This window comes from Oryctolagus cuniculus, chromosome X (genome assembly GCF_051225735.1).
Source record: "Oryctolagus cuniculus isolate XC-2025 breed Fujian yellow rabbit chromosome X, ASM5122573v1, whole genome shotgun sequence".
Taxonomy (NCBI): Eukaryota; Metazoa; Chordata; class Mammalia; order Lagomorpha; family Leporidae; genus Oryctolagus; species Oryctolagus cuniculus.
This window is the reverse complement of record NC_142888.1, coordinates 111,906,436-112,194,793: the sequence shown is the minus strand read 5'-3', so window position 1 is coordinate 112,194,793 and position 288,358 is coordinate 111,906,436. Positions and strand designations below refer to the sequence as shown.

The window sequence follows — 288,358 nt, the reverse complement described above, 5'->3', positions numbered from 1 at the left end:
GGCCAGCCCTCCTCCAACTAACCCAAATCCTTCCACTACACTTACCAGGAAGGGACTCTCCTTCCCAGTTAAATTTCACCACGTGACTGAAGGTTTCTCCCTAAACCCTCCTGGGTGATCTACCCTCACAGGTCCTTCAGTAAAGCTGTGTGTGACAAGAGGGCCATAGGCAATGGCAAGGGCCACATCCCTGAACATGTAAAGGTGGTTTGACATCAGACGCTGATGCTGAGGGTACAGGCCTTGAGCAGTGGTCAGGGAGGAGGTCCCTACATCCTGCTGCCATTGGGACCTGGCCCAGTGTGCAGTGAACTCCCCTGCATTCCTAGAGGGCCTGGGATGTGAGGGGTGAAGGAATTAGAGGGGGCAGAGAGGAGGCTCAGCAGGAGCAGAGAAGGGGGGAAGTCCCCAGGGTGCTCAGTGCATGTGGGAGGGGCAGTATCTGCTGGTGGGCAGTTGCAGAGTCAGCACTCTGGAACCTCTGGAGACTGAGGAGAGGCCCCTGCTTCCTGATGGCTGCATCTGCAGGGACTGGCTTCCAGGTCCTGGTGAAAGATGCCCCTGAGTTACGGGGCTGCTTATGCTCTCCAAGGGACATGGAGGCCTTGGGACAGGGAGCCCTTTAGTCAGTGCCCTGAGGAAAGCGGGTCAGGGCCTGGCCTCTGGTATGGGTTGAAATAAACAGTGCAGTGTTTGGCAGCCTTACGATTTCTCAGGTGCACACTCCATGGATGTTTGGGATCAATACAGGCATGTAGCCTTGAAGTCTTAGAAATAGTGATCCAAACATTTGTGTAGAAATTCTGTAGATCTATAGTATAGAATTGAAACCAGAAAGAGGGCACACAGGAGTCTGGTTGGAGTTTCATTGTGGGCATATGTCACCTTTATCTGTGTTCACTGAGTCACAAAGCCAGCTTTCCCCAGAGCAGAGGTAACAGTGTGGAATTGCTTCTGGTGCCCACAAGGAGGCAGTGTTGCTCCAACACTTAGTATCAGCACTGCAGTTGGATGAAAGCCCTTCAAATCCTGGCTCTGCTGCCTGCTAGCTGTGTGTGACTTTGGGCAAGTTACTATGACTCTCTGGGTCTCATTTTCCCAGTGGGTAAAAAGCCCTTCTTGGGTCCTTTGCAGGATTGAACAGACAACTGTGTGTGCATTTCAGTCCCTCTGCTGGCAGGCATAGAGTTTGCACATGAAACTGTTAGTCACTCCTCCATCAGGTTTAGCAATCTGTCACCTCTGCAGAGCTGGCTCTCAGGGACTTGTGCACTTAAAAATCCAGTTTGCACTGAGGTTTGAAGTCCCTGCCCTCAGGGCACCAGGTGAGTTTAGCTGGTAGTGAGGGCCAGGAGCTTTGTCCAGTGGGGCAGGGAATGGGTCGAGGACATCATCAGACTCATGGGGCATCTGTGTACTGGAAGAACCGCCTATCCCCACACAGGTACACACATTGTCGCTGGCAGATGTAGAACTGAAAATACCTCATTTTTAAGTCATCTCTCACATTCGTTACAAAGAGACAGGCTATGGCTTTCTCCTAAAGCTTTACCTGCAGTTGCTTCTACCAATGTCCTCTCCTTGAGTCCTGCAGTGATGGAACATGTGACACCCTGGGTCCAAGATCACATGACATAGACTGGGAGCAAGTGTTTTTGAAAAGCCTTTTCCTCCAGAAAGATCGTGATATACTGTGCACTCCTAACTAAGGCCACTGGGTACTGAGAGAGACCCTGGACCCAGGCTGCATTAGCCACTGGACATCCGCTCCCAAATGAACCCATGGGCTGCAAGGATATGGGCAAGGACCAGCCATCTGGGCACATGGGAGGAAGGGGCTTTACAATGGCCTGGCTGACACCTCCAGGACAAGGGCAGAGCTGCCAAAATGACAGAATTTCCAGGTCATGTTTCTTGAATGAGGATAGAAGCTTTCAGAAATGCTGGATTGCATTACTCTGGGGCAGCAGGAATCTCTTTCTAGAATCCTTTTATAGTTTGAACTTCTAAATGTGACAGCAGTAAAAATGAGAGTAGAATATTACCCCCAGGATGATAACCTTGACACAGTGTAGATTCAGAGAAGTTTGCCTCAGTGAGGACCCCTACCCACGCAGTTTTGTAACTTATCCCACCTCCCTCCCATCCACCTCTACTACCTGTGTCCACATCCTTCAAGCCAGGCCAACACTCACCTGACCTCAAGTTCTATAATTTTGTCACATCAATCATATTTTATAAAGGGAATCATATACTGTATGCAGTGTTTTGGGATTTTCCCCTTTTTTTACCTGGGACTCTCCTTGGGAGATTCATCCCTGTTTTTCGGAGATACAGGATAATTCCTTTTATTCTGAATAGTGTTCCATGCATTGGATGTGTCATAGGGCACTGAACCATCAGAAGGGCATTTCATTGCTTTCAGCTATGGGCCATTACCAGATACTAGATAGGAATACTCAATTTTCTGTTGAACTCTTTTATGTGGGAAACATAGAGACAGAGAAAGATTGTAAGAGACAGAGAGAGAGAGAGAAGGAAAGAGACAGAGAATGACATTGCTCCCATCACTTTGGTTCACATGTCCACACTGGCTGTCCCTGGGCTGAACTGAAGCTGGGAGCTGAGAACTTAACAGAGGTCTCCCACGTGGGTGCACAGAACCCAATTACTTGCGCCTTCACCGCTGCCTCCCAGGTGTGCATTAACAAGAACTTGGATTTAAGAGATTCAGCTAGAACTTGAATTCAAACTCCCCAATACACAAGATGAGTATCCCAGGTGGCAGTTTAATTGCTGTGCCAAACCCCATACCAAAATTTTACAATTTGAAAGATTTCTTACAAGTCATAAAAGTACCTCTTTAAAGACCTAAATATAGATATCCAAATGCAGTCACATTCTGAGATAATGGGTATTAGGGCTTCAACATAGGAGTTTTGGTTAAACATGATTCAGTCCATAACAACAAAACATGGAATTTATCCCAAAAACACAGGTTGGTTAAATATATGGGAATTAATCAATCAATATTGGACAGCTATTATTCAGATGAAGGCCAAAATTGCACTATAATCCCAACAGAAAAAGTCATTTGACATAACCCAACACCCTTTACATGACAAAATCACAAAATGAATGACATGAGAGAACTTTCTCAATCTGGTAATGGAACACATGCAGTTAACATCATACTTAATAGCGAAAGAGGGCCGGTGCTGTGGCATAACGTGTAAAGCCGCCACCTGCAGTGCCGGCATCCCCTAAGGGCACAGGTTCGAGTCCTGGCTGCTCCACTTCCGATCCAGATCTCTGCTATGACCTGGGAAAGCAGTAGAAGATGGCCCAAGTCCTTGGGGCCCTGAACCCTCATGGGAGGCCCAGAAGAAGCTCCTGGTTCCTATCTTTGGATCAGCCCAGCTCTGGCCTTTGCAGCCATTTGGGGAGTGAATCATTGGATGGAAGACCCCTCTCTCTCTCTTTCCCTCTCTCTCTCTCTCCCTCTGCCTCTCTGTAACTCTGCCTTTCAAATAAATAATAAATCTTTTTTTTTAAATAGTGAAAGACAGTGTATGTATCCCTGAAAATCAGAGATAGACAAAGGAATTTTACCTTGCCATACCTATTTATCATTGTAGCAGAGGTCCTCGCCAGGGCTGTTAGACAACGAAAGGAAACCAAAGATATCTGGATTGGGAAGGATGAAGTAAGACAATATTTTCAGATGGCACCATCTTGTGTATACAGAATAATAAGGAACATGTCAAAAACTACTGGAACTAACACAAGAGTGCAACAAAGTTGCCGGCTTTAAAAAAAATTTTTTTTGCAACAAAGTTCTTTATATATTTTAGCTCCAGGCTTTTAGACAAAAGAAAAGTCAATTGTATGGCTATATATTGGAAATGAACAATATGAAAGGGAAATTAAGAAAACAATTCAACTTACAATGCCATTAACTGGCTAAAATACTTAGAAATAAAATTTTTTTGAAAGTCAGAATTACAAAGAGAGAGAGAGAGAGAGAGAGAGAGAGAGAGAGGAGAGACAGACCCTCCACCACAGCACTGGCACTGAAGGAACAAATTATTTTACATTGCAAAATGTTTACTCTGAGAACTAAAAGAGCTGACAGAAATTAAAGATGACCTAAATAAATAAAAATATATGTCCTATTTATAGATTGGAAGATTAAGTATTTTTTTAACTTTTATTTAATGAATATAGATTTCCAAAGTACAGCTTATGGATTACATTTGCTCCCCCCCCCAATGACTTCCCTCCCACCCGCAACCCTCCCCTTTCCCACTCTCTCTCCCCTTCCATTCATATCAAGATTCATTTTCAATTTTCTATATATACAGAAGATCAGTTTAGTACACATTAAGTAAAGATTTCAACAGTTGGCACCCATATAGAAACACAAAGTGAAAAATACTGTTTGAGTACTCGTTATAGCATTAAATCTCAATGTACAGCACATTAAGGACAGAGATCCTACATGAGGAGTAAGTGCACAGTGACTCCTGTTGTTGACTTTACAAATTGACACTCCTGTTTATGGCATCAGTAATCTCCCTATGCTCCAGTCATGAGTTTCCAAGGCTATGGAAGCCTTTTGAGTTCACCGACTCTTATCTTGTTTAGACAAGGTCATAGTCAAAGTGGAGGTTCTCTCCTCCCTTCAGAGAAAGGTACCTCCTTCTTTGAAGACCTGTTCTTTCCACTGGGATCTCACTCACAGAGATCTTTCATTTAGGTCTGTGTTTGTTTGTTTGTTTGTTTTTGCCAGAGTGTTTTGGCTTTCCATGCCTGAAATAATCTCATGGGCTTTTCAGCCGGATCCGAATGCCTTTAGGGCTGATTCTGAGGCCAGAGTGCTGTTTAGGACATCCGCCATTCTATGAGCCTGCTGTGTGTCTCGCTTCCCATGTTGGATCGCTCTCCCCTTTATTTATTCTATCGGTTAGTATTAGCAGGCACCAGACTTGTTTTTGTGATCCCTTTGACTCTTAGTCCTTTTATTATGATCAATTGTGAACAGAAATTGATCACTTGGACTAGTGAGATGGCATTGGTACATGCCACTTTGATGGGATTGAATTGGAGTCCCCTGGTATGTTTCTAACTCTACCATTTGGGGCATGGAAGATTAAGTATTAAAATGACAATCCTTCCCAAATTGATCTTTAAATTCAACACAATTTCTATTAAAATCTAGATTTCTTTTTGTAAAAATCAATATGCTGATCCTAAAATTAATATGGAAATAACAAGGCACCCAACAAAGAATCTTGCAAAAGAGCAAACTTTAAGGACTCACATTTCATAACTTCACACTTAATACAAAACTATAGTAAACAAGAAAGTTTGGTACTAGCAAAAGGGTAGACATATAGATTAGTGGATTAGAACTGAGAATCCAGAAACAGAACCCCATGTCTAGGGTCAACTGATTTATTACAAACGGCAAAAGAACATTCTTTTCAAAAAATGGTGCTGGGACCCCTGGATACCCACAAGCATAAGAATAAAGTAGACCTCTGCCTCATTCCAAACACAAAATTAAGTCAAAATGAATGAAAAGAGAAAACTCCTAGAAAGCACAGGAGTAAGTCTTTGTGACCTTAGAGTAGGCAGTGATTTCTCAGAGACAATACCAAAAACACATGTAACAAAAGACATAGGCAAACACAACCCATGCAATTGTATCAGAATTAGAGCAGGAGGGCTTTTAAGGGATCCGGTGGCTGATGAGGCATATAGGGTTCCCGGAAACCGGGGCAATGAAGTTTCTGAGTAATGGGTCTGATTGGGCCAAGGAGCAGTGGGTGGTGAAGGTAGTCCAAATGAGTAACACTGAAGACTAAACTCTCTGCTGATGGGCCAGGAGAATTGAGAAACTGGAATCTCCTAAAGTTGGGAAAACATTCATAACAAAGGAGGATTGGAGGCAGAAGAGTGAGGTTACAGAGGCTGCACTGCAGAAAGTAGGATCCCAGATGGGTCAATGTGTCCACTTTCCTTACCATAGGACATCTCCTAGTGTCCAGAGTGCTTGGCCCAGCACGGCTTTCTGGAGAGAGGGCCTAGGTTGTGCCAGAGAGTGGGTGGGTGTAGGCACCGCTGGGCACTGTGGGTGGGGACTCTAGGTGCAGAAGAATAGTCCCAGACCTAGGCAGCTGTCTGGAATGCAAGGCGGGTGCTGGTGAGAAAAGGGAACAAGGAGGCTGACCACACACATGCTGACCCTGACTAGCAAGGGTCACAGTAGACTATCAATATCAAAAAAGTTATTACTTACTGGTGGGGTTGAGAAGTAGATGTCCTGCCTCTAAGTGTTTCACAGGCTTGGGGCACACTGGACACTCCTAGTGTCTGCAGCCCCAAAACTGAAGCCATCAAAGAAAACAACAGTGATGCCACAATGCCCTGCGTGGCACTACATCATCTGAGTTTGCTGTTCATATAGGCATTCTCATAGTCAGATCAACTTGATGATCCTTTCTTTTTTTATTCCCCCCAAAGAAACCTTTTTATTTAAGGACTACAGACTTCATGCATTTCATAAGTACAACTTTAGGAATATAGCGATTCTTGACACCATACCCACACTCCCACCCTCCCTCTCCCATCCCCAGTCCCATTCTCCACTAAGATCCATTTTCAATTAGCTTTATACACAGAAGACCAACTCTATACTAAGTAAAGAGTTCAACAATTTCGCCCCCCCCAAAAAAAAAACCTATTCCTCAACAGTCAAGATAAGGGGTGTTCAAAGTCATTGCATCTTGAAGTTAATTTCACTTTTTTTGAAACTTAATTAACTTTAAAGAAGCACTCAAGAATGATACATCTTTCTTTGAGGACAGAAGTCCTCATGGGAAGTTAGTGCAGTGACTCTTGTTATTAATTTAACAATTAACACTCTTATGTATGACATCAGTGATCACTGAGGCTCTTGAAATGAGCTGCCTAGGCTATGGAAGCCTTTTGAATCCACTAACTCTGTCAGTATTTAGACAGGGCCATAAGCAAAATGGAAGTTCTCTCCTCCCTTCAGAGAAAAGTACATTCTTCTTTGGTGGTCCCTTCTTTCCACTGGGGTCTCACTCAAAGAGATCCTTCATGTAGAACATTTTTTGCCACAGTGTCTTGGCTTTCCAAAGTCTCATGGACTTTTCAGCCAGACCAGAATGACTTAGGGATGATTCTGAGGTCAGAGTGCTATTTCAACCAATTGTGATGACCCATTTTAAAGTGTGTTTCAGGACCACATTGCTCAAAAGCCACAGTCAGCCCCAGCTCTCAAGAAGAGCTGAGCCCAGAATATGTTAGGTGACCCAAGTTGATGTGAAAATATGGCTTTCCCACTGTATTTCTGGTTTGACTTAACAACTGAGCAGGCATCCTTCACAAAGAGAGGGAGCTATGGGGATGGGGAGGATGGTAGGGTGCCCAGAAACAAAGGAACAGAAAATGACTTTGAGGCCATGAGGAGTGGGGAATGGTCTGGGATCCAGAGCCTGGGAACCAGCCTCCATTCTCAGCAGGTTGCAGCTCAACTTTCCACAGCCTTCCCTACTGAATCCCACAGACGTCATCCTCTTCCCCCACTAAGCAACAGCAGGGAGCCCAGTGAAATTGACTTCCGGTTTACTGACGCATTTCCGCCCTTGGTGGTAGGAGGAGCCGAGAAGTCCTGCCCAACAGTCGCCAGTCTGTCAGTGGTTTCCTGGAGCTAGCTGACTGGTGGCACAGGGCACAGGGGCGCCATCAGGGGGGGCTACTGCTTCCACTGCCTATAAAGGACCCTGACTAGAGGTTGGGCCAGGCAGAGGAGAAGGCGGAGCCACAAACAGCTGTTGTGGCGGCAGTGCCAAGGGGGACAGAGACCTCTATAGAAGCAGGCCTACCGTCACGCAGTGGCTGTGTGACAAAAGAACCATGTACCTGATTGTTTCCAAGGTTCTTGTCGTCTTCGAGGGGGCAGTAGAGTTGGAGGACGAGAATGTGCAGCCTGTGATGCTTGTGGAAGGTACCTATCCTGCCCCTTCTAAGAAGGGACCTGTCCATAGGGCCGCATCCCACTCCTGACGCGGCGTTCTGAGAGGCTCTGAGATTTAGAGGCCGGGGCAGGCGCCATCTTGTGGTGGGTGTGGTGGAACGGGACGGGTCATCCCCGGTTTTTTGTGTGCCGGTGACTGTGACTGGCATCCGCTTCTTTCCGAAACTTCAGTCCAAAGCGGCAATGGTGTAGGCAGAGAGGGCCCGAGGGGCTGTTTTTCTCTTGATCTTCTCCACAAACTGGAAATTACGTTGCGATGCCCTGTGACTGTAAGAAATTCCTCTCTGCCCACAGTTGTGAATCTGAGGAAAAATTTCATTATTTTTAAAATATTTGTTAATTTGAAAAGTGTACTAGAGAGGTAAAGACAGATTTTCCATCGTTGGTCCACTTTTCAAATGGTCCCCACAACTGGTGGAGGGCCGGGCCACAGCCAGGAGCAAGGAACTCCATCCGGGTCTCTGACGTGAGTGGGCGCAGAGACCCAGGTACTGGAATGATCGTTTGCTGCTTCACAGGGCATAAGGGGTGTACCGCGACCGAATTGGCACTCTAATATGGAATGATATTAGATATTGGGATGCCCTCATTCCGGCTGCTTGACTTTTATTTTTTTCTTTTCTTTCCAAGAGAAAAGAAGTCATGTGGACGGGTAGTACACTTGTATATATGAGTTCTAAAATATTGTACCAAAATAAGCATTTTTCCTTCCCAGGAAGCTTTTTAATAGTAGCTTTTAGTGAGGATTTCTGAAAACACAGAAGAAATTTAAAAGGGCAATTGCAGATAGCGCTGAGGTTGGATGATAGAATGAGAGGAAATTGGTTTTTTTTTTTTATTTTACTTAAGGTACACAAATTTCATCTATTTCATATATACAGATCCAGGAAAATAGTGATGATAATTCCCATGCTACCCTCCCACCCATATTCCCACCCTTCTTCCTCCTCCCTCTCCTTAAATAAATAAATAAATTCCCACTCTTACCTTTTACAAAGATCTATTATCAGTTAACTTTATACTCATAAGATTAACCCTACACTAAAGAGTTCAACGATTAGTATGAAGAAAAAGAAACACAGTTGCTCAACAGTTAACACAATGGTTGTTAAAAATCATTGCATCTCAAAGTGTCAATTTCACTCCTATAGATTGTTTAATTCTGTTTCTGCCATGAATTTTTTGAAGTACCCCCATATCTGTTGCTCATGAGAGGGCAGGGATCACATTAAATTTGTTCCCTTTTGCCTCTTTTTTTTTTTTATCTTTTATTTAATGAATATAAATTTCCAAAGTACGACTCATGGGTTACAATGGCTTCCCCCCCCATACCGTCCCTCCCACCCACAACCCTCCCCTTTCCCACTCCCTCTCCCCTTCCATTCACATCAAGATTCATTGAATGTACGTCCAGTGGATACTTTAGATGGCCTACATTTTGTTGGCAGGAGTCCAGTTAGATGTGAGAAGGTTTGCTGGGGCTGATCTCTGCTCTGCTCTGAATTGCATTAATTCTGCTTATCTTATTTTATTTTATTTTATTTTATTTTAGTATTCAAATTTTAATTCTGTTTTGGTTGAGTGCATGGATGTGCCATGCCATGGGCAAAAGCACTCAGGGCAAGCAGATCATGAATTAAAAAACTCCAGATGGAAGTCCTAGGATTGCCTTGTGGGTTTTACAGCAGAGTCAGGGAGACACAGCCAGGAAAGAGGGGACACACAGATAGCCAGTGGCCAGCAGATTCACACCCACACTCTGATCCCTCAGCCATTTACTACCCACAGGCTTCCACCACTGAAGACACTGCTGTCCACAAGAGAAAATCCCTGTGCCTTCAGGAGGGTGGTGTGGAAGAGATTCCCATTGGTCAGCAGTAGTCTCTTGGAAGGACCGGTCCTTCCTGGTACTGGCATGTCCCTATTGCTTCTCTGTCATCAGAGTTGGGACCCCCAGCAGAGGTGGCTGAGTCTTAGCAAAGTTTGCCACAGAAAACTGTTTCTTAGCTGTTGCCTGAAACCTGTCACTGCAGTGTCTCCTATTATTGCTGTTTTTGCCAGCAGGGACACATGGAAGAATCATTGACATCTGATATGTTTTCACATGCCAGAGAGTCAGTTGTTCCTTCCTCCTTCTTGGTATTCATGGTTTCAGTTAACAATTTGATCTTTGTTTCAATCTTTCAGAATTTTCATGGCTTCTGACTTCAAAATCAGTAATAATATTTCTCCCACTCATTCTACCAATTTGCCTGCCTTTACAGAGGTGCCTAAGGCACTGTGGTTCACAGTGTAGGTTTGCAATCTGGTTTCAGATTCCAAACCTTGACTTATTTCCTGTGTTTGTTCAAGACACCATAATAAACCAAGTGAGGCTGATGCACACTGGGGTGAGACTTAACTCCCCAAATCTCTATGTGCTTTATTTGGTGAGATATTTTATCTGGTGGGATATTTAAGCATTTCCACATGCTACTGCTACTGTTGTTGATAATGACAACACTGTACAGCAATAATCAATCCTTGAAGATTCTTTAGATATAAATACAACTAACCTTTACACTCTAATCTGTGGGTAATATTCGCAGTTCTAAGCAGTTTACATATGTGACCATTAATATTTATAATAGCCCTATAAGGTTAATGTCCTGGTTTTACAGATGGAAACAAGTTCAGAGAGATTACCCACTGTGCCCACAGTTAACACACATGATAACCATGATTCAACATCAGGCAGTCTGCCTTTAGATAGAATGCTCTTAACCATGCAACTACACTGGCTTGAGCAGTGAGCCATTGTGCTCTACAGAGAAGTGGTGGAACCAGCATTTCAATCTGAACACTCTACCTCCACACTCCTGTACACTTACCCACTATTGCCCTACTGGCATTGTCAGATCTAGCACTTTTTATTTCTACTTTTAGATAATTGCCTCCCACGGCTTCCCTTATAGGTCTTTTTATAGTATGTGTTTGCTTTTGAGAGTAACTTGTGAAAGCTTTTGTTGACCTATCTCATAGGTGACACCGAATTGTCAACTACTGAGGGAGCAGTGGCGAGTGCCTCTGGTGATAGCACTGTCACTGATGAAGCCATCCTCCGTGGTGCTGATGTGGTTGTCCATGTGCCTCAGAGCAGTGAGCCAGACACTACTCTTGTTGTGGAAGAAGGTGAAACATCTCAGGTATTGGAAACCATCAGTGTAAGAGTAGTGAGTTTGGAGTTCATCAGCTTTATTCCTGGAAATGCTTTCAAGCTATCTTCTATTTTCACCCTCCCTGAAGTGTCCTGGTATTGTATTTGTAGAGTGGAATTGGAAGTCTAATTTACCAAATTGTATGGGACATTTGTTCTTATCTTTCTAGCATTTCTGTTCTCAAAAGTATACATCTGTTCTTTGCCTTTAAAATTGAGATTAACAACTACAATTATTCGATTATGTACTTCCTTTCTCATACAAGTAATGGATTTCTACATTTGTTGAAGTGTAATTGCAATGTGAATAAACATGCATGCTAATTTTTTTTAAAAAATAGCTTTATTGAGGTATAATTTGTTTTATAGGATTCACTAGTTTTAAAATAAGTAAAAACCAATGGCATTTTAAGTGAAATTTACAGAAGTATGCAGCTATTACCTCAGTATATGTATTTATGACTTTACAGGGTATATTTAAATGATGCTTCAGCTATATTGTACTAATTGACACTGTCAATAGCAGGTTGTGAGAGTGCCTGCTTGCCAATATTTGCAAGAATGGAAATATTATAAAGCTTTGATGTCTTTGGAAATCTGAGAAGCAAAAAGATGTCTCATAGTTGTATTTTCACTTTTCAAAGTGTCTGAATGGAATAGCTTTCCTTTCTAGAGCTATTTATTCATTAGAAATATTAAAACTATTTGTATTTTAGAGAAATTAGAAGTTTATTAAGAAATTTATGGCATGAGTGTTTTTGTTAATATTCCTGCCAAGACTGTATTTGAACTGTGTTTCATGGAGTTTAATTTTTTTAATTTTACAGATGTGTCTATCTGATCCATATGGCTTTTGGGTTCAATAAGAATCCTTACGAAGGCCTATTGCACTGCATACTTCACAGAAATATCACTGTGCTCCCTCTCAAAGTTATTTATTTGTTTACTTCTAAATACTTCACCAGCCTGGAATTGCTTTAGGCGTAGCAACTGAGAAAAGAATACAGATTTTTGTTTTGCTCATTTTTGTCTTGTTGTCTACACACTTTTAATGCAATAGTCCATATCTCCTGTACTAAGCTGAAATGCCCCTTGTAACATACATTACATACATGCATCCCCATAGGCATTTGAAAGTGTAGGGACATCTTGTCATACTCATTGAATTGTGTTATCTTGTCCTGAAGCTATAATCAAAGATTTAAATCACTGAAGCATTGTAACATATTTATTTCAATTTTCGGAATCCTGATTTCCCTGTGAAATGTCTTTGGAACTTTCCTGACAATTTTTGCCTCTTAGTTTTTCTGTACCGTTTTAGGAAATGTTGTATTTATTTCTCCCACTCACCACAACAACTACTACACATGGTGGGTTCTAATTGGGATGGATTTGGTTTTGTACATTTAATTTAGAAAGAAATAACATCATGAAAATTGTCTTTTTCTCCAACAGGCACATCTTTCCCTAGTATGCTTTTGAATTGTTTTATACTTTTCTCCTAATAGGTTCTGTAGGTTTCCTAAGTGTATTTCTCAGACTGTTAATATTTTTATTGTTATCAACATACATTTTATTTAAATTATTTCTTTAGATTTTTGAATTTTTTTAAGATGTTAAAAACATTATCTGTATATTTTGTTTCAAACTAATATTGTCTTCATGCATGCTACAATATTGGTTTTGCTATATAATCTGCTAGTTCTTACTGAATGTTTCTAAAAGGATTGAGACATATTTTATTATTATTAGTTAGATAGTAATTGTCAATGGAATGCTTGATATCTGCTTTGTTTGAATGTGAACAGTTGCATAAACATTAAAACCATAGGAAAATAGTACAAAGTCTAGAAGGATATAAAATGAAAAATAAAATCATCCTTCATGCCCTCAAGAGCAACTATTACTCCTCAGACATAGTACTTTTTTCCCAAAGAGATTCTTTATTTAAGGAATACAAACTTCATGCATTTCATAAATACAACTTTAAGAACATAGTGATTCTTCCCACTGTACTCGCCCTCCCATTCTTCTTCCTCCTCCCTCTCCTATTCCTAGTCTTATTTTTAACTAAGATCTATTTTGAATTAACCTTATACACAGAATATTAACTTTATACTAAGTAAAGAGTACAACAAATTGCATGAAAAAAATAAAACTGTTCCTCAACAGTTGAGACAAGGGCTATTCAAAGTCATTGCTTGGAGCCGCGCCGGCATCCCATATGGGCGCTAGGTTCTAGTCCCGGTTGCTCCTCTTCCAGTCCAGTTCTCTGCTGTGGCCTGGGAGGGCAGTGGAGGATAGCCCAAGTGCTTGGGCCCCTGCACCCGCATGGGAGACCAGGAGGAAGCACCTGGCTCCTGGCTTCGGATCGGATGGGCACAGCGCCAGCCATAGCGGCCATTTGGGGAGTGAACCAATGGAAGGAAGACCTTTCTCTCTGTCTCTCTCTCACTGTCTATAACTCCAACTGTCAAAAAAAAAAAAGTCATTCTTCTTGAAGTTAATTTCACTTCTTTTTTTTTTTTTGATACTTAATTAACTTTTTAAAAGCACCCAAGAATGATACATCTTTAGCCAGCACTTAGGCATAACTTTAACTTAGGAGACATAAGAATGTTCTCCACTTAATATACTGAAACAAAGTAAATATTTAAGAACAAGTTTTACTATTAACTCTCATAATGCAGCTCTTTGAGGACAGAGGCCCTGCATGGGAAGTTAGTGCACAGCGACTCTTGTTGTTAATTTAACAATTAACACTCTTATGTATGACATCAGTGATCACCTGAGGTTCTTGACATGAGCTGCCTAGGCTATGGATGGAGGCCTTTTGAATGCACTAACTCCATCAGTATTTAGACAAAGCCATAAGCAAAGTAGTTCTCTCCTCCCTTCAGAGAAAAGTGCATCCTTCTTTGATGACTACTTCTTTCCACTGGGATCTCACCCACCGAGGTCCTTCATGTAGGACATTTTTTGACACAGTGTCTTGGGTTTCCATGCCTGAAATGCTCTCATGGACTTTTCAGCCAGACCAGGATGCTTTAAGGGCTGATTCTGAGGTCAAAGTGCTATTTAAGGGGCCAGTGCCATGGCTCACTTGGTTAATCCTCCTCCTGCGGCATCGACATCCCATATGGGTGCCGAGTTCTAGTCCTGGTTGCTCCTCTTCCAGTCCAGCTCTCTGCTGTGGCCTGGGAAAGCAGTGGAGGATGGCCCAAGTGCTTGGGCCCCTGCACCCACATGGGCAACCAGGAGGAAGCACCTGGCTCCTGGCTTCGGATCAGTGTAGCCGCGGCCGTAGCGGCCATTTTGGGGCTGACCAACGGAAAGAAGACCTTTCTCTCTGTTTCTCTCACTGCTAACTCTGTCAAATAAATAAATAAATAAATAGTGCTACTTAAAGCGATTGTCATTCTATGAGTCTTCTGTGTAGACTGTTTCCAATGTTGGAGCATTCACTCCATTTTAATTCTATTATTATTACCAAACACTTAATCCTATCCATATAATCACTTCAACACTTAAGATGGTATTTTTACCATCCAGCTTATGGGTATTTGGGGTCCCATGGCAAGTTTTTAAACTGGACCCTAATAAGTAAGTCCACAGTGTGTGCAGAACTATGCAGCTTTACAGTTATAAACTTCATATACTTCATAATTACAACTTTAGGAACATGATGATTCTTCCCACCATGGCTGCACTCACACCTATACTCACCCCCTTCCCTCCTCCCCTCTTATTCCCACTCTTATTTTTTACTGATATCTGTTATCAATTGACTTTTTTGTTTAACTCTATGTTAAGTAAAGAGTTCAACAAATAGTATAGAAAAATTGTTCCTCAACAGTCAAGACAAGGGCTGTTCAAGTCATTGCTTCTCAAAGTGTCAGTTTCACTTCTACAGATAGCCTTTTAGGTGCTATCTGTAGGTTATCACATGTCAGGGAGAACATGTGGTATTTGACCCTTTGGAACTGGCTTATTACACTAAGTATGGTGTTTCCCAGAGTCACCATTTTATTGTAAATGATCACTTTTTTTAAATCACTGTGTAATATTCTATAGTGTAAATACCCCATAATTTCTTTATCCAGTCTTCAGTAGATGGGCACTTGGGTTGATTCCATGTCTTAGCTATGTGACTTGGGCTGTAATAAACATGGGGGTGCAGATAATCTTTTCATATGCTGATTTCATTTTCCTTGGGTGAATTCCCAGGAGTGGGATGACTGGGTCATACGGTAGGTCTATATTCAGATTTCTGAGGTATTGCCATACTGTCTTCCATAGTGGCTTTACCAGTTTGCATTCCCACCAACAGTGGATTAGTGTACCTTTTTTCCCCACATCCTTACCAGCATTTGTTGTTTGTTGATTTCTGTATAAAAGCCATTCTAACTAGGATAAGCTGAAACCTCACTGTGGTTTTGATTTGCATTTCCCTGACGGTTAGTGGTCCTAAGCATTTTTTCATGTGTCTGTTGGCCGTTTGGATTTCCTCTTTTGAAAAAAAAAATGTCTTTTTAAGTTCTTGGACCATCTGTTAACTGGTTTGTTGTTGTTGTTGTTGTTGAGGTCCTTTATATCTTTGCATATTCTGGTTATTAATCCTTTATCAGTTACATAGTTTGCAAATAATTTCTTTCATTCTGTTGGTTGCCTCTTCACTTTCCTGACTGCTTCTTTTGCAGTACAGAAGCTTCTCAATTTGATATAATCCCATGTGTTAATTTTGGCTTTGATTGCTTGTGCCTCTGGGGTCTTTTCCAAGAACTCTTTGCCTATGCCAATGTCTTGAAGGGTTTCCCAAATGTTCTTTAATAATTTGATGATGTTGGGTCATAGATTTAGGTCTTTAATCCATTTTGAGTGGATTTTTGTGTAAGGTGTAAGGTAGGAGTCTTGCACTCTCCTCACTTGATGTCTTCCAACCCTGACCTCAATGCCATCCAGAAATCCATTTTTTTGGCAAAATCTTTCTCTTTCACAGTCAACATCAAAATACTTCCTCCAAGAAATTCTTATATTTTCCATATGAACTTCTGTCTCTCCTGTGAATTCCCAGAAACTAATTTTTGAACTAGCTTTTGTCATTTATCACAACTTGCTTTCAATAAGTTATTTTTTTTGTCTTTTACTCTTCTTTGTGAACTACTAGAGAGTGGGAATAGCATATCTTTTATTTTTGAAATGAATAATTTCAGTACATTAAGTCTTATAGTATGCAAATAATGTTCTTAAGCGTATTTTAAACATATATGACTATACAGCACAAAGAGTGAACCTGATATAAAGTATTGACTTTATCATGTACTGACATTGGCTCTTCAATTGTAATCAGTGTACTATAACAATACAAGATGTTAATAATAGGCGAAACTAGAGGTATAAGATACAGAGTCACTGGGAACTCTATACTCTCTGCACAGTTTTGCTAAATGGCTGTAATAAATGAACTAAAAAGATAATGAACCTCAGACATTATTTTAATTTTTTAAAGATTTATTTTATTTATTTGAAGGACAGAGTTACATAGAGAGGTAGAGACAGAGAGAGAGGTCTTCTATCCACTGGTTCACTCCTCAGATGGCCACAATGGCCGGAGCTGTGCCAATCCGAAGTCAAGAGCCAGGAGCTTCTTCCCGGTCTCCCACGTGGGTACAGGTGCCCAAGGACTTGGGCCATCTTCTACTGCTTTCCCAGGCCATAGCAGAGAGCTGGATCAGAAGAGGAGTGCCCATATGGGATGCCAGCACTTCAGGCCAGGGCGTTAACCCACTGTGCCACAGCACAGGCCCCCAGGCATTATTTTATGAACTCATGTCTGTGATGCAATTGTCAGTTGAAATGCACTCACCAATGTTTATTACAGTTGTTTCAAGTATTTCTTGAACAACAATGACTTCAGCGTATGCTTCTTTTAAATTTTGGTTATTTGTGAGTTACTCTTTCTTTATTTTTCAGGTGGTGGCTGACAGCAGTAACTCCCCTAACAGTGGACCTTCAGAAACATATAGGAGAGTTTCATTTGGCTGTCTTAACTCTCTACTGGGTGCTACTGACTGTACTAATCACACGTGTTACTTCTCTCTAGATCTTGTTTGTACAGGTACAATGAACTTTTTTTTAATTTAAAATTAAGTATGACCTGCTTTAAAGGTTTTTATTAATTGTATTTAGGGATGTTTAAAGTCATCATTTCCAGGGTCATATTTGAAGCATGCTTATTTAACGAGAGGGTGTTAGTGCTAAAACTTCTTCTCCAGTATAGTTTGCCCTGATCAGTGATCTTCTAATATGTAAAGTGTACTTTTGAAGTTAAAAACTATGTGCAGCAAGTAACAGTTTTATAATGTTTTTTTTTAATTAGTGCTATCATTTGTTGCATTTTTATTTATTGGATGCAGTTACTAATGTACTTTTATTCACATAGGCACTAAATTTTTTTGTAAATATATTTTATTTTTTATACAAAAATTAAAGCCCAAAACATAGTTTTTGAAGTAACTATGGACAAGATGTTATACTAGTTTTTTTTGCTTAGAAGATCCTAGGAACAGCATCCAGTTGTTCTTCTACTATCACCATATAATCACAGTGACAGTACTACATTTGGTGTAGAACAAACAACTTACATAAAAATAAATTTTATTAATTGTAGTCTAAACATTTTACCAATACATACTTGTTACTAAAAGGCAACAACTTCATCCCACAATCTTGGGCATGTGAATTTCTAATGCTGTTAAAAGGTTTTACTGCAATTAAAAAAATTACCAAATGATCAAATATCTAAGGAGTTGTGGATTTACACCATAGCAAGAGCAGGAGCAGAGCAGAAAAAGAGCATCAGTACTGATCTCTACCCTCTGTGATGGGGTACCATGGCTTAACATTTTGTGCTGTACTGAGCTGCTCTTTACCTTAAATGTTTCATGTAAACATAATCTATAGTATCCCCAATTTCCCACTGATCCTGCCCTCCTGATGACCCAGCAGAATCTTGCCTTTTTAGGCTGTGGCATAGACCACGTCATTGACAACTGGCCTGCCAAGTGTGCTGGCTGAGCCAGGAATATCTGATACCTCTCCATCATCACCTGAGATGATTGGAAACAGCTGTTGCATGTCCAAGGACAATAAGTTATAATGTCAAGCACCATCTATATAGTTATGGGAAGAGGGATTTACTTCGTGTCTGGAAAGAAAATGGAAAGAGAGGCGGATTAGTGCTGATTGTGTTTCTGATTTTATCATGTTAGTGGAAACTCTGTGAACTGCAACAGGAATGTTTTTGGTCTCATCCATATGTGCTTGCATGTGTAGCAGTCCACATATATCAAATATATCATGCTTTCTCCATGCTCCCGTTGAAGCTCTTGATGCTTGTTCGCAGCTTTTGGCTCCTATGGTAAAACCTGCCGAGAATGTTTGTGTACTGACTCTTTTTTGTGGACCTGTAGTTTGATTGTTGTGGCTAGTATACTTAGCACTAGGACTGAGGGTGCTGATTCATGAGTTAAGCAAAAATATAAAGCTAAGGGCACGTGGGTTAAACTTTCAAATAGGGTGTCTGGGGAAGGCTTTACTGAAAAGGTTGAGAGGTCATAAGTATTTAGCTTTGGTGGGGAGGGATTTAAACAATATTGTTGTTCAAAGAAAAACTTTGAGACTACCGAAATTTTTCCAAAGTTAATCAAACAGGGAAAACATCTGAGAAAGCATTCTCAACAAAATATGTTTCAAAATAATTCCACCTGTAATGGGATGAGCTGTATTTATAATCAAACAAATAAAATACAAGAAAAGATATAGGGAGATTACTTGATTGGCACAGTTCTGATTTTACCTTATTTGGGTGTAAATTAGCAGCCTCCATCCTGGCATTGGCTGAGGATCACTTGCTTGCCTACTAGAGGGTAAATACACTTCAGTAGGTTACAACTTCCCTGCACGTCTGGCTAGGTGGCAGTTCACTATGTATACAGGGGGCTTTGGAACACAGTTAACACCTAAATACAGAGGTTGGTTTAAGGCAATTTTAATTCAACACCAAGAGAGGAGATTAATTGTATTTTTTTAAAGATTTATTTTTATTTATTTGAAAGACAGAGTTACAGAGAGAGATAGAAATGGAGAGAGAGAGAGAGAGAGAGAGAGAGAGAGAGAGGTTTTCAATCTGCTGGTTCACTCCCCAGATGGCCACAACGGTCGGAGCTGTGCCAATACGAAGCCAGGAGCCAGGAGCCTCCTCCAGGTCTCCCACATGGGTACAGAGGCCCAAGGACTTGGGCCATCCTCCACTGCTATCCTAGGCCATAGCAGAGAGCAGAATCAGAAGAGGAGCAGCCAGGACTAGAACCAGTGCCCCTATGGGATGCTGGTGCTCCAGGCCGGGGCTTTGACCTGCTGCGCCACAGCACCGGCCCCAATTAATTGTGTTTTAAGCCCTTTTCTCTACCTGTGGCATTGAGAATAGGCTGTATGGGGCCAGACTAGGTTTGGGAAGACAAGAGTATAATGCAATAGTGGTGGTGATGGTGAGTGATGATAGGTACTTTGGCAAAGTTAGTAGAAGTGGAGGCTGTGAGGAGTGATTTGATTTTGGAAACTCTTTGGAAGTAGAGGGAATGTATTGACTGTTGGATAGACTATTTGGTATGATAGAAGAGTAAAGGGTTAGTTTAAAGTTATTTCAGCAATAGTAAGGGAAGTTTCCAGTTTTTTAGATTTGGAAAGTCTAAGGGGCAACTTGGGTGCATGAAAAGAACAAAAGACACTCAACTTTGGATATGATAATTTGATTAAGCATTTGGATCCATGAATGTGAGGTTAATTGGAGCTGCAAGTATACACATTTTGGAATTTTCAGTCTGTGACTATCACTTAAAGCCCGACAAAAGGAATAGGTATGGAAAAATAAGAGAAAACAAGAGGCAAGAATCCAGTGCTTGCCTTCGGTCATTCTAAAGTTTAGTTGTAATGGAACTAAGGAAAGACAAAGAAAGGAATATGAAAGAACTAAGAAAAGCTGGGTTATAAGGCACAGAAACATTGACCTTTAGTAGATATTGCTAGCTATTTGAAGTGATTGTACCTATTTACACTTCCAATAAGAGTGTTTGAGAATTACGTTTGCTTTAAATTCTCCCTTGTACCTTAATATTTTCAGACTCACTTGTACCTTACGATAAACCATCTGTAATTATTTAGAACTTTAAGATATAATATAATGTCCATTCTCTATCCAAAACACCTGATAAAAGAATGTCCATTTTTCTGTGCAATATGTCCTCCTGCTAATGCTACTGCTAATAGCAATCGAGATTTATTTAGTGCCGATTGTGTGCCTGGCAACACTGGTATAGGTATCGATTAATTGTCCCTGGAACTCTATGTGGTAAGTGCTACTGTTAGACTTCTCAGTTTTTAGAGGTGAACTAAAGCACAGAGAATGAGCACCTTCATGGGGGTTGCAAAGTGAGTACATGCTGAATCCAGGTAGCCAGCTTCAGGCTTGTGTTCTTACCTTTGTACTTGGCTGCCTCTCATGGAAGAGTTGTAGTTGTTTAATACATCCTCTTACTGCTCCTAAAAAGATTGCCCATGTATGATGTGCAGTTGCTGATACTTCTCACCATCTGAACTTGCTAAATCATTAGAGAATCAATGTCTACAGCATGGTAAACTTCTTTTCTTTTTCTTTTTCCCAAAGGAACCTTTTATTTAAAGAACACAAATTTCATAAGTACAACTTTAGGAATATAGTGATTGTTCACACCATACCCACCCTCCAACACACACTCCCACCCCTCCTCCTACTTCCTCTCTCCTTGCCAGTCCCATTCTCCATTAAGATTCATTTTCAATTAACTTTATACACAGAAGACAAGTCTATACTAAGTAAAGATTTCAACAATTTGCACACACACACAAAAAAAAAACTGTATGAAAACAAGTTTTATAGTTAACTCTCATAATATAATTCATTGAAGTCAGAGGTCCTACATGGGAAGTTAGTGCACAATGACTCCCGTTGTTAACTTAACAATTAACACTCTTAGGTATGATTTCAGTCATCACCCAAGGCTCTTGACATGAGCTGCCTAGGCTATGGAAGCCTTTTGAATCCACAGACTCCGTCAGTATTTAGACAAGGCCATAAGCAAAGTGGAAATTCTCTCCTTCCTTCACAGAAAAGTGCATCCTTCTTTCATGACCACTTCTTTCTGCTGGGATCTCACTCACAGAGGTCCTTCATGTAGCACATTTTTGCCACAGTGTCTTGGCTTTCCATGCCTGAAATGCTCTCATGGACTTTGCAGCCAGACCAGGATACCTTAGGGCTGATTCTGAGGTCAGAGTGCTACTTAAAGCAATTGTCATGCTATGAGTCTGCTGTGTGGACTACTTTGTAAGTTGGAACATTTTCTCCTTTATAATTCCATTATTATCACCAGACATTTGATCCTATTTATATGATCACTTTCACACTTAATCCTATCTAGATGTTCACTTTAACACTTAAGGCGACAATTTTACCACCCAGCTTAATGGGATTTGGGGTCCCATAGCAAGTTTTTAAACTGTACCCTTAGAAGTAAGTCCACGGGAATGTGTGCAGAACTATTCAGCTTTACAGTTACAAACTTCCTCCTCCCTCTCTTATTCTCACTCTTATTTTTGACTGAGATCTATTTTCAATTGACTTTATACACATATGATTAACTATATGTTAAGTAAAGAGTTCAGCAAATAGTATGGAAAAAAAAAACTGTTCCTGGACAGTTAAGACAAGGGCTGGGTAAATTTCTTTTCTGAAAGGGCAATTTATAGGGTAACTAAATCTTTTTAAATGTCAAAAATAGTGGCCAGAGCTGTGGTGTAGCAGGTTAAGCCTCCGCCTGTAGTGCCAGCATCCCATATGGATGCCAGTTTGAGTCCTGACTGCTCCACTTCCAATCCAGCTCCCTGCTAATGTGCCTGAGAAAGCAGTGGAACATGATCCAGGTGCTTGAGCCCCCGCACCCACGTGGGAAGACCAGAAGAAGCTCCTGGCTTCCGATGGGCCCAGCTCCACCCATTGCAGCCATCTGGAGTGTGAACCAGTGGATGGAAGACCTCTCTTTCTCTCTGTGTTTATAACTCTGCCTCACAAATAAATAAATAAATATTTAAATAATAATAACAATAAAAGTCAGAAGTCTACCTTAGATGCAGTAAGAACTGCTCTAGGGTATTAAAACCTGAGAGCATTTGTGAAATGCAGTGTTACCTAAACTAACAGCATTTTCCACTAAATTTCTCACCATGGCTGTTTTAGATTTTGAGCCTTATACAGGAGACTGCGTAGAAGTTATATTTTCCACAGATCCAGACACACAGAGCAGACGGGCTGTCTCAGTGAAGCCTCGGGTGTACAAGCATGTGAGTGAGGTAGGTGGTTTCAATGCTGCACTTGTTGTATGTTTCTGCCTGTCCTTTCTTTAGCGATAATTTCTGCTTCTCAGGATTCTGTTGGATTGATTGGGAAACCTAACACAAAAATATATTCATTTCCAAATTGGAGCCTATTTCCTTACCAAATAGGCTATACTTGTGAAGTGACATAAAGAATAATGTGGATCACTCAAGTAATTAATATGTGAAGTATATAGTTTATTTTATATGTGATAAAATGTTCTGAGAACAAAGGCAGAAAACAATCATTCCTTAGGTACTACTTGGAAAAAATAACAGAGGGAGTAGATAGTGGTATTTGTGTTTACCAGTAAGATCTAGGTGTGATTTGGTGGGGAGTGGAGCTTGAAAGCACAAGAAAATTCAGTTTGAGCAATGGTACATAGGAGATAGTGATCTCAGAATGTGACAAAGGAAGTAGGGAGAGATGGTGGTCTACTTATCTCCACATCTCTATCTCACACAATCTCTTCACCTCTCTCAACATTAACTTACAGAGATTATGTACACGGAGTAATATTTATCTCGAGATTTCTCAGTAGAGACATAGGACTCCTTTCCAGAGATTCTGATTTAATTGGCATGAGGTAGCAAATGGGCATGGGTGTGTCTACACTGCACCCCAGGTGTTCACCATGTGCCAACAAGACTGGAAATCACTGGTGGGCATGGATTGACCTGAAGCTGAGAGCCAGAGGGAAGTGCACAGCAGGCTTCGTGTGTGATGGTTTTACATATTCCTGCACATCACTTCCTTCCATAGGTGTGCATTACTAGTATACATGGAAGAAACGGGGTGATAGATGATGCCATCTTCTTCACCTTGGATTCTCTGAAACTTCCTGAAGGATACGTGCCTCAAATCTATCATGTCGTCAATGCTGTGGTAGTGGAGAGCTTTCATTCAGGCTATGTTTGGAGAGCAATTTCCATCACTCCAGTGCTAATGATGTAAAAGCACAACCTATTTATTCTCCATGTATTCATTCTTCTATGGTAATTAAGGAATTCTTGCAGTTGTGTTTTGAAAAAAAAAAAACAATTAGTGAACTTCAGTAATTGTTTCTTATACTGTTTTTCAAATCTTGAGTCCTGAATGTGTTGACCAAATTGTATGTTCTTGAGAATGTTCACCAGTCTTCATGATTAATTAAAGGCATTTTTCTCTGAATCCTGTCTAATGACTTTCATTGCTTTTTTTTTTTTGCTTGCATTAGAAGCATGTGTATTTTAATCAATTTGTATGGTGGTTTCCTTCTCTAGACTCCTATTTTATACATACATTCATGGAGATTTTACTGTTTTTACTTTTCTCTGTGATCCAGTGGGAATTCTCAGCCATCCAGTGGTGGGTTTCCCACATCAGCTTCAGAGCTGGAGTCTAGACTGGGGCACTCACTCCCTCCTTAGCTCACTCCAGCTCACGCCAGCTGCAGAGGTTCCAGTCTTGAGCACAAGGACACAATGCTGGCCCTCATATTAGTGCCTCCTGTTAAGGCCCCTTGTTTTTCTGCCTCAGGGTACAGTAGCTTCTGGGACATATAGGGGTCAGTTGGAACTGTGGCAGTTCTGGTCCTTATGGGTATCATCATTCCAAGGTAGCTCCATGCCTGGGATACCTACAGAGAAAACCTCCACTGGACATGACAGATGTGTGGGCAATGTATTCTACCCCTCCACGCTGAATTCTCCAATTTGGCTGATGTGGAAGGGACCTCTGTGAGAGCAGGAAGCAGACTGTATCAAGTGCAGTTAAGTGGGACTCAGTCACAGCCGCTTTGTGACAAGCATCTTCCCTGCACTGGGTGAGTCACTTCAGCATGTGGGCTGCAGCAGGTTAGGGGAGAATCAATTTCATTTATGTTTTTACACAGCAAATCCAGCATCTATTGTTCTCACTGGGCAGGTGAACTGCAGTGCACTTTCAACATTTTGACTCCTGGGATATGTTAACTCCCAGGCTCTTTGCCATAATTTGGAAGACAGGATACTTGATCATAGAGGGCTGGGTTAAGCAACGTGTTTTCCGCAGGTGAGATGGAAAGGGCATGAAGGAAGCTGTTTAGCAGAGATTCTGAGGCTGAAGTGTTCTGAACTGGGACTTCCACCACGCATACAGTGCGGGGGCTGCACGTGTGCTGACATTAGACACCCCTAGGCTGGGGGGTGGGGTGGGCATGAGCCCTGAGAGAAGAAATAAAGATGCTGATCCTGAGTATGGCATGTGAACTCTAGCCCTGGGACCTAGTCTGGCCTGCTGCCTCTTTGGTTGTAAACTTCTTATTGAGGTATAGTTCACACAACATGCAGTTCACCCAACTACACTGTATGATGTATTTATTTTTAGTACATTCACAGCCCCATGCAACCAATCTGATTTTAGACCTTCCCCCCCACACACTCAAGCATACTACTGAAAGTCCCTTAAATGCATAACCAGGTGCCCAGTGCAGTCTACCTTGATTCAGACTCAACTGTTCTAAATCACAGTATCACCTTCTATCTCTAGAATCAGTTGTTGGACTCACTGTATCCCATGCTGTGGTGACTGGCACCCCCAGCCTCGTCATCCACAGGGAACATTGACTGCTCTTGGAGTATGCTCCATTCTTCCTATTGCTTTATGCTTGTTGATGTTGTTCATTGGGTCTTAGAACTTCCTCTCTATCATTTAAAACCTCGTCTATAAAAATTCCATCTCGATCAGACCAGAGGCAAATGTAAATGTAAATGTGAAAAGAAACTTAAATTAGTAACAGAAAATGCCACTAATGGCTCAAGGGAATAGAAGGTGACATAAAGCATTGTATGAAAAACAGTCATGCTGGCCTTTTCTAATAAAAATAATCCTGCTGACTGATAAGAGCTGGAGCTTGATTTATATCCCTTTTATTACTCTGTTTTATTACAGAATGAATCTTATGGCTTTGAGTCACTCCCATCTAGCTACTTTTGCCTGTTCCCTGAACCAGCAAGGGTTTTCCCTGCAGTATGTATCCCTCTGCTCAGGGACCCTCTGAGATGTTGTTTTGGGTGGTAGGAAGCTCTTAGGAGCTGAGGAGTTAGGTGAGCAGATGCCCACAATTGCCATTCACATTTGAGGTATTATTGTTAACCCCATTCTCACACTAGCTCATTCACTGGTGGCCACTGCAGGCCCTTGATGTCCCCATCCCTCTGAGTACAGAAGGGACCTATACTTTTTTAACCATTAGAATATGGCCTGGGTAATATGATGCCATACCTGTGAGTCCATTGTTTTGTATAAGGCCCCATCTTGCTGACCAACTCCCTGTAGAGGCTCTCCTGACTGATGACCCAAGCACCATGATGGGAAAGTTCACATGGCTTAGAATGCAGATGGCCTCTGTGAACTTCAACAGCCTTTAAGAGAAGAGGGCAATCTCCAGCCAACAAACAGAAGCTAGGGCCCTCAGCCCTACAGGTGTAACATGATGAATTCTTTCAACATTCTGAGTCAGGGATGGGCACCATGGCACAACAGGTTAAGCTGCCCTCCAGTACTAGAAAACCCACACTCCCCATCCTACTTCCTACTAATGCACTTGAGAAGGCAGCACATGGTGACCCAAGTAATTGGATCCCTTCCACCCCTGTGAGAATACCAGATGGGTAGTTCTGGGTTTCTGCTGGTTTCAGTCTAGGCCAATACCAGGTATGGTGGGCATTTGGGGAGTGCCCACAGTGAATGTAAGATCTCTCCCTCCCCACCTTTCAAATAAATACATAAATAAATCTTAAAAATTAACCTGAGCAAATGTAGAATTGGATTCTTCTGCAACTGAACCTCTGCATTAGCAAATCTCTGTAATTTTCAACATTTTCATTTCAGTCTTGTGAGATTCTGAGCAAAGGAGCCAGTTAAGCCATGCCCGAACTGTGAGATAATCAATGTATGGCAGTTTAGGCTAGGAGAAATAAAACCAGAAGCTCTGCCAGTGGTGTGATCTGACCTGTAATATTAAAGCATGCCTTGGGAGGACAGGAGATGAGGAATGGGATGTCTTCTCAAGATCTGTACACTTCATACATTTTATTTATTTCAGAGGTAGAGTTACAGACAGAGAGAAAGAGAGAGAAAGAAAAGGGGAGAGAGAGAGAGAGAGAGAAAGAGAGAGAGAGAGGTCTTTCATTCGCTGGTTCACTCAATGGCTAGAGCTGCGCTGATCCGAAGCCAGGAGCCAGGAGCTTCTTTCAGGTCTCCCACGTGGGTGCAGGGGCCCAAGGACTTGGGCCATCTTCTACTGCTTTCCCAAGCCATAGCAGAGAGCTGGATCAGAAGTGGAGCAGCCGGGACACAAACTGGTGCTCGTATGGGATGCCGATACTGCAGGCTGGGGCTTTAACCCGTTCCACCACAGTGCTGGCAATAAGTAAATCTTTAAAAGAAGAAGAGGAGGAGGAGCCAGTTAGAGGAACAGGATTAATGGCACATGGTGAAGTGTTGGTAGATTATAAGATATGATTCACATCAACAGCCATTGTCCTTCCTTTCACTACCCATGCAGCTTAAATTTTACATCCATTGCTGAGCAATTGCTGGAGAAAGCCTACAACAACTCTACTACCCTTCTGATGTTTTTCGTAAAAGTCTTGCCCCCAAACACAAATTCTAGAAATACTCACCTGTCAGCATTCTGAGCTTGCAAAGGAATATCTGGACACTAGTGGCCAAGTCACCTATCTTGGCCAATGGGTGTATTCCTACCACTTGCCAACTATCTAGCCATCTGTCTTTCCTTACCCAATATAGTTGGTACTGGTATCCTTTCAAGTTTCTATTCCAAGACTTAATAAACTGTCACATCAACAACTGGCTGCAGTATTCCAGTAAGGGTAGGCTATTATAAGTTACTGCCTAACACTATGCACACAAGGATACTCACCTCTCCTTTCTCCCAGATAATCCTCCCTGTGGCTGGGACAGGGCTAGCATTAGAGTGCCCTTTCCATGGGTACTGTGCACAAAGCCTGTACAGTTCAATTCTCATGACCCATAAATGTATGCTTCACCTTCTACAGTTGGGAGCAGGTGAGGTCAGCATTCAAGTCTCTCACCTTAGGTGAATTGTAAGTCCCTGTTTGTACAAGCTCACACATTTACAGCAGCTGCAAAACATCACTCAGCAAATGGCTTCCCCAAAGGAGCCGTGTTCCAGTCCCACTGTGAATAATCATGAAGCTTGGTGACCTTTGCAATTGAGCTGAAATCCCATTAAATTTCATCAAACAGCAGAAGAAATAACTCTTTGGGTTGGGAGAGGGATCATGAGGTAATACTGTCATCTGTTCTCTTATGCCTGGGCCTTGAAGAAGGGCAGGATCCTTAGAGACAATAATGGAGGAAAGGATACAAAATGCTGAAAAGGATGATGGAGAGTTGTTTGAATCCATGGCTGGAGGCAATCTTAGGTGGGTGCTATGAGTTACCTTTTTTTGTCGGTTTCCCCTAGCCTTCCCACAATTATGGCAACTTCAATTGGACTATCAAAATTCCAAGGGCAGACCTTGGGTTCATCACATGGTGCCCTGCCCAGTGCACTTTGATTAGAGATACCACACCTTTCTCTGGCAACTCAGGCCCAGTGTACCATCTGCCTGCAGGGGCCAGTGGAAGAAAGTATGGAAGATTCCTGGAAGAGAGTGCAATTGAGCTGGGACTAGATAAGCTGAGTGAAGGAAATTTCCGAGATCATAGATAACAGAAAACAGAGGCTATGGTTGTGCAAAGACTTGAGTAGTAGAACTGGACATTGAGAGAAGGACATAGGCAATGACAGTTCAAGCAGACTTGATTGATTTAAATGGGGCTTGAATTATGGGTGGAATCCTCATTTGTAGACCTGGAGACAGTGGACAATTTCTCTGTCAGTAATTTCAAACCTTCCAATGATGATGCTTGAAGACAAGGTGATAGACTATCAAAGAATATCTAGCCTGTGATCAAGCTCATTAAATGCTGGATTGAACAGCTTGGCTTCCGTGGTTGGGTCCCCCATAGGATATGGGAATATGGTGGCTCCCCTCCTAGAGATCACAATAATATGTTTAACTGATCTTAATTCTTTTTTAAAGATTTATTTATTTATGTGAAATGGCCACAAACCAGGCCTAAGCCAGGAGCCAGGAGCTTCTTCTGGATCTCCCATATGATTGCAAGTTCCCAAGCACTTGGGTCATCTTCCTCTGATGCTTTTTCAGGTGCATTAACAGGGAGCTGAATTGGAAATGGAGCAGCTGGGGCTCAAACCAGAGCCTATAATGGGATGCCAGCACTGTAGCCCATGGCTTAACCCACTTTACCACAATGCCAGCCCCAATCCTAATTCTTGAATGGTGGTCTGTGGTGTGATTTTGATCAAATCACATTACGGTGTGTTCCCACATCTTTAATAGATATGTCCATGAACTTCTGGATTCCTGACAGAAAAGATCCTTAGCCACATCAGGTGCAGTGATGTCCTTTATGTAACAATGTAATGAGTCTTTCAGAAAATGTTGTTTTTGAAATGTTAACCTTGGACTGGCCTATTGATAATATTTAGGTTTTATGGTGTTTTGAACTCAAAAATGAGGAAATGGCTGGTGCAGTTGGCTGAGCTGGTTTCAGCCCTGGACTGCACAGAGGCTGCACTAAGGACCAGATTTTGCCATTATTGTATTGGGTCATTGGGTAGATGCTACCAACTTGTGTTTGCTTATATTTTTATTTTGGCTGTTATGTTATGATATGTTACATTATGTTACGTTATATTGCATTATTCTAATCAAAATTTATATTTCCGCTACTTTTGTGCTGCAAAGAAGGAAAGTAACCTGCTTGGGATGGGGATAGCTTTCAGTCATTAGCTCCCTTGAATTGAAGTTTGTGTGTATTTAATAACTTAACTGTGTATTTTATAACATTTCTTTGACTATATTTTGGAATCTGTCTTATTCATACGTTGTGTTTAAAAGAAGCAAAAATTCCTAGTAATTTTGACTCAAAAATGAGGCAGTGGGCATCCTCACTCACCAGGGACACTTCTCCATTTGTATGTGATTTGCCTCCTTAGTAATCATTGTGTATCATCTAAGTGTGGTCTGATGCTGTTGGTGTATCTGCACTTTACAAATAATTAGAATAGTATTCTTTCAGGAGTGTGTTGCTTTAACACCTTGAAGTTAGTCAAGCTCCCAGAGATCCTATTTCTTGTTTTATTTAACGTTACAATAGCATCAGTTGTTTTCATGACATTTCAGTTACTGGAATGTGCTTAATCTTTATTTTCACTATGTTCCACAAATATTCTTCAAGTGAAAACATTTTCCTTGTGTATATTTGGAAATTGGCAGGCCAAACTCTTGACTTTTAGGGTTACTGTGGATGTCCCTTAGTCACTGTCATCAGCCAACATGGGATACTGTTGGTTATTCAATTTTACATAACATTCAATTAAATTTTGTTCCTGATGCTTCCTCAAAATTTTACTTTAAATGATAGAATGGAGAAGAGGGTATTTAGGCTAGAGAATAAGAGACAAGTTGAGACACTCAAATCCACACTGGCATGCCTGAGTTCAATACTATACTCTGGCTCTTGAGTGCAACTTCCTGCTAATGCAGACCCTGGGAGGTTCAAGTAATTAGGTTGCTGCCACCCATGTGGAAGACCTGAATCGAGTCTCTGGTTTGAATACCAGCCTTGCCCCGCCATTGTGGGCTTTTGGAGACTGAACCAGTGAATAGGAGCGCCCTCTATCTCTGTCTCTCTGTACATCTTTGCCACTCTCTCTGTCTCTCAAATAAATAAAAGATTTTTACAAAATGAAAATAAAAGGCAGTATGAAATCCCAGTCTACAGAGGAAACACAATGTCTGATTGAGTGCCTTTGATTTTACAATATAATGCACATTTGACATAATTCATATTGTTTAAATTCTGATCTGTTTCTTGATCATAATTTTGTTGAGTCCTTGACATTTTATGTCAATGAATGCTCTTAACTCTTTCTTGAGGGGCCATTAACCATGGTTAGGATTTTATTTTACAGTAGATTTCTGTCTGACATAATTTTATTCAATTAAATGTGGATCTTCACCCCTTAAGCATTTTGCATTATTTCCAATTCACAAATGAAGAAAATATTTTTCTAATTGCCCATGTGCCTTTTTGTTTCAGAATAGTTCTATTTTCAAGTGGCTATATAGCCAAATCTTTCATTTTATTTTATCAGGGAACTATTTTAATACCATTATATTTGCTGACATTTTGGTCTTTGTGTGTCTTATTTCATATATCTACTAAAAATGAAGAACGTTGTGTGGTATTTCAATGTAAATGATTGCACACTGACCATCTGGCAGAGTGTTTTTTGTTTTATGAGACTGAATACACCAAGAAGTACCAGTCACCAGCCATCACTAAACATTGTTTAGAACCATTTAGGATTTCATTTTCCCACAAAAATCATATGTTGACTATCACATAATTCAATTCAACTTCATCCAATCTTTAGAATTCTCATGCATTTCCTTTAAAAATCATGGGACATTTTTAATTTACAAATGAGAAATTCATGCCCAAATGAGTGCTCTTCTGTTGGGAATGAATGACCCTTGCCAGTCATCTTGTGTTAGTTTTAGATTTTATTTTAGAACCATAATTGTGCATTTACTTTAGTTTTATTTCTTTAAATATGGCCTAGGTCCTCCTTCCCAGCTATTCTCACATTTAAAAAATTATTGGTGTGCATTCTATTTACAAACAAGCAGGTTAGGAGCTCTCTAGGGCCAAGCTGGTCAGCACAAGAATTAAAAGGAACATGCCATTCCTCCCCCGTATCAGATGATACTGTCCCTGCCCCTTTGGCCATAAGTTCTCACTGTGATTTAATGCTTTGAGTGCTACTATATCGATTTGAGAAATAGTCAATACCTGCCTAATTATATTCATTCTTCCATCATGTGACACTTGGCCACTCAGGAGGACTATCAGATTAAAGGAAAATACTTGCGTTGCTCAAAAACCTGGGGGCTCTAATCAACTGAGAATAACCTTGAAAATTTCTCAGAAATCAAAATCTTTTCCTTGATAACTGTGATGGTTAGGTTTGCTTATTATACTTTTAGCTAGTTTGTTCTTGATATTGATGTGAATTATGTATATTAGCTCACATTAAAATGATTTAATTACTTCTCTTTTTTTTTTACTAAAAGAATAAAAAATTTTATTGAGCATTGTAAGTTGCATTCAATAACCTCCAAAACACCACACCACAGTCCATCAACAGTCAATCAAACTCAACAGCAATTCATTCTTCACAAGCCTTGAGTTAGGGCAGAACACCCTTCAACTTACAGTAAGATCTTACTTACCTCTTGTGGGCAGGGGTTGGGAAATTACACTTCATTTATGATCACTAATGTGATGAAGAGCATCAGAAGTGTATGAAAATGATAAGAGTGATTCTGATTTCAAAGTACATTGTTTGGAAACATTAACAAAAATATCAAAATGATAGAAGAATACTTGCTTCTACTAAATTCTTGATAGGAAAGTTCTCAAAACAAGCAATGTGTTTCCTGCTACAGAAAGGGTTTTTTTTTTTTAAGATCAAAGGGTTTTTTTTTCCACAGAATTTCATATCTTGCTAATACGAAAGCATAAAACAGCAACAAAGAACAATAACGCATATGGCAGTGAATACACCAGGCTAACATTGATATTTGAAATGACTAGATAATTTTGGTGGGGGGCTTTAGAATAAATGCAGCAGAGATCCATAATCACAAAATTTTAAGGTTAGACAAGATCAGTTAATTACTAAACAGAATTGACATATTTTATAAAGGACTATCACTGATTATTAACTTTTTTTGTTTGCAAATGTACACATATAGGCACAAATGGAAGAAAGGATAACATGCATAATATTAACTACCCACTTTAAAAGTTATGAACCATGCAGAAGTTTAGCTCAAGTAGTAGTATTAACGTCTACATCCAACTCAAAACCACGTAGTTCACTGATCGCAGATGCATAGTATTAATCATCAAAAGTTTCAGAACACATTGTGTGGATTTTGAAAAGTCATGTGCATCTTCTATGATTTCAGCTTTACCTCCATTTAACTTGCTTATAAAGTATGCATGATGTACTGTATATTTAAAATCAGCAGAACAGCAATATTACTCTATAATTTTTCAGTTTTTATAGTTGCATTTTTTAACACAAAAGAACCACATCAGCAGTGATGAAATTTAAGAAAGAAATACTGTGGTTGTGCTTTATTTCTTTTATAATCATAAAAAACAAAGCCTTAAACAAAGCTTCATTGTTGAACAGTAATGCAAAATCAAACATAATGGCATACATATGGTGCCAAATGCTAAAAATTATATTTTAAGCTATATACACTTAAGGACTGCCAAAATTTGTTTTCTTTATAGTTCAAGAGGCACAACTATAGGCTTTTGTTATAACCAGTTTAAACTTTATGTGTACTTCATTTTAAGCACAGAACTCAAACGCTCTTCATCATTTTCTTTCTCTTTTTTTTTATTGTAGCATTTTGACCATAACTGGTTAAAATTATATTGATGAAGCATTGATATTTTCTAAGCCCACCTCAATTGTGCTTAAAATGTGAAATATTTATTGCTGGTTTTTGAGTTTTACTTTCCCAGTGTTCTGAGGCTTTTAGGAATTGAGATACTAATTCTTCACTAATCCTAACTTTTCAGAAAGAGCCCTAGACCTTAAACAATACCTAAGTGTAGAATGAAGGTACTTTTATTAACACTCATTGTTGTATCCTAGAGACATGCTTGCTGATTAAGAGCAAATTCCACAATCTATATATTAGTAACTATCCATTTTTCAGTTGTTTTCTCCTCAAAGACCTTTGTCCAATGTCAGCATAACATTATTTATTTTTTAAATTTTGATTATTTATTTTCATTTTATTTGAAAGAAAGAGAGAGTGAGACACAGATCTCTCATTCACTGGTTCACTCCCCAAATGCCTACAGTAGCCAGGGCTGAGTCAGGTCAGTGCCAGGAACCTGGAACTCAATCCAGGTCTTCCACGTCCAGGTAGTAGGAACCCAAGTCCCTGAGCCATCACCCACTGCACATTAGCAGAAGTGCTGAATCGGAAGCAGAAGAGATGAGACTCAAACTAACTTCTCTGATATGGGATACAAGTATCCCATGTGGTGATTTAACTTTGGTGTCAAATGCTCCTCCCCACAACATTACTTACTGAAGGAATTCTTCATAAAATCGCTCTGAGTGATAGCAGATCATTTCCATGTCAGAAATTTTGTATTATCATTACTAAGGCAAAAACATAGTTGTCTAATGTGCATTTCATGGTATATTAAGTAAACCAGAATACCTGTTTGAGTAATTTGTTACCAATAATCTTACATGGTGTATTAGTGTTAGTAGTCAGTAACAAAGTGAGAATACGAAAATCATCCCAAACGTTTGTCATCTATAGGTTTTTAAAAATTTTATCTGAGAGGCTGAATGACAGAGAAAAAGCTCCCATCCGCTGGTTCAAATCCCCAGACTCCCACACCAGCCAGGGGGTGACAAAGTCGTGAGCTGGAAACTCAATCCAGATCTCCCACTTGGGTGGTGGGAACGCAATTACTTGAGCCTCCCAGAGTCTACAGTGGCAGAAAGTTGGAATCAGGAGTCAGAGCCAGGACTCAAACGAAGGCACTCGGATGTGGGACATGCATGTCTTAACTGACATCTTAACTGCTAGGCTACGTGTCTGCCCCTGTTGTCCACAGTTTTGTGTGAGCCAGCTGCCTTATGACTGAAAAGAAAAAGTGGAGTCTGAACCTCTCCTTCCAGCAAATAATTGGCAATGCTTCTCAATACAATACTTAATAATTCCTCCATGATTTTGATTAAAGCAGCAAGGACAACACTCCTTTTGAAGGGACACTCAGATCTCTGAAATTGCAGACTCAACCCGGTCTTGTGTTTTGATTCATATAGTTCCTGTTTGTTCTCTTTCCCTCTTTTGGCCTAACTCAAACAGGCTGCATGAGGGACTTGGCTGCACCAACCACTTTGAGAAGTTACTCAAGTTAGGAGAAAGAGGAAATTTACCGCACCTACTCACCTACAAACTTGCAGGCTGCAGCATTTTCTTGCAGTGGTACTAGATTGTCTCCCCCCAGGCAGGTCTTGTGGCCGATTTGGATAGTCCTCATCTTCTTCTGGATCTGTGATGGCAAAGTCCAGTACCTGTCAACGTATGGGTTAGTAGCACGAAGAGAGTGGAACTGGAAAGATTAGGCAAGATCCACCAAACAAGTAAAAGCAACCTTATGTTTTGTGCAGTGATAGGTGTTGGGTGGAGGGCAGCACCTGTCTCCTGTCTGCCATAGTGTCTTTTATGGGTATGCTGAAACCCCTTTCCTGTTGTTAGGAACTACCAATAACACCATAAAAATCAACCCATCAACACTGCTTAGTAACTGTGTGGTAGAGATCCTGTTTCTACCATCTATTCCTTTAACTAGACGGTGACATTTTTCCCACTCCTTACTTGTGTTCCTGTGCACTCTGTAAGCACTACCATTACAGACGCACTGACTTTATCAGAATGTCAACTTTCAAAAACACCTGATCTGGTGTGGGGCTGGGGCCCATTGCTGTCCGTGCCACCGCTAACATGGAGACCTTGTACCGAGTCCCGTTTTTAGTGCTCAAATGTCCCAATCTGAAGCTGAAGAAGCCTCCGTGGGTGCACATGCCGTCGGCCATGACGGTGTACGCTCTGGTGGTGGTGTCTTACTTCCTCATCACCGGAGGAATAATTTACGATGTTATTGTTGAACCTCCAAGTGTTGGCTCTATGACTGATGAACACGGGCATCATCGGCCAGTGGCTTTCTTGGCCTACAGAGTAAATGGACAATATATTATGGAAGGACTTGCATCCAGCTTCCTGTTTACAATGGGAGATTTAGGTTTCATCATCCTACACCGATCCAATGCACCAAATATTCCAAAACTCAATAGATTTCTTCTTCTATTCATTGGATTCATTTGTGTCCTATTGGCTTTTTTCATGGCTAGAGTATTCATGAGAACGAAACTGCCGGGCTATCTGATGGGTTAGAGTGTCTTTTGAGAAGAAATCAAGATACTGGATTTGCTCCTGTTAATAAAGTTTTAAAGGCTGTACCAATCCTCTACATGAAATGTGGAAAAGAATGAAGAACAGCAGTAAAAGTATCGACTAAGCATAGGAAGCATATTAAAGCTTGGACTAGAATTTCTTTGTGGTGTCAGAGACACAGTTTATCACAGTATTTTTTCCCGCTGACCTGTACTGACATACCAATAATGACTGGCATTTTCTTCTTAGTTTTTCATTTCTTAAAGTAAATATACTTGTAATATTGAATCAAGTGATTATTTTTTACAACCCCCTTAACATTTTTTGGAGATGACATTTCTGATTTTCAGAACTCAATGTAAAACACGAAGCATGATCCCACAAGCTGAGAACTCTAGACAGCTGATCAGCTTTACCTATGGTGCTTTGCCTTTAAACAGAGTGTGTGATAGTATGATGTTTCAGATATGTATGCAAGGCTTTCCTGACCAATATGATGTATGAAAGGAGCAGAAATAAATAATTTTTCTAAGTAAAAAAAAAAACACCTGATCTAACATTTTCATATCAAAGTTTTAATTTGGCCGGCGCCGCTGCTCAATAGGCTAATCCTCTGCCTTGCGGCACCAGCACACCGGGTTCTAGTCCTGGCCGGGGTGCCAGATTCTGTCCTGGTCGCTCCTCTTCCTGTCCAGCTCTCTGCTGTGGCCCGGGGAGTGCAGTGGAGGATTGCCCAATTCCTTGGGCCCTGCACCCGCATGGGAGACCAGGAGAAGCACCTGGCTCCTGGCTTCAGGTCAGCATGGTGCACCGGCCGCAGCAGCCATTGGGGGGTGAACCAATGAAAAAGGAAGACCTTTCTCTCTGTGTCTCTCTCTCTCACTGTCACTCTGCCTGTCAAAAAAAATTTTTTAAAAGTTTGAATTTAACTTTTTATCCTCTTTGGAAAGCTCTTGTTTTGCCATAAAGAAGCAGGATGGAGTAGGTGTGTGTTTCAAAACAATTTTCAGAAATCCAGCGCTGTAGCCTGAAACACTGGTTTGAGTCCCAGCTGCTCCACCTCTGATCCAGCTCTCTGCTATGGCCTGGGAAAGCAGTAGAAAATGACCCAAGTCATTGTGGCCATTTGGGGATTGAGCCAGTGGATGAAAGACTTCCTCTCTCTCTCTCTCTCTCCCTCCCTCTCCCTCTCTCTCTCTACAACTCTGCCTTTCAAATAAATAAATCTTTAAAAAATGAAAAAAAGCAATCCAAGGATTGTGGAAGTGATGGTCAGATGTCTTTCTGGCAAATATGAGAATATGGATTTGAATGTAAAGCCACCAATATCTAGGGAAAGTGAGATTTGTAGATTGGGCGCCAGAGAGTGATAGTGTTCCAGCCTCCCCCCTGTTGTGTGATGGTGGATATTTATTTGTTTTGTAGGGGTCCTGAGGGATAGGGTAACAATTCACGTACTATGTAAGTAAATATGTCTTTAAATATTTACCCCTCCACACATTGTTGGCCTTTTCTTTTCTTCACAGCATGCTGAGACCATCCATGGAATGTCATTCACAGTAACTTTCTATCATCTGAATCTCAAAGACCCTTGATTCTTTCTCACGCTCATCTTTGAGCCCCTTTGTCCTCATTTACAGGATAAGAATCATACCATTGCACCAGGGACATGGTGAGAATCATGCATGATGATGTTTTTAAAATGCCTGGTATGCAGAAGACACTCAAGGGATGAGCACGCCATTCTAGAGAACTCACATGGGAGCAGAACGTCGTGGTGCTTGCCTTAGCGCCTCTCCCTACCTGCCCACCCACACCTCCATTATATTTCATAAGATTTTTCCCATAATTTCAGCTAAATGTTGTTTCCATTTGCAGACCAACAAGATTCCTCAGAGACTACTTGGGCATCTCTTTGGAAATCGACATATTTGATTCTCATTCTGCTGTGATACAAGGAGGTAGCCCAGAATCCCAAACTTTTCCTTACTTTCAGCCACATTCTTTCCTGGACAGCTTAGCCATTTTATATCAAAGCTGACCTGACTTCCTACCCATCAGGGCATTGCAGGATTATTAAAAAGTGGGGGGGGGGCGGGAGGTTGGCACTGTGGCATAGCGGGTAAAGCTGCCACCTGCAGTGCCAGCATCCCATATGGGCACCAGTTCGAGACCGGACTGCTCCACTTCCCATCCAGCTCTCTGCTATGGCCTGGGAAAGCAGTAGAACATGGCCTACGTCCTTGGGCCCCTGCACCCGCATGGGAGACCTGGAAGAAGCTCCTGACTCCTGGCTTCAGATCAGCTCAGCTCCGGCCGTTGTGGCCAACTGGGGAGTGAACGAGCAGATGGAAGACCTCTCTCTCTCTCTGCCTCTCTTTCTGTCTCTGTGTAACTCTGACTTTCAAATAAGTAAATAAATCTTAAAAAAAAAAAGAAATGTGTGATGGAGAGTGTTTATTAAATGGCAGCACACCCAAAAGGTCTCATATGTCTCATTGTTAATATAAAGTCAGTTCTTTTCTGGGCAGTAATTAGTTTGCTGAAAATTATGTTAAAACTTATAACTATTAGGGATTGGAAGGAAAGCACTAAATATAAAGATTAACAGCTCTAAGGTGTGTTCAAAGACAATTCAATAATTCTATTGAGATAAGTGTTTCTGATTCCTCTGCTGCTGTGTTAGCACAGGATTTGTCCACAAGATGGCATCATGGAACCTGTATTCATCAAAGGTAATAAAAAAGTCTACTTTTTTATCATTAGAAACTAAAGTATCTAGCCTTTTTGAAGCATGTTGGCATTTTACCAATGTTTTATTTAGCCTTGTATTTGGTCAAATTACTTTAAAGCTGAGAAATATGGGAGTCATTGTTGTCTCCCATCCAGTGAAATATTGAGACTTTAGATGTTTAGAAAAATCTGTTCCCATAGCCACATTCATTCGCCAAATGGCATGATGAAGTTATTTGCTAATTAAAAACAGTTGTGAAATGATTGTTGCTATGATACCTCTTCCCCCCTCCACATTCAACTTGCGCCCATTATCCATTACACTCACTGTGGGCCTCTTCCTCAAGGATGTAATGGGGGAGGCTCAAAAAAACTATTGAATGGCTCATTCCGCAAAGTATTGATGTTTTAAAATCAGTCACAAGACTGAGGGTTCCAAAAGGTTCACTCTAACTGGTGAGCTATCAAGTTCAGGACCTCAGTGGTGGAGAAGTTGACCTACTTCAGAACTAGATCTTCTCTGAGTTCATTCTGAGGTCAACCTTGTCACTTATGCTCATTTGGTGAGTATTCAGTGAGTGCATACTTACTAGTGGGAATCGCAAAGTGTTGTAAATTCTTGGTATGACATCATCAAACTCAGGTTGCCTTAAAGTGTTTTTCCTGCATCTTATTTATGCAGGTATTGGAAAGACCACGGATTGTAATGAACACTTTGAGGCAAGGCCTTTGACTGATCTCTATGGATTACCTATATGGAAGGAGACAATTGATTTCCTAGCATTTAATGAAAACCACAATGTACATAGGACTGATGTGCTACTTTTTAACTTTTGAAATCGCCTTTAAAATTATAGATGGAGCCAGCGCCGCGGCTCACTAGGTTAATCCTCCGCCTTGCGGCGCTGGCACACCAGGTTCTAGTCCCGGTCGGGGCGCCGGATTCTGTCCCGGTTGCCCCTCTTCCAGGCCAGCTCTCTGCTGTGGCCAGGGAGTGCAGTGGAGGATGGCCCAAGTGCTTGGGCCCTGCACCCCATGGGAGACCAGGAGAAGCACCTGGCTCCTGTCATCGGATCAGCGCAGTGCGCTGGCCACAACGCGCTGGCTGCAGCGGCCATTGGAGGGTGAACCAACGGCAAAGGAAGACCTTTCTCTCTGTCTCTCTCACTGTCCACTCTGCCTGTCAAAAAAAATAAAAATAAAAAAATTATAGATGGAAGATAGTGCACTCATGTGCAAGGTCTAGAAATTATGCAAAAGTTTGGTGAAATTTAAATCACTGAAAATCTATCTACAGGGACATATATCCACTGTTATCATTTTGGTGGATTTCCAATTAGGCTTTCATGTCACAATATACATTGTTTTATTGTATTATGGTGTAAGGCATATAATTCTATGCTCCAGATAGCCATGAGCAAAATGCACAAAGAACCTGTGTAGCTGCCTGCTCAAGAGTAATTTCTCTTCTGTGAAAGAGATGGCATGAGGCTAATTTACAATGTTGCTATTTGTAAAAAGTGCTATAATGATTAACATTGTGCATACATCATTTCAAGTGTGCAAAGAAATATTTTTAAAGATTTATTTATTTATTTATTTGAGAGGCAGAGTTACAGAGAGATGGAGAGAGGGAGAGAGGTCTTCCATCCGCTGGTTCACTCCCCAAATAGCCACAGTGGCCAGAGCTGGGCCAATCCAAAGCCAGGAGCCAGGAGCTTCCTCCAGGTCTCCCATGTGGGTGCAGGGACCCAAACACTTGGGCCATCTTCCAATGATTTCCCAGGCCATTATCAGGGAATTGTACCAGAAGTGGAGTAGCTGAGACTTGAACTGGTGCCCATATGGGATGCCAGAGCCACAGCCAGAGGCTTAACCTACATTGCCACAGCACCAACCCCACAAGGGAATTTTTAAGATGATTTCCAAGAAGTGCTATTGCTAGATCAAAATTGAATCTGTACTGTATTTGTTATAAAAATAATTTGGAAATGTTCACTTCATCCCCCACCCACTGTTCTTTACATAGCACTGGAATTATCTATTCTTTATAGGTTTGACAGTGTTCACATGAAGACATCAAGCCTGGTGCTTTATTGGGGTTGACCATTCTGCAACTTTCTCCCTTTCTTCTGTGGGATTTGTCTGTTTAAAGGGTTTAATCTACTCCAAGATAAATTTTGGTTAGATGTGTTTTCCTAGAAAAGTATCCAGATCCAAGTATAGTCTGTTAACATTTGTGTGTGTGTTCCCTTTGTTTCTCTGATAATTTCTCATTGTCACTTCTGATATTCTGTATAGGTGTTTTTGGCTCCTTGCTCCCCACCCCTGCCATTGGATAGATTAGCTAATGGTTTATTTCACAGTCTTTAAAATGGGTATTGGGCCGGTGCTGTGGCAGTGGTTAATCCTCCACTGGTGGTGCCAGCATCCATACGGGTGCTAGTTCGAGTCCCGGCTGCTCTACTTCCAATCTAGCTCTCTGCTGTAGCCTGGGAAAGCAGTAGAAGATGGCCCAAGTCCTTGGGCCCCTACACCCACATAGGAGACCTGGAAGAGGCTCCTGGCTCCTGGCTTCAAATCGGCCCAGCTCTGGTCAGTATAGCCATTTGGGGAGTAAACCAGCAGATGGAAGACCTCTCTCTCTGTGTCTCTCCTCCTCACTGTCTGTAACTCTACTTCTGAAATAGATAAATAAAATCTTTTTAAAAAGGTATTATTTTCATCTTATTTGAAAGGCAGGCAGTGGAAAAGAGAGAGAGAGAGAGATCTTCCATTCCCTGGTTCACTTCCCAAATGCCACCACAGCCAGGGCTTGGTCAGGCCAAAGCCAGGAATCCAGAACTTCACCCAGGTCTCTCACATAAGTGGCAGGGACCATCATCTACTGCCTCCCAAGACACACATCAGCAGGAAGCTGGATTGAAACAAAGGAGCCAGGATTCAAACCAAGCAGTCCGATATGGGACATGGGGATCCCACGCAGCAACTTAAACATTGTAACTCATATCTCGCTCATATTTCACAGATTTTTGTTAAAGAACAATCTAGGATGTTTAGAAAGTAAATGATTTATTCATTAGTTTTATTATTTTCCTATTGTTCTAGCTTATTAATATCAGATTTCAACTCTAAGAATTCCTTCTGGAGCCAGTGTAGTGGCATAGCGGGTAAAACTATGGGCACCGGTTCAAGTCCCGACTGCCCCACTTTTGATCTAGCTCCCTGCTATGGCGTGGGAAAGCAGCAGAAGATGGCCCAAGTGCTTGGGCCCCTGCACCCACGTGGGAGACCTATAAGAAGCTCCTGGCTCCTGGCTTCAAATCGGCCCAGCTCTGGCTGTTGCGGCCATTTGGGGAATGACCCAGAGGGTGGAAGACTCTCTCTCTCTCCCTCCCTCCCTTCCTCCCTCCCTCCCTCTCTCTCTCTGTATCCATCTCTGCCTCTCTGTAACTCTGCCTTTCAAATAAATAAATAATTTTTAAAAAAAATTCCTTCCAAGGCCAGTGCTGTGGCATAGTGGGTAGGGCCGCCACCTGAAATGCTGGCATCCCATATGGGGTGCTAGTTCAAGACCCTGGTGCTCCACTTCCAATCCATGATACCATCTTATAAGCACTTTGTCTTCTCGACGTGGAGAGGAAGGTAAATGACTTCAACATACATTGTCCCCACAGTGATTAGTCCAAGCTAATTTATAATTCTCTAATTAACATTGGCACTAGTGTGTTTCTGGGTGGAAGGCAAGGGATAACAGAGATGACAATATCTACCATCTAAGGATGCTGTCAACCCTTTATTTTTTTAAAGATTTATCTGTTTATTTGAAAAGCAGAGTTACACACAGAGAGAAGGAGAGGGAGAGGGAGAGGGAGAGAGAGTTTCCATCTGCTGGTTCACTCCTCATGACTCTGCCATGGCCTGGGAAATCAGTAGAGGATGGCCCAAGTCCTTAGGCCCCTGAACCTACGTGGGAGACCCAGATGCAGCTCCTGGCTCCTGACTTCGGATCAGCACAGCTCCGGCTGTTGTGGCCAATTGGGGAGTAAACAGGCAGTTGGAAGACCTCTCTCTCTCTACCTCTTTTGCTCTACCTCTCTGCCTTTTAAATAAATAAATAAATAAATCTTAAAAAAAATTCCTTCCATCCTGTTTTTTCAGTTTGCCATTTTATCTATAATTTTGAATCATGCTGTACTTATTTTTAGTCTTGATTATATTGATTTAAGTATTTAAGCCTGTAAATTTTCCCTGGAGCATTGCCTTCATTCAATCCCATAGCTTCTGGTATGCACTGCTTTCATTATCACGATTTCTCAAAACTCCATACTTGGGATTTGTCTTCACCATTTGACCCAAAAGTGTTTTAAAGTGTTGAGATAAAGTTCCCTGCTAATGCACCTGGGAAAACAGGGGAGGATGGCCCAAGTACTCAGACATCTGTCACTCATGTGGGAGACCCAATGGAGTTCTTGGCTCCTGGCTTTGGCCTGGCTCAGCCTCTACCATCACAGCCATTTGGGAGAGTGAACCATCAGATGGGAAATCACTCTCTCTTTCTGTATCTTTCTATATAATTCTGCCTTTCAAATAAATAAAGAAATAAATATTTTTAAAAATTTAAAAAGAAATGTACAGGTAAAAAAGTCATTGTTGTTTTCTGATTTTGTTATTAATATTTAGTTTTATTCCTTTGATATCAGAGGATGCTGTCTACATTATTGCTACTCTTTAGAATTTATTGATGTTCCTTTGTAGATGAATATATAGTAATTTTTCCTAAATCCTTCAAGAACACTTGAGAAAAATATATATAACATTCTATCTGTTTATCAGATCTAGTTTTTTGATTGTGTGGTTAGGCTTTTAGTTACATCTGTTAGTTTTTGTCCAGTTGAGCTTTTTTTTTTTAACTGGAGGAAGTAATTTAAAACCCTCTCTAATTATTTCAATGTATTTCCTATATATCCAGCAATTTTTGTTTTGCATAGGTCAATGCTGGAAAGCACCGTTACAGTAAGAGTAGGAGAGAAGTCTGGGTGTTCGTGACGGGAAATTGTCAGCATTCTAGGAAATGTCCACCGCTGCAGGTGAACTCAGGAGGGCCAAAGGGATATGGGCAGTCTGCTTCGCGTCCTCCTCTGTGAGAGCTGAGGAAGCAGTGCTGGAGCCTAGTGCCTGGGCATCTTCTTGGTGGTTCCCTTGCATCTGTCATCCTCCATGATTTAGCAAATTTGCCAGGATCTTAATAAGATGACTGCAGCCCTTCCTAGGGGGTCACATGCCAGCTGCTATGATCAGAATGCTTGTGTCCCCCTAAAATTTGCATGTGAAATCTAAACCCCAATGTGATAGTCTCAAGAGGTAGAGCCTTTAGGAAGTGATTATTAGGTGGAGCTCTCGTGAATGGTATTAGTGCTCTTAGGATAGAGGCCTGGAGAGCTGCCCTGCTGCCTCTGCCAGGAAAAGACACAGCTAGCAAGCACCGTCTATGAGGGGGAGGGCCCTCACAAACTGAAGGATCCACTGGCACCTTGATCTTGAAGCTTTCAGCCTACAGAACTGTGAGAAATAAATTGTTGCTTATAATCCACCCGGTTATTGATATTTTTATTATATCAGTATGAATGGACTAAGACACACACACCTAGCAATTTTCACAGGCAAAAATAGGACCATCTCTCTCTGCACCTGCTCCTTAGGAAAGAGAACATCTTTCTCAGAAGCTCCCTAGTGTATTTTTCTCACCTCATTGACTCTGATTGGGTCATATTGTCATTGTTTTTCACTTTTGACAAGGAGAATTAGAGAATTATAAATTAGCTTGGACTAATCACTGTGGGGATAATGTATGTTGAAGTCATTTACTTGTAATTATTCCTTCCTCTCCATGTTGAGAAGACAAAGTGCTTATAAGATGGTATCATTCCAAACCCACTGAGAATGATTAAATGGTAAGTTTCATGATATGAGTCAGTAATTACTATCTATTCTATTCCATGGCACTAGTGTGTTTCTGGGTGGAAGGCAAGGGATAACTGAGATGATAATATCTACCATCTAAGGATGCTGTCAACCCTTTATTTTTTTAAGATTTATCTGTTTATTAGAAAGGCAGAGTTATACACAGAGAGAGGGAGAGAGAGAGAGAAAGAGAGAGAGAGAGTTTCCATCTGCTGGTTCACTCCTCAAATGTCCCCAATTGCTGGAGCTGGGCTGATCCAAAGGCAGGATCCAAGAGCTTCTTCCAGGTCTCCCACGTGGGTGTAGGGGCCCAAGGACTTGGGCCATCTTCCACTGCTTTCCCAGGCCATAGCAGAGAGCTGGATCGGAAGTGGAGTAACCAGGACAAAAACTGGCGCTTTGACCCAGCACTGCAGGCAGCGGCTTTACACGCTACGTCACAGCGCCAGCCCCTCTGTCATCCCTTGAGATAGACTTAAAGGACACTCACCAAGGTCAGATGCAGTGTCAGTCAAGAAGTATAGTTAAATACAGAATGAGTGGTGGCATTCATGAATGTAGTCCACTGTTTTGGGCTAAGGCAATAGGCTATTGGTTTGTTTTCTGAGTTCTCTAATGCCAGCCTGGACCAAATGTTAGCTTGCAATAAAAGATATTGGGGGGCTAGGAGCCCACTTGCATAATGTGGAAGAAAGTAAAAACTTCTGGACATGAGAATATTGTATTGGTTTTAACATGAGCATCCTACCCACTCACTTCCTAACTTTAATCTCCCATATCCTAAGACATCTGCCCTGTAACCCTTGCTTCAGGAAACAGATGACCAAAGAAAGCATCAGAAGCTTTCAGAACATATGCCGGATACTCTATCTAGACTGAAGATGCCAATGAGAAAAAGGTGCCATTAAAATGGACTCTATGATTTTCAGTGTGTTGAGCGTAGCCTGGAATAGATGAGTCCAGGTATAGGGGTTAACATCAGCAGCAAAGTGTGTATTATTAACCAAAACAGACAACTGGGCTCATCTGGCATGCTGTCAGTCGCAATTCACTTGTTGAAGCCTTGACCCATAATGTGACTGAATTTGGCCATATGTCTTTTTTAAAAAGATGTATTGATTGATTGATTTAAAAGGCAGAGTGATATGTGTGTGTGTGTGTGAGAGAGAGAGAGAGAGAGAGAGAGAGAGAGAGAGAGAGAGAGAGTCTTCCATCCACTGGTTCACTTCTCCAAATGCCTGAAATGGCTAGGGATGCCCCAGGCGGAAGTCAGAAGCCCAGAATTCTATCTGAACCTCCAACTGGAATAATAGGGGTCCAAGAACTTGGACCATCCTCCACTACTTTCCCAAGCACATTAGTAGGGAGCTAAACCAAAAGTGGAGCAGCCAGGACAAACAGACCAGACCTCTGATGTGGAATGCTGGTGTCACAAGCAGCAGCTTAACCCACTGTGCCACAGCACTGACCTTGGCCATAAGTCTTTCAAGAAGCTAACTAAAGTTAAATGAGTTCATTAGGGTGGGACTCTCCTATGGCTTGAACGATGGTGTCGCCTTCAAAATTAATGTTGAAACTTAATCCCCATGGTTGTAATATTAAGAAGTGCAGTCTTTTGGAAGGTGGTTAAGTAAGACACTCCCATCCTTTATAAAAGGACCGGATGGAGTAGTTTAGCTCTTCCACTAAATGAGGGCTCAGCATCGACTCCCTCCAGAGGATATAGCAATAAGGCATCAAATTCAAGTGAAGACTACACTCTGACTAGCACCAAACCTGCTGGCATCTTGATCTTAGACATCCCAGCCTCTTAGTCTTCTCCAGGGCTCTGAGAACTACATTTCCATTGTTTATAATTACCCAGTCTGTGGTGTTTTGTTACAGCAGCCTAAATGGACTTAGGCCCTAATCCAATAGGACTGGTTTCTTGTTAAGAGAAAGAGACACCAGATTTCTGTGCCACCTTCCACCCTCCATTCTCCCTGTGCATACACAAAGGAAAAGTCCTATGAGAGCACAGCGAATCTTTCGCAAACCAGGAAGAGATTTCACCAGGAACCAACCCTGCTAGCACCTTGACCTCAGACTCCCAATCTCCAGAACTGTGAAAAATAAATGTCTAATGTTCCAGCCACCTGGCCCGTAGTATTCTATTATGGCAGCCTGAGTAAAATAATACACATACAGACATCCCTGGCAGTGGTTGATTGCCTTTGGAGTTTCAAGAAATGAAATCTGCTCAAATAATGGTTTGATTTGGTCAACAAAGGCACCCAGCACCTTGCATTTGTGTCAGGTGCACAACAGCTAGAAGAATAGCTCACATACAGTTCTTGGGCAATGGTCCTTAATTACAAAGAGCCAGGGCTCCCAGAATGGAGGGGTCATCAAGTGCACCTTAGCAAGAAATCTGGTATAATAGCTCTGGACCTGCCCTTGGTCCTGTCCATGTAACATCAGCATTCATTGGCCTTGGCAACTGGCAAGGGTAAGTGCTAGCCCCAAAACTTTTAGACACAAACTGGAAACTACCTTTAAGTTAATGCTAGTGTCAGTATACCCAGGGTACACCCTGAAGTGGCACCTACAATAGAATGGAGGGAGTGCTTAGGACATTATGAAGAAATGGAGTTCTTCCCTGAGTTCTGTCACTCAGTAGGCTTACTGAGACCCAGAGCTCTCCTCTGGAATTATTCCATCAGTTTCTGGATATGCTTAGGACCACCAAGGACTTAGACTCCTCAGGGATGAAGTACTGAGCCTCCCCACAGCATAAAACAAACAGAATGCAGAATTGATAGAGAAGTAATAAATAATAGAACCACTTGGGGCTGGCACTGAGGTGCAGTGGGTTAATCCTCTGCCTGCAGTGCCAGCATCCCATATGGGCACCAGTTCTAGTCCCGGCTGCTCCTCTTCCGATTCAGCTCTCTGTTATGGTCTCGGAAAGCAGTGAAAGATGGCCTAAGTCCTTGAGCCACTACACCCAGGTGGGAGACCCAGATGGAGTGCCAGGCTCCTGGCTCCAACCTGCCTCAGCCCCAGCCATTGTAGCCATTTGGGAAGTGAACCAGTGGATGAAAGATCTCTCTCTCTCTATCTCTTCCTCTCTTCCTCTCTTCCTCTCTCTCTCTACTTTTCTTTGTAACTCTACCTTTAAATAAACAAAGGAAATCTTGAAAAAATAAATGTGTTTATTGAAAATAAATGGAAGTGCTATTTATCTCCTTTTGTTCAGTGCATGCTGTACATGTGTGTTGAAATATCACATTGTACCCAATAAATATATATAAGTATTGCATGCTAATCAAAAATTCTTTCAAGGGGCCAGTGCTGCCCTGTAGCAAATAAAGCCATCACCTGCAGTGCTGGCATCCCATAGGGCACCAGTTCAAGACCCTGCTGCTCCACTTCTGATCCAGATCTCAGCTGTGGCCTGGGAAAACAGAAGATGGTCCAAGTTCTTGGGCCCTTAAACCCGTGTGGGAGACCTGGAAGAAGCTCCTGGCTACTGGCTTCAGATAAGCCTAGATCCAGCCATTGTGACCATGGTGGGGCGGGGTGTGTGTGTGTGTGTGTGTGTGAACCAGTAGATGGAAGATCTCCTTCTCTCTCTCTCTCTCTCTCTCTCTCTGTAACTCTACCTTTCAAATAAATAAATAAATCTTTTAAAAAAAATTCACTGCCCTCTCTGGCAGAAAAGAAGAGGTCATAGAGTATTAAAAAAATTCAGTGGCCAGTGCCGTGGCTCACTTGATTAACTTGATTAATCCTCCCCCTGCGGCGCCAGCATCCCATATGGGCGCCGGCATCGCATATGGGCACCGGGTTCTAGTCCTGGTTGCTCCTCAGTTGCTCCTCTCCCAGTCCAGCTCTCTGCTGTGGCCCAGGAGGGCAATGGAGGATGGCCCAAATGCTTGGGCCCCTGCATCTGGCTCCTGGCTTCGGATCAGATCGGCACAGCGCCAGCCGTAGCAGCGATTTCGGGAGTGAACCAACGGAAGGAAGACCTTTCTCTCTGTCTCCCTCTCACTGTCTATAACTCTACCTGTCAAATAAAAAAAAAAAGAAAGAAAAAAAATTTTTTAAAGTTCTTTCAAATTGTGTTTATTTGAACTATCTCTGTCGTTGTGCAAATGATAGAGAGAAAATGATAATTATTTACAATTTTGCACATTGAAACCAATTTGGTTTTATTTCAGTACTTGTTATGAAGAATGATTTTAGTGTGTCACTAAAACTAACTTATTTTGTTAGAATTCCAACCCACTTTAAGTGGTTTTAAGCTCCTTGGACCCTCCACAGTACAATGGTTCAAGTACTAAGCAGTTCTAAATTGAGGTTGCCAGCCCTGTTTTCTCAAAATGACACCCACTTGGATCACAAATTTTACAATGAAACTTTAAAGGCTAACTCACAATCTCTTGAGTAATAAAGATAAAATTAAACATTAATTACATAATGAATGTCTCATATTACATATTGCATGCAGGTATTTTACCACTCTGTTACTCTATGAAAGTGCTTCACAAAGCTCACAAAAAAAGTGGAATTAAAAGGTAATGTGAATTTTCCATGGACTTCCTGAAGTCCCTGCGTACTTTCTCTGTGTTTGTTTCATCTCCTGAAAGTGATGGATAATAGCAGTCCCCCTCTCACCACTGTTGCAAGGATTAAACAAAATGATATACATAAAGTACTTAAAACACTGCATGACATATTCTAAGTATGCAGCAATATTTCCAATTATTGTTCCTTCTCTATAACCAACTTGAGTATATGAATGCATGTATATTATATATATATATATATATATATATATCTGGTGTAATGAGCCATTGATTAGCTGATTTCACAACTATTAAATTCGTTCCATATCAACAAAATATAATTCCTTATAATTTTATTTATTTTTATAAAGCATTTTCACGGACATTTAGCTTTCTTCAAGCTTTTAATGCTACCTGTGCTTTTATTTTATTTGACAGGTAGAGTTATAGACAGTAACAGGGAGACAGAGAGAAAGGTCTTCCTTCCGTTGGTTCACTCCCCAAATGGCTGCTATGGCTGGCGCTGTGCCGATCTGATCCGAAGCCAGGAGCCAGGTGCTTCCTCCCAGTCTCCCATGCGGGTGCAGAGGCCCAAGCACTTGGGCCATCCTCCATTGCCCTCCTGGGCCACATCAGAGAGCTGGACTGGGAGAGGAGCAACCGGGACTAGAACCCGGTGCCCATATGGGATGCCGGCGACGCAGGCGGAGGATTAGCCAAGTGAGCCACGGTGCCAGCCCCAATTCCCTATAATTTTTAATGGTCACATGGTATTCCATCATATAGATGTACTGGTTTTATTTAACCAAGCTCCTACTGTTGGACATTTAATTTATTTCCACTGTTTACTTTTATGATCAATATTGAAATGTAAGAACCTGTGTAAACATCTCATGGGCCCCTTGCCCAAGTTTTAAGTTTTGAAAATGTATCACATTTTTTAATTATTTTGTTTTCCTAACTTTATTTACTTATGTTCACTTTATTTGAAAGGCAGAGTGAGAGAGAGAGAAAGATCCTCAACTAACTGGTTCACTCTTTAAATGCCTGCAACAGCCAGGGCTGGGCTGGACCAAAGCCAGAAGGCTGGAACTCCATCCAGGTCTCCCACATGGATGACAGAGAACCAAGTACTTAAGCTATCACACGCTACCTCCCGAGGAGTGTGTTGCAAGAAGCTAGATTGGAAGCAGAGCTGAGACTGGGATCCAGGAGCTCTGATATGGGATGTGGGCATCACAAGTAGTATTTTAACCATTGGCCAGACAGGCACTCCTGATGGCTTTGTTTGTATCTTAACTATGACATTCTACAGATGCACTCATGCAAAGTTTCAGAGTATGCAGAAGCTCTGGGTCATGTGAAGACTACTGGCCATTTTTAGCTTTAAAGCATTTGGCCTGAAATCTTGCTTGGAAAGCAAGGGATTTAAATAGTCAAGGAAGTCATATATAGTGTGATTATTCAGGAACATTTTAGGATACACACACGTACACACACACACACACTATTGCAGAAAGATAAGAAGTCAACATGATTTGGCTCAGACTCTACCTATCTTCAGTGTCATTCCCAATCCCTCTCCCAAATTTCACTCCTAAAGGCAGTAAACTCATTTTTAGTAAGCTTTAATTTTAATCAAAGCAATAGATGCATCAGGTTCTTTTTTAAATCAAATAATATAAAAGGACATATCTAAAAAACCAAAATATCCCTATCTATCTTTCTCAACCCTTGGTTCCTCAACCAAAAGGCAGATATGTTTAGTAGTTAGCACTTTTTTTTCTTAATAATATGCTTTGGTGTGTTATTTCTTAATTCGATGGCATGAGGCATTTTCTGCTTTTTTTTTTTTTTTTTTTTTTGCTGTCTTCTCAGCTTTCCCCAGCCCTGACTAAAGCTGTATCACTATTTTTAGCTCTTCTATTGGCTACATTGTTCACTGTAATAATGTAATACCTAAATCCTTGTCTCTCAACTATAGACAGTCCCTGGACATCTTACTTTATGAGAGCAGCACCACTGTTCCATTTCCTTCCCTCTATCTGCCAATCTGTTGACTAGATTTGCACTTTGTTAGTCACATTCCCATTCAAGTCTATAACGATAACTCAGTCTTCCCTGTTTTGCCTTGTGGTTTACTCTAACAGCTGAAAACACAAGTAATATTTATATTGCAATGATTATTTAAATACCCTTTGCTTCAAAATTTAATGCTGTGATTGGATTTTCTCTTCTGTGACTCCAGAGTCTTGATCCATGTTACCAGATTCCCTTTCTCACACTTCTGGCAACTGTTGAAAACCATGCCAACTGTTCAAAGCCATGCCATATTTGAAGTTGGTTCCTATTTGAATCATGATTGTACAGTTTGAAATGTTAGTTTTTCCCTGTAATTTGTTTGCAATTGTTTTCTTCTCAGGATGGGGGGGGGGGTGGGGGATGAAGAAACATATGCCTTCCAGATCATGATACTCACGTCCTCCAGCTTGTCACTCAACCCACCATTGAAAATTCATTCCACTCAGTTGGAAGTCTATTCACTTCTTATTCTACTTTGGAAGATTTGTCTGCTATTTAGATCATTCTTATACAGCTTATCTTTCCTTAGGTTTTTAGTTATCTTTCCCTTTTTTTCTTAAGGCAGCCTGTGCCTATTGTCATTTCTGAGAGCTCATCCTGGTGTCTGTTTGTTTCATTTATTGATATAAGATTTTCTCAAATATATCTGAAGTTCTTCAGATTTTGAAGTTTTCTGTTCCTTGAACCATTTACTTCTTTGGGAGTGAAATTTTCATTCTATCTTAAGCAATTTCAATTACATTGCTGGCTTTCCTCAAACGGTGGACATTTTTTAGCTGCCAAATTACCCTAAAAGATGAGGCAATGGAAAAACTGGTAAGTCTCCTTGCTTTAGCACGGGTGAACTGCGGGGTGAAGTTGGCTATCCTTCCAGGGATCCCCAAATGCCACAAGGTTGGTGGCCCTAGTTAATGTACCTGCAGGTGGACATTGAGTGTCACCAAGGCCATGACCTACTAGCAGGGTAAGTTCATGTACAACCTGCAGGAAAGGTAGAAGGTGAGCAGTGTGCACATGAGCCCCTTGCAGAAGGCACTTTAGCCATTCTTTTACATCTTTGCCATGCTGATAGATGAGAAAGGTATCTTGGGGCCGGTGCTGTGGTGCAGTGGGTTAAGGTCCTGGCCTGAAGTGCTGGCATCCCATATGGGTGCTGGTTCCAGCCCCGGCTGCTCCACTTCCAATCCAGCTCTCTGCCATGGCCAGAGAAAGCCATAGAAGATGGCCCAACTGCTTGGGCCCCTGTCCGCATGGGAGACCCAGAAGAGGCTCCTGGCTCCCGACTTTGGATGGGCTCAGCTCTGGCCGTTGTAGCCATCTGGGGAGTGAACCAGCAGATGGAAGACCTCTCTATCTTTCTCTACTTCTCTCTGTAACTCTTTCAAATAAATAAAAATAAATCTTAAAAAATTTAAAAGTATCTCGTTGTTTATATATCTTGACTACTAGCAAGGTTAAGCATCATTTGTATGTGCATGCACACTTGCACATTTCTGTGAAAGAGAATATCAAAGTTTTACAGTCTTAGTTTTAATAACCTTTTCCCATTCCTGTGTGAAAAGGTTCTACTAAATTCCACTTAAGGCAATAGCCAAGGCTATTCATTTCTCCACATCTTCATACGGTTGCCTCATATTGTTTTATTTATACTAATCTTAACATTAGTATTCTAATTATTTTAATTTGCTTCTATTTGAATATTATGTTTATTGGTCATTCCTGGTGGAGCAGATGACTGGTGGGCAGGCAGAGTGCTTACAACTAACATGCAGAGTAAAGGGTCCTGGAGACACAAGAGGTAGTGGCCATGACAGCCAGGAGAGGAAGTTTTTTGGCTGCCTTCCTTGCTCTTCCCCATGTCTTACTGTCCCTCAGGCTGCCTAGGATCTTGCCCTCTTCACTTAATTTGTATTAAAATAAACTGATGTGGGAAGTAGAGCATCCTAAGGTGTCAGATGCCATACTTGGATCAAGCCTCTTCCCCCTTAATCTAGCAACCATTAGCAATAATCTTTTTTTTTTTTTTTTTTTTTGACAGGCAGAGTGGATAGTGAGAGAGAGAGAAACAAAGAGAAAGGTCTTCCTTTTCCGTTGGTTCATTCCCCAATGGCTGCTGCAGCCGGCGCACTGCGTTGATCCGAAGCCAGGAGCCAGGTGCTTCTCCTGGTCTCCCACACGGGTGCAGGACCCAAGGACTTGGGCCATCCTCCACTGCACTCCCAGGCCACAGCAGAGAGCTGGACTGGAAGAGGACCAACCGGGACAGAATCCGGCGCCCCAACCGGGACTAGAACCCCGTGTGCCGGTGATGCAGATGGAGGATTAGCCTATTGAGCCGCGGCACCGGCCAGCAATAATCATTTAATCGTTAACATAAGACCAGGGAGATTAAATGTTTGCATGAGTTTGGGGAGCCAAATCCTGTTCAAACCATAACAATCGTCTTTTAGGGAAAGGTTGACTGTGATTTATTTTGTACTATTTATTTATTTTTTTAAGATTTATTTGATTTGTTTGAAAGAGTTATAGAGAGAAATAGAGCCTGGGGTAGAGGGGCTGGTCTTACATTCACTGGTTCACCCCCCAAATGGCCACAATAGCCAGGGATAGGCCAGGCAAAAGCCAAGAACCAGGAACTTCCTCCAGGTCTCCCACGTGGGTACAGGGGCCCAAGCATTTGGGTCATCCTCCATTGCCTTGCCAGGCCATAGGAAGAGAGCGGATCGGAAGAGGAGCCTCTGGAACATGAACCAGCACCCACATGGGATGCTGGTGCCACAGGTACAGGCACAGCCCATTACACCACAGTGCCACCCCCTCTTTATGTTTTGTTTGCAACCATCAACCTATCTTTATCTCTTTTCCTACTCTTCCCAGACTATAATAACCATGATTCTACTCTGTACTTACATGAAATCAACTTATTTAGCTTTATACCACAAGTTATGGATGCAGCCATTGACAGGCATTTAGGTTGTTTCCGTATCTGGGCTATAATGAATAATGTTACAATGAACAAGGGAGAGTAGATGCCTATATGAGATGCTGATTTCATTTCCTCTAGGTATACACCCAGAAGACGGATTGCTAGATCATGTGATAGCTCTATTTTTAATTTTATGAGGAATCTTCATGCTGTTTTCCATAATGGCTGTAGCAATTTACATTCCCATCAATATTGTACAAAGATTCCATTTTCTCCATAGTTTGAAAACACTTGTTATCGCTTATCTTTTTTGCTAATGGCTATTCTAACAGGTGTGAAGTGATATCTCATTGTGGTTTTGATTTCCATTTCCCTGATGATTAGTTATGTCTAATTTATTTTAAGTTATGTCTTAGTTATGTCTAACATATTTTCATATGCCTGCTGGACATTTTTATGTCTCCTTTGGAGGAATGTCTATTTGGGTCCTTTGCCAATTTTTAAAATCAGTTTATTAGTTTGTTTGCTATTTATTTTTATGAACCTCTTATATATTTTGGATATTAACTCCTTATCAGATATATGGCTCACAAATATTTCCTCTGAATTAAGAAGCTGCCATTTCATTTTGTTCATTGTTTCCTTTGCTGTACAAAAGCTTTTTAGTTTAATGCAGTCCCATTTGTTGTTTTTTTATTATTATTATTGCATGAACTTGTGGCATACTAGTCAAGAAATCATTGGCAAGGAACTTTCACCTTGTTTACTTCTAGGAGTTTAACAGGTTCAGGTCTTACATTTAGGTCTTTGGACTTCTGTGCATAGTACAAGACAAGGGTGCAAACTCTTTCTTTCACATGTAGATAGCTAGTCTTCCCAACACAATTTATTGAAGAAACTACCCTTTCCTCACTGCATCTTCTTGGTACCTTTATTGAAAACTAATTGACATATATACATGGCTTTGTTCCTAGGCTCTCATTCTATCACACTGGTCAATGTGTCTGCTGTTGTGCCAGTACCATATAGCTATATTACTATCACTTTGCAATGTCATTTGAAATCAAGAAATGTTATACCTCCAAGTTTGCTTTTCTTTCTCAAGATCTCAATATTTCTTTGGTTATTTGGTTTGTTTGTTTTTTTTGTGTGTGTGTGTGTGGTTCCATACAAGTTTTAGAATTGATTCATTATTTCTGTGAAGTATTACATTTGGGATTTTTATAGGGATATATATAACCTGAGTACCTTTTTGGGAAATAGGGACATTTTAACAATATTAAGTTTTCTTATCTTTGAACACAGAAGGATTTCCACTTATTTGTATTGTCTTCAATTTCTTTCACTATTGTTTTTGCAGTTTTCAGTATACAGAGCACTCATGTCCTTGGTTAAATTTATTTGTAAGTATTTCATTATTTTTTAAAGTTTATTTATTTAAGCCGGCGCCATGGCTCACTAGGCTAATCCTCCGCCTAGCGGCGCCGGCACACCGGGTTCTAGTCCCGGTTGGGGCGCCGGATTCTGTCCCGGTTGCCCCTCTTCCAGGCCAGCTCTCTGCTGTGGCCAGGGAGTGCAGTGGAGGATGGCCCAGGTGCTTGGGCCCTGCACCCCATGGGAGACCAGGAAAAGCACCTGGCTCCTGGCTCCTGCCATCGGATCAGCGCGGTGTGCCGGCCGCCGCGTGCTGGCCGTGGCAGCCATTGGAGGGTGAACCAACGGCAAAGGAAGACCTTTCTCTCTGTCTCTCTCTCTCACTGTCCACTCTGCCTGTCAAAAAAAAAAAATTTAAAGTTTATTTATTTATTTATTTGAGAGGCAGAGTTACAGACAAAGAGAGAGAGAGAAAGGTCTTCCGTCTGGTGGTTCACTTCCCAAATGGCTGCAACAGCAGGAGCTGGGCTGATCCGAAGCCAAGAGCCAGGAGCTTCTTCCAGGTCTTCCACACAGGTGCAAGGGCCCAGGCACTTGGGCCACCTACTACTGTTTTCCTAAGCCATAGTGGAAAGCTGGATTGGAAGAGGAGCAGCCGGGACACAAATCAGGGCCCATATGGGATGCTAGCACTGCCAGGCAGAGCCCACAGTGCCAGCCCCTCATTATTATTTTTTTAAACTTTTTAAAAAATATTTATTTTATTCATTTGAAAGAGTAACAGAGAGAGGGAGAGAGAGAGAGAGAGAGAAAGATCTTCCATCTGCTGGTTCACTCCCCAAATGGCCATAATGGCCAGAGCTGGGCCAATCCAAAGCCAGGAGCCAGGAGCTTCTTCCGGGTCTCCCACACGGGTTCAGGGGACCAGGGACTTGGGCCATCTTCTACTGCTTTCCCAGGCCATAGCAGAGAGCTGGATTGGAAGTGGAGCAACCAGGACATGAATCGGAGCCCATATGGGATGCCGGTGCTGCAGGCCAGGGCTTTAACCCGCTGTGCCACAGCGTCGGCCCCCCCCCTCATTATTTTTGATACTATCAAAAATTTGGGATTGTTTTCTTTACTTCTTTTTCAGATACATTTTATTGGTGTAAAAGTATATAACTGATTTTTGTACATTGAATTTATAGTCTGCAACTTTATGGAGTTCATTTACTAGTTCAGTTTGTATATGAGTCCATGTTATCTGCAAATGCAAATCATTTTATTCCTTCCTTTCTGGTTTGGATGCCTTTTGTTTCTTTTGCTTGTCTGATTGCTCTACTAAGAATTTGTAGTACTATGTTGAATAGATGTGGCAAGAGTGGACATCCTTGTCTTGTACCAGATCTTAAAGGAAAGACTTTCCATTTTCCCCATTGAGTATAATGTTAGTTGTGGGATTTTCATTATTACCTTTATCATGTTTAGGAAAGTTCCTTCTATATCCAAGTTGTTGGAATTTTATCAAGAAAAAGATGTTGAACTTTGTCAAATGCTTTTTCTGCATCTGTTAAGATGATCAAGTGGAAGAAGTTGTTCCATGCAAAGGGTAACCACGACAGCAAGTGTAGCTGTACATAGACAAAGTAGACTTTAAGTGAAAAACTGTCATAAGAGACAAAGAATGACATAAAATAATCATTATAGCATGTTAAGCTGCCACCTGCAATGCCAGCATCCCATATGGGCACCTGTTTGAGACCCCGGTGCTCCACTTCCAATCCAGCTCCCTGCTAATGCACCTGGGAAGGCAACAGAAGATGGCCCAAGTAGTTGGGCCCCTGCACCCATGTGGGAGACCTGGATGGAGTTCCACACTCCTGACTTTGGCCTGGCACAGCTCCAGCCATTGCAGCCATTTGGGGAGTGAACCAGCAGATGGAATATTCTCTCTCTCTCTCTCTCTCTCTCTCTCTCTCTCTCTCTCTCCCTCTCTCTCTGTGTGTGTGTCTCTGTAACTCTGCCTTTCAAATAAATAAAAATAAATATTTCAAAAAAATACCTTGAGACAAATGGAAACATAACACACCAAAACTATGGAATGAGCCAAAAATGGTTCTAATAGGGAAACTTATAGCAATAAATGCCTGCCTTAAAAATATGAAAGATCTCAAATAAACAATCTAACATTACACCTCAAGGAACTAGTAAAAAGAACAAACTAGTGGAAGAAAGGAAAGAATAAAGATCAAAACAGAAGTAAATAGAGAACAGAGAAAGTATACAGGAAAAAATCAACAAAATTGAGTTGAATTTTTGAAAAAATAAACCCAAGAAACCATTAGCTAGATTGACTAAGAAAAAAGAAAGAAGGCATAAATAAGTAAAATCAGAAATGAAAGTGAAAGCATTACAACAGATACCTCAGAAATAAAACAATCAAGAGACTATTATGAACAACTATATGCCTATAAATTGGATTACATAGAGGTAATGGATAAATTCCTGGAGACATACAAACTACCAAGATTGAATCAAAAGAAATAGAAAGCCTGAACAGACTAATAACAAAGAGATTGAAGTGGCTTTTAGAAAGCTCACAACAAAGAAAAGCCCAGGACCCTGTGGCTTCATGGCTGCATTCCACCAAGCATTCAAAGGGGATCCTTTGAAGCCTTCTTAAACTCCTTCAAAAAAAAAAAAAAATAAAACTCTAGGGAATACTTCCTAATTTAATTTATGAGGCCTGAAGTACTCTGATACCAAAGAACAACAACAAAATAAAATAAAACACTACAAGCCAAGATCCCTGATAAACATGGGTTCAAAAACCTTCGGTCAAATACTTAGAAGCCCAATTCAACCACACGTTAAAAAGAGTATATATCTAGGCATTTAATGTTTAATAACTCACTAGTTTATATGTTTGTGTGAAGTATGCAACGATACTATACAGTATGGAATATGACTTACACAGTGTTTTCACACTGCAACAAATACCTTCTGTACTATAAATGTAGAATCCAGTTTTACCCTGCATTTTATTTTTTAGAAATTTTCATATATATATATATGATGTCACAGTAATCAAGTATAGTGGTGTTAAAGAACAAATAAACACACATATCAGTGCAACAAGATAAAGAATCCAAAAATAAACCAACACATACAACTAATTAATTTTTTTATAAAGGTGAAAAAGCAAGGATAGTCTTCCAAAAAAAATGTGTTGAAATAATTGAACATCAATTGGGAAAAAGAAAATTAAAAGAAGTTACCCTCAACTTAAAAATAACACCTACTCAAAAAATTAAGACAAAATGAACTATTAAGTGTAATACATAAAAGTATAAAACTCTTAGAAGAAAACATGAAAAAAAATGTGTGACCTGGAATTAGGCAAAGGATTATTAGCCAGGACACAAAAGCTAAATCCATAAAAGAACTGGCAAATTGGATTTTATTAAAATTTATGTAAGTTGTACTCTGTAAAATATGCTATTATGGGAATAAAAAGGAAAAGTTCTGTCATTTTACAGGGTATTATATTTTACTCTGCTTAGTAAATAAAAAGTTAACCTGTTGCTGTTTCATAGATACTGGCAAAAATGAGGATCCTGGGTCAGAGATAAATGGCTTTATTATTTATGGCAAAGTCAGTAATCAGATGATTCACATGATGCTCATACTGGTGATCAATATCGCCCAAGTCCCATGGAGGTGACACAAAGAACCTATCATGGATAGCATGTGCAGTGAGCTGCAGTACAGGAGACGAATCGTGGACTTGGGAAATTCTTTGCTTATATTAAAAATGGAAGCAAGTCCTTTTTGTCTTGTGGAAGACATTATCTCATCTCTCAAGGCTGTTTTCAGTGATGTAAATAGCATTCTAAAAAAAAAATTGCCAAGGAGAGTAGTCAGGGTCTTCGGACCTGGCATATCCTACAAAAACATGTAAGAGTACTCATGATCCATGATGCATCACCTCTCCCAACAAGCCACCTGTCTGCCGAACACATTCTTAAACCAAATTTGCATTTATACATGAGTACACCCCTCTGATTAATTTAACCAACAGAGTCTGAGACTGAATCTGCTTAATTCATCTCGTAAGCCATTTCCAGTGGAGTTCCATTATGCAGGATGAGACCACCACACTGTAGTGACCTACCAGAGTCCTGGTATCACCCAACTCTGAGTAAGTCCCAGGGGGACCACTGGGTCTTCTTTGACATAGTAAGAAGGAAACCTAAAGCCAGTCTACTAGTATCTATTATTGTCCACACATGGGAGTTTAGACCATCCATATGATCTTTGGTGCCATGGCCAAAATTATAAGGCACAATATATGGGACAAAAAGCAATCCTCATGCCCAGTGGAGAGCCATTCTGTGGACCATTCTCCTCCACATAAAAACCTATAACCCAAAAAGGAAAAGGAAAGAATTTGTTGTCACCATTGCATTATTTTGGGTAAGTCACATGAGCAGTGTAACTAAATATTTGCAGCCTCAGTCTTCATACATAACAGAACCCAAGGTCTCTTGAGTGTCAAGACGAACATATGACTTTGCATTAGGTTGAAACAGTGTTGCACTGAATCCCGCATCTGTATATGTTCACTTTCAGGATCTGCCCCATAGATGGCATCACGAATAACAAAATAGTTCCAGAGCAGTCATATTCACATGAGATTTTATGTTTCATAGAACATGGAAGATTATAAAATCAGCAGGAGGTCAGATTGCCAATGCAGCTGCTATTTGAGAAAGCATTAATTGTCCAGCACCCAATCCTAGCACCTTCTAATCTCTAAGTTGTTATCTTCCAAAGTACTAAGGTGGGCACTTTCCTTCCACTGCCACATTATGAGTGTGTCCCAAATCAATATCTATAACTTCACCTTTTCTCCAATCACCCCATACTTGCCCCCAAACCTTTTATTTTGATCATTGCAAAACAGACAGCCAAGAGGTCCCTTTTTGGGGACAGATACACTCAGTGACCAAATATCCTTCTAAGGTGCATGTGAAAAGAGAAAGTAGAATCAGAAATCATACCAACAGTCAAGAATAACAGATGCCAGTGGGAGACAGGCAGTGTGAAATGCTCATCAAATGCTTTGAATATAGGTCCTTACTGTCTGACAGTTGTGAATAAAAAGCCACTAGGGTCAGCTTCATGGCACAGCAGGTTAAGCTGCAGCCTGCAACACTGGCACCCTATATGAGCACTGATTCAAATCCCAGCTGCTACACTTTATTTTTTTTTATTTGACAGGTAGAGTTATAGACAGTGAGAGAGAGAGAGACAGAGAGAAAGGTCTTCCTTCTGTTGGTTCACTCCCCAAACGGCCGCCACAGCTGGTGCTGCACCAATCCAAAGCCAGGAGCTAGGTGCTTCCTCCTGGTCGCCCATGCAGGTGCAGGGGCCCAAGCACATGGGCCATCCTCCACTGCCCTCCCGGGCCACAGCAGAGAGCTGGACTTGAAGTGGAGCAACCGGGACTAGAACCCGGCGCCCATATGGGATGTCAGCACCATAGGCGGAGGATTAACCAAGTGAGCCATGGCGCCGGCCCCCCAGCTGTTACACTTTCAATACAGCTCTTTGCTAATGCACCTGGGAAAGCAATGGAAGATGGTCCCTGCCACCCATGTGGGAGACCTGAAAGAAGCTCCTGGCTCCTGCCTTTGGCCTGGCTTAGCCCTGGCTGTTTTGGGCATTTGGGGAATGAACTAAAGTAAGAAATATTCTCTCTCTCTCTCTCTCTCTCTCTCTCTCTTTCTCTCTCTCTCTCTGTGTGTGTGTGTGTGTCTCCCTTTTTCTTCAACTCTGCCTCTCAAATAAATAACTCTAAAAAATACCATTATTGTCATGCTGCGAATGGGTCAGAAAGCTGAAAATAGAACACAGGTAAGAGTCAGGAGCCACAGTGGTGTTGTCAAAGTCAGCAAATCACATGGGAACAGCAACAGTAACTCGCAAAAGTATTACAAATGATGCAACCATTGTTAGCACTGAGGGCGGCCAGCCAAAGTTCTGATGTAGTCAATCTGCCAGGAGCCATCATCATCAGTGTCCCATGAAATGTGGCCTCCTTTGTTTCAAGCAGGCCAACTGCTGATAGGAGCCACAAGTCTGGCATGTACTCACAGTTTCTGCATCAGAAGCATCAAGATCTTTACTCTGTGCCCAGTCTCTGATGGAAAATGGGTTGCTGTGTCTGATGGCAATCTGGGCAGTGCGGCTTAATCAGCAGCTTGATTTTAGTCAGTGCTGTCAACGAGCAGACTCTTACTGTGTGCATCTCTGTGGGTGATCTGGATAGTATCCATCTGCATCTATAGTTGCTTTCTACCACTATAATCCCAACAAGAGATGTCTTTAGCCATCCAGTCTGTAGACTCTCAAGTGGAATACCAAAAGCCTACACCTTTGGCAAGAGCTCCAAATCACCCAAAATACAAGTTTCATCAAGGGTAGCATTGGTTGGACTTACGAGAACAGCCTTGAGTTCTGTCCATTGCACAGAAGTATAATTATACTATAGCCAGGGCTGCTGATTGGAAGGATTTTGATTTGTCACCTACCAGCACATCATCTATAAAGCGAAAATTCAGGACTTCAAAAGAAAGGCACTCACAACACATATTGACTGCCACCCTACCCAGTACCCACACTGTAGCAAATGGGCAGTGGGCAAAGGAGTTTGTCTCACTAGCACTCCTCTACCTGTGTCAGCGGCCTGATGGGGGAATCTCTTCTGATAACTCCTGAGCGTTTATAGGAAAAGCATTTAACATGTCAATTCCTTATACATTTTCCCAAGAGTATATTGAATTAGCACATAGGCTTCCAGCAGTAAGGTCGCTAGAACCTTTTTTCTTCACTGAAAGATGTGCTCACACTCTATCAGTTGAATTCAGGCTTTGTTTGCTTCCCTATGGAAACAGAGACTAAGAAGTTTCAACTTGCACTTCAGAAGTTGCCACAGCAGCTGCCAGGAGCTTGTGTTGTTTCCTGGCCAGGAATTCCAGGCTTGGGGGTGGGGGTGGGGAGAGTGGGGTGCACGGCAAGCCAAGGAGAGAGGACTGAAGGAAGCCAGCCTGTGGAGAATGGCTAGAGCCAGCCTCAGGATGGATGCTTACCATCTCCTCCATGTGCCTCCCAGGGTGCCTCAGACCAGAGTTCCTTCCTTTCTGCCTCCTCACATGCAATAACTCTACACTGGAGACCTCAATGCCAATGGCTAGCTCTGCACCCAGTTCATTTCCAGACTGCTCCGCTTTATGATCCAGCTCCCCGCCAATGCACCTGGGGAAAAAAACATAGCCCTATCTCACTTTAACTAGGGATCCAGGGTTTGCTGTCCCATTGTCAGGATAATAGTCCTTCCTCTGCCCACCCAGAAGAGTCTAGTAGTAAGGTACCAATCAGATAGCTTCTTGCCACTTAGCCACTAGTCCTCCTTAACAAGTGGGGATGCTTACTCCTTTTCACTTACCCACCGTTTGGAAAAGAACAGTCACTACTGGATCCCAAGAGGTCTTCTCATAATACTTAAGCTGGCTTGTGTGGGCACTTATGGTTTTGCTTCCAGAAATCCATATATGCATCAGAGGCCCATCCTCACTGCTGAAACCATCAAGCTCTGTGCAGAAACTGAGTTTATCCTAGTTACAAACTAGCAAGTTACCTTGTTATTGTTTCATGAATGCCAGCCTAAGACCTGAGATTACAAATACTTTGTTGCTCTCCAGGGCACTGCATGTTGGCAGCTGGGTAGTGACTCATGGATTCCCAGGAGGGCAGCAAGGAGCTCATTAGGCCCAGCTTCACACAAAGCAGCCTGCAGCAAGGCGAGGAGGTGGCTCTGGGCCCTCTCCAGCACACACCTTCCAGGCTGCTTATCGATGTGTTCTGGACTCTCGCTCCCTGTCCACACTGTCTTGTGCAGGCATTCTCCCTTGACTCCATTGTACACAAGCCTTGGTGTACATACACAAGTCTGAAAGGAAGGAAAGAACATGCACACCAGTTTGCCCAGGCTCTGCTCTTCCTGAAACAGCACTGTGGGCCTCACCCCCACTACAGGCTACCTTGTCCAGCTTGGCCAACATGACCCTGTTAGCTCCATCTTGTGGACTCCCACCTGGTGTTCCATCCCACTGAAACTTCAAGGTCTACCCTCAATAGCTACCGGTACACACATCCTCTAGGAGCCACTGTGTGCATCAATGGGCACAAAGAAGTTATAGTCCAATGAAAAGGAGTAAGGCAAAATGAATGCATTTGAGGCATTAAACACATGGGGCTGGAGACATGTTTTCTTTCCTCATACAATTACTTTCGTTGCTGTTACTGTGGAATGGTTTCAGGACAAAGTTTTAAAATGACAGGCGTGAAAAAGTACGTCCTTCTCAATCAATACTTTCAGTCTGCATGCTCGTAACTCAGATGACAGATGTGATCTGAACCATCATCAATGTTGGAGGTGTGCCTAGAAAGTGGAGTTAACCCTCCAGCCCCCAAGTGTCTTCTTGCTATGGAAGAATTCAAGGAAGAGTAGTGACAGGGGTTATAGGGGAGCTATTTGAGGCGCTGGAGGCCTTCCTCGCTCATTAAAGTTTTCCATAATGAGAAAATGCACTGCATCACTCATTACAAGTCTGGAGCCTTGAGGCCTCCACCTACGGGTCTAGGTGAAGATAGGGGGAGGATCCAGGGCTTCTGCCCAGGGACTCGGGGGCAATGGTGTCTGTCTGATCATCCCCCATCACAGCAACAGTTGACCTTGATGTGTGTGTGTGTGTGTGTGTGTGTGTGTGAGAGAGAGAGAGAGAGAGAGAGAGAGAGAGAGAATATGTCCTGTACTGGGTCTGTTGAACTGGTATCTGTTTTTGTGTGGTGAAATAGGGAACAGACCTCCTTCTGATACAAGGTCCTTTCATTATTTCTGAGTTACCAGCCCAGAGAGAGCAGCATTAAGAGTTGAGTACGTTCTTTGCAAGATGTAAGGCATGGTTACTATGGCAGCGGACATCTTTTCAGTGTCCATTTATCCCAGCCCTTTTCACAAAAGAAGAAACAGTGCAGCTGATGAACACAAGGGAAAATTGGTTTCACTTAGCAGTGGCCAATGAGCACACCTCTTACCATCCAGCCTATGGCACTCTACTTCTCTCCTTCACAATGCTTCACTCAATCCATAGCTTCTTGTTTATGAATTTGCTTTGTTTGCCTATGTCCTCATCTCCCTTGAACAGGAGATTGGGGTTAATAGGAATTGTGTCTGCCTTACTCCCTACTGAATTCCCAGTGGCTAGCACAGTACATGACAAATAAAGTAATCCATGCTCCACAAATGTTTCTTCTACATTTGATTGCTGAAGTGATACAATTTAAATCACCATGAAACTATGGGGTTTATCAAATTGGCAGATTTCAAAACATATGAACAGCGTTGCAAATGACAAGGCTTCAGTAGCTCTCTCTCACACTGCTGGGAATCCAATTCACAATAAATGTACAAAATCTAAAAGAATGACATCATGTTTCAGAAAGAAATTCCTCTTTAATTCATTGATATGCTAATATAGAGTTTATTATTTGTAGGCAAAAATATGAAATATACTGTACATGTTTTGATCATAACTATACTGTAGAAAATAATGCCATAGAATAATATTTAATATCTGAGAAAAATTTTCAGAAGATTTTGTTGGAATATAGAAACAAGATACTATGTAGAGAAACAGCACATTAAATTTGTCTTTAAGTTTAGTTAAAGTGAAATATAATGTGAACAGAATGCTGTAATGTTCCCAGTGGTTACAGGAGGTAAATGATATCAGGTGATCTTAATCTTCTTCTATTGGTTGTCTTTATCTTCTAAGCCTTCCACACTTTCCTAGCAACAGACTATTAGAATGTACTATATTAGAGCAGCTTTGCCCCCTGGTGGCCTGATTAGTAATTGTCAGCCTTTTTTTTTTTTTTTTTTTTTTTTTTTTTTTTTTTTGACAGGCAGAGTGGACAGTGAGAGAGAGGCAGAGAGAAAGGTCTTCCTTTTGCCGTTGGTTCACCCTCCAATGGCCGCCGCGGCCGGCGCACCGCGCTGATCCGAAGCCAGGAGCCAGGTGCTTCTCCTGGTCTCCCATGGGGTGCAGGGCACAAGCACTTGGGCCATCCTCCACTGCCTTCCCGGGCCACAGCAGAGAGCTGGCCTGGAAGAGGGGCAACCAGGACAGAATCCGGTGCCCCGACCGGGACTAGAACCCGGTGTGCCGGCGCCGCAAGGCGGAGGATTAGCCTAGTGAGCCGTGGCGCCGGCCAGCCTTTATTTTTTTAATTTTTATGTATTTTTTAAGGAATTTATTAATACATTAGATTTTCAAGGTCACAGCAAGTGCATGATAATTAGTACAACACAATCTCATCAATTCTCATGCTAATGTGACATTAAAGCAAAGAGCTCTATATAGTTGTAATACAAAGAGTTCTAAGATATTTATGTACTTTATAGATACCATTCTAAGAAAATGATACTTCCCTTCCTCCCTCCCATTGCCCTCTCTCCCCCTCCCCTTTCCTTCCTCCTTTCTTTCTTTTTCCTTTCTTTTTTAATTTTTGAGAGGAAAAGTTTTGAAGGCTTAATATTGCATTAAATAAAAAGTTCAACCAGTAAAAAGTAAAAAGACCGTCACTCAGCAGGAAAAGCCACCCTCATTGTGGACTCCTGGTACTTCACAGCTTATTCCCACATGTGAAGTATCAATACACATATTACAATGAAGAATCACAAAATAGGGGCTGCCATAATGGCGCAGTAGGTTAAGCCACCACCTGTGACACCGGCAATCTCATACAAGGCAAGGTCTATAGACAAAAATCAAATGAAAAGATGACCATTGCACTCATATACAGTAGTTTTTAAAATAATCACAGATCATTAAACCTATAGTAGTATATCAGTCTTGACCATTGGTTTGACAAAGGTATAAAATGAAGTTTGACAAAATTATATTTGCAGCAATACTGACACACACAGGTATTTATTTTTTGTTTTTGTCTTCTGATTTTCTTTTCTTTTTTAATTGTAGCTCCCACATATATGGGGCAACATGTGGTATTTGTCCTTCTGTGCCGTTTATTTCACACAACATGAAATCCACCAGTTGCATGCATTTGGATGCAAATGGCAGACTATTCCATTCTTTTCTGGAGCTGAATAATATTTTCTTTATCCATTCATCTGATACTGTAAAGTAATTGTGCGCTTTTATTCTAAGAGGAATATGGCCACCCAGGCAGATTGGAGAGCAGATCCACTGCAGGCTTTTCCCTAAGGCAAAACTCTGAAGGCTTGCATGTCCTTTGGCATGCAACTCTAACCATTTAACCATTTCACACGAAGGTGCTTTCAGCAGCCTTAAGGCCCAGAGGAACAGCCACAGCAGGAGAGGAATTGGGGTACAGCCCCACTGAAGTGAGAGTCAGGGACAGAAGAGATTTGAGGGCTGATACAGTGGCGTAGTGGATAAGGCCTCCATCTATGGTGCTGGAATCCCATATGGGCCCCGGTTCACCTCCCGACTGCTCCACTTCCAATCCAGCTCTCTGCTATGGCCTGGGAAAGCAGTAGAAGATGGCCCAAGCCCTTGGGCCCCTGCACCCACGTGGGAGACCTGAATGAAACAACTGGCTTCAGCCTGACCCAGTGCTGGCCGTTGCAGCCATCTGGGGAGTGAACCAATGGATGGAAGATCTTTCTCTCTGCCTCTGCCTCTCTGTAATTCTGCCTTTCAAATAAATAAATAAATCTTTAAAAGGGGGGGGGGGGCTTGATGACTGCCTGAGGGGGACCAGTCATAGCATAGGGATGAAGAGAACCCGGGGAAGCGTGGGAAGAGGAGAGGCGACCACCAAGGGGCTCTGAAGGGGCAGAACACAGGGAAGAGAAGTGTGGGGAGCAGCTCGGACTGGACTAAGTTACTGGAATTAAGACTTATTTTATGCATCTGCTCTCCCACAATATGGCGCTGGGAGAGAAGAAAACAGCTTTTACACAGCTGCCTCCAGTTCAACCAATAAACAGCAGGACCTGCTCCTGATTGGAGGAGAGCAGCGTACTCGGCGTGTGGGCAGCCGAGTTAGGATTGGCGGAGGAGGACTATAAAGGAGGAGAGAGACGGCATGCACCAGGAACATCTAAAGGGAACATCTAAGGGGAACACCTGTGCAGCCCCCGAGAGAGCCGGCCGGCCGGCGGTGTGCCGCTCCCCTGCGGAAGTGGGGAATGTGGCCAGGGGGAACTGCCCTTCCACGGAGGTGGAAGGGTCAGTAGCCAACCCGGGAAGAACCAGCAGCAAACCCGGGGAGGGCCGAGCAGACGAAAGAACAGCGCAGGGTTTAGTGTCGTTCCTCCACGAAGAGGGGGAGCGACATAATGGTGCCGTGACTCGGATATGAAGCCTAGGCAGCGTTTAGTGTCGTTCCTCCACGAAGAGGGGGAGTGACAAGAAGGAACACAGTTCTAGGCCAGCAGCTCCAGAATCAAGCCAGACAGCCATCTGTGGGCCTCAGCCTCCCTTCTCATGCTATCATGGAACTCTGCTCCTATTTCGTAGGGCCTCAGCCTTTACTAGGATCCCAAAAGGAACAAGGAAAATTCCAAAACCAGTAGCTTCTCTTGAAACTCAGCTCGCTCGCTCTCTCTCTCTCTCTCTCTCTTTCTCTCTCTGTCCTATCATGTTGAACCAGGAAGTGTGGGACTTCCTCAACCCCAGCTCCCAATACACAGTTCTGTACAAGGGTCTCTGATCAGCTCTAGCCTGCGATGCAGCAGAAAGGCCTGGAGCACCCCATACCACACATGTTCTATTTTGTATGCCTCTTTCATTGTATGCCTCTTTCATTACTCGCTATTTGAACCAGGCCATTTCCCATGTTGTTACAGAGCTTTTATTTTCCAGCACTGGATGTGTACTCTGCTCCATTTCTCTCCAATGTCTGGGTCCCACAGATGTGGATTTCTTTTTGCTTTTCACTTTGTTTCTACTCCTATTTATGTGTTAGAGGATGTAAGTGGTCCAGTGCACCCCACCTGGTGCAAGACAAAGCAATGTCTTTACTGCAAGGCTTTCACCACAAAAGCGGGGGGGGGGGGGCATCTTGTACCAGCAGGAAGCCACCCTCATTGCGGATTCCTGGTACTTCACAGCTTATTCCCACATGTGAAGTATCAATAAGCATATTACAATGAAGAATCACAAAATAGGGGCTGCCATAATGGCGCAGTAGGTTAAGCCGCCACCTGTGACACCGGCAATCTCATACAAGTGCCGGTTCAAGTCCTGGCTGCTTCACTTCCAATCCAGCTCCCTGCTAATGCACCTGGGAAGGCAACAGAAGATGGCCCAAGTAATTGGACCCCTGCACCCATGTGGAAGACCCTGGATGAAGCTCCTGGGTCCTGGCTTCCGCCTGACAGAGTACCAGCCATTGGGGCCACTTGGAGAATGAACCAGAGGATGGAAGAGCTCTCTCTCTCTCGCTCTCTCTCTCTCTCTCTAACTCTGCCTTTGAAATAAGTACATAAATCTTTTTTGATAAGAATCAGAAATCAGATGAAAAAACAAAGCTCTTTGGGTAAGAGATGGCAGAACAAAGTATCACAGTCAAGCTTATAGTCTCAGACACCAGAAGTGTCTGCTTTAGTCTGAGGAGAGAATGCAGTCCTTCACTCACTTTGAAAACATGGGATGTGCTACCCTCTGAGTGTGAGCCATCAAATGTCATAAATTGAAACCTAAGCCCCAACAGGCTAGTATTTAGGAGGTGTGGCCTTTGGAAGGTGCTTATGTTGTGAGGACTGAGCCCTCCTGAATGGGCTCAGTGCCAAAAACCGATAGGCGAGGCCAAGCAAAGTAGGTATTTGTGTTGGCGGAGCCGTGTTGACCCTGTATTTCATGATGTCAGGACCTGAGCAGGGTGAGACAGAGGGAACAGTGCTAGTGGCAGTTCCCCTTGGGATGAGGGGGAGAGGATGGCTGATGGCAGTAGCCACGGATGTTGAAGGCACCCACACAGGGAGATGACCCGGTATGCTGTTTCAGGATCTGATGCAGGAATCAATACAAATTAAGTAATTATTTAAAAGGTTATCAGAATTAAAATTCAATTTGCAGTTTTCTTGATGAGCTTAAATGCATGGAGGCAAATTTTAGCTTTTCTGGTCAATAACACCAATATAAGAAGTTTATGTAGTCAACATTAACTAGAATTTCCATGAGCAAACAAATGCAAGGCTTATCCCCCCCAAAATACATTTGCATTATCTTCTACTGTTAACAGCAGGAAGAAAATACAGCGTTCTAAAAATGTAATGAATTGGAGTGAAATGGACATTTTGAGATTCCGTGATTGTTTGCAGCCCGTGTCTCTTCGGTTGAGGAACAGTGTTTTGTTTTTTTGTTTTTTTGTTTTGTTTTTTTCTTCATACTGTTTCTTGAGCTCTTTTACTTAGTGTGGGGTTAACTTTACAATCATTAAGTAAACTGAAAGTAGATATTTGTAAAAATTTAAAGTGGGAATGGGAGAGGGAGGAGGAAGAAGGGTTGGAGCGTGGGCGAGAGGGAGAGTTGGGGGTGGGAGTAGCACTATGTTCATCAGTCTGTATATATGAAATACATGAAGCTTGTATACCTTAAATAAAAATTTTAAAAAAAGAAAAAAAAACACAAAATTATAAAACCAGTGTGAAATGTCAAAGGACTCACTCTAAATATGTGAACTTGATTTTTCTCTAAAAATATTTTTTCAGGGTTGGCGCTGTGGTGTATAGGTTAATCCTCTGCCTGCAGTGCTGGCATCCCATATGGGCGCTGGTTCTAGTCCCAACTGCTCCACTTCCAATCCAGCTCTCTGCAATGGCCTGGGAAAGCAGCAGAAGATGACCCAAGTCCTTGGACCCCTGCACCCGCGTGAGAGACTGGAAGAGGCTCCTGGCTCCTAGCTTCGGATCAGCACAGCTTCGGCCTTTGCAGCTAACTGGGGAGTGAACCAGTGGATGGAAGACCTCTCTCTCTCTCTTCCTCTTCTTCTCTCTCTGTGTAACTCTTTCAAATAAATAAATAAATCTTTAAAAAAATAAAAATAAAGAATATTTTTCAGCTTATTATTTTATTGAGATAACATATTTTTTAATTTATATTATATTCAAAGGCTTAATGCTCCACTAAATAAAGAATTCAATAAATAAAACATAAAGATACCATAAGCAGGAATGTAAGCAGAGCTATAGACAATAAGCAAACGAAAACATGTTCTATAAAAATATTTTGATCAGATTCTACAAACATTTTCTTCTTTAGTTTACCACATTTATATACCAGAATACATCATATTCAAATTTCAGAGAACTACGACAAAAAAAAAAAAACTCTTGAAAACAGCAAGGGAGAAATGATAATTTCACTTGCAGGGAAAAATCAATTTGCAGACATTTTATCAATCATGGAAACCTGAAGAAAGTAGCACAACATTTTCCAGCACTGAAATAAAAGAGCCATCAAGACAGAATCTCTTTTTTAAAGATTTATTTATTTGAAAGTCAGAGTTATACAGAGAGGAGAGGCAGAGAAAGGGGGGGGGGGGTCTTCCATCCACTGGTTCACTCCCCAATTGGCTGCAACGGCCAGAGCTGTGTCAATCTGAAGCCAGGAGCCAGGAGCTTCTTCTGGGTCTCCCATGTGAGTACAGGGGCCCAAGGACCCAGGCCATCTTCCACCACCCTCCCAGGCCACAGCAGAGAACTGGATCAGAAGTGGAGCAGGCCAGGGTGTTAATCTGCTGCACCACAGCACTGGTCCAAAGACAGAATCTTAAATCCAGTGAAAATACCCTTTAGGAATAAAGAGGAAATCAAGACATTCTCAGGGGAGATGGCACTGTGGCATAGCAGGTAAGTCACCGCCTGTGGTGCCGGCATCCCATATGGGCACCAGTTCAAGTCCCAGCTGCTCCACTTCCTATCCAGCTCTCTGCTATGGCCTGGGAAAGCAGAAGAAGATGGCCCAAGTCCTTGGGCCCCTGCACCCACGTGGGAGACCCGGAAGAAGCTCCTGGCTGCTGTCTTTGGATCAGCTCAGCTCCAGCCTTTGCAGTCATCTGGGGAGTAAACCAACGAATGGAAGACCCTTCTCTCTCTCTCTCTCTCTCTCTCTCTCTCTTTCTCTCTCTCTCTCTCTCTGCCTCTGCCTTTCTCTCTCTCTCTCTCTCTCTCTGCCTCTGCCTTTCTGTAACTCTTTCAAATAAATAAATAAATCTTTTAAAAAAATGAGAGTCAAACAAATGCACCGTGTGTGTGAAAGTTTTATGTAATTAATTATAATGAGAGAACTAGCAAGCTGACAAGTGGCTTAAAGAAGGATAGAAGGGGATGGCGCTGTGGCATAGTAATTTAAGCCTCTGCCTACAGTGCTGGCATCCCATATGGGTGCTAATTCAAATCCCGGCTGCTCCACTTGCGATTCAGCTCTCTGCTTGTGGCCTAGGAAAGCAATGGAGGATGGCCCACGTCCTTGGGCCCCTGCACCCACCCTGGGAGACCCAGATGAAGCTCCTATCTCCTGGCTTCCGATTGACCCAGCTCTGGTTGTTGAGGCCATTTGGAGAGTGAACCAGTGGATGGAAGACATTTCTCTCTCTTTCTCTCTCTCCCTCTCTGTCTGTAACTCTACTTCTCAAATATATAAGTAAAAATCTTTAAAAAAAAAACAGAAGGATAGAAACACCAATGCATGTATAAGATCAATGAAAAACCAATAGTGGCATGTGATTTTTGAATTAGTTACAAAGCTTTAATTTTATATTCTTATAGGACAAGACAACTGTAGTTATTAGAGTTATCTTCTCTAATACTCAAAAAATAATTTGTATCTTAGTAGTTTTCTAAAAGAAAACACCGAATTTTACAGAGGTTTTTAAATGCTGGGATCCAACATAATAGTTGAGCTTCTGGCTCCTGGCTTCAGATCTGCACAGCTCCAGCCATTGCAGCCATTTGAGGGAGTGAACCAGTGGATCTCTCTCTCTCTCTCTCTCTGCCACTCAAATAAATAAATAAATAAATAATTTTTAAAAAAAGTAGCACAAAAATTGTATAAAAATCATCCCTTTTCCTGAGCTAATCCAGTGTGGATAGGTTTAAGGAGGAGGAGTTATCAGGAGTCTTTGGTACAGAGAGTGGGAAAAAAATCTACAAAGCATAAGAATATCCTGAATCAAGAACACTATGGAGTTCAAGTGCACAGCATCCTTTGTCTTTACACCTGCACAAGGTTCAGTGAACCAAAACTCCAGATAGCTATAGAGACGATAGAGTCTCTTTAGACTTCCATGTACATGGGATGATTTCATTGTTAGTAAAATGGTACCATCTTCCTAAGCCCAGCCTGGCTTACTAGAAGTCAGGTGACCAAATGGCCCAATCACAAGCATCAGCTCCACCCCCACCCTAATGGGATCTGCTGCTCCCACTTCCTGACCACTGCAAAGCTATAGAAGACCTGTTCTCCCAGTACAGGCTGCTGCTCTCTCTGTCAGGTTTCCCCCACCCAACAATAAACCTTCTCCCTTACTCCAGTGTTTGGTGTGTTTTGTGGTGGCCTTTCCTTTCATTGGTGCAGAAACCCAGGACCAGGCACTTCTGTCGACCTTGCTCTCCCCTCAGGGATGGGAGCTGCTTTGGGATCCTGGATTTCTGCCAACCACAAAACTCACTCCCGGAACTCCTTCTTCACCACCGAATGTTCTGAGATCTGCATCCACACACCGGCCCTCCAAAATTCCTGAGGTAAGATGGGGTGGGTTGGAGGATCCTCTCATTGTGACTCTATGGGTTGTGGTTCTACAGGACTTCACCCCGAAGTCCCAGTACCGGGCACCACAATCTCCCATGGGCTTTCTGCCTTTCCATGGGCTCTATGCCTTACCACCGGCTTTACCCTGGGTTTTGGCACCAATGAGAGGTCACCACAAAACACACCAAACACTGGAGTAAGGGAAAAGGTTTATTGTTGGGTGGGGGAAACCTGACAGGCTGTCTCCCCGTGCACAGAGAGAGCAGCAGCCTGTACTGGGAGAACAGGTCCTCTATAGCTTTGCAGAGGTCAGGAAGCGGGAGCAGCAGATCCCATTAGGGTGGGGGTGGAGCTGATGCTTGTGATTGGGCCATTTGGTCACCTGACTTCCAGTGAGCCAGGCTGGGCTTAGGAAGATGGTACCATTTTATTAACATTCATCACCTATTGTGATGGGGTGAACTATGTCCCCTGGATTTCATATGTTGAAGTCCTAACCCCCAGTATCACAGAATGCAACTGTACTCCTATTTGATAGGGTCTTTAAAGGTGTAATTAAGTTATGAGGATATTAGAATGGGCTGTAATCCAACATGACTGGTGTCCTTATTGGAAGAGGAGATTAGGACACAGTGGGGAAGACAGTGTGAAGACATGGGAAGCCAAGCAGAGAGATCTCAGAAAAAAGCAATTTTGTTGACACCTTGATCTTAAACTTCTAGACTCCAGGACTAGGAAAACATATATTCTATTATTTAAACTACTCAGTCTACAGTACTTTGTTCTGGAAATCCTAGAAAACTAATATAACTGGGTTCTGTCTTCAAGAGAGGGAGAGCAGAAGCAAGATCATCTGAGTATTCATGGATTCAAAATGCCCTTGCCTGAGCTATATATTAAAATGGATATTGGGGGCTAGTGCTCTGGCACAGTGGGTTAAAACCCTGGCCTGCAGTGCTGGCATTCCCTGTGGGCGCCGGTTCATGTCCCAGCTGCTGCACTTCCCATCCAGCTCTCTGCTTATGACCTGGGAAGGCAGTGGAAGATGGCCCAAATGCTTGGGCCCCTACACCCATGTAGGAGACCTGGAAGAAGCTCCTGGCTCCTGGCTATGGCCTGGCCTAGCCTAGCCCTGGCCATTGTGGCCATTTGGGGAGTAAACCAGTAGATGGAATATCTCTGTCTCTCTCTCTTGTCTATACCTCTCTATGTAACTCTTTCAAATAAATAAATAAATAAATTTTTTAAAAAAATGGATATCAGAGGCAATGTCTTTGCTCTGAGACATTTTCTCCAGGAATTGTGGAACCCAGATCTTTAGGGGTATCCATTGTCGTGAATTTTGGCCCATCTAGCTAGAGGCTCACAGAGTCCATATTGACTCCTCTCAGATCCAGCTAAGAACACCAGTACCTGAAGAAAAATCAGGGACATGATTTGGGGTCCTTTCTTTTCACTATAATCTCTTCACCCTCACATCCACGCCCAAGCCTCAGAAATAAGGACAACTCCCTGGTCTTAAGGCCATGTTTTTCCCTATCTCTCATGGGTTAAGGTAGAATGTAACTTAAAATGACCTCTATTGTCGCTCCCCCTCTTCGTGGAGGAACGACACAGAGTCCTGCCTAGGCTTCATATCCGAGTCACGGCACCATTATGTCGCTCCCCCTCTTCGTGGAGGAACGACACAGGACCCTGCGCTGTTCTTTCGTCTGCTCGGCCCTCCCCGGGTTTGCTGCTGGTTCTTCCCGGGTTGGCTACTATCCCTTCCACCTCCGTGGAAGGGCAGTTCCCCCTGGCCACATTCCCCACTTCCGCAGGGGAGCGGCACACCGCCGGCCGGCTCTTCTCGGGGGCTGCACGGGTGTTCCCTCAGCTAGATGTTCCCCATAGATGTTCCTGGTGCATGCCGTCTCTCTCCTCCTTTATAGTCCTCCTCCGCCAATCCTAACTCGGCTGCCCACACGCCGAGTACGCTGCTCTCCAATCAGGAGCAAGTCCTACAGTTTATTGGTTGAACTGGAGGCAGCTGTGCGGAAGCTGTTTACTTCTCTCCCAGCGCCATATTGTGGGAGAGCAGATGCATAGAATAAGTCTTAATTCCAGTAACTCAGTCTAGTCCGGTTTGCTCCCCACATCTATGACTTCTGTGAATGAAGGGTTAAAACCTTTGAATCCCATTGGGGTTCTTTTTTTAAATATTTATTTGTTTATGTGAAAGTCAGAGTTACATAGAGGGAGAGACAGAGAAAGAGAGATCTCGCATCCACTAGTTTATTCCCCAAAAGGCCACAATGGCTAGGGCCGAGTCAAGCCAGGAGACAGGAACTTCATTCACATTTCCCACAAGAAATGGCAGGGGCCCAAGCACTTGGGCTATCTTCCACTGCTGTTCCCAGGCCATTAGAGGAGAGATGGATTGAAAGTGGAGCAGCTGGGACACAAAATGGCATCCATATGGGATGCCAGCATTGTAGGCAGCCCCTTTTCCTGTTATGCTACAACACTGGTCCCAGAAGCCAAGAATTTATAACAACACTGGTCCCAGAAGCCAAGAATTTAATCCAGATCTTGCACATTTTTGATTTTTTGCTATCTAAGGCCTTGCCTATACTGGAGGTATTGCCTGTCCTGGTGCTAGCCTATTTCTAGAGGTAGTAAAGGTCTCTCCTATATCCATGCCTTTCACACACAAAGCAACCAATCCAGAGCCCATATCTCCAACAGCCAACCACATGTATAGATCTCTCCCAACCTGCCCTCATCATCGCAGGTCCAGGTAATAGACATCTAGAGACAGCCTCTATGAACTAGAGGCCATCAAAATTATTCAGACTAGCCAACCTAAACCTAGTTACCCTTTCTTGCTCATTTTTTCCCATGTCAACCACAATAAACACTTTGCCCAGCAAGTACCCCTTCTTTCTGCCTCCTGCCCAACCCAGTCTTTCCCTAAAAGCCCCTACACCCTATCCCCATGTCATCACATGCTCCTTCATCTTGGAACCTGCAACAATAAATATTTTCAATGGCAATTGTCTCATGATCTGTTGGCTTTACTAATACTCAAGTAATAATAAAAAATCTATATTAAAATAAGAAGACCTAAATAAGTGGAAACATTTACCAGAATCATGAATTGGAAATATTACAATGACATTCCTTGGCCCAAAATAGACATGCAGCAGCAACGCAATCCCAACAAAAACATCAACAGTTTGGGCAGCTTGCAATGGGCTGGTCTACCACGCATGTGGTAGCACCCTGCGAATACTTGAGTAGGACTAGGGTGGAGCTAACATGGGGTACTGGAGCAGTGCGAGGTGTTGGGCAGCCCCTGCGGTGCTCCTTCATGCTCAGAGCCCACCAGAGGCAAGAGTCATGGAAACAGGAGAACTTTGGTGTTCGCAGTGGCTCCATGCATCATTATGGAGGATGGCAGGAAAAGTAAAATGGGTCACTGATATTGAGAAGTCCATGCTAATCAATAACTTCTTGAAGAGAGGATGGGTACAAGTGACACAAAATGAGGATTGGAACTTTTCCTAGATTAGGATGCAGACCATCTGGAATATGTTCCGTGTGGAAGTTGGCTATAGGCTCACAGGCCATCAGATCGTCAACCATTTCCTGAACCCCTACGAGCTGACCCTGAAGGACTTGGTGGTGAAGAACATCAAGAGGTTCAGGAAGGTGCTGGAGAAAGAAGAGAGTCCCCTGGCAGAAAAAAAGGACAATGGGAAATAGATCCACCTGGCCTTCCTTTTGTTCACTTATATGCTGCCCGAGCACTATGCTCTGTTATCAAAGAAGTTCTGGAAGAGCCAGTCCAGTACCTGGATCATGAAGCCATGCAGCAAGGCACAGGAGAAGGGTATCTTCCATCAACAAGCTCTCTGACATCATGAAGTGGCCGGGGACAGCAAGATGTCCTCGCTTGTGTCCCAACCTACCAAGGAAACCTACATGATCTCCCTGTACATTAACAACCTGTTGCTCAACAGGGCAAGGAAATTTGACCTGTGCCATCCCTTCTGGTGTTCACGTACCACCACTGCACTAGTACATGTACAAGCTTGGCTTCTGCCGATTCTGCATGGTGTACACCCCAAGGACCAGTGAGCTACACAACATGTTCCTGCATTGCACCAGTGTGGCTATTCAGAAGGACTACAACCACATTCACTGGGCAAGGGGGCTGTGAGCAATCTGCATCTGTACCTGGTAAGTACCCACGACAGGGAGGTGACCAGCAAGCTGTCTGACAAGGTCCACTGCACCATTGTGCAGTCCCTGAAGACTGTGGTGCCAGTGGTGAGCAATGACAAGCACTGCTTTGAGTGCTATGGCTATGACATCATCGTCAACGATGAGCTGAAGCCCTGGCCGATGAGGTTAACACATCCCCATCTCTTACTTCCAGCACCACCAACGGCCAGATCCTTAAGTACAACCTGATTCATGACACTCACATATTGTGGTCCCCAGTGGTAAAATCCCAGATTTCAGATGGAACAAGCCTCCCTCCTCTCCCCTCTCCCACCACACACACAAAAAGAAGTCCTTGGCAACTGTGAGAGTCTATACAACAAGGGGCTGGCCCAGGGCGATGGGGCTGACCATCAGCTGAGAAGTCATGCAAACCAGTCAGTGGGGCCCAAGGGGAGCCAATCCAGAGACTCAGGGAGAACTGCCCTCAGTACCTGTAAGTGACCATGAGGAGAACAACAGACCCTCCCCTGGGCCTTCTCAACACTCCCCTCTCTACTTGAGCCCCTGCTGAAGTCCTGTTTGAAATTCCCTTTTGCTAGAGCTGGGTTCCTTCCCCAAGCCCTGTGATGAATAAACGCACTTCACTGGGGACAAAAAAAAATCAGGAACCTGTGCTGTGGCACATCTGGTTAAGCTGCCACCTGCAGTGCAGGTATTGCATATGGGTGCCAGTTTGAATCCAGCTGCTCAGCTTCCAATCCAGCTCCCTCATAATGTGCCTGGGAAAGCAGCAGAAGATGACCCAAGTGCCATCTCCCATGCTGGAGAATAAGAAGAAGCTCCTGACTGCCAGGTCTTTGCAGCCATTTGGCAAGTATAACTCTCTTTCAAATAAACAAATGAATCTTTAAAAAAAAACAATGGTGTGTGTGTGTGTGTGTGTGAGTGAGAGAGAGAGAGAGAGAGAATTGCCATGTTATTCCTAAAATTTATGAGGAAAGGCATGAGACAGGAATAGCCAAGGCAATCTTGTCTTGGATGACTTACACCAGCAGATGTCAAGACCTATTACAAAGTAACAATCAACTCAAGTAATACTTACACAGAGATAGACAAATTGACTAGTAGAATTTAACAGTGATTCCATAAAAGAAACTCAAAGAGATATGGTGACTTGATTTATGACACTACAATGACTCATAGTGCACTGAGAAAAGGATGTGCACTTCAATAAATGGTGCTAGGTAAATTAGATGCACAAATGTCAAAAAGTGAACTTTGACCCCTATCATACCTGATACATACTAATTAATTCCAGATGAATTCCTGAGCTAAATGTCAAAGGTAAAACAGTAGAACGTCAGGCTGGTGCTGTGGCAAGGTGGGTAAAGCCGCCACCTGCAGCACTGGCATCCATATGGCTGCCGTTTCGAGTACCAGCTGCTCTACTTCCAATCCAGCTCTCTTCTATGGCCTGGGAAAGCAGTAGAAGATGGCCCAAGTCCTTGGGCCTCTGCACCCACATGGGAGACCTGGAAGAAGCTCCTGGCTCCTGGCTTTGGATCAGTACAGCTGCAGCCATTGCGGCCATCTGTGGAGTGAACAAGAGGATGGAAGATCTCCCTCTCCCTCTCCCTCTCCCTCTCCCTCTCCCTCTCCCTCTCCCTCTCCCTCTCCCTCTCCCTCTCCCTCTCCCTCTGCCTCTCTATAACACTGCCATCATCAGAGTATGGGATTTTGGCTGTCCCACATTCTCACACATGCTTATTATTTTCTGTGTCTTTGTAAAATGTAGCCATTCTTGTGGATATGTGTTAGTATTATATTTTTTTCATTTTGTTTTTAAAGATTTATTTATTTGAAAGTCAGAGTTACACAGAGAGGAGAGGCAGAGAGAGAAAGAGAGAGAGAGAGAGAGAGAGGTCTTCCATCCACTGGTTCACTCCCCAATTGGCCACAATGGCCGGAGCTGCACTGAGCCAAAGCCAGGAGCCAGCTTGCGAGGAAAGATGAAAGAAAAATGAATAGTTAAAATATGAAAAAAGCTCCACCTTACTGGCAATCAAAAAAATGGAATGAAATAAATTATTAGATACCAATTTTGCCTATCAAATAGTATGGTAAGACTGAGCTTCAAAAAATTCATGAAGGGGCCAGTGTTGTAGCACAGCAGGTTAAGCTCCTACCCATAATGCCGGCATCCCATATGGGCACCATTTGAGTCCAAGATATTCTACTTTTTTTCCAGGTCCCTGCTAATGTGCCTGGAAAAGCAGTGGAAGATGACCCGAGTCTTGGGCCCCTGCACCCATGTGGGAGATCCAGATGGAATTCAAGGTTCCTGGCCTTGGCTTTATCCAGCCCCTGTATCTCCCACTCTGTGACTTTGATTTTCTTATTTTTAAAATTTCTTTTATTTATTTGAAAGGCAGAGAGAGACTGATCTTCCATCTACTGGTTCACTTCCCAAATGGCCATAACAGCAGGGGGTGGACCAGGTGAAAACCAGGAGCCTGGAACTCCGTCTGGGTCTCCCACATGGGTTGCAGGGGCCCAAGTACTTGAGCCATCATCTGCTGCTTTCTCCCAGGCACATTAGCAGGAAGTTGGATGAGAAACAGAGTAGTGGAGACTCAAACCAGCGCTCATATAGAATGCCAGCACCACAATGGTTTAACCTTCTGTACCACAAGGCCAGCCCCAACTCTGCCTTGCAAACAAATACATATACCTTTTTTATAAATTTCATACAAATGCCTGTTACGAACATATGTAGATTTCTAATTTCTTTTGGGACTGAGACGGAGACGGAGACAGAGACTGGGACTGTCCCTGCCTTACGATGCTTAGTCAGCTTTGACTAAGGAGAGAAATATAAGGGCGGAAAAGGAACTCACTGACACAGGAACATTCTCCCGTGACTCAGGGTTTAATGCCCTGGCAAGGACACAGAGAGCCGGCAACAATCCACGACTGGGGTGGCTGCCTGAAGCTTGGGAATGAGGGAAGTGGGGAGGACAAACAAAAGCCACCAATGAATGAAGTGAATACGCCAGAAGTGAATACGTGTTGGTGAAGGTTTCTGAAAGTTGAAAATTTCAGAGATGTGGAAATACCAGAATAGAGTTACAATGTGAGACCAGACAAGCCGCCACCTGACCATGATCCCTGCGAAGGCTCAGAAGAGATTCCTTCACCATGACTGCACTAGGAAGCAGCCATACCAGCTTTTTTTCTTTTACAGGCAGAGTGGACAGTGAGAGAGAGAGAGAGAGAGAGAGAGAGAGAGAGAAAGGTCTTCCTTTTCCGTTGGTTCACCCTCCAATGGCCGCCATGGCCGGCGCACTGTGCTGATCCGAAGCCAGGAGCCAGGTGCTTCTCCTGGTCTCCCATGGGGTGCAGGGCCCAAGCACTTGGGCCATCCTCCACTGCACTCCCGGGCCATAGCAGAGAGCTGGCCTGGAAGAGGAGCAACCAGGACAGAATCCGGTGCCCCGACGGGGACTAGAACCCGGTGTGCCGGCGCCGCTAGGTGGAGGATTAGCCTATTAAGCCGCGGCGCTGTTACCAGCTTTTAAAATAAGATGATTACATGGGGCCAGCATCCCATATGGGCGCCGATTTGAGAGCTGGCTGCTCCACTTCCGATCCAGCTCTCTGCTGTGGCCTGGGAAGGCAGTAGAAGATGGCCCAAGTCCTTGGGCTATTGCACCTGCATGGGAGACCTGGAAGAAGCTCCTGGCTCCTGGCTCCTGGCTTCAGATTGGTGCAGCTCCGACTGTTGCGGCCATCTGGGGAGTGTACCATCGGATGGGAGACACCTCTCTCTCTCTCTCTCTCTCTCTCTGTGTGTGTGTGTGTGTGTGTATGTAACTCTTTCAAATAAATCTTTAAAAAAATATGATTACAGGTGGCTTCCTGCAGACCAGTATTGCCAGTAGGAGATGTTACAGTGGAACTGAGACCCTAGTATCGATGGAGATGAGATTCCTGAGCATATCAGCCAAATAATTATATTTAGCGGACCTAGGAAAGATAGAAGTATGCTAATTTCCTTGGGCTAAATTGTTTCCATTCCCAAAAAGTCCAATGAGGAAGTCCTAGCCCCTAGTACCTTGGACTATGACTATATTTGGAAATGGGGTGTTTAAAGAGGTAGCGAAGGTAAATGAGGACATTAACATGGGGCCATGCTGTGGTTTGAATGCGCTTTCCAAAACTCATGTTGAAATGTCATTGTCATTGCAATGGTATTAAAACACGGGTTGTTTAAGAGGTAATCGCCTCTTAAACATGTCATGAAGGTTCTGTTGTTACAATGAGAGTGGATTAGTTATTATAGAAGTGAGTTCTTGGCGCTGGCACTGTGGCGTAGTGGGTAGGGCAGCCGCCTGAAGTACTGGCATCCCATATGGGTGCTGGTTTGAGACCTGGCTGCTCCATTTCTGATCCAACTCTCTGCTATGGCCTGGGAAAGAAATAGAAGATGGCCCAAGTCCTTGGGCCCCTGCACTCACATGGGAGACCCAGAAGAAGCTCCTGGCTCCTGGCTTTGGATTGGCACAGCTCCAGCTATTGCAGCCATTTGGGGAGTGAACCAGCTGATGGAAGACCCCTCTCTCTCTCCCCCTCTCTCTCTCGTGTGTGTGTGTAACTGACTTTCAAATAAATAAATAAACCTTTTTTTTAAAAAAAAAAAAGTGAGTTCCTGACAAACAAGATGAGTTTGACTCAGTTTTTTCTTTCTGCCTTGCACATGCTTGCTTGCCCATCTGCCATAGTATGACACAGCGTGAAGGCCCTTAGCAGATTTCAGCACCGTGGTCTCGGACAACTCAATCTCTAGAATCATAAGCCAAATGCATCTTGTTCTTCATAAATATCCCAGTCTAGGGTGTTCTGGTTATAGCAGCAGGAAGCAGACTAAGACATTCTTAACCCAATACGACAGACGTCAAATAAAAGAGGACATTAGGACATTGAGAGATGTGGAAGGAAGACCATGTGAGAAACAAGGGAATAAAGAGCCACCAACAAGCAAGGAGGCCGCCCTCGGAAGAAATCAACTCTGCTGATACCAGATCATAGGTCTCTCGGCTCCAGAACTGGGAGGAACTACATTTCCATTGTTGATGTCACCAAGTCTATGCTACTTTGCTATGGCAATCTAAGTAGACCAATAGAGGCCATAAGGCTAGAGTAGCACTGAAATTCCTTGAGTTAAAAAGCTGTAGCAAGCTAACAGACTAGGTGCTCTTAGGGTCAAGTGAGATGGATAGCCAACTAGAGTGATAGGTGACTCCTACACTCCCTGGAAATTAAAGCTGGGGAGCAAAAGGCTGAGGTCAGCCACTGCAATGGAAAATCGTGATCTCTCATCCAGTTTCCAAATCTGAGTCAGTTCACAGAGTTAGTTGGGAAACTGAAGGGAAGGCCAGGCTCCTTTGGGGAAGAGCTCTGCAAGATTACTGAAAGTATATGAAGGCTAGAGGAAAAATTGAAGTAAAAAACAAGTTTATTTTGGTGCAAAAGAAATTGAAATCCATGCCTATTTTTTCATAATATGCATTTCCATGAACTTTTTGAACCACCCTCATGTGATAGATCTTCCCCAACACTTCCCTCAAAGGCACCAATGTCCATTTGCTTTCAGTTACATTTAGAAGGAGGTTGAGCCAAGCTGGTCATTCACCAAGGTCAGCACTTACAGACAGTGGAAGAAAGAGAAGCTAAAGATAGAGACAGAAGTATGTCATATTTGAGTGCTTCATCCCAGTCCCAGGTATACAGCCTCCAATCCAGCTTCCTGCTGAAGCACACCTTGGGAAGCAAACAGTGATGTCTCAAGTACTTCAGTCCCTGGCATCTACTTGAGGGTCCCAGATGGAATTCCAGGCTCTTGGCTTCAACCTGGCTCAGCCCTGGCTGCTGTAGGTATTTGGGGAGTGAACCAGCAAATGGGATCTCTCTCTCTCTCTCTCTCTCTCTCCTCTCTCTCTCTCTCTCTCTTACTCTGCTTTCAAATAAATAAAAATTAACAAACATTTTAAAAAATGTATCAGGTTATTTTTTTAAAGTTGGAGAAATCAGACCCCTTACACGAAGAAGGCTTGGATTAGCCAATATTGCTGTTCAAGAAAAAGAGATTATAAATGTTGGCTACACTGTTTCACAAGTTCATGTCAACAGAGTTTGGTTGCACTCCCTAGCACCCGCTTTTCAACACAGAAAATCCTCAGGCCTAATGAATCTCGCTTTGGCAACATCTATGACATTGGACTGGATGAAAACATGGTGAAACTCCTAATTGTAACATCTTCATTCATGAATGCTGATTGTTTACTGCTATCCATTATGCTTTTCAGAGAGGAATTTATTTTAAAGATTTATTTACTTATTTAAAAGGCAGAGTTACAGAGAAGCAGAGGCAGAGAGAGAGAGGTCTTCCATCCGCTGGTTTACTCCCCAGTTGGACGCAATGGCTGGAGCTGTGCCAATCTGAAGCCAGGAGCCAAGAGCTTCTTCCTGGTCTCCCATGTGGGTGCAGGGGCCCAAGCACTTGGACTATCTTCTTCTGCTTTCCCAGGCCATAGCAGAGAGCTGGATTGGAAGTGGAGCAGCCGGGACTTGGACCGGAGCCCACATGGGATGCTAGCACTGCAGGCTGCGGCCTTACCTGCTATGCTACAGTGCCGGCCCAGAATTTTAACATCAGCATGTGTGGAATTCCTGTGAGTACTTTAGTAAAGTTATAACTCATGCAGATACCTAGCAAGAAGCTTAGGGTGGCGGTTTCTGTCTTTACTAGGGCTAGAGTAAACATCTGCGTATAATGATTGTCTCCTATCATGGAAGAAGAGGTTTTGTTCTGGACATCTGCTAGGTAGCACAGGACTTCTGTAGCTTACTAACTTATGCCCTCATACTGAGGTGACACTTGGTAGGCAACATTTATATCAGATCGCAGGGCCATGCCCAGTTTACTGCAATGGAACCGCAGAGACTGGGAAGACCTGAGAAGCAGAGCTGGGATGTCCCCATGGGAAGCAGGGAAGGCATTGAGGGTTGGACACAGTTGTGTAGTCTATCACATAAATGCTATGCGTAGAGTAGCCTGGACAAGGGGTCAGCCTCAGTTTGGGTGCACGATCACTGTGGGATGAAGGGTTCGAACTTGAAATGACAAGAAGCATGGGGGGGGGGTGGCACTGTGGCGCAGCGGGTAAAGTTGCTGCCTGCAGTGCCGGTATGCCATATGGATGCCGGTTCGAGACCCGACTGCTCTACTTCCCATCCAGCTCTGCTATGGCTTGGGAAAGCAGTGGAAGATGGCCCAAGTCTTTGGGCCCCTGTACCCACGTGGGAGACCTGGAGGGAGCTCCTGGCTCCTGGCTTCGGATCGGCTCAGCTCCAACCGTTGCAGCCAACTGGGGAGTGAGCCAGCGGATGGAAGACCTCTCTCTCTCTCTCTCTCTCTCTGCCTCTCCTCTCTCTGTGTAACTCTGCCTTTCAAATAAATAAATAAATCTTGGAGAAGAAGAAGAAGAAGAAGAAGAAGAAGAAGAAGAAGAAGAAGAAGAAACGACGACGACGACGACGACGACGACGACCATGGGGACCCTTTAAGAGCAAAGGACCAACTAGAACTTTCTCAGGGTTATTCTGAGGAACAAGGCTCTGCTAGCTAAAGAAGGAGGAAGGGCAACAAGCAGAAGGGGACAGGGACCTAACACGTGACTCTCACCACTACCACATGCTGATGCCTTCTCCCTTCTCTCACTGACACATGCATGCAAGGATGCCAGGGGTAGAGGAAGAGCATGGCTTTCACAGCCAAGCGAACCTGGGTTCAAATCATGATTCTGTCATCTGTTCATCCACTGTGTGATCTTGGACAATCACCTCACTGGTCTTCAGTTCCCTCTTCTACAAGGTAGGAATATGAGAGCACCTTCCTTGGGGTCGGCGCTGTGGCATAGCAGGTAAAACCACCTCCTGAGAGGCTGGCATCCCAGATGGGCAGCGGTTCATGTCCCAGATGCTCCACTTCTGATCCAGCTCTCTGCTATGGTCAGGGAAAGCAGTAGAAGATGGCCCAAGTCCCGGAGCCCTTGTACCCATGTGGGAGACCCGGAAGAATCAGCTGGCTCCTGGCTTCTGCCTGGTCCAGCCCTGGCCATTGTAGACATTTGGGGAGTGAACCAGTGAATGGAAGATCTCTCTCTGTATCTCCTCTTCTCTCTGTAACTCTGACTTTCAAATAAATAAATAAATCTTTAAAAAAAAACACACAACACTTGTATTTTAGGGTGTGTTCAGGATTAATGGAGGCAATGAAAGCCTAGCAAGCTTATTGAGGTGTCTCATTCACTGGGAGTATATACAGAGTGTGGCTTATTTTATTTATTTCATACTTCCTGGTAAATATCCCTCAATGGCACTATACTGCTGATGGAAGCATAACATCACATTCCTAATGTGTTAAACTGTGTGCCCCATACTCTGGGAGTTTGTGGCAAAACCACATGTTCAGAGACAAATCTCAGGCTTGCAGGCATAATGCCACATATGTCTTACCTTCTCAGGAATCAGGAAATTGAGGCACCTGTCCCTGGTAGCTTCTCTACCTGACAGCTCCCTAGGCACCTCTCTCTCTCTCTTTCTCTCTCTCTCTTTCCAAAAGTCTCTTCCAGCATCATCAGGCACAGGATCAGTGCAATGGTTTTTCTACTTTCAGAGAAAAGATAGATACCACCCTCTTTTTTAGTAAGAAAGGGGGTTACAGGGCTGGCGCTGTGGTATAGTGGGTTAAGCCTCCACCTGCAGCGCTGGTTCATTTCCTGGCTGCTCCACTTCCAATCCAGCTCTCTGCTATGGCCTGAGAAAGCAACAGAAGATGGCCCAAGTCCTTGGGCCCCTGCACCTGCATGGAGACTCGGAAGAAGCTCCTGGCTCCTGGCTTCAGATTGGCTCAGTTCCAGCCATTGCGGTCATTTAGGGAGTGAACCAGTGGATGGAAGACCTCTCTCTGTGTCTCTACCTCTCTCTCTCTGTAACTTTGTTTCTCAAATAAATAAATAAAATATTTAAAAAAAGAAGGAGGTCACTTTTAACAACTACTATTTTTGTGAGTGACTACCTTAGAGCTTCTGTTCTCTTGGCTTGGGGGTAGGGAAACACTGCATGGCCCCAAACCAGACTTGCCATTTCAACTGTGTGGCCAGGGCATGAAGCTAATCTTTCCACAGCAAGATCTGTGGGCTGGTGGTTGCCCTAATAGCTGTTGGTGAGCTGAACTTAGAATGTGAGCTGCTGCTACTACATAACCTTTGCTTCAAGCTCTGAGCCTTCACTGTGCTCCCCCCCCCAAAAAAAAAAGATAAGCTACAGGGACATAGGTCAGTGGCTGTTGGGGGTACAAGTTTTGAGGTAGGGCGGCAGACTGCAAAAGGACCTAAAGAAATTTTTGGAAGCAGAGGAAACATTCCCTCTCTTATTTTACTGGTGATTATGTGCTAAAACCCATCAAACTGCACATGAAAGGATGAATTTTACTGTGTCAAAGCCATACCTTAGTAAAAGACAAAAGAATAGGGAAGCAAATCCCTTTGGGCACCGTCTTCAGTCCCTTCGTGCTGCTACAGCAGCACCCCACAGACTGGGTGATTCATAAAGAACATAATAAGTGCATTTCCTCACAGTTTTGGAGGGCTGTAATATCCAAAACCAAGGTGCTTCCTCTGGTCCGGTGAGCGCCTTCCTGCTGCATTCTCACATGGCAGAAGACAGAAAGGCAAGGTAGCCAAACACTAAGTGCAGCCTCTTTTATAAGGGCCTGAATCCCATCCATGAGGGAGGAGCCCTCCTAGACTAATCACCTCTTAAAGACCCCACTTCTTACTACTGTCACATTGACAACACCTGAATTTTACCCACTATGCCACAGGGCCGGCCCTGACACCTGAATTTGGAAGGGGACACATTCAAATCATTGCAGACATCTAACAGAATCCTATCACAAGGTAAAGCACATGGTACCTGGGACAGTGTTCAAGAAGTGGTAGCTGCTGTGTGGGGGGTGGGCCAGCTCCACTGGAACTCTGCCACACCGTCGCTGTGGCAAAGCTGTGGCTCTAGTCACCTCCCCTAAGCTGCGCTTCAAGTCTCACTGCTTCTGGTTGCTTGTCTCTGTTACCTGTGGTTGTTGCTGTGGCAACACGAATGCCCACACTGGTGAAGAGGCTGCGTCTATGGGTCTCCGCCAAAGGAGCACCACTTCGGCATTCCTGCTCTGGGTCCCTAAAGGGTTAGATCTGTGGTGCAGGTAGAGAATGTTCCAGAGAGGCCCCACTTACTGACCTCCAGGAAGGCCCACCCAGGGCCTCCCAGGGGATTGGGCAGGTTGGTGCTTGGGGCTATGTTCTCAATACTGTCTCCCCGCTGCCCACCCTGCCTCCCTCACCCCACCCTGTGTACTTGTGCCTGAGCCACATTCCTTTATTCTCATTCCAAGAATTCCTGAGACAAAGAAGATAGAGCTTCTTTTATTTATTCATTTATTTTTCTGACTCATAACTCACGATCCTGGCTAGTAAGATCCTACTTATAGCTTTGTACTGTTTTCATCAGAAAGTTTTCAATATTTTATTTAAATATTTTAAGCTCCAGAAGCTTTGTACTTTGTACTTTGGATAAAGAAGCTTTATCCAGAGTATTAGAATAGTAGTTCTAGGGTAAATAAGTGACCAAGGCATCTCTAAAGTCAGATGTCGACCTGACTTGGCCTATCACTTCCAAGTCCCATACGATTGGCTGAAACTCTTGACCCACATCCCTAGGAACCCCAGCACCTATCCAGGAACTCTGAAGGGAACCACATTTTCTCCTAATCACACAACTTTGGCTCTGAGAACTTGCTTGGGCTGGATTAGCTCAATAAACAGACCCTCTGCGCATCTCACCCTTACTCTTTTCCCCATGTTGCAGACTGTACAGTTGTAATATTGAAGTTAAAAGCATAGCCCTGGTGGTACATTTGCCTTATCTTAGGAGCTTTGAAAACTCCCAGTGCCCAGGCTACACCTCATGAAGAATCCCAGGGGTTGGAACCCAGGTATCAGTATTTTTGAGGTTCTCTAGGAGTCTATGTTCCGCCATCAAGACTGAGAAACAGTGTTTCCCAAGTTCAAATAGACTTGATTTTAATCCTGGCCCTACAACTTATAGGTTGATGGACTTTGAATAAATCACCTATGTTTCTGGATCTCAATATCTTCCTTTCTAGATGGGTTGGTACAAAGAGTCCAAGAGTTAATCCAGAGAAATCACGGTGCCTGGCAAGGTAAGCACCTAATAAATGGAAGCTGTTAATGTAATTTATAAGACAGCCTGTTGTGACTATTAATTGCAGAGGAAGAGCAATTTCATACTCTTAAAAATACTAGCTTAGGAAACTGGTACTCCAAATGGGGGAACAGAAGATAAATGCTAGCCACAATTTTTTTTCTTTTGAGATTCTAACTCATGCTAAGCTTTAAGGGAATCAAGAGAGATGATGTGGGGGCCAGCACTGTGGTGTAGTAGGTTAAGCCTCTGTCTGCTGCACCAGACAGATGGTGTCCAAATGGGCACCGGTTAAAGTGCCAGCTGCTCCACTTCCAATCCAGCTCCCTCCTAATGTGCCTGGGAAAGCAGCAGAAGATGGCCCAAGTGTTTGGGACCCTGCACCCTTGTGGGGAACCCAGAAGAAGCATCTGGCTCCTGGCTTTAGATCAGCCCAGGTCCGGCCTTTGTAGTCATTTAGGGAGGGAACCACTGGATGGAAGATCTCTCTCTCTCTCTCTCTCTCTCTCTCTCTCCCTCTATCTGTCTGTAACTCTGCCTCTCAAATAAATAAAAAGATTTTTTTAAGATTTATTTTTTATTAATTTGAAAGGCAGATTTACACAGAGAGGCAGAGGCAGAGAGAGAGAGAGAGAGAGAGAGAGAGAGAGATCTTCCATCAGATCATTCACTCCCCAAATGGCTGTAATGGCAGGAGCTGGACCAGGCTGAAGCCAGGAGTTAGGAGCTTCCTCTGGGTCTCCCATGTAGGTGCAAGGGCCCAAGCACTTGGGCCATCTTCTGCTGCTTTCCCAGGCATATTAGGAGGGAGCTGGAACAGAAATGGAGCAGCCAGGACTCAAACAGGCACCCATATGCGATGCCAGCACTGCAGGCAGTGGCTTTACCCATTACACCACAGCGTCAGCCCCAACAAATCTTAATTTAAAAAGGGAAAAAGAGAGAGAGAGAGAGTTATGATACAATCCATGCTCTCCAGGGACTCACAAATGTAATTGTGGAGAGTATAGGCATATAGACCAAAAGAAAAGTTAGTCTCAACTTCTGCCACAGGCAATAAATAAATTAAAACTCTGCTGGGACAGCCAGGAGAGTTTTCACAAGAAGGATAACCTTGGCTTGGAAATATGGGTAGGATTTGGACCGGCAACAAGTAATGGGGAAAGTGTTTCAAGGAGAGCAAACAGTTCAGCAGAGACTTAGTGACTATAATACAGATGAGTGGAATCTGTTGATTGGAACAGTCATATAAGTCAGGTTGACCAAGAAATGGACAAAAAAAGAAAGACAAGTTGTAAGACTACTGCAGGGGCCAGCGCTGTGGCATAGTGGGTAAAGCTGCCACCTGCAGTGCTGGTTCGAGTCCCAGCTGCTCCACTTCCAATCCAGCTCTCTGCTATGGCCTGGGAAAGCAGTAGAAGATGGCCCAAGTCCTTGGACCCCTGCACCCACATGGGAGACCCGAAAGAAGCTCCTGGCTCCTGACTTTGGATCAGCGCAGCTCCAGCTGTTGCAGCCATCTGGGGAGTGAACCAGAGGATAGAAGACCTCTCTCTCCTCTCGCTGTGTAACTCTGACTTTTGAATAAATAAATAATTTTTAAAAAGACAATATGGGGAGAGAGAGAGAGAGTGAAAGTCCCTGTTACTTTTCATGGAGCTTACATTCTATTGGATTTACATGTATTTTACTCCTTATCTAATCAATGATATGCGTGCTGTTGTCTTAAACATTCAATTGCATGGAACAGTGTTCTATAGATAGACAAGATGTGCCCATTGGTGGAATTTGGGTGAATATCTGGTTTATTTCTTACAACTGCGTGAATCTACAATTAACTGAACAATTTTCTTTTTACAAAGCAAGTTTCATCAAGCATTATGTGTAGTACAATTCTCTTTGTTTCAATTCATGCATATGCATACATGCTAACATACGTACAAATCATTTCTAAATAATTACACAAAATTGTTAGTGGTAACTGTTTTGTGGGCAGGTGCTGAGAAGTAGATCTAATTTTCACGATGTATCCTTTTGTACTCTGAATTATTTTAACAAGGTACATACATTCTTTTTCAATTTAAAGAAAATTAGTTGTAGAAAAGAAATTGTTGTAGTCACTGGAATCATAAGTGCTACTTTATCATCAGAGCCCCAGCTTCTGATTCCTCTTCCTTTGCTGCACTCTGAAGAGTGACCCTGATCTTGTCATTGTTTAGACTGTTGGGCTGCAAAGGTGACCACAAACTGGACAAAGAAATGTGTATCTTTGTTGGATATTTTTACTGTAACCAATGTACTATATGGTTAAAAGTAATAATTCACCTCTTGTTTAAATTTTTAAAAAATGGGTGGATCTATAGGGGATGATATAAAAATATATTTTAATTGAAGAAAAAGATTATAGAACAATATTGTGTTTTCAAAAATCTTCATGCCTTTTTCCACTACAGACAGGTCTAGGATGAACTTTTCTCACTCTTGCTTAGAGGTACCATTTTCAGTTTTTCTTTCTCATTTACGGGCAACTCATTGGCCCTCTCCTGATGGGTATTTCTCTATGTGGGGCAGCCCACACTTGCCCATGAATGTATGTTTATTCCCTCATTGTTAAATAAAGTCTGTTCCTATTTGCATGTAAAAAAATCTGCATGTGTACATGAACACTTGAGTGTGTTGCACACACATGAATACTTATATATACATACAATGTTTCTGGAAACAAATTATTAATGGAGGAAATAATAATCCTCCCAGAGATATGAACATCCTAATCCCTGGAATTTGTGACTACACTGTGGTACCTGGCAAGGAGGCATTATGATTATAGATGAGAAAAGGTTGCCAATCAGGTGATCTTGACACAGGGAGAATCTCCTGGATTGGTCAGGCTTGCCCAATGTAAATCACAAGAGTCCTAAAACTGAAAGAAGGAGGGTGGGGAGCCAACAAGCCCCAAGACCTACAGGATGAGACAACAAGCTGAGCACCCCAGAGTTGATGGTTTACTTCTAGTCTGAAGGCCTGCAAGTCTGAGACCCAGGAAGAGCCACTGTGTCCAGTCAAATCCAAAAGAAGGATACCAGCCAGTGTCGCAGTTCAGACACCATCAACTAGAAAGAATTCTCTATTAACTGGGAAAGGGTCAGCCTTTTTATTCTACTTAGGCCCTCAGTTTATTGAATGAGACCCACCTAAATTATGGAGGACGATTTGCTTCACTCCGTCTAACACTTTAAGCATCAATCTCATGCATTAACACTCGGAGACCCACCCAGGATAATGTTTGACCACACATTCTTGAATCTACGGCCCAGTCAAGTTGAAACATAAAAACAACCACCAGTAAGCATCCACCATTTTATCCATGAGAAATCTGAAATCCTTCATCTTCTGCTCGTCCTTATTCAATTTACTTTTGCTAACCCGGGCTAGGCACAAGGCTTCACTTCACTGCCTTCCAAGGCTCCTAGGGAGAATCCATTCCCTTGCTTTGTCCAACTTCTAGAGCCACCACAGTATCCTCAAAGGCATAAACTGAGCCTTCCTCACAGCAGATCACTCTGACACAAACTCTTCTGCCTCTCTCTTTCACTTGGCCCTTGTGATTATATTGGGCCCACCTGGATAATCCAGGAGCATCTCAAAGTCATCTGATTGTCAACTTCAATTCCATCTACAACCTTAATTCCTCCTTGACAAGTAATAACATACTATTCATAGATGCTGAGGATTAAGAAAGAACATCTTTGGAGATTCATTTTTCTGCCTGGCACAATCCTATTGCTGACCTATGAAAGAGGCTGTCTTCACATTGCAGACCTATTTCCAGAGAGACTTTGGCCCCCTAGCTCAGGGCTGAACCCTTTCCACTTTCTGGCATCCAGGCCCTTCTACAATAGGACCTCACTCTATTTAGCCAGAATGATCTTCTCAGTATTTCTTCTTTTGTCCTACCTAGAAAGTGGTCATTTCTCTTTGGGCCCAGACACAGAGCTAAAATCAACCAACCAACTTGAGGTCAGCTTTTTATTATGAAATGGTACATTGAACCCAAATTCTAGTACTTTCTATACATATCAGGGTTTTTATACTTACTGTTCCCTCTGCTTGGAATTCTCTTCCCCCACATTTTCTTATGACCACTTCACTTCCTTCAGTTCAGTTTCCACAGATCACCATACCATAAATAACACATCTCTGCTCCAACTTCTCTTTATCTGCCCCCTTACTCTGCTGTATTTTCCTTCTTAGCATTTTCCACGATCTCAGATAGATCATATATAAAAATTGCTTACCTTGTTTGTTTTTCCTCCTTCTGCCACTAGCCTGTGAGCTCCATGAGAGAACTTTGTATACATTCACTGCTGCTTTCCCAGAATCGAGAACTAACCTTACCACCTACCAACATGCTTAATAAATACTTGTTTGAGCTAATCTCTTTCTATCACCACTGCCACATTTAAAGAGTCATTATCACCTCTCCATTGAAATGGTCTTTTAAAAATATATATTTATTTTATTTGAAAGGCAGAGTTACAGAGAGAGAGAGAGAGAGGTCTTCCATCTGCTGGTTCACTCCCCAAATGGCCGCAATGGCCTGAGCTGAACTGATCCAAAGCCAAGAGCCAGGAGCTTCTTCTGGTGCAGGAGCTTCCCAGGTGCATTAGCAGTGAGCTGGATCGAAGTGGAGCAGCTGGGACTTGAACTGGTGCCCATATGGGATTCTGGCACCGCATGCAGCACCTTTTCCCACTACACCACAGCACTGGCCCCTGAAGCAGTCTTCAAACTGTTCTCTAGGCTTCCCAAATGTCCATTCTGCAATCAAAATTATCTTCCAAAACCACAGATCCGATCATGGCTTTCCCATGCTCAGAAGAACTTCAATAAATTCTTGTTTTCTTCAAGTTAAACTATTTTGGCATCAAGGCCTTCCATAACTTGGTCTCCATCATTTGATCATGAAATAAGCACCTTTTGAACATCTACTTTGTGGCAGATACTGTTATGGGTTCCGGAAACACAGAAATGAGTGAGATTTGTCCCGCATTCTCACAAAGCTCATAGGAAGAGTTCACAAGTCTTAAAGTTCACAGGTATGGGGAAAAGAGCAAGTTGAGTGTCAGATATCAAGGTGAACCAGCTAGGACAGAGGGTCTATGCTTCTTAGGTATGAGGAGCAGTCTTTATAACCAGGGCCTACTGCAATAATTTCTTCTTTAATAAAGTGGACAATTTACTTTGAGTGGGCCCTGCAAATGGGTATTGGAACAAAAAAGACACATACAGATCCTGGAGTCACTTCCAGCCTCGACTGCTGACCCAGAGGGGAAAAAGGAAAGGAAGTTGCACCCAAGGGTCAGATAAATTGAGAATAAAATCCTCAAGGCCAGGGTTGTGCAGCAGTGGGTTAGCAGAGTGCCAATTTCAGTCCCAGCTGCTCCCCTTCCAATCCAGCTCCCTGCTAATGCAACTGGCAAAGCAGCAGAAGATGGCCCAAGTGCTTGGGCCCCTGCACCCATGTGAGAGGTTAGGATGAAGTTCCTGGCTCCTGGCTTCAGCCTGGCCCAGCCCAGGCTTTTGGGGAATGAACCAGTGAATGGAAGATATTATGCTCACTTGCACTCTCTCTCTCTCTCTATCTCCCTCTGCCTTTCAAATAAATAAATGCATACATCTTTTTAAAAAAGAATAGCGTTTTCCTTGCTTTGAGAATGAAGGTGTTGGGAGGCCGACCTGACCTGGCTTCCCTGCCAAAGGGAAGCCTGCTTATGCAGGGACCCATCTGGTTGTACAGAGGCTGCCGGCCGTCAAGCAGCGCTTTCATGGAAGATTACTGTGGGGTAAATAGATCTATACAAAGGCAGAGCTATTTTCTCCTATTCATCAAAGTCCTCCAATCATAAACATAAAGGGTCAGCCAAGGATGACCAAATATTTTGAGAAAACAACAACGTAAAAGAAGTCCAAGATGAACAAAGAAACTCATGATCCTGCAGGAAGAAGCTGATAATGAAAGACTAGAAAAGGTCCCTAAAGAGATTGGAAAATATATAATGTATAGTAAACCAGAAAAAGTAATCAGTAAAGAAGAAGTTGTTAGAAAAATAGATACGACTCGAAAATAGTCAACATGAAGGAACAAACATAAGAGTTCAATTAGATTCTCAGGAAGACATAGCAAATAGGAAACAGATTTCATCCTTAACATCAAGCTTGTAATAGGAAAAAATATATATCTATTTCCAAAGCAGTTTCCACAACTGTTCAGAGGAATCCCTGTTTTAGCATTCAATACTGATGAGCTCTTGCACGCAGTCTATATTGCCTACAACCAGTTTTCATATTTGAGGACACAAACATATTACTGTGAAAAATAGCATCTCTCAAATTTGGGGGAAAAAACTCTTTGGCAGTTTTATCTTCAATGTCCCTGGTAATATTCAGACTTAGTAACTGATAAAGATATCCATTTATGAGAACTAGAATTATTTAAGTACTTAAAAAATCCAGGAATATTTTAATCTATGCCATCAGAGTTGAATGGAATCTTAAAATGTCATCTTAATCTTAGCTACAGAAAGCTAAGGATCCTAGGGAGGATGTGGGCTGGCCAAGGTCATCAGAGCATGATGTGGAAACTGGCCTCCAAGTTTCTAGCCCATTATAATATGGGAGTCAGTTTAAAGCTCATCATCAGCATTTCTGAAGTTACATGAATTTTGAAACATCAGCCATCGCTTGTAGTAGACAAACTTCATTAGTAGCAAAATAATAGCTACCTTACAAAAATAACTTTTTAAAAAGAACCTACACAAATAATTTTAGGGAAACACAAACAATTCAGTTCAACTGCAGTCAGGGTGACAGAGGAGCCAGCTTGGCCTTGACCAGAATTTAAATGCCTATTCTCAAATCAATGTGCCCATCCATTCTAAATGACATTCTAGGGCTTTTAGACACAACTTTCCATAGAAATAGGATAACCAATAAAAATTGCTTCTTGGTGCTCATCACATTTTATGAGTGATGTCTATGTAGCCTCACCAATGCAGATTCTGATTCTGGGTCTGATACTTTAGAGTTAAGCTTTGAACAAGGGACCTTTCTGAGCTCTTAGACACTCAAGAAGTTACAGCTATTATTGCTGTTGTACTACTGCCATTATTAGTGTGATAAATTCCCACTTAAATGGAGATAATAAACAACTACCTCATAGGATTGTTATAGTAATTAAATGAGAAAATGCACTTTAAAAGACACTTAACACTTTGGCATACAGTACTCACTCAGTAAATGGTACTATTAGCAGTAGCAGTAGTAACAGTGCTGGAGTGTTACATTTAATGTGAGAGTTAAGTTATAAAGTCAGCATGTTAACTCAAAATAACATTACAATTATTACTGAGAAGTCTACAGATTTTCCAATAAGCATACTCTATGCTTTAATTATCCTATGCAGGTGACTTGTTCCTATCTCATGCTCATTCTATGGCATCCACAAGTACTTATGGAATGGAATGGCAAATGGAATTGCTTTTTTCTATTATTTGTATATATTGGGGATATAAGCATATACAGTTTAATTTGCATAAATTAACTATAGTAGATGAGACACCACTGACTTCTTAGTATTATGAAGCTATTTCCCTTCAGTATCATTCAATGTGAACTCTAAAGCTATGGCTTGGATATCAGTTCAGGTGTCCCCAACTTCTCATGTGTTAAAAGTTTGGTCCCCACTAACCCACTGTTGGTGGGAATGCAAACTGGTAAAGCCACTATGGAAGTCAGTCTGGAGATTCCTCAGAAACCTGAATATAACCCTACCGTACAACCCAGTCATCACACTCCTTGGAATTTACCCAAAGGAAATTAAATTGGCAAATCAAGGAGAGAGGCGCCTTTCTCTGAAGGGAGGAAGGAACCTCCACTGTGATATGGCCTTGACTAAACAAATTCAGAGTTGATGAACTCAAGGGGCTTCCATAGCCTAGACAGCTCATAGCAAGAGTCTCGGGTGATTGCTGACGTCATAAATAAGAGTGCCAATTGTTAAATCAACAACGGGAGTCACTGGGTTCATGCTCCCCTCGCAGGATCTCTGTCCTTAATATGTTTATCTATGAAACTCAAAAGCAACACTACTAGTCGAACAATACCCTATACCTGGTTCGGTTGTGTGAGTGCAACCTGTTGAAATCCCTGCTTAGTATATACTAAATTGATCTTCGGTATATGAAGGTAACCGAAAATGAAACGTGATGAAGGGGGGGAGGGGAGAGGAAGTGGGTGAGGGGAGGGCCACGGGAGGGAGGGAGGTCGGGGGGAAGCCACAACAATGCAAAAGATGCATTTTATATTCTACTTAAAACTATTGGTTGATCTCTGTAATTAATACACAATTACTCTTAGGTGTTTAATTAATGCTATAACTAGTACTCAAATAGTATTTACACTTTATGTTTCTGTGTGGGAGCAAAATGTGGTAATCTTTACTTAACATACGCTAAATTGATCTTCTGTATATAAAGATAATTGAAAATTAATTGTGATGTGAAGGGGAAGGGGAGAGGGAGTGGGAGAGGGGAGCGTTGTGGATGGGAGGGAAGACACGGGGGGGGGGGAGGGGGAGGCTATTGTGGTCCATAAGATGTACTTTGGAAATTTATGCTCATTAAATAAATTTTAAAAAAAAGAAATTAAACTGGCAAATAAAAGAGCTGTCTGCACCTCAATGTTTATTGCAGCTCAAATCACAATAGCTAAGACCTGGATTCAACCTAAATGCCCATCAACAGAAGACTGGATAAAGAAGTTATGGAATATGTACTCTATAGAATACTAAACAGCAGGAAAAACAATGAAATCTGGTCATTTGCAACAAAATGGAGGAATCTGGAAAACATCATGCTGAGTGAAATAAGCCAGTCCCAGCTGGCGCTGTGGCTCACTAGGCTGATCCTCTGCCTGCGGCGCCAGCACCCAGGGTCCTAGTCCTGGTCAGGGCACCGGATTCTGTCCTGGTTGCTCCTCTTCCAGTCCAGCTCTCTGCTGTGTCCCCAGGAAGGCAGTGAAGGATGGCCCAGGTCTTTGGGCCCTACACCTGCATGGGAGACCAGGAGGAAGCACCTGGCTTCTTGTTTCGGATGGGTGCAGCAACAGCCATAGCAGCCATGAGGGGAGTGAACCAATGGAAAAAGCAAGACCTTTCTCTCTCTCTCTCTCTCTCTCTCTCTCTCTCTCTCTCTCACTGTCTGACTCTGCCTGTAAAATAAATAAATAAAAAGAAAAAGAAACAAGCCAGTCCCAAAGGGACAAATATCATACGTTCTCCCTGATTGGTGACAACTAACTGAGCACCCAAAAGGAAACCTGTTGAAGTGAAATGGACACCATGAGAAACAATGACTTGATCAACCCTTGTCCTGACTGTCGAGGAACAACTTACTACTTTATTGCTTTTAGTATTTTTTTGTTCTACTTAATACCATTGGTTGAACTCTTTAATTAACACACAATTATTCTTAGGTGTTTAAATTAAACTGAAAAGTGATCCCTGTTAAATATAAGAGTGGGAATAAGAGAGGGAGGAAATGTACAGTTCGGCACATGCTCAATCAGAATTATCCCTAATGGTAGAGTTAGAAGCATGCCAGAGGATTCCAATTTAATCCCATCAAGGTGGCATATAACAATGCCATCTCACTAGTCAAAGTGATCACTTTCAATTCATAATTGATCATAATGATAGGATTAAGAGTTAAAGGGATCACATAAACAAGAATAGTGTCTGCTAATACTAACTGATAGAATTTAAAGAGAACGATCCAACATGGGAAGCGGGATATACAGCAGACTCATAGAATGGCAGATGTCCTAAACAGCACTCTGGCCTCAGAATCAGCCCTTAAGGCATTTGGTTCTGGCTAAAAAGCCCATGAGAGTATTTCAGGCTTGGAAAACCAAGACACTGTGGCAAAAAAAAAAAAAAAAAAAAAAAAAAAAACCACCAAACCAAACCAAACCTAAATGAAAGATCTCTGCAAATGAGATCTCAGTGGAAAGAACGGGCCATCAAAGAAGGAGGTACCTTTCTCTGAAGGGAGGAGAGAACTTCCACTTTGACTATGGTCTTCTCTGAATAAGATCGGAGTTGGCAAACTCAAGAAGCTTCCATAGCCTTGGAAGCTCATGACAAGAGCCTCGGGTTATTACTGACATAAACAAGAGTGTCAATTGTTAAGTCAACAACAGGAGTCACTGTGCACTTACTCCCCATGTAGGATCTCTGTCCTTAATGTGTTGTACTATGTGAATTGACGGTATAACTAGTACTCAAATAGTAGTCTATACTTTGTGTTTCTGTGTGGATGCAAACTGTTGAAATCTTTACCTGGTATATACTAAATTGATCTTCTGAACATAAAGATAATTGAAAATGAATCTTGATATGAATGGGATGGGAGAGGAAGTGGGAGATGGGAAGGTTGCAGGTGGGAGGGAGGTTATGGGGGGGGGGGGAAGCCGCTATAATCCAAAAGTTGTACTTTGAAAATTTATATTTATTAAATAAAAGTTTAAAAAGTTTGGTCCCCAAAGTCTTGTGTTAATGGCTTTTAGATTAAGGGTGAAAGCTTAATTCAATTATGGTATCTGAAGATGAGCTTTCTGGGAAGTGATTAGATTTTATTAGATTGTTGGAGTGAAGTTCCCATGACTGAATCATGGTGGCTTTATAAGAAGGAAACACATAGACATAAGTGCTCTCTATCCCTCTGCCTGGGTTGGGCCCAGCTGCTCTCTCTCTCTGCTTCCTGACTTGCCATGTAATCCCTCCTCTGTGCATACTCTGGTGAAGACTATCCTTACCAGATAGTCTGCCTGATCTTGGACTGTGAACCTCCAAAATCAACCTCCCTCCCTCAAAAGTAACTCCTCTCAAATTTTAGAGTAATGAAAAGCTAAATAATACACCTACACTTTACAATTATGTTATTCTGTGACATAAAACAGGCAGAGAATTTTTAAAAGGCTGGCCATAGACTCTGTTATATATGTGTAGAAACTAAAAGATTTTTGGAGTTGGAAAGGATTTTTGAAAATGTTGATCTATGCACTGGGTGAGACAATAGCGTTCCAGATGTGACTGCTATATACAAGCCAGATGAGTCACTTAACCTTTGACTTTCATAAGCTCACTGATAAAATACTAGCAAAGCCTTTGCTGCTTGTCTTCTAAGGCTGTGGAAAAGATTCTACAGAGAGTGATTATTACAATAGAGAAAATTTTCAAAAAATAGAGAAAAATAGTAATACCCAACACTTACTGAAGGCTAAGCTATCTCATTTAATTCTTTTTTTTTTTTTTTTGACAGGCAGAGTGGACAGTGAGAGAGAGAAACAGAGAGAAAGGTCTTCCTTTGCTGTTGGTTCACCCTCCAATGGCCGCCACGGCCGGCACACCACGCTGATCCGAAGGCAGGAGCCAGGTGCTTTTCCTGGTCTCCCATGGGGTGCAGGGCCCAAACACTTGGGCCATCCTCCACTGCACTCCCGGGCCATGGCAGAGAGCTGGCCTGGAAGAGGGACAACCAGGACAGAATCCGGCGCCCTGACCGGGACTAGAACCCGGTGTGCCGGCGCCGCTAGGCGGAGGATTAGCCTATTGAGCCGTGGCACCGGCCTATCTCATTTAATTCTTACAACATCTTTGAATGACATAACTCCCATAACTATCCCAATCTGCACATTGAGAGCTTGAAACACCAGGAGGTGTATTAAAGTACTTTGAAATCTTAAATGCTAGGAACTCATGGGGAATGTTTGGGATGAGGATGTTGAGGGATGGAAATAAAAATGTGACCTTGAACAAGTCACATCCTCCCACTTTGCCTAGTTTTCTCATCTGTAAAATTAGAAGGTACATCCAAAACTTCAAGAGTCTAAATTCAAAAGCTTGGAATATGGCTTGTTGTGTAAATACTAAAAGTAAAATAAATTATTTCAAGAACAAATTCTAACAAATCCACTCATCAAGCTGTGTGCAGCAACTCTATCAGGTTCACATGCTGAAGCATGCATGACATTTCACCCATTGCCAAACTGTCCATTTTTTCTATGTATACTGGACAAACATGAATGCTTCAAAGTGTTCTGAATATTTTCTCCTTAGGATGCAATAAATGCACCAAGGAACATTCCCAGTAAAGCCTGCTTAATGTGGATTATAACTTAGCAACATATTTGTGGTTCCTTTGTCTGCCTTCCTAAAATATTGAGTGTACATTTTTCTGCAAGACAGATGCACTTTCCCTTCATGCCTTAATTGTAAATATAATCAATGTTAAAATTTTTTCAGCAAGCGTGAAGGAAGGAAAGAAGTACAGAAGGAGGGAAGGAAGGAACTAAGGAAGAAAGGAAGGAAAAGAAAGAGAGTAGGAGGCAGAGAGGGATGTAGGAAGGGAGGAGGGAAGCAAGGGACAGTCTCCTATAACCCTCATGCTCTAACCCAATCCCAGTATTTCTCATTTCCGGATGTTTTCTTCAGTCCTTGTTCTGCTGCTTCCAGAGTTCTTTCATTCATCCCACAGGCATTATCCCATGTACCAGGTGACACTTCCTGTTCTAGGGACTGGACATATACAGTGAGTAAAACAAAGGCCCTGCCCTGACTGCAAACTCCAGATACATGCACTTTTACTTCCCGCCACCATTTTTTTTCTTTTGGCTTACATTGAATCTTAAGCATTTTGCATGTATCTGTTCTTAAATAATGACAGAAGAAGTTAAAGTAGCTCTGTGGTCCAAGGAAATTAGTTAGTTAATAAAACATGTGTGCAGTGCTGCTAGGGGAGATTTGAAAACGATAGTAATGACTGCACATTGAACATCTCCTTGTGATAAGCACTGTCTAGGTGACGTACAATTATCTCATTTACTTTCATCTTCACAGCCCTATGAGGTTGGAAATACTTATTCCCATTTTACATATAAAGAAACTGAGGCCCAGACCACATAGCTTATAAACTGCAAAGCTAGAATTGGAGTTTCTGTCTGCATTGCCCCAAACATTTCCCTTTGCTCTTGGAATGGAGTGAGAAGCTTTGATTTCATTTCTTTTCTTTCTTTGCAGGGAGAGTATGGAATGAAGATTCATTCTGAACTGCTTTTTGCCCAATTGCATAACTATGTCACAGTTTGAAAAGAGATGGAACTAGAAAGAAAGGAAGTAAAAAAAAAATGGGAGCCGTTCCTTTCTTTTTCTCTTTTGTATCTTTAATCTCTGCCATTGACTCCTTTTTGTTTGCAGAAATACCTGAGAAAATGGTACAAACAACTTATTATCAGTAGCACAAAATGCAAATTATTAAGATACAATAACTAGATTGAATAGGTAAGGAATGCCGAAGACGTATTGCATATATACAATATATAGCCTTGCTGCATATATGCATCCGTGTTCAGTGGAGGCTAGGGTCACCTGAAACCTTTGCAATATCTTTACAGGAATAATGGCAGCAAAACCAAGGTTCTAATAATCAGACTCCCTGGAGACTCATATAGATCTTTATGCTGTTGACAACTAGCAGCTTCTCAAATATGAGTAATATGTAGACACTTTGCATCAAAAAGAGCTTTTTCAGTTTCTTAGTGTTCATTATAATATTACTTAAGCGTATGATAACAAAAATGAGCTTAGGCCGGCGCCGCGGCTCACTAGGCTAATCCTCCACCTTGCGGCGCCGGCACACCGGGTTCTAGTCCCGGTCGGGGCGCCGGATTCTGTCCCGGTTGCCCCTCTTCCAGGCCAGCTCTCTGCTGTGGCCCGGGAGTGCAGTGGAGGATGGCCCAAGTGTTTGGGCCCTGCACCCCATGAGAGACCAGGATAAGTACCTGGCTCCTGCCATCGGATCAGCGCCGTGTGCCGGCCGCAGCGCGCCGGCCGCGGCGGCCATTGGAGGGTGAACCAATGCCAAAAGGAAGACCTTTCTCTCTGTCTCTCTCTCTCTCTCTCACTGTCCACTCTGCCTGTCAAAAAATAAATAAATAAATAAACAAAAAATGAGCTTAAACAACTATAACACCAGAATGATTTTGCATATTAAATGCAAACCAAGCTAAAAAAATCAATATAACTCAAATCACTAACATTAATTTAATATGAGGGCTGTGGTATTTTCCTAAAACCAAATCTCTTCTCCCAATGCAAATACCGATATGTGCATTATTAAACACTTCCTCTGAATTGACTATGGCATTAGCTGCCTTCATTTGAGCAAATACATTATGCCTTAAGTCTACCTCTGTTCTTTTTTCTTGAATCCAAAACAGTTATAGTACTATTATGATATTATTGTAATTGTAAACAGAAATGCAAATTCTGACATTGAGATTTGCATAACTGTGCTTGCTTATAGGGTGGACATTCACTTCTTGCAGTTCTAGGAAACATCTTGCAGACGAGTTTCAGAAATACTGGTGATTAAGAACGCAAGCTTTGAATCTGATAGATCTGGGTTAGTATCCTGGCTCTGGCTCTGCTATTTTCTAGTTGTGCGAGCTTGGACAAGTTATTTAGCCTCTCTGTTCCTCAGGTTACCACCTCTATGAAATGGGGATGATAATAATAGTGCTTGAATTTTGCCAGCAGAAACAGGCACCATGACCCAATTTCTAGATATGCATAATGGTTAAGCCTGAAACTATAGAGAAACTTCAAGTCACTCAGTGTTACTTCAGAGTTCCTTTGCAACCCAAGAACTGCACGGAGTTGGGCATGTTGTAAAAAGATGTTTCTCTGGTCACCTACCCTACATTCCCAGTATCTCATATACTGTCTCAGGTTCATGTTTTAGGATGGTACTGGAAAATGCAAGTGAGCCTGAAAAGCAATACAGTGAAAAGGCAATGCTAGTAAACAGCCAATTGAGATTCAGTTGAACCGGTGCCACCAAGCAGCTATTTTTATTTGAAGCCCACCAGTATGGGCTTGATTTTTTTGCTTCCTGGCCTGGCATGAATCCCTTGGTTCCTGAGGCCCCCAAGGTTGAAAATAGCCCAGCCACCTGCCAATGGCTGGTATATTTTTAGGACCAGTGGCATTGGAAACAGGGCTCTTTATGCCTAGGACTTGAGCCAGGCTGGTGGCTGGATCCCTCACCTCCATTGGGTGTATTTGATCAAATCCAGCAGCCAGTCATGGAGAAGACAGAACTGTGAGAGGAGCAGATTGGACTAGTGGAAGAAGGTGGGGTTTATTTGGGGAAGAGATGGATATAGGGAGAATGGGATTAGTAGAAGTTCATAGCAGGTAGACACTTGATTAAAAGCTATAGGGGAAAATGCATCGATGATAGGATGCCAATAACAAGCAAAAATAACAGCATTAGACTCTTTATAAAAGTGTAAGGGTTCATGTCAAGTCTAGTGGTTAAGATGCCTATATCTCACATCAGAGTGCCTGGGTTTGATTCCTGGAATAGCTCTTGATTCTAGCTTCTTTTCAATGCAGACTCAGGGAGGCAAGAGTGATGGCTACCAGTCTCAGCTACTGTGGGCATTTGGGGAATAAGCCAATATCTGCCTTTCAAATAATGTTTAAAAGTTTAAATGTAGTTAAAATTGACCTTATTATCACCTACGAATCTCTCAAACAAAAAGCTTGCAATTGTCCAGGGGGCTGGCGCTGTGGCATAGTGGGTAAAGCCACTGCCCACAGTGCCAGCATCCCATATGGGTGCCAGTTCAAGACCCAGCTGCTCCACTTCTGATCCAGCTCTCTGCTATGGCCTGGGAAAGCAGTAGAGGATGGCCCAAGTCCTTGGGCCCCTGCATCCACATGGGAGACTTGGAAGAAGCTCCTGGCTCCTGGCTTCGGATTGGTGCTGCTTTGGCTGTTGCAGCCAATTGGGGAATGAACCAGCAGATGGAAGACCTCTCTCTCTCTCTCTCTCCGTGTGTGTGTGTGTATGTGCATGTGTATGTGTGTGTGTCTGCCTCTCCTTCTCTCTCTGTGTAACTCTGACTTTCAAGTAAATAAATAAATCTTTATAAAAAAAATGATTGATTGATTGATTGGTTTGAAAGGCAGAGGTACGAGAGAGGGAGAGAGAGAACTTCTATCTGCTGATTCACTCCCTAAATGGTCACATAGGCTGAAGCTGGGCTAGGCCAAAGCCAAGAGCCTGGAATTCCATCCTGGTCTCTCATATGGTGGCAGGGGCCCAATCAGTTGGGCCATTTTCTGCTGCCTTCCCAGGAACACATTAGTAGGGAGCTAGATCAGAAGTGGAGCAGCTAGGGCCAAACCAGTGCTCATATGGAGGCAGTGCTCATTGCAAGTGGCAGCTTAACTCACTGCACCACAATGCTGGCTCCCAGATAGAGATTTTCCATTCACTGGTTCACTGCAAACACCTGAAACAGCCAGGGCTGGGCCAGGAAGAAGCCGGGAGCCTGGAACTCAATCTGGGTCTTTTACATGAGTGGCAGGGACCCAAGTACTTGAGCCAGCACCTGCTGCCTCCCAGGGTGTGCATTAACCAGAAACTGGATTGGAACTGGAAGAACAAGAGCTTGAATCAGGCATTCCACTATGGGATGCAGGTGTCCCAAACAGTGACTTAACCCCTGCACCAATGTGTACCCCAATCAGAAAACATTTCCCTGAGAAAATAATAGGATTAAAGTTGATTTTACACAAATACTCATAGCAGCTTTATTTGTGATAGCTGCAAGGTGTATATAACACAAATGTCCAACAAATGGTGAGTGGCTAAGCAAGCTGGAGTAGCTATACTTTGAAATACTGTTCAGCAGTAAAAGGGAATGAACTCTTGATAGAATGACAACATGTAAGAACTTGCAAACAATTATGCCGAGTCAAAGAATCCAGATCAAAATAGAAAGGATATGATGTACAATTCCATTTATACAAAACTCTGAGAAATGCAAATGAATCTTTTGTCACAGAAAGCAGAACAGTGTTTGCCTGGATGAAGGTGGGAGGGGAGACAAAGGGGCATGGGACACTTCTAAGGGTGACTTCCGCATTCACTATCTTGATTATCTTCATGGGTATAACCACGTGTCAAAACTATCAAATTGTACACTTTAAATTGGTTTGAAAAGTATTTTTTTCAGACTTAACTGGAAACCTGAAGGACAAACAGTGGGAAACTGTGGTGCTGGTGTGGGTGGAGGGGCTGAGGCAATGCAAGTGGGAGCACTCCAGGTAGAAAACAGTGTGCAAATGTCCTGAGTCGGGCAACAGTAGGACATGTTGCAGACGTTTGGAAAAGTCCTGTTTGGATAGGGTTGAGAGAGCAAAGGGAAAAGTCTCAGGGCAAGAGGTCACAGGAGGCACCGGGGGCAGAACATGCAGGCCCTCACATTCACCTGAACCTTCAGCAAATATTTGCTACAGTTTACCATGTGCCAGGGGCTGTTCTAGGTGTTTGGGACTGTGTTGGCGTGCTGGGCTGCCCGATAACAAGGTAGCACAGACTGGGTGGCTTAAATAATAGGAATGCATTTTCTCACAATTTGGGAGGCTGGAAATTCTGAGATCAAGGGGTCAGAAGGAATGGTTTCCTCTGAGGCCTCTCTCCTTGATTTGCACATGGCTGTCTTCGCCCTGTGTCCTCACGTGATCTTTCCTGCGTCTGTGTCTGGGTCCTAATCACCTCTTAGTAGGACATCAGTCACATTGCATTAGAGCTGGCCGATATGACCTCATTTTACTCCAAGTACCTCTTTAATGTCCTTATCTCAAATATAGTCACATTCTGAGATACTGGGGCTTAGGACTACCACATAGAAATTTTGGCATGGAAGAATGAGAGAGGAGACAATATAGCCCAAACTAGAGCTCCAGCTGGTACACAAAACAAAATCCAGGATCTCATGGAGCTTACTTCTAGAGGGAAGAGACATACAATAAACAATATTCTGAATAAATTATGTAGACTATTAGAAGGTGATAAGCAGTATGAAAAAGAGAAAAAGTAGGACAGGATGGGAAATTGGGAATATGAGCTGTGCAACAGAGGGTGTGGATGAGGGTACAAGGAGTGGTGACAGATTTTGTTCTTTATCCTAAGGACCCTATTGAAGGGTTTTAAACAGAAGTATGACTTACTGGCTTTTGGAAGAAGTCACCCAAAATGCTTATAGAAAATAGAATAATAATTTGGAGAAGCAAAGAGTAGCCTACAGTAATAGTCCAGATGAAAGTTAATACTGGGCTGAACTACAGAAGTAGAAGGGGGGAAGGAATGATGTGGATAGATTTAATATATGTTAAGGAAGTAAAATCAACCAACTGTGAAGATTGGTTGAATACAGAGGATGAGGAAAATGGACAAAGCAAGGATGAATCTTAGAGCGATGTATTGCATAATAAGATGGATGATGGTGTCATTCACTGGGATAAGGAACACAAGGAGAGGTGGTGTTTTGGGAGACAGGGTCATCAGTTTAATTTTGGATGTGGGGAGTGAAATGCCTGTGTGACACCTGAGTGGAGATATACAATGGTCAGCTAGATGTATGTTGGTCAGGAGGTCAGTGGAAATAATTGTACTGGTGGTATAATCGGAGAACCAACAACATATAGATAATGGAAGCAATGGGAATGGAAAAAAGAACACTGCTTGGCAAGAGTACTTTTTTCTGATCTGTTTGATATCTTATTTTCTACAGAGACAATTTTACACTTTGTCCACCCTCTGCAAAACTTCTACCACTTCTGCTCAAGCAACAAACGCGTACTGTGACTACTACCACCATCACATCATCAACTCAGCCCCGTATCTCTCCCTCCTCTGCTTAATCTTGCCCACTGTTCCCTCTCTCATGTATTATCAGTCATATTGCCTTTTTAAATGATTTTTTATTTGAAAGGCAGAGTTACAGAGAGAGAGAAAGAAAGATACCTTCTACCCAATGGTTCATTTCCCAAATAGCTACAATGGCCAAGGCTGGGCCAGACTGAAGCCAGGAGCCAGGAGCTTCTTCTGGGTCTCCCACGTGGGTGCAGGGGCCCAAGGATTTGGGCCATCTTCTGCTGCTTTCCCAGGCCATAAGCAGAGAGCGGGATTGGAAGAGGAGCAGTTGGGGCTAGAACCAGAGCCCACATGGGATGCTGGCACTGTAGGCAGAGGCTTTACCCACTATTACGCCACAGTGCCGGTCCCTACATTGTCTTTACTTTCTCCATTCCATAACTATTTTATATGTTCAAGCATCCCACATCTTTACTATAATTTTGCTGACCCCACACTCCCTTGAGCTATCATTCTTTTTTCCTTTCATTTTTAAACTTCTCCAAAGAGTTGTCTATTCTCACTGCCTCCAGTTTTTCACCTTCTACCCATTTCTCAATCTACCTTCATCTTAAGGGGGTATTCTACGCCCTTAAGACCCCTGAAATCTTCCAAGAAGTTCATCAGGACCTGTGTGTACCTAACTCTAATGGGGGTTGGGGGGGGTGTTACAGCTTCCCTGGCATCTGAGGAGCATTTGTAACAGACAAGAGTTGAGAATAAAGCTTGTTCATTTAAAGTGATGAGCTCACTTTATTCAAAAAAAAAAAAAAACCTACCGAATACTGAATAATCACAGTCTGTCATTCTTTAAAGTAAAAATGGAGATCCATGAAAAAAGCAGCTAGTTCAGTCTGGAACTCAAAAAAGCAAGTTGCTGTCACAGAATATTGGGATCTGTGCTGGAAGGCTCAGCTTTAATAAAGCTGATACATCTCACTGATCTTACTGCTTCGTCACATATGATTGGATTATTTTCCTTCTTCATGTGTGTGGTGATGAAAATTACAATGACTATTAGTACAGTCTGATGTCACTGCTTTGCTTTGTGCTAGGACACCAATAGCCTCACCCACTATCACTTTTGCATCATCAATGAAAATGTCCACATAGTAGGGGGCGGGGCAAATAATGATTACTATTCTGCAAATAATTTGGATTGTGTGGGACTTTGGGAAAGGATCTCTACCCACCACAACTTGAACATCATCATTTTAGACTCATCAGGAAAAAAATAGGGTTCTGTTAGCATGGAAGAGAAACAGAACCAACAGAGAGAGAGAGAGAGATCTGCTGGTTCACTCCCCAGATGGCCACAAAGGCCAGGGCTAGGCCAAGCTGAAATCAGGAGCCAGGAGCTTCTTCCAAGTCTTCCACATGGGTGCAGGGGCCAAGCACTTGGGCCATCTTCCACTGCTTTCCCAGGCCATTAGCAGGAAGCTGGATCAAAAGTGGAACAGATTCTAAAAATCCTATTTAATTATTTTAAATTGGGGACCAGCACTGTGGCATAGTGGGTGAAGCCACTACCTGCAGTGCCAGCATCCCATTTGGGCACCGGCTTGAGTCCTGGCTGCTTCACTTCTGATCCAGCTCTCTGCTATGGCCTGGGAAAGCAGTAGAAGACAACCCAAGTGCTTGGGCCCCTGCACCCACATGGGAGACCAGGAAGAAGCTCCTGGCTCCTGGCCTCAGCCTGGCCCAGCCCTAATTGTTGCAATCATTTGAGGAGTGAACCAGCAGATGGAAGACCTCTCTCTGCTTTTGCCTCTCTATAACTCTGTCTTTCAAATAAACAAATCTTTTTTAAAAATATTTTAAATTGTGTGGATTTCTACCAGAGCACCTATTCAATTACAAGAAATTACTCTTATGTGTTGTAAATAGAACAAAATTTCAGTTTTTCAAAATGATATGAGGGGTCGCTGCTGTGGTGTAGCAGGTAAAGCCACCGTCTGCAGTGCTGGCATCCCATATGGGCACTGGTTCAAGTCCCAGCTGCTCCTCTTCCAATCCAGCTCTCTGCTATAGACTGGAAAAGCAGTGGAAGATGGTCCAAGTCCTTGGGCACCTGCACCTGCATGGGAGACCTGGAGGAAGTTCCTGGCTCCTGGCTTCAGATCAGCACAGCTCTGGCCATTGCGGCCATTTGGGGAGTGAACCAGTGGATGGAAGATCTCTCTCTCTCTCTCTCTGTCTCTCCTTCTCTCTGTGTGTAACTCTGCCTTTCAAATAAATAACTAAATCTTTAGGGAAAAAAAGGCTATGGGGTTGCTATTATCAATAGGACGAAGAAGAGCCATGATAGACCATGGTTTGAATATTTAAGGTATTGCTCCAAAGTAACAGATTTGTTACCACTACCAAAATAACCTCTACAGTTGTATCTGAAACAAGTCACTTGGTTTGTCCTGCTGGTTTTTTTAGGCAATCTGACTAGAAATTATGGCTTCCATTGTGGCCAACCTTACCTAAAATGCTATAGCTCTAGCAGATGATTAAAGGTAAGAAAATGGTTCAAGCTGCTGATGGGTAAATTGCTCTCACAATTTTCTCTCATCTATATTTAGAAGCCTGCTAATGTGGCCACAAAAGAGCAACACTGGACCTGGAACTCATCTGTCCTTTACAGTTGCAAAGGGACAAGCAAACATAGGCGCTTTTTTTTTTTCACTGCTGAAAATATGTAGTTAAGCCAACTCAGGCATCACAGTTTACGTTCCATGAGCCATGAAGCAAATGTTGGACCTAATGATCAGGATGCCAGTTGGGACTCCTGTCTCCCAAGTTAGAGTGCCTGCGTTTGACGTCCAACTCTAGCCGCTGATTCCAGTTTCCTGCTGGTTTGGACTCTAAAAGGCAGCAGTAATGGCTCAGGTGGTCGGGTCCCTGCCACCCACATGAGAAACCTTTATTGAGTTCCTGACTCCCAGCAGTCCTCTGGGGACTGTTGTGGGTATTTGGGAGAGTGAACCAGCATATGAGAGCAATCATCCTCTCTCTCTCTCTCTCTCTCTCTCTCTCTCTCTCTCTCTCTCACAGACACACACACACACACACACACACACACACATTTTAAAGAGTACCACTGGCTAAAGTATATTCTGGTGACATAATCATTTGTAACTTAGTTTTTATTGCTTAAATATGTTTTTGTTTGAGGGTCTTGCTTTAGAGACTAGAAGCTTGTTTGGGTGTGCATAACCAGATTAAACAAATGCTGGCTTCTTAAGCATAGAGTTTAGGTTTTAAATGTTGAATTCCACTTGTTTAGAAAATGTGCTAATTCCAAATACATATCTGGACTCTGATTTCATTCAAAATGGCCAAATTAAAAACTCTGTTCTGTGGAGTTATACAGAGAGCTTCCACATTTACAAACGGCCCCATTTTACAAATAAGAAAACTGAGGCTAGAGGAGGCAAGCTTGTCCAAGGTCATGAGCAGGTAACAAGTGTCAAAACTGGAGTTTGAACCCAACTCTGAATGCCTTTTACCCAAGCTCTGAACCACTGCCCCGCCATATAGTACACCTGCCTCCTGCAGTGGACATTTAGAAAAATACTTACAACTGGATTATAAGGCTGGTCACTTTTGAAGTACAAAATCACGTAGGCTAAAGTGGAAGATAATTATATACAAGCTACACCTTAAGTATGCGTTATTGCAGGATCTCCTTGCCATGGCTTACTCATCCCATTCAGTGAAATCTGGGCCTTGTGAGCAAACCTTCCCAGAAGTGCTGTGGCGTCCACACTTGCTCATCTTAGAAATGTGATTTGTTTTTCAGGTGTATCACTTCAGTTTGCCTTCCAAGTTTGCCATGAAGAAAGTAGATAAGTAGGTGAGTGTTATATTGTGGATGCTTCAAGAAATCTTTTAAATTACTGTGTACTTATTCATATTTTATTTGAAGAAAAGGAGAGAGGAGAGAGAGAGAGAGAGAGAAAGAGAGATTTTCTATCTGCTACTTAAGTCCCCAAATGCCTACAACAGCCAAGACTGAACCTGGCCAAAGCCAGAGCCCAAATTCAATCTGGGTCTCCCACATGGGTTGCAGGCATCCAAGTATTTGAGCTATCACCTGCTACCTCCCAGGGTGCACATTACCAAGAAGTGGCTTGGAAGTAGAGCTGGGACTCCAACCCAGGAACCCTAATATGGGATGTGGGAGTCCACATGGCATCCTAACTGCTGTGCCAAACACCCCACCCTGATGCTTAATGAAATTTTAATTTTGCCCTTTGCCATGTTCCCTTAGCAGTATGTCCCAAAATTCTTAGTGCATTGTAAAATTTTAAATACAAATATATTTTATTGAGTACCTAACAAATTACTAGATAGAAAATTCCAGATTAGCCTTGTGGGTCTGCTATGCATGTAAAAATCCAAGGAGCTAAGCATGAAGGGTAAGGTAACAGGAAGTACAGAGTTTGGGAAACGAACTCAGTAAAAAGGTGGAGACAGCAAGATAGTAGAAAGCTACCCAGGGCAAAATGTGGGAACTCTTCACTTGCAGTGAAGATACCAAATTTAGACAATACAAAGTGTGTCTGATTTCTCTTGGAAAATGGCAAAACTCATGAGGGCTTGATATGAGCTAGAACCAAAATAGCATGCATGATCGTCCAAGAGCATGGAGGTACCACAGTGTGAGGAGGAACAGGCTGGAAATCCTCTGGAGGGTGCTGACATGTGAGCTGGAGTTGCATGTGACCCAACCCAGTATCTAGGCTACAACATCATAAGATGGTATGGACTCCACTCAATTTTTTCTTAATAACTTTATGTTTGTGGAGTAGTTTTAGGTTCACAACATAACTGAGAGGAAGACCCAATGATATCCCACACAACTCCTACCCCAACACAGGCACGGTCTCCCCCATTATCAATATCCTCTTGAATGTTTATAAGTTGACTAGTCTCAATGGCCCACGGCCTTTTTTCTTCCTTTCTTCATGAAGTTCCAGATTCTTCAGAATACTCGAATGTACTGAATGTCCTCTTTACAAACACGCGTTATTTTTTCCATATGGGTCACCCTATGAAGGAAGGTGTTACAGGTGAAGAATGTGAGCGCAGAGAAGTAAGTGACTTATCTCCATGTCCATAGCTCATGACTCCATGTTTCTTCCAGTAAACCACACTGCTTCACAGACCTTATTCCACAGTTGTCTTCTGGATGCACAAACAATTCCTGATTTCACTTCCTTTTCCTTTAATACTATGCCTGAGGCTTTCTCCTTGTCTTGGTCAACACTCTCTGGCATGATGAATAGAGAGCCTTGTGTAACAGTGTTGTAACCTGACAAGTGCAAAGGGTACAGGTGCCCTGGTTGCCACAACAAAAGGTGAAAAGGCACAGTTGGCTCTGCCCACTGGCTCACTAAGTCATAAGTTCCTCTTGGTATCCCTGAGGCTACCTCCAGCTCCTGGAGCATGGATAATGCTCCCACTACATAAATCATTCCTACGGAGGGTGGACAGATAGCAGGCAATTCAATAAGTGTTCTTGATTTGTTCATAGTATTTTTATATAATTAATATGGCTCATTGGGGTGGAGAGAATGAGAAATACAGGACAAGTTCTCTGTGGTTTCACTCTCTGAGTTTGGATAGAGTATCAGGGCAGGAGAAAGTCTAGTTCTGGGACTTTGAACAGCAATTTCTGACCACGTCTGCCACAACCTCATTGTATAGGTGAGTGAATCTTGAAGGCAAGGAAGAAGAATTTGCCTGGGGTCATACAACTCCTTGGTGTGACAAGGGAAATTGGTTTCTACTTTCGCAAAAAACACTCTAGGCATTTAAAACAGTCTCTCATCTCTGCTACCACATGACTACAATTAAGATTCCTGTTATTTAATTTCTCCCAAAAGGAGCTATGATAAGAACTGATAGAAGAGGAACTCTGGGCAAAGGCTACCAGAATGAACTAGCTATGCACCATGTCTGAACAGTGTAGAGTAGAAGGTATGGCCTTAAATATGTTTCTATGGCTGGTTTGACAATGTATCTGGATTGTCAGTGGATAAGAATGCAGCTGAAGCTCTGTTGGTGTCCAGCCATGTTTTATCCACATCTTCCAGTCCCCAGCCCTGGCCTCAAGGTAATGGAGGAACTAGAGAATATCCTCCAGTCCTCTCATAAACCCCTTCTCAAAGTAACTTCAGCTTAAAAGCAGCACACTTATAAATGCTATGAGCAATAGGGCCTTACTGAGTCCTAAGTCCAAGACTGCCAGTGCCAATGGCTAGCAGTCTCTGCACTGGAATAGTTAACATAGGCTTTATCCAAAGGGAGACTGTTCACTCCTCAATAAATGTTTTCCAATGAATGACCGTGCTTGACATGAGGCTCCATCAGGAAGACACAGAGCTGAACTATGGCTGCCCTCAATAAGTATGTGAGGCACACAGCAAACAGGCACTCACACAGGTCAGCTCAAGATAAGCACCTACAATAGATCAGGTAAAATTTGAGGCCCTGTGTGATTCTGGGTGCCACGGTGGCTAAGAATAAATCCAGCCCCCACTACTTGAGAGATAGTTCAACAAAAAAGCACAGTGTTTACTTAAGGAAAGAAGTCTGCCCAGGAAGCTGGGAGAACTCTGCAAAGAGAGATCTAATGCGAGCGTTGGTTGATCAAAGTCATTGTGGCACTGAGAAAGTTCTGGAACATCACCAAATAGACTGAGACAGTAAAGGTCCTGTTTTACACTTTGGCTTCAGTTGGTAAGCCAGATTAGCTGCAAATCACATAACCTGTCAAGCCAGGTGCTAAGAGTTTGGGGAAGGGACATGGGAATTTGAGGGGAAAGTTTTGGCTGTACTAACCACAGGAGCAGTTTTACCAGACTTTGTCGGCTATGCTGGAGCCTCTGCCCAAGATTCCCACAGGTTTTATCTCTGTTTATCAGAAAGGCCTTTCCCAGAAAGGACCCTAAACTAATTCAGCCTGATGTTGCACCAACTGGTAATAGCAGGGTTTTGTAGAGCTGACTGAGGCTAAGAATCACCTAGTGTCATTCCTAATTGTATGAGAGTACCTTTAAAAGCTCATGGGAAAATGAAATTGAACGATGCCTCCTTTTGTAAAAGGCAATAGTCCATGCAGTTTGTGTGTTAATATTTTTTCATGATCTTTTTAAAGACTCCTGTATGCATGAATTCCAAAATTTTTCACAACAAAATAAACATATATTTTTATTCTGTTTTCATGATTGTTTGAAGTTCCCTCATACTACCAGTCTTGTATTTCTCCTGGAAATTTGTGGTCAATAGATTCGGGATATGGCCTGGGAATCTGTTTTTAACAAGGGCTCTAGGTGATTTTTATCCCAAGGAAAAACTGGAAGAACAAGGTATAAAGCATGATCCCTAGGATTTTTTCAATAAAGCCTTCTATTTCTAAACTGGAAACTCAAACATGTATGTCTAGGCAGTACTGTGTCAAGGTTTTTAAAAAAAATGTAATAATAAAATAGATATTATGTTTGAAGAGCATCCTATAACTTCCATTATATATACCACATACCTTACCTCCGTTAGAACCTCATAAGAGCCTGGTAAACTGGCTAAATGGGTAGGGCAACAATCCTTGTGCCCACTTTAGCGACGAGGAAAATCAACAACAGTGTGCTTGTAATGTAATTGAAGAGAAAGCTAATGTACCTTAAATGATGCTGGATCCACATAAAGATGCCCACTTTCACAGAAGAATACTTTACAACACAGACAATGGACAAAGTATGAAGAGATGCAGAGCCCAAGGGTACCTTGAAGTAAACTGGAGTCAAACACCTCTCAAAGCTAGGAGCTATGTCTGTGTCTGAAAACTCAGTTAATTCCTATGGCATCATGCAATTTTTCTGCACTGAATTCTCATGAGATCAGTACCAGTTACATTTTTCACAAGTGCATATTTTACCTCAAACCAGTCTGACCAGCATGGGAAGTACCAGCTTTGGTCCTTTTGCAATACCCTGCTACCTAACCAGTTTCTGTTTGCCAAAGTGACACATTGGGCCAGGTGAAGATGGAGATGTTGTTCTCTGAGGCCTTGCCTAAGATCCTCTCCAAGCCTACGGAAGGTCTCAGATGAAGCAGACGTGAAAGATTTCATTTCTTTGAATTGCATTCATTTCTTTTGGGGATCAGACATTACAGTGGCAGGTGTGAGCTGGCTAAAAGGAATTCATGGTATAGGTAGGAAAGAACAGAAGACATAACCATGACTAGTGAGTACCTAGGCCAGAAGAATGACAAAGCAAAAGAAGCAACATTCTATGGTGATAAAGCAGCCAGAGAAGGGTATTATGAACTGAGACAATCAGCGAGTAACAATATCAGCGGCCAGAGCCTAAGGCAGGTCTACTGGTAGCCCATTGCTGGGGTAGCAAATCAGAGACTTTTTTGAGATTTACACTTGTGGAGAGGGGAGCTGTGGATGCTGCCCGTTACTCTGCCTTTCTGAAGGTCATTAAGACTTAATTTTGAAAATTCCATCTTTAATAATACTCCAAGGTGGACCAGCGCCATGGCTAACTTGGTTAATCCTCTGCCTGCGGCGCCGGCATCCCATATGGACGCCGGTTCTAGTCCTGGTTGCTCCTCTTCCAGTCCAGCTCTCTGCTGTGCCCTGGGAAAGCAGTAGAAGATGGCCCAGGTGCTTGGGCCCTGCACCCACATGGGAGCACCTGGCTCCTGGCTTCAGATCACTGTAGCTCCAGCTGTAGTGGCCATTGGGGGAGTGAACCAACGGAAGAAAGATCTTTCTCTCTGTCTCTCTCACTGTCTATAACTCTACCTGTCAAATAAATTTAAAAAAATAGTAATAATAATACTCCAAGGTGCCTATGGAAGTTACTGACTGTGGGACCTCCTTTCAAGGGGGTGCATTTGAGGCAACTGGTGCTGGCTGAGTTGTCTCAGGATCTGCTGCTGTCTTGCAGGAATTACCAAGTGTATTGAGCACATCGGAGGAGGATTGCAGAGGCACTTGTATAGGGTGATGAGGTTTGAAGCAGAAGAGTAACAGTCAGAGCCACACTTCAGACAGAGCTTCTGGCTACTACCTGGAAAACGGTTTAGACAGCAAAGAGTGGCAGGCAGAGTTCAAACGGGAAGCTAAAAAGTCCTGGAGCCCACGGCCACTGAGACAAGTCACAGAGATACAATCCACAAACCTCGAGCACTCATGGTGGCATGAGGGAGCGGTTTGGGGATGTGAGGGAAGAAATCAACTGCAAAATAAGAGCTCTGTGTGACACTCCAGTTTCCCCCAGGGGGCTGCAGGAGGGAAAGGGCAAATCAGAGGACGGAGAAGGAAGAGATTTGGAGCCCAGAGAAGAAAGAAACCAGGCAGCAACACCGAGGCCCCGCCCCCAGACCTGGCCCCGCCCTGGCTCCGCCTCTTCTTCCTTCCTCTTCCCACCCACCTTTCAGCCACAGCTCATCCTCGAGGGCGGGGAGAGGTGGCATTTGAGTCCTCCGGTATCCCAGCAGGCAGTGCAGCCTGGAGACGCTGACAAAGGAGCGGAGGAGCAGTCGCAGCTGCTTTCCGAGGAGCTAGTGTTGCCGAGGTGAGAGTCCCCCACCGTCCCGTCACCCACTTCCTCCGTCTTCGGGAAGACGTGGAAGTTACGTGGCCGAGAACCCCCGCGGCAAGAATGACCCATACCCAAGCGGGAGCTTGGCTGTGTGACTGACAGCTGGGCTGCGAGGCGCCGGACTGCGGTGGGCGGTGGGGAGGAGGCGCTGGGTTGCTTTTCTGCCCCATCTCCGACTGTCAGCGGCCCTGCCGCCAGTGGCTGCCCGCCGCAGGCTCTGATCAGCTAGTGTGTGGCTCGTTCTTGCCCGAACGAAGGCAGGCTCGGGAGCTTCCCGGTGCCTGCCCCGCGGAGCTCGGTTGCCCCGGGGATGCGGCTCCTGGGACAACTCTTCCGCGGACTTGAGAGGAGGGCTTGGGGCGGGAGATTGATTCCCAGTCCAGGGTGACACCGTCCTCGCCCTTCCTCCAGCCTAACAGCCCGCCACAGACATACACTCACACACATCCCCCCCTCCCGCGAGCAACTGGAAGGAAATCGCCGGGGCTGGGAGCGAGGCGTCCCGGGATGGCTTCAGCTCTGCTCTCCGCCTGGAGGGAGATTAGAGTAGGTTGGACAGGCGGGAGGCGGGAGGGGGGAGGGGGGAAGCGAATGCCTTCTCGGAATAATGAGGGGGAGGTGTGGGGGGTACGTGGCCTGTTCTTCCCCTCCCTGGACCTCCGCACGGATCCTGATGGTTGCACCAGCTGCTCGGCTGTAAACAGGCTCACATGACCGGTTTCACATGGAGTGAGCCGCCGGAGTGGGGACGAGGGCTGAACGGCTGGGCCCCAGTCAGATGGAGCAGAAGTCCTGGGACGGACCGTTTTAGACTTCCTCCCCGATCCTCCAGGCCCTGATCAGTGTTCTGCGATTTCTCCTTCGGGGAAAGTTACTGTTATCTCTGTCCTGCCCGGACTGCAGGAGCCTTTCCACCCTCGTGGAATCGAAGGAGGCTAACGTCGAGGGGAGAGCAAATAGTGAATGAAAATGGTCCTGGCTTTTTGACCTTTGGGGGAGATCAGAAAAGAACAGAAACCTGCAAAATTGGGCCCTTTGGGTCTTGCCTAAAGAGCAGTCCTGTCGGAATTCACTGCACTCCAAATGAGAATTCCAGACAAAAGGGGAAAAGTGTGCTTTTTTCAGGCAAGGCACACATGGGGCTTAAAATATTCTCGCTGATGAAGATCTTGTCCACACTTCCTCTAAGTACTGGGAAATCTTTTTGCCTATAAAGTATTATATTCAGGTTGTTGAATAGGCGGTGAACACCAGCTTTTAGATGATATGTATATTTGAGTGTACAGCAGTGGAAAGTTTGGAAAACAGGAAACAGGGCCAAATGTGACTTTCAACTTGTTCATATCTACATATCCAAACAGGATGCAAGATTAAACTAGTTTCTGAAACATTTCTGGAACCGTTAAAACAACAGTGGTTTACTCCAATGCCAGGATATGTGAAATTTGGGGTTTTTTTAAATCCATGAGGAGTAGTTGTGATAGATTCCCTTCACATTATAAGCAAATGTTAACAGGCAGTATAAAGCTATCCCTTTGCAGACAAGGATAGGATATGGAACACATAGCTTACAAAATAATGTGTTTTTTCCTTGAATTGTCTATGCACATTTTCTCAGAATTGTTATTAAATATTTTTTTTCTCACAGGGCTTTTACATTTAAGTTCATTTTCTGAAAACATAAAACAAGTAACTGCAAGAAAAAAGTTACCCCATTCCTTAACAGCCAATTAAGTAATGTGCTACTATTCTTTTTCTGTTTTTTTTTTTTTTTAAGTTTAAGGTGAAGAATAGAGATACTTTAAATCTGGCCTAAAACTTAACAGAGGGCAGATTAGTAGTATGGCTGTAAATTTTGTTTTGCCACCTTGAGACATTCTGGAGAATCTTGCCCTACAATAAATATACTAAAAACTTATTCTTGGAGACCCCCAATTTCTTCCTACTGTGAAGATTTTGTTTTAAATCTCCAAGGTCCCCTATTGCTCTAAAATTGCATAAGAGTACCATTTTTGATTAAGAATTGTTCTTGGACAAAATAAGTTGGTAAATAAGCCAAGATACGGATATCAGTCAAAAGAAGATGCAGTCACAAGAGGCATGCAGAGTTGTAAAGAAATAGGACTCTCACCCTACAAAATTCTCATGAGGTAAATTAGCCATTCAGAAATTGAAGATGGCCTCAGCTAAATTCCTGCCTCCAAAATTAGAAATAACAGCTCCACTCGACTCTCTTGACCTTCAGGGCATAGTACAAATCTGATTCTTTCACTCAATTCCAGCTTCCTGAATTAAGCAGGCTCTGCGATGAGTGATAAAGGTAGACTAAAAAGAAGGGCTTAGTAGGGTCTCACTTTGGCAGGACCCTGGTTGGATCACCAGAACCAATGTCTGGGTTTTAGCTTTGAGGGGTTCAGATTTTAATTTTGTCAGCACTTCCAGAAATGATCAGTCCCGGGGATTGGTTGATACCAAACTCAGAAAAGATTTCTGTTAATATGCCAGTCTACTAAGTTAGAGAGAAGTACAGTTGCCAAGCAGACAGGAGACTTGTACACACCACAGCACCCTTTGATCTTCACTCTATGGAAACCCATAGAGATTGTTCTTCACCTCCCCTTTGAATTAGGGCCTACGCAGACTACTTCATTCAAACTTAGCAATTGACGTATTCAGCAAGATTGCAGCTGTCCTTTCTACAAAAACCATTTCAGTCACACCGTTGTAGCAATATATCCTAGGCGCCGGATTGAACCTGGGTCACCTCTGAAACATCTCTAAAGTCTGTGTCCTCTGCATTCCTGCTGCTTTAACCTAGGCCCTCATGGTCTCTTCATGCCACTTTGATTTAACAGTTACTTATTTTTTAATTACACCTGCTCTGGAGTTAGGGGCTGTGCTTGGTTGGTCAATGACAAGCATTCTCCCCCAGTGTTATCAGGTCACTCCTGTTTAAAATCCTCTCAGAGCTTTCACATCGCCTGCAGGGGTGGCTCTCAGCACTGAGCAGTACACTAGAGAGGGGTGTATTAAGACACTGATGGCTAGGCCTCAATCCCGCAATTTCTGATTCAGTAGGTCTAGGGTAGGAACTAAGAATTTGCAAGGTGAAGCAACAACTTTGCTGGGCACCACGGTTTGAGACCCACTGGCCCAGAAGATCAAGTCTAAACTCCCAAACTTGGCTGACAAGATCTTTCACAACCTGGCCTTCAGTTTATTTTCCCAGCCTTATCTCTTGTCACCCTACTCCCACCCCACCCCTCACCCAGGCATGCTATTTTTTTTAACAAATGCAATGCCAAAGCCCATTTTAAGTGTCCCTTTCCTGCCTCTATACATATGAAGGAACTTACAAAAGTTCGTGGAAAATGGGATTAAAAGAGAAATTTGAGAACGGGTGTTCAGTTTAGCAGTAAAAATGCCTGTGTCCCACATTGGAGTGCCTGGGTTTAGTTCTAGGCGGTGGCTCCTGACTCCAGCTTCCTGCTAGTGTAGACCCTGGTACATAGCAGTGTTGGCTCAAGTAATTGAGCCGGCCACCCATGTCGGAGACCTGATCTGGTCTGAGCTCTTGGTTTCAGCTCAGCCCTGGTATTTGTGGGCATTTGGGGAACTGCATTAATAGAGGAGAATCTTGTCTGTCAGTTTCTCAAATGAATCTTTTTTTAATATTAAAAAAATTATTTTAGTGCAGAAATGTTGAAGTCCATACATAGTTTTCTCATAATATCCATTTCTTTTAAAAAAAAAAAGATTTATTTATTTATTTGAAAGGCAGAGTTACACAGAGAGAAAGGAGAGGCAGAGAGAGAGAGAGGTCTTTCATCCACTGGTTCACTCTCCAATTGGCTGCGACAGCCGGAGCTGTGCTGATCCGAAGCCAGGAGCCAGGAGCTTCCTCCAGGTCTTCCCATACAGGTGCAGGGGACCAAGGCCTTGGGCCATCTTCTACTGCCCTCCCAGGCCATAGCAGGGAGCTAGATGGGAAGTGGAGCAGCCGGATCTCAAACCGGCACCCATATGGGATGCCGGTGCTTCAGGCCAGGGCGTTAACCTGCTGCGCCACAGCGCCGGCCCCCATAATATCCACTTCTGTGAACATTTTGAAGTACCCGTGTATTCTTCTTGGAATATACTCTCCCCACACTCCTACTGCAAACTGCTAAAGACGGTTGTCACTTTCTTTATGTTCCCAAAGCACGTGGTATCTACCAGCATTTTAACTTGTCACATCATCTCCTAATTACTGCTGTGTATTTATTTCTTCTGCTAGACTGAGTATCGGAGAACTGAAACAGGGTTTCCATTTTTCCCCTTCATATTTCTTAGCGCTGTGCCTAAATACACTTGTTACAGGTGCTCAGTAAATGTTTGTTGAACAAATTTGCAATTCTAAAACGTCTGAGAGTGCTATATATGCTTTATATAATGGGTTAATGTACGTTTGGCTTTGACAATTGCACATCTTTTTTTTTTTTCTAAAGATTTATTTATTTGAAAGGCAGAGTTACAGAAAGAAAGGTCTTCCATCCACTGGTTTGCTCCCCAAAGGGCCACAATGAGCGGAGCTGGGCCAATCCGAAGCTGAGAGCAAGGAGCTTCTTCCAAGTCTCCCACGTGGGTCCTGGGGCCCAAGAACTTGGGCCATCTTCTACTGCTTCCCCAGGCCATAAGAGGGAGCTGGGTTGGAAGTGGAGCAGCCGGGACTCCAACAGGCGCCCATATGGTGGCCAGTACCGCTGGCAGCACCTTTACCCCCTATGCCACAGCATGGGCTCCAACATACATCCTGAAATAACTGAACACATACTGGGATGTTGTAAATAACATTTATTTTAATAGGATCAGAGTTGGAAATTAACACATTTGGAAAAAAAATAATTTTTAGAAGATGTTACTGTAGTATATTCATTTTTTAAATCCTCAGATATACACTGCGGAATTTTTACATCTTGAATATGGAAAAAAATAAGGGCCGGGACTGTGGTATAGAAGGTTAAGCCACTGTCTGCAGTGCCAGCCTCCATATGGGCACCTGTTCGAGTCCTGGCTGCTCCACTTCCAATCCAGCTCTTTGTTAACGTACCTGGGAAAGCAGTAGAAGATGCCCAAGTCCCTAGGCCCCTGCACTCATGTGGGAGACCTGGAAGAAGCTCCTGGCTCCAGGCTTCTGCCTGGCCCAGCCCTGGCTGTTGCAGCCATTTGGGGGATGAACCAGAGGATGGAAGCTCTTTCTATCTCCTTTCTCGCTCTCTATTTATAACTCTGACTTTCAAATAAATAAATATCTTTTTTAAAAAAAGAAAGTATGTAAAAATAAAATTGCCTAATACTGAACAATGATCATTAAGATGTAAAACGAACATCATAGAGTGAAAGAGTTGACTTTAAGTATGTATGTACCAGCTGTTGGAAATCCTAGTACACAATACTGGGAGTACACAAAGAGGAAGAGAGCTGAGTTTATGAAGTGGGAGGGAGAGTTGTTTTTTTTTTTTAGATTTATTTATTTATTTGAAAGTCAGAGTTAGAGAGAGAAGGAGAGGCGGAGAGAGAGGTCTTCCATCTGCTGGTTCATTCCCCATCTGGCTGCAACGGCTGGAGCTGCGCTGATCTGAATCCAGGAGCCAGGAGCTTCTTCCTGGTCTCCCACATGGGTGCAGGGGCCCAAGGACTTGGACCATCTTCCACTGCTTTCCCAGGCCATAGCAGAGAGCTGGATCGGAAGAGGAGCAGCTGGGACTCGAACCGGCACTCATATGGGATACTGGCGCCTCAGGCATCAGCTTTAACAGCTAAGCCACAGGGCCAGCCCCAGAGAAAGAGGTTTTAATACTAGTGATACTAAAGCAACAAAAATTGCTGCTCTTAACTGTTTAGTATTACGTTGGCTATTGGCAAGGACTGCAGCAAGTGTGGAGGAAGGTGATAGCTCCCGGGCCCAGATAAAAAGGAGCCAACCTGAAGGTGGAGCTGGGACCCCTAATCAGAATAAACAGCAAGAACCAGGGACGGTAGTTTCAGTGGCTGGGACGCCGGCCAAGCAGAGGGTCACTAGTCTCTGGGAAAGGTTGTATTTCTAAAAAAAAAAAAAAAAAAAAAAAGATTTATTTATTTATTTATTGGAAAGTCAGAGTTACAGAGAGAGAGGAGAGGCAGAGAGAGAGAGGTCTCCCATCCGCTGGTTCACTACCCAATTGGCAGCAACAGCCAGGAGCCAGGAGCTTCTTCCAGGTCTCTCACGCGGGTGCAGGGGCCCAAGGATTCGGGCCGTCTTCTACTGCTTTCCCAGGCCACGGCAGAGAGCTGGATCAGAAGTGGAGCAGCTGGGACTCAAACCGGCAATCATATGGGTTGCCGGCACTGCAGGTGGCGGCTTTACCCACTACACCACAGCGCCGGCCCCGAAAGGGTGTATTTTTCATCATCCTTAACTGTTTCCAAACTTTGAACCGTTTCAGTACAAGAATCCCCTAGGATCACTTATTTCATTTGACTCTTCTTGTAGCCCTCTCTTGCCAAAGAAAGGGGGAGAGAGGGAAAATATGAGAATAAGTTTTTAAAGTGGTCTCTGTGTTCTTTAGCAAGCTCCAAGTTTTGAATTTATGGTGGTAAAATATATTGAAACTCCTTGTCTATCTCTAAGTCCTCTCTTTTCCCTACTCTGGTCAATGCATTGAGGAAAGCCATATTCACGCTTTAGGGTACTGGTCTCTCTGAATGGATAGTGGAAAGTATATAAAACTCTGAGAGTGTTTACATTGCTTTCTGTGGGAGAGTAGTTTGCAAACTGGTCACAAGGTGGTGTTCACACATAAGGTTTTCTTTCAGATTTCACCCAGGATTGCTTTTCTGTGCCATTAGTACAGAGGACAAGGACAGAGCCCTCTGCTATATCACTAGTTCCCGGTTGCACTGTCTACCTGTAATGTTGGGGGTATATTGGAACTCAGATTTCTTTTTAAGATTTATTTGAAAGGCAGAGCTGGTGCTGTGGCCTAGTGGGCTAAAGCCTCTTCCTGTGGTGCCAGCACCCCAGTGGGCACCAGTTTGAGTTCTGGCTGCTCCACTCCGATCCAGCTCTCTGCTATGGCCTGGGAAAGCAGTAGAAGATGGCCCGAGCACTTGAGCCCCTGCACCCACATGGGAGACCCACATGGGAGACCTGGAAGAGGCTTCTGGCTCCTGGCTTCAGATCCGTGCAGCTCCAGCCGTTGCAGCCATCTGGGGAGTGAACCACCAGATGGAAGACCTCTCTCTCTCTCTCTCTCTCTGCCTCTCTGTACCTCTGCTTTTCAAATAAATAAAATAAAAGGCAGAGAGAGAGAGAGATCTTCCATCCACTGTTTCATTCCCCCAAATGGCTGCAACCTCCAGGACTGAGCCAGGCCGGAGTCAGGAGTTTCATCTGGGTCTCCCACATGGGTGTAGGGGACCAAGCACCTGGACTATCCTCTGCCGCTTTCCCAGGAGCATTAGCAGGGAGCTGGATCTGAAGTGGAATAGCCAGGACTCGGCTATATGGAATGCTGGTGCTGCAGGCCAGGGCTTTAACCCACTGGGCCACAGCACCAGCCCCTGAGCCTCACATTTCTCATCACTGCCGGCTCAGTTAGGCCCAAAGGAGCCAGGGGAGCCGAGAGGGAAACAAGAGGAAGAGCGTGGAGGCAGCTGGAAAGGCTGATTCTCTCTGCTCTCCTTTTACTCCAGCCCAAACTTGAGCTGCCTCTTAGAGTTTACTCTTCCTCTAATTAGGATCTCTTGCCTGACTTTTATGGACAAAGAGTGCTCAGCTATGGGGAGGGGAGAGTTATTTGTAGACACCTGTAGCATCATGGATAACCTCAGTCGGCTAAGTGCCCAACACTGATCTTGGGTCTATGAGAGTTACAGAACACCCCCACGCACACAAAATCCAGTATGGTATAATGCCTAAAATCTGATTGAGATGTCAAAGTCAATTCACACAAAACCAATGTCAAAATGTTCAGTCTATATAATAAGCACGTTAAAATATGTAATTAATAAGAACTGTGTAGATGAGTAGTAGAGGGACTCCACAAGGAGAGGGGATTTGAACAAGGCTTTGAAGAATGAGCAAAAGTTGGCTGTCTGCAGAAGAATAGGGAAAACCGTGGTTATTAGTACCCTAATAAATAGAGCGTGACAAACACAGCTACTGTTCCATAACCAGGAAAAGAACGTGTGTGGAGGCTAGTGCTGTGGCCTAGTGGGCTAAAGCCTCTGCCTGTGGTGCCAGCACCCCGTATGGGCGCTGGTTCGAGTCCCGACTGCTTCACTTCCCATCCAGCTCTCTGCTATGGCCTGGAAAAGCAGAAGATGGCCCAAGTCCTTGGGCCCCAGCACCCACATGGGAGACCTGGAAGAAGTTCCTGGCTCCTGGCTTCGGATCCTGGCTCCAACCACTGTGGCCATTTGGGGAGTGAATCAGCGGATGGAAGACCTCTGTCTGTCTCTCCCTCTCCCTGTCTATAACTCTACCTGTCAAAATAATTTTTTAAAATATTTTTAAAAGTCCATTAGTATCCTCATTTTTAAAAAAGAAGAATGTTTGTGCAACTCAGTAGTTGTCTCTTGATTTAAGGCAACATGAACAGAGACAATGCAGACTTGGTTGTGACTTGAATTTTGGATTATTCTCTGAGAAGTCTGCTGTTGAAGAGCAGGGAGATTTGCTAGAGATGAGGGCACGCGTGGAAGTCTGCGTCAGGGAGGCAGAACAGTCGAATTGAGACACAGAGATGATGACCATAGAAGAAGGTACGAGTCAGACCAGAGCTCTGCCTATGCGGTCCTGGATTAAGTCTCTTAACCATCCTGGGCCTCCTGGCCTCATCTGTCGAGTGAGAAAGATTCTTTGACTTAGTGTGCACTTGAACTTCTGGAAAGCAACCTCCTAAACCGATTTGCAGGAAGGTCTTACCAGCTTCGTATATAAGCTCTCCCCAGGATTTTTGCACTTTCTCAGTTTGGAATATGGAGTGCAGTGAAGGGAAAGTGTTAGGCTCCAGAAAACCCATCAGGCAGGTGTTGGGCTTCATTATGCTTGTTGGCAGGGTTGCTGATATGGCTCTGGTGACCTGGTGCTAATGCTTTCCTAATTTCCACAGGTTGGGATGTCGCAGACAATTTATATCTTAGCCAAGATAAGTGAGAACTGGAAGCAGGGGTAGGAAAAGACATACAGTAAATTGCTCAGACGTCATTCAGCATTTCTTTACCACTGACGGGGAGCTAAACAGCCTAGTCACGATTCTTGGGAAAATATGTACATTTTCAACTCACCAAGAGAAAGCTTGAAACTTGAAAGAACTTCTACTAAGCCACTATTCAAAGCTAGTAAAATTTCTCCTCTGAGCTGTGTCAACTAGCTTCTCCTGCTCCTTAAAGTTAGAACCACGAATTTAGTATGTGTCTGTGTGGTTAATTTTTTTAAAAAGATTTATTTATTTATTTGAAAGGCAGAGTTACACAGAGAGAGAAGGAGAGGCAGACAGAGAGAGAGGTCTTCCATCCACTGGTTCACTCCCCAATTGGCCACAATGGCCAGAGCTGCACTGATCCGAAGCCAGGAGCCAGGAGCTTCCTCCAGGTCTTCCCATACAGGTACAGGGGACCAAGGCCTTGGGCCATCTTCCACTGCTTTCCCAGGCCATAGCAGAGAGCTGGATCGGAAGTGGAGCAGCCAGGACTTGAATCGACACCCATGTGGGATGCCGGCTTTACCTGCCACACCACAGCACTGCCCCATGTTTTGATTAATTTTGACTTCCCAGATGAAGCATCTCCCTCTCATTTATAACAAAAAGGTTTACATTAGAGTTACCCATTTTCTCAAGTTTGCAACTCATCTCTACTAAACCTTTGTTTTCCTCATTCTGATGAGTTTCTGTCGCATGTCAAGTTATTTAAAATAATTGAAATCATTATTATTAGCACGTAGTTAAGGTTTCCAATATCCTAAATTGAAAAATGCAGTTAACAGTTTTTACACCTTGTTTCTAAATTCCCTCTTGTGGTTCAAAACTGACATTTTTTTTAAGATTTTAATTATTTATTTGAAAGGCAGAATTATATATATGTAGAGAGAGATCTTCCATTTGGTGGTTTACCTAAAATGGCCAGAGCAGCCAGGGCTGGGCCAGGCTGAAGCCAGGAGCCAGGAGCTTCATCTTGGTCTCCTTGTGTGGGTGACGAGGGCTCAAATATTTGGGCCATCTTCTGCTGCTTTTCCAAGTGCATTAGCAGGGAGCCACATCCTAAGTGGAGCAGCCAGGACTCAAACTGGTGTTGCAGGTGGGGCTTTATTTGCTATGTCACAACCCCAGCCCCATCGCTTATTAATTTGCAGATCTTCTATATAATAGGGAAATTAGACATTGCCTATGATATTGATTGCAAAGTTCTTTTAACTTTGCTTTTAAATTTTTTGCCACATGGAAGTTATGTAGTTTAATTTATTTTAATTTTTTGTTTCTTGTTTTATGTCATCATTAGAGAGCCTAAGATTATATTTTAGAAATCTCATGGGTTCTGCTAGTGCTTTTATAACTATTTATTTTGTTACATTCACAGCTTTGATTCGTTTGGAATTTACCCTGGTAGATAGAGTGAAGAATAGCCGGCACCGCGGCTCACTAGGCTAATCCTCCACCTTGCGGCGCTGGCACCCCGGGTTCTAGTCCCAGTCGGGGCACCGGATTCTGTCCTGGTTGCCCCTCTTCCAGGCCAGCTCTCTGCTGTGGCCAGGGAAGTGCAGTGGAGGATGGCCCAAGTGCTTGAGCCCTGCACCCCATGGGAGACCAGGAGAAGCACCTGGCTCCTGCCATCGGATCAGCGCGGTGCGCCAGCTGCAGCACGCCAGCCACGGCGGCCATTGGAGGGTGAACCAACAGTAAAGGAAGACCTTTCTCTGTCTCTCTCACACTGTCCACTCTGCCTGTAAAAAAATAAAAAAAAAGATAGAGTGAAGAATAAATTCAACTTTGTTTTCTAGTTGGGAAGAAGAATGGTGAATATTATCTAATGGTTTCAAATTCGAATGTCTCTTCCTAATAGACAAGCTTCCTTAGAATGTATAGAGGTTATTATTTTCTTTCTTTCTTTTTAAAATTTTTTTAATTGGGGCCAGTGCTGTGGTGTAGTGGGTAAAGTCATTGCCTGCAGTGCCAGCATCCCATAATGGGTGCTGGTTGGAGTCCTGGCTGCTCCTCTTCTGATCCAGCTCTCTGCTATGACCTGGGTAAGCAGTAGAAGCAGCCCAAGTCCTTGGGCCCCTGCACTCCCATGGGAGACCCAGAAGAAGCTCCTGGCTCCTGATTTCAGATAGGCACAGCTCTGGCCATTGCAGCCATTTGGGGAGTGAACCAGCGGATGGAAGACCTCTTTCTCTCTGCCTCTCCTCTCTCTGTGTAACTCTGAATTTCAAATAAATAAATCTTTTTTTTTTTTAAGTAGAGTGTCAGAGAGATGAGAGAATGAGCTGTTTTACTCCCCAAGTGGTCACAACAGCTAGGGCTGGGTAAGGCAGAATCCAGAAGCCTGGAAACCTTGGGTATCCCATGTAGGTGTCAGGGGCACCAGCTGCTTTGGCCATGTTCTGCTGCCTTCCCAGGTGCATTAGCAGGAAGTTGGATCAGAAGTGGAGCAGCCGGGAAGGACTCAAGCCAGTGCCCGTATGGGATGCCGGCTTCATAGGTGGTGGCTTAACCTGCTGCACCACAACACTGACCCCATATAGCCTATTTTTGAAAGATGTAGTCTACAGGGTGAAAACCAAACATTTTCTGTAAGTGTATGTTTTAGCTTTTGTATTTTACTAATATTGACTTTTCAAAAGATTTATTTTGTTTATTTGAAAGGCAGAATGACAGAGAGAGAGAGAGAGAGAGAGAGAGAGAGAGAGAGAGAGAGGAGTATTTTACTTTTAAGGGCCACATTTAACCGTGCTTGCTAAACAAGAATATTGATAGAAATGAGATTAGGAAATAAATACAGAAATATCACGCTTATCCGACAGTCAGACTTTTGCCAGCTACAACTATCTGGAACATATTCAAGAACCCCAGAAGGAATCCAAAAAGGCCTCTGCCGTTGGGAGAAAATAGCTCTCACAAAGGCTGTGTACTTGATGTGGGAGGGGAGGCACAGTGCCACTTGCATGCCAAAGCCCACTTACTGACTTTGAATTTCTAGAGAAAACTCCAAGGATTGTTTAGCAAGTGTGAGTATTCAGTTTCCTTTCAAGACATTTTAGCTTGTCTTGGGTTTTGATAGAAAAAAGATGAAAATGAACTGTCCCACCCATGCTGCCAAAAAGACAGTAAATAAAGCACTCCTGACATGTTTTCTCCCACACATCATGGAAACTTACTTTAATTTAATTCTGATTGGTTCACATACAATCAGCTATGATAAAACTTACTCTCCTTTTTAAAAATGTGAGGTTTAAAACAAGTAATATACCTGTTATCTCTCTTCTTTGAAAGGGGATGAAGAATTTGAGACATCTTTATTCAAGTATTTGTTTTTGTTGTTGTTTAAATATTTATTTTATTTATTTGAAAGACAGGGTTGCAGAGAGAGGTAAAGACAGAGAGGGAGGTCTTCCATCCGCCAGTTCACTCCCCAAATGGCTGCAATGGCCAGAGCTGCACCGATCCGAAACCAAGAGCCAGGAGCTTCCTCCGCGTCTCCCATGTGGGTGCAGAGGCCCAGGGACTTGGGCCATCTTCTACTGCTTTCCCAGGCCATAGCAGAGAGCTGGATTGGTAAAAGCTGTATAAGTGAGATGAAAAGTTAAAAGGCATGTTTAAAAGGTTTAAAGACCAGGGGGCTGGTGTTGTGGCAGAGCTGTTAAAGCCACGGCCTGCAGTGCCAGCATCCCATATGGGTGTGGGTTCAAGTCCCAGCTGCTCCATTTCCAATCCAACTACCTACTAATGTACCTGGGAGAGCTGCAGAGGATGGCCCAAGTCTCTCTGTAACGCTACCTTTCAAATAAAGAAAAGGGTTGAAGACATATTTTTTAAAAAAGATTTATTTATTTGAAAAGCAGTGTTATAGAGAGGCAGAGAGAGAGAGAGAGAGGGAGAGAGAGAGGTCTTCCATCAGATGGTTAACTCCCCAGATGGCCGCAGTGGCTGGAGCTGTGTCAATCCGAAGCCAGGAGCCAGGAGCTTCCTCCAGGTCTCCCACGTGGGTGCAGGGGCCCAAGGATTTGAGCCATCTTCTGCTACTTTCCCAGGCCATAGCAGAGAGCTGGTTTGGAATTGGAGCAGCCGGGACTCGAACCGGTGCCCACATGGGATGCCGGCACTGCAGGCGGTGGCTTTACCCACTATGCCACAGTGCCAGCCCCGAAGACCTATTTTGATGTATGACAAGCATGCTGTTTGTGGAGGGACTGTGGGTTAATGAAAATCAGTTCAGTTTTATTTTTTTTTCTCTCCTTCTATTTCTAGATTGCCAAAATGCTTTGGAGTTTTTAACTGAATCTCAGAGAAGTCCAAAATAAACTTGAGACTGTAAAAACAGAAGCTGCAGCAAGGGGGATTCAGTGCCAATGCATCAACAAAAAAGACAACCAGAGTTAGTGGAAGGGAATCTTCCTGTTTTTGTGTTTCCCACGGAGCTCATATTTTATGCTGATGATCAGTCAACACATAAGCAAGTGTTGACTCTATACAATCCCTATGAGTTTGCCTTAAAGTTCAAAGGTGAGTCTCGTAGGGTTAGTTTATGAATTTGTAACTAAGTCCCTACTAATTTTTTACTTGTAGAAACTAATTTTAAAAAAATACTAATGGCCATTGTGACTTTTTCTTGCAGTTTTGTGTACTACTCCAAATAAGTATGTTGTCGTTGATGCTGCAGGTGCAGTAAAGCCTCAGTGTTGTGTGGATATGTAAGTCAAAATCGCTTCTTGGTAACACATTTTAAGTGTATTAATCTGTATGTTTTTAACTTGAAAGAGGTCTTTTCTTGAAGTTGTTCCCACAAGGGCATTTATTGTATTTGGAATTTTCGCTGAAAGTTTGAGTCTATTAAAATTCTTTTTAAGAAGTCTAAGTCAACACAAGTTGACCCAATATTTAATATTTCATTGTGGTTGGAGCTAATGGTGTGTTAATGTTTCCACGAACATTTCCCCATTGTGGTTTTAGTCACAGCAGGGATGCTCTAATAGGGAATTAAGCTTTCTTTGGGACATCCTGCCATTATAGTGACATTTGGGAAATTAATAATACTAAAGGCTAAGAACAATGGTAATATAGGTTCATCTGAAATGATTCAGCTCAAAACCGTGGAAGTTAATCTATATAAACAGGAAGCAAGTGTGTAACTACTCATCTGTAAAAGGTTATCCGAGCCCTTCCAGGTAATTTCGTCTTAGAGTGTCAGATAAATGATTGTTTGTTCAAGCTGTTCATATTTAATTTTCACTTTAGAACTAGTGGTGACCAGATGGATCCACTGACCGCCCTTCAGCTACTGAGTAAACTGTATTTGTTTAAATCTTCTGCAAGAAAGAGAAACAGAATTCTTTCCTTGTGAATATATTTTCATCATTCCAAAGCAATAAGATGATGTATCTTTGAGAATGTGTTTTTGCACATTTCTTTTGATTTTCATTCAGTACATAATAAGCAAGGACCATTCCAAAGAAATATAGACTCTTACCAAATAAATGTGTTACCTCTGGCCTAATTGTTTTGTGCTCCCTAGTAAGAATGAACTACGATAAATGGATTTGCGGAAAACTCATAAAATTTCCAGTGCTTTATACTCTCTTCTCTTTAGAGAAACAGAGGTGTATTGTTAACCTTCTTGTGAATTGGTCATACCGGATTGCTTACTTATTTAATTGCTTACTTTTATTTGTGTGCATGGAGTTGTAATTTAAGTTTAGAGTGAGCTTTGTTACTTCAACAATAAGTAAGTGTCAGTAAAATTTTATGAAATGCTTGTGGGGGATAAATGGTCTCATATTAGTAAATATTGCTACACACAGATATCCAGAAAAAAGGTCATTGCTAAAGGGAATCTACTTTATCTATTTTTTTTTCTTTTTTACATAAGATTTATTCTACATTTGAGAGCGTGCTTTCATCAACTATTTCAGAATTACCCATTTCTTTTGGGGTTATGCTACGATTGTTTTAGCATCTTAGCAAATGTTTGTTGTTGAGTGTGTGGTTACAGTTAGCGAATATTGTTCTGCTGTATTGAAATCTCTTGCTGCATTCTGTTGGAAAGGCCCGCAGAAACCTAAACAGCACTTGTTTTTCTTTGCTGCTTTCAGTGTGATCCGTCACAGAGATGTTCGATCCTGTCACTATGGTGTGATAGACAAGTTCCGCCTCCAAGTTTCTGAGCAAAGCCAGAGGAAGGCTTTAGGAAGGAAAGAGGTTGTTGCTACTCTCCTGCCATCCGCAAAAGAACAACAAAAGGAAGAAGAGGAAAAAAGAATAAAGGAGCATTTAACTGAAAGTTTATTTTTTGAGCAGTCATTTCAACCAGGTAGTTTTGGCTTGGTTTTGAAGCCTTTTCGATGTCTTATACATTTTTAGCTTTAAGTAAACAGGGAGCTGTGGCTAATTTCTAGGCAAATGATTTGACGATGGAAAAACCTAGTCAACTACTTCAAAACTGGACCCACAGAATCAGGGACCTGCAGCAGAACAAGACTCTCAGAGGACAGAATACCCCTCACTGGACTAGACTATGAGGAGAGGGAGAATGTTGCCATAGCCTTTCAAATTCAAATATATATAAAATCTGAGACTGCAGGTCCCACACTTAATGATGCTAGGACAATTTGGCAATTGTATACTTTTGTTTCTATGACTTTCCTATATCCTTTCTCATTTAATTAGTTCAAAGGAGAAGAGAGATTGTGTTTGGCAACAGGCCAAGCTTAGTGCACTGTTCATATTATTTTGAAGAAAAAATCTCATTAAAGTTGAAGTTAATTAAACTAAGTAGATTATAATATCCCCTGTGGGCTATTAATTGAATCCCTCTCTATTCCTCATTTCCTTCCAGCTTAGATATTCAGAAGTGTTATGATATATTCTTTCAACATTGACACTATCCTCATATTCACCTCTTTGGACGTCATTCTGCCTCCCTCTTAACTTCTCATTATCGCCTACCAAACCTATTATAAAAGGAGGATGATAAAATTTTCCATAGAAAAACAGGAAACTTTTTGATGGTGATATATAAATGTGATAACAGCTGGCCTTAACTGCAACAGTAAACTTGTATAGTCGTATAAGGGATTTTTTTTTTATAAATCTATTTGTCATTACATGAACTCATAGATCCATATCCGTTTGTTCATCCTAGGATGTTTAGTTCAATAAGACAGAGAGTAGTGCCTCTTTGACTAACTGAAGCCAAGTGTCTTCTTACTTCATGTAGGAAGTGTCCAGATTTCCTACTGGTACTCAGGGTTAAGGTTTAGGGGTGTGGGTGTGTACCTATGTGTATATGGAGAATTTTATTCCTTTAGGTTTTGAATTTATTAGAGTTCAAGTGAAAGTCATCGCAATCCTAAACAATTACATGTACTGTTTTAGTCTTATTTTTATGAAGAACCTTGGAATCAAAAGTGCATTAGAGAATTCTGACTGTGAAATTAGAGTAGGTCGATGAATGAGGATCGGTGGCACTGGCATAACATGCAGTGGTCTCTGTTTTTGTGGGAAAATGTCTCTTAAGCCTTTCACATCAGAAAGTTCAGTTAAGGCAGGCAAGCAGGCACCTTGTTGGTCTTGTTCACCATTATGTCCTCAGCACCACCTGGCACAGCAGCTGGCACGGTTGTAGTCACACAGGAAATGTGTAAATGAGCTAAGTTCAGAAGGCTGTACTTCACATCTGGCAAAGGCCCATGGGGTTGGTCTTTTTTGGCTCTCAAGGCTTCCCTGGCGATTGCCACAGTAGAGGAAGGATGGTGACTTCAGAGTGGAGTCCTGTTCACTGTCCTGGTCTACGTCTCCCATTGATAGGTAGTTACCTTAGTGTGTCTGATAATCTGGCAGTAAGTTGAGTCAGGTTTCCCTCTTTAATAGGCTATAAACTGATTTGGTCTAGGTTGACAAAGTGATATTTTTAACTTCTCCCATCTGTTAAATTGACAGTAATTTGTATGTGGCTTTCTGGTATGCAGAATTCCCAGGTTTTTCGTTATGTGTCTCTGAACTAAAATGTTGAAATCAGTTGAGAATGCGTTCTGGAAAGATTTTTAATGTTCTTTTTGCAGGTCTTTAGCTTAGAAAACATTTCAACAAAAGCATATTATTAGAAGTATTAGAAATACAGCAGTGTTGTGAGATTTCATTATTAGCTAGAAAATGGTTGAAGACTACATCATGGAAAATTTGCATTTGAAAATGTATTGAAATCGGTAAAAATGAGAAATTCTTTCTTAACTTTATTGTATAAAACACACAGCAGTAACAAGTTTTAAAAAGAAAAAGCCTTTATAATGCCACACATTTAACAAATTTGCTTATACTCATGTAAGTGGTCCCCGTTACTTTCCAGATCTTGCCTGTGTGCATAAATACAATTTATATCTTGTGAATGTTTTCATTTAGCAGAAATGCTAACTGTTGAATTAGGAGAAACTCACAAAGTATACTTTCACAAAATGGCAAGCCCAGGTTATTAAAAAGGTTTTAAAAGATACTGCTGGCCGGCGCCACAGCTCAATAGGCTAATCCTCCGCCTACGGCGCCGGCACACTGGGTTCTAGTCCCGGTCGGGGCACCAGATTCTGTCCCGGTTGCCCCTCTTCCAGGCCAGCTCTCTGCTGTGGCCCTGGAGTGCAGTGGAGGATGGTCCAAGTCCTTGGGCCCTGCACCCCATGGGAGACCAGGAGAAGCACCTGGCTCCTGCCATCGGATCAGCGCGGTGCGCTGGTGCAGTGCGCCGGCCGTGGCGGCCATTGGAGGGTGAATCAACGGCAAAAAGGAAGACCTTTCTCTCTGTTTCTCTCTCTCACTGTCCACTCTGCCTGTCAAAAAAAAAAAAAAAAGATACTGCTGAATCTGTTGGGTTTGTCTTAATTACGTTATTAATGAACTGCTGTGTCTATGCTATGTTTGCCTCTGTACCCTCTGGCTTAAGAAAATTACATTCTTTATTATTGTTTATAATAAAAAATTGAAAATGACCTATCAGCACATCAATTGGGAATTTATTAAATTATGAATATTCATAAGATGGGATGCCAGGCAAGCATTTACAGGAATCTGATAGAATAATAGATGTTTATATATTGACATAGGAAGAGTTTCAAATAGATTTCTAAGTGAGGGAAAAAAACAGTTATATAACAGTATGTATAATGTAGTTTCATTTATGTAGAAATTATTCTTTTACATGTTTATTAAGTCTGAAAGGCTGTATATCAAGTTGTTAACAGTGTTAGCTGTAAGAAGATGAGATTATAGGGGAAGCTTTTTTTTATATCTTTATAACATTTTTGACAATCAGGTGGCAGGAACAAAAGATATTTCCATTTTGAAAAAATTCAAGTACTTTTGCAAATGTTTTTAGAATTTCTCTAAATATTAAAAATTCTGGCCAGCACCGCGGCTCACTTGGCTAATCCTTCACCTGTGGCGCTAGCACCCGGGGTTCTAGTCCCAGTCGGGACACCAAATTCTGTCCCGGTTGCTCCTCTTCCAGTCCAGCTCTCTGCTGTGGCCCGGGAAGGCAATGGAGGATGGCCCAAGTGCTTGGGCCCTGCACCCCATGGGAGACCAGGAGGAAGCACCTGGCTCCTGGCTTCAATTGTCGCAGCGCTAGCCGTAGCGGCCATTTGGGGAGTGAACCAACAGAAGGAAGACCTTTCTCTCTCTCTCTCTCTCTCTCTCTCTCTCTCTCACTGTCTAACTCTGCCTGTCAAAAATAAATAAACAAATAAAAATTCTTTGAAATTTATTGAGGGCTTACCCTGAGCAGTGTAGTTGTCATAAAGAAATGTTTTCCCTGAAAATTTATCCGTGTAACACATATAGTTATATTACTTATTAACTAAAATAAGACCTTTTTTTTTGTATTTATGCTATGGTTTCATCCCAAGCAAGAATCACTATTAAATTTGAATTTGTTTTCTAGCTTTGGTGAGGTTCAATCAAACGTCACACAACAGCTAGAGTATTAATAATTTAGGAAAACTCATTTAATAATAAAATGAACAGTTATTTCATTAATAAAACACAAAGATCGTGTTGCTCTTGGCTATTCCTTTTAATGAAAGGAAAGACAGTGGGGAAAGCCACATAACACAATGCTGTTGGGTTTCTTAGGAATACGAGTATGTGTGAAAGTCATCAAAAAGTTCATGGAGCATGCATATTATGAAAAAACTATTCATGAACTTCAACATTTTTGCACTAACATAAGCTTGCCTTTTAATTTAATTGTCCCCAAAGCTTTTAAAGTCCTCTCACATATAGCCAAAACTGTAGAACATCAGATCCAATAGGAAATTTTTTTAAATTGTGTTTTATCTTAAGAAAACTTAACGTGAGATCTACCATCTTAACTATTTTTAGTGTACCATACAGTATTGTTAACTATGGGGACAGTGTTGCTGAGCAGATGTCTGAAACTTATTCATCTTGCGTAATGGAGACTTATGCTTATTGATTAGCAATTTGCATTATCCTCTTCCCCCAGTCTCTGGCAAACCACCATTCTGCTCTCTGATTCTATGAGTTTGACTACTTGAAATTTCTCATCTAATTGGAATAATTTAGTATTTGGCCTTCTGTGACTGGCTTATTTCACTTAGCATAATATTTGCCAGATACTATTTCTGCAGCTTTCTCCTTTGCTGTTAATGGGGTAGAGCAGAGGGCAAGAACTTTCACAGGCAGATTGATAATATTCAGGGAGTGTCTTTGTGGTACCTTAGCATTATCAAAGGGTTCAGATGGAGTGCAGGTGCTGCTCGACTTAGCACAAGAGGTGCCTCCTGCTAAACCCATTGTGGAAAGAAAATATTAAGTCAAGAAGGGAGTACATGCACCTGTCCGACCAAACATCATAGGAAGGAGTAGGAGAAGTTAGCCCAAACCAGAGTCTTGGCGAATGGCAGCTGATATATGTGACGAAAGTTTTGTCTTGTTTTTAGAAGCAAGCTCAGAGATGTTTTGTCTTTTTACAGAAAACAAAAGTGTCTCCTCAGGACCTAGTTTACTAACTGTTTTCCTGGGAGTGGTGTGCATTGCAGCTCTGATGCTACCTACGCTGGGGGATGTGGAATCGCTGGTGCCTCTCTACCTCCACTTAAGTGTGAATCAAAAATTAGTGGCTGCTTATATCTTAGGTAAGGCTTTTAAAGATGCCTTTGGACTGTAATATCAATTAAAAATATGTTATCTCAAAAACGAAAGCGAGGGAGCGGGAGGGAAGAAGGGAATAGTGTTGTATCTGTGAATTAAATTGAGTCTGTTAAAAACTAAAACTAAATAAAAAATACAGATGCACTTGGCATACATGTAGCGTTTCATATGTATACAGCTGGTGGTGTTTCGATTTTTTTTCTTTTAAAAAGTGATGAGGATTATTTTAAAAGCATTCCTGAGGTTAGGTACATTTGAAAATGTAACTTTTGACTCACCTTGAATTCTTTTCAGCTTGTTTATCTAGTACCTAAAATTGCATTGATCCACTTAGTTTCCTTTTGGCTGACTTAACAATGGCCTAAAACATGTATAAAATGTAAAATGAGCACATCCCATGACACTAGGGAAACACTCTGACAAAATGCATACAGTGATACGGATGATAAATTTAATATTACGATCCTTCCTCTTTAAACCAGTTCCCTCATTTGCTGTGCTGCTCACTCACTCTTTCAGTCATCTGGCTTGAAAAACGCAACAGCTAAATTATCTCGGTTGAACATTTATTCAATTCAAGCTCCCATGTGCCAAGAACAGAGTTCTGGTGACGAACAACTCTTTGCTCATATTCTCTTCGCACGCCTACCCAGATGCCACCTCTTTTTCAGTATTCTCAGCATTCCCTCTCTCGTTTGTAGTTGAACGTTGTCTTCTTCTTTCTGGGGGGGAGGGGCGGTTATTTATGGAGTCTCTTCCAGAGACTAGCAAACCAGCAGCACTATGCTTCTGCCTGGGATACAAAAAGGCTCTCATTGTTTCTGTTGATGAAGTCTGCTGGATTTACTGACACTTTAAAATGGCATGCCTGCTATTATTATAGCTGATGTGACTGAATAAAGTCGGAGGTATGTTTGATGGTTAAACTAGCTATGGCCAGACATTAGTGATTTTATTAAATCTATCCAGCGACTGCCCATTGCTGTCAATTGGACTCCTTCTGTATAATATCAACTAAATTCAAATTGACTTTGAGTTCTTGGTAGAATGCCTGCCTATCTGTTCTATTTTATGTGCTCATTGAGGTCCACAATCTCTTACTGAATGAAAGATTCAGTAAAACGCATGTCTTTAACCATTCTCCATTTTTTTCTTTCAGGTCTTATTACAATGGCTATACTTAGAACATGAGCAAGGATTTCAATTGACTTCCGAAGTAAATTTATCTTGAAAATATGAATGTGGACTGCCTTTTATCTCTGTTTCACTCCATTAACATGCTATAAACTATTGAATTATTTCAAATAATAGCAAATGTATAATATATATTTTAAACTGCTCTATAATTTTATTTGAAGGACTCCAGCACATTATGTTACAGACAGCAATGATGCTTCTGAGTGATATCTAGAAAATTATTGGGAGAAATTCTGTTTATATCTATACTTATTGTGCAAAAGACTTTAACACATTTGTTATTTTCCCTTTTCCCGATTCACTTTCATTGTAAAGGGTCATGTGTCCTTCAAAGTTAAAAGCCTAGAAAAGCAAATTGACCAGCCTAAAAATAGAATCCACATGTATTTCCTAGCTTCAAAGACCGCCATTACTATGTAAATTATGCCATGCCCTCTTATCATTGTGTACAGTTGTCATGGTGTTTCTAAAATACAAGTTTTACAGTTACTGTGTGGGGGGTAAAAGTAAGAAGTGTAAGGTACCAGGGGAGCATGCTGATCCTGGGGTCTCACAGAAGACAGGGCATATTCCATTCATCTTGTGAACTACAGAATGGCTTGTGGTCCAGATACCAAGCATATGGCTTGTTTTATGTCTTTTGTTTTTGTTTGTTTGTTGTTGTTGTTGTTAAACCTAATAGCAGTAGAGTGACCTCTCTATTTGTCTGAGTTTTAGAGCAAGACAGGCATTTGTTTACTTATTTGGCCCACCCTTGGCTTTTCCTGTAGTTAACGCTTTGTGGCGTTTCTCCCCCAGCCCCTTGCCTGCCTGATGTAAGTGACATGCCCAGACTGGGATTATCAACTAGCAGGTGGTTTATGTGGAGATGACTCTTCATCCTTAAACTCTAAGCCAAGTATAGGAAATCTTTGGTACCTGTGTCTATTTAATAGCAGTCACTGAGACATTTTTTAAGTTTTTATTTATTTTTTAAAAAACTTTACCAAAAAAAAATCCCCTAAGCACAACTATTTCCATTTCTTTATAACCTCTTCTGATCTCTGACATATATATATAAATATATATATGCAGTTTTAACTGTTATTATCATAGTAAATGATGTTGTTTCTTAGGATTTTTATCTGAAAGCACAATGCATTAAAGAGTCTCTTGACAATTCTCTTTCAGATCTTTTTACAGAATGAATTTATGCACTGCTACTGTAGCATTCTCAAGGAATGTACATGAACACAAGTGTATGCTGGAGGGTGATTTTAGCAGGAAACAGTACTCTGCTTCTAAAAGCTTTGATGTCTAGTCTTTCATAGAAAATTCTCATTGTTTAACCATTTGGGGAGCCTGAATTGTTAAATGCATTATGTCTGTACATTGTGTAATGACTGAAAAGCACATAAATGTTAATCTACTTTGAACTTTGTAAAAAAAAAAAACCTTATGTTTGGAGGCTGTCCTTGTTTATCCATCTCAAATCCTCTGTGTGTGCGTGCCCACACAGGTGCACGCATGTGTATGTACGTGTGTGATAACACATTGTAAAGAACAGAGATTACTTTAAAAAAAATAAAAGAAAATGGAGACCTAAGTTTTGCATTGATGTAAGTATTTCTTGGGAGGGGGGTTACCAAAGTTGCTTCATACTTTTGTGAGTTAAATTAAAAAAATAGGAATGGTAAAATATGTGAGCATTTAGAAATGTCTCCAGTTCAACTTAGCCAAGGGAGTTAATTCATGTTTAATTTAACTTTTTGAACAGTTAATAGGCACATGCTTCTAAGAAGATACACAGTGACAAGGCAGCCCTCCCCAGTCCCTTAAAAAGTGATCGCTTTTATTAGCTGATGTGTATTTCTAGTGTTATGCATAAACATCATGTTGTCTTTCAAAATGTCTTCTGAGTAGTCCAAGACCTGGGATGGGACCGAGCTGGCCCTGGGAGGGTCACTTTGATTCACGTTGAGAGGAGTGGGTTCACAAGGAAAGGTAAGGATGAGTGTGCCACGCGATGAGGAGGGTTCTTTTAGAAGAGTATACAGGGAGATATTTGACACTGTGATGTGTGCGCTATTAATTTCTTGCCAACCCCGAAGAAGACTTTATTGCCATGATTCAAGGGGATGAACGTAGGCTAATGAGGAAAGAAGGAAGCTAGTCCAGGGGCTGTGGGTATTATAGTTTAATCAGGGAAGAGGTAAAGAAGTGGTTGTCACTGTGAAAACAAGTGTGATTCATGCTGAAAGCAGCCAGCAAACAGGAAGCGCACAGCAAGAGACACGGCAATCATTGTAATTATCTGTCACCGCAGGTGTTTCTGCCACCTCCAAATCGTTAGGCCAGCACAATTCTGCCACCTGAGTTCACTTCCAAAGAAGTCGTATAAAGTCATCATGTTAAGTTTTAGGTTTCTAGAAGGGATTCGGGCAACAAATGAAACGACTCCTAGATATTTTCATTTGCCAAGCCATTAAGTAGAGAGACTATATAGCAGCTGCCTGTGGAGATGCCTACAGGGTTTCCACATGCACACGGAAGTAGATGTTAAGGTTTCAAAACTTTGCTATTATGAAAGAGTTTGACGATTTCAAGTGGCATCTAAAGCCTTGACATTTACAGGGTACATGCCCGCAAGGAACAATTTAGACCTAAAGGAAGTTGGGGGCGAAACTGGGACCCTGTGACTTCATTAGATGATTCAAATAGAGGAGCCCAGCAGAGCTTCCCTGTAGTATCTCAGCAGCAGAATGTCAAGTTAGTGATTATTTCATTAGGAAAATATTTGCTACACCTATAATCTGGAAGTGATAAACAACATACCAGAGCAGAACATTAGGCTCCAGGATTAAATACCGAACAGAATAACAAAGAGTTGACCCAGCTACCAGGCATCAGCATGAGGCCTTGTTCAGTGACCACATCAAAGACCCTTTAAGTAAGCCACAGGCAGGAAAAGGAGGAATAAATTAGGATACAGGTTTAGAGAGGCTTCATACAACGAAGAGAACAAAAGTGCAAGTGGACTAAACCCGAGCTGGCTGTTTCGTTTGGGTACATTTTGCTGTTTTCCGATTTGCCTGAAACACGGGTAATCAGAAAATGTTCATGCAATTAAACTGACACCTGCTCTAGGCTATGACATCTTCAGTGCCTAATAAGAAATGGGCCCAGGGGTAGGCACTGTGGTGCAATGGGTTAAGCCATAGCTTGTGACATCCACATCCCAAATCAGAGTGCCAGTTCAAATCCCAATACTCTTCTGATCCAGCTCCCTGCTAATGCATCTGGAAAAGCAGCTGAAGATGGCAAGTACTTGGGCTCCTGCCACTCATATGGGAGACCAGAATGGAGTTACTGGCTCCTGGCTTGATCCTGGCCCAGCCCCAGCTGTTGTGGGCATTTGGGGAGTTACAGAGTTACAGAAAGAGAGGGAGAGACAAAGAGAGAGATCTTCCATCAGCTGGTTCACTCCCCCAAATGACTGCAATGGCTGGAGCTGGGCCAGGCTGAAGCCAGGAGCCAGGAGATTTTCCAGAACTCTCATAAGGGTAGCAGGGGCCCAAGCACTTGGATCATCTTCTGCTGCTTTCCCCAGGCCATTAGCAGAGAGCTGGATTGGAAGTGGAGCAGCTGGGACTCCAACCAGCACCGATACGAGATGCTGGTGCTGCAGGCAGTGGCTTTACCCACTATGTCAGAATGCCAGACCCTGGTTTGATTTCTTAACTCAAAAATTTATGGGGCCGGCACTGTGGCGTAGCAGGTAAAGCCACCACCTGCAGTGCCAGCATCCCATATGGGCGCCAGTTCAAGTCCTGACTGCCCCACTTCCAATCTAGCTCTCTGCTATGGCCTGGGAAAGCAGTAGAAGATGGCCCAAGTCCTTGGGCCCCGGAACCCACATGAGAGACCTGGAAGAAGCTCCTGGCTCCTAGCTAGCTTTGGATCAGCCCAGCTCTGGCCATTGCAGCCATTTGGGGAGTTAACCAGCAGATGGAAGACTTCTGTCTCTCTGCCTCTGCCTCTCTGTAACTCTGCCTTTCAAATAAATAAATAAATCTTTAAAAAAATTATTACAGAAAATTTTAAACATTTATAAAAGTGGAGGAAATAGTATAATAAATTGGCCAATCTTTTTTTTTTTTTTTTTGACAGGCAGAGTGGACAGTGAGAGAGAGAGAGACAGATCTTCCTTTTGCCGTTGGTTCACCCTCCAATGGCCGGCGCACCGCACTGATCCGAAGGCAGGAGCGAGGTGCTTCTCCTGGTCTCCCATGGGGTGCAGGGCCCAAGGACTTGGGCCATCCTCCACTGCACTCCCGGGCCGCAGCAGAGAGCTGGCCTGGAAGAGGGGCAACCGGGACAGAATCCGGTGCCCCAACCGGGACTAGAACCCCGGGGTGCCAGCGCTGCAAGGCGGAGGATTAGCCTATTGAGCCACGGCGCTGGCCTAATTGGCCAATCTTGAGAGATTTTGTCAAAGCTAAGGAAATACAACTATTGGCAGACTGGTATTACTTTTGTGGGAAAAGGTTTCTTCTCATTTTTACCTTTTTAAAAAAGATTTATTTATGTGAAAACAAAGGGACAGAGAGAAACAGAGACCTTCCATCTGCTGGTTCACTCCCCAAATGCCTGCAACAGCTAGGGCTGAGCCACACTGAAGCCAGCAGCCAGAAACCCCATCCAAGTCTCCCATATGGGTGACAGGGGTCCAACTACTTGAGCCACCTTCTGCTGCTTTTCCGGGTGCATCAATAGGGAGCTAGATCAGAAGCAGAGCAGCCAGGATTCAGACATCACAGGCGGCTGCTTCTCATTTTTCAATGAGTGATTAAACTATTCCAAGGTGATCATGCATGAGGGGACTTCAAAAAGCTCATGGAAAATGGAATTAAATACATAGATAATTGTGCTGGTTGCTTAGCAAATGCTATCTAAACCCTTGCTGCCCCAAGTATGGGCCTTTGGCCCAGAAAGCAGCCTGGGAATCCCCTGCAAGCTTACCAACAAAGGACAGCAATGAGACTCCACCCCCGCCCGACTGAATCAGGGTAGGCTGGTAACAAGATCCCCAGGTGATCTGTGCGTGCATGCAAGGTTAAAGAAGCACTGACCGCTTGGCACAGGGTAGACACACAATAACCTCCTATCCATCTTGCAACAATACTGCAAGGTAGATATTATCATGCCCAGTTTACAGATGAGATAACTGCAGCCGAGAGAGATTATTTGACTTTTCAAAGATCCCACAGCTAATGAACATAGGTCTAGCTGGCTTCAGAGTCTATGACTTATAGCATGCTTCTTCCCATACAGAGGGTTCAATTTGGGGGCAACTCGGTGAAAGAAGAAAGTGAGACAGTATGTGTAGACACAACACAAAACCAACCAGTCTTCTGAGCAACAACCACCGCCGAAGGCAGAAAACCAAAGGGTTTGCTATCAGGCTCACAATTGCTGGCTCCAGCGAAAGGCCTTTTCACTTTCAACCAGCTATTACAGCATTGTGCACCCAGCTCAGTACTTACAGTGGTCAGAAAACAAGAACTGGAGCAACCATCAAAGTTACTCCCTCTTGACAGTGACTGTTGACCCAAATATGAAGCAAGTTGCAGGCCACAAGCTCTCCCGGAGCACAGAGAAGATTTGCTATAGACTCAAATAATCAGTAAAAATCTGTTTGTCGTCATCACACAGGCAGGAAGGGACAGTGGTTAACTGACACCTATTAACCACCTATTTCACTGTGTGACCCGTTGGGTGGCCTTAGCCTGTGGCTCTGCTGGAGTACCGAGTTGCCTACACCAAAAGGTAGCTTTATATGCTTAAGCATTGCTGGGCAATACAATAGGCCCTTTTGTTTGTGGCTAACTCTTTGAAAGGGATATTACTGGAAGAGGGAGCAAAAGCATATGCCTAGAGCATACCCCCAGGTTAGCTGGAACTCATCGGATCTGGGGAACTTCTCTCCTCTAATCCTGTGAGGACATCAGGCCACTTCCTTCTCTTTTGCTGCCCTAATGACTCCTGGGACTTGCATTAATGGATCAGCATGGCTACTTGGTTTTGCAACCAAGTAGCTGATGTGATGATTAATTAGTCTCTAGCAGGAACCTGATGAAGTTCTCAGCTCAAAACCCCAGGGATCCAGTACAGGGCAATCTGCCCTCACATAAAAAGACCAGGTGCGGAGGGTAGGCACACTGGCCTGGTGCTAGGCCTCCACAGGGTTATGATTGACTTTCTACTACAGAACCAAATGAGCTGGACACAACTTGCTATTGTGAGACAGTATACCTGCTGAAAAACTGGTAAGCCTACTGGCTTAACAAAACTACTTGTCTTAGCCGGCGCCGCGGCTCACTAGGCTAATCCTCCACCTTGTGGCGCCGGCACACTGGGTTCTAGTCCCTGTCGGGGCGCCGGATTCTGTCCCGGTTGCCCCTCTTCCAGGCCAGCTCTCTGCTGTGGCCAGGGAGTGCAGTGGAGGATGGCCCAAGTCCTTGGGCCCTGCACCACATGGGAGACCAGGATAAGTACCTGGCTCCTGGCTTAGGATCAGCTCAGTGCGCCGGACACAGCGCGCCAGCTGGGGCGGCCATTGGAGGGTGAACCAACGGCAAAGGAAGACCTTTCTCTCTGTCTCTTTCTCTCACTGTCCACTCTGCCTGGCAAAAAAAAAAAAAAAAAAAAAAAAAAAAAAAAAAAAAAAAAAAAAACTACTTGTCTTTATGCATGAAATCGAATTCTAAGTGCATGTCCTCTGCCACGTAAATAACTATTTGGATCACCTTGTCTCTCTCAAGTTCAGGTGGATGAAATGATATCGTATGGTCAAGTTTGTCCATGTACTAAATATATATATATATATGCATATACATATAGAGAGACAAACGTGTGTGTGTATATATATAAAATGAACAATGCTGAGAATTGAAGCAAAATAAACAAAAGTGAAAAAAATCAATAAAAACACCTAAGGTAAAATAGATAAGACTTTAAGAGTTATTTTAAAAGCGTTTTTCTTTTTTTTTTTTTAACATTTATTTATTTGAAAGGCAAAGTGATGGAGAGCGAGCGAGAGTGAGAGAGAAATATCTTCCATCTGCTAGTTCACTCCCCAAATGCCTGCAATTGCTGGAGCTGTGCCAATCCAAAGCCACGAGCCAGGAGCTTCTTCCAGGTCTCCCACGTGGGTGCAGGGGCCCAAGGACTTGGCCATCTTCTGCTACTTTCCCAGGCCATAGCAGAGAGCTGGATTGGAAGTGGAACTAGAACTGGTGCTCTGATACAAGATGCTGGTGTCTCAAGCAGTGGCTTAACCGGCTGCACCACAATGCTGGCCCCTTAAGTGTGTTTTTCTAAACATGAAAGCACACGTTGAGAACAGTGCATTTTGAATATTGTATTTTAATTATGCATGAATAACTGTGTGTTCCTTCCAAAACCTCCACAAGGACTTCCCTAAGGTCTCTTTTTATTTCAACTCCCATTTCTGTAAGGTTAGTAACAAGGGTAGTTGTTAGCCCACTTTTTCAGATGAGAAAACTGAGGCTCTGAGAGTTGAACTTCCTTGTCTTCCACAAGAAGGCCTCCCAGTAAGTGCCAGGCAGAGCCAAGACCTGCTCCCAGGCCACCTGCTAGCTCTGTGTTCTTTCCACTTCCCAGAGGCTGGAAAAAAAAAAAAAACCACAAGAATAGCCACAAAGATTATATATATAAAAAAAAAAGAAAGCTGAGAACATGTCAGGATTATTTAATTAGTTGTAAATATCTTTTCACTTTGGAAATTACAAATAATAGCAATGGGTTCTCTGGTGAGGGGTCAGGGTAGGGGTGGAGGGGACCTTGTGATGTAAGTGGCTGCACTCATCATCTTATCACGCATACTCAGAGTCTGGTTGTGGGCTGTGATGTGGACCCAGAGCTGCGTTCTCTCCTTCTGTCCTTCGCTGCTCCTATTCACCTCACCTAAGGGGAAGTGAAGAGTGTTCTCGAAGGCAAAAGTCTCAGAAAGTAAGGAACTGGGGGGTCTGTTTCCTGGACCACAGTGTCTCCTGGCTCAAAGGCAGGTGCTCACCCCCACCTCTACCTCTGGGGCTGGCTGTGAAGGGAGCCATTAGTCTAAAGTCATTTCTTTTAAAGGGAACCACATCCTAATGGGTCTGACCTTGGCTTTTCATATGTGCTGCTGTTCAGTTGAAGAGAGCACAGTGTTCTTTGTGAAGTGAAGAACAAGTCAAATTTGTGCTAAATGGGAAGATGTCAAAATAGTCCAGGGCAGAGGAGGTGAGGGATCCAAAGTGATTGGAGCCATAAAATTCCTGCGGCTTCACTTCTGCTAACTCCTTCTCATCTTAGCATGACTTTGGCTGATTATTCTGTGGTGTTCTTATCACAGACTACACAGTGGCTTGCATTGCTCTTGTACCCATAAAAGAGTCCCAGGGACTTCGACTCTAGCTTGTATGATCTTGCGGAATGATCATTGTAGAGATCATGTACATAACACATCAGCTGAGGGACCCAGTTCCACACATGAACCACTTTCCTTTGAAAGGTCCAAATTGCTGGAGGCCAGAGTTTTAATCTGTAGTTAATGGATTTCTGGAATTTTCTATGGGCCTTCCAGGATCCCCATACCTCATCCCTCTCACTAGGTAAAAGGAACAGAAAAAGGAGCTGCTGGTTTGGGACAGCACAGTGTGTGACAGCTAAATCAGCACAAGAGGGCATTATTGTAATAGTTAATCTAAAGCCAAGAGTTTCACGGTGTGAAGGCATTTATGGAAGGAAACCGTGCCCTAGCTCTAAAGGTTTATATCAAAGTTTTCAACACTCCTAAAAACTCAATAAAGTTCTGGTTTTTGTTTGCCAGGGACTGGACAGACATTTGACAGGTACATTGTAGAGGGAATCTGAGTCTGGGCTTGGAGAAGCCATTTTTTGAGCCTGAAGTTTTATGAAAACTAAAAGTGCCAGAAACTGACATTTTTAAAGTGCAAAATTTTAGAGATGGAGAAAAATATTAATGAATTAGAAATTACCAGAGCTTAGAGATGGTGGGGGTGTGACAAAAAAAGGGTCCACAAGGGAGCTCTTTGTGGAGATGGAATTGTTTTGTATCTTGATTGCAGTGATGGTTCCATGAATCTAACCATGTTGTAAAATGGCTAGAACTGCACACACACATTGTACCTCTGTCAAATTTTCTGGCCTTTATATTATACTATAATCACTTGATGTGCGATTATTTGGGAATACTGGGTGAAAGGCAACTTCTTGTGGATCTATAATTATTTCAAAATTTTAAGAAACTTCCAGCACAATCCTGTATTTTTTTAATTTGATTTTTGAATTATTTTTTTAAATTAATGTTTAGTTTTTTAGTTTTTAACAGATGTGAAAGCAGGGGAGAGAGAGAGTGAGAAAAAGAGGGGGGGGGGAGAACTCCAATCTGGTGGTGTACTTCATAAATGCCTGTGAGAGTGACAACTGGGCCAGGTTGAATCTGGGAGCAAGGAGCCCAATTCAGGCTTCCCACATGGGTGGCAGGGGCCCAATCACCTGAGCCATCACCTGCTACCTCCCAGGGTGTGCATTAGCAGGAAGCTGGTGCCAGGAGCTAGAGTTGGGACTCAAACCCAGGTACTCCAATGTGGGATGTGGGCATCCTGCAAAACCTTTCATTTATCCCATTTTTCTTGGGAGAGAACCCCATCCCCCAGCCTATTCATTGTAACTCCTTAACTTTTCCTCCCATCTTAGTTTCTTGGCTAGGGAAAAACATCAGAGAATGCATGTGCCCTTCTTTTATTCTAATTGACAGAAATGATGTTTCAGCTGGAGTTGTCCATTGGTTGTGCCTTGAACAAATGGGAAGATTGTGCAGCCAACTGAATCATCTCTTCTCCCTGACATGGAAAAAAAGCAGAAACCTGTTAAATTCTTCTCATCGCTTCTATGTGAATAGAAGCATAAGGGTAGGAAAGAGAGAGAGGTCAGGCCAGGGTGTGTGTCTGGAGTCTTGGAGTTCTGGGATGAGAGGCACCAGGCACCACACACAGCCAAGAGGCCCGTCTCCGCTCAGAGGAGAAATTGCCCCAGGCGATCAGGCACTTGGAAGAACAAGAGTTCAACTAGCCTCAGAGAAGGGCAGCTTGAGCTGAATGTAGAAATCCAAACCAGTTTCCCTCTACTTCCCTGAGCAAACCTGGAGATGCACAAAGCCTGAGCTCTTGGGTGGGAACAGGCAGTTGTAACCAACAGGTTATAGGAGGATTTGGGATGGGAGCACTTGCCACAGGCTGTCAGATTCCTGGCACACCCTGTCTCCTAGAGGTTCCATCTTGTCTTTCACATACTCCGTGCATCTCCCTGAAACTTCAGTACATCTGGCCCATGCTTCCTACCACAACCATAAGCTGGTTTACGTTATTCTCCTAGTTTGAGTCAGAGGGGTCTGGGTTCAAATCCCAGTTGCACCACCTAAAAGCTATGTGACCTTGGGCAAGTTGTCTAAGTCTCTCTACCACTCAGTTTGCTCATCTGTTAAACGGGGGTAATAACTTGCCTTTCAGGGTTTGTGAAGCATCTGTCACCTACCAGGTATTTAGCAATTGCCATATTCATTGCTTCCCACGTGGCTGCCATAGCACTCTTTCTCCCACAGTATCTAGTCCAGGGTCGCAGGGCACACAAGAGCTTATTAATGAGTCCTTATTGGCTGGCTAAATGGAGGCTCCTGGATGTCTCCCCCATGCCAATGGAGACTCAAAGTGGGAATAAAGGGAAGCCAACCACCCATTTCCAAGATACTAAGCTAACATGCTGAATTCTTTACTTCCTTGATACATTGTTATAGCAAAACCCTTGATGTGATAAAGCCTGCCTTCCATGCACACATATTTTTAGACAAACGGTAGGATCAGCTAAAATTGGAAGCCAGTAGTTTAAGTATGTTGACAAATGACTTCTTCATCAGTTTATCAGGTGTGGAGCCGGAGTAAGAATGCTTGTTGCCACAGAATTTGGAAGGTTATCAAATACAGCAGGAGAATCTGAAGTTGACCCACTTCTATCTATACCCCCAATCTCTGTCTTGTGACCACACTACAGGCTGCAGTCTGTAAGTTATTCATGGAGTACAATGAAAAGAGTAATCGATCAGCAAATGAAGACCAGAGATGTAGTCTCAGATTTCATAATCCATTCACTGATTCAGCCAACAAATATTCACTGCCTGCCTACCATGGGAGTGGGCTCTGTGCTTCACAGACGTGATCCTGCCTTACATGGAATTTACTGGGCTGTGTGACCTGCAGGGAGTTACTTCATCTCTCTGGGTCTCGTGCTCCCAATCTGTTAAATGGTGACAAATGTATTTATATCACAAAGCAATTGTGAGAATGATACGAGGGAATGTAAGGGCAAGAGCTATGCAGATTGTAATTGCTCTCTATTATTGTCCGCTATGTAATGGTTACATGAATAGCTTGTGATCACTTGCAAATTGTGTTGTAAGTCTATTTCGAGGGTCAGAGCATGTTCTGCTCATCTCATTTTTCTTCTTTACATGTTGGCAAGCCAGTAAAACCAGAGCAAGTAGGAGAGACAGAGAGTTCTGCTTATACTGGGCTAAGCAGTAGAGAGAATAGCACTCCACTTCGTGTTCTCAGATGGGTTACACTTCAGACAGGGTCCATGGACAGACTGAGTTATGTCCCCCCAAAAGATATCCTCAGTACCTGTGAATGTGACCTTATTTGGAAGTAGGGCCTTTGCCAATGTAATAACATTAAGATGAAGTCACATTATCACGAGGGCCCTAATCCGATGTGACTGATGTTTTTGTAACAAGAGGTAAACGGACAAAGATACAGAGAGGGAACACCATGTGAAGCTACAAAGAGAGAAGAACACCATATGAAGACAGAGGCAGAGACTACAGTTGTGCAGCCACGAGTCAAGGAAGCTACCAGAAGCTGGAAGAGAATCATTCCTGTTGCTTTAAGCCACTCCGTTTGTGATACTACATCACAGATGCCCCAGGAAAGTAACGGATTCCCCAAACAGATAGCCCTCCCACACACTTCCTTCTGCCCTCCATGGAGTCACGGCCCGCTTTCCTTCTCTGTATATCAATCCACAGAAAATAGTGCCCTGATGCAAGTGGTTCAAAATATGGATCTGCAGAACGGCAGAAGAGCTTGTGTGGAATACTGAATTCCACTTCATATTTTTCAGAGAGGTCGAAATGCAGGCAAGAATTCCCCCCTTGACCCTTTCTGCTCTCACATTTGAGGCCAAGTAGCGAGGGTAGGCAGGCAGTGAATCCAAAGGCATGGGGCCTACTGAGCAGACAGCTGCTATTACCAGCCTTCGCATGGACACTATCTTGGGGAAGTCTAGGAGTCCATTCTGGGGCCCCATTAAGACCAAAGGCTTATAGGAGGTCTTCATCTAAGGCTCCCAAGTGCTATGAAGGATCATGTGGTTTGGAGCCAGCTGCCAGCTTGTGTTTGCCTAGACTCCATCCTTGGAACCAACCAGAGGCTGCTAGCAAGAGAGGCATCCCTTCTTTAGGACACATAGGTGCATATGTATTATTACATACCTACTATTATGAAAAGGTGCATATGTATAGAAAATTACTATTTGACAGCTGCCAAAGGGTCATCAATGGATTCTAAAACTGGTGAGAGAAATCTTCCTGGAAAACATGATACTTGTGTACTTTCAAGGTATCATCCCATACTTTAGTTACTAAGTAAAAAAAGAAAATAGTCTCCTTACAGCGGAAAAATCTGGAAAACATCATCTTGACCAAGAAATCAAAATTAATATTACAAAGAATAGTCATGTGCCTTTTCATGTTTCACTCCTGCCAAAAATGTGTAACCTGACTCTCATCATGAGAACACATCAGACAAACCCATACTGGACAACATTCTACAATGACCCGCACACTTCCAAAACGTCAATGCCATAAAAGAAAAAGAAAGGTTGAGGACGGTTCCAGATTTGAAAACTAAGAGATACGACTGCTAAATACAACATGTGATCCTACATGGGATTATGGTTGAGGGAAAACAATAGCTATATAGGGCAATTTTGGGGTGATTAGAATTTGAATATGAGCTGTAGATTACATGAGGGTACCTCAAAAAGTTCATGGAAGATGAAATTAAAAGCTAAGTTGATTTTGGTATTAATATATTTGCATAGTTTTAGTATGAATATATTGCATAGGTTTTTTCATAATACACATTTTCCATGAATGTTTTGAAGATCCACATGTAACAATATACTGAGTCAGTGTTATACTTCCTGAATTTGAGAACTCCACTGTGTTTATGTAACATAATGTCCTTGTTCTTAGGAAACACGCTGAAGGATTAAGGAGCAAAGGGACATGATGTCTGTAGCTTACTCTCAAGTGTTTCAGGAAAAAAAATCTTGTGTGTGTGTGTGTGTGTGTGTATCTGAGTGTGTATGTGGAGAGATAGAACAAATGTAATAGGATGTTTACAACAGATGAATCTGGAAAAAGTAATGTGAACGTTCTATTCTAGGCGGTTTTCTGTAAGTTTTAAGTATTTAAAATTAACGATTTAAAATATGTATGCTATTTTGAGCATTTAACCATGTACCCAATGCCGAGGTGTGTGAAATTCAAGGGAGAACAAGACCTGGTGTCTATCTTTAGCCTGCAGTTTTTGGCAGGAGGGACAATAAGAGGCAAGCTCCATTCCATGTTATAAAGGATGCCAGGAGAGCACAGAGGAGGTATAATCAACACAGACTTCCTGGGAAAGGGGGCAGAGGAGCTCTGTAGGGAAGGGGTAAAGGAGACATGTAAAGTTGGGAGAATGAAGTTTGGGGTCCCATTGAGACATGCAAGCAGAGGTGACTGACGGACTGTGGGATGTGGGGAAGGAATCTGCGCCTGTGGGCAGCCAGAGGAAGCCACGTGCCTCCTGAGGACAGATGCCAAGGCATAGATTAGCAGGTGTCAGGGGTCAGGCTGAGGGGGCCATAGGCCCTGAGGTAACATAAGCAGCGCAGGGAGAAGCCAAACAATTTGAGGCTGAAAGGTTGGACGCAAGTGTGCCTATTGATGACCTTCCCACTGATGTAGATCGAATGTCCAAGAGATCTCAGCCCCAGATTGATGAATATAAGTAACTTGCATAAGGGCGTGGCCCCAAATTAGTTAGAGTTGCTAATAATACACTGTAAGGCAGGAAGAGAAAGTCAAGTGAGTGTAAGAAACTAAAGAAGTGATTTTTTGAGAACAGGATGAACTTTCCCTGTAATAAGGATAAGGCAGTAGCCAATTAACACACAACAGGATGGGGAAAGATTGTTGTTAATAGGAAAAATCCGGAGAACAGTACCGGGTCCCATAATAAAGGGAAGTCAGTGAGGCAGTACTGCTGTTTCTGAAGCCATTGGGAGAATGGGAATTTCCACTCAATTATGAGATACAAGAGCCAGGATGAGAAAGTACATGAATGTTCTTAGCAAGGGCCTAGTGAGAGGTTTTTTTTTTTTTTTTCTATTTCAACTTCTGTATTCTGAAAAATTTACCAAAATACTGAGAACAGCATTTGCTTAATTCACTGCCAAACTTTAACTGTTTTTGAGTTATAAAGATGCCACTTTTATGTTTCAAATAAAAATGAACCCCCATATACCCATCACCCATCTGCTACAGCTATCAGCTTGATTACTTGATCAATTTCATTTCCTCCAAGTTCCCACCTATTACACCTAGCAAACTGACTGGTCTCAAGCAAATCTCTGATGGAAGCTGTCCTTGTGCTTTTAATGATTTAATAAAAAGAGATTGGAGTTATTGATTATGCATGTTCAAATTCATAGATTCAAGTTATGTAGAAAATCATATTGTAAATAAATATTTAAATTATATATAATTTTAAGTTAATTATTGTATTTTCTCAGGGAGTAATATATTCACATGTCTCAAATACAAAAGGTACAGAAAAAGAAAGAAGTGAAAAGTCCCCTTTTAACCTTTAACTTCTAGCCAATAGCTTCCAACCCCCGTGCACTTGCCAACAATCCCCCCTCTTTGGAGGCAACAGCTTTTTATGTATCCTTATGGCAATGTTTTATGCATATGTTTGTAAACACATTGCAAAACTGCTCACACTGTTGTAAACCTTGCTTCTTCCAGTTAACGATATAATCTGGAGATCATTCCATATCAATACATAACACATTACAGCCACCTAGCAGTCCATTTTATGAAGCATAATTTACTGAACTAATCAAATCACTATCAAAAGATCTTTAGGCTCTTGCCAATCTGTTGCTGCAGTGACTCATCTTACACAATCATTGTGCACACAGTCAAGTAAGTGTATCTTCGGGAGAAATTCCTCAAAGAGCCCTCGCTGGATGGAAAGAGTGGGCAGCTGTAATTCTGGCCAGTATTGCCAGCTGCCCTCCATCAGGTAAGAGGTGTTCGAGTGCTGCCTGTGCCCTTTCATCCTGTGCTGTTTCCTTGCTGCTCCTTGCCACCAAACCCCAGGATCCCATTCGAGACTCCTTCAACACCTTAAACTCAGAAAGCCCTCTGACCCTAGCCTCCTATCGGTGATCTTGTGTGGCTCTTTGGTCCCCATGGCAACCAGTATGCCCGTCCTTCCCTTTCCTTTCCTAAGGGCCAACAGTAGCCTGCTGGCTTCCTCTCCGCCTTCCAAATCAGCCTGATGACCAGCCACTTTAGCTCTGCTAGTGTGGATCCTCTGAACTCACTCTCCCCGTGACCTTCGGCGGCACCTGCTCTGCCAGTCCCCAGGGCCTGTGAAAACCCCACCCTGCATTCCCTGCACTGCCTGCTCCCAGGCTGATAGCTATTGCTGGAGAAGGTCATGAAGCTGGCTGCACTACAAAGCCAGACCAGCCAGCCTCAGAGGGGCCCCAAGGCAGTCCTTTTATATATCTGTATCGAATTTCTCTCAGTGATTGTTCCAAATCCTCTCCCTCTCTCCTCACATCCTGTACCTCACCCTTGCTCCAGACCCCCCTAGTGCAGAGCCCAGCTGTGGATTTCTATGATAGAGGCCCCCAGATCATCAAGCAGGAGCTCTGAGTATTTCCCATCTCACCTCGCCTCTCCACTTCTCTGCATGGTGGCCCAAACCTGTCCATCCCCTCACTCTCAGCCTCATGGGAAGGAGGCACTTTCTCCTCAAGGTCACCCCTCCCACTAGTACCCTGGGCATTAGGTTCTCTTGCCTTTTCCTGCAAGAAAAGGAGCCCTAGGAGCCATCCTTTTTCCCTTTGGCCAGCTCTCCCTCCCCACTGATTTTTTCCTCTCAGCCTAAAAACACTTCCTTCCTATCTGGGTCATTGTTCCACATTACCAGCAGATTTCTAAAGCTTAGTAACCTTTACAATTACACAGGTAATTGTGCCTTCTGCCTTTACTTCCTCCTTCTGTGTCAGCCCCCAAATTTAACAGAAAAATCAGAAAACGCTAAGTAAAAAGAAGAAAATTAAAAGCATACACAATGCCACTATCCAACTATTAACACTTTGACATATTTCTTTATGATCTTTTTACACGCACACATATAAATTTTTCTCTGTACTTTTTTTTAACAGAATTGAGTCATAGTATATATAGTGTTTTATCATAATATATTTTGGACATCTCAGCTTTGCTCCTTATTAGTTGTCTGACCTTGCTTAAGTAAATGAATTTCTCTGATGAGTCCATTTGCTCCTGTGTAAAATAAGGACTATTATAGTAACTACCTCACATAGTTGTTATGAGGGCTAAATGAGATAAAAATACATAAACACTTATCACTGCCTGACATATAGCAAGTTGAATTAATGTTAGTTATTATGATCCTCCCACACCAATAAATATAGCTCTACATAATAATTTAATGAATTCTGTCACTGCTGTGTCTAATAGGAGTGACGAAAGCACCACAGTGACTCACCAACACATATTCATTGGGCACACGAGTAAGTATATCTGCGGAATAAAGTCCAAAAAGCAGAGTTTTTGACTCAAAAGCCATGTGCATTTGTCATTTTGAGGCATATCACCAAATTTGCCTCCATGAAGTTTAGGTTGCATGAGTTATTTAACTTATGAATGATTGATGGACATTAAAGCTCTTTTTTACATTTTTCACAGATACAAATCCTGATAGAACAAAGGCATAAGCCTCAGCTATTCTCACTCATAATATGGGAATTTATTTCTTGCCCTTGAATCTCAATTCTGTCTCACACACTATTGTCTTTATACTCCACCCCATTCTTCCCCAGGTTCAGAGGCCCAGTGGCCACGTGGAAGACCAGTTTCCAGGAATTCACCTCCCCCTGCTGCCCCTTACCCCCACCGCCACTCCTAGCCCCACCTAAGATGTAAAAAGGCCTGGCCCCTAGGGTCAGGGCCTCCTGTGTGTGTTCCATCAGTGTGCAGGCCTACAGTTGGTCACCCACCTCTGCGGATCTATTTTCTCTGAACAAATTCAGCCTGACTGTAAATTTGTATTCTTGCTCCTCTCTGTTCTGCACCTCTTTTCCTAACAGTTTGGTGCCCCGTGTGAGGAGGCACCAATCTGAACCTCCATTCCTAACAAACCCACACTGAAGAATGTTCTTCTAATTAAATCTTAGCTTAGACTCGGGATTATTTATCCAGAGCAGGGGAAAGACTGCGAGTAAATGCAGTGATGGGGATGCCAGGGGTGTGCATGGCAAAACTGCTAATAGTGGTGACACGCAGAGAAGAGCAGCGGCAAAGGTGACCCTGTAAGATAGAGTGGACCCCATTACAAAGGACTGTGAATGTCAAGGTGATTCAGCCAGTCACTAAGTATCGGTTGACCACCTCCCCGCCGTTGTTTTAGATACTTTGCTCACTTAACAAAACCAGAAAAAGATTCCCGCCCGAATGAGCTTATATTTTAGCAAAGAGAGGCAAACAATAAAAATAAGTGGCTGCCCATTAGAGACTCTGAGTTGGTGGTACCAGGAGGAATCCCATCCACATACCAATCTGATACCAAATGATTTTCTTCAAATCAACTTACTTCTGAACTTAAATTTAATTTAAAGAGAGTCTAACTCTGGCATCAGTGGAAACTCAGCAGCACATGCCATAAGGCCTAGAAAGGGAGAGTAGAGGATACATATGAATGACATCTTCCCTTCCTTGTGGAGAGCAATTCATGGATGAGAACAACAAGAACTTTCTAAATTGTGCACTTTTTTTCCAGGCAGCTTGATGTTGTACATACAGCAGATAGTTCATCTTCACAACAACGCTATGAGGTATTGTTTCCATGTGTTCAGGTGGAAATTTGGGTACAGCGACTAACCTTCCCAAGCTTCAGTTTCCTCCTGAATAAACGCAGCACAGGAGCATAGGAGCCAAAGGTGCATTGATTTCTGCCCGCTTCATGGCGTGCTCTGGAGAAAACTTCGAGAGGGGGAAGGCCCAGGGCAGACGCTCCCAGTCCTTATCATTCCCTGATCACCCCCCGAATGCCAAAGATTCAAATTAAAACTAAATTACTGATTTAAAACACAAGTGCCTCTCCAGCGCCTCCCTCCAGGAGTTCAATTTATTGGTCACTTTAACTTGCCTATGAAGAACTTCAATCAGATTGTTCAACTTCATTTCACACTTGCTAGGATGGAGGGTGGTTAGAAGAGAAGAAAATGGTATGCCTCTGGGGCACTGGCTCCTTTTTGAAGAGGGCAAACCAAGGTAGACACCAGTGGGGTAGGAGGTGGACAGCTGACAGGAGAGAAGGAGCAGAAAGCAAGGTGACAGAAAACTTAACTATCAACTTTAGTTGTCTCTAATTCAAGTCCTTTGGGGAAAAGCAGCATAATATAACTAAGAATAAATAATACATCAGTAGACAGACAGTACTTAGGTCCCGGTAAGCTATTTAGTCTCTCAAAGCATACTACTGCTATTCAACCTTGTAAGAAGTCAGCTTTATTCCTTAAAAAAATAATACTAAAAGTCATTTAAAGGAAATAATATTGGGCTTCAACTTACTCAAATAATTTGAACCACAGATATATCTTTCCCTGGTTTCAGGTAGCATTGAAAAATAAGAACTCCACAGAGTCACACAAATTGAACCCAGGTTCCCCGAAAGGCCTGCCCCCAAGAAAAGCTCAATAAGGTTCGAATGTGAGCATACATACAATCCTTCAATATTCAGTTTATTAATGGGTAATGAACTCTTGCATAGAGAAATATTTTTCAATGGCTTAGAGACTAAAGGAAAGTTTCTCTTAGAAACAAAAAGCTAAGAGCAGAAGGGTACAAAGCAGACATTACCCAATAACCTCAAACCATCTACAGATGTCAAGTGTTGAACAGGTCCTATGTCACAGAGGAAAATAATGTCGCATCTGTTTGGGGCAGAAAAGGCAAGCACACCACCTCTGCTTTCACAATGCAGGAACGGAGACATCACATTTCTTTAGTCAACAGCCTGGTGAATGTGGGGCTACATTATCTAGTATACAAATGGATTCCCTCTACTGCCTAACATTTGGGGACTCTCAGATAAAACTAGCACTTTATCCTGGAATAATACCATGCTTCTTATCTTTTTACATACTCATAGTCCCAACCCTACATGATACTAGCAAGTATCTGTGAAATCATTATTTCCCTGTCAGTACACAGAGGAGTTCAAGGGACCACACACACACACACACACACACACACAAATAGTATGGCACTGGGATTTTAATAAGTCATCGTCTCTCTTTAACTGAGTATAACTTACATTGCGTTTCTAAGTTGGATACAACAAGTGGGAAGTAATATGAAGCAACTCAAGAATTTTAGGAGAGGCTGGTGCTATGGCGTAGTGGGTTAAGCTACCGCCTGTAATGCCAAAATTCCATATGGGTGTCAAGACTTGGCTGTTCGAGATCTGGCTGCTTCCACTTCCAATCCACCTCCCTGCTAATGCACCTGGGAAAGCAGCAGAGGACGGCCCAAGTGCTTGCATCCTTGCACCCAGATGAAGCTCCTGGCTTCAGCCTGGCCCAGCCCAGCTATTGCTACCATTTGGAGAGTGAACCAGCAGATAGAAGATCTCTCTCTCTCTCTGTCTCTCCCTCTCTCTTTCTCTAACTCTGCCTCTCAAATAATTTTTTTAAAAAATTTTTATTTTATTTTATTTATTTGAGAGGCAGAGTTACAGACAGTGAGAGGGAGAGACAGAAAGGTCGTCTATCTGTTGGTTCACTCCCCAAATGGCCACAACGGCTGGAGCTGTGCCGATCTGAAGCCAGGAGCCAGGTGCCTCTTCCCAGTCTCCCAAGGACTTGGGCCATCTTCTACTGCTTTTCCAGGCCATAGCAGAGAGCTGGATTGGAAGAGGGGCAGCTGAGACTAGAACCGGCACCCATATGGGATGCCAGCACCGCAGGTGGAGGATTAACCTACTATACCATGGTGCCAGCCCCAATAAATCTTTTTAAAAAATAAATGAATATGCCTTGCCAATGGGAACGTGAAGTGGTAAAATCACTTGGAAAATAGGCTGACAATTTCTTACAAAGTTAAACACGAATTCACCACACTATATTGCAGTTCTACAAAGTATTTACCCTAAAGAAAGTAAAACATACATCTGCACAAAGGCTTAAACACAAATATTCATTACAGTTTTATTAGTAACAGCCATCGATTGGAAACAATCCAAATATTCATCAACATGCTGAAATTCATATGGAGACACAGGAGACCTCAAATAGCTAAAACAATCTTGTACAACAAAAACAAAGCCAGAGGCATCACAATACCAGATTTCAGGACATACTACAGGACAGTTGTAATCAAAACAGCATGGTACTGGTACAGAAACAGATGGATAGACCAATGGAACAGAACAGAAACACCAGAAATCAATCCAAACATCTACAGCCAACTTATATTTGATCAAGGATCTAAAACTAATTCCTGGAGCAAGGACAGTCTATTCGATAAATGGTGCTGGGAAAACTGGATTTCCACGTGCAGAAGCATGAAGCAAGACCCCTACCTTACACCTTACACAAAAATCCACTCAACATGGATTAAAGATCTAAATCTACGACCTGACACCATCAAGTTATTAGAGAACATTGGAGAAACCCTTCAAGATATTGGCACAGGCAAAGAGTTTCTGGAAAAGACCCGGGAGGCACAGGCAGTCAAAGCCAAAATCAACTATTGGGATTGCATCAAATTGAGAAGTTTCTGTATTGCAAAAGAAACAGTCAGGAGAGTGAAGAGACAACCGAGAGAATGGGAAAAAATATTTGCAAACTATGCAACAGATAAAGGGTTAATAACCAGAATCTACAAAGAAGTCAAGAAACTCCACAAAAGCAAAACCAACAACCCACTTAAGAGATGGGCCAAGGACCTCAATAGACATTTTTCAAGAGAGGAAATCCAAATGGCCAACAGACACATGAAAAAATGTTCAGGATCAAAACCACAATGAGGTTTCACCTCACCCCAGTTAGAATGGCGCACATACAGAAATCTACCAACAACAGATGCTGGTGAGGATGTGGGGAAAAAGGGACACTAACCCACTGTTGGTGGGAATGCAAACTGGTAAAGCCACTATGGAAGTCAGTTTGGAGATTCCTCAGAAACCTGAATATAACCCTACCACACAACCCAGCCATCCCACTCCTTGGAATTTACCCAAAGGAAATTAAATTGGCAAATAAAAGAGCTGCCTGCACCTTAATGTTTATTGCAGCTCAATTCACAATAGCTAAGACATGGAATCAACCTAAATGCTCATCAACAGAAGACTGGATAAAGAATTATGGGGTATGTACTCTATAGAATACTATACAGCAGTAAAAAAAATGAAATCCGGTCATCTGCAACAAAATGCAGGAATCTGGAGCACATCATGCTGAGTGAAATAAGCCAGTCCCAAAGGGACAAATATCATATATTCTCCCTGATCGGGGACAACTAACAGCACCTTAAAGGAAACCTGTTGAAGTGAAATGGACACCATGAGAAACAATGACTTGATCAGCCCTTGTCCTGACTGTCGAGGAACAACTTACTACTTTATTCCTTTTAGTATGTTTTTGTTCTACTTAATACCATTGGTTGAACCCTTTAATTAACACACAATTATTCTTAGGTATTTAAAATTAAACTGAAAAGTGATCGCTGTTAAATATAAGAGTGGGAATAAGAGAGGAAAGAGATATACAATTTGGGACATGCTCAGTCGGACTTGCCCCTAATGGTAGAGTTAGAAACATGCCAGGGGATTCCAATTCAATCCCATCAAGGTGGCATGTACCAATGCCATCTCACTAGTCAAAGCTATGAGTTTCAGTTCATAATTGATCATAATGATAGGATTAAGAGTCAAAGAGATCACATAAACAAGACTAGTGTCTACTAATACTAACTGATAGAATTAAAAAGGAGAGAACAATCCAACATGGGAAGCAGGATATACAGCAGACTCATAGAATGGCAGATGTCCTAAACAGCACTCTGGCCTCAGAATCAGCCCTTAAGGCATTTGCATCTGGCTAAGAAGCCCATGAGAGTATTTCAGGCATGGAAAACCAAGACACTGTGGCAAAAAAAAAAAAAACAAAAAAAAAAAACAAAAAAAAAACAAACCCAAACACCTAAATGAAAGATCTCTGTGAGTGAGATCCCAGCGGAAAGTATGGGCCATCAAAGAAGGAGGTACCTTTCTCTGAAGGGAGGAGAGAACTTCCACTTTGACTATGGCCTTGTCTAAATAAGATCAGAGTTGGCAAACTCAAGAAGCTTCCATAGCCTTGGAAGCTCATGACAAGAGCCTCGGGTGATTACTGACATCATAAATAAGAGTGTCAATTGTTAAATCAACAAGAGAAGTCACTGTGCACTTACTCCCCATGTAGGATCTCCCCATGTACTGTGTGAATTAATGCCATAACTAGTACTCAAGCAGTACTTTATACTTTGTGTTTCTGTGTGGGTGTAAACTGTTGAAATCTTTACATAGTATATACTAAATTGATCTTCTGTATATAAAGATAATTGAAAATGAATCTTGATGTGAATGAGGTAGGAGAGGGAGCGGGAGATGGGAAGGTTGCAGGTGGGAGGGAGGTTATGGGGGGAAAAAGCCACTATAATCCAAAAGCTGTACTTTGGAAATGTATATTTATTAAATAAAAGTTAAAAAAAGCAAATATTCATCAACAGGTGAATGCATAAATAAGTCACACCATACACAGACAGTACAATGATGATTCTGCAATAAATAATAATGAACTACTGATACAGGAAGCAATACAGATGGATGTTAAAGACACTATTCCAAGCAAAAATAGTCATACACAAAAAAGAGCATACCATATGACCACATATGCATGAAATTCTAAGCAAGAGCAATCTACTCTACAGTGCTAAAAAGGAGATTCGTGGGCAATCAGTGTAGACAGGAGTAGGAGTGGAGGCAGATTAATTGTAAAGAGGCAGTGGACTTTTTCTATGGTGACTGAAATGATATATACCTTGATGTTAAATTTAAAATGTGTATAATCTGTAAAATGTAAATTATATGTCAATAAAATTGATTTTTAAAACTTCAAAAAATGGAAAACTTTAAAAATTGAAGTTTTATAGTTTTTGCTGCTTAGCAAGTATTGAATAGTAAGCACCCTGTATAAACTGTATACTAAGATGTAGTGCATATAATTATGAAAATACTCTTGAAAAAACTAAGTACACAGGCACATATACATAATGGAAGCCACTAGGCTCAGTGCTATTTGAAGTTGGTGTATATAGCTCATCAGATTCTTTTGAAAAGTGCCTACTATGTAGGAAGAGTGGCAAAATGGATAGGCCAAGATAGGAAAGAAGATCACTGTGTACACTGGATAGGGCAGGAGAGCTGGAGCAGGTAAAGGACAAGAAGTGATATTTTACATCACTATAACTCGGGCCCGTCTCTGTCATCTTGTGTGGTACCTCTCTGTCAAGAGAACACTCAAACCTCATGCAGATTAGCCTTGTCTAACTCAGCTCTAATGTTGACCAAAAGTCAGAAAAATTGGCACCAACAACTAGGACAAAGACTAGAAAATGGTACAGGACAAGAGGTTCTCCAAAGTCCTTGACTAAGCTGTGAGAAATCCCTTGCCCTCTCCATCAGTTTGGAGGCAATCTTATTTTTTGTTCAGTATTTGGTAAAAAGCTTTACTAGCAGGGCAGGGCTGGTGCTGTGGCACAGTAGGTTGAGCTGCTGCCTGCAGCGCTGGCATCCTACATGGGTACTGATTCAAGTCTCAAATGCTCCACTTCTGATCCAGTTCCCTATTAATGGCCTGGGAAAGCAGCAGAAGATGGCCCAAGTGCTTGGATCCCCATGCATGCAGCCCTGGCCATGGCAGCCATTTGGGGAGTGAACCAGCAGATCAAAGATATCTCTCTGCCGGCGCCGCGGCTCAATAGGCTAATCCTTCGCCTCAGGCACCGGCACACCAGGTTCTAGAACCGGTCGGGGCACCGGATTCTGTCCCGGTTGCCCCTTTTCCAGGCCAGCTCTCTGCTGTGGCCTGGGAGTGCAGTGGAGGATGGCCCAGGTGCTTGGGCCCTGCACCCCATGGGAGACCAGGAGAAGCACCTGGCTCCTGCCTTCTGATCAGCACGGTGTGCCTGCTGCAGTGCGTCGGCTGCAGCGGCCATTGTGGGGTGAACCAACGGAAAAGGAAGACCTTTCTCTCTGTCTCTCTCTCTCACTGTCCACTCTGCCTGAAAGGAAGGAAGGAAGGAAGGAAGGAAGGAAGGAAGGAAGGAAGGAAGGAAGGAAGGAAGGAAGGAAATCTCTCTGTATCTGTCTCTCTCTCTCTGTGTAACTCTTTCAAATGAGTAGATAAATCTTAAAAAAAAAAAGCTCTACTAATGCTTTAATAAACACAGGAGATTGGATGAGGAATTGGCTTGGAATATTTTATTCATCTAGATAGTCCTAGAAATTACAAGGTGGATAGCAATAGATAATTCAATGTCTCTCATATAATATTAGGATGGGATTCAGAGTATAGAATAAACTGAGATATATTCTGAAGTTATTTTAATCAGAGGACTCTCATAATACAATTTTATAAAAACTGAGATTTCTGGGTGCCATACTTTAAGGACATTGGATAAACTGGAAAATGTTGAGGTTAATGGTCAAGGTGATCACTAGAAACTATCTCAAAGGAAAATACAAAGCTTAGAATGGAAAACCTAGAGGAGAAAATATTTGTGGAGATAAGCTACCCATTGCCAAATATCTGAAAGTCTATCTATGGGAGATGGAATAGATTTTGCTTATTTTGTGACATTCCCTATGACAAATTAGGATCAAAGAATGGAAGGTAGATTTAGTTCAATATCAGGAAGAATTTTTGAATGAGTAGAACTCTCCAACTGTTGAAAGACTCTTTGACTCTCCTTCAATGAAAGTTCAAAGGTAAGATAGTCCCCACCCCCTCACCTCCTCCCTCACATGATTAATAACTATGTGTAAGTTCCTAAAATATATTTGACATATATTATTGCTCGATTACACAAGTAGCATATATTCCATCTGGAAAAATTGGAAAATGTTAAGAGCAAAGCAAATAAAAACAAAAGCAATCCATCTCCCCACCTCCCAGAAATGTAAACATTTTGGCATACAGCTTACAGATTTTTTTCCTGTTATATATCGCTATAAAAGATGTACATAAGAACAAAAATGAGATCCCATTAATCACACTGCTTTTTAACTTTACAATACAGTGTAAACATCTTTCGATATCAAGTGATACATGACTGTGCCATCATTCTTAATGGGTGCAAACAGCTCCGTGGAATGAATGTACTATGATTTGTTTAACCCAATGTTTCCCAAAGGTATTCTATGTAACATCAATTCCATATGATATCTCTCAAAAAACAGACCATAGATTAAACAGTTTGAAAATGCTTCATTTCATATCCCAACCCTACCTTTCACAATGCTAAAGGAATGAGTTTAATTGAGTTTCCCCAAAGGTACTTGACCACAGACTCCCTCTAGGCTCCCTCTTCTTTAATTCTTTAGGACACTTACCCCTCCACATTATACAGGACACCCTGGTAAATTCTGGATTACCTCATCTCAGTGTTAGATCAGCATTTTTGTTGTTGCTTCACATAGAATTTATTATTATTTTAACCTTTTTAAAATACACAATTCAATAGCATTAATTACATTCCCAATGCTGTGCAACCATCACTATTATCTATTTCCAACTTTTTTTTTATCACCCAAACAGAAACTCTGTACCCCACCCTTAGGTAACCTCTAATCTACTGTTTGCCTTTATGAATTTATCTATTCTAAATATTTCATGAGAGAATTAATACAATATTTGCTCTTTCTGTGACTTTTTCACTTGCATCATGTTCCCAGATGCATGCATCCATGTTGTAGCACACAGCATGTGTTCATTCTTTTATTTGTGGCCCAGCTTCATCATTGTAGACATGGGTAGTCAGCTATCCCAGCACTATTTGTTGAGGACCATAGGTTTTTCACACATAATGTTTCACATTTACAAATAACATTACAATAAGCATCCTTCACAATCTGCCCCATGTTTTTCCCTAAGAAACTGGAAGTGTTATGTGAAAAGATGCACACCCTTTGCAAGCTCCTGATACACACTGTTAGGAAACTGGCGCAGTTGGCCAGCTACCTGAGCCAGGCTCCACCCCCATCCTAATGGGATTGGCTGCTCCTGTTTCCCTGCCCGCCCTCAGGCAAAGTTTTAAAAGGGCCTGTTCCTGAACACGCGCTCTCTTGGCCCTTCTCTCCTGCTCTCTCTCAGTTCCTCTCTCTAGCCTCCTCCTCTGGGCTCTTGGCTCTGCTCTCCTCTCTCCTCTTCTCTGCTCTCTCTTCTCTCCTTGCTAGCTCCTCTCCTCTCTGTTTCTCTCTTATATTCTCTTTTTCCTTCGCCACCCCTTCACTCCGGTCTGTAGGGTGTTCCCCAATAAACCCTTTCCCTTACTCCGGTGTCCGATGTGTTTTGCGATGGCTAACATTAAGATATAACACACACTACCAAACTTCCTTCAGAAAGGACATTAGAGATCCACCACAGTGAATTCAAATACCGCTTTCCCCATACTCTCAACAGCCTTGTATATTCTACTATTAAAAAAAAACACTCTGTTAACATGGCATGAAAATGTATTCTGAATCAAGTTGGAGGGAGTTTTAGCTGAACTTCCTCCAGCAGCCCTAACATGCTGGCCTCAGTACATTTCTTTTCAAAGACCCCCATTCTGAAAAGATCATTCAAGATTAGGGCATGATGTAAACTCCAGTAGTGTTTAATATGTGTCTAGTTAAGGAAGCAAACTAACTTTCAGAAAAGTGAGACTAGAAATGGAAGGTATAATTAGGTTCCTCTGCTGGATAATGTGATTTTTAAGTATTTCCTTCCTCAGCACAAAGCCACAAGCCAGCTGTTTGTGACTTTCAAGTGTGTCCTTTTTCATTTGTGTTTAATGCAGAGTTACCAAACACAAGAGCCATGCCAAGAAATAAGCTAAATTGACCTTAGAGGGCTTTTCTTATAGCCATATGATAATTAGCAAGGAAAAAGAAAAAGCTCTTCTGCTGGTAGTCTGCTTTTTAGTGCTAATTGAGTACTTTCAAATGCCTATTGGGGTAGTGCTTTTATGGCTGATGTGGCTTTTGACCACATCTCCCTTGCTTCTCTGAAACAAACATATCAAGTATATCTTTATTTTGTTTTTGCTAAAGCTGTAGCTACAGTACAAAGAAAATTTTATGGTGAGTGCTTTGTCAGTGGGAACTTGTTATTAGTATGGAAATCCTGAGAGGATCATTTATTCACACAAAACAAGAAACCAGGGGGAAATTAGTTTTCCACATTTCATCATAAATCATGCATAATTCAGAGAAGAGAGGAAACCATTGATGAGGCTGAGCAAAATGAGTTTCTTGTTGTCAGAAAGAATAAAAATATTAGGTACAAAGCTCTCAAACTTCCTAAATATTTTCTTAAAGCATTCTGAAGTGCATTGCCACCTTGACTTCCACTGTCATGCTAGCAAAGAGGAAGGCAGATGTTTTCACAGAATCAATAGTAAGAGGCAGAGAGACCTTATAAATGTCAAACCCAACTCTCTTTTATAGAGCCCAGAGAGGCGAAATGACCTGCCCCAAATCACACAGAGCAGAGATACAAAGCAGATCTCCTGATTGTTGTACTCATTGAGAATGTAGTCTGATTACTCCCCAAAAGGTGGACATGAACAATTATTACCTATTTACTTCGCTGTCAGTAAAGCCACAGAGATCTCCAACTTCATGCAAGAGTATGATAAAAAGTTTGCAGAAAACGGAATTAAAAGATAAGTTTACTTTACTGCAAAAAAGATTGAAATACATACCCTGGATCTTCAAAAAGTTCATGGAAAATGTGTCTTACCAAAAACCTACACATGGATTCCAAAAAACAAAAATTGTACCAAAATAAACTTATCTTTTAATTCAATTTTTCCACACACTTTTTGAAGCACTCGCCTATATGTTGCTATTGGTCAGTTTATAGTCAGTTAAAAACTGTAATTCATTTAATTCATTTCTTCTGAGAGATCATAGTCATTAAGTCTCTCATTATTAAGAGGATTGAGAAAGTTTCCAAGATTCCTATATGGCATATGTAATATAGACAGTTGTGAAAATCAGTCTTTGCTTACTCTTCGGTTAAGAACTAAGTTGTAAGAAATCGGAGAGACATGATGGAATTTCAGAGGTACAAAGATTACTTTCTGCTGGGCTACTGACAGTTCCCTGGCCTTTTCGAAATTCACGATTTCAACTATCTGACTGTGAAGTATACCTATATAATATATTTTTAAGTTCAACTTTTAAAATCTAAATATTTAAAAAACACTTCAGGCAAATTGGAATTAGTTTTCCTCATAGATAGCCAACGTACTATACATGTACTTTCATCACAGATATTTATATATAATTGTTTCTAGGTGAACTTTAAAAATTGACTTAAGAGGTAAGATTAAATACATGCTGCCCTGGAAGAACTAATAATTTAAGATAATGCAGAATTAGAAGCATAGCTTATATTCTTTTAAGAACTCATTTGGTCTCAGTTCCAAAGAGCCAATGAAACAATCCACCCAGATACAAACTCTAAACCTGAAAGAGGTCTCTAATTGTGACAGTTGTCCAACAATAGAATGAACTGTCTTGTGAGAGAGTCAGTTCATTACTTCGGGATTTCAGACTAAGGTTAACAGATAGTCTAGTTGGAAGTTTTAAAATGATTCCTGTACTGAGAGGTAGATTAAAAGGCTTCTGAAATCCTCTAATTCTAAGGCTCAATGACTCCAATCTTACCTTTCTATCCTACTTTTACAGCATAGGGGTCCTTTTATCTGTGTCTCTTTAATCTTATTATCATAGACTTCTTTTGTATCATTTATTTTTGTACTTATTTTGTACTTACGTTATTTTGCTTTAAGATAGGGAAAGTATTTCATATATTCTACCTCTTTTAGTACAGTTGCCTGTACACAGGAAGTATTCATTAGATTTTATTGAATAAAAATTTTATTGAAATTACAGGTTTGATTGATTGCTTTACTTGATACCATTTTTAAGAACAATTCTTTTTTTTCCTCATTGGAAAACCCAATTCATTATTACAGTGAATTTTCATGTGAATCTCAATGAATCATTAGGGTGAGTTTAGAGTGTTTCTCTTTCATAAAGCAGTAAAAAAATGGAAATGCTTGCTTGAACACATATTTAAAGCTTAAAATGATCCTTTAAAAATATTTGAAAAACATATTTCCTCTTTCACTTATCCTTTTTTAATGTTGTGAAACTAGAAAAAAATAATATATGAAGAAGACATAGTAACACACAAAACATAGTCACCTTTTGTTCGCACATTTTTGAACCTGAGTTATGGTATACGTAATTTTTAAAACTAATTTAAGAATAATGAAAAAAGCAAAAGCAGAATTACAAAATTACATTGTGATGGGTTGAATTATATACCCATAAAAGATATGCTGAAGTCCTAATCCCAGGTAAGATTTTACCTTATCTGGAAATAGGGTCTTTGCAGTTGTAATCAAGTTAAGATGAAGTTATGCTAAATTAAGACAGCCCAAATTCAATGAATGGTATCTGTAACAAGGTTATTTAGGGGGCCAGCACTGTGGCATAGGCAGTAAAACTGCCATCTGTGATGCCAGCAACCCATATGGGTGCTGGTTCGAGACCCAGCTGCTCCACTGCCAATCCAGCTCCCTGCTAAGGCACCTGGAAAAGCAGTGGAGTATGACCCAAGTGCTTGAGTCCCTATACCCAAGTGGAAGACCGGGATGAAGCTCTTGACTCCTCGATTTGGCCCTTGAGGCCATTTGGGGAGTGAACCAGAGGATTGGAGATCTCTTGCTCTCTTTCTCTTCCTCTCTCTGTGTAACTCTGACTTTCAAATAAATAAATCTTAAAAAAAAAAAAAAAGAAACAAAGAAAGCTATGTGGAAACACAAGGACAACAGAAAGCCCTCTGGATGATGGAGGCAGAGGTTGGAGTGATGCTTTTACAAATCAAAGATTGCCAGAAAGGCTACGAGAAAGGCATGGAATAGATTCTCCTTCAGAGCCTCCAGAAAGAACCAACTCTACTGATACCTTGATCTTGAACTTCTAGCCTCCAGAACTTTGAGAAGAATACATTGTCACTGTTTTAAGTCACCAAGTCTGCATTTTTTTGTTGTTGTTGTTATGGCAGCCCTAGGAAACTAATACACGTCCTTCACTATGGAAAACTGATGTGATGTGATGATCCCTTGAGGTGTTCAGGATGACAAAATACAGACTCACTGTAATTTTTAAAACCAGCACAAAACATCATTTAAAAATTACAATCATTTACATCTGAAAAGCAGTACATGAGAACTCCCAAAACACAATCACAAAAGGCAACAGAATGGAGAACCAGCTATGAAATCCTTGATTCTGAGTATATATAGTGAATTGTGGCATCCTAAGTATACACTTGAAAGAATAAAGCCTAACTCAACAGAGAAAAAGAAATTGTCTGAAGTGAGAAAACTGTATTGAGATACTCAAGATTATCCAGATTTACTGATAACAGTTCTTTATATAACTGAATAGCAGTCCCATTCCTATTGTTTACTTTTTCCATCTGTATTCCTTGTACTTGAACTTTGCACCCTTTGTACTACAAAACTTTTTGGCTCACATGTCAACGGTCCATGTGGACCAATTTTTTCTGTCAATGATCTGCAATTTCAGCAGGAAACATTGCAGTGATGTTATGCTCACAATTGGTCCATGAATACTCTGGCAAGTAGAGAAGCTGAGTAACTGCGACAATATTTATAGTTTCTATGTCTTTAGCCAATTTATAAAATCCTGTCCCAGTTTCAGGAAACCATCATTATCCCCATAATCTTATACTCGGTTCATCATTTCGTAGATAAAAGAACCTTCCCCCACTTGTATATCCATTCTGATCAATTCCATTAGGGCCTTGTCAAAAAAAACCTTAGTTCCACAGTCTTTTTTCCCATGTGGGGGCATACATATACCAGATTTCCACCATCCTAATGATTTCTAGTGACTAGAAAAGACCTTTTATAAATATTTTAGATAACTGTTCCTGTTTCATTAGCTGAGAAAACTGAAACCAATTCTCAATTTCGTAAGTATCTGTTTCTATTTTCAAAATGTAAATACTATTCCAATTTCTTAAAGTAGTTACTTTAGAATTAAAATTTCAACATGATTTGTCTTGTTGAAGAAAACTTTTAAGACTCTGCAATAGAAAATTGGGGTTCAGACAAACATCATGGCCCTTAGGGAACAATTGGAAGCACATGATTCTTACAGAAAAGCCCTAACACATTAAGCCTGAATTTAATCAAGTCAGTAGTCAGGATGATGAATAAAAGGTAATTCATAAAAATGTTAAAGACTGCAATTTATTGACATTGCCTTTTTTCCACACTTAATTAGAATACAAAATTGATCAAAGCTAATCAGGTTGAGTACAAATTGAGTGAAGCCCCAATTACATATTGTTTTCTTTCTATTCAATTAGCTTTTATTCATCTTGCTCTTCCCCTATCTTTCATTTCCAACAAATTAAACATCCAAGGATTAATGTGCAAAATAGTCAATCCTCGGGTTAGTATGGTATAACTAGGTATGACTTTTCCTCACCAAGTGGAAACTAACAATGACTTGAAAAAATTACAAATTAAAAACATAATTTTCAAAAATGATATTTTACATTTTGGTTAATTTTTATAACAATTACAGTTTTACTTAGGACTAGAAAAATAGAATGTTTTATAGTATTTTTTAATTTTTAAAAATTTTTTGTGAGTACATGTATTTTTCTAGTGGTAAGAATATCTTGGGATGTGTGAATCTCTTAGTTGAAAGTTTATCTACCAGGATAATGGAGAACCAGTATCAGAAGATGACACAGGAGAGATTGTGACAGTGCTGACTTTACTGATGAATTACAAGAAGACTCATCACTACTATTGTTTCTATTAAGATAGAGTAGGAGAGGAGAAAATGCCACTCATTGATAACAGAATGCAAAAGATTGCTCTGTGCACTCTGCTTTGTCTGTACATGAATGCAAACTATGTGCTGCAAACAACTGGCACTAGTCACAAGAACACTACAATAAAATCAATAGTAACACTGAATAAAAATCCATCCCTGTAGTGCTCATTTTTATTATTAAAACATCCCTTCTTGGCCGGCGCCGTGGCTCAATAGGCTAATCCTCCACCTTGCGGCGCCGGCACACCGGGTTCTAGTCCCGGTTGGGGCGCCGGATTCTGTCCCGGTTGCCCCTCTTCCAGGCCAGCTCTCTGCTATGGCCAGGGAGTGCAGTGGAGGATGGCCCAGGTGCTTGGGCCCTGCACCCCATGGGAGACCAGGAAAAGCACCTGGCTCCTGGCTCCTGCCAGGATCAGCGCGGTGCGCCGGCTGCAGCAGCGGCCATTGGAGGGTGAACCAACTGCAAAGGAAGACCTTTCTCTCTCTGTCTCTCTCTCTCACTGTCCACTCTGCCTGTCAAAAAAAAAAAAAAAAAAAAAAAAAAACATCCCTTCTTGAGCATATTTTTTCAATAATATTCTCAATCCAAGAAGGCAGACAAAAATCAAAGAAAAAAAAGATGGGGCAGGAGATGACTTTCCAAGCATGCATTTTATATACACCTTTAACACCTCTTAATCTACTACCAAAACTTCACCTCTAAAAGTGTGTCCACCAAATATTAAAATCATATACGTTATTAAAAAAAGACCTAAATTTGATAGTATCCTTTTGGAAGATTAGTTTTATAACTAATACAAATATTTAGTACTGTGCCATACTTCTCAGTGTACACCACAGTCAAAGCAAACTTAAAAACCAAGTGAAAATGGCCAGTGTTTAAAACCTCATGTTATTACTCACCACAGATCCTCTTCGGACAGCTGGGAAATATCAGAAGGTATGTTGCTAGTAACTATGAAAATTTTCTTTGGTGGCTCTTCAAGTGTCAGTTCACCTGGTACAAAATAGTAGATCAAGATAGATAGGTTTTATTTAATATGATTGCTATGCTTTTAATTGCAAAAGTAATACTTATTCATTGCAGTTTATAAAATGCAGAAAAACACAAAGAACAAATTTTAAGTTACCATTATCCAGAGATAATCACTCTTGAGTGTATACACACAATTGGCTTTTAAGCAACATCATATTTGTACCATGTATAATAATATTTAATCTGCTTTTTGTTGTTATAATTATTGTTTTGTGATATCAACTAAATTGTACAACATGATTTTGTATAGCTAGGTAGTAAAGTTATTTAATGAGTTTAATCTCATTCCTCATTCTAAACTTTTAGGTTGTTGCTATATTTATTTTTCTAAACAGACACAATGAACTCTATAGATAAATTCTTTTATAGTACACATAGAACAAAATAAATCTATTTTTAAAGATAAAGTAGAAACATCTAATCTCAAAAAAACTGAACTGTTAAAATCTTTGCCTTGAAGTAAACGCTAAAATCTGCACAACGCTTCACATTCATCTGATAACTATGTCTGGGCCTAAGAAAAATGACACTCAGGCCCATAACTTCTAGGGTGGAGTATATCTGAATGATAAAACACTAAGGTCATCATTCAAAATTATCCCCAGAGATAGAGATTCCACAGACTTTCCTTAGCAGTATAATCATGGCTCATAAAGCTCCAGAGAAGTCTGGTATGCTGTCCCTTGCCAGACTGCATTTACAGCAGTATGGAAAAACCACTCATCTATCCTCTTCAGTTTAAATTAAAAACATGACAAAGCAAAGCGAATTCCTAGCAAAAGAAGATTCCATTTTTCTTTGCTAAAACCAACATTACTGTAAAAACAATATTTATAGCTGCCCAATTCCTACAGCTCTCTTAGAATTCCTGGTTGAAAAAAAAAAAGAATTCCCACTTGAAAACTTACTTGCTCTTGCTTATTCCTAATGGAAGTAATTGCCACTTAAAACTGTAAAATATGCCTCCATATGTCTATTGGAAGGCCCTAATCTTTTTCTCATACTCTACTCCATTTTCAAGGGTCCTCATTCTTTTTAGCTTCCCTTCCCCCACAGGATCTCTTTTTTATTTTTATACCATGTTTCCTCACATATCATTTGTATTCATGGGCTCCAAATAAGACATGGTCTGTCATTCCCCAAATGAAAATTTATATTCCAAAATATTTAAATAAAATCAGATTTCTGTTGATCTCTTACTGCATCAGGCCAAAAATGGTCAGATTAATTTTTACCAAGTTTGTGTTAGGGTATGCTTGGGAAAATTTGACTTAAATATAGACTATATGAGAACACTGGGCCTGAACCCCCAGGCCTGATGGAACTAGGAGCAGGCAGATAATGTAGAGCCCAGTGGAATGTTTATTGCTACAGAAAGCCCTGCACCTGAGCACATACAATGCACTATAAAAGTTTTTCTGCATGCCCCCCACCCACCTTATCAGGGTCCAGATGGTGCTCTGCACCTCTCCTAACAAGCAGCTTAAGAAGGGACTCTGCCTGCTGCTCAAATGGAATGAAGTCTGGTTTCAAACACCCTGTCCTCTGTCCTGGTAGGCTCAACCCCCACTCTCCACGACACCCCCCCCCCACTCCGCTGCCCCACTCTGTCCTCCTAGAATAAAGTCTTCTCTACTTTAACTAGCTGTCTCCTCTCCTTCTTTGAACCTTAAAATCCTAAAAGCTAACAATGGTGCTGAAACCTGGGATGAAGGCAGACTCAGGTGACCAGTCCACTGCTGACTTCCCTCCTTACTGTCATTTCTAAGTACGTCTCCCCTCCAGTACCCTCCTTAAAGTGACTCAAGGGGCCTGGAAGTATGACACCTCTCCAGAACTCCCCAGATAAGGTAAGAACTGCCTTCACCTCTTACCCTCTCACTCCCTGCTTACGCTTGCTATCTTCTGTTGGATCTCTCCTCTACATCCAACACTGGACCTGATTTTCAGCCCGTTGGACTGGTAAAAGTTGGCCCCTGTTGGCCAGCGCTGCGGCTCAATAGGCTAATCCTCTGCCTTGCGGCACCGGCACACTGGGTTCTAGTCCCGGTCAGGGCACCGCATTCTGTCCTGGTTGCCCCTCTTCCAGGCCAGCTCTCTGCTGGTGGCCCAGGAGTGCAGTGGAGGATGGCCCAAGTGCTTGGGCCCTGCACCCCATGGGAGACCAGGAGAAACACCTGGCTCCTGGCTTCGGATCAGTGCGGTGCGCCAGCCGCTGGCCATGGCGGCCATTGGAGGGTGAGCCAACAGCAAAGGAAGACCTTTCTCTCTGTCTCTCTCTCTCACTGTCCACTCTGCCTGTCAAAAAAAAAAAAAAAAAGTTGGCCCCTGTCTCCCCAAAGCACAGTGGGGCAGACTGGCCATTGTCACCTGCCTCTGGGACTTTGGCCCCATTCCCCCTTCCCTTTTAAAAGTTCCAGGAACAAGAGGAGACCTCTTGGAGGTCTAACGTGGGAGGGACTTGTCCCACTTTTGGGCGGGGACACCTGTCTGGAAAAGTCTGGACCACTCTTACTCTTCTCCAGGAGAAGAGCTTGGTTATGTGGGGCTCCTTAAGAGGATGCTGTGAGTGAGCGACCCTCCAACTTTCCGGCCTCATTCAACCAGATCCAGGGGCTCTGAAATTCCTCACATTCCGTCTGACTCCTCTCTGGCCTATTACGAAACCTGTGCACCACGGGCCTAAGAAGGGAGATAAGGCCAAAATAACGAATTTTCCGCTCTACTAAAGCGTGGCCTAAGTAAGAATTGGACAGTTGTTCTAAATGGCTAAAACAAATGGCTAAAATTCGGCACTTTTGACCTCCATATTCTCCATGATCTTGATAACTTTACACAGAGAAATGACAATTGGCCTGAGGTTCCCTATGTCCAGGCATATCTCTTTCTCCATTACCGTCCTTCATTCTGTCACCTATCAGCTTCTTCTCCTTAGGAATCTCTCTCTTTCTCTTTCTACATCCAGAGGGGGTGCCCATCGGCTCTGATGGATGCCCTCCCCCATTAAACCCTGTCATTTCACACTGCTATTCTATCTCACATCTAAATCCTCAATTGCACAAAGACAAAACCTCTGTTCCAGCCATCTCCAGTAATATATTTGGCAGAGCTAGTCAAGAAAAAACTCAAGAACAGTGGTAAGTTCTGAGCAACTTCCCTCCGAAGAATGCTTTATGCCTAGCTGCCTTCTACCACTTCCCCTACCTTGTCTAGTGGCAGCCAAAATCTCATTGCCGATATTTCATGGAGACAGAGGCTTGCCCACTCTCAGCCTAGCCACCTTGGCATCTCCCTGCCTTGCTCTCTCTTTCCACCAAAGTCTCTTTGCTCCACTCATGCAAGAGGAATATCTTACAGGAGACCTAGGTCAACTTACTCTCTCAAACTCTCTAACTAGGCCCTCTTGACCTTGGCTTGTCTGATCTGCCCAAATCTGTTCATTACCCCATTGCCTTCATCTCAAATGTAAAATGATTAACTTAGGCTGTGCTTATATAAAATTCTGATGCTTTATGTGTTGGGGTTAATCACTGTTGATGGAGCATGGTTTCAGAGCAGACTCATCTCCCATGGCTTTATATAGACAAAGCTTTTCCTGCATGTTGCATGATAGTAAAGGGTAATGGGGGGGGGGGGGGTTAGGCGGTGGCACTGTGGTGCAGCGGGTTAATGCCCTGGCTTGAACTGCTGCCATCCCATATGGGTGCTGGTTCTAGTCCCAGCTGCTCCTCTTATGATCTAGCTCTCTGCTGTGGCCTGGGATAGCAGTAGAAGATGGCCCAATTCCTTGGGCCCCTGCACCTGCATGGGGGACCCAGAAGAAGCTTCTGGCTCCTGGCTTCGGATCAGATCAGCTCCAGCCATTGCGGCCATCTGGGAAGTCAAGACCTCTACCTCTCTCTGTAACTCTGTATTTCAAATAAATAAAATAATCTTTAAAAAAAAAGGTAATGGGGTCACTCTCTCCCACATTCCCAGCTTCTGACTGTAGGACAGGGAGCTGGCTAAGCCTACCCAACAACCATTTCCATCCTTGTTCGCAATCCTGTCCTATCCTCTCTTTGGACAGCCAATGCCAGTTTTGTTTTTTTGTTTTTTGACAGGCAGAGTGGACAGTGAGAGAGAGAGAGAGAGAGAGAGAAAGGTCTTCTTTTGCCATTGGTTCACCCTCCAATGGCCGCCGCAGCCGGCGCGCTGCGGCCGGCGCACCACGCTGATCCGATGGCAGGAGCCAGGTGCTTCTCCTGGTCTCCCATGGGGTGCAGGGCCCAAGGACTTGGGCCATCCTCCACTGCACTCCCGGGCCACAGCAGAGGGCTGGCCTGGAAGAGGGGCAACCGGGACAGAATACGGCGCCCCGACCGGGAGTAGAACCTGGGGTGCCGGCGCCGCAAGGCGGAGGATTAGCCTAGTGAGCCGTGGTGCCGGCCTCATCCAATGCCAGTTTTTAAAAAAGGGTTACAGATACTTTTAGTCCTGCCTAAAACTGCCAGCCACTTTTCCAGCTTAGAAAATCAACCCTCAGCCCCAAACACAAAAACCATTACCCTAATAAATGGTTCAAAGTGACTGACATGTTTGAGCCTATCTGGAAGGACTAACAGCTATTTTTATGTGGTGATCTGCCATCAAGGAGACCCAGCTAGGCCACTCCACCCCCAAAATAGCCCCTGTTTTTGATACAAAAAGCCAGGGCATCAAATAAACAGCTGCTATGACAGAGGCTGGCTTCCAAGGAAGCCTCCATCCACTGTCAAAATACCTGGTCACTGGAAGTGAGACTGCCCCAAGGGTCCAAGGACCCCCAGGATCAGAATCACAAAGCCTGCTGGCCCCTATTCAGCCTTGCATCGCTGTTGAGGGGATGGCCCAGGGTCCTTATTGGCATTACAGGCAGGACCATACATTTCTTTCTTTTTTTAAATCACATTTATTTATTTATTTTTGACAGGCAGAGTGGACAGTGAGAGAGAGAGACAGAGAGAAAGGTCTTCCTTTTGCCATTGGTTCACCCTCCAATGGCTGCTGCAGCCGGTGCACCGCGCTGATCCAATGGCAGGAGCCAGGTGCTTCTCCTGGTCTCCCATGGGGTGCAGGGCCCAAGCACTTGGGCCATCCTCCACTGCCCTCCCTGGCCACAGCAGAGAGCTGGACTGGAAGAGGGGCAACGGGGACAGAATCCGGTGCCCCAGCCAGGACCAGAACCCAGTGTGCCGGCTCCGCAAGGCAGAGGATTAGCCTAGTAAGCCGCGGCGCCAGCCTAGGACCATACATTTCTGTACCCTCCTATTACTAACTAGGTAGCTATTAGCCTATGTGTGCAAGAGTGGCTGAAGGAAAAAAATGGGAATTCTGTGTGGTTAAATGATAACAGTCTTGCCTTTGTTCATAACCTTGTCAAGGAGAGTTCCAACCCTCTCGCTGGAGGCAGCCTAAGAAAATCTCTCCCACCCTGCACCAACGGGGCAATTAGGAGCAAAAATTACAAATCATGTCCAACAATCTTGTTGATTAAGTCCCAACTTTCTCCCAGGGGCAGTTTAGGGTAGACTTTCCCCACCTTAGATGAATGGGGCTATTGAGTCCATTGTAAAGTCCTGGGAGAAACTTCAGGAATTCTAGCCCCAGGAAGCCCTCCACCCAGCAATGTCCCAGACAGGGAGTGGATAAAGAAAAATGAAGGGCCCATACACCCCGCTAAAAATCTTGCTTAAAGCTCTCTCTCGGGCTGGCGCTGTGACGTAGTGGGCTAAGCTCCCGCCTGCGGTGCTGGAATCCCATATGGACACCGGTTCAGGTCCCGGCTGCTCCTCTTCCTATCCAGCTCTCTGCTATGGCCTGGGGAAGCAGTGGAAGATGGCCCAAGTGCTTGGGCCCTGCACCCGCATGGGAGACCCAGAAGAAGCTCCTGGCTCCTAGCTTTGGATCGGCTCAGCTCCAGCCATTGCAGCCATCTAGGGAGTGAACCAGTGGATGAAAGACCTCTCTCTCTGTCTCTCCCTCTCTCTGTAACTCCAATCTCTCAAATAAATGAAAAAAAAAATCTTTTAAAAAAAAGATTTCTCTCCATTAAACCCACAATTCAAAACCACTGCAACCCAGTTGAGTGCGCCTTATTGGGTCACTTTAAATACCATAGCTGCTAAACTGTCAGGCTCCACTACCCAGATTGATTTCTCCAGGTTAAAACTTGCCCTGGGGCTGTGACATAGTGAGGCAGTGACTGCAGTGCTGGCAACCCATATGGGCACCTGTTCGAATATGCAGGAGATGGCCCAAGTTCTTGGGCCCCCTGCACCCTGGCTTTGGATTGGCCCAGCTCTGGCTATTGCCAGGCATTTGGAGAGTGGTCCAGCAGATGGAAGACCTCTATTTGTCTGTCTCGCCCTCTCTCTTTCTATAACTCTGCCTTTCAAATGAATAAATAAATCAAACACACACACACACACACACACACACAACTTACCCTGACCCGGGAAGATAATTGGGGTAATGCCCTGAAGAGGTGGCCCATGATTACAAACCGTGATACCCACATCTCTCCATCTCTTCGCTTCACTGCTATTCCAGAAGGCTCTGAAGGGATGACTGACTGCTCGCGACCACGAGACCCCTTACCCCATATCTAATCTTGGACAGTCCTAGGATCTTGTCCTAACCACTCTCAAAGCTGCCACCCTGATAGCCAATCCAAATAAAACTTTCCACTTTCCTATGGGACTGTTTCCTCCGGGGTGACTTCATTGTGTATATTCCTGAGTGCCTTTGCCCCTGGTTAGGCCAGTCTACTTATTTTGTGCCTTAACACCCAAAGATGATTTTCCTGCTGCTTCTCCTAACCACTGCCCTGCCTCCCGCCTGTTCGATCCCCATGCTGCACATCACTTAGAATGTACACTCAGTCTCCCTTCTCACTTTTAAATAACACAAATACCAATCTCCCAAAGAGTTTGCTGGCTATAGCTTACGCTGCAGTCCCTGCCCTAGTCTGCCTGGGTTAAAACCACAGCATATCGTTTGCTGAGACAGAAAAGGGAGCAGCATTTTCAGACGTACCAAAAATTTTCGTACAACCCAAGTGTTCTGGGTAAAACGGTGGCGAAGAAAGGCGACCCTAGTTCTTTGTCTCGCGTGAAAGAATTTCCACGCAAGCAAAACAAGATTTATTTAAGTCAGAACTTCCTGCTGCAGCAGCCAGGAGGGGGCCTCCAAGAGAAGCAGATCCAAGAAACCAGTGAAGTGAAGTGTTTTAAGCACAATTTGGGGGAAAAAAGGAAAAAACAAAACAGAACAGCAGCTAACAATCAGTCAGAGGGTGGGGACAAAATTCATCAAAAGGCCATATTTGCAATCCTGTCCGTCCTGTCTAGCTCAATCCAGATAAAACAAACAAACAGAAAAACATCAGAAGAGTGGGATCCATAACTTCTTTCTGTTTTCATGATAAACTGAAAACTGAGAAGGGCAGAATCACTACTTCCTTGCTATTCTCATGATAAAACTGGAAACAGAAGGAACGGGTTGGCACTTTTGTCTTGCTAAAGGCAGCTTTTAAGGAGAAGCAGGCATTGGAATTCGGCACTTTCATCTTGCAGACCGCAACTTTCGTAACTTTCGGTGGGGGGAAGCAAGCATATTGCACCATCTTCAGGCAATTTTCCCTTTTGCCCCTTCCGACCAACAGGGACGCTCTAACTGCCTGTTAGTCCGTCTGCCTCCACACACAAGCAGCGGGCCATCGGACTTTTCAAGGACTATATGTGGAGTATCACGAAATTCCCTTGTCTCAAAAACCCTGCCCTTGGCCAGTTTCTACTAACACATCACTCCTAGCCAAGACCCCTTTTTGCTTCGCAAAGGCGACATTACCCTGGGAGATCTCTCTCCTGAAGTATCTAGAATAATGATCAAGATTGCTGGCCTTTCAAACCAGCAGGCTCACTGGGTTAATTACCATGTCTCCCCTCCTCCCCACTCTGCCCCAGGCTAAAGACAAATTCACACAACCTGTCTTTTCTCAAGGTCTCCCACCCGCCCTGTGCCTAACCTCTAGTTCTGTGTAAGCCTTCTTTCTATAAATCATCAGAAGCAACCCAAATTAACCACAAGAATACCTTAACCTCTCACAGGCAGGCACGATCAACATCTGGGAGAATGAACTAAAAGAACGTTGCTTTTATATGAATCAATCTGGTCGTGGTTGGTCGAGGTGCTGCTCATTAGCTGAGCACCCAGAATTCAACAATGGACATCTGACTCTTGAGACATTGGTTCCAAAACTCCCGCTACCCTGGCTTGTGTCCCTTCTCACTCCTTGGAACAATTTTTTCTTCTTGTTTATCTAGGGCAATGCACCTTTCAGCTATTGAAATGGACCCATGTCGACAATATCCTGCTAAAAGGCGCTCAATTCCAGCCCCCACTCCAGTGATGCTGGCACCGGGAGAGAGAGAAACCACTCCCCTAACTATGCCCCCTCTCAGCCGGAAGTAGCCATGGAGACTGTCATTGTCCCCATTCCGTTTCTCCCTCTCCCAGGGCTCTTGTCTATATAATACCAAAAGGCTTTTCTCTCTCTCTCTCTCTCTCTCTCTGGTTCTCTCGTTCTCTCTTTCATTAAAATGCTGGATTTGTGAGAACACTGAGCCTGAACCCCCAGGCCTGATGAAACTGGGAGCAGGTAGATAATGTAAAGGCTAGTGGAATGTTTATTGCGCCAGAAAGCTCTGCACCTGAGGACATTCCAAACTGCTAAGACAATGCATTGTAAGAGCCTTTAGCACTAACTCCACCCCCAATACCCCTTATCAGGGTCCCCGTGGTGCTCTGCACCTCCCCCAACAAGCAAACAATGAAACCAAGTTTCAAAGCCCCTGCCTTCTGTCCAGGCAGACTGAAACCTCACTCTCTTTACCTCTACCCACTCTGTCTCCCTTAAAATAAAGTCTTCTCTACTTTAGCCTCCTCTCCTCCTTTGAGCCCTAAAATCCTAAAACCTAACAGACTATACAGGGGCTGGTGCTGTGGTGTAGTAGGTAAAGCCGCCACCCGCAACACCAGCATCCCTTATGGGCACTGGTTAGATTCCTGGCTGCTCCACTTATCCAGCTCCCTGCTAATGGGCCTGGGAAAGCAGTAGAAGATGGCCCACATACTTGGGCCCCTGCACCCACATGGGAGACCTGGAAGAAGCTCCTGGCTACTGGCTTCCGTCCAGCCCAGCCCTGGCTGTTGTGGCCATTTGGGGATTGAACCAACAGATGGAAGATCTCTCTCCCTCTCTGTATTTCTGCCTTTCAAATAAATAAATCTTTAAAAAAATTTTTTTAAATCATACATTCTAAGAAAAATAAAATAGTTTATATACAAATGTCTTAAAAGGAGAACCATTTTAATTTGGCAAATAACTGTCTTCAGATTGAGTACACTTTTAACACTCAGGAGGCTCCAACTCCCTAACAGCTCTCAAACTGCTGATATATTTGAATATTTTTTCAACACTAGCCCAAATTTCACAGCACAGGCAAAACACCCCAGCTTAGTTATTGATGTCTCTTCATAAAACCATTTACTTAATTTGGAAATAAGTGTTTTTTAGAGTTTATCAACTCTTGGTTTTGGAATATAAAAAGAATATGCTGGGGCCAGCACTGTGGCATAGTGGGTAAAGCCACTGCCTGTAGTGTGGCATCCCATATGGGCGCCGGTTCTAGTCCTGGCTGCTCCACTACTGATCCAGCTCTCTGCTATGGCCTGGGAAAGCAGTGGAAGATGGCCCAAGTGCTTGGGCCCCTGCACCCATGTGGGAGACCTTGAAGAAGCTCCTGGCTGTTGGCTTTGGATCGGCACAGCTCTGGCCGTTGCAGCCAGCTGGGGAGTGAACCAGTGGATGGAAGACCTCTCTCTGCCTCTGCCTCTGCCTTTCAAGCAAATAAATAAATCTTTTTTCAAAAAAATGCTGAGTTTGGTATGTTGTTAGGAAACTTGCCATTAATTAATTCAAAATATATGGACTGGAGGCCAGCAATGTGGCTAAGCTTCCACCCACAGCTCTGGCATCCCATATGGGCACTGGTTCCCGTCCTGGATGCTCTTCTTCCCCTCCAGCTCTCTGCTTATGGCCTGGAAAAGCAGAGGAAAATGGCCCAAGTGCTTGGGCCCCTGCACCCACATAGGAGACACAAATGAAGCTCCTGGCTCCTGGCTTCTGCCTGGCCCAGCCCCGGCCATTGTGGCCAGTTAGGGAGTGAACCAGCAGATGGAAGACCTCTCTCTCTCTCTCTGTAACTTTGCCTCTCAAATTAACACACACACACACATATATACATACACACACGCATGAACCATTTAAGTATATTTCCATTCCTTTTCCTATAATTCTGCACTTCCTCCTCTCCTATCCTAATAGACTTCCACAAATGGATATTTTAAGTTTCATTTCCATTCCTATTACTTATTTCCTCTTGTCCACTGTAGTTAAACCATGTACTAAATATATAACAGTAGTATTTTAAAAGGAAGAAGAGCATAGCTTGGTGAGGTAGCACTGAGAAGTGGGATTCAGGCCTGTGAGAGTTTAACAAAAAATTCTGTTCTCACTGTCTTATTACTGAGTAAGTAGGTCACTTTCTACATATTTAACCAAAAATAACCCCCACAAAGAAGCTGGACATCAAAGATCATACACTTCCGCATGTATTTTTACTGCTCTAAGTAGAGCTAACGTGCAGCAACTTATTCATATATCAACTTGTACATGTGACAATGGGACAGGGGTTGAGATTCAGTAAAACACTTGATGGCTGACTCATTCTAAGTATTTCTTCATTCACTCATTTATTCCCACCTTGTTTCAGGAAGCATTTAAGGCAACTAGCTTGGTAAATTAATTTATAAAAGGAAAATCGTAATAGCTGACTAAATTGGAATCAAATGTCTAAATTCACATTTATGTAAGAGTACTTCATAAAGTCATAGAAATGTGGAATTAAAAGATAAGTTTATTTGGGTGCAAACAAAATTTGAGATCCATGGATAATTTTTCCATAATATATGTTTTTCATGAACTTTTTAAAGATTCTTATACAATACTTCATAATTTTCAAAAATATCTTTATAAACATTTCTATTTGGGTAAAAGGTAAGGACTCTAGTAACTTATCAAATACATTCTAAATAAATAAATTCTATCAAAACAATTTTTGTGTAACACTTGATTTTAAATACTTTACAAAAATAACTTAAAGTTATATTTATTTCTTCTGGTAAATAAAAATACCTTTTCTTTTTATTGGTCCAAGGATACTTGGTCTAACAATGTTGGTGGGGTTGTGACTGCTTCTAAAATAAAATCATTATGATCATTACCAGAAAAATGGTGAAGAAAATCAGCAATTACTATTTCATTATCATAGATCTAAGGGCATATGCTAACAGAAGAATCTGTATAGTACATAATATATTATATCATTTTATTGCTTTTCTCTAAATATGGGTAAAAACAGAATGCCTCAGAAACAAACTGCCTTCTAATTCACAGGGATTTGGAATTTTGAATCCTACATTCTAGAAAGACCTGCAGTCCTGGCTGGGACTTGCTTTGACTCAAGGTGAGAATTAGGGATGCAGTTGTTTAAAGTTCTAGAGTTAGCTCTGATCCTATCAATATGCTTGGTCACAGGGAGATTATGGCCATTCAATTACTTAACTCATTATAGATTCTTAGTTAATTGATTTATTTCAGTACATAAAATGATAAGTCCAAACAACTGAAATTTTAATTTTGCTGAACAGAAATCACTTCTTTGGTTGTCATAGAACCTAGAGCTGTAATTTTTTTAAGTTCCTAAGATTCTTACTTTCTTATTTCCATTCTTACTCTTATTTTCTTATAACAAACTTATTATTCTTATTTTCATATAACAAACTTACATTGCATTTTGTTGCGAAGGGCTGGGACTAGGACTTGGAGGAAAACCGGCGCAACTCACAGAAGTTCGTAACGATGGAGAAAAGCATTGCTGAAACCAAATTGGAACAGAAGCTTTAAAACCACTACTTTTCTCAGAAACCAAATCAGTAGTTTCCTAGGGCACAGGGGCTGATGTGGAGGGATACTGAGTGGAAAGAATCATGAGGAAATTGTTTATAATATGAGAACTGCTCTATATCTTGAATATGACTACAGTATGGAAGTATGCATAATTACCAAAATTCATCTAATATGTGCTTAAAAGTTGGTGACTTTTACTATACATAAATAAACTGACAGAATCAGACATAATACAGCAAAAATCTAGTCCCCAAAAGCTCTGGTTAAGTATGCTTTGTAAATATTTCATGGGACACAGACTTTTAGGTATTCCTTTCTTACCTTCTCGATTCCCTGGCTGGGAGAAACCACTGGAAGTACCGAGATAAGATCAATGCACTTCAGAGAGAGTGGTTTTTCTAAATCGTTGTCATTCTGTAGAAGCAGAAACCATATATAATTGTAGCATCAGTTGCTTACTAAACAAATACTTAGTGAGATATTTGTTGCAGAAGTAAGGGAGTCTGTCCCACTAAGTCACTGGCCATAGGAAACCCAAGGTCCACATCAACAATTTAGGGCATGCTTTGCCTTTGGGGGAAGAGAGCCATATGATAACTGAAGGGCTTCTCTAGCATCCCCAGAAAAACTCAGAATATGAGTTCTCATTTTTCAAACGATATATACTATATATCCGAAGGGTACTTCAAAAAATTCATAAAAATGGAATTAAAAGATAAGTTTATTTTAGAACAAAAATTTTTTAAATCCATTTATATGAAAGATCCTCAAAAAGTTCACTAAAAATTTAAATTATTAAAAAAACTGAGTGCATTTCAAAAGTTTTGCACCAAAAAAACTTATTTTTAATTCTATTTTCCATGAACTTTTTGAAGTATGCTCATATACACAAACCCTAAATTTAAGTTTTTCTTCTGGGATTTGCCTTGTACTTAACCACAACTATGTCCAGGAAAGAACTTTTAAAAGGCTTTGGCTCACTTGGCTAATCCTCCGCCTGCAGCACCGGCACCCTGGGTTCTAGTCCTAGTCGGGGCACCAGATTCTGTCCCGGTTGCTCCTCTTCCAGGCCAGCTCTCTGCTGTGGCTCGGGAGTACAGTGGAGGATGGCCCAAGTGCTTGGGCCCTGCACCCCATGGGAGACCAGGAGAAGCACCTGGCTCCTGGCTTCGGATCAGCGTGATGGGCCGGCTGCAGCAGCCATTGGAGGGTAAACCAACGGTAAAAGAAGACCTTTCTCTCTGTCTCTCTCTCTCACTGTCTATAACTCTCTCTCTCTCTCTCTCTCACTGCCTAACTCTGTCTGGCAAAAAAAAAAGGCTTTGGCTAGAAGTAAAATAGAAATGGGACAAGAGGGAAATTACATCTATGAAAAATGTTTATACATGCTATGTGAACAAATCCAGAAACTCACAATGAATGATTTTAAAATCTGTTCTTTTCCAAAATGCAAGCCAAATTAAACTTGTATATTACTTGTCCCCTTTTTCCTAGCACACTCACAGATTCTCTTAGAAAAACATCTAGGGGGCTGGCGCTATGGCGCAGTGGGTTAAAGCCCTGGCCTGAAGCACCAGCATCCCATGTGGGCGCCGGTTCTAGTCCCGGCTGCTCCTCTTCCCATCCAGCTCTCTGCTATGGCCTGAGAAAGCAGTGGAAGATGGCCCAAGTCTTTGGGCCCCTGCACCCACGTGGGAGACCTGGAGGAAGCTCCTGGCTCCTGGCTTCAGATTGGTGCAGCTCTGGGGAGTGAACCAGCAGATGGAAGACCTCTCTGTCTACCTCTCTCTGTAACTCTGTATTTCAAATAAATAAAATAAATCTTAAAAAAAAAAAGTAAAACACCTAAATAAGTAAAGCTGGGCTAGTTAAGGGACTCCAACAGCGCACCTATGAATTGTATTAGCACCAAAGAAGGAAAAGTGATCGGCTCTTAAAGTTAAACACTCCATTCTTCAGGACCTACTCCAAAATCAATACTCAAAGGAAAAAAAGATGCCATTACTAATGATCTATTTCCTTATCAAATAACTCCCAAATCTGAGACCCGACATCAATCAGATCCTTCCAACTGAAATTCCCGCTCAATTCTTATTCTGCAATGGCCAATGAAAATAATGCTACACACCACTGAACTACCACAATCAAGAAACCATAATGTATCCAGAGACATTAAATATGTTAGTAAGGGATATAACTAAGTTCTAAATATGTTTAAATTAGAGGTCATCTATTAAAATGTTGCTGGGAATGTGTTAAAGGGAATGTATGTGTTAGACATAAAACTGCACTGTTTTTCCAGTAAAGCCATTGTCTTTGGTTTAAAACTCTAACATATAGTTAATAAGTTGTGTAGAGAGGAGTAAAATCATTTACTGTCTTGTCATATAAGTATTTTAAGCACAAATGAATGTTCTTTTAGTTCAAATAGGACAGAGAGGCTGCTTTACAACAACCATAGTTTTCTATCAAGCAACTACTTACTTTTAATCCCACTTTCGAACAATGATAATTATTTTTATGGGTAAATCTTAAGAGCAATAAAAAGCAATCACAAATTATGTAACATGTACAATTTTAGTATTAAAATGGGAACCTATATTTCTAGAAATTACAGTGGAACTAAGTAATCCCAGGTACTATAAATCAGTAAAAATTTGAAATTTTCTACAAAATTGAAGTGTTAATACCATACCAGGTTCAAACATTTTTCCCAAGATTGGCTTATCTGTATTGCAGTTTGTACTTCCCTGTAAAACAAAAGAAATCAGTATTGCAGTTTGTTTATCTGCAAGAAAAGATATAACTGCATATAAAAATTATCAGAATCATAATTCAAAGTATAGTACTCACTGTTCATGCAGTGTCTCTCGATCTATTAAATCCATGCTTTCCTCCTGAAAGATGGGAAAAGTGAGAATAAACTGAATATATCCAGCTGCTATGGTTTTACAATGTGTCATTTGGGTTGAAAGCTTCAAAATTTCATTTGGACACATGTTTATTATTATTCACTGGGCTATAGAAGAGTTAGAGTATATGCAAACCTCTAAACAAGTGTCTACTTCTCTATTCATCATTGTACAAATTCCCACATCAAAGATCTGTATCATTCATCATTAAAGTACCACAGATTTGCAGGAATCAATTAGAGGAAAAACTTTCTTCATTCAAAAGAGAAGCATCGAACATTCAAAATTAGACAATTTTCCCTGATAAACCTTGAAGATAAATAATTTTCCCTGCAATGAACACTGATATTAACAAATGCTACTAATAGTCCAAAACAAACTAAATGTCTATTGATATGAGTCTGCTTAACTAAATGATGAGACAAACATTCTTTTAAAAAATGTGAGAAAAATGCATTCTATTTATGTAAAATTGTAAAAGATGGTTACTCATAAGAATGCTCACCAAAAAGTTAACAGTGGTTATGAACATGTATAGTGAGATTTGAAGTAACTTGTTGTTTCTTTGTAACTCTATTATTTGACTTTTCAATAATATGCAAGTATCATTTTCAGTTATTTTTAAAAATAACTCACATATATAAAGACATCCTGTGTTTATAGATAAAAACATTTAAAATTATTAAGATGACAATTCTACCCCAAGTGAACTATAGATGCAATACAAGTATTATCAAAATCCCAATGGCATTTTTGTGCAAAGATTGAAAAACCTGTACTAAAATTTATATGGAATATCAAGGGATTCTGAGTAGCCAAAGCAATCTTGTAAAGAAGAGTCAAATTGAAAGACCCACACTTGATCTCAAAACTTTTTACAAAGCTTCAGTAATCAAGGTAATATTTGTTGTAAGATGTGTATAACCTATTGTCAACTTTGTAGTCTTAAAGTGTTTAGCTATCAAGCTGGATTCCTTAGTGGACTAAATCTTTTGTCACTGAAGTGTTTTGAGATATACCTTGGTATATAAAAGAAAAATATTTGTTAAAATGACTTGAGTTCCACCTTGTAGGACCCACTTTTAAAACTTTCCCCTGTAGTTACCTATCCTGCATGTACTCCTCTAAGAAATACTGAAACAATTTGATGGGAGGAACTCTCCACAAGGCTCCACGAGGCTTGTTTTTCAAAGAGTATTGTTTAGGGGAACAAAATTATAAACCTACTTCAGTGTGTTGTAAAGCTGTTCAAAGAATAACTCAGCAAGGCTTGTGAAAGGAAATGTGGTCCCCAAGTTATCCTGCTTTAAAAGGTTGTAACAAATACAGATAAGCTGAAAAGAAAAGGAAAAAAAAGTATGTACTGGCACAAGAACAGACATAAAGACCAACGGAAAAGAATAAAGAACCCAAAAATAAATCTTCACGTATATGGTCAAATGATTTTTGACAAGAATGTCAAGGTCATTCAACTGAGAGAGGACAGTCTTTTCAACAAATGATGATGTTAGGAAAACTAACATCATTTCCATATGCAAAGGAATGAAGTGGAACTCTCTCTTACATCATGTGCAAAAAATTAATTCTAAATGGATCAAAGATCTAAACTCAAGTGTTAATACCATGAAAGTCTTTGAAGAAAATATTGTTATGTTTTCATGACACTGGGTTTGACAATGATTTCTTGGATATGGCACCAAAAGCACAGCCAACAGAGAAACAGATAAATCAATCTTCAGCAAAATTTAAAAAAAAATCATACATCAAAAGAGAAAGTCAAGAGAATTAAAAGACAACTAGAGAATTGGAGAAGATATTTGCAAATTATATATCTGATAAAGGATTATTATCTAGCATATAAAAAGAATTCCTACAACTCAACAACAGCAACAAATAATCCAGTTAAATATGAGCAAGGCCTAGAGTGATAAAAATTTAAAAAGTGCAGGGTGGGAAGTGGGGTTGGGGCCACGATATGGCCTCTCCATTACAAAATAAAGCCCTGGATATCCTCAAAAAATGAGCAAAGTCTTTTTTTTATTTCTAAAATTTTTTGATTAGCTTGTAATATTTGTACACCTATATGGGGCACAGGGCAATACTTCAATAGCATAAACTGATCAAAGAAGACAATCAAAATCTCCATCTCCCCTTCTTACCTTTGTGTTTGGAGACTATGAGCTACTCTCATTCAGTTCTTTCTTTAGTATATAATACATTATCGTGACCCACAGTCATCTCATTAGTATGTGGAACTCTAGAAGCTGTTACTTCTCCTAGTTATGTTTTAGTACTCTTTATCCAACCTCCCTCTATTCCTCCTCTCCCATCCTTTCCAGATTCTAGCAATCTCTATTCTAAATTCAGATCAATTTTTTTTGACTTCCACATATGAAAGAGAATATGTGGTATTTGTCTTTCTGTGTCTGGCTAATTTCATTGACTATAACGGTCTCCCCTTCTACTCATTTTGCTGCAAATGCAAAGGTCTTGAATAGACATTTCTCATTTTAAAAATTTTTATTTATTGGGGTTGGTGTTGTGGTGCAGTGGGTTAAGCCTCCGCCTGTGACAACAGCATCCCATATGTAGGCACCAGTTCGAGTCCTGGCTACTCCACTTGCAATCCAGCTCCCTTCTTATGCACCTGGAAAAGCAACAGAAGATGGCGCAAGTGCTTGGGCCCCTGCCACCCACATGGGAGACCCAGAAGAAGTTCCTGGTTCTTGGCTGTGGCCTGGCCCAGCACTGACCATTGCAGCCATTTGGGGAGTGAACCAGCAGATGAAAGATCTCTCCCCACCCCCTCAACCTTGGTAACTCTGCCTTTCAAATAAATAAATAAATCTTAAAAAGTTTTTTATTTATTTGTCTTAATTCATTTGAAAGTCAGAGAGGCAGAAGACAGACTGATAGGTATCTTCCATCTACAAGTTCACTCCCCAAATGCCTGCAATAGCCAGGGCTGGGCCAGGCCAAAAGCAGAAGTCAAGAACTCAATCTGAGTCTTCAGTGGGGAATCCTAGTGTGTGAGCCATCACCTGCTGCCTCCCGGGATGTGCATTAGCAGGAAGCTGGAATCAGAAGTTGAACCCAGGCACCCCAATATGGGTTGCCAAGTACCAACCCCAGATAGACATTTTTCTAAAGAAGATATACAAATGACCAAAAAGCACATCAAAAGATGCTAAAACAAGAAAAAAAAAGGGTCAATATCCACATAATTTTTAGGGGTAAAGAGTAGTAGGCTGAGGAAAGTTGCTGCAGTTGATCATTTAAAGTAAGCATTCAATTTTTTAATATACAAGGTAGAAATGGAATTAGTAAATTACTAATTTCTGTTCTCTTAAGAAGACTATCCTTGAAATATTTTAGCTATTGAATGCCTACACAGTGCTCAGTAAATGCTTGTTGATAGCATGAAACAATTTGTAAACTAAGATCAATTGAAATTTCCTGTAAAGCAAGTTAGGCTATTCCCTTAAAGAGCTGTTCTTCATAAAAGAGACTAGGTACTTACTGGGTTCCACAGAAAACTCAAAAAGATCATAGAAATCTAATTTCAGTACTTTACTACGTTAGAAAATGATGATAAGATCCATAAGATAGACTTACAGTGAAAGCTGGTCAACAGGAAAAAAAAAACTTACACACACAGATGCTATCCAAATTGTGTCTATCATATTCATGATCCGGACTCTAGCTGGTGTACTCCCTTGTAAATAGCTCATTTCATAAGGTTCCTTGCATCTGTGTCTAACCCCAATTTAATCTGTATAGTCCAGGTAAGATAAAGAGATAAAAGTAGTGTATGTTATCAAAGTTCACATTTGTGAAGATATGAGTACAAGAGCTACTTGAAGTAGCACAAAAGAACAGTTTTTATTGATTTAAGAAACCAGAGAGAAAGTTAAGCTCTTACTGAGTAACAATGCGTTTACATCCTATTTAATAAGTCAGGAAATAAATGTCAAGTCATATAAGCGAATGGTGTGAACAAATTGTTATGGGTTAAGAGGGATCCCCAAATTCATATGCTGAAGTCCTAGCTCCCAGCGCCTCAGAATGTGACACGATTGGAGATAGGTCTTTGCAAAGGTAATCAAGTTAGGATGAGGTCATGAGGGTGGGCCCTGATCCAATATGACTGATAACATATAAAAAAGGTAAATTTGGAGTTTGACACATACACAGAGAGAACACCATGCAAACATGAAGACAGCCATTTATAAGCCAACAGGGAAAGGCCGGGAACAGATCCTTCCCTCACCGCTGTCAGAGGGAAGCAACCCTGCCAACGCTTTGATTTCAGATGTCTAGCCCCCAGAACTAAGAGACTAAATAGTTCTCTTGTTTAATCCATCCAGTTTGAGGTACTTTGTTGTGGTGACCTGAACAAACTCATATACAAACTATTTCTGCTGGGCACTCATGTTTAGCGCTTTGGAATATATAGATAATCAGAAACTGAATGCTTGCAAATCTCTTGAAATGCAAGCTCAACTGCTATTAAATAAGGAAAATTACACAAAAAGAATAATTCCTGAATATTTAGGAAGAATTATTGTGTGTTTAGAAAATTAACTTCCAGCTTGAAGCTCTCAATCTCTTTAATACCTAGAAATTTCCTAATGACCACAGTCAAGAACTTGCCCATTAATTGCTGAACAGGAAAGATGCAACTTAAAGTACATGCTTACTTAATTGGTGATCCAGAACCTAACACTGATTTGAGGCCGTGTGCTTATTTCAAGATAAAAGCAAATTTAATCAAATCAGTTTACGGGAGACACAGGGAATAGAAAAAAAAAAAACACATGGAAGCAGAATCCAAAATGGGGGACATTCTATAGGACAAATGGCCTAGTTTCTTTGAATCTGTAAAAAAGGCACTTTTTGAGAATCAGGAATAATTAAATTTGGACTTAGAAAACATTAAGGAATAACTTCATCTGTTATATTAAATGTTGGCATTGTGATTATGGGAAAAAAAAGCCTTCTCAGATTTATAAACTGGGGTATTTACCTGAAAGCACTCTGCCCTCCAAAATAAAAGGAGGAAGATGAAAAATGATGAACAAAATGTAAATTGTTAGAGCTGGATGTTGGTACATGGAGATTCTATTTTCATATATATTTAAATTTCCATTTAAAGAGGGGCTTTTTTAATGCTGATACCAGGCACTACGCATATATTAATTTCTTTCATCTTTACAACAATCCTATGAGTAACTACTCTTATTTCCTCCATTTAACTGAAAAATGAAATATTATTAGTGTTGTTAAAATGAAAGTGTAGAGTGTAATTGAGAGAGAATCAGACATTTCTGTTTTGCGCTTATAGACAATTAAGTTCAGTAGCAAAAAGTAAGTCAGAGTTAAAGAACACATGTAAAGAAATATGCAACTTAAGATATCAGACCATTAAACTGCTAAAAATAAGTCTCAATTTCCCATTCAATTAGTACCCAAATGAAAAGTTAATGTTATTTTTGTTTTACTGTTTCATTCATTTTCTACTTCTGTTTCATCTTAAATGTTTATAATATAATACAATATAATAATATAAATGTTTATATATAATACTCTGTCATTATGAAAATAAGTTGCTTTATAACATATTACTAAGCAGTTAAATTTGTCTTTATTTCAAGCTTCAAGAACAAAAAGCAATACATGAATATTTCAAATATTTGATTTAATTTAGAAAAACCAAAGAAACAAATTGCACAAAGCAGAGGCACAGGAGGTTAAGCCACCACTTGCAATATATGCATCCCATATTGGGGCACTGGTTTAAGTTCCAAATGCTTGGCTTCCAATCCAGCTCCTTATTTTTTTTTTAACTTTTATTTAATGAATATAGATTTCCAAAGTACAGCTTATGGATTACATTGCCCCCCCCCCCCAATGACTTCCCTCCCACCTGCAACCCTCCCCTTTCCCACTCTCTCTCCCCTTCCATTCATATCAAGATTCATTTTCAATTTTCTATATATACAGAAGATCAGTTTAGTATACATTAAGTAAAGATTTCAACAGTTTGCACCCATATAGAAACACAAAGTGAAAAATACTGTTTGAGTACTCGTTATAGCATTAAATCTCAATGTACAGCACACTAAGGACAGAGATCCTACATGAGGAGTAAGTGCACAGTGACTCCTGTTGTTGACTTTACCAATTGACACTCCTGTTTATGGCATCAGTAATCTCCCTATGCTCCAGTCATGAGTTTCCAAGGCTATGGAAGCCTTTTGAGTTCACCGACTCTTATCTTATTTAGACAAGGTCATAGTCAAAGTGGAAGTTCTCTCCTCCCTTCAGAGAAAGGTACCTCCTTCTTTGAAGACCTGTTCTTTCCACTGGGATCTCACTCACAGAGATCTTTCATTTAGGTCCTTTTTTGTTTTTGTTTTTGCCAGAGTGTCTTGGCTTTCCATGCCTGAAATACTCTCATGGGCTTTTCGGCCGATCCGAATGCCTTTAGGGCTGATTCTGAGGCCAGAGTGCTGTTTAGGACATCCGCCATTCTATGAGTCTGCTGTGTATCTCGCTTCCCATGTTGGATCGCTCTCCCCTTTATTTATTCTATTAGTTAGTATTAGCAGGTACTAGACTTGTTTATGTGATTCCTTTGACTCCTAGTCCTTTCATTATGATCAATTGTGAACTGAAATTGATCACTTGGACTAGTGAGATGGCATTGGTACATGCCACCTTGATGGGATTGAATTGGAATCCCCTGGTATGTTTCTAACTCTACCATTTGGGGCAAGTCAGCTTGAGCATGTCCCAAATTGTACATCTCTTCCCACTCTTATTCCCACTCTTATATTTAACAGGGATTACATTTCAGTTAAATTTCAACACTTAAGAATAACTGTGTATTAATTACAGAATTAAACCAGTAGTATTAAGTAGAACAGACAAAAAAAAATACTAAGAGGGATAACGTATTCAGTTGTTCATTAACAGTCAGGGCTATGCTGATCAAGTCACCATTTCTCATAGTGTCCATTTCACTTCAACAGGTTTCCTTTTTGGTGTTCAGTCAGTTGTCCCCGATCAGGGAGAACATATGATATTTGTCCCTTTGAGACTGGCTTATTTCACTCAGCATGATGTGTTCCAGATTCCTCCATTTTGTTGCAAATGACTGGATTTCATTGTTTTTTACTGCGATATAGTATTCTAAAGAGTACATATCCCATAATTTCTTTATCCAGTCTACCGTTGATGGGCATTTAGGTTGGTTCCAGGTCTTAGCTATTGTGAATTGAGCTGCAATAAACATTAGGGTGCAGACCGCTTTTTTGTTTGCCAATTTAACTTCCTTTGGGTAAATTCCAAGGCAGCTCCTTATTAATGTGTGTGGACAATGACCCAAGGACTCAGATTCCTGCCACTCATGCGGGAGACAGATGAAGCTCCTGGCTCCTGGCTTTGGCCTGGCCCAACCCAGGCTACAGCAGCCATTTGGGGAGTAAATCAGTAGATGCAAGATCTTTCTTTCTCTCCCTCGAGCCCTTTCAAATAAATAAATAATACTTTTTTGAAAGATTTATTTTATTTATTTGAAAGACAGAGTTACAGAGAGAGGTAGAGACAGAGGGAGAGAGGTCTTCCATCCGCTGGTTCACTCCCCAGATGGCCACAACGGCCGGAGCTGCACCAATCCGAAGCCAGGAGCCAGGAGCCTCTTCCAGGTCTCCCATGTGGGTGCAGGGGCCCAAGGACTTGGGCCATCCTCTGCTGCTTTCCAGGCAGTAGCAGAGAACTGGACTGGAAGAGGAGCAGCCGGGACTAGAACCGGTGCCCATATGGGATGCTGGTGCTTCAGGTCAGGGCTTTTACCCACAGTGCCACAGTGCCGGCCCCATAAATAAATCTTTTTAAAAAGATATTTTTTTTTCATTCTTTAAGAATTTGTAAAATAGCTAGGAGGGTACTTCAAAAAGTTTGTGGAGGGGGCCCAGTGCTGTAGCATAGCAGGTGAAGCTGCTGTCTGCAGTGCCGGCATCCCAGCTCCTCCACTTCCGATCCACCTCTCTCCTTTCTCTGTTTCTTTTTTTTTTTGACAGGCAGAGTGGACAGTGAGAGAGAGAGAGACAGAGAGAGAAAGGTCTTCCTTTTGCCGTTGGTTCACCCTCCAATGGCCGCCGCTGCAGCCGGCGCACCGCGCTGATCCTGGCAGGAGCCAGGAGCCAGGTGCTTTTCCTGGTCTCCCATGGGGTGCAGGGCCCAAGCACCTGGGCCATCCTCCACTGCACTCCCTGGCCATAGCAGAGAGCTGGCCTGGAAGAGGGGCAACCGGGACAGAATCCGGCGCCCCAACCGGGACTAGAACCCGGTGTGCCGGCGCCGCAAGGTGGAGGATTAGCCTATTGAGCCACGGCGCCGGCCCCTTTCTCTGTTTCTTCCTGTCTCACTGTAACTCTGATTTTCAAATAAAATAAATAAATCTTAAAAAAAAAAAGGAATCTGGTAAGTTGAGGCTAAATTTTGATTCTGACATTCACTAACTCTAGATCATTGGGTAAATTACTCAATTTCTCTCATCTTTGCTTTCTGACATTAAAAGGTAGTTGTGAGATGAAATGAGCCCACTAAGGTAAAGTACCTATTATATTACTAGCGCTAGGTGAATAATAAGTGCTTCATAACAGTTAAGCTCTACCTTGAAAAAACAGTCTGCTTGTAGCTGAGTCAGAAAAATCCTACCACCTGTGGTGAAGTGGTGATTTGATCTTTTGAGTTCTGTGGCTAATCCTTGGATAATTAAAAGGTTTAATTCTGTATTAGACTTGTGCCTTTAAGCACATGTACATGCACATACGAATACATGTGCGCACAAAACATAAACCAGTGAGGTACAATGTGTCCCTGAACCCAGTTCACTCAGAGTCAAACACAAAACGATAAGATAAGGGCCATTGTCTCTGTCAAGAAAGTCTTCAGTGGGTTTAAAAGAAAAACATGACAGCTGCAATTATTACGAACCTGAAAATTTTTATATCTAACATTATTCACTGATGTCCCTGGAAAAAAAACTAGATTCAAGGGATAAGAGTATGTATTATTTCTGGAAACTATCAATTTATTAAAATAGTCAAGACGCTAAATACAAAGAGGGCTCAGGTGTTCTTGTTTTTAAGAAATCATTTCTGGAATTAAAACTTAATTACATGTGACTTCACTTAGAGTTACTTAAACTTAGGTATTTCTTAAAAGAAACTTAAAATTTACTTTTCCTTAATGAGCAGCTGTCAGGTTTGAAAGCCTTCTTACCTGTTTTATTTGATGAACGCGGCTGAGTGAAGTAGAAATGGAAGGAGGTGGAAACAACTGAAATTCAAAATGTAAAAGTCAAGCTTGCTTTAATGTTTGCCTAGTTATTTCTAAACATTAAGTCAATGCTGAACCGCCTGAAACACTTACTGAGGGTCTAATGCATGCCAGTCATGGTATCAATTAAGTTCACAAGTTAAAAAAATCCAACTGGATCTTGGCTAAATATTACACTAATCAGAAGTCGATACCTTTCAAAACAGAACAAAATTGCTGTTAACAGAAATATGGGGCAGGACATCAACAGAATATTTTGTTTATCTCTATCTTCCCTTTCCTAAGGCACTACATCTTAGAATCACCTCGTTTATCTTGCCAACTTTAGCCCATCATTAAAGTGTAGTGAGAGGCATTATCCAGAACAAAAAGCTGAAACAGTCATTAAATCAGCAGCTAACTTGCCAAGTATACAAAAAAAAAATCCCATAAACAGTGCAATCTAGCTGGGGAAACCAAACTTTTATAATATAGAATGACTTGAGGCAATAAATTTCAAGTAGTTTGCAACATTTTACTCTTGGTTGCTAAGATACTCATTGTCTAGTTCCTTTCTCTTTTTCAGAACTCTACCTTCTCCTTTTCAGTCTTTTCTCAAAGCTCGTGAGGACTCAAACAAGAAGGGAATGAAAAGAGAGGAGAGATTTAAAGCTAAGTGTGAAAATAAAGTTAGAAATTACCTTCCGAAGTCATTTGTCCGTTCTATCTCTACTCTGGTTATTTCTCAAAATGCCAGACATTGAATTTACCATATGTTACTTTCACATTGTGTCTTTTTTTTAAGACTTATTTATTTATTTGCAAGTCAGAGTTACACAGAGAGAGGAGAAGCAGAGAGAGAGAGAGAGAGAGAATCTTCCACCTAATGGTTCACTCCCCAATTGGCCGCAATGGCCAGGAGCTTCTTCTGGGTTTCCCACGCGGGTGCTTGGGCCCAAAGACTTGGGCCATCTTCCACTGCTTTTCCAGGCCAGAGCAGAGAGCTGGATCAGAAGTGGAGCAGCCGGGACTAGAACTGGCGCCCATATGGGATGCCAGCACTGCAGGTGGCAGCTTTTACCTACTATGCCACAGTGTTGGCCCCTCACATTGTGTCTTAAGAGCACATATAGTTGTGTAATCAAAGATATTTAATGAGCACCTACTATGTGCTATATAACTTTATGCTTTATGCTAGGGCCTTGAAGGTCTAAAAATAAAAAGGACATTTTTCTGAGAGCAAGTCACAGTGTATTTAGGGAAAACTAGGCTACAGGTAAGTGCCAGAACAAAGTGATGATTTGTGTGAATTCAAAGGACAGAGACCTCTGCCTTGGGTCTTGGAGAAGGCTCCATCGAGGAGGCATGAATTCACTAAACAGAGGAGAAGCAGGAAGACGTTTCAAAGAATGGGAATACATGCTCAGGCAGAGACATGTTTGTGGAACAGAGAGGTTCAGAATGGTTATAACTTGGTACATGAGAGGGAGTGGCAGGAACAAAGATGGGGAAATTTGGCAGAAACTAGATTGTAGTTTTTGGACTATAGCCTTTGAGCCCAATGGGAAACTCAAAGCATAGTTTCCTTGGAGTTCTTAAACCTTAACGTTCTAAGGGCCGCATCCACCTGTGGCACCGGCATCTCATATGGGCGCTGGTTCTAGTCCCGGCTGCTCCACTTCCAATTCCAGTTCTCTGCTATGGCCTGGGAAAGCAGAAGATGGCCCAAGTGCTTGGGCCCCTACACCTGCATGGGAGACCCAGAAAAAGCTCCTGGCTCCTGGCTTTGATCTGGCCCAGCCTTGGTTGTTTGTGGCCATTTAGGGAGTGAACCAGTGGACTGAAGACCTCTCTTTCTCTGTGTGTGTCTCTCCCTCTCTGTGTCTGTAACTCTGCCTCAAGTAAATAAATAAATCTTTTTTCCCAACTGTTTTAAAAGATTATTTATTTATTTATTTGATAGAGTTACAAAGAGAGGCAGAGAGAGAGAGAGAGAGAGGTCTTCTATCCACTGGTTCACTCCCCAATTGGCAGCAACGGCGGGAGCTGCTACTATCTGAAGCCAGGAGCCAGGAGTTTCTTCCAGGTCTGCCACAAGGGTGCAGGGGTGCAGGGGCCCAAGGACTTGGGCCATCTTCTACTGCTTTCCCAGGCCATAGCAGAGAGCTGGATCGGAAGAGGAGCAACAGGGACTCGAACTGGTGCCCATAAGGGATGCCAGCACTGCAGGCAGCAGCTTTTACCTGCTATGCCACAGTGCTGGGCTCCCAATAAATAAATCTTCAAAGGTCTTTTAAATAAGAAGATCACATCTGCTTAAGAAAAGGAACATTATGTTCAGCCTTATGCAGAATAAATTGAGAGTGGAATGACAAGGGGCTAGAAACAGGATCACAGGCCAGTTCAAAGGCAGAGTTGAAACAAAGGAGGCAAGCTAGAGAAATGATCAGAAAGAGGAAAAGAGATCAGTTTGAGGTTCCTAGTTGAAACCAGTAGGTGACCAAGAAACCAATAGGTGGCTAAGAAAGGCAGTACAAGGAGTAAGCTGGTGAGTGGGGAGATGAGTGCTCAAACAGTATGTGCTGGATAAATAAATGTCTTTATGTTGCAGATAAATCTGAATTTCAATTTGGCTTTAAAGTATATCACATGGCTTTTTAAAGGATCTTATTACTTCACTAATTGTACAAGCGTACTTCAAAAAGTTCGTGGAGAGTGGAATTAAATGATCAGTTTATTTTGTTGCCATAGATTTTTGAAATCCATGCATTGAGAGGTCTTTGAAAAGTTCCTAAAAATGTATGTTATGAAAAAAACTATGCATGGACTTCAAAATTTTTTGTCCCCAAATAAACTGACCTTTTAATTCTATTTTTCCAGGAAAATTTTCAGGTGCCATTGCTTTTTGCTTGAAGTGCTAAAATCAGTTTGTTTTTTCCAATCATTTCTTAGAAAGTAGAAGAAACAAGCAAGATTGTAAAAATAACAATAAAAACTTCTATGCTAGCAACTGAAAATTCAGTAAAGAAATTATATGATGGCAACAATTACTTCACTGTAATAATTCATTATAGTAGAAATATGGCTACCTTTAATATTTTAATATTTTTGAGTATTTATCATGTTTAAGGAGCTGTTTTTCTGCTTAAAGGGGAAGAATAGATCAAAATAAAAACCTAATGGGCCATAGCCTCAGAGATCTTAGAATCTACTTGGAAAACCAATAATAGAAGTAAATATTATATAAGCAACAAAGGAATGAATGTTAAATGGAGGCCAAATGGGGTGGGAATAAAAAGCAAAGATTAAGTGGATGTGTATACAGGCTGGGATGTGGGAGACGAATCAGAAAGGCATAAGGAAAGAAGAAAAAAAAAAGAATAAAAAAAGAAAAAAAAAAAACGGAAAAAAAAAACCAGAAAGACATAAGGTGGCATTTGACTTGGACCTTGTAGGATGAGGAGTTTGACAGCATGTGCTACAGAAAAGTGAAAGTGCGGGCCTTATTTTACACAATGTTATTGGCTGTGTGTGAATTGGCGCACCAGGATTCCCTGAAGGGAGATAGGGCTGTGACGCTGGGCGGTTGAAGATGCTGGAAAACTTTAAATGCCATGCTCAAAAAGTTGGAACAGTGGAAAAACTATCTACTCTGGTGTAGATAAGAGCTGCTTAGACTTAGCAGCATCTGTTTAATCTGGAGTGACATACTTGGGTAATTGTCAGCCCTGAGCATGGTTTAGTTCTATCTAGAAAATGTGTATATAAAAAAGGGATCTGTTGGGCCAGCATTGTGGCGCGGCAGGTGAAGACGCTTCCTGCAGGGGCCAGCGCTGTGGCATAGGGGGGTAAACCTGCCGCCAGCAGTACTGGCATCCCATATGGGCGCAGGTTCCAGTCCCGGCTGCTCTTCTTCCGATCCAGCTCTCTGCTATGGCCTGGGAAAGCAGAAGATAGCTCAAGTGCTTGGGCCCCTGCACCCACATGGGAGACCCAGAAGAAGCTCCTGGTTCCTGACTTCAGCTCCGACCATTGTGCCAACTGGGGAGTGAACCAGCAGATGGCAACACATCTCTATCTCTGCATCTCCTTCTCTGTGTAACTCTGACTTTCAAATAAAATAAATAAATCTTTTTTTTAAAGGCACTTCCTGAAACCCCAGCATCCCATAGGGGTACCAGTTCATGTCCCAACTGCTCCACTTCCAATCCAGCTCCCTGCTAAGGCACCTGGGAAAAGTAGTAGAAGATGATCCAAGTATGGGTGGAGACCCGGGTTTAGTTCCTGGCTCCTGGCTTCAGCCTGGCCCAGCCCTGGCTGTTGTGGCTATCTGGGGAGTGGAAATGGAAGATCTCTATCTGTCTCTCCCTCTCTCTGTGTAACTCTTTCAAAAAAATAAATAAACAAGTAATTTTTTTTAAAAAGGAGACTATGTGACAGCTATGGGTTATTGACTTGCCAGTAACTCAGACTGGCCTATTCTACTCATGTCCTAGGATTGATATTTCAAATAATTTTCTAATACAAGTCAATAATTCTACCAGCTGACCCTACTCATGAAAGTCAGGAAGCTCTTCTGAATAAAACTTACATAAGATATATTGGATATATGGTTTGTTCCTATACAGAATAGTGTTATGAACAAAATGCTAGAATTTTTCTTTCAAGCATCTACTTATATTAAATATGATCATGGTGGTAACGCATGTAATATACTTAGCAGAACACCTGGCATGTATCTTCATTATTCAAATGCCCAAAGAGTTCACAATATATAATCTGAAACACTAAGGTTTATAAGGTTCATAATCTAATTGAAAAGATGTGTTAATCTGAACTGAAATATATCCATATATTCTGCACAGAAATTACAGTACTTGAGCTGTAGTACAATGGCATGTTATTTAAAAAGAAAATAGAACTACATAGTGTGGCAAACTGTTCTAAATTAGTTATCAAAGACTTCTTGGAAGAGATTATTTTTAATTGATACATAAGGGATGGGAAAGAACCAGTTTAGTTTCAAGCAAAGGCTTAGAATTTCTTATTGGAAAACTTCATCCAGGAAATCATGAGAAGATTGCCTGACGGAAATTGATAACATCAGCAGGGATGTAGTGAGAAAGGTCTGGGGTAAGCAGGATTTAAACTTGAACTACAAAATCATAAGCCACAGTAAGTTTTTTTAATTGGACAAAATGTAGATCAAACATCTGTACTAGAATGGCTGATTCTTTAGTAATGTGGGCAATCAATTGAAAAAACAAGGCTTCTAGAAGAGAATTCTACCCAAAGTTAAATATTAAGGTGGTGTTTGCAAATGGGATTATCTTAGATAATTTTTCAGGAAACACAGTATTGAAATAGAAACAGAGTTTCCTGAGATGTCCATAAACCTCACGGGTATCTTTTGTGTAAATTTCCCATTGTGTCTTTGTCTTCCACTCTAGGGGAAAACATCCTCAGAAGGAAGCAACTGTACCAGCATCAAGGAAAGATGTCACCATGTGAATGCTCTTGTGTTTGGGGGGGCAGGGCTGGGGGTGGGGTGGGGGCCCTGGGGTAGATGAAGAAATTAAGAGGAAAGACCAACCTTAGTTTCACTTAAAAGAAAAATCACAGAAAACTAATATTGTAAAGAAAAGACATCATATTAAAAAAAATTAACTTTCTTAGGTTTGCTATTTTTAACCTGTTTCCTACTATAGTTGCTAGAAACAAAATGTTTAGAAAATCCTGAATGAAAAACTGGACGCTATGTTTAGAAATGTCTCTGCCTGGTTTCAGAAATGATTTAAAGGAGCTTACAATGGTACTTAACACAAATTGAGTGCAGGCTAGACAGGCATAGAGTAGAGCCAGGAATGGATTATACACTTGCTACTGGGTGGGCCATAAATTGGATTTAGGGTTTGTAGCTGCCAATGTGCAAAATTAAAAACCTTATCAGATAAATATCAGCAGCCATAAAATTAAAACAGCTGAATCGCTCAAGAAAAACCCAGCCTTCCCTGCTAGGGGGATGACATGTTCCTCCTGCTTCCTGTGGGACAGGAGAGGGCAGGGACAGAGACATGGTGCAGCTGCACGCAGACGCAGAAGTGCCAGGAGAATTCCTGGCAGAAGGGTAGGGACCCTGCATGTCTGAGGAGATAAAGCAAATGGCTGGTTTGGAGGGAAGGTAGAGCCCCAACAGTCAGAAGATGCCCTAGGGTTTCAGTTCATTGGAAAGCTTGCAATGATTTCTCTAGAGTGCTGCAGAAAATATTTGCACCAATTAAACAAAAATAATTTTGCGATAAGTCTTATATAATGCTTGGGAAATATGCATCTTTATTTTTGTGTAAGATGAAACCCATGGTCCTTCAATGTCCTCTGCCACAGTGATGTTTTCTAAAACATCATTTTGCCTGTATTGAAATACATGGAAAGCAAAACCAAATTTTTAATTGTGGTAAAATATGCACAATATAAACTTTATAACTTTTAAGGGTAGAGTCCAGTAGTGTCATGCTACCAATCTCCACAAGTTTTCTCCATACCAGTTCCTCCCTCCCAGCCTGTGTCAGCCTCCATTCTGTTTTCTATCTCTGTGAATTTAACTAGTCTGGGTACCTGTAGCACCACTTTTAAGGAAGTCAACAATGGAATTGACCTCGTAAACATATGGTGAAAAACATTCAAATACTATGGAGAGGAGCCAGTGCTGTGGTGCAGAGGGTTAAAGCCTCAGCCTGCAGCACCAGCATCCGATATGGGCATCGGTTTGAGTCCTGGCTGCTCCACTTCTGATCCAGCTCTCTGTTATGGCCTGGGAAAGCAGTAGAAGATGCCCCAAGTCCTTGGGCCCCTGCACCCACGTGGGAGACCTGGAAGAAGATCCTGGCTCCTGGCTTTGGATCAGCCTAGCTCCAGCCAATGCGGCCATTGGGGAGTGAACCAGTGGATGGAAGACCTCTCTCTCTCTTTCAAATAAAATAAAATAAAATAAAAAATTTAAAAAAAAACAAATAGCATGGAGATATACAAAATATAAGTAGAGCTCTTCCTATAATTCCTTGCTCCATACACATCCATCTCCACATCTGTAAATACATGTGAGATCATGCTACTCATAGATTCTGAACCCTGGCTCTACATACTAGGTACATAGGCTAGTGAAGCAGTCAAGGAAGGAAGAGTGGAGAAATGGAAGGCACCTGCATCTCTGATAGCATCACTGAACTGCTAAATGAACCAGCCCTGAAACTTCCTTTCCTTGGAATGTATTATTTGTGATAACAAATGTTCTTTATGTTTAAATCTTTTCTAATTGAATGTTGTTGTTTCTACCAAAAGCATTCTTATTCTGACTTTCAAATAAAAAATAAAAACAAAAACAAAAAACTTCCAACAAGGAAATGTCTAGTAACAGATAACTTCACTAGTGACCTCTAATCAAACTTGAAGAATCAACACCAATCCTGCTAAAGCTCTTCCAAAAATAGAAGAGGATGGAAATCTTTCTAATGATGCTTTAAAAATATTTATTTTATCTAATACAGAGTTTTGAAGGGTGGGGGAGAGAGAGAGACAGAGAGAGAGAGATTTTCCACTCACTGGTTCACTCCTCAAACGGCCTCAATGGCCAGGGCTGTGTCAGACCAAAACCAGGAATCAGGAGCTTCACCCAGGTCTCCCATGTGGGTGCAGGGGCCAGAGAGAGAAAGGCAGGGGGCGGGGGGAGAAAGAGAGAGAGAGAGAGAGAGAGAGAGAGAGAGAGAGAAGTCTTCCACCTTTTGGTTCACTCCCCAAATGGCCATAATAGCCAGGGCTGGACCAGGCTGAAACCAGGAGCCAGGAGCTTCTTCTGGGTCTCCCATGTGGGTACAGGGGCCCAAACCGGCACCCATATGGGATGCCAACATTGCAGACAGTGGCTTAACCTGCAACATGGCAGCGCTGGCCCTGGAAAGCTTTTGATTACAGATTCTATCTTTCGTCATAGGTCTGTTGAAATTTTCTATTTCTTCTTGGATCAGTTTGTAATTTGGGTATTTCTAGGAATTTGTCCATTTTATCTAGAAAATCTAATTTTTTTGGCATACATTTGTCACAGATATCTTTCATATGATTTTTTAAAAGAATTATTTATCTTACTGTAAAAACAGAGTTCTTTTGTGGCCAGTTCACTCCCTAAAGGGCTGCAACCCAGGAGCCAGGGATTCCATGCAGGCCTCCCACATGGGTGGCAAGGACCAAAGTACCTGGGCCATCTTTTGCTGCTTTCCCAGGCACAGAAGCAGAAAACTGGATCTGAAGCAGAGTAGCCAGTACTAGAACCAATGCTCTGATATAGGATGCTGGCATTGCAGGCAGCAACTCAACCTGCTGTACCACAATGCTGTCCCCAATGGCCAGGGCTGGGTCAGACCAAAACCAGGAATCAGGAGCTTCACCCAGGTCTCCCACGTGGGTGCAGGGGCCCAAGTAGTTGGACCCTCTTCTTCCACTTTCTCAGGTGCATCAGCAGGGAGCTGGATTGGAAGTAAAGCAGCCAGGACTCAAACTAGTGCCTACATGAGATGCTGGTGTCACAGAGAGTGGCTTTACCTACTATGCCACAATGCTGGCCTCTCTAATATATTTTATAAGGTCAGCATTACTCTTCAATGAAAGCCAACAAAGTTAGCATAAGAAAACCCACAGACTAACATCTCTTATGAACACAGATGAAGAAAGATTTACCCTAGTAATGCAATGGGGATTCAACATGAGAAAACCAATGCGATGCATCATATGAATAGAACAAAGGGTATAAAGCATGTGATCATCTCAAGAGATACAGAAACAGCACTTGAAATAATTTAGTGTCTTCCATGCTGAAAACAGCGCCATATAGAAAGACAAATAGGGGCTGGCGCTGTGGCACAGCAGGTTAACACCCTGGTCTGAAGCACTGGCATCCCATATGGGCGCTGGTTCGAGACCCGGCTGCTCCACTTCCGATCCAGCTCTCTGTTATGGCCTGGGAAAGCAGTAGAGGATGGCGCAAGTCCTTGGACCCCTGCACCCACATGGGAGACCCAGAAGATGCTCCTGGCTCCTGGCTTTGGATTGGCGCACTGCCGGCCGTTGCGGCCAGTTGGGGAGTGAACCATCGGATGGAGGGCCTCTCTCTCTCTCTCTCTCTCTCTCTCTCTCTGCCTCTCCTCTCTTTGTAACTCTGACTTTCAAATAAAAATAAATAAATCTTAAAAAAAAAAAAAAGACAAATACCTCATTCTCTTCCTTGTATATGGAAGCTAAAAAAAATCTGAAAAAAGGATGGGAATAACTAGAGCTGAGAGGGGTATGGAGTTTAGATAATAGGTAACAAATAAGTTCCTAGTGTTGGAGTCAGTGCCTGTGGTGTAGTGGGCTAAGCCTTCACCTACAGTGTCAGCATCCCATAATGGTGCTGGTTCGAGTTCCAGCTGCTCCACTTCCAACCCAGCTCCCTTCTAATGTGCCTGGGAAAGCAGTGGAAGATGGCCTGAGTACTTGGGCCCCTGCACCCACGTGAGAGACCCAGAAGAAGTTCCTGGTTCCTGGTTTCAGCCTGGCCTAACCTGGACTGTTGTGGCCATTTGGTGAGTGAACCAATGGATAAAAGATCTCTCTCTCTGTCTCTTTCTCTCTCTCCTTCTCTGTCTATATCTCTGCCTTTCAAATAAATAAATAAATCTGAAAAAAAAAAAAAGAACCAGAGCAGCCAGGACTTGATGGTCTAATATGGGATGCCAGTGTCACAAATGGCTGCTTAAATCGCTGTACCACAACACTGTCCCTTAGTTAAAAATAAATAAGTAAATAAATAAATGCTCAGCAAGTAGGAGAAAGGAAATTCCTTAAAATGATAAAGGACATTTACCAAAATCCCACAGATAATATCACATTCAATGGTAAAAGACTGAAAACTAAGATCAGTAACAAGACAAGGATATGTGTTTTTTGAAACTAGAGAGAGGTGGTGGTTGGGCAACATTGTGAATGCATTAAATGTCACTGATTGGTACACTTAAAATAGTTAATTGAATGTTATGTGAAATTCACTTCAATAAAAAAATCATAATGAATCATTTATTCATTTTGGCTTGCTGATCTACAAGTATATTTCCTGTGTTTACAGGATAATTAGCAGAAAAGAATTGTTACTTAGAGATTTCATTATAATACCATGAAGAACAAATTTTATTTACAGTTCAAGATAAATGTGAGATAAAAGTCAAACTAAAAGCCTGAAAACAACTCTTGGGAGAGCCTGCAAATTTTCCTCTCAAAGTTAGAATGTTCTTTCAAAGAGTGGAAGCCAGATGGTCTTATACATAAAAGCAAATCTCAATGTTAAATCCATATGGGATTTAAAAACTAATTCTGCTACAGCTGCATTAAAGCCATCCTAACTGTAGTTGTTGTGTTTATTTTGCCTTCAATAATGTTTACAGCAGAGTTTCTCAAAGTGAGAACTTGTTAGAAATCTAAATTCTCGGGGCTGGCACTGTGGCACAGCGGGTTAAAGCCCAGGCCTGCAGTGCCGGCATCCCATATGGGTGCCAGTTCAAGTCCCAGCTGCTCCCTTCTGATCCAGCTCTCTGCTATGGCCTGGGAAAGCAGCAGAAGATGGCCCAAGTCCTTGTGCACCTGCGTGGGAGACCCGGAAGAAGCTCCTGGCCATTGCGGCCATCTGGGGAGTGAACAAGTGCATGGAAGACCTCTCTCTCTCTCTCTCTCTGCCTTTCTGTAATTCTGCCTTTCAAGTAAATAAATAAATCTTATATAAAAACAAAAAAGGAATGCAAATTCCCAGGCTCCACTACTGAATCAAAATCTCTGGGGGCAGGATCTGGCTGTCTGTAGTTTAGTAAGCCCTCCATGTGCAGGTGCAAGTTTGAGAACCAATGGTTAAGACCAATAAGCAAGTCTTGGGCAAGCAGGCTACTATAAGCATTTCCTTACCAGACATTGTTGGCTCATAAATGTTGAACTATTTCTTCTAATTCTTATCGCTTCATCTTGGAACACCTGTGAATTGTCCCTAAGAAGATAAAATAAAAAAACCTTTGTCATATAAAGTCTACTACAAAATATTTTTCAAGAAATAAGATTTCAAATACTTAAAACAGCAATGTCATTAATGTAAATGGCTTCTTGGTGGAGACAGATGTATAAATGCAGAAATTAAAACACACACACACACACACACACACACACAGGCTTAGTTACCTGAGCCTAAACAAGTCTCCATGTAAGATAAAGAATTCTCAAGCATGTCACTTTACCTCTAATCAACCATGCTACCAAGAATAATTTATTGTGACCTTGGAAATACATCATTTTGGTATAAATTTGTATATTATTTAAATTTATGATCAGAGCTACAATGTTCAAGTAGCAAATCCCTTTAAATGTCCAAACTTTCCCATGAAGAAAAGGGATAACAATAGCCAGGGTTGATAGAACAGATTATTCAGGTATGTTTTACTTGGCCTACATGGTAGCAAAAATGTTTTTTTTTTTTATTTTTAATTTAACTTCCTTGAAAGATAGAAACTGACAGATAAGAGATCTCCCATCTGCTGTTTCATTCCCTAAATGGTCACAATAGCTGGGGTTGGGTTAGGCCAAAGCCAGGAGCCAGAAACTCAATCTAGGTCTCCCACGTGGGTGGCAGGGTCTCAAGTGCTTGATCCATCATTTGCTGCCTCCCAGCGTGTGCATTATCAGGAAGCTGGAATCTGGAGCAGAGCCAGAACTTGAACCCAAGCACTCTAATATGAGATGCAGGCATCCCAACTGCATGTTAACCTCTGCGTCAAACACCTGTCCCTTAAGATATTTTTTAACTCATTGTGCACCCTGAGAAATCTCACATGAAAAATCCAGATTCCAGATTTCTGGCTTTTATCGAAAAAAAATGTGTAATATTTTGCAACATTGGGCCACATTCCCACACGGCAACAACAGACTGAGGGTGAGCAGCTGCTTCCTACTGAAGACGGGGTGTGTGTCCTCCACCCTCCACTTTGACAGTTGTTCACCCAGATCATCTCAGTCCTATTTGAGCTGGTAACCCTGCAGGAGTCATCTTTTCTTTTTTGTGTGTTTTCTGCTCATTCTTTTTTATTTTGAAAGAGTCTCACACTCATACGAAGTTACAAAAAAAGAATATGGACGGTTCCCATGTGAAATTCATCCACATTTCTCCCATGATAGGAAGAAGTAATTTTGAACACTTTCATTCTGCTATCTATATCCAATCACGGGCCAGTCTCTTGGGTTTCACTTCTATACCCTCTCTTAGATTCATCTGATTCTTTTCAGGCTCCTTGCCATTTTCCTTTTTCACAGACCTCACAATAGTTTAGCTGGTCTCCTCACCCCTGTTCTTTGTCTAACCTAACAGACGACTAGAACCACAGTCTGAAAGAAAACTTGCTATCCTGCTCACAACGTTCAGCTGTGTGCTGTTCACTGTCTTCTGAATTCACTTATGTGCTTGACTATGACACGCAAAGCTCCCCACAGGTTGGCTCTAGACCTCTGTAAAATTTCAAAACAAAATCTAAGGACCAACATACAAGGGTCTTCAAAACCTCACTGAAGATGCGCATTATGAAAAAACTATGGGCAGATTTAAAAAACTTTTTGCACTAAAATAAACTCCATTCCACTTTCCACAAACTTTTTGAAGTCCCCTCAAACAGTTGCTACTTCTTTCTTTTGCTAAGGTCATTTAAAAAATCTAGCCATCAGGTCCTGCGTTGTAGCATAGCGGGTAAAGCTGCCACCTGCAATGCCAACATCCCACATGGGCTCTGGTTCGAGTTCCAGCTGCTCCACTTCTGATTCAGCTCCCTGATAATGGCCTGGGAAAAGCAGCAGAAGATGGCCCAAGAGATTGAGCCCCTGCACCCACGTGGGAGACCCGGATGAAGCTCCTGGCTCCTGGCTCAGCCCTGGCTGTTGGGGCCATCTGGAGAGTGAACCAGCGGACAGAACTCTCTCCCCTGCTCCCCTCCTCCACACTTTGTCCCTTTCTCTGTAACTCTGCCCTTCAAATAAATAAACCAAATCTTTTTTAAAAATTTGACCATCTATCAACATTGTTTCACTTATAAAAGGACATTTTGGTATTAAAAAGAAAAGTAGAGGACTAACAATCTCAGTATACAATACAGTCCTGGCCAGGAAAAGATAATTAATAATTATGTAACAACATAGTTACATATTCTGCATTTGACTTTGTTAAAACCATGGACTGGTGCAAACTTTACCTGGGTTCAGCACTGATCAGCAAATAAAAATTTGGAGGCCAGTGGTCCAGGCAAAGATGACCACTGGGCTCTCTGGGATACACCTATGCTTTTCTGTTACCAAATCTGTTAAAAACATACTTGAAATTCTGTCGCAGCCAGTGGGTCCCCTTTCTTCCACTGTGCATCCTATTGGTCCCTTAAAGCCCATCTCAAATGCCTCCTTCTCCATGAATATTTTCTTTATTCCTCACCAATCTCACTGAGCTGTCTCACGCTCTTTGCATTCTGCTAACACTCTCTACCTCTCTAAACACTTATCTTACTCTACTATACATTTATATCCATTGAGTATTTATTTTTCTTGTTAAATTAAAAAGTATACTGAGCCTCGATATACATCTTTGGAGCATGGTAATTTGCATATATCACATGATAACTCAACATTTTATGAAAGGATATATGGGTGGGTCTAATTTTGATTTCCTTTCTGAGTCATTTTCCTTATAAGAACAGCAATTTGTTCTAACAGTCACTTATAAGGAAATTTGAGGAGCCTAATGGGTGACATATTTCCACTATCTTCTGTGTATATGTGTAGGGGGTGGCTGGCAATGATGTTCTCCCCTAAATTTCTGTCTGTTGGTTTCATTTAATAAGATGGTTATTGAAATAAATAACAGAGGCAGCATGTACCTCAAATGATATGGATCATTCAATATGAATTTACAGAAATCTAGGTGGGGGGCCAATGTTGTGGCACAGTGGATTAAGCTGCCACCTGCAGTGCCAGTATCCTATATGGGTACTAGTTTGGGTCCCGGCTGCTCCACTTCTGATCCAGCTTCTCACTAATGTGCCTGGGAAAGCAGTGGAAGAGGGTCCAAGTGCTTGGGCCCCTGAACCCACATGGGAGACCTGGAAGAAACTCCTGGCACCTGGCTTAAGCCTGGCCCAGCCCTAGCCATTGTGGCCATTTGGGGAGTGAACCAGCAGATAGATAGATAGATTCCCCCCCCCGTAATTATTTTAAATAAAATAAATAAATCTTTAAAAAAAAAAAAAAGAGGGGCCAGCGCTGTGGCGCAGTGGGCTAATGCCCTAGCCTGAAGCGCCAGCATCCCATATGGGAACCAGTTCGAGACCCAGCTGCTCCACTTCCGATCCAGCTCTCTACTTTGGCCTGGGAAAGCAGTAGAGGATGGTCCAAGTCCTTGGGCCCCTGCACTCGCGTGGGAGACCCGGAAGAAGCTCCTGGCTCCTGGCTTCGGATAGGTGCAACTCCGGCCGTTGCGGCCAACTGGGAAGTGAAACATTGGATGGAAGACTTCTCTCTCTCTCTCTCTCTCTCTCTCTCTCTGCCTCTCCTCTCTCTGTGTAACTCTGATTTGCAAATAAATAGATAAATCTTTAAAAAAAAAAAAAGAAATCTATGTGATATCCAGAACTGAGATAAGTGCTTCTTCTGACTTGGAAAAAGTGAAGGTATTATAACCAGGTTGATGTTCAATGCCCTACATTGAATGATTATCAAGCAGCTCTGTCCAAACCACAACAGATTTGTCAGTTACATTCCCAAAGCAATCCTTTTTTCATGACTACTCTTTTCTCCCAGATTTGTTAAGAGTCCAGTAAGCCAAATTATAGGAGGGAGGGGCAAATTTATCTTCAAAGGGCCAGATACTAAATATTTTAAGCTTTGTGGGACGTACAATCTCTGTTACAGTTACTCATCTCTCCTTTTTTTCCTAAAATAAAGATCATTTATTTATTTACTTGAATGCCGGCATTACAGAGCGAGAGAGACAGACAGAGCTCTTCCATCCTCTGGTTCACTCCCCAGATGGTCACATGGCCAGGGCTGGACAACGCTAAAGCCAGGAGCGAAGAGCTTCTTTTGGGTCTTCCATGTGGGTGGCAGGAGCCCAAATACTTGGGGCACTTTTCATTACTTTTCCCAGGCCATTAGCAGGGAGCTGGATTGGAAGTGGAGCAGCTGGGACACAAACTGGTGCCCACACGGGATGCTGGTGTTCCAAGCGGCAGCTTTATCCACTATGCCACAACATCAGCCCCTCAAGTCTGTTCTTATAATAGGAAAGTAGCCATGGACAATAAGTAAACAAATGAGCCTGGCTATATTCCACTAGAACTCTATTTACAAAATCAAATGGCAGGCTGGATTTGGCCCTTGGGTTGTAGTTTGTCTTAGCATTGAGGCAGTAACAATTTAAATACAGGGTCAGGCAAGAGGTTATTAAAATCAGGAGGCATTGGCAGGAATTCAAGGATCTAATCCTTAGAAAAAGATCACTATATTTAAATATAGTTATTGACACCAGTAATTAAATCAGCCAAAAACTTGGGGCAAGCAATGTAGCATAGTAGGGTAAGCTACTGCTTGTGTCCCCAGCATCCTATATCAGGGTGATGGTTCAAGTCTTGGTTGCTCCGTTTCCAATCTAGCTCCCTGCAAATGTGCCTGGGATAGAAGTGGATGATGGCCCAAGTGTTGGGTCCTTGTCAACCATGTGGGAGACCTGGATGGAGTTCCAGGTTCCTGTCTTTGGCCTGGCACAGCTCTGGCCATTGCAGCCATTTGGGGAGTGAACCAGCAGATGGAAGATTTCTCTCTTTCTCTCTCTGGGTCCCTCTCTTTGTCACTCAGCCTTTCAAATAAACAAATCTTTTTTCTAAAAATTCAGCTGACTATAGGGGAAAAAAGTATAAAGAACCAAGAGGTTCAAAGCTTTAAAATGTATTTATATATTTGAAAGGCAGCGAGAAAGAGAGAGAGACAGAGATATCCCATCTATTAGTTTACTCCCCAAATGCCCACAACAGCCAAGGCTGGGCCAGGCTAAAGCCAGGAGGTGGAAACTCAATACAGATCTCCCACATGGATGGCAGGGACTCAAGTATTTGAACCACCACCTGCTGCCTCCCAGGGAACACTGTAGCAGGAAGCTGGAACTGGGAGCACAGTAGGGATCTAAACCCAGAGATTCTGATATGGGATGTGGGCATTTCTAGCAGCATTTTAACTGCCAAGCCAAATGCCCATCACTCGAAACTTTTGACATTGATATTTTTAATGTAAGATATATACAAAACAGTGCAAGAACTTCTCAAGGCCGGCGCCACAGCTCATTTGGCTAATCCTCTGGCTGCAACGCCGGCACCCCGGGTTCTAGTCCCAGTTGGGGCGCCGGATTCTGTCCTGGTTGCTCCTCTTCCAGTCCAGCTCTCTGCTGTGGCCCAGGAGTACAGTGGAGGATGGCCCAGGTCCTTGGGTCCTGCACCTGCATGGGAGACCAGGAGGAAGCACCTGGCTCCTGGCTTCAGATCAGCACGGTGCGCTGGCTGTACTGGTCATTTTGGGGGTGAACCAATGGAAAAGGAAGACCTTTCTCTCTGTCTCTCTCTCTCTCTCACTGTCTAACTCTGCCTGTCAAAAAAAAAAAAAAAGAACTTCTCAAAAGCAGTAATACTGTACTAATGAGTTTACATGTAAAGAATCTAATTGTATTGAAGAACAAACACTTAAGGAAAGAGTTTAAGGAATGTAATTCAGTAAATGCTACTGCAAGAAATATATAGGACCTTTACATGCAGGACACATTAAGAAAAGTTACGTTTTTTCAATTGGGCCTATCTGAAGCTGGAGCTTTTTAAAAAATATTATTTACTTGAAAGGCAGTTACAGAGACTTAGAAGCAGAGAGACAGAGATTGAGAGAGAGAGAATGGATCTTCTATCTGCTGGTTTACTTCCTAACTGGCCACAACAGCCCAGGGCTAGGCCAGTAGCCTAGAACTCCATCCAGGTCTCTAACATGGATGCAGGAATTCAAGGACTTGGGATATCTTCTGCTGCTTTCCTAGGCACATTGGCAGAGCCGGATTGGAAGTGGAGCAGCCAGGACTCAAACAGATACCCATATGGGATACTAGCTTTGCAGACAGCAGCTTAACCCACTGTGCCACAATGTTGGCCCCATCAACAAGCAAAATTAGAAAAAATTTTGAAAGGGCCTGGTGCTATGGTGCAGAGGGTTAAAGTCCCAGCCTGCAGCGCTGGCATCCCATATGGGTGCCGGTTCTAGTCCCAGCTGCTCCACTTCTAATCCAGCTCCCTGTTAATGCACCTGGGAAAGCATTAGAGGATGGCTCAAGTGCTTGGGCCCCTGTACCTATGTGGGAAACCCAGGAGAAGCTCCAGGCTCCTTGCTTTATCTCAGCTCTGGTCATTGCAGCCATTTGGGGAGTGAACCAACAGATGGAAGACCCCCCCACCGCCATCTGTCTCTACCTCTATCTGTAACTCTTTCAAATAAATAAAAAAAAAAAAGAATATTGCTTGAAAGAGGTGTAAAAGTAGTTAGTAGGCTGCAAGTAGAATCTTTACTTCCAGGTATAGTTTAACAGGACACAGGACAAAAGGAATTAGAGGCCCAAGTAAGGAAGTGAGAAAAGTGAGCAGTATACAGACAGCTGAAAGAAACTGATGTAAATATGAATTCAACTACAGCTCAGTGGAATCTTACTTCAGAATAACTTCTCTGGGGTTAGGCATTTGACATAGGGATTAACACATTGCATCCCATACCAGAGTGCCTGGATTCAGTTTCCGGCTCGGCTCCTGATTGCAGCTTCCTGCCAAGGCAGACCCTGGAAGCAGTGGTGGTGGCTCAACTGGGCTCCTTCCACTTGCGTGGGAAATCTGGATTGACTTCTGCCTCCCTGTCTTGTCCTCTGTCCCCTACCTCAACTGTTGTCGGCCTTTGAGGAGTGAATCAGAAGATAGGCGCTTGCTCTGTCTCTCTCGCTGCTTTTCTCTGTGCCTCTCATATTTAAAAACTTTTTTAGAAAAGGATTAACTTTTCTGGTCGCAGCCTAAGCTCGTTACAGCAGCACCAAATGTGCCCTCAGGTCATTTGGGCAAGTTCTCCCACTTCAGGCATGTCATACTCATTCCTGTCACTTCTTCTGGTGAGCCATGGATACTGGACTTGTCTGCTTTCCAATTTGTACGTCTTTAACTCCTACTAGATAAACATGTTATTAACCACCACTTTTACTTCGTTAGTCTAGATATTATGCTATGGAATTTAAGACTATAATTATACTCTAGCATAATTGAGGCCAGCCAGTGGGGCTGGAGTCTGTGGCCCCTTCAGACACAGGTAGAATGCCCTTCACAAGCAAGCTGTCAGCTGTGGCTGGAAAGCCTGTCTCCAGACCAACTGGCATCTCCCCCACTAATAGCTTCTTGTGCTGCATGTGTGACCTTGCAGCCTTAAATCACATCTTCAGGGTGGGTGCAATCTTTCACTCAGAACTGTCAGGAGAAGGGGCTGAGCCCTTGGTGGTGGTGGGGGGAGGGGCCAGACTGGTTCCAGGAGATCCAGGCTATCTTGTGTGACCTTATGGCTTTAAATCACACCTCCAGGGTGGCTGCCATCTTCCACTCAGAGCAACCAGAGAAGAGGGCTGGGCCCCTAAGGAGATGGACAGTCTCCAGAAGACCCCCCCACTATCTCCCTGAGTCCCAAGCCAATCAACATCCATATGTGAAACTCCCTGTTCAGTGGGCACCCCCCAGTAGGATAACCCAATGAACAGCTAGTAATGCCTTAAAAACCCGGGACACTGCCTCAAAGCCAGTGTCCTGCTCTCCTCCCAGAGCAGATGCTTTCTCTGTTGCTTGCCAATCAAATAAAAGTTTCTGCCTCTTTGCAAATTGTTTCCCGGCTTTTTATCTCTATACTAAGCTGAGGAAAAGAACCCATGGGACTCGTCGCTCCGGCAACCGCCCTCCCCTTGTGACCGGTAACAATAATTTTTTTAAAAACCCTTCAATTCCTTCATATAACAAAGCAAGGCAGAAGGGATAAGACAAGATACGCTGCCTCCCTAGTATGTTTCATACATTAAATGGATCCACATGATCCTTCAAGTACAAGTATATACTCTCCATCATCTATTTGCAACCTGTTTCTTTTCATGAAGACTGACAACAAAACCAGCATTCTTCCCACTGCTCTCTTCTACTAGCAGAGTGGGTCCAATAACAATTGCTTTATTCCCACAGTGGCATTAGAGCAAAATGCTGACCTTATAAAATGTTTTTTTGCCTCACAATATAAAGACAGCACTCCATCTTTATTTTTCTATCTGCCTATTTTGAAAAGGCAATGTATTATTTTTTGGTCAATTTTAGTTTGCTTTTCATTTTGTAACAATTATCCCCTACCTCAAATGACCTGAAAACTGCATGTCTAGTGTTAATTCGTATACAGGTTGATTAGTAGTGACCAGAACACTATGAGTCTGGAGACAGGCCCCTACTACTGGCTCTGTTGCTAACTTTGTCATTTTAGAGATGTATAAGCCTACGTTTCCTCACACGTTCAGGAAGGAAGATAGATCTGGCCTCTGAGTCCCTCTTGAATGACCTATGATCTAGCAATACAACTATCAATTAGTATGATGTCCCAAAAAGTGCAAAGAGAAGACTGTGTAATAAATGCATTTTTCAGGCATTTTCAAAATATCTAGAAAACCATACTATACTGTGACACAGGATCCAAGATCACATTTTTTTTTCTAAGATCACATTTTAAAAATGTTTTACAAAATAGGGAGAGATTCAAGATGGCTGAATAGGGAGAAGCTGCACTGACTTTAGCCACAGATACCCGAAAAACAAAGGAAAGACCAGATTTCCAGGGGACTGAGAGCAATTTTCAGTGGCAAATGGACAGAACAGAATAGAGACTCCATGGGGCAGTGAGGACAAGGACAGACATACAGCCTCTGCTGCATGCAACAATTCCTGCATATTCACAGCTGGTGCCTAGCTGGGAGGTGCCTGCTTCCCAGGCAAGGTGAGGAGAGGCTGCCACCGCCTAAAGCCAAGGGCAGCTTTGACAGAGAGAGAATTCCACAGTCCTCACTGGCTTTGAGTCTATCCTGGGGAACAGGCAGGGGGCTGAGAAACTACTTGACTCCATGAAAGAAAACCATCTTGGTTCTCTCCTCTCCTCTCCTCCACCAAAGGGCCAGCCTAAACTTGCTGAGGGGGAGCTGTAACTCACCTCTGCCCCGACCTGCAGTACGGCAGGCAGCTCATGCCGGGAACAGGGCAGCATGCAGGATGGAGAGCAGACCTCCTGCACCCTGTGACTGTGAGAGTTCAGGGCATAGGCCACAGAGCTGAGAGCGACATGCATGGCCACTGGGTTCCTTCCTGTGTACCCACACGATCAGACTGCAATAACTCGGATTCCCTGTGCACTGGGGACAGATCTCCCAGAGCGCTCAGGGGATACACCATAAAGTGTGTCAATGTTCTATAGGGACCACGTGCCTGCGCGGGCGCACTACACAGGCACCATGAGTTCACACTAGACCGTGAATCAGATGGTTCACTTTGGCACAGAGAAGGGCTGGACTGTGAATCTACTAGCCAGCTCCAACATCCCCTCCCCCCTTGTTGACTGAAGCCAGGGGTGTTACATCAAGCCCATCATGGGTGTCACTGTGGACTGTTACCCCACCCACAACAGCAGCCAGAGCTCCCTGGAACTCTAAAGCAAATCTCAGGTACTCCACTGACCCAGAGAAGCACTTTTCAAGAATAAAGCTTTTGGGCCGGCGCCGTGGCTCTCTTGGTTAATCCTCCGCCTGCGGTGCTGGCACCCTGGGTACTAGTCCCGGTTGCTCCTCTTCCAGTCCAGCTCCCTGCTGTGGTCCGGGAGGGCAGTGGAGGATGGCCCAAGTGCTTGGGCCCTGCACCCCATGGGAGACCAGAAGGAAGCACCTGGCTCCTGACTTCGGTAGTTAATATATATACTATAATTTTAATTTTAATGATGTAACTATTTTAAAATTTATGTGAGTAAAATGGACTTTTCATTGTTTATAGCCCTTGCCTATATCCCTACTGTACTACAGTCTTATTAATTTTTACCTGTTGAACTCTTTATTTAATGGAACATTAAGCTTTTGACTATAATGTAAATTTTAAATATCTAAAAAAAATTTAGAAAAGAAACAGAAAAAAAGAAAGAACTGCATCTATGAACTACATTGAATCTCTTCTCTTTGTATTAGTATCATGTTCACATGAGAATTTATGAGAACTAAAATATATGAATAACAATCTTTTATAATGCCAAACCTTTGGATAAGTACAGGAAAATACAGCTAACCATCATTTGGTACAGTGTTTTTAAATCTTTGTCTCATCAGGACTCTAACGAGTGTTTTTAGCCATTTTCCCCTAATCACTCCCTTCCATGAAATTTTAATACCAGATATATTGTATATATGTTTATATGCAATGTATACATGTGTGTTTCATGCATAAAAATTAAAATTTTTATCACACTCCCCAAGAATCAATTTCTTCCTCTCTTGGGGGGAATATTACCCACTGATAATATGTAATTTAAGAACTAAAGCTTCTGTGGGGGCTGGCATTGTGACATTGCAGGTTAAGCCACCACTTGCAACACTAGCATCCCATATCTGAGTGCTGGTTTGAGTCTCCAATACTCTGCTTCTGACCTATCTTCCTGCTAATGCACCTCAGAAGGCAGCAGAAGATGGCCCAAGTACTTGGGCCCCTGCCACTCATGAGGGAGGCCAGGATGGAGTTCCTGGATCCTGACTGTAGTCTGGCCCATACCTGTTGGTTGTGGCCATTTGAGGAGTGAACCAGAAGATGGAAGATCCATCTCTGCCTCTCCCTCCCTCTCCGTTGCTCTGCATCTCAAATAAATCAACAAATCTTTTTCAAAAAAGAAATCAAGTTTCTGTGATAGCTAAACTTTTTGTTTCAAGAAAAGCTAGGTGTAAAAAGGCTCAAGTTGATCTGCTTGGCAACTATTTCCATCTTGAATTTGCTGGCAGTGAAGGTCCAAGGTGGCAAAGCTGCTGAGAGAATGACAAGAATTACAGTCATGGTAGAACGCTCAGTTTCTTCAAAGGAGTGAGGAAGAGATGGGGTGAAGTTAGGAACAAAAAGTCGTTCTCCACACCAATTGTTTGCTGCTTGGGGGTCCAGATGGACTCTGAGGAGAAGATGTTCAGGAGAAGCAACGTCAACCTGGGGGGCAGGGGCGCGGTGGGGCAGGGTGGGGGTACAGGGAGTTGTTGAGGTCTTTTTCTTCAGGTCTGCCCACCCCACTTCCGCTCAGGCTAAGGGCACCAACAGCAAGGGAGACAGATACCTACGGAACTTCCATTAATAAAAGGATAGGAATACTATGGGAAGTCACTTTCTTGAACACCTGCCCCCAACCCACTTGACGCCTCCATTTTCTCAACCCTGCTCACCCAAGTCCATTGATCATAGGGGCACTGCTGGATCTTCTCAGGATGCTGCTGTCTGTGTTCTCGGTATTCGGTTGCAGTTCCAAGTCTACTTCCATTTTATCCTGGACTCTCTCAGAGTCCAGGATGAAACCACTTCTTAGCTGGAAAATCTCAAGACTCTCTGACTCTCCTTCACACGAGGACCCGTAGACTTGATGGGAGATGATATAAGAGACAAAGGAGAAAAGGAGAAAAAGAAAGCTGTTAGATGAATGGGAGTGCTCATGCTCACATCCTTAGCACCCCTGGCAGCCCCACCACCACTGGCACAAAGTTGTGAAGGACTGGCTCCAAATACAATGACACTGAAAAGTTTCCCACCTTTAAGCCTTTAATGGGAATAAAAACTTCATCTCAGTCACCACCAAGAAGCTTTCTTTATCTCTCTCAGTCAAAGCAAATCCATATAAGCCTTGACTGAAAAAAACGAGAAATACAATTTCCCCAGCCTCTGAGATTCAGGCGGGTCACCCCCCTTTGCGCATGCCCCCTTGATGAGACAACACTTACTGTGCAAGGAAGTAGCGTCACGTTAGACGCTTTTTGACAGCCTTGACGGGGCACTTGCACAGTTAAGGAGCCGCCCCCCGACCCCGCCCCGCGCACGCCCAATGTTCTGCCTTCCTCTCTCAAACTCTGGCTGTGTGTGTTTGTTACTGTACTAACCCTGGCATAATTTCCTTTACTTTTATTTAGAAAGAAAGGTTTGGGACGAGTGAAGTGTATAGGATTGCTGGCTTTTCTGCTCTATGTCTAATACTCAGTTTTCTCTTTTGGCTGTCCCCTATGTCTGCCGCCAAGAAGCTTGTTAGCTTGCTTGATGTATTTTTCCAGGCTGTAACAGCAGACACACTATATCTTTGTAATTGAAAAAAAAAAAAAAAAAGCTACAGCCTGAAAAGAAGAAATTACAAATTACACTCATGAGCACGTAGGGTCTTGGTAAGGTGCCAACCTATTGAACCAATTTTGCATACATAATGTGGTTTCATTTAGCTTAAAGATACAGTATGTACTTTTACATTGTATGAAATCTGGCTCCTGGCAGCTATTCATCTAAGAAATAAAGTCTTCAGAAAATTCACAAAGAGTTAAAGTAGTGAAGCTTATTTTAAATATCTCTGAATTCAGGATCCATCCAAGTCAGAGTTTCCATTTCAGATGGGATGGAAGGCTATATATGCCCAATACTGCTGTGGCTCATAACGCCCAAAGAACAGCCCTCTAGAATTTTCACCACTAATTAATGAGACATATGGAGTACTGAAATCTCACCTCTATGCTAATGTAAATCACACATCTTAGGAAACCAGCAGAAAAGGTAAATGAACCTACTGAAATGGTAGTTATTAATAAAAATAGTCCATAACAGTAGTATAGCAATTTTCAGCTTGCAAAATGTTTCACATACTTATCTCAATTGGTTCAATCACCAACCCTGCTCAGCTAATCAGTGGTGAATTTAAAATAATGGGATTGTCTTGAGGCAGTTCGTGACAAGTTATGACATGTAAGATCATTATCATTTATTCTTTGCCCATGCTGGGACTAGAATAGGAAAAGCTTGATTATATTAGGCAGAATTAGATTAACTGAATCATAGCCATGAGGATGATTTGGAGTCTCCATTCCTGATGTAAGACAGGTTAATAATAGTTATCATTTACTGGACACTTATCATGTGGCTGGTACTGTCCTAATCAATTTAAAAATGTGATTGCATTTAATGCTTACAACAATTCTGTGAGGTCGGCACCACCACAATGCCCATTTTTCAAAGTAGGAAACCAAAGCCCGGAGGGATTACTCAAATTCCAACTACTAAGTGGCAATGCCAAGAATCCCCTGTCTTTCTATTCAAATAAAAGCACAGATAAGGTACCTTTGAGTATCTCCCTGGACTCTATTTTCTGTCTTCACAAGCATGTAATAAATACTTATTGAATTATTTTATGGATAATTTTTAAATAACCTGTCCTTCATGGTTGCTTTGTAAGGTAGATAAATCATTTCCGTTTTATAGTTGATAAAATTCCAAAGAAATTAATGGCACATAATTAGAGAGCAGAATTCATGCTGATACCAATAGCTCCTGAAAGCCGCTGTTAAAATCCCCAGGGTACTTGGAAAGTTTACAAAAATTATAATTAAAGCTGGGTGAAGTCAGGATGGATACAAGAGACAGTGGTTTTAGGCTGAACAGAGGCTTAAGATTAACCTGTCTGAACAGCAGAAAGATATGGGGTACCGCAGTGAGCAAATAGACCTTACCTCCATTCTACTGCTCATTTTACTTTTAAAAGAGTTTGTTAATATTTTTGGGTAGCAATAAGGTTGAATGAATATATTTTAAATGGATAGACAAAAATCTCATGATGCCTAAGTGTTACAGATACTTAATTTTTAAAAATGTAATTACAATAACACTAAGAAAATAGATCAAATAAAACGATAAGGAAAGAGCAAACCAGAGACCACATTTCTAGAAAAAGAGTAGTAACATGAAATGACTAAATATATGAGATGGCAACAAGTCCCCAGCTATTACCAAATAGGAGGAACTATCTTTTGACTAGAGAACAGCTACATGGCAGGAACCCAAAACCTGTAGATACAGACAGGATTCGTAGTACATAAAGAGATTCAAATACCTAAAGGAACAAGTCCTACAAAGCCAGAGAGAATTCTGTATGCTGCAAGGCAAACATAACATTTAAATAAATCACTTTTACTTCTCATTTCTGCCTACACATTATTACACCAACCTGGCTGCATTTCATGATCAGCTGGTCCTGTTCCGTTGCAATGGGCCATGATCTTGGACCTCCGGTTTACTCAGATCTGTATGTTGGCACTTCCACCACTCTCTCTGTATGTCCCAGTCTGCTGCCATCTGCCCCAGGCCTCTTACCTATAAGAGGTGTCTCACAAATATGTCATAATCAGCTCTTTATTTTACCAGTGGTCATGGAAACCTTAAAGGTACATTTCAACTTGTAGTTACTACAAGAGCAAGTCAAACACAAGTTGAATCCAAGACCACAAACCACAAACACCCCAAACTTCCCAAAAGAGTTACATGAAAGGTAAAGGAAACTAGGTAGGCAAGAACAGGATGAATCAAATCTCAAAATCATAGTCAAGGGAACACCCTTCTCACATATCCTTGAGCTTCTCCTAAACAGTTAAGCTCCTGAAAGTTAGGGAATCTAAATTGTTTGACTCCTCAGAGTTAGGGATTGTGCATGCGTTCAACAAATTACTGCTTAATAACTACGTGTGCACAAAAGAAATGTATTCTAATTTTCTGAGCCGGTGGGGGATGGATAATGCTGAGGCCTTGAGATTCAAAGAGATACACGAATTGCCTAAAAACAGTTTCCCTTTTCTAATCTTCCTGACAAAAACACAAGCAATTTAAAGGGATCTACGCAAGCAGAAAGCATAAGCATTGAGGAATAAAATGATGACTGGGTGGGGTGAATTTAATATGGGAAAATTCAATTGTAGAGGCAGGCAAAACCATTTTTGTTATATTTTGAAACCAATTTCCTAACTATTACATTTCCTATACTTGGTAAGTATGTGTGATTAAAGCAATACAAAGGCCTTCTTTACCCCAGGACCATTCAAGTGGTAAGGATTAAATGGGCTAATATGCTAATATTTGTACAGCTGTTTAGAACGGTACCCAGCACATAGTAAGTGCTATGTAGGTGTTTGTTGAATAAATAATTCCAAGCTTCACACACTATTGTTAGGATCTCCCTCCGAAAATCCTAGAAAGGAAAAACCTGGCTCCACTATCTGTTCTTCAGGATCTCTCCTGATGTCATGGAATCTTAACAATGCTTGCAAAACGGAGAGAAGGGCTTCTCACTAGCTAAATGAGCTCTCATGAATTTGATTCATTTCTTACCCCCGTTTTTATTTTTTCACTTCCTTTTTGTCTAGTACATCCAAACAGATGATCTTTAAAAGACATCAGCCCCTCTAAACAAAGATCAGTGGAGTTCACAGAGGTTTGAACCATACAAGTTTGGAATGAAATAACGTGGAAATCCCATGTCTATTTCCTGTGAATATTGGCCCAAATTTTTCCTGAAAGCTGATGCTGCCGGGTCTCCAAACCATTGGTGCTTTTTGAAATAGGGCGGCAGAGTCTCCGAGCCAATGCCAACGAGGAAGGCACCGGGCACCCCAGAAACGCTCCTCCCTTCAGGGGGCAGGGTTGCGGAGCGGGGCTCTCACGCATGCTCCGTGCCTGCGGGCCCATTGGAGGGGCCGCCCGGCGCGTGCGCAGGACTCAATGGGTGCCCGGACGCGGAAGCACTGGCCCTGCTGAGGCTCCCGCTTCGGAAGCGTGGGAGGCGGAAGAGATAGCAGGTTGTAGATTTTGGTCTTGGCACCAACGGGTTCCTCTGGGCCATTAGAACCCAGAAGACGAAGAGGAGACACCGCGGCGGCGGCCGAGGGGCCGGAACCCTCCCCCGAACCCCAAGCTGTCCTAGAGGCGGAAGGGGGGCAGGGAGGGAAGAAGCACAGATTCCAGGGCTGAGAAGTCACCGGGACCGGGTCCCTGAGCATGGGGGACGGGACTAGGTCCCTGAGCATGGGGATCTGCTGCTACCGAGGCGTCCTGGCCGGGCCCTGCCCGACTGTTAGGTCCTTGGTGCTAGCGCTGCCCGGGCTGCCGCGGCGTGTGTGAGCCGGATCCCGCTTGAGGTCCTCGGCCAGCGGGAAAAATAGCAGCATGAGTTCCGCCGCTGCTTAGTTTCCTCCCCCTCCTTTTCTCCCCCTCTCCCCTTCCCTACTCTTCGTCCTTCTTTCCCGCCCTCTGGACTCCTCTAGCCTCTGGCCACCCTTCCCTCTTTTTCCCCTTCCTTTCCCCACTCTGCCCTCCGCCTCTCATACTCCCTGCCTTCCTGCTTGTCCATCTCGCCTTTCACCTCCCTTGCCTTTTCCCTCCCATTCCTCCTCTTTTCTCCACCGTCTTCTTCATTATAGCACCTTCCACCACAACCTCTCCACCTTTCTCCCCTCCGGCAGCACCGTCCTGTCTTCCTCATCAGCATCCTCCTTCCCTCCTCCTCTTCTACTTTCTCCGCCCCTATCCCCCGCCCCCGAGCCTCCGCCCCTTAGCCCCCGCCCCCAGCTGCCAGTCCCTAGCAGCTCAGTCCTGCAGTGAGAGTCTTGGGAGTCCATAGCTAAGCACCAGGAGCTGAGCTGTACCCGCTGTGCCTGCCTACACATCTCCGACATGGCTCAGGAGAAAATGGAGCTGGACTTTGAGCCTGACACATCTGATGGGGGCACCCTGAGGAGATCCAACAGTGCTCCCCTGATCCATGGGCTCAGGTGAGCAGGATTGGGGAAGATGGAGTACAGGCTTCAGGGGCTCCTTGACCCCGTGCAGGCAGTCGTCCTTCCCTAAACTGCGAGTTCCAATTCATTGGCGCTCTCCAAACCGAGGCGGTGGGGACTTGTTTGCTTGTCCGGGACTTGGGTCCCAAGATGGAATGAAAGTTGGGCCCCAAACTCTGGGCAGTGTGAGGGAAACGGGGCCCCTTCTTCCTGGGGCCATGTTGTCCCACTCTAAAAGGAGCTGCAGAATGCGTCTGGCTCTTCGCACAGGTTGCTTGCCTTGCCTAATTTACACCAGGGAATGTCAATCTGAAGCCCCTGGAACTAGACTTGCAACTTGACACCTGTCTCTAAGAGCTGCTATTTCTAAGCTTAGTTTCGGAACCCTGGCATTAGCAGAGGTTTACTTTAATAAATCACAGTTTATTTAATAACTTGTAATTAAATGGTGTGTTCACATCAAATTAAGTGATTGGGATTTGTCATAATGTGTTCAGGTTCTAAAAGTGCCTGAAATGCATTTCAGTGAATAGAGAAAAGGAGGGTGGCCTATAGCTTAGGTCAGTGAAAAGACACATTTTGGAAGACAATGGAAAGGATCGATCCTTCAATTTTAGTGCCAGGGGTTTGTGTTTTCATGTGAACAAGTCTCCAGAGGATTTATTTTTAAGGTAGAATCATGCAATAGAGAGGTTAGGTTGGCTTACCTCCTGAGCCTGTTGCATTTTGCTTTTATAGGTAGTTCATTTTAGGTAGGGAGCCAATTTGTGAGACTCTGTAGAAATGGCATGAGTCTGAAAAGAGGGATGGGAGTAGAATTAGCCAAAAACAGTAATCAAGCAAGCAAAAGCAAAGAAAGAGGTAATCACTGCCTATTGAACTGATTATAGTTTCTGGATTTTGGAGATAAAAACAGGTTTACTTTTTTTCTTTTATTAAATACAATTTTAAGCTGAGGCAATGATAGGATGAATTTTTACTTTTCTGTTGCTGCTCTTGGCCCAACATGTAAAAAATATACTTTAGGAATGAACCTGGCTCTTTTTGGTTGCATTTTGAAATCTGGTAAGCAAGCAATTGCTAGGGACTTGGGTGATCCTGTTGACCTGCATTTAGACGATTGTAGAAAAAAAAAGTCTGTTTTGTGAATCACAATTTAAGTAATTACTTGAAAGGTAGCATGATGTGACAAGGAAGGGTGAGGAGACCAGGTCTGATCCCAATTTTCACTAACTAGCTGTGATCATGAATGAGTCATTTAACCTTTCTGAATCTCTGTTTTCTCATTTAAAAATTAGTAGAACCGAATGCAGTGATCTCAGTGGTTCCTTGAAGACCAGTTCAGTTCAGCCTTATATATTTTTTAAAGATCTATTTATTTGAAAGGCAGAGTTACAGAGAGAGGAAAGGGAGAGGTAAGAGACAGAGATCTTCCATCTGCTGGCTCACTCCCGAAATGGTCGCAAAATGGCCGGAGCTGGGCGGATCTGAGCCAGGAGCTTCTTCCAGGTCTCCCTTGTGAGTGCAGGAGCCCATGTTCTGCTGCTTTTGCAGTTCAGCCTTGAAAATCCTTCTTGAATTCTTATCATGAATTGACTCTATGCTAGGCACTGTGGGGACATTACACAAAGATGAATAAAACACCTCCGAACTGAGAGCTTTAAGACCTATGCACACTTTTGTTTAATACAAGATAAAGTAGGGGCTGGCGCTGTGGCATAGAAGGTTAGGCCAGCACTACAGGTGGCGGCTTAATATGGGCCCTGGTTTGAGTCCTCCCTGTTCCACTTCCAATCCAGCTCCTTGCTAATGTGCCTGGGAAAGCAGCGGGAGATGACCCAAGTTCTTGGGCCTCTGCACCCAACGGGAGACCCAGAGGAAGCTCTTGGCTCCTGGCTGTGGCTTGGGGAGTGAACCAGCAGATGGAAGATTCATATTCTTGCTCGCTCTCTCCCCCTGCATCCCCCTCTCCCCCTCTCCCTCCCTCCCTCCCCCTCTCCATCTCACTTTCCCCCTCCCCTTCTTTTTCTGTATCTCTGCCTTTCAAATTAAAAAAAAAGGTGAAGTAAGTAGGTATCACAAGAAGCCGCTCATCTGCCAGTCTCCCAGTGTGTTCTTTGGGTTCGGTGGAGGAAAGGCATTCAATTTGTGCAATGAAGGAAGGTTGTGCCGTCCCTTCACAGAGGGCACGGCATTTGAGATGGGGTGGAAGGAGAGGACGGATGTTGACAGATGGTGGTAGGAGGGAGAGTGTTTGAAGCAGAGGGGACAACGTGAGCAAAGCCTCAGGTTTTGTTTATTCATTCGAGGCGCAGGGAGTCAAAGGTAGAACACGTGCTTAGGCGATGTGCTGATTAAGTCTCTTGTTAGAGAACAGGGCTCCCCAGCCCTTTCCAGGTCACGGTAAATACAGAAACGGGAATATTCATAGGTCCTCTGAGGTAAACAGATGAGGCTGCTCATATCTGGTGGTAACTGGTTTGGGGGCGTAGCTCTGACCAGAGGCTGCTGGAAGCAACCAGCCTGGAGCTCCGCCCCACACATCCCGGGAGCTGCTCCCCAACTACTGAGGAGCTCAGTATCCCGGCGGGCGGCAGACCTGTAATCCACAGCACACCGGGCGGGAAGCTCTGCGGAGACGGGACGCTGAGGCATTTCCTCTGTGTGGGAACTGAGGAGCCACTGAAGACTTCCTAGAGAATTGATGCGAGTGTAGTTAAATGAGCCCTTCGACTAGGAGACATTAACTATTGTATCTTTAATTTTCAGTGACCTTTCACAGGTCTTTGAGCCTTATACTTTTAGAGCTCGGAGGAATAGTGCTTCAATTATGAGCCATCACAGCTCGGTAAGTATCAGAGTAAGTATCTGAAGCGATGTAGGTGGAGGAGAACACTTGCAGAGGCAGTTCTTTTGGAAGATTATGTGCTACATGCAATGGTGTAAAAGACACTGATTTTTACCCATCTTGTTTACTGCTTATGCTGTGGCCATTCCGCTTTTGGTACACAGAGAGGAGACTCGATTAAAAGTTTTTTTTTTTTTCTTTGCTGTGGGATTTGGTATTTTTTTTTAAAGAACTGTTCATTGTTATTTGTCACTGTTTGCATCATGGTTTTGAGGTAAGTCAGGATTCACTTTGAATTATAGCTGGGAACAGTGGTCTTTATTTGTCCCCGGATATAAAATCACTTGAACAGTCGCACGTGTATGTTTGTGACATTGATCAGTTGGACAGTGCTGGTTTTCCAAAGTCAAGACTCCTTCAAAGTGTTTGTATTTATATGTTCAAAAGAGTTGCTGACTGTGACGGCTGTCTGCAGCCAGAACTGTTGGGGATTGCCTCATTGATTGGGTGTATCAGGAGAAATTATGTTGGGGTTTTTATGTAGTGGCAATTCACTTAGGGAGATCACTTTTCCAACAGCTTCAGATCTTTGGAAGACATCTGTAATGGAAGCAAACAACCCCTCAAAGGCCTGAACTACACTTTCATAGTCTGTGCACAAAGGTTCATCTGTTTATTTATAGGAGAATCTCTCTGACCTCTATATCATCTAAAATTTATGCACAATCGCAATAAGCCTCCAACCCAACAGTGTGTGCAAAGTAGCAAATCAGAAGTGGTATATTTGGGTTAAAGGTGTCCTAATAGCTGCTTGCAAAGGAGGAGAACAAAACACTGGGAGACAGATGGGTTTTTTAAAAATTTAATTTGTGACTTAGTATAAGGGTAAAGAGCCTGAGGGTGCTGCTGCTATGGAACCCTATAGTGATGTATTTAAGGATCCACGGGTCCTTAACCTCTTAAATGCCAGGAATACCTGCACTTGTATGGCATTTGACATATTCCCAAGTGCTTTCAAACATTTAATTCTCATAGTAACTCCTACAACATAGACAGGGCAAAAGTTTTTTTTTTTTTTTTTTTTTTTTTTTTTTTTTCCAATTTAAAAGCAGCAGCAGCCAAGACTCAGACGTTTTCAGTGACTTGCTCTGAATCCTGCAATAAGTAAGTGGCAGAACTGGGATTAGAATAGCGCACTTCCGGTGTCATTCTGTTTGCTATAATCTGTTTAAGAAGGGGGAAAAAAGTAACATGTTGGAGAAAGATTTCCAGCTGAGGTGGCTAAAAATACCTAAAGGGGGAAATGTTAGCTATCTGGAGGTTGGATTTGCTTCACCTCCTTCCCTGAGGATACCGGAAAATATCACTACTTATTTTTGTTGGATATATGAAAAACGTGTATAAGTGTTACACAACTGTGCTCTTGATAACAGCATAACGAAGAAGGGAAACCTGAATTTGCTTCTCTACACTTCACTTACCTTTTTTGGCAAGTTGGGAAGATTCCTATCAATGTCGGTCTAGGCTCATCTCTCCCTACTCCCTGACAAATGCTCTTTGCTCTGGCTGCACTAAAATACTGACTTTTCTGAAGTTTTTCATGTTTCTTTGTTGATCCTTAAGCATAAGGATCCATTCTCCTGCTCCTTTCTAGTCCTCCCAAACCCAGTTGAATCCTTGTATCACCTTCAGATAGGCCACCACAATTGTCTTCATAATAATGACACTGTATACATTATATCATGGTACACTCTGTTAATGTGCTTATCGATGTTCCATGGTAACCTAGAAGGAGTGAGTTGTTGGCAAATGGATGGGTATAAGTAGGAGCTTCATAGTGTGCCTACTGATTAGATAGAAGGGCAGGGAGAACAATTTCGACTGAAATTGTGTTTCTTGGTAACCAGGGGGTGGTGGTAGCCTTGACGAGTAGAGAAATCGAGAGGATAAGTAGTTCAGAAGGGAAGAAGATGAATTCCTAGGGGTCATGGTGGGTTCACTTTGCCACTGGCCCCATCCTGTTCTCCAGACATCTTTTGTTGTTACACTCAGACAGCTTCCACTTGGAGCAGATGCCCCTTCTCACTGCACAGAGAAGACAGAGCCCTGTCTTGCATGCACATTAGCTTTCCCCTAAAAATGTCTTCACCTTCACATCCACGGTGTTTCTCCCTAATGGTCCGTGCCTGTTCCGATGCCTGTCATGGTGCTCAGCTGGCGTCTTCCCTCCCTGCCCCAGTGGCTCTTTTCCTCACACATGCTCCCAACTCACACATCCAGTGTGGGGAGGACATACTGTTCTCTTTTTCCTAGACATCCCCTTTCCTTTCCCTTTCCCCCTGGAAACTTGCAAAACTGCCTTTAATTCCTTGTCTCCTGATTTCTTGTCAGTCTGTAATCTTGCAACTTCTACCTCGACTTTAGTAAAACACTATTCTTGCAGAAGACACCAGTGCCCACTTACTTAATTGTCAATGGTGGGGTCTCATTCCTTAGCCCACTTGGAGTCTTTGCTTTATTTGACCTTTTACCAGCACCTCCTGTGTGTTCTTTTTTTTCTCCCCAACCAATACATTACCTCTCTCTGGTCTACTTCCCAATTTTGTCTAAACTTGATCTTTTGTGTGTTATGTAGATGAAGCATCTGAATCTCTGACCTTGTCCACAGTCACTCTTTGGCCATCAGTACCTTGGTTCTCCTGGTGATTTCACTACTGATGGTTTCTTCTGTTCTCTGACTGACACTTCCTCGCTCTCTTCCACATAATTCTGGAAGAGAGCCTTCCTGGCTGGCCTGGGAGCTAAGCGTTGTTCAAATGGCCTTTCTAAGATCGCACCAACAAATGTGTCACTTTCAAAATGGAAAAACAAAAAAACAAACTACTTAAAAAAAGGATTTGCTGGTAATAAAGTTTCTCCCTTTTCAAAACCTAGAAGAAAATCAACAGTAAGGGGTAAGTAATAAAAGGAGATCTTTTGAGGTAAAATCATATTTTAGTGGATAACATTTTAAAATTTTCTCCTGAATTAGCTTTTGCTTAAAAACTTCAAGTCATTTATCACCATGTGATCCTGCTTACTACATTAGCATTCAAAAAAATGTTAATAGCTTAGGGACTCTTAACAGGGTAATTCTTTTGGCTAATTTGATTATATAGTGTTACAAGTTCAATTGTAATATTTTGGGAACACATAATAGTTCTTAACATTATGGCTATTAGAACCCTGTAAGATGTATTGATGTAAATTGTATCTACATTTTGTGATCTAATTGTGATAATTTTGAGGGCGCATAATTGGCCCCTAAAACATTTCTGCTTTGTATTGTTAAAAAATGATCTAAATGAAGCCGGCGCCGTGGCTCAATAGGCTAATCCTCCACCTTGCGGCGCCGGCACACCGGGTTCTAGTCCCGGTCGGGGCACCGGATTCTGTCCCGGTTGCCCCTCTTCCAGGCCAGCTCTCTGCTATGGCCAGGGAGTGCAGTGGAGGATGGCCCAGGTGCTTGGGCCCTGCACCCCATGGGAGACCAGGAAAAAGCACCTGGATCCTGGCTCCTGCCATCGGATCAGCGCGGTGCGCCGGCTGCAGCGGCGGCCATTGGAGGGTGAACCAACGGCAAAAGGAAGACCTTTCTCTCTCTGTCTCTCTCTCTCACTGTCCACTCTGCCTATCAAAAATTAAAAAAAATAAAAATAAAAAAAAAATGATCTAAATGAAAATGGTAATTTTAAAGATAAATCTTGCCTTTCCACATTGATTTATTAAGATTTGTGGTAATAACATTAGTGATCAAATTTCGGAGTTGATTTAGATCATGTAAACAAAATCTTACTGCAGTTTTGAAGTGTTTTCAGCCAACATTAATCATACAAAAAATATAGTGGGCTTATTAGCCTATCTTCTTTGTTGGTGCACTGGTAATCAAAAATTAATAATGTTGATTTTTTTGTTGTTCCCTTCCTTATAGTTTCTAATTTTAGATAAGTGGGGTAGTGGGTATGTCTAAGACCCAGAGTCTTTTTTTTCCCCTAAATTTACCCAGCTCTGCATTCATTTGGGGAAGGTGCTAGAGTCAGAGTTTGCCTGATGACAGATGGTGCTTTGAGGTTGGACACCTGGTATACTTTCTAAAGACTGAATGTACTGCCATACTGCCGTAAGTGCATTAACGTTTGGGGACTTAAAGAGCTCGATTTTGAAGAAGACTATGAAAAATTATCTAGGAAGAGGTTGTGCACCAGTACTGACAGCAGACTGATGCTTTGTGATTCAGAAAATAGTAAATGTTTACTTTTTCTTTCCAGTTGCTGTCATCCTCACCTAATCGTATTCCTAATAGCAGACTGCATCAAATCAAAAGGGTAAATTTTACTTACTAGCTCAGATCTGAAATTTTTTTAAATTTAAAATTTTTATTTTGAAGAGTTAGATAGTAAAAATGCGTCAGGTTGCAGCTCTAGTTAGAGACAGATTAAAAGTCTTGTGTGTGTACAGATAAAATGTAGATATGGCATGGGTGACCATCTTAGACTGTTAGTTCTGCTTTACTGTGGTTATATCAGATGAGGTAGAAAAGTTTTTAAATTTCATTTGAACCAGAGAACTGTGTGGATGAAAAATATGTTTTTAGCACATACATTTGTCTTTTCAGGAGGAAGGCCTGGGTATTATGAACAGAGAAACTGCACACGAAAGGTTAGTGCTTCGAAGGAGCAAGGCCTAGCCTAATGTATGTCTTATTTGTAAACACTGATGGCCATTCATTTTGTTTGTTTCAGGGAAGTACAAGCGGCAATGCAGATAAGCCAGTCGTGGGATGAGAGCCTGAGCCTGGTAAAGTTTTCCCATGTCTGCTTGTTTCGTATTTTCTAGAAACCTTAATGTTGTTGACCAGCTTTCTTAATTGCTGTCTACAATTCTGTCCCTTCTGCTTCCGAAGTGACACTGAGTTCCAATCTCTGATTTTCCAGCAGAATATTAAAATCTGTATATAACTATTCTAAAAATGTGTAGCTCTAAAAATAAGAGCTGCAATGTGCTGAATTGTTATGAGGCGATAACACTTTATGTTTGCAGAGTGATAGTGATTTTGACAAGCAAGAGAAATTGTATTCTCCGAAGAGAATTGACTTCACTCCAGTCTCTCCAGCACCTTCACCTACCCGAGGATTTGGAAAGGTAGGGTCGTAGACAGGATACTGACTCTCTTCGTACTGAGCGATTTACTCTCTAGAACACAAACTAGACATATATACCTTCACTTTTAAGATATCAGTGACTTGATGGGGAAAAAATCAATGAAAATCTGTGACAGTAATTTGAAAATAAAGACACCCAAGCCATTCTAATGATGTTGTTTCTGTCATTTTGAAAAGAACCTTTTGAAAACTGGGACCCATAAATATGTAGGATTAAAATAATAATAGGAATTTTAAACGCCAAAGAAAGAAAACTAGGAGCATTCGAACTATTTTAATTTTTTTTTTTCTAGCAATGCTTTTCACCATCCTTACAGATGTTTGTGAGTAGCAGCGGGTTGCCACCAAGTCCTGTTCCTAGTCCAAGACGATTCTCATGGTAAGTGAACTGGAATTTTAAATGTGGTTGAAGGACCACTTATTACATTTGTCTCTCAGACTGATTTTTTTCCCCAGTATTTCATTATGGAAAATTTTCAGACATACAGCAAAATTGAAAGAATTTCAAATGTGAACACTCATGCTCAATGCCTATGTTCAACTGCTAACATTTTTGCCAGATTCTTATTTTATGAGACTTAATACATTTATATTCAGAAGGGATATACACTCATGCTGGATAGCACACTCTTTTTTTTTTTTTAAGATTTATTTATTTATTTGAAAGGCAGTTAGAGAGAGGCAGACCTTCCATCTACTTCCCAAATGGCCACAGCAACCAGGACTGGGCAGGGCTGAAGCTAGGAGCCAGGAGTTTCATCTGGGTCTCCCATGCAGGTGTGGGGGACCAAGCACTTGAGCCATCCTCAGCTGCTTTCCCAGCCACATTAGCAGGGAGCTGGATTGGAAGTGGAACAGCCAGGACTCAAACTTGCGCCCATGTGGGATGCCGGCGTGGCAAGTAGCCGCATAAGCTGCTGCACCACAGTGCTGGCTCTTTAAGGTTAAAGAAGATAACTTTTTTATTTTTTTAAAAAAAGATTTATTTATTTGAAAGGCAGACTTACAGAGAGGCAGAGGCAGAAAGAAAGAGGTCTTCCGTCTGCTGGTTCACTCCCCAGATGGCCGCAATGGCCAGAGCTGCGCCGTGCCTATCCAACAGTAGGAGCCAGGAGCTGCTTCTGGGTCTCCCACATAGGCAGGAGGGGCCCAAGGACTTGGGCCATTTTCTGGTTTCCCAGGCCATAGCAGAGAGCTGGATCAGAAGTAGAGCAACTGGAACTCGAACCAGCGCCCATATTGGATGCCGGCCCTGCAGGCGGCAGCTTTACCCACTATGCCACAGCTCTAGCCCCAATGAAGGAAAGTTTTAAGAGTATAGACCACAATAGGTTAATCCTCCGCCTGTGACACTGGCATCCCATATGGGTGCCGGTTCAAGTCCCTGCTGCTCCACTTCCAACCCAGCTCTCTGCTATGGCCTGGGAAAGCAGTAGAGGATGGCCCAAGTCCTTGGGCCCCTGCACCCACGTGGGAGACCAGGGAGAAACACCTGGCTCCTGGCTTTGAATTGCCGCAGCTCCAGCCATAGCAGCCATTTGGGGAGTGAACCAATGGAAGGTAGACCTTTCTCTCTGTCTCTCCCTCTCACTATCTGTAACTCTGTCTCTCAAATAAAATAAATAAAAATCTTTTTTTTTTTTTTTTTAAAAAAAGTGTAGACCGGGGTCTGTCATGTGGTGCCGCAGTTAAGTCACCTCTTGTTATGCCTACATCCCATATCAGACTGCCCAGGTTCAAGTCCCAGCTCCACTTCCATTCCAGCTTCCTGCTAATGAGCACCCTAGGAGGTAGCTCAAGTACTTGGTTCCCTGACACCCATGTTAGAGACCCAGACTGAGTTCTGGGCTCCTGCTTTGGCACTGCCCAGCCCTAGCTATTGTAGGCATTTGGGGAGGGAACCAGCAGGTGGAAGATCATTCTCCATCTGTCTCTGTTTCTCTGTTTTTCCAATAAAATGAAAATAAATAAAACTTTTACAAAAGAAGAGTGTGTATACCAGTCAAAATTCAAACAACTTTTTGATAAAGTATCTTTTTTCTTTAAAATACTGTGTTTTGTCTCAATGATTTCTAAGAATTGCTTTAAATGCCATCTTCTTCCAGATTGCCATATGCTGGATCCAGTTCTGTATTGCCATTTTATTTGCCTTCAACACCAGTGTTTTTCCCTTTCTCCCTATGAGACTTGCTTTTATTTATTTGGTGGGTTGTTCTGTTTCTCCTGCATCGTGGAAGTAGTTCACATTATCCTGTTTGTTTGTTCATCAAAGCAGGAGGAGCCAGAGCCCAGTTAAGTGCATCAGGCCCAGTGTTCTTGGTCCTCTGAAGAGAAAAGGTATGCAGCAATATGCTGGCAATCATTGATGATAGCATTTTATACCCTTGAAATTTGCTCAGAGTAGAACTTCATTGTACTCATCACACAGAAGATATTGTGGTAATCATTTCACAGCATGTCCATATATCAAATCATCACATTGTACACCTTATGCTTGACAGTATACCTCAATAAATCTGGGAAAGAAAGAGAAAATGTGGGCATCACCCTCATGTATTAAACCAAGCCAAGTTTGTATTAAAAAGGAGAATTCCTGGGGCCGACACATACGGGCTGCATCATGTCCTGACTGCTGCTTCCAATCCAGCTCCCTGCTAATGGCCTGGGGAAGAGCAGAGGAAAACATGCCCTGGTGTTTGGGCCCCAACTATCTATGTGGGAGACCCAGATGAAGCTTCTGGTTCCTCACTTTGGTTTGGCCCAGCCCCAGCTGGTGGCTATCTGGGGAGTGAACCAGAGGATAGAAGATCTCTCTGTCTCCCTCTCCCTCCCTCCCTCCTTCCCTCCCTCCCTCCCTCTCTGTCTCTGTGTAACTCTTTCAAAGTAAATAAATAAATCTTTAAAAAAAGTAGAATTCCTATCTGAAATTAGTTCATGACATCGCTTTCCTTTTTTTTCTAAAGAAATATGAAGTATTCTTCCCAATGTATGCTTTACTGATTATAAGTTATATATTTGTTATTTGCTCTTGTCTATATTTTCTTATACTTTGTGACTGAATATTCATATATTCGTATTATCCATATATTCCAAACATATTGCCTCTCAGTGATCCAAATGTAAAAAAACACACATTTGATATGTTGCAGAAATATATGCTAATATATTTCGATATGTATCTATAAACATGCTGTATGCTTAACTGTAATGTGAGATTTACTCCATCACAAATTATACCTTAGCAAAGTAAGAATTGCCTTATATTCAAGTCTTTAGAGTTTTTGATATAATGGGGTGCTCCTTTAATTACCTTATTTTGAACCACAAAGCACTAAAGTTTAGATCTCAGCCAGTGCTGGGTTTAGATGCTTATAGAGGTCACCTGATGGCATCTGTTTTTATTTTTTTTCCCAAAAGCAAAGAAACTTAACAGGTTAAGTAATTTCTATGGCTATGACCACATTATTTTAAGTGTTGGATATAGTATAAAACAAGAGGGTATTTTTTTGCTTTTTTTTTTTTTTAAGATTTATTTATTCATTTGAAAGGCAGAGTTACAGAGAGGCAGAGGTAGAAAGAGAGAGAAAGAGAGAGATTTCCATCCTCTGGTTCACTCCCCAGATGGCCACAAGGACTGGAGCTGTGTCTATCTGAAGGCAGGAGCCAGTAGCTTCCTCCGGGTCTCCCATGCAGGTGTAGAGGCCCAAGGACTTGGGCCATCCTCCACTGCTTTCTCAGGCCACAGCAGAGAGCTGGATCGGAAGTGGAGCAGCCGGGAAATGAACCGGTGCCCATATGGGATGCCAGCATCACAGGCGGCAGCTTCACCTGCTATGCCACAGCTCTGCTTCCCCCTCTTCTTCCCCCTCCCCCCCCCCCTTTTTTCTTTGAGATAGAGTTACAGACAGGGAGAGACAGAGTTCTTCCATCTGCTGGTTCACTCCCCAAATGGCCACAACAGGCAGAGCTGGGCTGATCAGGAGCCAGGAGCGTCTGGGTCTCTCACACAGGTGCAGGGGCCCAAGCACCCTGGCCATCTTCCACTGCTTTCCCAGGCCACATCAGGGAGCTGGCTCAGAAGTGGAGAGGCCGGGATACAAACTGCGGCCCTTATGGAATGCCAGTGCTGCAGGCAAAGGCTTAGCCCACTATGCCACAGTGCTGTTTTAACAATAACTTTAAAATAAATTAAGTAAGTGGTTTCTTTGTGCAAATCACCTTCTGGGCCAATAGACAACTCTCCTTATGTCAAATACTTACGCATTTGGTCAATACTTTCTAGTCACAGATCACAACCAGATTAAAACAGTGGTGTATTTCAGACAACCTAAAATTAAAAGTAGTATGCTCTATAAAAACAGATCCTGACATAGTGACTGTATTTGTATTTTCTGAATGAGTTTTATTTCATAAACAGTTTTTTTCTTCAATCTTGCAAAGAGTTATAATCCTAGGAATGTTCTCAGAAGCTATTAAGTAAAAATAACTTTCAGAAATAAAGCTATTATTATGTTGTTAACTTAAAATTTGTTGTGGAAGTTGATGGAATCAGTATGGTTGCTTAGTTTCATAGCTATTCCAAAATATACCAGCAGATGGAGGAATTCCTTACTAAAAAGGGCTAAATTATGTGTCTTGTGAAGTGGAGTTAAAAGGCTGGTCACAGCTTTTAAAAGCTGTGTATTAAAGAATGGAATAAGCCAATAAAAATATAACTTTTCTTGACTTGCAATAATTTTCAGAATAGCTACAAAGGAAACATAATCTGAATTAATTGATGATATGGAAAATTAATGTTAAATTTATTCTTGCTTGATCTTTTTCCATGGTAACAGTCTTTTACAGATTTCAGTTCAGAGTCACTGATTTCTTCCTGGAGTACCGTATAGATAGACTTATGAATTAAATTGTCTTTAACACTCCGTTTTCAAGCTTAGATAGTGAACTTTAGTCTAACACGCTCCCAGCTGAGTTACTTCAGCAACTGCTAGTGAACTTCAAAAGCAAGAAATATGCATATCCTAAATAAAATCATAGCTTAGTACAAAAAAGAATTACAACTTTAAGTAGTTGATAGGAAAATATTAATCATTATTCCTGTTGGTGCAGAGTTTTTCTATTACCATTTCTGAGAAAATCTATAGGTTTGGGGTTGCCAGTCTAATGCCAGTTTTTTTAATTGAATAATTATTTTCAATTACAAAGTTGCTTTCAAGCTTATATTTTTAATCTTCATTTTCACTAAATAGTAAAAGCAACACCTTACATTTATACTGTTTATCATTTTATATCATTTATACTGTTTATGCATTTTCAAATTTATTTGATATCATCTCAGGAAATGTTCACGTATTAAAATATATGAAATCAGTAGTAGTGGTCACCGTGAGCTTCAGCCGCTTGGGAATTCTTTAGTTCTGTTTTTAGTTTTGATTTACTCTGCCTAATGCATTCAACTTCCTTTTCTTTTAAAGAATCTATATAGCTACCTATCTAATCTCCATGCCTAGATGCCTAGTGTGCTCCATTAAATGAATGGTGTTTTTTTTACGGCTATAGACTTTTCTGTTGAGTTTATGTGAAAGTATAGTTCTTCCACATGGGAGGATAGCTTTTAAGTAGGGGCTTGAAGGAGTGTTCTGAGCTTTGGCTAAACAAAGAGCACCCCATTTTAGCACCAAGCCTGTATTTGTAAAATTGCTTCACGGTAGCATCATCATCTTCTCTTTTAGGTGAAATGGAGACGGAGAGCCAGCCCAAGAGACTCTTCCAAGGCACTACCAATATGCTGTCTCCAGATGCTGCAAAATTGTCTGATCTCAGTTCATGGTAAAAAAAATGAATTAAAATCAAAAGGCCATTAGGGTATGATCCATTTTTAAAAAGCCATATCAGAACTGTATTGGAATAATTTAAAACATTGTCATCTTATTATCCATGTCCCACAGAGGGGAAATCTCAGTGGAAGTATATAGATAATTTTTTTAAAATATAGGTTATTTTAAAGTCATGCATACTTTCTGTGGAAATATGTGTATCTTTTTGGCACTTTTACTTCCATTCCTAGCTCCTGTTATTTCAGTCTGTCAACAAATGGAGTGGTATGGTAGTGTCAGTAACCGGATGCTGTGAGAACAAGTCTCTGGTTGATGTGGGTAATGTACATTGATTGTAGCTGCTCTGCCTGCATTTTCTCTAGCCTTTGGACTTGGCAGAAAAGGCAAGCATTCTTTTAATTAAGCATGTCATTGTTTAGTGCATTATATGTTGATGTAAAATCTTTATCAGAATTTAGATGTATTCCATCACAGTACAAACTAAGGTTTCATTTTTATAGTAACACTTCCTAATTCTTAAGGTCCCAGTCACACAATTGTTTTGTTTTTTCAGTCTTACTCGTGCTAGTTTAGATCTGTAACTTGAGGGCCCTCAGTGCTTTCGTGAGAAAGTTCATTTCTTTTCCTATACCTGAAGTTGAGCACTTTGTATGTATGCTGACATACATATTGAAAGGAAGGGGAAAGGATAGTGGCAGCAAGTAGGTAGAATTTTTAAATGTTCTAGAAACAATTGTGGAGTGCCTTTCAGAACTTTTTTTTTGTTCCTTGAGTTTTGTGAGTGAAGGTTTTTTTTCTAAAAGCCCACACAGGCACTCACTTCAAAAACAGAAGGCTGGTACGCTCTAAGTGGAAGTAGTGTGTAAGCCGCTTACGAAAGTGTAAGGGTTGATGATTCCTTCAGCCAAATTCACTTATTTGTTGTTTTATGTAAAGTAACCTGTGCTTCTAGTTGACCAAGAAGTCACAGATTTTCGTTTATTAGACTTGTTGGTCAGTACTGTTCTAAAAGGCACATGTTCCAAGTTTAGATCGTTCTAGATCTGTTCAGTCCCACAGTCACTCTTCCCTCGCATCTTTGTCTTTGCTTGGTAGCATGGTGTGCTAATTTTCTAGGGTGTCTTTCGAGGTATGTAGATGCTTACAAAGAGAAAACTTCTGAAGCTTGTCAAGAGGACTAGTGGGTAAAACTCTATACTTAGTGGAAACTGCCTATCACTTTTATGGTAAAGTGTGTTTGAATATAGGCACACGACTAGAAATAGCCTTGCTTACCCAGTTACTAACCAAGTGACCAAGTGAAGTAGAAGGTAGAACGGCATGTTGCCAAGGTAAACATGTCCAGGGTGAGATGCCTTATTTTATGTTGACTATGCAGACTGCCATAAAACAGGTTCATACAAATAAGTAGGGAAGGGAAGGGAAGGGAAAGTATTTACCTGGATTCCTCCCTCCTTGCCCAGATGCTGACTTCTCTGAGCAGCAAAACCAAAACTGGACGGTGGTGGCGATCATGAGACCTGTTTCTGTTGCCACTAGTCCCATACCGCAAGGGGAATCAGCAACTGGCTGTGAGAGCCCTGGGAACATCGACATTGGCAGCGAAAGAAACTTTTAATCTGTAAACAAAAAGGGCTGTTGCTGCACGCAGTAGAGATTTGCTTTATTCCCAAGCCTCTCGTAGAGTACTACCAAGGCAGCGTGTGGTCCAAGTAGTCTTGAGAAAAGGAGTGTTACTCAAAATTTACAAGACTCTCAAAGACAGTCCAGTAATTCATTAAAGTTTCAAATAATGTTTTCAGTCAGTTTGTAGCATCTGTTCTTCTGAGGCTATTAGAGTTTAAAATTGCAGTAAGATTTTTGGGACACCTTATATACTAACGATACTGACATTTATGTCTACAAGTAAGATATTATAAATACAACTTACTCCTTTTTTGTAAAAACTGGATCTTGCTCTTGCAGAAATTTTCCTTTTGTCTCTTAAATGCAGTTTCATTGATCAGAATCAGACACCCGTGTTCTTAGAAATGAGGACAGAGACAGGAACTAGCTGCATTCTGATTTCTGTTGCCAAGGATAACAATCTACTTGATAATGCAACTAAGGAAACAGCTTTTATACTACCTTTTAGAGAAGAGAAAAGGGATCACATATTTAGTAGATGCTGTCTCATCATTTAAATTTTTATTTGTTCCTCTCCCATCCCACCAAGAAAAGATGAGACTTACAAACCTATAAATTAAACTTTATAAATTAGATAATCTCTGATGTTTGACATTGTTAAAGTATAAATTAAATTAGAATACAGACCCATTTGGAGTTTTTGTCCAGCTAGGCATAGTTTTTATTTCATCTTTTTTTTTTTTTTTTTTTTTTTTTTTTTTACTAACTGGAAATTCTGAAAGCTTTGCCAACCAAATCTGGGGAACATTGTGAACCACAAGGCAGGAATTAGAGCATTCTGCTTTTAGTCTTTATGAGCATTAAGAGTGTGAGCCTAACTCAGAAGTACACCTTTGCATGATGCTTTGATTCTGTTTGCATGTTGTGTACTGTGACTCGACTACCCATTCTCTTAGGAATCAGACTTCTGTATCTCCAGCATGCTGTGTAACAGAACTTTCGGGGATACTGACTATGCAGTGAAGCTGATTTGCTAATTTCTTTCTCTTAAAAGGAAAAAGTAGCCCATGAATTCTCTTGCCCAATGCATCAGTGACTTTTTTTTAAGAAAAAATTATTTATATTAATTTTGTTCAAAAGGTAGAGAGAGAGAGAGAGAAAGACAGAGTTCTCCCAACCATGGTTCACTCTACAAGTGCCTATAACAGCTGGAGCTGGGCCAAGGGGAAGCCAGGGCCCGGGAACTCAGTCCATGTCTCTCATGTGGGGGGCAGAGACCCAAGTAGTTGACCCATCACCTGCTGCCTCCCAAGATGCTCATTAGCAGAAAGCTGGAGTCAAGGGCCAGAGCTGGAACTGAACGCCATGAACTCCAATAGGGGATTCAGGCATCCCAAAGGAGCTTAATGCTGCTCTAAACACCCACTTCAGTGATAGTTTTATTTTAACTTTTTTGTAGCATTTATCTTAGTGGTTGTAACGTTATTTTTAATGTTAAATGTGCCACGCCAAAACCAAAAACACCTCATCATGAATATGTGACTGGTATAACATATAAGCTTGAATCATGATTTATTTAATAAATTATTAGGGGCATATTGATTTACTTCAGAAATGTTTAAGTAATTTAGACATCTGTGCTCATACTTTTACATTCCTGTCCTCAATGTGACTGTGAAAATGATCCTGAAAATGATCCTATTTAAATATGTGATCTGAAAAACTTAATGGTTATTTGGAAAGGTAATACTGGGCCCTCCTAAGGCGAGATAATGGAGGTCAGAGGTCATAGCATATATCTCACTTTAACCCATAGCAGGGGTTTGAAGACTACACCAAAATCTGCGCTGGGCTTAACAGCACTGTGACTGATTTCTAGTACATTTATCTGCCTGCCATTAAGCTAATAGAATTCAGCTTTTATTGACTGGACAAGGAACCAAGAGAATCAGGCAGATGGGATGATAACATAAGTCAAAATGAACATGCTAGTTTTGTTACCTTGTCGTTGGGATAAATTTTTTTCTTAGATTGAAAGCTCTGCTTTAGCAGTCATAAGTAGTTTCATTTATGTACTTCAAATATAGCCTCAAGATGAATGAGTTCACTTTTGATTCAGGTACTCTTATGTCCAATGTGAGTTGTCTTGATCCTTTGCTCTTCTACTATTGTCTGACTTTTGACCATCAGTCTAAGGAGGGCTTTTTAGCACCTCCATCAGCGTTTGTGCTAGGAAAGAAAAAAGGCAGAAACTCAAATTGGACCAGACTACTGCTTTTCAAAGCTCTGGTAGAAGGTTTAATAGTGGAGTCTGTGAAAATTACTTTTATGCAGTGATCTATCTATGGATTAAAAAATCCTGTAAGTCTTGCTTTCAGTGAATATGACAACAGAGGGTGAATTATGACCTGTAGTCTGCTTCCATGCCCCTGTGCAGTCGTGCCAGATTAATTAGAACAGAAACTAAATTTTAGTTTAGTGCAAATATCTGGTTAAAGGTTTACCAAATTCTGAATCTTAATTCCCATGGAGACTAAATGCAAATATGCTATTTTTGTTAGTGACAAAATTATATACATTTATATTTAATGATAGAGAAGAAACTCTGAAATGAAGTGTTCAGGTTTATTTACTTTTTTCTAGTTTTCTCAGTAACTTCTCCATTAGCTTTTTTTCTCTTAAGGTAATCAACAGTTTTAGAAGAAATTTCACTGCATGAGTCATGTGTTGTGTTTTTGAATAAATACAAGATTCACCCAAGCAAGCAGGTCTTACTACAAATAGAATCTTTTAACCCAGGGCTCACTGTAAGTCTGTTGGTTGGAATAAGGAATTCTTTATTTATATTCAGATTATCTGCTTGGTGGCCAAATTTTAATCTAAGCCTGTTTCTTCCTGCCAAGTAGCATAGAGCGTGTCCTTCGGCTGCCTGGCCAATATGTGCTTTAGGAAAGTAAATTCATTTTAATATTAGTCTAGGCAAAAAGCTGCAGGAGGAAAATTCACATATGTTCCAAAGGCAAATAGAAAGGTCTTTTGATTTTCCAATGTCTTGAATTATCTGTGCAACTTTCTTTCAGTAGTTTGAATAATTCATATTTTAGACCCATTTTGCCATTGGGTTGAAAAAATATCAGAGCCAGCTAAATTTTCCAAGCTTTTTACTTAAAAGTGGTATTATTAATGATGCATTTGACAGCAGTGAGCGTAGAGTAGGAGCAGTGTGGAATATACTGTTTCCATTTTTATTTTTACTTTTCCGAAGCCTATTTGTAGTCTGTCTCCACCTAAAAACGGTCTACAGGCAATAGAAAGAAATGACATTTCAAGAAAAGTAGAAGGGTAGAGAAGCATAGGATGGGGGAAACTCACATTTCATTGAGGGTGGTATAGGGCCTTAAAACAACCAAATCTATCGTAGGTTACCTAACGCTGGATGTGTATTAACTTGGAAATTCAGAAAAATGATACGAAAGTGTCATAGCATTTGAACTCAGAGCATGTTAGATCAGGATGGCATTTCTTTTCTTTTTTTTTTTTTTTTGACAGGCAGAGTGGACAGTGAGAGAGAGAGACAGAGAGAAAGGTCTTCCTTTGCCGTTGGTTCACCCTCCAATGGCCGCCGCGGCTGGCGCGCTGCGGCCGGCGCACCGTGCTGATCCGATGGCAGGAGCCAGAAGCCAGGTGCTTTTCCTGGTCTCCCATGGGGTGCAGGGCCCAAGCACCTGGGCCATCCTCCACTGCACTCCCTGGCCACAGCAGAGAGCTGGCCTGGAAGAGGGGCAACCGGGACAGAATCCGGCGCCCCAACCGGGACTAGAACCCCGTGTGCCGGCGCCGCTAGGAGGAGGATTAGCCTAGTGAGCCGCGGCGCCGGCCAGGATGGCATTTCTTCAAAGAAGCTGGTGACCAAGCTTAAACTCAAACTCATATTTCCTGGTTCATAATTCCTTCTCCAATTCTGTGCTTTCTTTTAGAAAATAAAAAGTATATATGAATTCTGAAACTGCCTGGCTACATCTCCAGCTTTGTCTTTCACTGTTTCCCCTTTGCTGACTGTACTACAGCCTTAAGAGCCTACCTTTGGTTGCTAGAACCATCCTTGCTCCCTCTCAAACCTTACCTAATTAATGCCTGCCCATCATTTAGATTCCAGAGTAAATATCACCTCTAGGGAGCCTTGTCTTGTTCCTCCAGTGAGATCAGATTAGCTATATTGTAGACTCTCTTAGCCTCCTTGTATCTCTCCTTTGTTATTTGTATCACAAATTGTAATTATATATTTATTAGCATGATTACTTAAATGCCTGTCTCCTGCATTATGATATAAATTCAGTGAGGGAAGGATTATATCTATATTATACACCATTGTATTTCCAGTATCTTGGTTACTTCTTGGACTTGGCAGGCTCTCAGTAAATATTAGAATAAGTGAATGAGTGGATTCAGGGCAAATACAGAGCCATAGAGCTTATGTATTGGATTGATGGGAATCAAAGCCAGAAGGACAGTTTAATGCCAAGTTGTGAAGGCTCTCAACTCCCTGCTGAAGTACTGAGCCAGATTTATGAGGCAGATCAGATTGGTTGCTGGGAGCATTGAGCACTTGGATTGGATGAGAAAGGTATCCCTAGGCTGGATTATAGAGGTTCTTGATGCCTAGACCAGGAACTTTAGTGGATAGATAGGAGCGCATAGAAGCCAGTTCTATGAATATATATATATATAGATATATATATATATTCTATGAATATAGAAAATGATACAGAATATAAAAGAAATATGGAACATTTGTTTTAGAAGCTTGACTGCAGAGTAACTAAAGGAATCGAAGAAAAGGATAGTAGGAAGACGAAGACCTTTGTATATTGAAAGCAAGAGGAAGGGAAATAGTTTAAGGAACTCATAAAATGATAAGAATATAAAATGCATCATTAGAGGGGACAATCAGAACAAAATGTGTGTGAATTAAAGGCCCCTTGGGAGTGGGGAAGTGGTTGGCTCTAGGGCAGTGGAAAGACTGCTTTGGGGTACAGGGTCTGTGCAGCAGTGTGCTTGATGGAACACTTCAGGTGGCCCAAGAATGGCTACCTCAGTAAATGACCCTTCCTCTTACTCCAAGCCTGATGGGAAGGTAAGAAGAGAAATACAGGATAGAAATCTCTTGAGCTGAAGGTAAGGGAGCACACTCACGCAAGTCATGGTGTGTCAAGTGGACCACTTACTGTGCACTGGGCAGTCTGGTGCCTCCGGGGATCAGGGGGTGGCACTCAAATGATACAGCACCTTGGGAGTCTTACTTTGGATCTCTGTGACTTGATGATTGCACGAGAATCTAAACATAGTACGTGATGTAGTTCATTGTTGTTGCTTTGATGCTTTTTATTATTTGAAATGTGAGCTCTGGAAACTGTTGTCGCATGTTGTGTTGACCCTGATAGATGCATTTGCTTATAATTCTTTTTGCTTTGTCCTCAGTTCTGATGTGTTGGATGGCAGTAGTAGCAGCAGTGGCTTGTCCTCAGACTCACTGGCTACAGGCAGCGCTTCCGCAGAGTCTTCAGTAGCATGCACCAATTCATGTTCTTCGTTCATCTTGATGGATGATCTCTCACCCAAGTGACTTAACCATTTCTGATTCCGTATTTGAAACTGCTGTTTCCTACACAGAACACTGAGTGAGGAACGCAGGGAACTTTGGTCCATACTGTGGATCAAAGTTTCAGATTTCCACCATTGTGGTGGTGGTATGTTTGGGCATCTCTAAAGTTCCACCTTGCAAATGTGGTGATCTTACTAACACCTGATTTTGCTGATCTGATTTTGGATCTGGTAACTGAACCTCAAAAACTCATGTTTGATTGCTTAGAGAATATATTTTTCTTAGTGCCTCAAAGAGCACCTGTTTTCAAGTCTAGACATTTGAAGAAGGCACTGATGTGTATTTTCTGTAATGGTTCTCTTCCCCAGCAGTGATATGACAGAGTTGATCAGAAATTCTCTTGCTTGAGAGATTTTTTTTTGTTCTCTGTTGACTACATAGTTTTCAGTCACATTGTTTCACAGTAATACACAAATTGCTTTGATGATATAATTTTTTTTCCTACATCAGCTTCAAGTACATTATTTTGTTTCCCTTTCCTGTTTGAGCTGCTTCCTTGCCATTTCTCACAGAGGTAAAGAAACACATAGTTGCTTTTCATTCCTACCTTGATTGCTTCCTTGTGTTGGAGTGTATGAAGTGAAGACTGGCTTTAGTGTTGAAAATGTTCGTAACTTACAGGACGCCTGTCTTAGTCATCCCAGGTTCTTATGACTTTGCTGCCCCCGTTGCTATTTCTCCCTGCAAATCTGTTGCACTAAGGAATATATAAAATATTGTTGATATTTCTAGGTGGTGTTATCAAGGAGAAGAAATTCCTGCCTTGACCAGATGTGTGGAGCATCTACAAATGAATGAATAATGTTATTTACACACAAACCACTGTGTACAAAAGCATCCACGGAGCTGTCAGTGTCTCGGGTGGTATTTTGAGGCCTCAGGTTCCTTGGGGTACATGGTTGTGCTGTCAGGGATGTATATCCTGAGGTAGGGTGCAAAGGGGGCTTTATGTGTGTGATTGCCACATACTGTTTCAGTCGCTGCTTTTTTCTGATTCCTTTTTGTCATTGGATGTTTGTTTTGTCGTGTGGTGATTGGTGTTTTGGTTATTGTGTTGCCACCAGATGGAAAGCCAGTTCTTGCTGTTACTGCATTTTTAGTAAAGGCAGTTTAATATCTACAAATATGCTTTTATGAGCTGAAAAAGTCAATGTTGTTTTGTATTCTGCTTTTAAGAAGCTGTTTGAACTGTAAACAGTATACATGCTAGTAGTATGAGGTATACCATAAGTTACTAATTTTTAAAAGAAGAAATTTCTGATTGAACTGTTTAAGAAAGCTGAGTGTAGTCTATTGTCATTTGTTATTTATTAAACTGCATAAAGTGTGTGTTGTAATAGGATTCTTAATGTTCAGCCATCGTAGTTGGATTGTCTGTATCTAACATGTGCATTTACCTGCTAGGATCATTAATATTCCATTTTTAAATGAATGTAAGGAAATGAATACTACTGCATTTGTGTCTTTGAAGGGAAAGGCCCTTGGATTTTAAAGGAAGATGATGTGCTTTGAAGGCACTAGACTAGTAAGAGTACCTGGCTGGAAGAGAAAACCATTCTCTTTTGATTATTACAGAGCATCGCTTAACTTGCAGTAGTTCTGTTACAGCATCAGACATGGTCTTTATTTTCACTTGTAATCACAGCCATAGCAGCCGTTAATGGCTTTAAAATCCTCAAGTTGCTTTCACCTGTGCAATACCTATAAGCCCTCAAACCTAACAGAAACACATCTATTATGAATATTGTCCCTTAGTATGCCATTTTAAAGAAAAATTTCCTCCACGATATTCAGTGTATCTATTCTGTTTGTCAGAGAACCATGTTAAGATGTGTCTGCCTCTAATGATGATAGATGGTTTTGTCTTTCAGGAGATTATCCACCTTCACTCTGCTCTCTTCTTTGCCTTAAAGGGACACTTTGGGGCTCTAATGTGGGGCTATTAAGAAATCACCTTTGTGATGTGATGAATTTATACTTTTTAAATTCAGTGGTGGGAGAGAACTGTGGAAGGGATTGAAATTGTTCCAATGATATGAGAACTAGGTGGCAAGATGATTCACTTTATTGTTTGAACCAAGGTCTATTTTGAGTTTTTATTATTTAAATAGACTAGAAACTAAGTTTGTGCAGGGATTGCTTTGAAATAAGAGAAATGCTAACCCACAGATGAGCTTTATTGATAGTACCCCTTTATTTTTATATAAAGTCTAATATTTGGAAATTGATCATTGTTATACTGTCATATTCTCTCTTCTATTCTAATATTATAAATTTCAGGCTTCTATTTGAAAACAAGTATAAGAGATAATACTATTAAGAGAATCCTATCAATACTGTTTTTGCTTGACCAACTTATATAATAACTGTATTTCATGATAACTGCTTTTGGAATAATACAAAGTTTTGTGAAATGCTGGCCTTGTGTATATCTTAGAATGCAAATTTAATAAAGTGTGTAAACATGCATTAAATTTAGTAATGTCTTTTTTTAAATATTTACTTATTTATTTGAAAGGCAGAGTTACACAGAAAAACAGAGTTACACAGACAGAGAGAGAGATTATCCATCCACTGGTTCACTCCCCAAATGGCCACAAAGGCCAGAGCTGGGCCAGTCCAAAGCCAGGAGCCAGGAGCTTCTTCTAGGTCTCCCATGTGAGTACAGGGGCCCAAGCACTTGGACCATCTTCCACTGCTTTCCCAGGCCATTAGCAAAGAGCTAAATTGGAAGTGGAGCAGCTGGGGCTCAAACTGGAGCCCATAAGGATGACAGCACCACAGGTGGCAGCTTTACGTGCTATGCCATAACACTGGCCCTTTTAGTAATGTCTTGAGTCTATGCTTTTTTTTTTTTTAAGATTAATTCATTTTAAAGTCAGAGTTAGAATGAGAGATCTTCCATCTGCAGTTTCACTCTCCATATGGCTGCAACAGTTGGGACTGGGCCAGGCTGAAGCGAGGAGCCAGGAGCTTCTTCCGGATCTCCAACGTGGGTGGCAGGTCCCCAAGGACTTGGGCCATCTTTGGCAGCTTTCCCAAGTGCATTAGCAGGGAACTAGATAGGAAGTACAGCAGCCAGGATACAAACCAGAGGCCATGTGAGATTACCAGCATTGCAAGTGGCAGCCACAATGCTAAGCCACAATGCTGTCCCATCTTTTGTTCTTAATAGTTTGTTTTGTTTTTCATAGCCCAATAGTTAGTTCTCCGTGTCTAATGGTAGGTGAAGTTCTGAGTCAAAGGATATCGGGACCCCAAAAAAACCAATAGCTATATTGACATTTAGGCTGCTTCCCTCACCCAAAACAAACCTCTCTACATAGTCTGATTTCAAGAGTGTTTCACAGAATCTGACCATTTAGAAAGTCCTTGGCAGGCTCATATATGTTCTTCTGGTTTCACTTCATTTTATTTTATTGTTTATAAGCCTCTACAAATTATTTTTAGAACAAAATTAGGGAATGGTAAACAAGCGAAAATAAAGCCTTTTGCCTATCATCCAAGATACAAACATTAAATTTGATTTTCAGGTTTTTGGAAGTTTGTTTATTTGAAAGAATGACAGAGAAAGATGATCTGCTGGTTCACTCCCTGAATGGCCACAAATTCTGGACCAGGCTGAAGCCAGGAGTCCAGAACTCTAATCTGGATCTTTCACATGATGGGCACGGACCCAAGAACATGAGCCGTCACTTGCGGCCTCCCAGGGTGCACATTGACAGGAAGCAGAAGCAGAGCGGAACTCTGGCCCAGGCTCTGATACAGGGTGCAGGCATTCTTAAGCAGTGGCTTCATCCGCTGTGCCGCAACACCCACTCCTATTTTTCATTACAAATATATGACCTACTTTATTTTAGAAGGCTTTACATTTTGGAATAATTTTAGATTTACAACAGAGTTGCAAGAACGGCATATCCTTCACCCAGCTTCCGCAGTTAACATTTAACAACATTCTTTATCATTCTGTGTGTGTATGTGTATGTGTATGTGTTGTTTCTGAACCATCTGAGAATACTTTGCAGACATGATACCACATTACTGTCCCATGCTTCCGTGTAAGGCAAAGACATTTTACTTAACCACAATACAACCGATCAAAATCAGGAAACTGCCTTTGGAACAAAACAGCCATCCCATCTACAAACCCCATTCAAATTTTGACTGTGGTTCCAATGATGCTCTTTTAAGCAAAAGGAAAAGAAAGAAAAACATTCTTTGGTCCAGGAGTCAATTCAAGCTTATGTGTCACACTTAGTCATTTTGTGTCTTGACTCTCCCTCAGTCTGGCAGTTCTTCAGTTTTGTCTTTTGTGATCTTCATATTTTTGAAAAATACTGGCCAGTTATTTTGAAAAAAAAATTATTAAAGCCAGGCTTTTGAAATTTTGAGCAGAAATAACACAGAAGTGATGCTGTGTTCCCAATATGTCATTTCACAAGGTACATGTTGTCACTGTGTCTTCTTATTAGCGATGGTTGTCTTGATCCTGTGGTTAGGGTGGGGTCTGCCATGTTTTGCCGCTGTACAATTAGTCTTTTTGCCACTGAAATTCATCATTTGTGTGGAAACAACTTGGGACATAAATAACGTTTCCTCATCAAACTTTTCACCCTAGTTATAAAATCCATAGATGTTTCTTGCTTGATGGTATTATGCTGGCTGCCTAATTGTGACTTGCTAATTCCTTGTACATTTATTATTAGCTGGCATGCTGCTGTAAAGAAGAATTTTCCCTTCTCCATTGTTTGCATCAGTGTCTAGTTCTATTTTGGTTAGTGTGTTTTAATCTATTGCCATGATTATTATTATAGGTTGTCTCACATTTGGACAGTGAGCCCCTCCAGGCTCATTCCTGTGTCCTTTCAACAAATCCCTATATATATATATATATATATATTTTTTTTTTTTTTTACCAGCTTTGTACTTTCTGGAGCAAGATGTCCCAGATTCATTCTTTCCTTGCCCTAGCCCCTGGGATCAGTCATCTCTCTAAGGATCCCTAATACTTTTTTTTTAAGATTTATTTATTTATTTGAAAGAGTTAGAGATTTTCCATCTACTGGTTCACTCCCCAGATGACTTCAAGGGCCAGGGCTGGACCAAGCTGAAGCCAGGAGCTTCTTTCGGGTCTCCCACGTAGGTGGCAAGGTCCAAATGCTTGGGCAATCTTCCGCTGCTTTTCCCAGGCCATTAGCAGGGAGCTGGATCAGAACTGGAACAGACAGGACTCCAGTGCCCATTTGGGATGGTGGTGTTGTAGGCAGTGGCTTTACCAGCTATACCACAATTCCATCCCTCCTAATTCCTTTAAATAGAGAATAGCATTTAAAAACCAAGGTGTGGGCATGGGGTATGATCATTGCTACTGGGGCATCATTATTTCAACTGTTTAGAGGCCCTCTCAGAGCACAGAGAAAACACATGTATTGGAGTACCTGTCCCCTGTAAATTTATACACACACACCTATATCTGTTTATTACACATCATGAGTCCCCTTCCAAATGAGTAAATAAAATGGGGGTGAGTGTTTGGCCTAGTGATTATGTTGTTGCTTGGGATGCCTACTCCATATAGAGTGCCTGGGTTCAAGTCCCAGCTGTACTCCTGTTTCCATTTTCCTACTAGAGCAGACCCTGGGAGGCAGCAAGTCATGTTTGCTACCCATGTGGGAGACCAAGATTGAGTTTCCAGCTCCTGGCTTTGGCCTAGGAAGTGAATCGGCAGATTGCTCTTGCTCTCTCTCAAATAAATAAATAGAGGCCGGCGTTGTGGTGTAGCAGGTAAAGCTGCTTCCTGCAATGCTAGCATCCAGTGTGGGTGCCAGTTTGTGCTCCAGCTGCTCTACTTCCAACCCAGCTCCCTAATAATGGCCTGGGAAAGCAATGAAGATGGCCCAAGTACCTGGGCCCCTGTCACCCACATGGCAGACCCAGAAGAAGCTCCTGGCTCCAGAGTTTGAGCAGGCTCAACCCAGGCCCTTGAAGCAATTTGGGGAGTGAACCCGTGGATGGAAGATATCTCTCTCCGGCTCTCTCTCTTTAACTCTGCCTTTCAAATAAATAAATCAATCTTTAAATAAATAAATAAATAAGTTCAGGCTAGCACCGCACCTCGGATTCCAGTTCAGCACAGGGTTCATTCCAACTTCCACCCTTACCCATATTTGTAACTTCTGGTAATGAAGAGCCTGGTTCCCTTTATCCTCTACATAATTAATTATTCCTTTTTTCCTGATATAACCAATTTCCTACCCTGCCATCTGCCACCACGGTTGCTTCCTTAAGCTCAACCATCTTTTTGGCTCTGACCAACCCTGCTGTCCCACCAGCCCCAGCTGCCCCTACAGGAAGAAGGGAAGAGGATCTAAATACTTCTGTTAAATATCTATGGTTCACACCCACGCAATCATCGCTCCCAAGCTCCTTTAGCTATATGTTGGACTGTTTACAGCTCAGGAATTTCTATTTTTTTTAAATAATTTTTTAAATTTATTTGAAAGGCAGAATTACAGAGAGAGGGAGAGAAAGAGTAAGAGAGAGAGAGAGGTCTTCCATCCACTGGTTCACTCCCCAGTTGGCCGCAATGGCCGGAGCTGTGCCAATATGAAGCCAGGAGCCAGGAGCTGCTTCCGGGTCTCCCATGTGGGTACAGGGACCCAAGGACTTGGGCCATCTGCTACTGTTTTCCCAGGCCATAGCAGAGAGCTGGATCATAAGTGGAGCAGCCAGGTCTCGAACCAGCGCCCATATGGGATGCCAGCGCTACAGGCTGAGGCTTTAACCCGGTACACCACAGTGCCAGCCGGCATTTCTTATATTCATTAATTGAACAAGTTTTTGTGGAGCCCTGTTTTAGGCCCAGAGGCCTTCAGTGAGACCAGCATAGTGGAACGGAGAAGTAGTCTGCATTAGAAGCCCAGATTAGAGTGTGGTGTGAGGACGAAGAAAGCAATGACATGGCCTGGGCTGTAATTCTAAAGTGCTTCTCAGGAGAGGTCACACAAGCTGGGTTTTGAAGAACAGCTTGAGGTGGAGATAGGAGTCAGGGAGAGGGAGCTCGGATGCACTCAAGAAGACACCAAGGCACTGCTATACAGACATACAAGTCATCTGCTGATGTTAGAAATGGGGCTGCGGCTGGCGCCGTGGCTCACTAGGCTAATCCTCCGCCTGCGGCGCCGGCACCCCGGGTTCTAGTCCCGGTCAGGGCGCCGGATTCTGTCCCAGTTGCCCCTCTTCCAGGCCAGCTCTCTGCTGTGGCCAGGGAGTGCAGCGGAGGATGGCCCAAGTGCTTGGGCCCTGCACCCCATGGGAGACCAGGAGAAGCACCTGGCTCCTGGCTTCGGATCAGCGCAGCACACCGGCTGTGGCGGCCATTTCGGGGGTGAACCCACGGAAGGAAGACCTTTCTCTCTGTCTCTCTCACTTTCTAACTCTGCCTGTCAAAAAAATAAATAAATAAATAAAAAAGAAATGGGGCTGCAGAGGGAAAGATAGGCCTCATCTAGTTTGGGATTTGGAAGTCTTTAGCTTATTTAGTTGGCAGCTGTGAGTGTACATAAAAGCTGGGAGAGAGAGTAAGGATTAGGTCAGGGGCAAAATTCTGGCAAACATGAACCTTTAGGAGGCAGGGTAAAGAAGAAATAGAGTGGAAAGAGAGGCAGAAGAAAATCCTAGAGAAAGCAGCTACCATACCTGTGAAGCTAAGGAAGAAGCTATCTACCGGGTGTACTGAGAGTTTCCCACCGGATCTGATAACTGGAGGGTCCTCTAGAAACTTAGTGTACTTTCAGTGAGACGCAAGGGGCAAATTGAACTGCAGTGGCTTGAGCAAACAGGGGCATAGGAAACGGAGACACGCAGTATATAGACTAGATGTGCATAATTTGACTTCTTCCTTCCCCTTTTCCAACCATTGCACAATTACAATCCAAACGTTCCCATTTTCTTCCTGCTGTATCCTCAGGGGCTACCACTGTGTCTGAAACAGCATAGTGATCACTCAGTAAGAGTTTGTGGAACAACAACTCCACATTTCAAGCTGTAGAGAGTGCTGGAAGAAATTCACAGGGGAGTGTTAGCTTACAGGAGGAGCCAAAAGAATGTCTCCAGGGATGCGTTAACCACACACTCTAGCCTCTAGGAGACGCATCAGCTCTCCCGTCTTCCAGACAATCCTGAGGAAAGCTTGCATGAAGAGTCCCTGGCAAGCAGTACTGCCTCTAGGTAATATGTGATGCCGATTTTCTAGTTAGGATAATGATAGAAAGTTCTCGATGAAATTGAGCTTATGCTCTGGATCACTAAAGCCTGCCTACTGTGGGCAAAAGGACTTTTTAGTTTAACTCCTCTGGTGACTACACTGAAGGCTATTCCATTCCCATGCCAGTTTCCTGCTAATGCGCCCGAGAGAGCAGCAGAAGATGGTGCAAGTCCTTGGGTCCCTGCCACCCACGTGGGAGACCTAGATGGAGTGCCTGGCTTCTGCCTTCTGCCTTCTGCCTTCTGCCTGGCCCAGCCCCAGCTGTGTCTGTTTCTGTCTGTCTGCCTTTCAAATAAAATATATTTTAAAAAAGAACCTCTCTTGGAGGAATACTTAGAGCAGATGACAAAGAGAAATATGTTAAGAACATTTACTTATGTACATTAATAAATTAAAAATATGGGGCCGGTGCTGTGGCACAATGGGTTAACACCCTGGCATGTAGTGCCGGCATCCCATATGGGTGCCGGTTCAAGACCCAGCTGCTCCATTTCCGATCCAGTTCTCTGCTATGGCCTGGGAAAGCAGAAGAAGATGGCCCAAATCCTTGGGCCCCTGAACCCATGTAGGAGACCTGGAAGAAGCTCCTGGCTCCTGGCTTTGGATCAGCCCAGCTCCAGCAATTGGGGCCATTTTGGGAGTGAACCAGCAGATGGAAACTCTCTCTCTCTCCCTCTCTCTCTCTCTCTCTCTCTCTCCCTCTTCTCTCTCTGTGTAACTCTTTCAAATAAATAAATAAATCTTTAAAAAAATAAATTTAAAAAGACACCAAATAACCATTGATTGAAGAACAGATAGATCATGAAATGTTTAAATAAGGGAATATTATACAGTTGACAAAAGTGAACCCATAAGCCACCACCTAGCTCAACATAGAACATTCCAGAACTCTTAAAGTGTCCACTTAAAGTATTCTGATTTTAAAGTGTCCTTAATGTCCACTCCCACTCATTCACTATGTGGTTTGGATTTTTTTTTTATTATGAGCTTTATCTCTTCACAATTTCACATGCTTTTCCATAGCCTTCTCGTCCAAAATGTTTGATTTGTGTTCCTAACTAATTTTTTCTACACATTCACAAACATATTTGTAGTAGATGTACATGCAAGGGGTAGGGATTTAGGGCGGGAAGAATTGGGGCTATTTATTCCATCAAACACAATATCATGGGTATTACTCTGTACCTTACATTTTCTACCTAACACTATTCATAAATCTTGGAAATGATTTTGTATTATTCCACAAACACCTTTTAAAATTCCATTTCATTTTACTTGTTCCATATTGGAGTAAATTTATATTGCTCCCCATCTTTTGTTGTCATTTAACAGTGCTGCAATGAATAACACTGAGGATATGCACATCAGTTCCTAAAAGTGGAATTGCTATATTAAAGGATATGTATATTCATAATTTTGATAGTCCCAAATTTACAAGAAATTTTAACTTTTTATTTAGAAAAACACCCACCAAGCAAGCCTACAGAAAAGTTGAAAGAATAGTATAGGAAACACTCATCTACACTTCACAAAGATAAAACACCTGTTAGCATTTGGTCACCTTTGTTCCTTCAGTGTGTGTACCTATGTGTCAATCATTTGAAATTAAGTTGCAAATATCAAAGCAATGTCTCATCTTATTTTGCCTACTTCTTTAGCACACCCAAGACACCTAAGATTAACAAAACAATATTTTAAAATTCACAGTACATATGCAAATTGTCCCAATAATTTCCTTTAGAGCTGCTGTTTTGCAGATGATCCAAAATTCAGGGTCAAAGGTCATACAAATTCATACTTATCATGTCTCTAGAGTCCTTTCACCGGATCTTTTCATCTTTCATGAAATATTTATTTTGAAGAGTCTGGGCAAGTTGTCATGTATAATGTCCTGTAATTTGGATTTGTCATATTTTTTCCTTATAAGTTTCAGGTTAAACATTTTTGGTAGGAATGTTACATAGGTGATTCCCATTCTCCATCACATCAGGAGACACATGATAGTACTTTGTCTCATCGGTGATGCCAAATGTAATCACTTGGTCAAGGCAGTATTCTCCAGATTTCTTCACTGTAAAGGTATCTTTCCCAGGCCGGCGCTTTGGCGAAACAAATAAAGTCGCCACCTGCTAGTGCCAGCATCCCATATGGGCGCCAGTTCAAGTCTTGGCTGCTCCACTTCCGATCTAGCTCTCTGCTATGGCCTGGGAAAGCAGTAGAAGATGGCCCAAGTCCTTGGGCCCCTGCACCCACATAGAAGACCCAGAAAAAGCCCCTGGCTCCTGGCTTTGGATTGGCTCAGCTCCGGCCATTGCAGTCATTTGGGGAGTGATCAGTGGATGGAAGACTTCTCTCTCTGCCTTCTTTGCCTCTCTCTAACTCTGCCTTTCAAATAAATAAATGAATCTTTTTCAAAAAAGTGTCTTTCTCCTCTTTGTAATTAATATTAACTAATTATTTTAAAAGTGCTACTATGTGAATGTCCTGTCCCCCAGGTACTTTCACCTTGCCTGAGTCAGTTTCCTAATTCTGTCATCCCTTCCACATTTATTGGCTAGTGTACTTCTATAAAGAAAGAAGAAAGCTAACCCCTTTCTTTATACATGTCATTTCACATTCTTTTTAAATCAATTATTTACTGGTCTAAGAATAGGCTGATCAACGGGACAAATGTGTACAGACCAAATGGAATGGACCAAAGTGTATGTGAAAATTTAATATATAATGAACATGGTATATCCAAATCACTGGGGGAAAAGATGGATTTTTAAATAAATACTGTTGGGATAACTGGATAACTATTTGAATAAAAAGAAAATTTGATTCCATACTTCACATTGTACCCTCGGATAACCTTCAAATGGACCCAAATGTGAAAAATAAAATCATACAAACATTAGAAGAAAACGAGGATTAATTCCTTTATAATCTGGGTGTGGGGAAAGCCTTTCCAAGTATGACTGCAAATTGAGATGCAATAAAAGATATAGATAATTTCAACTACATAAAAAAATTAAAGTAAAAATCTTTTACGTGGCAAAAAAATAAAAGGATGACAATACTGACAGAAGAAACTTATACTATGTGAGTATATCCTAAATGAAGTGTTAGTATACCAAATATACAAAAAACTCTCAATAGCTAGAGGGGAGAAAAGGCTAAAAATAATCTCAAGAGGATAATGGGAAGAAAAAAAATCCATGAATACACAATCACAGAAGAAAGTGACCCTTAGCATATGAAAAGATAATTAACTTTACAGGTAGGAACAGAGATGCAAATGTGTTTATGCAATCAACTGGACCATTTGGTTCACTATAGGGGAGGATGGGCAAGCTAGATTGTTAGGTTCTCCCTGAAGCACTCCTGGGCTTTCCCTTTTCTAGTACTTGTCTCACCTGCAATTATAGTATTTATTTAATGTCTGTCTTCCCTACTGGATTACCAGATATAGAGAATACTGACCAAGATAGTCTTGTTGACAGTGGCATCCCTAACTCTACGCACAAAGTAAACCTCCATTAACGTTTGTCATCAATGTGGTCTGAGTGAATGAATGCAGAGGTAGCGTCTAAATACATGTTTTCTTTGGTTCACTCTCCTCCCTGCTCTTTTTTTTTTTTTTACTTGACAGATAGAGTTAGACAGTGAGAGAGAGACAGAGAGAAAGGTCTTCCTTCCATTGGTTCACCCCCCAAATGGCCACCACAGCTGGAGCCACGCCGATCCGAAGCCAGGAGCCAGGTGCCTCCTCCTGGTCTCCCATGCGGGTGCAGGGGCCCAAGCACTTGGGCCATCCTCCACTGCCCTCCCGGGCCACAGCAGAGAGCTGGACTGGAAGAGGAGCAACTGGGACTAGTACCTGGCGCCCCAACCGGGACTAGAATCCGGGGTGCTGGCACCGCAGGCGGAGGATTAGCCAAGTGAGCCACAGCGCTGGCCCCTTCTCCCTCCTCTTTCAATTCTTGCCCACTTGCTATAGCAAAGTTTCTCTCCTATTTTCCTAACTTCCACCTTGCTTCCTTTTGTTAACTAAAGTAAAACCTTTAGCATATCCCATGCACATAAAACTCATGCCTAGGTTGCAAAATTTCAAGAGAATTAGATGTTAGCATCTAAAGTTTTTGAAAACTCATGCTTTCTTGTCTTTCTATTTCTATTTTCTCATGCACCTGAACAAGAAGGCTGAGAAATCACTTATCTTTAAAGGCATTTCAACATTTGTTTCAGCTAAACTGCTAAAATAGCTCCCGACAATTCTGTTGCATATCCATAATGTTTTACCTTCACTTTTGGGAGTCAATTTAGAATTCTAGCCACTGTAAATTTATTTTTTCAAGAAAATGCATTCTAGATACCAATAAGTAAATAAACAGATTGATAAATGTTAGAAATGTAACACATTTATATATTGGGAGTTCCATGTTTATGAGTACCTGTTGACTGAATTTGTTAATGACCTCTTAAGCAACTGTTCTTTTTATACCACCAGAAATCCTTGATGTCCTTTTCTGTTACATGTCATTTGTAGCAAGTAGAATAAGGCCTTCCTGATAAGTTGATTTTCACCTCAGAAGTTGAATGAATCACTTGATTTCCCAAGCCCGGAAAAGTAGGCTTTTCCCCAGACAGTCATTGTAAAAGCAGCCTCTTGGTAGTAGATCCTATTTTCTCGAATACCGTATTTGTAGATACACCCAATGAACATTACTTGGAAATGTTGCTCAGTTGAAAGGCACTATAGAAAAATCATTAGTGTTAGACTAGAGCAGCCTGCATCTGCTACAAATCTGCTGTAACCCTGTCTTTGTTCAGATTTAGGAGTTTTGGTAGCTTATATAAGGAAGCAGCAGTTTATTGCAGAAAAACAACATTTTGCAGGTTTCTTCCTAAGACTTTCCTGAATGTGAACATGAATTGAGAAAACTCAATATTTGGGGTTAAAACCTAAGTAGCAACTCTTTAATAACTCACTGTAAAAGTACTATGTGCTCACTGGAAAATATAGGAAAAAGGACTCAACATTTAAAATGAAAATAAAAATCACATGACTGCCCTAGGCAGAGAGAGCTCTATGTTTGTGGGGGCGTCTAATAATTAAACTTGTACTCTATATGCAAGATTTTACTCTACGAAAGCACTTGAACACTGAGAGTGTTTTTTGTGAAGAAATACATTGTCACCCAGGGTATTTCAGTTTTAGGGATTAGCACGCTGCCATGGGGGATGGTTTGAGAATCCTGCGTCTAGAAATCAATTCATAGAAGTCCTGTTTCGATTACCTGCAGATGTCAGTGTGGATCTGAGTGTGACTCAAGCGTTTGCTCCCGAACGCGGTGGGACAGTTGAAGCCCAGTGGTGAACCAGCTGCTTATTAAACAAACACCAGTTTAGTTCGGATGAGAAACGTGAGCTGCAAGGGCCTTAAGTCTCTGAAATTGCTTTTCACAAAATGTAAATAGGCTTGGGTATGTTCTCTAGGTACATAGCTGATAGGAGTTCAGCCTTAGATTCTTCCTAGCTCTATACTAGTGGCATTGATAAGTCTGTTAACTCTTGCTAAATCCGATTTGATCCCACACGGCAAGTCGGCGGATGAATTCTGAACTGGTTTGGTTTACTTTGTGTTGCTCTCGCTTATTTACACACGAAGCTTAAAACTGACTAACTCCAATGCTAAAAGAACATTGCTTCTGCCGCTTCCTATCTTTTCTACATGATTCTTGCTCCTCCAGACACAAAAAGTCAGTGTTTATTAGGCTAGGAAACTGTCAGAGAGACTTGCAACGGCTCATTATGTCAAAATACCGTTCCTTTTTCGGGCCACAGCACAAATTTACCATCTGTTTCATAACCTCATGAGTTTTCTCTCAACTATAATTTGCTATATATATATATATATGCATAAATTGTTGGTAGCTTATGTTTACCTAGCAACAGAATCTGCTTGGCAGAAGGCTGTGGGAAAGGAGTTTTGTGGAAGAGCATTTACTTTTCTTCAAGTGCAAGACAGGCAGATTTGCTGGCCCAAACAATATTCCTTTTTATACCACTGTAATCCAAATTGCCTAGTAAGTGTTCACTTTGGGGGTTATTTTTGCTACTTTGATGATCTTGTATATAGCTGAATGCCTTTTTATATTTGTTTTTCTTTCATGAGCAAATTTTGTACAAATCACCAGTGAAAGACTGCCTTGACCTTGTGAGTGTTGGGAGCGCCCACATCTGTCCTGCATAAATTTCTCCTGTTCTCCTTGCGCTCTTAGTGTCATTTGTGTGTTTTAACTGCTGAATTGACATTTCAAGAACATTGCTTAAGTCCGAGTGGTCTCTTAGGTTAAGTGTAACAAAATTAAGCAGCAGAGCAGTAAGCACACTGAAAGAAAAACAAAAGCCAAAAGGAGAAAGTAAGTTGGGATTTGCCTTCACGTTGCTTACAGACATCACATGCTATTCAAGGTTACGGTGTACTCTGTGCATTAATTTTGAGAGGGGAAGGAGAGTGTTCTGTCAACTTCCTTCGTGTAACACCGTGGTGTAATTTGCTGCAGGCTGACTGCATGATACCGCCCTTGCGAAAGTGCCTGGTTTTCCATTACGAGCTACAGCTATTGCATAGTTCACTGTGTAGAAGCAATGCAGAAGTTACTTAGCCACTCCCCCTCTCCAAAGGGGGGAAAAATGAAGAAATGAAAAGGAAAAAGATCGATCTATCTATCTATCATTATCATCCTGACACTTTGAAACCAGTCATAAGAAAAAACCGGCACAATGATTGTATAGACAAAGTTCCTTTGGCCAGAACTGTCCCACGTCTTTCACCTTGCAGTCTTTGTTTCTGTAGTCTTGAGTCCCCACCTCTTCGCATACCAGGAGTTCTCCTCACAGTGCAACCTTTGAGAAAAGGACGGATTACTTCTTCTAGGGTCAGCTGGCTCGCATAGTATTGGGAGGGACATAGAAATTAATTGGGGATGGGGGACACAGGTTTCTCTGCATCATTGGGAGCGTTCATTGAAAATATAAAGATTTATTCTTGGTGCTTTTCCAGGAACATCAGTGATGTAGGTGAGGACTTAGCAGTTTGGGTTGTGAGACTGAAACCTGTTTTCACAGAGCAGATAGGTAGAGGCAAATGGCAGAAAATGAGCTCAGCACGTGCAGAACTGTGTTTTCGGACAGGAGTGAGATGTCGGGCAGAGAGTCCCGGAGGAGCAGATGATCAAGGAGGGAAGCATCTTATCATGTCTAAGCAATTCTCCAGCAAGGGTTAGAGAGGAGAAATTTCAGGCGGGTGATGACTGGAAAAGAAATGGTGAAAAATGCCTCCAAAAATCTTTGTTGGCTTCATTTTTTAAAGAAGGTACAGAAGTTAGGCTGCAAGGGGGCAAGGAAGGAATGCAGCATTCATGCTAGAAGTTTGGCAGCATTACAGAATACGGAGGCAGACGAGGAGGACGGCCACTTCCAGAGCAGTTGTTGCGTTGCTGTTGTTGTTGATCCTGATGCAGCTGTCTGCTTGAGATTAGAGACCAGAGGACAGGAAAGAAATCAGAGGACACTGCGAAGCAGTGCTGTCCAGCAGAACTTTGTGCGATGATGGAAACGTGCAACATTTGTGCTGTCGCAGCCACTCGCCACACATGACTCATGTTGAGCTCTCGAAACGTGGTCAGTGCACTCTAGAAACTGAAGTTGTACTTTTATTTAATTTAAATACATTTAAATAGCCACACATTGCTAGTACAGGTCAAGAGGATAGATGGGATAGGAGGAATGTAGGAAGGGATGAGTTCTAGAGCAGAGCAAGAGCGGATAACTTAGAGGACATTAAGGGAAAAACCAATCTTCCTTTGATGAGAGATGCTCTCATATCTCTAATAGCTGAGGGGGTTCAGCATCATAGCTTCGTTTTTCAGCAACTGACTGTCAAGCTCATCTAAAAATGGGAGTATTGGAAAGAAGAAAAATTGAAGGCTTGAGGAGACAGATTGGACTGTTCACAGAATAAGGTGTGTAAGAAACAAATAGACAGTAATGGGAGCCAAGCTACAGCTGACAAGGTGAATTTGTGGTGGACCAAATCTAAGGGGTCCAACATGGGCCAAATTTGTATTGAGCCAACCGTGTGCTGTTCTGTATAGGACACTTTCTGGAAGAGGAAATAAAGGAAAAGGTTGTTATTCTGTTGAAACTTGGAAAGTCAAATTTAAGTGTATCCCAGCAGCTGTTACTTTACTTTAAACATTTCCTGGTAAAGCCCACTGTTTGTTTGTTTGTTTGTTTCTGATGAATTTAAGCCTTTATAGTGTAAGATCTATTTGAAGGAATCTCACCAGGCAGCTTGAGCCCTTTATGCCTGGGTGGAATTTGGTTAGGATAATCTGCCAGATTCCATTTCTTGCTCTTCTTTTGTTGAAAAAAAAAAAAAAAAAGATTATCTATCTGGGAGGCAGAGAGACAGAAAGAGTTTTTAGGTTAGGTTCACTCCCCCAAGTGTCAGGCAAAAGATGGGACCCAGGAACTCAATCTAGGTCTCCCATATGGGTAGTAGGCACCCAACAAACCATCACCACTGCCTCCCAGGGTCTGCATTAGCAGGAAGCTGGAGTCAGGAGCCAGAGTCAGGGATTCAAGCCAAGCACTCTGATATGGGACATTGGTACCTTAATCTGCTTTTTAACTGCTAAGCCAAATGCCCACCCCTGCTTGCTCTCCTCTTGTTCTCAAAGTTTTGGGGCAGCTCAGCTCATCAGTGGTGGTTGCAGGAGGAGTCTTCCCTATTGATACGAAAATTATAGCAGTCTTGGGGCCGGCGCTGTGGCATAGTAGGTTGGGCTTCTGCCTGCAATGCTGGCATCCCGTATGGGCACCAGGTCCTGTCCCAGCCGCTCTTCTTCTGATCCATCTATTAATGGCATGGGAAAACAATGGAAATGGCCCACGTGCCTGGGCCCCTGTACCTACGTGGGAGACCTGGAAGAAGCTCTTGGCTCCTGGCTTCAGATTGGTGTGAATGAAAGGATGGAAGACCTCTCTCTCTCTGTCTCTCCCTCTCTTGTCTGTAACTCTGCCTCTCAAATACACAATCTCTCTTTCTTTTTTTTTAAATTATAGCACTCGGTAAACTCATTGTTATTTAACAAACAACCTTTCCAGATGTTTTTGAGGTGGAGGGGCAGGGGCTGGAGATTTTTTTTAAAAGATTTATTTATTTATTTGGAAGGCAGAGCTAGAGAGAGAGAGAGAGAGAGATATCTTCCATCCACTGCTTCACTCCCCAAATGGCTGCAACAGTTGGAATTGAGCCAGGTTGAAGCCAAGAGCGAGCCAGGAGCTTCACTAGGATCTCTGCATGGGTTCAGAGGCCCAAATAGTTGGGCTATTTTCTGCTGCTTTGCCAGGTACATTAACAGGCTACACTGGAAACACAGCAGCCAGGACTTGGACTGGCACCCATATGGGATGCTGGCATTGCAGGCAGCGGCGTGACCTGCTACACTACAATGCTAGACCCTGCAAATGCTTATTGTACTATAGATATTATTTATGGAAAAAGAAAGACTAAAGATATGAGCAGACAGGAATGGAAACTGATCAGCTAGGATTTTCTATATGTTAACAACATTAAAGGAATTATGAGCTAAAATGACTTTTTAAGAAAAGAGCAAGTAGGCCGGCGCCGTGGCTCAATAGGCTAATCCTCCACCTTGCGGCGCCGGCACACCGGGTTCTAGTCCCGGTCGGGGTGCCGGATTCTGTCCCGGTTGCCCCTCTTCCAGGCCAGCTCTCTGCTATGGCCAGGGAGTGCAGTGGAGGATGGCCCAGGTGCTTGGGCCCTGCACCCCATGGGAGACCAGGAAAAGCACCTGGATCCTGGCTCCTGCCATCGGATCAGCGCGGTGCGCCGGCTGCAGCGGCGGCCATTGGAGGGTGAACCAACGGCAAAGGAAGACCTTTCTCTCTCTGTCTTTCACTGTCCACTCTGCCTGTCAAAAAAAAAAAAAAAAAAAAAAAAAAAAAAAGAAGAAAGAAAAGAGCAAGTATTTAACAACAGTTTAAAATCTTAATTTTTAAGTAGAACTATCTCACCAAATTAAAAATTTTAGCTTCAGAAAAAAAGTGCACATTTGGGCTAACTAGTTAATCCTGTGAATATTTCTCTGTAAGTCTTTGCTCTTTGGTTTCATTGCAGCTTAAATGCTCTTGGAAGAGACTGATTTGTGTCAGAAGCCCATGATGACTAACCCTGATTAGAACTGTTCCTTTAACATTAAGGTTTAAACTAAGAGCAATGTGTTTCATTTAATACATTCCAGTGGTCAGAGAGAGCCAGCACAACATCTCCATTTTCTATAGTTCCAGCTAGGACTTTAAAGAGAAATAAAACAGATGTTGGACCCTCATCTTGCCAATATCAGGTAATTGCCCTGCCAGTCCTTCTGTTAAGAAAGGTGATCTACTGTAAAATATCAAGACGTTCTCCTCACTTAAGCTCTGGTACCAGAGTAATATAGTAATACTATATAGTAATATAATATAGTAATATACCAACCGAGAACCCCCAGCTGCTACAAGCAAAAATGAGGACAAAAATGAGGACAAAATTATTGAAAGGTATAAACAGTAATTCAGGAATTGTAGAATTTCACTTCTTTTTTTAAAAGATTTATTTATTTATTTGAAAGGCAGAGTTACAGAGAGAGAGAGCGAGAGAGAGAAATCTTCCACCTGCTGGTTCATTCTTCAAATGGCTGCAATGGTCAGAGCTGGGCCAGACCAAAGCTAGGAGCCAAGAGCTTCTTCCTGACCTCCCACTTGGGTGCAGGGGCCCCAGGACTTGGGCCATCTTCTGTTGCCATAGCAGAGAGTGGGATCAGAAGTGGAGCAGCTGGGAATCAAACCATTGCCCATATGGGCTGCTGGTGCTGCAGGCGGTGGCTTCACCTGCTGAACCACAGCACTGGCCCCTCATTCAGGCATTTAAAAAATATTTTCCAAGAGCACCTACCATTGGTGGGGAGGTAGAGGGAGGCCAGGAGATTCAAAAGCAGGATGAGATACAATCTGGCCCTCAAAGATCTGAAGTTTCTAAAGCAGAGAACAATTAGATGCTAAGTTCTGGGGTAAGATAAGGGATAGATTAGAATCTATCCCCTGGGAGAGAAAAGAGGTATGTGACAGCATGGGAAGAACCTGAGACTAGTATATGGAAGAGCACTTTTGGCACTAAAGGACAGGACCATCTTGGCCTTTACTGCTCTGCATCCTCGGGTTTTTGGTTTCTGCTTTTAAGTGGAATGGACGTGGTGCTACCTTCTAAGCTCGCTCCTCAGGGCCTCTTGCCTGGGAGAGGAAGCCACACTGGCTAATTTCTGAAGTCCTCTTGCACTCTTAAGCTTCTACAGTTTTACTGTATTAAGTGTGAAAGTTCTCTGTAAAGTGTTAAGTGGTGTAACATGTCACATTTGTGTTGTTCTCATCATTGTAAAAGCCCCCTTTGGTTTCCCAGGGGCTCACGGTCTCCCTCCATCTGCTAACGGGCCTGCCTCACTGCAGGGCTCCTGACTTCCAGGCCAGGGTTCTCCGCGCGACCCAGTCATGTCTCTTTCCAGAATTACTAAGCTGAATGAGCAGCAGAGAGTCTCACAAGGAAAGACCTACCATCTCCCCACTCCCACAGACATTTCTTCTCTCCTGCTTGGCCGAGTGCAAACTTCACGAACAGGCCACTGCACAAAATCATGTCTTCTTTTAAAATTAGTGAGTAGGGCGACCAGGCAACTCCGAATACAATAGAGTGCGTCCCAGGGAGTCGGGTCGCCAGTCCCCTAGCCCCTCCACATGTATCTTCCCTAGCCGAATGAGAGCTGCCATACAAACCAGAGGGCATATGCTCTTTGGGCCTCCTGGATAGGCGGGCTCTCACCACAGGAAGCAAGCGATGGAACAAGGCACTCTTGGTACAGACTGGCCATGGTGGGTTAATGAGAGGTTTCATTGAACTCTAGATGGTCAGTGCTGTTCCACCCCACCTCTCCCAGAGTATGTCATTGTTCTGAATAAAAGGGCCCAAGGGCAATGCTCAGGGAATGAGTCTACGCTGTTATACATCAACTAAGGCTCTAGTCCCCCGAGCTTTCTTCGCACATACAGCCTGCTCTATAGCATGCCTTTTGACTTAATGTATACTGCCCTGGCTTGTTCGTATTTTTTCCAAAGCATATATGGCATGTATGCCTCACTGAAATCCTCACAGCCCCTTAACATTGTGCATGCAGCTCTATGCACAATATTCACATGATTTTATAAACAAATTCCAAGTAATGTAGAAACTACGCTCTTTTGAAGTATTTACAGTCCAAAAGAAATTATACTGATACTAATCCAAGAAACTTGGAAGTCTATTTGCTTCTACCCTTTCACCTCAAATAATGCAGATTGGTTTAACAGCCCACCATGTCTCGCTAACCTTAATGTATGGTTACCTCTGGCAGTCTTGATGCTGGGATCTACGAGTGGAGTTTGGGCATTAGTTAGCTTTGCCAATATATCATCTATAATATACGACACGTGATACAGCCAGTGGAGCCAAACAAGTCACTTGGAGAATGAATTATTGGCTTTCTGGACAGAAAAGGTGTTGGGTCAAATCCAAAAACAGCATTGAATTTTCCTACTCTGTAAGCAGTAAGAAAAATGAGGGCCAAGGTGACCACAATCCTATCTAGCCTCTCCATCTGCATTTACCAAGAAGTTTTTAAAAGTCCTTGATGTTAACCCCAGAAAGGCAGTAAAAATGGCCCCAAACCAGAGAGATGTAAAGGGTGCCTTTCCTGTCTCTTGGGACAGTTGGGCAGCCGGCCAGCCAGCCTGGCTAGCTGAGGGAGAACAAGGCAACCTGCCCAGGGAGACAGAGCAGAGGTCAGGCAAGGAACCAAAAGTATTCTGCAAGAGAGGTGGGAGTTTTGAAAAATTCAAAGTGGGTCAAGGAGGAAGCTGATCATGGGGATGGACCCCTAAAGCCCAGGTCCTGCTCAGCTCTGCAGTTTTGCCTGTGTCAGTCAGTGTATACTGTCCTCACCCTATCCTTGGGTGAATCTCCCGTCCGCGTGCTGATTCATGTTCAGTTCAACCGAAACCCAAGAGAAGTGGGAAGGGGAACGGATTGCAGGCCTCTTACCTTCCTCTGCAACTGAAGCTGGTGTTTTTTAGCCCAGCACCTCCAAACAAAGGGAGAGCATATGAGCTTCCTTCTGGGAAAGGAAGGAACCAGGCTCGCTGTGGTTTGAGTTGCGCTTGCTACTGAGGCATTAATCAGGGCCCTGACATAGCTGGAAAGGGCTGGTTTCCTATTCATGTATAGAATCATAAAGGGGGCACAGCATTCAAACAAAAGGCCAAGGAAACCTCTCCCAAAGATCCTATCAACTACAGTTATGGACCAAGGAGTCTGGCCAGAAGGGAAAGCCCATTTTAGAAAAGGACCCTGTTTTTCCAGGCAGTGACATGCCTATTACTCCGGATATGACTATAGTTCCAAAGAGGTCTCTGGGGTAGATCTTAACTTCAACTGGCTTTCAGGGAGTGGCAAAGTATTCGTGGTAGGGTGATTTTTCATAATTTTCGCCATTAAGGCACATGGCTAGCCTATGCTTAAGCTGGTGGCCATGGTGCTTTGATAGCCCTCCTTCTGTTTAATCTCTCTCACAGTGTTTAGCAAACGAGCAGTCTTGGGGGATTTCTCCCAGCTCCAGTGGATGGAGTCTAATTAATCTGAGCCAGCCTTGGTGATGCTATGCTCCTGGATATTTCAGATATAGCTGGCGACAAGGATGGTTTAGGGATGGGTAAATGACCCAGTCCATATCAACGAGAGCTAAAGAGAAGTTCGCCACTTGCTGCTGGTAAACTTTCCACATTGTTACGAAGGAGGTCTGTGTCCCTCGATATGTTGTCATCCATGGCTGTGGGGTCTGAAACTCATGTACATCTCACCCAAGCTTCAGGATAAAGTCAACCTAGGGAGGCAGTCAGAACAAAGATAAGAGCAGGGCAAAGGAGCAGTATCCTGTCAAGCCTAATTGAGTTCTATGAGCCACAGCTTTCTTATTTTGCGGAGTGGAGGTGGGGTTGATGATAACAAGAGACTGGCTGCCTGCTAAGACAGGAGTTCCCAGCGCATCCAGCAGGGACTCCGGGGCTCCTAATACAAACTAGACTCAGAGAGACCATGGTGTAAAATACCCATGCATTCATGCACAAGTAGAATACTCCTTCCCAGAGCCTGAAACGCTTGTGTCCTCTAACTTCCATTCCCAGTATCGCGATACCTGGCGGGGGCCCGTCTTTTGGCATAGTCAGTTAAGCCACTGTCTGTAATGCCAGCAAACCATATTGTCCACTGGTTCGAGTCCTGGCTGCTCCACTGCCAATCCAGCTCCCTGCTAGTGCACCTGGGAAAGCAGCAGAAGTTCTTGGGCCCAAGTTCTTGGGCCCCTGCACCCACGTGGGAGACCCAGATGGAGTTCCAGGCTCCTGGCTTCAGCCTGGCCCAGCCCCAGCCATGGTGGCTATTTGGGGAGTGAACAAGCAAATGGAAAATCAATCTCTCTCTCTCTCTCTCTCTCTATCTTTGAAATAAACGAACAAATAATATTTTTAAAAAGATACCTGAGAGATTAAGTTGGTAGTACCGATAACAATGGCAAAACCAATACTAACAAACAGCTTGACCTGCCCAGTCACCTAGCTAGTAAGTACCAGAGCACTGAATCTGTGGGTAGATTTTCATCTATGAGTCCAAATCCCAAACTCTTTTTTTTTTTTTTTTTTTTTTTTTTTTGCCAGGCAGAGTTAGACAGTGAGAGAGAGACAGACAGAGAGAAAGGTCTTCCTTTTTCCGTTGGTTCACCCCCCAAGTGACTGCTATGGCCAGCGCGTTGTGGTTGGCGCGCTGCGCCGATCCGAAGCCAGGAGCCAGGTGCTTCCTCCTGGTCTCCCATGTGGGTGCAGGGCCCAAGGACCTCGGCCATCCTCCACTGCCTTCCCGGGCCACAGCAGAGAACTGGACTGGAAGAGGAGCAACCAGGACAGAACCAGCGCCCCAACCGGGGATAGAACCCAGGGTGCTGGAGCCACAGGTGGAGGATTAGCCTAGTGAGCCGTGGCACCAGCCTACATCAGAGTAACACTGGCTGGCCTTTTTTATTCATCCCAAGATTCTACCTTATTTGTATCCTGCTGACTTCTTTGTTTGTTTGTTTGTTTGTTTTCAGAGTTCCTATGGTGTTGAACTGCCTATGCTTGCCGGAATCCTACAGCTTCACAGTCAATTATATTTCTTTTGCTTCTTTACTATGTGTTTATTTTCTAATTAAGTCGTTTTTATCGTTTTATGTTTGAAAGTCTTCTCTTCCCCAAGAAAACGCCAGTGTCTTGCAGACCTTGACTGTTTTCTACTTCCTACACATTCCCCACAGCACCAAAGAGAATGTTAAGCACATAGTGAGTACTCAGTGAATGCTGATGGAATTGAATTATGAACTATTGTCTCATGCTCAGTCTTCCCTCCAGGGCTTTCGGTTAGAACATTTGGCTGCAATGCCATACAGACAAAACTGAATTAGGAAAAAACATGCAATATATGTTACAGTCAAGGTTTCAGGCCCAGGATTTTGCATTACCTAATATTTTAACTTCTTTTCAATTCAGTTAGTTGTGATCTTGTCTCGCAAACATTGCGTCTCTTTTCATTATCTTCTGGGTGGGAATGTTATTCTTACTGCCCCTAATTTCAGATTTCTCCCTCTTAGACAATCTTGGAGGATATTTTCCTGTGTTGCTGAGTAAGTCACTGCTGTGGCCATTTCAGAGTGGCCTAATTTGGAACATGTGCCATTTCACTTCTGTCTTCACTTTCCTTTTCTTTCTTGTTTTTTGCAGTAATAGCTGCTTGTAGATGACAACAACTCGAAGGTGACAACAGAAATAGAAGGCCCAGCCCTTGTTGTCTTTGTAGCTTGTGCTCGAGCCGAGGAGAGACAAGGCATCCATACAGAACAAAACACACACACAACTGAGGATTCTCCTGCAGGGGGAGATTTAGAGAAATCATCAGTTTCACCCTAATGCAGTCCTTACAGAGGTCAGCACTCAGAACTTTGCCAAACCTTTGTTTATTCTGACTTTGGATTTCAAAACCCTTCTTAAAGGTGAACGGGGAAGACTGCTATTGTCTTCTTTACCTCCTGCTGCGTGCCCCAGAGTGGCCATAGCCCCGTGCTCTCAAGTGCCTAGCCAGGGTTATTGGGAAAGGGTCAACTCTATCAGGGAGGAAACCATGGGCCTGCCCGCTCCTCTTCAGCAATGACTTCTTCTTGAGTTTATAAATTCAATAATTGGATTTAGGCAGCAGTGGGCCCCTTTAGGCAGGCGTGCGTGAGAACGGACTGCGATGAGGGTGGAAAAAGGCCCTTGTCCACTGCTCCAGCCCCCACCCGAAGCCTCTCTGCACCTGTGATGCTTGAAATCCCCACCCTGCCAGCTTTGTTCCTCAGTAATCCCCGCTGAGGGAATTGGGGCCTGCTCTGCACAGCCACTTCCATCTGCACTTGGCCGTTGTCTTGAGTCCACAGTTCTGGCAAGTGCGGGCTTCTTCGAAGCCAGGGAGAGGAGAGTGCACGTTCGAAATCTTCTGCCTGGGGTTGGAGGGAGTGGAAAATGGAAAACCTGCTCAGCCTGCAGGCATCTCATTCTTTTGGAAAAATCTGAACCCTCCACTGGTTTATAGTTTCTAGACTGCCAGGTGTGTTTCTTTTCTCCAGCAGAGGAAACCATCTTGGAATTTCAATCTTAATGACACGCAAAACTATCCATAGTGCTTCTCCCACCCATTGCAAAATTACCAGATAAGGTGAAATTAGAGTTTGGCATATCATTCTTATTGCTGCTTATCACAAAGGTATCACAACCAATCCAGTCTGAGCAAAAAATAGCATTGGTCACTGCATCAGTCCTCTGTTATTGAGTCTGTCTTTTCATTATCCAAAACTTCTAGATATTTCCTGTCCTGATGATTTATTACCCTGTAACTACTCTGCTACCTACTTCAACAAAAGAAAATAGGAAAATTGGCTGTTTGCTTGTTGCTTCTGGCATTTTGTCTTTGCAAGTTCTTCTCATCATTCCACAGTGGAGGGAGAGACTATGTGTATACATTTGTTAGGGGTAAAAGGCCTTCCTGTTGCGAAACATGGTTTAAACATAAACAATAAAACCTCACAGAGCCAGCCTAGCTACTCACAATGGTGGGTAATTGGACAATAGGTTATAGAGTTATAGGTTTTTAAAATAAGTTTTCTATTGAAATATAACAAAGGGGTAAAATGTACATGTCATTAGTGTACAACTTGATAGATGTTTACAAACTTAACATACCCATGTAACTAGTACCCAGCTCAAGAAACAGAGCACCTGCCTGTGGCTGTCTTAACGAACAACCCAAGCTAGTGACTTAAAACAGAAATTTCTTCTCTCAGAGATCTGGAGGTCAGAAGTCCAAAATCAAGGTGCCAGCAGGCTCTAGAGGGGAATTCTGCCTTCCTGTTCCAGCTCTGGTGGTTGTAAGCATAGTTTGGCTGTGGCTGTACAACTCCAACCATCTCTGCTTCTGTCTTCACTTGGCCTTCTTCTCACTCTTTTGTGCCTTCTTCTCTTCCATCTCTTATGAGGACTCTTGTCACTGGATTTGGAGCCCACTGGAATAATCCAGAATGATTTCATCGTGAGATCCTTAACTTAATTCTTAGGTCTTTTCCCAAAGCAGGCCACACTCATGGATTCCAGGACATGAACGTCTCTTTTCTGGGGAAACTATTCAACCTACTAAGCTCCTCATCTCCGCCTCCCCCATCCACATCTTTGTTAAAGGTAATCATGGTCCTGACCACTAATAGCACAGATTAACTTCGCCTGCACTTGAACTTTATGTAAATGGGCTCCTACAAGATCTGTCTGGCTTCTTTAGCTTAGTATCATGCTTAGGGGATTTGTGGCAGTTTATAGCTGCTGACCACACTCTCACTGCTGTATAGTATTCCATTGAATGCTCAATAGCTAATTGAATTAATTTCAGTGTTAGCTATTATGAATAATGCTATCGTGAATATGTATGCATTTGCATTCAGTTGAGTGTATCTAGGAGTGAAATTGCAAGGTCTAGGATGGGCATATGACTAGATTTGGTAGACAACATCAAAGAAGTATAGATTTTTAAAGTTAGAATGAATATTTGATATCAAGAGCAGATGCCTCACTTAAATAAAACTCAAATAACCCCCAATCCACTAATTCAAAAACCTTTTGAATCAGAAAGACTTTTTGTTGCTGGGGCTGGCATTGTGGCATAGCAGGAAAAGCTGCCACCTGTGATGCTGCCATCCCATATGGGCACCGGTTTGTGTCCTGGCTGCTCTATTTCTGATCCAGCTCTCTGCGAACGGCCTGGGAAGAGCAGCAGAAGATGGCCCAAATGTTTAGGCCCTTGCCACCCAGGTGGGAGACCCAGATAAAGCTCCTGGCCCCTGGCTTCAGCCTGACACAGCACTGGCCATTGCGGCCATCTGGGGAGTAAGCCAGCAGGTGGAAGATTTCTCTCTCTCTCTCTCTGCCCCCCCCCCCATGACTCTGACTTTTAAATAAATAAATAAGTCTTTTTTTAAAAAAAAGATTTTGTTGCCTATTGCCATTCTGGCTTGAGCATCCCATCAAGATGCTGGGCCAAAGTCTCCTTGCATTACCTGAGTGAAATCACACAAGCAAACAGAGTGCTGGTTTTGGCCGTGGTGCACATCACGTATGGCACAAAGCAACATATAATGGCCAAAAATGTTAGCTGGAGATAATCATCTACCTCCCCACATTTAGTCCTCCTGTTTGCTCCAAGGGTTACCTGGCTCAGGATCAACTGTGTCAGGCAGGCTTTCTTATCCTCACTTGTGTGGGCAATGGATTGATGGGTGCCTAGCAAAGAGCATTATGCATGAATCTTTCATTTAAAGAAGTGTTTATTTAACAACAACAAAAAAGACTTCTGTCTTTGTGACCGTGAGCTATGAAAAACCAAAAGAAACTCGAGGTCAAACAAAAAAAGCAATTTAACAAGATAGTCCCCCCCAACTCCCATAAAATCATTTAGTGTGATTAATCCATGGCCTCATAAAGTTGTTTCACCAGGAACTTTAGTTTCCCCAGGAAGAGATGAAATTAAACTGTCATTTCATGTCACCATTCCCACGATTCTTAAAAAAATCATGTTTGTCTTCAATAGCAATGAAATAAAACATCCCTTGTCGATAAAGAGTTGTTTTACTTCAGGATAACCGGGCAGCAGAAGCTATAATGACAAATTTTATGCACATTTGAAAACTGAATTCATCATATAGATTACCAGGCCTGTTTGACTCCAACCATATTTTCCCACATAATTATTTCTTTTAAATCGCCTAATTATTCCATTCTGTTGAATACCATCTGTCCTGCTGAGGGACAATTGTGTCTAAACAAATCAACAGGTTTTGCGTCATTGTCTAAATATGAGGGAGAAACAGCCCCCAAACTATATTCTGGCACTTGAGTGAAAAGGAAGAGTTCTAAATCCCACATTGGGAATGCCTCGTCTCTAGCTTCCCTGGAAGCTAGCTTTCATAACTTGTGGAGCCCAAAACAAAGCCAAGTGAATTTTGGAAAGGTCAGTGGGAAAGGGATCAGGGTGGGACTTTCCCAGAGAATGTTTGAGCCTTTGCTCCATGAGCTGTCTGGTCACCCGGACAGTTTGTACTTCCCAGGGAGGGTGGGGAAGAGACAGAGCAGAAGCAGTTCTTCACTCTGGATACCAGGGTGCGGGGCTAGGGGCTGGAACCTAGCGCTTGCTCAGGCGGCAGAGTGGCACCCATCTCATCCTGGGAATGAACCTGTTTGAGCCCCAGGGGCAGCATAATTATGGCAGGAACCTTGAGAACAAACACAACATCTGTGGCAAGGAAATCGCTGATGTATTTCAAATAATCAAATGCTGTGTGCTGGGAAAGCACTTCTCCCTGAAGCCAGTTCCAGCACCCCAGAGCGCTGGTGCTTCTGCTCAGGGCCTGCGGACATTGCTGTTAGCACACTGCCTTCCCACAATAATTGACCTGTATCCTATTTTCTTTTTCCTTTTTCTCACCCTGTCTCATTCTCACTCCTCATCCCTCTCAATCCTCTTAGTCTTCTCCTTGTGTGCTTATTTCTTCTCTTCAAGATGCAGTCAAGAAGCCCCAATGGCTTTCGGGATTACCAAGGAGGTCAAGTCTTCTGGTCTGAGGACAACCGACAGTTCGGAAGAGTGAAGTCCCTGAAGGCTCTTGTGCTCTGTCTAGGATTGCATCAGCCTCACTCTCCCCTACTTGTCTGTGTTATCATAGTCTTGATTTATTATTTATTCGAAAAGCAGAGAGACACAGAGAGAGAGAGAGAGAGAGCTTTCACTGGTTCGTTCCTCAGATGCCTACAACAGCTGGAGCTGGGCCAGGCCGAAGCCAGGAGCTGGGTGGGGAGTAGGGGGGCAAATAGTTGGGACCTCGCCTGCTGTGTCCCAGGGTGCACACTGGCAGGAAGCTGGGATTGGGAGTGGAGCTGGCACTCAGGCCCAGGCACTCTGGCCGATATGGAATGCGGGCATCCCAAGTGGCCTCCTCACCACTGTGCCCAATGCCCACCCTACATTCTCTTTTTAGACATGCTCACCTCTAAATAAGTTCATTCAAATACCATAAGCAACTGTCTTCAGCTAATTAATGCGGATTCGATTTGAAGCCCAGTCAAAAGAGACCAGAATGAAGGGGTAGAGCCTCCTTTTAGCCTCCCATTTGATTTCTTATAGATCTCCCTGGCTTCTTGATAGTCCTTGGTGTGACTAGAGATGCCGAGTCTCCTCCCCCAGAGTCCCATTAAATGTCAGGGGTAAGGGTAAAGGACCACGCCCTTGTAGTGTTGGGAATCAGCAGTGCTCCCACTCAGGTGGCAGGCACATTAGCATATAAACCCTTGCTGTCTTCTCTCCCTGGCTCCTATGCAGAGCTACAACAAGCAGAATCCCAAGGAAAACGTGTATGCATGAAGGTCAGCAGTGAATGGGCAGGTGACTAGCTTCAGAATTCGCCTGTAGCATCTCTTTCTCTAGTTGCCATCCAGTATTGGATGTGGTAATCACACCCAGTTAACACCCCAGATCAGCTCGGGATTATGAATGGAAGGAAGGGAGATCCCCATGCAAGCAAGCAGCTGTCCCTTTGGTTAATTATTGGGATCCACAAGCCCATCCCCACTGCCAAGGCTCCAGTGTCGAGATGATGAAATAGGTGATTAAGGGACTTGGAGGCCAGTCCACACTGCAGCTTTGTCTGGAGTGTTCCAACGACAAGTGTTATTAGTCCAGGAATCATAACATTGCCTGCAGTGGAATTTCCTTGGGAAGGAATGGGGCAGCGCCTCCATGCCAGAGGGCTGCACAGCATGAAAATACTAACACATCACAATTGGCTGTTCTGTGGGAAGGCGATTCCAACATCCAGTCCAGGAAATAGGTCACCAGGCTGCAAGATGCACTGCTATTTTGATTTACTTCCTTAGACTCTTGTAGTTTTTATACACTTCTTTCTGCGTAGAATCAGACTCCTCCAAGTTCCTGGCTTCTGGAGAGCCACACAGGAGATGCTTGTATTCAGTCTTGTGGGGTCCACTTGTTTCTAGGAATCAGACACAATACCCTTCAAAATACTCTTTACCTTGACCCCTCTTAATGGAGTCTCCCAGAGATCTGGGGCCATGGCTTTTAGGAGCCTGCAGCTGTGCTTGCCAGATAACAAATGCTTAGTGAGAGGATGAAGAGATACAAATGAGCTGGAAGGTGCCAGAACCTTCTTGGTAATGAGCATAGCAAAGCTTCAGTTCCCAAGGATGTTGGGAGAACAAGATGTACTCATTTGGAGTATCCTACTGCCAGGGATGTTAGTACCAGCTGTTGGATTTGGAGACCACCCTGTTAGTGGGGTTGGGGGCCCAGCCAAATCTTTCTTTTATTCTATACCTCTGGTCACTTGGGCCTTAAGAAGCAGGAATCGGGGGAGGGGAGGGCTCTGGGACTCTGTCCCCAAGCAGCTGCCTCTCCTTTCTTGGATCAGTTTAGAGTTCCCGTTGATCCTAAATCCAAGCAGTTGTCTGCTGTCTTGGAGTGTGAGCAGAGGGTATTTGTAGGCCCACTGGTATTTGCAGATTTCACTTCAGGCAAAAGCTTATATTTCCTGTTTTTCTAGGTAAACAGATGCTCTGACACTAGGGGCTCTGAACCTATCTCCCTGTGCCCCTTTAGTTATTAACCATTCAACTGCTGGGTAATTCTAGATTAACAATACCTTTCTTGGTGCCCAGACACATATTGTAGTTTCATAGTGTTTAAATTATGGATTTCTGCTCACTTCCCAGGGATGTCAACCCAACACAGTGTTTTAGGAGATGCAGAGTTGTGCCAGTAGTGTGTTGGGGCACTGAGTTGCCATGGGAGAGCTTAAAGAGGTCTCTTTGGGAGTAAGACCAGAGGGCTTGCTCCATCTTTCTCTGTCTCTGTCTCTCTGTGTCTTTCTTTCTTTCCCTCTCAGGAACTATACAGGCAAATTGGAAAAGAAAATCTCTGTGATAAACTGCCCTGGAAAATCTTGCATTTCTTTGAGAAGAGTTTCATTGTCTTAAAAGTCTAAACACTGAGGTTGGCATTGTGGTGCACTGGGATAAGCGACCACCTGAGATGCCAGCATCTCATATTGAGCCCTGGTTGGAGTCCCGGTTGCTCCACTTCTGATCCGCCTTCCTGTTAATGCTCCTAGGAAGGCAATGGAAGGTGGACTAAGTACTTTAGTCCTGCCACCCAATGTGGGAGACCTGGATAGAGTTCCTGGCTCTGGACTTTGGCCTGGCCCAGTCCCACTGTTGCAGCCATTTAAGGAATGAACCAGTGGAGGAAAGATTCTCTCTCTCTCTCTCTCTCTCTCTCTCTCTCTGTGTGTCTCCCTCTCTGTCACTTTTCCTATCAAATAAATAAACACTTGTAAAAAATTCAAAGTAGTGTGTTAAACACTATTTCTACCCTTTTTTGGTAAACAAATCTTTAGAGGTCATCACACTTAAGTAACTAGAGTTGAATTTATAGTCTTTGCACAACTACCACATGGTTTTTGCACATGTGAGGGCACTTCAAAAAATCCATGGGAAATAAAATTTAAAAAGTTTTTGTGGGTACAAATACTTTCTGAAATCCATGTATAGTTTTTTCATAATACATATTTCCATGATATTTTTAAGACTCCTTGTGGTGCAGAGACAAATAAGAGATGTGATGCAAAAGTCATGAGAACAGAAGCTGGCACTGTGGCTTAGCAGGTAAAGCTGCTGCCTGCAGTGCCAGCATCCCACATGAACACTGGTTCAAGTCCCAACCTCTCCACTTTCGATCCAGCTCCCTTCTAACGCACCTGGGAAAGCAGTGGAGGATGGTCCAAGTCCTTGGGCCCCTGTACCCACATGGGAGACCCAGATGAAGCTCCTGGCTCCTGGCTTCGGCCTGGCCCAGCCCTGGCCATTGTGGCTATTTGGAGAGTGAATCAGCAGATGGAAGATCTCTCTCTCTCTCTCTCTCTCTCTCTCTCTCTCTCCCTCTGTAACTCTGCCTTTCAAATAAATAAACACATCTTTAAAAGGAAAAAGTCTTGAGAACAAGCGCTTTCGAAGTTCCCGCAGACAGTAGGGCAGAGTTTTACAGAGTGCCTGATGTGCACTGGACCTGAATTGGATGCCCAGCTGTGCTGCTGTCTAGCTATGGAGCGGGGCAAGTTCCTGAGCCCCGTTCCCCACCCTCCAGGGAGAAAACAAGAGTTCTCAGTGCAAAAACGCTGGGAAGGTTACATGAGAAAATGTGGTGATGTGCTTCCCCAGCTCAGTCCTGGAAGTTAGCAAAGTGGTCACTAAATATTAACTTTTCTTGTTATAAAAATCACCCCCTGGGCTTTGTAGTCCCATTTCCTGTTTAATAGCAACTGGAGGAGCCACCGGAGCTGCCCTCCTCTGAATCTGGCTGTTTTCGAGGCTCCATTTGGAATGGGATGGCTCCAGCAGCCCAGGGGGCGGGAGCGGTGGGGAGGGAGGCATTATTCTCTGGCTTGCAGCTGTGGCAGCCAGTACAGTATCCCCCACATGCCAGATGAATCAAGCTGAGGGCCAGATCTGGGCTGTGGGCCAGAGGTTCCCCACCCTGATTTATAGTGTGGACAGAGATGTGGGTGTTTTGTGAATATATTTTGATGATGATAAAAAAAAAGGAGAGAGAGAGAGAAAGAGAGAGAGAGAGAGAGAGAGAAGGAGAAGGGGGGAACACTATTCCTTCAAAAATGTGCTGAGGGAGGAAGGTTGAGGCCTATCTGTGAGATTAGAGCATCCTGACTGTTAGCAGCAGCGACTGGTTAGAAAGAGGCCCCCTGGAAGAACAGTCTGGGAGAGGCAGTGCCTGTGGAAGGCAGTGAATTGTGAATGAGGCCCCTGTATGCCAGCCATTGGGGGCACATTAGGCTCGCTGCCCCCTCTGCAGGTGTGGAGTAGGGGGACTCAGACTGCATTTTAACTCCTGCAGTCCCCAGCTGCAGAGAAAGGGAGCACTGGTCTCATTGGCTTTGGAGAGACCCCAAGTCCCCAAGAGCCAGAAACCGGCTCTTTTTTTGCCTTTGAAGTCAGGCCTAGGTCATTGCCAACAGCCTGAGGACCATAGGCTTCGTATGGGAAGTAGGAAGAAGTTTCCCAAGGTGGAGTTCGGCAGAAACCTGCTTTGCAGATTTATTCTCAGTCTTCAACACAACACATTTGAGAAGGTGCCTAACTCTGGGACTGAGGAAGCAGAGCAGAAGCAGGGAGGCTGTCAGGGGCTGGGAGCAGGGGCTCCCTGTGGAATGTTCCCCTCCCAGACAAAGCAGAGCCAGGCACAACCCTCCTTGCTATTCTCAAGAAGTGTCAGGCACAGCTGCCCTGGCTTACTGTGTTTCATCTGGCAAAGATCCCCAACCGGGTTTCCTAGGACCCACAGGGCTATTTGAAGACAAGAGATTTATTCCCCAAAGTTGAGGCCACTAGACAGACATTGTGCTGGAGTGTGTGCCCAGCACGTACAATCACATGGCTCTGCAAACAGTATTTTTTTTTTCCTAAGGGACGGGCAGTGAACACGCTCATGCCAATAACCTGTAGTATCTGACAAGTACAATCTGTTTTTTTTCTCCCTCACCTCTCTCTGCTCCCAGCCTCAGGCTCTCTGTTCCAATCAGGCCTCATCCTCTTCCCCAGCCCCTTTGCCACCCTGCTGTACTTGGGTTTGCCTGTAAGCTTTTCCTCCGCCTGGAATCCTCTTGCCCTTTGCCAAGCCCAGGTCCCTCTGTGAGTGCTCTGAGAACACAACCCCAGGTATCCCTAGGCCCCCGTTATGGCCTGGCCCAAGCCTTTAACAACACTTACTGTCTATGCATACATCCTTATGAGCTCCCAGTGTGCCTCCTAGTCCAAGGACAAGAAAACCCAGCAGACAAAGAATGCTGAAGGAGAAAGCCTAGTTCTACTTTCTGTTGGACTGCCGGCCCCCAGACCCACCACAAATGGGATTTTGGAACTTTTCCTATGAGAAACACACACACACACACGCACACACACACACGTATGCTCACACACATACATATGTATACATATTTAATATGCACCTCTTTTATATGTCCACTTTCCTGAGACACAAGTCCACCAGAGCCACAGTACCAATGCTTTTGGGGTTACTTTTTGAGCCTCCAGTGATTTCATCCAACAGGCAAAGCTTCTCCTGCCTTGTGTTCTGGAAGTTCTCTGCTTTATAGTTCAGATGTGAACTAAGACTCCATGAGAGGGGCTCTGGTCTATGTCACTTGGGGCTGGCTCCTTTGAGGAATGATGAGAGAAGTGCCCCGAGCTGAAGTGAAATGCTTTTCAGGCTCTTTTTGAATTTCCCATTTCCTTCCCTAGAGCTCAACAAAGGACCTGTGTATGCAGTGCTGTGGACATGTATGGAGAGTGGCAGGCGAATGCACGCAGGACCCTTGTTGTTCATTGCTTTTTCTTTGGAGGAAACAGAAGTGGGGATCCACTCCCAGTGATAGCAGACAGCAGTGGGGCCCCTCCTCATCTTTCCTTCTCCTTTGCTCGCCATGCCTTTTTCTAAGAGTTGGATCTGAAGTCCACAAAATTGCCAATAGGCTTTCTGATCACCTCCAACTTCCCACTTGATGCCCACAAAAACATTGTGTGTCCAGATGATGTTTGGGGACATTGTACATATTCTTAGCAATTAAGGAAATTTGAGAGCATTCTTGACTTGGGGTGCTGGTGTTTCACTCTAACAACTGACAGGGTTTCTCCTGCCCTGGAGTCTTGCTTTTTTGATGATCTGGCTACAGCAAAACCCCGACAACTGCTTTGTATGTATCACAACATTTGACAACACCTGCCAGGAGCTGGCCTTCATAAAGCCTCGGTTTTCTTTGAGATCCTATTTTTTTTTTTTTAAATGGAGTCAGCATTGTGGGTACATGCTCATCACAACCCTGGGAACAAACTGTTGGCTAGGAGTGTAGTGGAGCCCGTTTACAGACCAAATGTGCTAATTATAAATGGTTCTTATCTTGTCATTAAAACAGATCTGGCAGGCTTGGGACTTGGCAGCCCTTGGTTAGCTATTAGTTCCATGCTACTGTACTGGCTGGGCAGTCATAACACTGTATCTCTTTGTGGTATTTTTAAAAAACAATTTATTTATTTTATTTGAAAGACAGAAGTTACAGAGAGGCAGAGAGAGAGAGAGAGAGAGAGAGAGAGAGAGAGGTCTTCCATCCGCTGGTTCACTCCCCAGATGGCTGCAATGGTGGGAGCTTCGCCAATCCAGAGCCAGGAGCCAGGAGCTTCTTCCAGGTCTCCCACATGGGTGCAGGGGCCCAAGGACTTGGGCCATCTTCTACTATTTTCCCAGGCCACAGCAGAGAGCTGGATCAGAAGTGGGGCAGCCAGGACTTGAACCAGTTCCCATATGGGGTGCTGGTACTGCAGGCAATGGCTTTACCAGCTAAGCCACAGCACTGGCCCCCTGTATCTCTTGGAAAAATGGTCCATCCTGTAGACCAGCCTCCTCTGTACCCTTAACCCAAGCTGGTGTGACCTGGTGGTTCAATCTTCAGCTGCTTCGATGTTGGATTTAATTTCTGCCTGGAGCGTGACACAAGTTGGAAGGACAAACCCAGGACTGCATGCAATGATGCAGGGTCAGAGGATCTGCCCCTGCAATACCCCCCTCCACCCCCTGCCAGTGTCACACCTCTGCGGTTACCACACCCTTCCTGTTGGAACTCAATCATCAAGTGCCCTAATCTCTTTGTCAAGCACTGCTAAGGAATTCCCTGCGAGCTGCTTGGTAAGATCCTGGGGCATGACTTGCAGGCATTTGTGCATACTAACAGGAGTCCCAAGGAGGCAAAAAGGCCCCAAGGTTGAAGGCTACAGAGCTCTAGGGTAAACATTTTTTGCACTGAGTCTTCTCAGAAGACACTGCAGGAATTCCAGGCATCAGGAGAGAGTTGGAAAAACAAGAGTGGGGCTTCCTAATGCCCCAGAAATCCCACCAAATAGACGGCACTGAGTCTCCAGTCGGACAGCACTGACCTCTGTGCTCCACCCTTGACAGCGAGTTGGGTACGTTTATAGTCTTGCTAGAGAGTGTTTCTGAAGTACCAGGGGGCCTTTGAAAGTTTTGAGACACTAGGGTGGCTTAGCGTCTCTGTGAGAAGACTGAATCTTTACCCAGCATTTCTAAAATGCGAATTGGCTTTTGTTTTATTTAAATATCTCAAGAAGGGGCCACACTGTGGCATAGCAGGTGAAGCTGCTGCCTGCGGTGCTGGCATCCCGTGTGGGTGCCAGTTCAAAACCCGGCTGCTCCACTTCCTATCCAGCTCTCTGTTGTGGCCTGGGAAAGCAGTAGAAGATGGTCCAAGTCCTTGGGCCCCTGCACCCATGTGGGAGACCTGGAGGAGGCTCCTGTCTTCTGGCTTCGGATTGGCACAGTTCTGGCCGTTGCGGCCAATTGGGGAGTGAACCGGTGGATGGAAGACCTCTCTCCCTCTCTCTGCCTCTCCTTATCTCTCTGTGTAACTCTGACTTTCAAATAAATAAATAAATCTTTTAAAAAATAAGTGTCTCAAGAATGGAGAAAGGGGATGGACATTTGGTATAGCAGTTAAGATACTGCGTGGGACACCCACATCCTATTTGGAGTGCCTGGGTTCAGTCCAAGCTCTAACTCTAAATCCAGCTTCCTGCTAGTACATGCTTTGGGAAGCAGCTCAAGTGCTTGTGTTCCTGCCACCCACATGGGAGACCTGGATTGAGTTCCCGGCTTCTGACTTCAGCCTGATCCAGCCTAGCCATTGTAGGCATTTGGAGCGTGAACCAACAAATGGGAGACATCTCTGTCTCTTTCTCTCTGTCTGTCTTTCAAATAAAACGTGAATAAATAAGCTCAGAAAAAGGACCCACATCCTCTATTGACACAAAAACATAAAGTTTGGGAATCAAATCCAATCATTGCTCATGTATTTCCTTTTCTAAAGTTGAGCATTTCATATCGAGTATTAAATATGTACGAAACACAGCATTACACACTTATGTGACAAGTAGGTACAATTACATACCCATTTTACTGGATAAGCAAACTAAGGCTTAAGCACATTAATCTGAGTTCCACCGTTGTGAAGGAACAGCACTGGAATTAAAATACAGCGTAGCACAGAACACAGGTTCTGAAGTCAGGCTGCAGGTATATTTGCCGTCTTATAGATGGATGAGTGAAATGAAGGTATGTTTCTATTTGAAGTATTTGGAGGGACATTGGCCCTGCCTCGGATAAAAGCTCTTCGACTCAGAGGACAGGTTTAGCCTAGAGAAGCCATCAGCCTTACAGAAGGCAAGCGAGGCTGGGGGAGGGGAGAGGAAGAGCCAGAAAGATTTGCTCAAGGTCATGCAGCCATCAAGGGTAGCGTCAAGCCCAGGCAGAGCATTCCCTACACTGCCACTCCCAGCAGCTCAGTGGCAGAGCACAGCTCCCAGATGCAGTCTCCACGCCCGAAGGCTGCTCCACTCGCTCCTGGCCCTTTACTGTCACTTGGTTGTTACAGTCATTTCCCAGGTAGCCAATCAGGGGAATTGATGCTGGGTACGGGTTCACAGCAAACAGAGTGAATTCCAGGATAAACAGACAACTCTGGAGGTTTCAGTACCCACTCCCCTCTGTGAAACCTTGCTCCAGGCTCCCACATAAGAAATGGTCCTTCTGGGGCTGATGCTATGGCATAGCCGTTAAAGCTGCCTGGGACTCTGGCATCCAATATGGGCACCAGTCTGTGTCCTAGGTGCTCCACTTCTGATCCAGCTCCCTTCTAATGTGCCTGGGAAAGCAGTGGAAGATGGCTCAAGTACTTGGGCCTCTGTACCCACGTGGGAGACCTGGAAGTGGTTCCTGGCTTTGGATCAGCTGAGCACTGACTGTTAGGGCCATCTGGGTGGTGAACCAGTAGATGGAAGATCTCTCTCTCTCTCTCTCTCTCTCTCTCTCTCTTTCTCTGTCTCTGTGTGTGTGTGTGTGTGTGTGTCTCCCTCTCTTTCTCTAGCTGTAACTATGACTTTCAAAATAAATAAACCTTGAAAGAAGTTCTTGGGACTCAATGCTGGCCTTAAGGATGCATTTCCAGAGCAACGACTGGCATTTGACAAAGGCTGACCCTCTCCAAAATGGTAAGATTCATCTGTTGCAGCTTGCCAGCTTGTTCCTTACTCTTCCATGGAGCCCACAGGCCCTCATGCTCTCATACAGGTCCCCCTCTCTGGATAGGATCGCATCTTACATAAGCCGTGTGAATGCTAAAACCATGTCTCTGAAAGGAATATCAGAATGGCTTATATGTGCTTTCCTAGGCCTTTGTTTCAGTGGACAGAAACCTTACGCCAAAGGAACACATCTCTAACAGTGGAATTTTGGGTATCATCCAGCAGGTGTGTGAGTTAATAAAGAGATGTTGGGAGAAGGCACCTTTCTGGCATTCCTGAAATCATACTACTGTCTCTGAGTGTCAATCCCCTATTTGGGAATCAGAGAGGCCCAGGGCTCTTCCTTACATAGTATAGAACGAGGCTTAAACTTATGGGCTCTGCGATCAGACAGGCATGTGTTCAATCTTTATCTCTGCCTCTTGACTGTGATGGGACCTTGGGCAAGGCACACTACCTCCTTAGGTCTCAATTTCCTCATCTGTAAAATATGAGTCACAATTACATCTTTATACATTGTGTGTCCATCAACATAGATTTATAATTATTGCTTTATCTAGTTGTTGATTTGATCAGATAGGGAAAAAAGGAGCTGTGCAAAATACATTAAAGTCTTTAACATTTACCTTGAAATATTACATTTACCAAATTTTTTATTTCTTCATATGGAGTCAAATTATTGTCTGTTGCCCTTTCATTCTCTCTCTTTTTTTTAAATTTGTTTTTATTTATTTGAAAGAATTACAGAGAGAGGTAGAGACAGAGGGAGAGAGGTCTTCCATCCGCTGGTTCACTCCTCAGATGGCCACAATGGCTGGAGCTGAACCACATGAGAGCCAAGAGCCAGGAGCTTCTTCTGGATCTCCCACACAGGTGCAGGGGCCCAAGGACTTGGGCCATCTTCTACTGCTTTCCCAGGCTATAGCAGAGAGCTGGATCGGAAGAGGAGCAGCCAGGACTCGAACCAGTGCCCATATGGGATGTTAGCACTGCAGGCTGGGGCTTTAAGCTGGTGTGCCACAGCATCAGCCCCCCTTTCATTCTTGTAATGCATGTCTCCTAGCAATAAACTCTTTCTGGGTTCCATATGGGATGCTGGCTCTGCAGGCAGCAGCTTATCCCGCTACACCACAGTGTCAGCCCCTCAAATATACTTTATGTTCTTTTCTCTCCTCTCTTTCTGGGGTTCCCATTAAGTATATGTCGGCATGCTAGATGGCGTCACAGGTCTCTGAGGCTCTCATCATTTTTCTCCCATTCTTTTTTCTTTCAGTGGTTGATATCAGTATTACAAATTTAGTAACTCTTCTGTCTATTCAAATCTGCTGTTAAATCTTTCTAGCGAATTTTTCATTTCAGTTATTGCATTTCCAATTCCAGAGCATCCATCTTATTTTTCACTAATTTGTTTTTTTTAAGATTTATTTTTTATTTTTATTTATTTTTTTTTAATTTATTTGACAGGTAGAGTTATAGACAGTGAGAGAGAGAGACAGAGAGAAAGGTCTTCCTTCCGTTGCTTCACTCCCCTTATGGTCACCACAGCCGGCGCTGCGCCGATCCAAAGCCAGGAGCCAGGAGCCAGGAGCCAGGTGCTTCTCCTGGTCTCCCATGCAGGTGCAGGGGCCCAAGCACTTGGGCCATCCTCCACTGCCCTCCTGGGCCACAGCAGAGAGCTGGACTGGAAGAGGAGCAGCCGGGACTAGAACCAGCACCCATATGGGATGCCAGCGCCGCAAGGCGGAGGATCAACCAAGTGAGCCACGGCGCCGGTCCCATTTTTTACTAATTTCTATTTATATTCTCTATTTGTTGAGCTATCATCCTAATGCTTTCTTTTAGTTCCATAGATGAAAGTTCCTTTAGCTCCTTGAATTTATTTAAAATAGATGATTTAAGTCTGTCTACAAAGTCCAGTGTCTGAACTTCATTAGGGAGTTTCTACTGATTGTTCTTTCCTGAATATGGACTATTTCTTTGCAGATCTCATATTTTTGTTGACAACTGGACATTTTGAATATTATAATTTGGGAATTCTAAAAGTCAGATTCTCCCTTCTCCCAGGGTTATTTGTTTCGCTATTTTTGTAGTGACAGTAGTTTGTATGGTTAGTGACTTATTCTATTTGAATTTCCACCAAAGCTGATTAGCTCTATCCTACAGCTATGCTTTACAAAGTGTAACTCCCTCTAATGTTTCCTTTGGCTGCCCTGTGACTGTTTTGACAAAACTTAAGGCCAATCATTCAGAAAGCAACTTATAAACATCAATCTTTTCTTGGGGCCTCTTAAATCTCAGCTAAGAAACCTCTCCACCAGGCCAATCAGCATTCATCGTCTACCCTCATGTCAGAAAGAGAAAAAATAATTAGAGATTTATATGGCATGAGAAAAAATCCCATTTCACTCTCCTAATAGGCCTGCAAAGCTTCCCCTAATGAGATAAGCCACAGTCCAGAAGAGAATTGAAATTCATGTCACCAAGGAGAGATGCCCCTAGCTCTTTCATTCCATTCACGATGAGCTACTTTTGAGGGAGGGAAGAGTACACCCTTGCAAACTGAAGTTGTCTAGGTCCCACTGTGTTACTATCCACAAGAGTGCCTGTGTTAGGCTCTCCCTCCACAGCAAAGGCAACAGCCTGAGTGGCAATGTGGAGGTAACCAGAGATTAGGTCAGAGAGCCTGAAAAGGTAGACTGAGCAGGGTAGGCAAAGTGTATCACTGGACAGGGGTGGGAAGACAAAGAGAAAGGGAGAAAGGAAAACAGGCCATGGAACAAATAATGGCCAATAAATTCTGTGCTGGTGCTACAGGCTCAGAGCAAGATGCACTTCGCTTTTTCTGATTCCATATTTTCACCAAGTACCTTTTAACATTGTTTTTGGACTCTTGAAATTTTCCTCAACCGTCAAACTTACACATTCATTCAACAAATATTTACCAGGTGTTAGGGACTGAGAATACAGAGATGAATAAAACAGATCTTTCATGGTTTAACGGGAAACTAATGCATAAAAAGTTACAATACAGTGAGCACAGTGCTGTGACTGAGGGAATTCTGAGGAGCTGGAACCACAGGGAGGCCCCTCGTTAAATAATTCGTACATCATGACTTGGAGTGGGGGTGGGAAGTAGGATTCTCTAAGGCCTCTGGCAGGAGGTAATGCTTGAACTGAATCTCTAATCTTAAAGCACAACAAGTTTGTCAAGTGCTGGCAGGAGGACTATGTGATGGCGTAAGCATCCCAGAGGGAAGAAACAGAAAACGCAGACAGAAGCCAGAGTTTCTGGTATATTCTGGTACATTCTAAAATGGAAAAAAAATAGCTTTAGAGGATGGACATGGGGTATAAAGAGAGTTACAGAAAACTATGAGATTAGAAAGCTAAATAAGACGAGATCATGGAATGTCCTGGATTTTTTTTTTTTTTTAAGATTCATTTATTTATTTGAAAGTCAGAGTTACAGAGAGAGAAGGAGAGGCAGAGAGAGAGAGAGAGGTCTTCCATCTGCTGATTTACTCCCCAGTTGGCCACAACAGCCAGAGCTGCACGAATCCAAAGTCAGGAGCCAGGAGCTTCTTCCAGGTCTCCTATATGGGTGCAGGGACCCAAGCACTTGAGCCATCCTCTACTTCTTTCTCAGGCCATAGCAAAGAGCTGGATCGGAAGTGGAACAGCTGGGACTCCAACCAGCACCCATATGGGATGCCGGCACTGCAGGCAGTGGCTTTAACCCCTACGTCACAGCGCCAGCCCCCTGGATGTTTTAAGGAGGTATCTGTGCTTTGCCTTGAAGATAATGGAGGCATCTATAAAGGATTCCACAGAGGATGATCTAGGCAGTGGAGTAAGGCGGTTAAGAGTGCAGAGTTTAGGCCAGCGCCGTGGTTCACTAGGCTAATCCTCCGCCTAGCGGCGCCGGCACACCGGGTTCTAGTCCCGGTTGGGGCGCCGG

At 42.6% G+C, this 288,358-nt stretch overlaps 5 protein-coding genes and 1 pseudogene across 37 annotated transcripts; 5 read left to right on the top strand and 1 right to left on the bottom strand.

Annotated features, from left to right (window-relative positions):
* Window positions 1-7,686: 7,686 nt before the first annotated feature.
* LOC103351976 (cancer/testis antigen 55) lies at window positions 7,687-23,882 on the top strand. The gene is made up of 5 exons (XM_051827568.3): window positions 7,687-8,038; window positions 11,090-11,253; window positions 17,238-17,382; window positions 22,597-22,709; window positions 23,497-23,882. The coding sequence occupies exons 1-5, from the start codon at window positions 7,948-7,950 to the stop codon at window positions 23,686-23,688; spliced, it is 705 nt and encodes a 234-aa protein (XP_051683528.1). The 5' UTR covers window positions 7,687-7,947; the 3' UTR covers window positions 23,689-23,882.
* Window positions 23,883-35,409: 11,527 nt separating this feature from the next.
* LOC100354821 (oligosaccharyltransferase complex subunit OSTC pseudogene) lies at window positions 35,410-36,430 on the top strand (annotated as a pseudogene). Its single transcript, XR_016227563.1, has one exon. The product of XR_016227563.1 is annotated as an oligosaccharyltransferase complex subunit OSTC pseudogene (transcript).
* A 40,371-nt stretch (window positions 36,431-76,801) lies between these two features.
* Window positions 76,802-78,079, top strand: LOC100346920 (polyglutamylase complex subunit TTLL1). The gene is given in 8 exon segments (XM_051827551.1): window positions 76,802-77,247; window positions 77,249-77,280; window positions 77,283-77,409; window positions 77,411-77,550; window positions 77,553-77,750; window positions 77,753-77,833; window positions 77,836-77,915; window positions 77,918-78,079. Coding segments are annotated over 8 exon segments (1,266 nt in total).
* Window positions 78,080-117,177: 39,098 nt separating this feature from the next.
* MOSPD1 (motile sperm domain containing 1) lies at window positions 117,178-140,537 on the top strand. Its single transcript, XM_002720314.5, has 6 exons — window positions 117,178-117,335; window positions 130,850-131,104; window positions 131,217-131,292; window positions 132,691-132,908; window positions 137,578-137,739; window positions 138,915-140,537. The coding sequence occupies exons 2-6, from the start codon at window positions 130,951-130,953 to the stop codon at window positions 138,944-138,946; spliced, it is 642 nt and encodes a 213-aa protein (XP_002720360.1). The 5' UTR covers window positions 117,178-117,335; window positions 130,850-130,950; the 3' UTR covers window positions 138,947-140,537.
* Window positions 140,538-148,749: 8,212 nt separating this feature from the next.
* Window positions 148,750-224,729, bottom strand: PABIR3 (PABIR family member 3). 3 transcript variants are annotated; one of them, XM_008273232.5, is made up of 12 exons: window positions 224,643-224,729; window positions 222,398-222,543; window positions 219,594-219,783; window positions 207,953-208,031; window positions 196,940-196,996; window positions 187,590-187,633; window positions 187,432-187,486; window positions 185,058-185,150; window positions 184,616-184,704; window positions 183,963-184,024; window positions 172,552-172,645; window positions 148,750-148,863 (listed from the first exon to the last, which is right to left on the bottom strand). In XM_008273232.5, the coding sequence occupies exons 2-12, from the start codon at window positions 222,444-222,446 to the stop codon at window positions 148,851-148,853; spliced, it is 825 nt and encodes a 274-aa protein (XP_008271454.1). In that variant the 5' UTR covers window positions 222,447-222,543; window positions 224,643-224,729; the 3' UTR covers window positions 148,750-148,850. The 3 variants fall into 3 exon arrangements, 2 of the variants coding, with proteins under 2 accessions (XP_008271454.1, XP_089180391.1); XR_016227964.1 differs by lacking the exon at window positions 183,963-184,024; XM_089324265.1 differs by lacking the exons at window positions 219,594-219,783; window positions 222,398-222,543; window positions 224,643-224,729 and adding an exon at window positions 214,858-214,995.
* PABIR2 (PABIR family member 2) lies at window positions 223,934-248,644 on the top strand. 30 transcript variants are annotated; one of them, XM_051827554.3, is made up of 10 exons: window positions 223,934-224,990; window positions 227,766-227,844; window positions 232,152-232,208; window positions 232,499-232,542; window positions 232,626-232,680; window positions 232,924-233,025; window positions 233,339-233,424; window positions 235,318-235,382; window positions 238,778-238,874; window positions 245,987-248,644. In XM_051827554.3, the coding sequence occupies exons 1-10, from the start codon at window positions 224,893-224,895 to the stop codon at window positions 246,129-246,131; spliced, it is 828 nt and encodes a 275-aa protein (XP_051683514.1). In that variant the 5' UTR covers window positions 223,934-224,892; the 3' UTR covers window positions 246,132-248,644. The 30 variants fall into 30 exon arrangements, with proteins under 30 accessions (XP_051683514.1, XP_069922838.1, XP_069922839.1 ...); XM_070066737.2 differs by having other exon boundaries at window positions 223,935-224,990; window positions 235,321-235,382; XM_070066738.2 differs by having other exon boundaries at window positions 223,935-224,990; window positions 246,903-248,644.
* The last annotated feature ends 39,714 nt before the right edge of the window (window positions 248,645-288,358 follow it).

Coding starts and splice junctions, on each gene's coding strand:
- LOC103351976 (XM_051827568.3), top strand. CDS start 7,948: ATGTACCTGATTGTTTCCAAGGTTCTTGTCGTCTTCGAGGGGGCAGTA. Junction 8,039..11,089: donor GCCTGTGATGCTTGTGGAAG/GTACCTATCCTG, acceptor CCTATCTCATAG/GTGACACCGAATTGTCAACT. Junction 11,254..17,237: donor AAGAAGGTGAAACATCTCAG/GTATTGGAAACC, acceptor TTTATTTTTCAG/GTGGTGGCTGACAGCAGTAA.
- MOSPD1 (XM_002720314.5), top strand. CDS start 130,951: ATGCATCAACAAAAAAGACAACCAGAGTTAGTGGAAGGGAATCTTCCT. Junction 132,909..137,577: donor TGAGCAGTCATTTCAACCAG/GTAGTTTTGGCT, acceptor GTCTTTTTACAG/AAAACAAAAGTGTCTCCTCA. Junction 137,740..138,914: donor AGTGGCTGCTTATATCTTAG/GTAAGGCTTTTA, acceptor TTTTTCTTTCAG/GTCTTATTACAATGGCTATA.
- PABIR3 (XM_008273232.5), bottom strand. CDS start 222,446: ATGGCCCATTGCAACGGAACAGGACCAGCTGATCATGAAATGCAGCCA. Junction 219,784..222,397: donor TGATCATGAAATGCAGCCAG/GTTGGTGTAATA, acceptor TCTCCCATCAAG/TCTACGGGTCCTCGTGTGAA. Junction 184,025..184,615: donor CCTTCGCAACAAAATGCAAT/GTAAGTTTGTTA, acceptor ATTTTATTTTAG/AAGCAGTCACAACCCCACCA.
- PABIR2 (XM_051827552.3), top strand. CDS start 224,893: ATGGCTCAGGAGAAAATGGAGCTGGACTTTGAGCCTGACACATCTGAT. Junction 224,991..227,765: donor CCCCTGATCCATGGGCTCAG/GTGAGCAGGATT, acceptor TTTAATTTTCAG/TGACCTTTCACAGGTCTTTG. Junction 233,026..233,338: donor CTACCCGAGGATTTGGAAAG/GTAGGGTCGTAG, acceptor TTTTTTTTCTAG/CAATGCTTTTCACCATCCTT.